General features: G+C 37.5%; 5 protein-coding genes across 16 annotated transcripts; 2 read left to right on the top strand and 3 right to left on the bottom strand.

The window, feature by feature from the left end:
* Positions 1 to 372: 372 nt before the first annotated feature.
* Positions 373 to 140347, top strand: LOC131438707 (arginine-glutamic acid dipeptide repeats protein). 9 transcript variants are annotated; one of them, XM_058608904.1, is made up of 18 exons: positions 373 to 811; positions 17168 to 18166; positions 62471 to 62489; positions 102862 to 103166; positions 113882 to 114103; positions 114195 to 114374; positions 121289 to 122005; positions 122073 to 123513; positions 123601 to 125764; positions 125837 to 126259; positions 126604 to 126657; positions 129723 to 129818; positions 129883 to 129959; positions 130488 to 130531; positions 130628 to 130739; positions 138163 to 138254; positions 138448 to 138512; positions 138900 to 140347. In XM_058608904.1, exons 4-18 carry the CDS (start codon positions 103101 to 103103, stop codon positions 138961 to 138963), a joined length of 5817 nt encoding a protein of 1938 aa, XP_058464887.1. In that variant the 5' UTR covers positions 373 to 811; positions 17168 to 18166; positions 62471 to 62489; positions 102862 to 103100; the 3' UTR covers positions 138964 to 140347. The 9 variants fall into 9 exon arrangements, with proteins under 9 accessions (XP_058464887.1, XP_058464880.1, XP_058464884.1 ...); XM_058608897.1 differs by having other exon boundaries at positions 122073 to 125764; positions 129738 to 129818; XM_058608901.1 differs by having other exon boundaries at positions 122073 to 125764; positions 130691 to 130739.
* A 7623-nt stretch (positions 140348 to 147970) lies between these two features.
* Positions 147971 to 163563, bottom strand: LOC131437780 (gamma-glutamyl hydrolase-like). Of its 4 annotated transcripts, none has more exons than XM_058607348.1 (5): positions 163084 to 163563; positions 149108 to 149593; positions 148794 to 149047; positions 148542 to 148590; positions 147971 to 148158 (listed from the first exon to the last, which is right to left on the bottom strand). In XM_058607348.1, the coding sequence occupies exons 1-4, from the start codon at positions 163362 to 163364 to the stop codon at positions 148568 to 148570; spliced, it is 1044 nt and encodes a 347-aa protein (XP_058463331.1). In that variant the 5' UTR covers positions 163365 to 163563; the 3' UTR covers positions 147971 to 148158; positions 148542 to 148567. The 4 variants fall into 4 exon arrangements, with proteins under 4 accessions (XP_058463331.1, XP_058463329.1, XP_058463328.1 ...); XM_058607346.1 differs by having other exon boundaries at positions 148692 to 149047; positions 163084 to 163561; XM_058607345.1 differs by lacking the exon at positions 148542 to 148590 and having other exon boundaries at positions 148692 to 149047; positions 163084 to 163562.
* Positions 163564 to 168605: 5042 nt separating this feature from the next.
* LOC131434222 (uncharacterized) lies at positions 168606 to 169457 on the bottom strand. Its single transcript, XM_058600875.1, has one exon. It carries the CDS (start codon positions 169455 to 169457, stop codon positions 168606 to 168608), a length of 852 nt encoding a protein of 283 aa, XP_058456858.1.
* Positions 169458 to 173640: 4183 nt separating this feature from the next.
* LOC131436426 (uncharacterized) lies at positions 173641 to 175051 on the bottom strand. Its single transcript, XM_058605144.1, has 4 exons — positions 174929 to 175051; positions 174814 to 174870; positions 173919 to 174286; positions 173641 to 173849 (listed from the first exon to the last, which is right to left on the bottom strand). Exons 1-4 carry the CDS (start codon positions 174936 to 174938, stop codon positions 173763 to 173765), a joined length of 522 nt encoding a protein of 173 aa, XP_058461127.1. The 5' UTR covers positions 174939 to 175051; the 3' UTR covers positions 173641 to 173762.
* Positions 175052 to 183997: 8946 nt separating this feature from the next.
* On the top strand, positions 183998 to 185827 carry LOC131435911 (RNA 3'-terminal phosphate cyclase). Its single transcript, XM_058604182.1, has 5 exons — positions 183998 to 184149; positions 184211 to 184780; positions 184844 to 184965; positions 185328 to 185586; positions 185647 to 185827. The coding sequence occupies exons 1-5, from the start codon at positions 184108 to 184110 to the stop codon at positions 185734 to 185736; spliced, it is 1083 nt and encodes a 360-aa protein (XP_058460165.1). The 5' UTR covers positions 183998 to 184107; the 3' UTR covers positions 185737 to 185827.
* The last annotated feature ends 57966 nt before the right edge of the window (positions 185828 to 243793 follow it).

Genomic DNA, 243793 nt, shown 5'->3' with positions numbered 1-243793 from the left:
AAATTCTAGATTGAAATAAACATATATCACGTTTAAAACCGTTTGTTATTTCAAGTATGCTCCATTGTTCTGCGTATGTATTAGAATGAATTTTTCGCACAGTGTAGATGCAAATGTCACTCTAGTCATTTGGGAGTTCGTGTCTCGGCTAAACTGACGCTCCAGCGCCAAACCAACCATGCGGTGACGAAGCTGAGAACCTCGCTCAGCACTCTGTCTCATTCTTGCCACTGTATCTCAATCGACCTGTTTTGCTTCCGTTCTCGCTTGCTCTACCGAAGGTGTGCATGTGTTGGTAGGTAAACATGCACACACAACTTCAGCAGTGGTCGAATGCTACAATCCAAAAGAAGCAGGGGTGCAAGCGCAAGAGGAAAATTTTTCAAAATGGCCAACTTTTGCGGAGCCGTGGTCGAAACGCGAGTGCTTGTCGCGCGTATTGTTGCGTAAAATAATAACCATTTTGCTCCGGAAAACGGCTCCGGACCGGGCTAAAAGTGTCGCGAATCGAATTGGCCACCGGATGAACAAGTGCGGATGCGAGAGTGTATGAAAATATCGCCGGAAATGTAAAGAAAATCGACGTTTTTGTGTGCCCCGTTGAATGTGTAGCAAAAAAAAAGTGAGACCAGCCGAGAGATCAAAGGAAGCGAAAAAAAGTGAGAAAGCATAATGTTGTCAGTTGTGTGAGAATATTAGTGGTGTATTTTTCGGATTATTTCGATTACTGGAAGCAGCTGAAACGCGGGAGCCTCCAGAATCCGGACTAATAGTAGCCGATCCGACGGATTGTTCAGTAATTGGAAATAAGGTGAGGAATATCTCATATCCGCTCGCGGGCTTCTTCAAGGTGGAAGTGGAAATTGCGTTTAGGATGAAAATGACCTCAGCGGAAGGTCTGCCTTCATCTTTTCGTACTCTTCGTCGTTCGATTCGATGGTTCCGATTCGTTACCTATACCCGTTGGATGGAGCGGACAGCATCACGGAATAAATTGGCTCGGTAGAGACCAGGTGACAGGTGCTGTCAAAACAAGGACCCCATTTGCAAATTCGCTGAATCCATTCCGTTCTGGGTTCATTCTTTTGTGTCATTTTTTCGTGCTGATCCGCTCTAGCTTTCGAAATCAAAGTTAGGATTGAATATTACATGAAAAATGACGAACTGAACATCATTACTTAATTTTAGATTGTGTTTAAATTGTTCCGAATAGTCGATAGTCAATTTGTCGTTTACGATCGCATGATTCTTGTATTTGAATAACAAATCTTATAATAATCAGATAAACATGCGATCACTCTTTCGTTCAGTCCAAACTTTCGTAGATGAACGTAGAGCTTCTGTCTATCTATGATTATGATAAAAATAATAACACCAATTTTGTTATCTTCGTTAATCCCAGATTATTAAAAGTAATTACGTGTTTCTCATCAACTTCAATGCATTTTCTGATCATAATCTTCTAGCAGGTAATGCACACAATCATAATGCTTTCGTTAAGCGGAATACCTCTTTTGAACGGGAATACCTTGAAGGTAGTATTTAGGCACATTTAGGTTTAGGCTTTGTGGTTATTTTTGGCTTTCTTTTTAATGAGTTTGAATTAGTTTGATGTACTAAACAGAGATCGAAGCGCGAAAAAAGAATGTATTTACAGTATGTATTATTTTTTTTACTTTTCACTTCGAAGACTCCGAACGTATCCTTTAACCAATAAGTAGAGAAATGCCCATTTTTTATTAGAATAAAAATTAGATACGTTCGGCACGTTAGTAAAAATATTGAAGTACGGTGCAAATACAAAAGTGTATGGTCTTATCAGTCTAACAATAACTGCTAGCGTACTGATTAGTCGAAGACGGAACTTTGAAAAAAGTGTTTAAACACAGTTAGTTGCAGTTGTGAAATGTATTTTTCAACTAAGTCAAATTTAAGGACGATGGATTTGATTCCAAAGCGACCGAAAAGTGAAAGTTATCGTACTACAATCTTCGGTTGAAAGTCTTCAATCTTTATTAGAAGTTGTTCTTTAAAAACAGTTACCAGTGTCAAACAGGGTGGATAAAAAAAAAGATGACGATTAACTTTTAAATGCAGAAGGCAAGTTGGACGAAAAGGGGTTATATCAAAGAGTGGTCGTTGGCTTTTTTTAAATACAGAGTTGCTTGTACTATACCCTTTTACTTACGTCTGTTTCCAATCACACTCACTGAATCACTTAAACACACACGTCAAACACTTGAAGCTCATATTTAATCAAATCGTCATTAGGATGTACTTGGCCAGACGTGATTGATTACACTTTCGATTTTTCTTGCACCAGAATGTATACTTCATCGTGCCTTTGTTGATTTTCTCCACAAGTAAAAAAACGTGTGAATAAACGGCTCCGAAGATACGATTGGTTATCAAAACAGTTTTGTCGGATCGATTACATTTCAGTATGTGTCATGTGTGAAAAGATGTTCCAATATTCTCATAAAGAAAATCAAATCAAAGGTCTTTCCGTCCCATTGATTGCAGTTGAATTTTTCTAGATTCGATTTTCGGCTTTGGTGTTTTTGGATTGCAGAAAAAAATATCCGATAGCGAATAATTTGAAGAATCCCCTAGAAACGTTACAAGTTTATTAGAAGGTTATTCATACATCAAATTTGGTGGTTTGAATAAAGATTTTTTCAATGCATCAGAAGAGTCTTTATTATAATATTGCAAACGGTTTTATGTTAGAAGCTGTTACGTTCTAACATTATAACAAGATGAACAAAATTAAAATTTGTGGCTAATTAATTTGTTCGGAACCTACTATTTTTTTTTTACATACTTTATGTTTCGTCTTCGACTCGTCAGTACATAACAGTTTATGTTGAACTGTTATGTGACCCAGCAGTTCAATATAAACCGCTAGGTAGACATGAAGACGTGCCGATTCAGGTTTCGAAGAATAGTTACAAGCATAATTGTTTTTCTATTTTTGTTTTATTTCTCGTCTTTCGGGACTATGATTTCAATGATAAAAATTATTTTCCATCAGAATTACAATGTTCATGGACCCGAAAGACAATACTTAAAAGGTCCTTAAGAAACTTAATAAAAAAAACAAAGTTCATACTATAACTAAAACTGCCTCCTAACAGTTTCTGTTGTATGTCGAATCCATAAAAGGAAAATACTGCTATCAATATGATTGATCATCTCACTTCTGATAACCGACAGTAGATATTTAGTTAGGTCACACTCCTAACTATAACACGAAAATGCAATGTTAACTTTTTCGGTGGCCGGCTGCCCTAAAAAACTCATTTGAATATTTCCAAATAGTATCACTGAAGAAGGATGTAATTAACATCCGAAATACGTATCTGTATTATTACACTGAGGTCTCTGTTCATGCGGGGGATACGTACCACGTAAAAAAAACCGCGTAACTTCGGAAATCCGCTTGAAAAAACCGCGTAACTTCCGAAATTCGCGTAAAAACCACCAAACTAAAGAAAAAAAATATCTTAGAAATGCATGAAACGTCCAGATCTGGTGTAATCTAAAAAAAAATTTTTTTTGCGAAAATCGACTTTGGAACATAGAGAATTTTTGAGACTTACAAAATCAATTTTTTGTTTATGCCGAAAAAAAACCGCGTAACTTCGGAAATCCGCGAAAAAAAAAACGCGTAACTTCGGAAATTCGCGTTAAAAGACACCGCATTCAAAAAAACGCGTAAAAAGAGACCCCAGTATACGTCTGTTATATTTAGTTTTTTTTACGTATGTAATATTAATGGAATTCAATGGTATTCCGAATTAGTACTTTCAATCTACATTGCATTAACAATTAGTGATATATTGATATATTGATAAAAGTTTTCGTTGCGCTATGCGAACAATTTTTGTTCCTTATTTATCGTAAAGCCAAAAGTATAAACATTACCCAACTAATGATGTGACCGATCTTTTGACAGCCGGCTGTTAAGAGTTATTTTGTGCACCGTACTTTCCGTTGAGATCGCATTGTTTACCAAAACATATCTCCCATCCCTAATAATACATCTTCTATCCTGTGATACTCGTGGAAATCCAGTGGTACCTGCGGTCACTAGAAACATCATGTATCGGACTCCTTCCCTCAGTAGCACAGCCCATGGTTTCGGCCGGCGTCGTTATTGGCAATTTCTGTATAAAATGTTCAGAACGACGAATGTAACAATGAGAGATTCTTTTGTCGTGAATACGACTTACTTTACTATGGGGCGCCTTTTCAAAATTTACCCTCTGGGAGAGTGATAAGTTTTTGATCGAGAATATCTCTTGTTATACTTAACGCAACAACATAATTTTTTCTCCATGCTATCAGAAATATAATCAGGAATTTGTGAATAAGTTTTCAACAGTGTAAAATAACCATAAATAATTCAAAAACTATGTTTTCTCAAACTTTTGGAAACAATGAGGAAAACTCACCACGTATGCTTCCCTTTTTCGCACCAGGACGACGGTTTTGAAGTAGTCAGACACATATCAGTTCCGATGTTCTACTGACCGAGTGTAATAGGATTTGACCGAGGATTGTTATTTTTTCTAGTAAGTCAGACGGAACTGAATATTGTGCTGAGTTCTTCCACCAACATTAGTAACAATGGGGTGGTAAACCTAGATTGTGGTCCACCTGAATTCTGAAGTTAATTTTAAGTTCCAAATTTAGTTTCATACTTCTATTTCAAAATTTAGTTCTAGATTACAGGTTCAGAATTTTAACTATGAATCCTATTTCTGGATTTTGAAATTGGTTTCAAATTTAGTTCCTTATTCAGGGATTCGAATCAATTCAGAGATATGATTTAGGATTTTATCATACAGAATTAATAAACGAAATTCAGGATATGAATTTTAGATTCTGATTCTAAATATTAGGTCTGAACACCGAACCTTTATTCAAAAAATGAATTCAAAACCAGAGTTTAATTCCTAAACTAAGTTTCAGAATTGAATTAATCAATTCAGTTTCAGCATTCATTTCCAGAATTCAGAAACTACATGTTGGAACAGTGAATTGTGAACAAGATTTCTGGAACTAGATGCTGGAACTGAATTCAGTTCCTATATTAAGACTTGGAATTCAAGTTTAGAATTTAGTTCTATAACGCAATTCAGAAAATTCTAAAAATAACTTCAGTTCCTTACTTCTAGAGCTAGATTTATGACCTGAGTTTTTGATCTAGATTCCGATGTATATATTAGTTCTTGAATTTTAACAGTTCTAAACATTGGACAAATTACGCAAAGCGGTTTTTTAGAACCACTAAAGTATTTCCAAAATAATTTGAAGAAGTTTATTTCTACTGAGTATCTAAATCTACAAAACTGTATTTGTTCCGTGTTATTTAATTGTATGGTTGAATATGTTTGCCGTCAATTAGTCGTACTGTAGTATAGATGCATCGTTAAAATTCTGGGAGCGAAGCAATGAAAGTTGCAAAATATACACAATCTAATGCGAATGATTATCTTTATCCGGAATTGAGAAAGAAACATGTCAGTTTTATTCGTATTCACGTCCTCCAGTTATGTCTGTGACATTACCCACCCGCCTTTTTTTGTTTATTTTCTCTTTCGATTATTACGGTACTCTTAGCAATCCTTCTCTCCAAGTATTTACCGATAGTAATAACTAAACCTATCATCTTTTATTCTGCACTGAAGAAATTACCGAAAAAAGCAGGAATATTTCGCAATAATCGAAAGAGAAAATAAACAAAGAGAATCGTTCATTGTTACATTCGTAGTTTTGAACATTTTTGGCAGATTTAATGAAAAGTTTCATGTGAGTTGAGTGTGGGTATGCACGGTGGAAATGAATTGCTTCTCCCTTCATTTTCATCATTTCCTTGGTTTTCATTGTGCATTTTCCCTCACTCGACCTAGTCACGAAATGCAACTACGGGCGGTCCACTTCAGCTCAGCTTAGTTCATTGAATCGCAAACTACAGGTTTTTGTTCTGTTCGTATCAATTTACTTTCAGTCATGTAAAGACGTAAAATAGGGGTAAAACCTTCATAAATAGTCTTGAAACTATTCCAATTTCTTCTGCCGGAGTTTTATTAAGTTTTGGAATAAGTATTCAACACACTTGAACAATTGTTGACTAAACCTCAAGGTAACATAGGGAAAACTTTTACTGAAATTATTAAACTTTCTTAGGAGTCTTTTCAAGTCTTAGGATGTTTTCAAGTTTGCTAATGATTGCCCTTGTTTCAATAGCCCTTGTAGCAATAGTCAGCTAATTAGTGGAGTCCCCCATGTTATTTAGCAAATTACTAAACGAATTGTGGTAAAATCGGACACAATCTCTTTGGTTCGGTTCTAAGAAGCGATACCGCAGGATAAATAGTTGGAAAATTTTGCTGACAGTAGCCACGCAAAAATTCGAAGCGAATGTACCTATTTTCATCTTACTCAATCAATCGAACAGAGACAGCAGCTCTCGCTCTAACTAATGATTTTAGTATATAAAACATGACTACTGGAGCTGTCGAAGATTCACAGATGAAACTAGTATTTATTTTCCAGAGGTAACTGAACCGATTGTTTCAAACTTATGTTGAAATGGATGGTCTTATAAGGAGTGTATCGATAAGTAGTTAGCAACATTCAAACAGTTATTACTCTGAAATGGCTTAATTTTTTGCAGCGTGTTTTGCGGGGACATGTTTGTTTACATGTCAATAACAGCTGCGCAATCGATTGGTTTCGGTACGGTTTATCGTTTCAATGATGAGTCGAATTGATCCGGAAACGCGAAAGAAAAGTGTCAAAAATATTATCGAGAAGTTCGGTAAGACCCTTTCCATGAAGGATTTGCCCCGATCCGGTAGGAAAACGGGTCCCAGCCAGCCCGGCCGGGACTTAAAAGTGGTTGAGTACATCAGGAAAAACCCACCGGCGTCGACGCGGGATTTGGCCAAACGATTCAACACCAGCATCGGGATGATTCAACGGATCAAAGTTCGGAACTCCCTGAAGACGTACAAGAAACAGAAGGTGCCAAAAAAGTCCCTGGTACAGCAAGTTCAGGCCAAAACAAGAGCGCGAATAACCTGTACAACCGGATTCTACAGAATAAAGACGGATGCATCCTGATCGACGACGAAACCTACGCCAAGGAAGACTCTCGAGCGCTGCCCGGACCACAATATTATACGAAATCGGTGTACCAGGACCTGGACGACGCTGACACCACGGTGGCGATGGAAAAGTTTGGGCAGAGGGTTTGCGGTCGTCGATTTTCTTTACGAAGGGCACAATTAACGCCAAGGTGTACGAGGAAGAATGTTTGAAGAAGAGAATGCTGCCACTGTACAGAAAGCATAAGGCTCCTCCTCTCTTCTGGCCGGATTTGGCTTAAGCCCACTACGCCAACTCCGTTTTACAGTGGTTGTCAAAAAATAATGTACAATTCGTGGAAAAGAACATCAAACCACCGAACTGCCCGGATCTTCGGCCAATTGAAAGGTATTGGGCAATTGTCAAGCGGCACTTTCGGAAGGAAGGTACAGTGTCCCAAAACATGCAGGAGTTAAAAAAACTGGACAGCTGCCACCAGGAAAGTCACAAAAGTAACTGTGCAGAATTTAATGAAGAATGTCAAGTCCAAAGTGCGAGTGTTTCACAGAAACTAGGATTTTCTTCAATATAATCAGCGAAATGCATAAAAATGTAATTTTTCTACAATATATCGAAAACTGATGTCAAAATACGTTTTTTTTTTCGCTTTTTTATTCAATAATCAATGATGTTAACTACTTTTCGATACACTCCTTAGTCCGATTGAACACTGTTGAACTGTATTCGGACCTTACTTCAGGCTTCGGAATTACAGGATGATCTTTTTGGAAGATGACCAAAGCTCCAAAATGCTCAAAAACTTCGAAAAAGAATTTATTATGATATAAATTTTGCCGTTCAAGAGAGAAATAATTTTTTTTTTATTAACCTTATGAAAAACTATCACCCACCGTACACCACCACCCCGTCAACCAGCCTGCCATTCGACTGCGTTATACGTGATCCTCAGCCCGTGGTGACATTGGGCAAAAAAAATACGCCACTTGCCCAAAATGTCAAGCAACCGTTTGCCTCGAATTAGCATAAACAATCATTATGTTTGTAGTTTATCTCCAATTCGGATCACATCGCTCAACATTCGTTTCGGATGTTCCGCTCCTCTGCTCTCCCTGCTGGCGATGCGCGACTAAATTAATTTCAATTGATTGCCCTACGCTGGTGAGCTATAAAATGTGGGTACAGATGGATAGATAGATAGGGCTAGATAGAAATACACTAGCGCTTTGCAAAGCGATAGGAGAATCGTTTTCACTCACTGCGCCAAATTGGTCGTGAAATAGAGTGACTGGCGCGCGCGATGGGAAGAAAATGGCCCGCTAGGTGGTAGTTGGTTGAGATTGCATGCTTCTTGTTTGCGGGAGAGAAAGTAGAAGTTGGTAGAAGAAGAATAAGAAAAGCACTGTTTGAAAAAAAAAAAAGAAAAACGGAAGGATGGCAGCACGAGTGAGCAGAGACTCCGTTTACGTGATGACTTTTTCCCCCTTCGAAAACTCTTAGTGCCAAGTGCAATTGATTGAAAAGTTTTCGAGATGATTTCGTGATTTGACTATTTGGTGTGCGGGGTTATTTTTCCTGCATGAAGCACACTTGCAGTTTGTTAGGTGTGTTGGAAATTCCCCGGTAAACATTCGAGGAGTACATTGGGGCTGGATTGTACGTTGAACGTCCAGTATTTCAATGCTATTGCAAATAGTGGAAATCACGATGTTTTTCATAAATTTCATTTTCGTAGTTTTTGATTTGGCTCAAATTTTACCTTCTGTTTTAACTCTAGCGTTATTTTTAATAAGGGCTTAAGGTGAAATGTAGCGTCCTAAAATGCGCACAAAATTTTATCCGCTTCAGTTGAACGAATCGTCGCACAAAGCATACCAAGAAAAACGGACACATAGAAACAAGAGCTTTTTTCAATGATTGAGCGCAGTGGGTTTACCTCTCGTTATATTGGCTTGTAAAAAAGACTGGACGTAATGGATTTTTGAATACTTCACACTTTGAATATATGCTAATTCAATCGTTATTGTTGGTGATTACTCTTACACTAGCGCTATAAATCATGAGTAATTATGAATGACTAAAATGAGATTATATGTATATGTATTGAATAACTTGCTAACCATGTATATGTCTGAACTTAGTAACAAGCATGGATTCTTCTTCAAAAGAACGATTGAAGACAAGAGAACATTCAAGTATTTTCGATATCTTTGCCAGTAGTTCACCAGGCCGATGAGATAGAATATACGTAAAAGTATTTACTTGACTCGCATGAGTTCATCTTACCATGCAGTTAAAATTATTTAGTGAATCTTTTCTCAAGCACATATTTGGGGCACAAAATTAAATATAGAGTTATTTCGTAGTTCATTATTATTCAATCGATTTTGAAAGGAAAATCAAACGTTGATTCATTGTATTCATAATAATTGAAAAACCAATGAATTCCAATAAGTTTTCCATGCTGCATGGCTTGAAGCTGACTCTCAATTTTTATCACATTGTTTGTATCACAGGTTAATGAACGATAATACTTGGCTTGTATTCATTTCATTCAGTAGCTTGCCAATGATGAAGTTATAGTTTTGCTATAAAAATTGCTTCAATCTAAAATAATACCTGTTATACGATATTACACAGCCAAGCTTTATTGTTTCAGCAACATCAATGCATTGAACTCAACAGAATTGGACATTATTAGCATTATAAATGACAGTTACTTAGAAATAAACGATTTCTTACAATACCCATTTTATTGTATTCAACTCGTTTTTATTTCAACACAAACCCCAATACTGCATAAATTCGCGTCATTATTTTATATGTAATTTTTGCTCACGATATAATGCTACCGTGCCCACCGTGCATTTCTTACACCACCTCAATACGAAACAGCAGCTCGCAAGCAATAAAAAAAATGCGGAAAAGTTTATGTAAACTTTTTCAAATTTCGGTTGTTTTAGCTAATATTTTATAATTTTGAGTTGCATTTTCAGATTCTTTGTGAAATTCGGCTACAAACACTACTTTTCAGTTCTAAAATCATCCCCGTAAAACGGAACGGTAACCATTTATACATTTCAAAAACCAATTACGGCTCGGCAAAGCAAAATTTCAAAATTCTAAGAATACTTAGTTATGATAAATTTGATTTCGAAAACTGAAGTGTTTTTGGTTTTTCGAAAATCGGTCTAGTTTTTGAATAATTGATCGAAAACGCGATTTTCGCATTCCGCTACATTTCACCTTAAGCAGTGGCGTCTCCTGACAAAATTTATTGGTTGGACTTAACACATGGGCCGGAAAGTCTCGGGTCTGAACCATAGATGGCGCTAGATTTAATACAGGCACCTTTTTCAATTAATCTTAACGTTTAAAAGACAACTGTTAAAATTTCATGATATTCTATTTATTAGTTTGTGAGTTATTGTGCTGAGAATGACGCTACTTTTGTTATTTTCGGTAACACCCAGGCTTGTTACGGTTGTGCAGATTTCGAGGTTCTCGCGGATTTAGCGCTGTTTATGCTAAGATTTTGATGTTAAACATCATTCCACATTTGTGAATAATTTGTTTGAATAAAAAAAGTTCGTTGCAAACTTTTGAAGCTTGTGAGTTTTATGAAACCCTAAAAAATTAAAGCAAAATTTGCACGACAGGCTTGCGAAACGAAGAAGTTCTGGAATTCCAACCGTGGTGATAAGAAATTGTTCTAATAGTTTGTTGGTTCCATTATCCAAAAAATTTACAACTGTTCTTTACGTTCAGGAATTTTTCCTGAATTATGGAAGGTTACGAATTGCTGCTTTGTGCGCTGTATCGAAGCTGTTTGAAATTATAGTTCTGGATTTTAAAACACATAGTTGCTCTGACTTAGACTCAGCATGGATCCATGCCAAAGCCTTAAACTTCCCCAAATTTAGTAACCTACACTTCCTTCGTCATACATTCTTTACAAGCACGACCGATGACTTCCATTTTATATACACCGATTTTGCTGCTGCGTTCGACAAAATCAATCATCTCATAACGATCTCCAAGTTGAGTAGACTGGGATTTAACGGATAATTTTTGAATTGGCTTCGATCATATCTAACTGGTAATGAAATGATAGTGAAATAGGAGCCTGTACAACCTTACCATTTGCTGTTACCTCTGGAGTCCCTCAAGGAAGTCACCTTGGACCGTTCATAATTTTATTGTATCTCAACGATCTAAATTTTTCGATCAAGTGTATGAAACTATCGTTTGCCGATGACTTCTATATTTCATATTTCAGAAAGGTTTTGAATGCCACTAAATGCTCCGTCATTTCTTTTAGTAGCAAAAAGTCTCAAGTCAAAAAGTAGTCAAGTTCGACTATAAGATTTTACAAACTGTTCTCGAACGCGAATCGTTTTTTAAGGACTGGGTGTTTTTTTTGGTTTCCAAGTTAAATTTTAAGGATTCTATAGAATTTACTATCTTCAAAGCCTCTGAGTTATTAGGATTTATTTTCTGCGTTACTAAAAAATCTTTGATGTACGTTTATGTGATGTTTAAGCTCTGTATTGCACTTTAGTTCGCTCAACTCGTGAATATGCTGTTATTATATGGTCCAACGCATTGAAGCAGTCCAACGCAAATTTGTCCGATTAGCTCTCCGACGTCTTCCATGGAGATATCTTGTAAACTTACCGAATTACCATGACCGCTGCAAACTGATTGGTCTCGATTTATTATTTGTTCGTCGCTATGTTTGTAAGGCTAGTTTTGTGGCAGACATACTTCAGATCGATTGTTCCGAGTAATTGCAATTGTTACAATTTGACATTCGACGTCGTAATCTTCGATCCTATTTAGTTCTTCGAATTCCCTATGTTAGAACTAGTTATGGATATAACGAGCCCATTGCTAGCATGTGCCGCATATTTAAAAAATGTTTGAATTCTTTCGACTCTAATGTACCACGTAATGTTATCCAGAAATCGTTTTTCATGTTAATATCTGATTAGATTTAGTTACAATGGAAGCACTAGATTTAAGGAAGGGTTTTTGATGCAAAAATGAGGAGGTTTTATGCCTGCTGGAGAACAAGTTTGACTGAATCCAATTCCAGTGGGCTTTTCCCTGATCCAAATCAAAGAATAAAAGATGAGGAGGAAAAGAAAGACATTCAGAGTAAAATCTGACAACAGGAGAAGGCGCTATCATAATTGAAACAGAATTTAAAAAGAGTAAATCAGACCATCCTGATGTGGTCTACCTTAGAATTCTTCTTACCAAGAAGGAAATACTTGCCGAGCAAGAAGATGTAAGATGAATCTTACAACAGGAGAAGGCGCTATTATAATTTAAACTGAATTTAAATAGAGTAAATCAGACCATCCTGATGTGGTCTACCTTAGAATTCTTCTTACCAAGAAGGAAATACTTGCCGAGCAAGAAGATGTTGAAGCAAAAAACATGTCTTCGCTGAAATCTGTTTAACTTCTTTCAAAATCACAATTGTAAGCATTTTTTATTTTTCCTGTAACATTTTCCGTACATCAGAGAGTATTAATTACCTAAGGAGTTTAATCGAAAAAGATGGAGAATAAAAATGAAATCGTTTTTATGGGGTTTCTCAAAGTGACGTGTTGTATGCGGACTTATTTATTGTGTTCATATGACGAATGCAGATTTTTAAATTACAAATTCAAAATTACCGTAACTGTTTTGGAAGGGGTGCTCTGTGAATGTCATATGAACTTCAAGCGGTTCAAATTGAACTGCTTTAAGCACCGATGAGCCAAAGGCGAAATGCGAAGAAATCGAAACTAAATACTTTACGTACAAACCAAAAACCCCTAAATGTTCAAATTATGTGGCGGCCAGTAGTCGGCCGTCACTCGTTTTCGTCCGAGACGTCAGACAGGACATGGCACCTAGTGTCACATGCTTAGCGGTTTAATTTGAACGGTTAGGCTGAGATGACGGTTAAATTTGAACTGGCTTAAGCACTGATGAGCCGAAGGCGAAACGCAAAGAAATCGAGATAAAAAAAATTGCTAAAATTGGATGCTGATACAGGGTTACTTGTACAGAGCAACTTTTAGATTTGGAATTTTAACTTTCTGAATCGAAACATATTTTTTCCAGCTTATCTTGTTTCTACCTCGGATCTAAAACTATTTACATTGCTTAATTCTACGTTAGCTATCATGTGCTTTGTTTTGGACGATTGTATACTCAATTCTATTCTTGCGGTTTCCTGGCGGGCCTCTCCCACAACTCTGCGACCAACGCCACTAGTATTACTATTCGATTTCGTTCGGTGAGCAAAGCAAAAATGATGTGTAACTTCGTATTGCAACTGCGAGCGCTAAATCCGTTCTTGGTATGATTGAATTGTTCTCGTTATGACGTTCATTAATCATGATGGTGTTTTTACCTTTCTCTATAGAAAGGTATTAGAATTGCTGGAAAACCCGACTTTCGAACGGAGCCTCGGAGACCCATAGTATTATACACTGAGGTCTCTTTTTACGCGGGGGATACGTACCGCATAAAAAAAAACCGCGTAACTTCGGAAATCCGCGTAAAAAACCGTGTAACTTTGGAAATCCGCGTAAAAAAACCGCAAAACCTAATGAAAAATTTTGTTGATGCAAATATCTTAGAATGCATAAACGTCCAGATCTGGTGTAATCTCGAAAAATTTTTTTTTTGAAAAAATCGACTTTGAGACCGCGTAACTTCGGAAATCCGCGTAGAAAAAACCGCAAAATGGATTTTTTCAATGCAAACTGTCTTAGAAATGCATGAAACCAGATCTGGTGTGAAAATCGACTTTGGGACTCATGTTTTTTTCTCATACAAATTTACAAGTTTAAAATTTTTGCGATTTGCTCAAAATCACAGAATAAATGGAAGTTGTATTGGTAATAAAACAATATATCCTGCTGTCTATTCGATTTTTCAAATTAATTTATTCGACTTTCAAAATTCATACAACAGTTGAGTTCAAATATAGCATACAACAATAACAAATTAAAAAAAAAAAAAACAAAAAATGAAAACAATAATCACTATCGTAAATTACAAATTTACGCTTATTTGTATGAATTGTAACATCACTGGATACTTCAGTACCAATGTTTTCTTGCATTTCTTTCAATAAATTTGATTCCAATTCTTTGTACCGTACCATACAATAATTAAGATCATTTTTAAAGGAAATAGCACGTTGTATATTAGGGTCACATTTTAAAAAATGCTCCGCTAGCTTACTCGCCAAATCTAACCTTTCCTTAACTGCTGAAAATGCTTAGGCTTAATTATCATGTGGAATGCATGATGATGTTGTTTGCATAGCTTGAAAATGCAAATACATCTTATCAGTCATACAAAACAAAATATATCAATTCTTAGTGGATTTCACAAAAGGCTGCAGTTTATTTTCTTTTCCGATTGTTGAGAAGCGATCACGAACGTTTTCATTAATTTCCCACTAATACCTTATATAAAGATACTCACTGTCCCAGCCTCACTTTTACGTATTAATGGGCCCGGGGGCAAGATTTATTTGGGTGCCCCAAACAGACGGAATGACGTGTATAATTTTACTAATCAAAGTAAAACATATTAACAAGTCGTATCCAAACAATTCGAAAGATCTTTGCTAGGGAAGCTCAGTTTTCAACCATTGGATTTAAACCCATTGAACCAATGCTTAGAGCTGAAACAGAACAATGGGGTTATCGTTACCCGTAACTGAGGTCTTCTTAACGTGGAGTAATGGATCGCACAAAAAACACGCAAAAAATAACTGCGCATCTTCGTTAATCCGCGAAAAAAAATCGCAAATTATCGGAAATCAATGTAAAAAATAAACCGCGTAACTTCGGAAATCCGCGTAAAAAAAACCGCGTAACTTCGGAAATCCGCGTAAATAAAAACCGCGTAACTTCGGAAATCCGCGTAAAAAAAGCCGCGTAAAAAGAAACCGCATAAAAAAACGCGTAAAAAGAGACCCCAGTGTATACCATTCGACTCAGTTCGACGAGATCGGAAAATGTCTGTGTATATGTATGTGTGTGTGTATGTGTGTGCACTTTTCGAAGATATTTATACGCGCTCAGTTTTCTCAGAGATGACTGAACCGATTTTACCAAATTTGGGCTCGTTTGAAAGCTACTGTCGGGCCATTGATCAAGTTCGAAGACCAAATGGCTGAGACTTTTGATTCCGGAGATATGATTGTATAAGTGACGTAACCGACAAAAAGTGTTGTATTTGAACGCGCTCAATTTTCTCGGAGATGGCTGAACCGATTTTAACAAACTTGGGCTAGTTTGAAAGCTACTGTCGGGCCATTGATCAAGTTCGAAGACCAAATGGCTGAGACTTTTGATTCTGGAGATATGATTGTATAAGTGACGTAACCGACAAAAAGTGTTGTATTTGAACGCGCTCAATTTTCTCGGAGATGGCTGAACCGATTTTAACAAACTTGGACTAGTTTGAAGCTACTGTAGGGCCATTGGTCAAGTTCGAAGATCAAATGGCTGAGACTTTTGGTTCCGGAGATATGATTGTATAAGTGACGTAACCGACAAAAAGCGTTGTATTTGAACGCGCTCAATTTTCTCAGAGATGGCTGATCCGATTTTAACAAACTTGGGTTCGTTTGAAAGCTACTGTCGAGATCAAGTTCGAAGATCAAATGGTTGTGACTTTTGGTTCCAGATATATGATTGTATAAGTGACGTAACCGACAAAACACGTTGATTTTTACCGCTCTTATATATATAAGGGTGCCAAAATTTTGGGATCACCTCTATTTTCGTTAAGTTCTAGTGCTCAAAAGTTTAAGCACCTCGAAAAAAGCCTTCATGCTAAATTTGACCTAAATCGGACATGCTTAAGGGGTGCTGCCCGGTGGTAGAGGTTTGACAATTTTCGATCTTGAAAAAGCACCATAGGGGGGAGTACATGAAATTTCTAAAATCGAACATTTTTTTTTGATGCCAAAACTCTTAAAACTGCATAAAACATCGAGATTTAGTGTCATCTCAAAAAAAATTTTTGTTGAAAAAATCAGCTTTCTGGGACTTAGAAAAATTTTCATATTTTTTCTAAGTCCCAAAAAGTCGATTTTATCAAAAAACATTTTTTTTGAGATGACACTAAATCTCGACGTTTCATGCAATTCTAAGCCTTTTGGCATCAAAATTTTTTTTTCGATTTCGAAAATTTCATGTACTCCCCCCTATGGTGTTTTTTCAAGATATATGAAAATTGCACTAAATGGACTAAGAAGGCTTTTTTTTAGATTAGCATCACTGTTCTCATACAAATAGGCAACGCAAATGTCAAGCACTAGTTTGGAAAAATGATGCTGACTGTGTGACATAAACACTGAAGAATGCTTTTGTGAACTACTCGAATCAATCTGAATCAATTGGTGTCCAAATTAGTATCTGAAATTATTTAATAAAAGTATGAAATATATTTTCATAAGACTGTTATGAACGAAGAGAATGGCATTATCACACAACTAGGTGGATTAAGAAGGGTTTTTTATAAAGTGGTATCGTGCCGGGCAACGTACTTCGTCTTCGTCTGACCAAAGCGAGAAATTCGTTCCTTGTTTTGTTGAACCTTGCTTGTATGTTTGGAGAAATTGAATCAAATTGTTGATTATAAATTAGGTATGAATTATTGAATAGTTTGTATTATATATCAAGTAAAAATGATTAGAAAGAGTTCACATTCGATGTGATAGTCGTGAATGAATAATTTTTCATTGTTCAATGGAGCTCATCACTTCCTCCAAATTCTGACTATCTTCGGTTTCGGCGACATTTCTTGAAATCATTCGAATTTTTTTCACGAAGTTTATTGAGGAAAAAAAATAAGAACAAATCGAAACATTGTTGTATATATTTTTGAAACAATGGCTACTTATACCGTTTTATAGTGCTTTTTATTTTCCCTAAATTTTTGCGAATGTCATAACACTTGATCATCGAATTAATTTTTTCTTCACGAATATCCTACTAAAATCAACTCTTTCTGTTTATTTCAGCTCTGCACGGCGGCTAAAAATCATGTCAATGTTTGTAATGTGATGATATTGTGAGCAAAACGATGAACTGAATTGTGTGTGTTGTCTCGTTTGAAGTTGAACCGACTGGTTAAGCAGCTCAAACGTAAGCTCACGGGCGGAAAAGACACCCGCAGAGTGAGTAAAGCCCGGCGCAACGGCACTGGCGAAACAAAGTGACCAGCAAAATGAAGCGAGAGGGGTTGTGGTAGTAAAGCAAAACCTTGGTGAAAAATTGATGTTTTTTTTCGGTTTCTTACTTTTGTGTCGAAACATGTTGTTCCTCTGAGTAAGTGTGTATGTAGGTGTGTGTGTGTGTACGTTGTGTCCTAGCAGCTGTTTCTATCAAGCTCTCGGATCGTCTTCGTCAGCCATGACAAAACAGTAATTAGAGAAAATAAAACATTCGGTAAACTGGAGGCTAAGAACGTAAAAGAATACTGTTTAACGAATATATAGATGGAAAAAAACCCGAAGAAAAAAGAGAATAATTGCAACCCTCAACTAATGATGAGAAGGTGAGATTGTTTGCCAGTGTTAGTGGAAGTGCTAGTGTCAGTAGAACGTCACCGTTTTTTTGTGTTGTTGTTGTTGCTGTTAGTTCTCAAACAGCGATACCGACGAATCGTATGTGTGTCAGTGAGAAAGAAGAAAATTCGACTACGTGAAAAAGAAGTAGAAAACAGATAATAAAGATTGCCTTCGAGCGTCAGCAAGCAAGCGTGCAGGAAGAAAACAGAATTGGAAAAAAAGTAGGAGGAAAACTCCTCCGCTTCTGCCCGTCGTCGTTCGTGTCGCCTCCGTCAATCATCAATCAATTTGTAATTTGCCTACCGACACTACGAAACAGGGCGGGTAGCGTTTCCGCTTGCGGTGTCGATACGGCAGGGCAGGAATCGGCCCATCAGCCCCATCTCTCGGGCACGAACTCGTGCTCGATCAGCCGCTACCCGAGCAGTGAAGGTGTAACGCGTTGGTCAAGTAAGTACACCTTTCTTTCGCCTCTCTGGGGAACACTCGCTGCTTGTGATTATCTTCGGAATCCATTATGGATGAATGAGTGAGGGTAAAATGAGTTGAGTATGCGGAAGCTGATTGCTTGTCATGGTTTAGTGCTTGTACTGATGATCTAGAGAACATTACTTACACTGTATGTTTGGTTGCGGGAAAGTCCCCGTTGCCCATGTTTGATCTATGGTGATGTAGCTAAATGTATCGTTTTCAGTTCAGTACAGCTTTTGATACTATAGAGTGTAATAATAAAGCATGTAATAAATAAGATTAGTAATTGCATTACTTCCTGAGTGGGGTAAGTTCTGTTCTTCTTTTTCTTTGTTTATGTGTAACAAAGAATTCTGAACAGCACTTTAAAGTATTGTAACTATTTGCTCAATTGGTTTTGAGATAAACAATTCAAAACATGAGTTATAAACCAAATTAAGGGTGAAATTCGAAACTTTATTGACAGAAATAGTTACAAATTCAATATTATCCATTTTTCCCATCTATTCTGTCAATTTACGAATACCTTTTTTGAAACATTCAAACGAATAAGCCAACTTTTTGACTTCATCATAATTGGAGAAGTGCTAGTCAGTCAGGCTATGCCGCATCAAGCAGGTCAAATAGTAATCGGAAGGAACAATGTCTAAGCTATACCGTGGGTGGGGCTTCCCATTTGAGCGTTTCTAATGTCGTTTTTCATTGATTCCACTCGCTCGGTGCCAGTGTTTAGCCCTGACAGCCGATCAATGAAACGGTTTTGTAAAGTTTGGTTTGCACGCATGCTGCTCGGAAAAGAAAACGGGTGCAAAATAATTGCCCGCGAATTGCCCCGAAAGTGCATTTTTTCGTGCGGTGCAAATCAATCAAACACAGTGCACCTGTTTTGATTGCCCGACTGCACGAAAAGTGCACGAATCGAGCAAAACACTCCACGAGTGTTCTCAATGAAAAACGACATAAGTATATTTTTTCGAATTTGTAGCTCAATGCTTTTTTTTAGTATTTCTAGTTCATATGAAATAAACTCCTCCTAAATAACAGCTTGAAAACAAATCAAAGCCAATTACATAATTTGTTGCTAATTAGTTACAGTGGTTTTGAATTTGTTGCTCAATAGATTTTAGTTGTTCGACTAGGGCTATTGTGCTAATAATCATCTCATTAGTAGAGTTGCAATATTATTTTGCCGATTAGCCGTTTTTCGATCAACGAATTGTGATAAAATCGAATACAATATATATGTTCCGGCTCTAAGGGGTAATACCGCAGAACAAATAGTTCGAAAATTGTTCAATACTGCTGTTCTAGCGACGCGCAAACTCGAAGCGAATGCACCTATTTTCATCTTACCCTTAAGGTCAATCTATCGACAGACAGATAGCAGATCTCATTCTAACTAATGGCTTTCGTATATGAGCTGACAGCTGGAACCGTTACTCTACTGCGCTAAGTTCATATGGAGTTAATGCAGTACCCCTCCTGAATAAGCTTGAACGCAAATCGTAACCCAGTAGACAGTTTGTTGCTAATTACTTCTTAATTAGTTACGGTGGTTTTGAATTTGTTACCCATTTTTTCGATTACTTCACTAAATTCATATAGTTTTTCGAAGTACTGCTCCTTTAGCTCGAAACGAATCAAAATCCAGAATTTGTTTTCAATTATCAGGAATCAGTATAAATTGGCTCGAATGAAAGTAAAGTTTAAGGATGCATTACAATAATATGATGTTTATATGTTTATGTAATGAAAAAATATAATGAACATTACGAATATTGATGAAATGATTTACGATTATGTTTGTAAATAATAGAACTATAAAATACCAAACAGTTATGGTAAAATTGGTTACCTCGCGAAAAATGAAGTCCACTTAAACGTTTATTCATTTTATATTATTAAATGTGTGTGTGCTTAACCTATTCCAAGCCCCACTGTCTGAAAAAAGATATTCATGCAAATAGTCCAGAACTCAGGAAGGTGTTGACTCAATAGATTTCCGATGACCCATTCCGTATACAGAGCAAATCGTGTTCCGAGGGTTACCGTTCCATCGATCAGCCCCGCCTAAATGAAATGCTTGCATCAAATGGATTCAAACATTACAGAAAGACTTTCGATCTCTTGCAATGGGCAAGCAATCGAAATTGGTATTTGGTTTATGCTCTTCAGTTTTGTATGAATAATTAACATTTTCCAATATTATCAATGCTTGAGTCTGCAATCACTGTTCAATTTCTTACCATGTCGAAACCTTTGCAAAACCTCAGTCTCCTGAACCAGCCAATAACACCCTCGGAACATAGTATGATATTGCACACTTCTGAATATTTTTCTATAGACGCTTCTGCATAAAACGCTATTAATAAGAATAGAATTATTATTCAAACACAATAAGTTAATATCACGCCTTAATTTTACGGTATGCGTCAAATTATATAAGGATGATAAGGATGATATGCAGACGGTTCTCATGAAAACAAGTTGACAGTTTATAGTCACATTAAGGGTTTAAGCACACTTTAGCAATAGGACGTCAATGCGAAATACTTAATCTATTTGAAGAATTTCCAATAATTTTCGCGTTTAAAATGAAATATTACATATAAACCAATTCGCGCACCCTCTCATTCTGCTACTAACGCCCCACTCTGTCCAAACCGTTCTATTTACCAACTGTCACAATAGACACACAGTGCGACATGAGATAGGAACTTGTGAGCACTTAGTTATCTCACCTTTTGACGACCTAAGCTTATTTTATATAATAAAATTACAAAAAATTAAACTGAAAAACAAAGTTAAAACAGTAATTACTAAGCAACTAACCGGCAAATTACGTGATATTTTGGGTAAAGATTGTTTAAGGGAAGCATTCGTTAGCTTCGAAAGAACTTAGCGAAGTACCCGTAAAAATACAAAAAATAAGCTACAAATTCTAAACAACTATCAATCAGAAACAAATTGTTCACTGTTGTCTCCCGATTCGTCTGAAGGAAGTAACAAATATGAAACCTCAGCAACTAACTAAAAACAAGACATTCACTGCATCTCGAATGGTTTGAAACTTGTTTAGAAAAAGTGATACGTGAACTTCAAGTGAATTTAATAAAGCAGTACTAAAAAAACCATGAGCATGAACTTAGCGAGGCACCCCTCACCGATGATAACGCAAATAGGTGAATAATTTGTTGCTAATTAGTTACAGTAGTTTTGAATTTGTTGTCCTTTTTTTTTTTTTCTTTTTTTGAGTACTTCGCTAAGTTCATATGAAGTTAGCGAAGCCCCCCTTCCAAATATGCTTCAAAACAAATTGAAGCCTAGTGAATAATTTGTTGCTAATTAGTTACGGTAATTTTGAATTTGTTGCTCAATTTTTTTAAAATTTTTTTGAGTACTTCGCCAAGTTCATATGAAGTTAGCGAAGCCCCCCTCCCAAATATGCTTCAAAACAAATCGAAGCCCAGTGAATAGTTTGTTGCTAATTAGTTACGGTAATTTTGAATTTGTTACTCATTTTTTTAGTACTTCGCTAAGTTCATATAAACTTAGCGAAGTATTCATAAGAATTTTAAAAAAATTGAGCAACAAATTCAAAATTACCGTAACTAATTAGTAACAAATTATTCTCAAGGCTTTCAATTTGTTTTGAAGCATATTTGGAAGAGGGATTCGCTAACTTCATATGAACTTAGCGAAGTACTAAAAAAAATCAAAGAAAGTGAGCAACAAATTCAAAATTACCGCAACTAATTAGCAACAAATTAGGAATAAATTATTCACTAGGCTTCGATTTGTTTTGAAGCATATTTGGAAGGGAGACTTCGCTAACTTCATATGAACTCAGCGAAGTACTCAAAAAATTAAAAAAAGAGCACCAAATTCAACATTACCGTAACTAATTAGCAACAAATTATTCACTGGGCTTCGATTTGTTTTGAAGCATATTTGGGAGGGGGGGCTTCGCTAACTTTATTTGAACTTAGCGAAGTGATGTGATGTGATGTGAAGTGAAGCCACCATCAGTTCAAGGACTTGCCAGTGGATGCGGGTAGACTTACAGTAGCTCCGATATGACTCATCCATTCACCTTCTTACTATAGCTGTTACCGAAAAGCGAACAAAAAGGGTTGGGCGGATATGTAAGTAGAGTCACTTACTCGTATTCCGCGGGAATAAAAGATGCTAATTAAGGCTCATTTTTGATACAAATCCGAAATGTTGGTATTGATTTTTTGATACAAATCCGAAATCTTTACATTGTATTTGACAGGTCGTTTGCTTGTTTGGAACAAAGCTGTCATTCCGAACGAAATGCGGTCGTCACTCTCTGAAATAATCATGTGGATAGAAATAGTTGATTTGTTGAATATGTCAATTGTTCGATTATATCTCCGAAACTTGTGAATTGTCAGCCATATGATTTTCGACCTCGATCCACAACCCATTTCTTTAGTCACGAACGAGCCGAAAATTATTGATATCGGTTAATCCATATCCGATACCATTATATTACCATTATATTACCGGAACCTTAAGTGAAGGCCATTTGAATTTCAAACCTTTTTAAAGAACCAATAATAGTTTCCAAGCGATCCTAACTTTGTTGAAATCGGTTCAGCCATCTCCGAAAAAATTGAATGGCGACAAAAAAACGCGTTTTGCTGAGTAAGTCACTTGAATCGTTATATCTCCGGAACCAGCTGTCACAGTCATTTAATTTTTGAGCTTGATCAGTGACTCAATAGTAGCTTTAAAACAACCTATGTCTGTTAAAATCGGTTCAGACATCTTCGATAAAATTCAGTAGTACAAAAATTGTTTGAAGGTACACACACGGACATTTTTCGATCTCGTCAAGCTGAATCGAGTGGTATAGGTATATAACCCTATGGATCTCCAAGGCTCCGTTCTAAAGTCGGCATTTCCTGCAATTTTATTACCTTTCTATAGAGAAAGACCACAATCAGCTATAAATTCAAAAACACCGTAAAAATTGGCAACAAATTTTTCACTGCGTTCCGATTCCTTTGAAGCTTGTCTCACCAAAGATGTTTCATCAACTTCATATGAACTTAGCTGTGGCGGTGGATCCTCTGTTACTTCGTCGATTGATTGACTAAAATAAATACTCAGAAGTGAAAAGACACCTTAAAAGTAAAAAGGCGGATGAGTAATGACAGAGACATAACCGGATTGACGTGAATATGAATAACAATGGCTCGCTGAAACTCAAACTGTGCCCTTTTAAAGCAGGATATGAACAGGTCAAAAGTGGGCTACTTAAAACATATGTAAAATAAAAAAGTTTAATTTCAAATACGATAACACACAACGAAAATATAGGAAATATTCGAAATAGTTCGTTACAATAAGACTTGCACTATCCAATATAATAAACATTGAAACTAGAGTTGTTTTACAAAGCAGTGTAAATATTCTGTGAAGAATATTATTCCTTGTATCTAGAATCTATAATCGTAACCCCTATCATTAATATAATTTCGTTAATGTTTCAATTACTGCATTTTTATTGTCATCGCAAGCGGTCATTTCTTGTACACAACCCTGTAATTATATTAGTAGTCTAATATGACTAAGATGATCGCTTGGTTAGCATCCATCAACACCTTATACATAAAAATTTGAAGAGCGGAGACATTACGTCAGGGTGCAATTATAGTATTGTTTAAATGAAATTAAATTTCACCAGGTTCCGTCTGTTTCAATTTTCGAAATATACAAATTTTCATCTCTGTCCCGGCTCCGTATAAAGACAGGCTCAAAGATTTTATCGTTGATTCGAAACGACACTTATACTAGTATCAAGTGTACAACTTTGCTTCCGCCGTTTTCCGATATGTGGCTGTACCGGCTGAGATTGGTCAAAATACATAGATGATAATGCCTTTAAAGTGAGTGTGTCGAATTGTCATCGCCGTTTCAGTGACAGTTGTTCTTGTTTTCGTATTATTCACGCTGGAAAATCTTGCTCCACCCGTCGTATTCCCCAGATGTCGCCCCTTCTGACTTACACCTATTCCGTTCGATGGCACACAGCCTGGCAGATCAACATTTTCAATCCTTCGAAGAGTTGGAAAAATGGATTGCTTTATGGAAAGTGTCAAAAGAGGACTCATTTTTTCGAGCCGGGATCCGAAAATTGCCGGAAAGATAAGAGAAAGTTGTCGCTAGCGACGGATAATACTTTGAACAATACATCTGTTAGCACTTTTTCGCAAAGTTGTACACCTGATATAAATACGTGTTTCACATCAATACTTTCATTTTCGCATTGTGTGTGAGCGTTGCCCGTGGCAATTGAATGTGTTAGTGACTGCGCAAACTTTTGTCAACTTCCTTTTTGAAGAATCCGATGCTTTTGGTGAAATGTAGAAAATTCAAATAATTCTCTAATATGATCTGTGGGACTGAAAAGTGCCTTTAATTGTCATGACTTATGGAATCTGCATTTAGGCAGAACTGAGATGGCCCTTGGCGTGTACTCTCGGTAAACTCGTTCAAAATTTTACTCGAAATTCATTGTGATTTCCAATGGATTCCAAACAAGTTCGAAACAATCGATTCTAGGCGGGATCAGTAGGTGCATTTGGAACTCACAATGAATTCCGACTCAAATCCCGGACAACTTAAGGGGGGGTAGGGGCTAAATGTTGAAAAAACATCATTTTTGCGATTTTTTTCAGAACTATCGTTCAACAAAATAAACTCAAACGTTCTCCATAATACAAAGCATCATTCGAACAACATTTTGTATTTTTTTCTTTGAAAAATATTGAGAAATAAGTCGGTGAAGAGGTATTTTTGAGAACGCTTCTTAAAAATCATGTTTTGCGGTGTCCACTGTATCTCAGCGCAGACTAATCAGAAATCAAATAATCAAAGTAGCATAGATAGAGTATATTTTGTAGTTGTAATGTAGCAAGTGTGTGCAAAATTTGAAAAGAATTGGTGCAGTAGTTTTTGAATGACGATGGACACGGAGTTTCAAAACCTGCTTTCGAGAAAAACACGTTTCAAGTTTTTTGTCTATAAAAGTGAAGGAAACAATTCATTTTTCTAGGGAGCTCGTAGGGTTTACCAAATTAAAAAAATTTTTTTTTTCTTTTATAATTTGTTATAATGAAACATTTCAAGAATGTTTTGTCAAGTTTTTAAGTCAATTGAAGCAGAAATCTTGGGCCTGCGCGCCGAGCTCTTACTTTTTCGCAGTGTGAGATAAGCAAAGATGAAGGCCCATAACCCATAACCATTGCTGAGTTTTGTTCAGGTAGGCTTGAAAATTTCACAGAATATTCTTGAAATGTTTTACTATAAGAAAATACAAAGAAAAAAATAAAAATTGTACCCTACCCGCCCCTTAAGTTGAAAAGATTATTGTTAGTTAGATTATAGAAATCCGTCTACAGCTATGAGTTTTCAAAATAATGACTGAAATCAAACGTAAACACGCGTCATGAGTTTTCCTCTTTGATACTCGTTGATACCAAACATTTCAGAAAATTTTAATTTGGATTTATTTGTGATTATGTCATACTACTGAAAATATATAAATTGATGATTATATTTCCGATGGCATGTAGTAAAAATTTTGCGGATACGTTACCTATGACAAAAATACTCGAGATCAAAAACTTATCAGTCTCTCAGAGAGTAAATTTTGAAAAGGCACCATATATAATATAATTCGTATTCACGACAAAAAGTTGCCTTAAATTATATTAGAAAAGTCTATACCGCTTATCCTGAAAATCTATATTGAGTTTTCTTAAATGTAAGTTAAATTGGCACAATACATTAATTACATTAAAATTGGCACAATATCTACAGTGCGAAGATCGCAGACACAGTTTTCAGCAAATAGATTGCTCCTGCCACGCGCAATTGTACTTAATGGTAATCAGAACTGAGATTAATTGTAGCACTGATTAGTACCCTTTTTCAATGTAGATTTATTTTATACCGGAACAGAATAATCTCTGGCAAGTGGTCGTTGATAATTCCATTCGGTTCATCAAATAATTGTAATCTACATGAAATCGTTAAAACCTAACCTAAACATGAAACACAATTACAGTTGAAGCATTTCAAATTGAAAGCGTGTTTGCTGTCAAAGTTGGTTCATAACAACGGCAACTAGTTAGCCACTAAATAACAAAAAAAATCATCAATATGCGTTATTATTGGACAGAAGTTCTTTGTTAATTTCATGTTCATCATTATTGAGAACATTAATATATACCTAATCACCATATTAGAACCCACAAAACTGATGTACTAGTCAACGCTTCCAATAGCGGCTATGCGATTGATAATCCGATCCTTGATTGTCCACTTGCTTTTGACGGATTCGAGATTGTCACGAGCTGTCAAAATTTGCTGCAAAGTGCCATTCAATTGTTCCACCACCAATCGAAAACGTCACTCCAATGGCAGCCGTTGATTATAAACCCTTCTTTCTGTTAGATTTTTTTCCCCAAACCATGCTCAAGGACTGGTAGGAAGTAGGAAGGGAAAAGCCGTTCGGAATAAATTGTCATCACCACACGGACGTCTGGGATTTGGCGTTCGATTTTGTCCGATACCGGCGGTTGTCGGGAAATTGTCCCACCGCTGCTGAGTAGGCTGTATTTCCTCACACAGACATAGAAGAGTGATGGCGAATTAAGACTTTTACTGTCGGATAGTAATAAAATGTTTTTTTTTTCGCAAGCTATTTTTGATTTTGTTTGCTGTTCCTCCTGCGCATTTTCGACTTTTCCAACAGTCGAAGATGGTCTGGGTTCAGTGTATTTGCAGAGACTTTAGCTAAGGTGGCTTTTCCGAGGGCGTTTGTTTTTCCTTATTTATTTTCTACCAGTCATGCATACCACTGTCCGCATACCCGAGGGTGTCCGCCATGATTTCATTATCCGTTTCATCCAATCCCAATCACATAGCAATCGTAGACGACCTGTTCGGCGATAGGCGCGCACGTTCGGGACTCGGAAAGACACACCGAACACGGATGAATTGTTGTGGAAGGAAATCTGTCCTATCTTCGCCGGGAATGGAAACCCTCTTCAGAATGACTTTGAATTTTGTACAACTCCGACGACGAAAACGACGACGACGACGATGAAAACAAAGGATGAACCGCTATAGTGGATAAAGGTTCGGAAAAATCGACTTGTTGAAGGGGAGCTTCAATTTATTCATAGACATATCGAATGAACGATCGATCGGCTCTGGCGAACAGAGGCGGCACATTCAGGTGGGACCTGGCTGTACCTCGTCGTCGCAGTAGCTGAGAGCATCAGAACGTGGAAGGGGGTAACATCAGGGATGAATATTTGTTCCTTCACTGATTGTTAGCGTTTTGATTTTTACCAAGCAAGGGATTTGAACATATTTTCATGCCTTACCCAGATTTCAGAGATTGTTTTGATTTAGGGACTTAGCATTGATGCGATGATAGATTAGCATCGTTAGGGCGAAGCAAACAAGTTTAATTATGTGTAGTGTAACAGTACGAGTAGTACCTAAAACTTTTATACATTACTGCAAACGAATTATCTACACACAAAAAAATGAAATTGGGCCAGATAGTACGGCTGTATGAATTTATATATATCACTTATCAGCCAAGCAGATGTGTGCTTCTGTGGTTCAGTCGATTAACAGAGGTACTTTGTGATTCAATGATTCTCAGTTCAAGTCGTGGCGGTGTCGCTATTCATCTATTTTTTTTTCATTTCAATCATTTCCTTTTCATGGAATTTTAAAATCACACAATATTACAGTTCTCGCACGCAAATTTGCGTAAACATAGACGCTCCATTTATGTGCTTATCTTATAAGATATAAAATCAATGGGTTTCTTCGAAGTGTTCAGTTGTTCTGACAGATTTTAAAAGTTAATAACTGAATCATTTTGGTTTCCGCTTTTTGTGACAACCATTTGAGAAAAAAAAACCTTTTCTTTATCCGCCTAGTGATGTGATAATGCCTTTCTCTTGTCATCGACACAGTCTCATTAAAATACAGCATGGCAAGTGACTGGGAAAACCGGGAAAAGTCGGGAATTTGTTTTCACCGGGAAGAACCAGGAAAAAGTCAGGAGTTTTTGTGAAAAACCAGGAAAAATATTACTAGCTCAAATAAGAGTAACAGTTGTAAGAATTATCATTTTTTTTGAACGAATTAAAAGTAGGAGACAATTCCCAATTTTGCGTTTGAGCGAGATGTTCAGTAAAAGTGTTGAAACAACTTATTGCCTCATACAGGTTCTATGTTGAACATTTCTTTGAAAATTGGGTCAACACCCCAAGTCGTTTCGTCCAATGATTCTTAAACCCCTCAAAAAAATCAGTTTTAAATCAATCAGAAAGCATAAGAACTTTCTTAGATGTTATCAAGAATAGCACAATGAAAGCTCATCTTAAAAAATAAGGATAATTTGGATGCTTGTGTTGGATTTTTAATAAGTTTTAGAATATGTATTCAACACACTTGCGAAATTGATGGCAAAGTCTCAAGGTAGCATAGGGAAAATTTTCAAGAAAATTGTTAAAAATTCTTGGGAGCTTTCTTGTTTTTTTTTTAGTTTCCTAATGATTGCCCTTATTTCATCACAATTTGTCTCAGTAATGTCATATTGAGACAATACTTGTGTTATACTCATATTTCTGTGAGATATCAATAGGACTAACAAAATTGGAAAAGTTTTCGACTTTGATCTTATCCACCGTTTTCAGAAGCATTTGAGTTCCTTCTTTGAGAGCTGAAACTGATTTCTGAATCTTTGTTTAATTTTCTTTTAAAGATCCTCAACTATTCCATAGTAGAATCACAAGAACGTTGATATTGATGTAGATGAGAGAGAATTGAATTTAGTTTGAGCTTTTGGAACTGATAGACTCCAAAGATGTAATGATTTAAATTATGTATGGCCGATATTTCCCAAAATAATTTCAGGGTTTGCATTGTTTCCGACATGAGATCTGTATCCTAGCCGATTAGTCTAAGGTGGTAGAGTTTAAAACTAATTGAACTAATCATTGCTTAATTTGAAACCCTGAATGTTATTGGTAGATAATTTGGATCAAAGTCAGTTCACTATCTTGCTTGATCTGCTAGAATCAGATCAATTGTAGACGGATAAATTAGTTGGGCTTTTGGAAATAAAAACCTAAGAACCTGGCTAAAAACCAACGGAGAGTTCGTCATGAGGAACTCGTACTTTCTGATTGATTTTCTGATTACTTCACGAGAGATGCCTAGCGTTTAGAATCTTGTTAGGAAAAAATAGATTGATATCTTGTGCGTTTTTACAGCTATCATTTTAGTTATTCGCTCATCAACGCATTGAAACCGTAAACATTCTGTATTTCAAAAATGGGATGACATGACGGATGTACCTATTGTTTATTGCCTAACAGATACATTAGAAAATGTTGGTTTTCTAGAAGAGCAAGCCGTGGCCTATTATAATATTCTTTTTTTAGAAATGAAATATCTGTTTAGAGCTTGTATTGAAGAAATATGCAAGGAAAACTCAAAAGAGGCGATTTGAGCCTTTTTAAAAAATCGGGAATTTTTATCTCGCAAACCGGGAAAAAACCGGAAAATCGAATTCGGCATTTCACTTGCCACTTGTTTTGTCGAGTTTATTAAGACAACCTCTGGTACTAATTTGGATACAAATTTGAAACCAATTCACTTGGATTGATTCGGGAAGCTTACAAAAGAATGCTACAGCGCTAACATTACACTTTTGACAACTTTTCTCAAAACAAGTGTATCAGCAATAATACATTTGAACGTGTTAAAAGATAATCATGCGGATAGACAAAATTTATTAGTCGAATGCGTCACTTGTACGATTATATCTCCGAAAGTTTCAAGCGTCAGCCATATGAGCTTCGTTCTCAATCCACAATCGATTTCTAGTTTCGAAAGAGCCTAAATTATTGAAATCGCTTCATTCATATCCGAAAAAAATTGAGCGGTAATGAGATTCGTCGTTTACGTCACTTATACTATTATGTCACCGGAACCGTACGTGACAGTCATTTTAAATTCAAACCAGCTTAAAGAACCAACAGTAGTTTCCAAACAAGCCTAAACATATAGAAATCGTTTCAACCATCTACGAAAAAATTGAGCGGAAAAGCACATTATACCATTTTATCGCCAGAAACGGAGGCGACAGTCGATTGATTTTCGAACATGATCCACGACGCAACAGTATCTTTCAAACCGAAACTTATTCAACCATCGGAGAAAAAGAAGGGTGAAAAAAGAGCGTTTTGTCGTTTACGACACTTATATCGTTACATTACTATTATCTCCTGAACCAGAAGTGACCGCAGTTTGGTCATTTAATCAAAAATCCAATAGATACTTTCAAGCGAGCTTAAGTTTATTAAAATTGGTTTAGCCATCTCTGAGAAAATTGAAAAGTAAAAACCAACACGTTTTGTCGGTTACGTTATTTATACCATTATACCTCTGGAACCAAAAATGATAGCCATTTAACATTTGAATTAGATCAATAGTTTAACAGTAGCTTTCAAACGAGCTTAAGTTTGTTGGAATCAGTCGAGCCGATCTCATCGAGCTGAGTGGAAACTATCATAACTTATAATTGAGCCAAATTTGGAAGAATTTTTTCGTTTTTTTGCATATTCGCTCTAAATGACGGGTTGCAATTTCATACACACTTCACTCTGTATTTCCGGAACCGGAAGCCGGGTCCGGACAAATTTCTACATCAATTTAAGGAAACATAATGCTTTTTATTTTAATCTAAGTCTGTGAAAAGTGGTTGAGGGGATTCTGAAAAAAGCGTGTGCATTTTTTTTGCGCATCGCATTTTACCCTGTTGCTCTCGAACCGAAAGTTCGATCCGGATAATATTCAGTAGCAGCCTATGGGATCAAGAGACCGTTCAATTGAATAAAAGTTTGTGAAAATCGGTTTAGCCATCTCCGAGGAAATCGAGTACATATTTTTGCTACATATACACTCAGACACACACACCACACACACACACACACACACACACACCCACACACACACACACACACACACACACACACACACACACACACACACACACACACACACACACACACACACACACACACACACACACACACACACACACACACACACACACACACACACACACACACACACACACACACACACACACACACAGACATTGTGCGTACTCGACAAACTGAGCCGAATAGTGTATGATACTCTTCCCACCGGGCTTCGGTTGATAGCCTTGTTTAGCCTGGTGGTTGCATAGCTTTCAATATAAGAAAGCAAAAATGGATTTTTACGCAACAGAAAGTTAGTCCAAATTTTGTACAAGACTTCATGAGTAGTGTTAAGAGGAATGTTTGTGCATTTGGATACAATATTAATATTGAATAAAATGTGAATATGAAAAAAAAAATCAAAAATATCCTTGATTTGACTTCCGGAAAGTTTGGAGATGATCGCTTGAATTGGTGAATTTTGCTGAATATTTTCTTGTGATACATTTTGAGTCCGTAGCCTCTTTAATCGAATAAAATAATTGGACTCTAGGTCAAGATGGAGGAATAATAGACCAAATCAATCTTTCAAAAGTGGGTAGATTTATGAGAATTGTTCAAATATTTTTTCGAATCATTATATGAAAGTACGAAAAAATTTCATTTTTCTGCCAAATGCTACCGTATACTTTCTCCGGTATAACCGAAATTGGGTCGTTTAGCCAGCAACTATCATAACCTATAAATTGAAACTATCATAACCTATAATTGAGCCAAATTTAGAAGAATTTTTCCGTTTTTTCCGCTCTAAATGAGGGGTTGCAATTTCATACACACTTCACCCTGTATTTCCGGAACCGGAAGCCGAATCTGGACAAAATTCTACACCAATTTATGAGAACAGGATGCTTTTCATTTGAACCTAAGTTGGTGAAAATTACATGAGCGGACTCTGAGAAAATCGATTGCACATTTTTTAATTTTTTTACGCATTTTACCCTGTAGCTCTCGAACCGAAAGTTCGATCCGGATGATATTCAGTAGCAGACTATGGGACAAAGAATCTTCGAATATAAGTCGGTGAAAATTAAGTGCATATTTTTGCTACATACACACTAGAGATGGTCGGGTTTCGGGTTTTTGTACCCGAAATCTGGCTCAAACCTGTACCCGACGGGTATTGGTCGGATTCAGGTACAGAAAATAGATATGTTTGTCGGGTTCGGGTTGGTTACGGGTGTCATTTTTTCCATTTTCAACGGGTACGGGTCGGGTTCGGTTTTCGTTTTTTTTTTGGGTTTCGGGACCTCGGGTTCGAGTCGGGTACGGGTGATAGTTTTTTATTTTCGATTGAGTACGGTTCGGGTTTTGGTTTGAAAAAATGCTTACCCGACCATCTCTAATACACACTCAGATATATAGACATTTTTCGTACTCGACGAACTGAGCCAAATGGGGTACCAAATGTGTACCTTGACCCACCGGGCTTCGGTTGAAATATCGGTTTTCACAGTGGTTGCATAGCCTTTCAATATAAGAAAGGCAAAAATGACTTTTCACGCAATAAAATGTTAGTCCAAACGTTGTACAAGACCTAATGAGTAGTGTAAAGAGGAAGACTCGTGCATGTAGATATGGTATTCAAATTGAATAAAACGAACATGAGAAATATTGAAAAATATCTTTGATTTGTTTCCCTGAAAGTTTGGAGATGATCGATTGAATGGGTGAATTTTGTCGTATATTTTCTTGTTATGCAGTTTGAGACACTACACCTTCTAATTGAAAAGTTTTTTGCACTCTAGGTCAAAATGGAGGAATAATATATCAAATCAATCTTTCAAAAGTGGGAAGATTTTAGAAAATTGTTGAAACATTTTTTCGAATAATTTTATGAAAGTACAAAACATTTTAAATGAAAATGGTGCGAATCATTTTCTTCGCCAAATGCTACCGTATACTATCTCCAGTTAGCTCCAAAAATTAGCAAGAGAATTGTTGAGGGCTTCAATCGGACTAACCGTTTCTGATAATTTCCAAAAAAAACGTTTGCATAGAGACTTCTGAAAAGATCCAAACGTTTTTTGGCTTTCTCTTATAGAAAGGCTAAGCAATCACTGTGAAAACCGTCTTTTGAACGGAAACCCGGAGGATCGAGTGTCATACAACTTTTCGACTCAGTTCGTAGAGATCACAAAATGTCTGTGTGTATATGTATGTGTGTATGTGACAAATAATGTCTTTCGATTTTCTCAGAGATGGCTGAACTGATTTTCACAAACTCAGATTCAAACGGAAGGTCTTATGGTCCCATAAATCGCTATTGAATTTTATCCCGATCCGACTACCGGTTCCCTAACTACAGGGTGATTTACCTATTTTACTAACTAAAACGCAAATAAAATGTCTTGAAATTCTTCAAAAAATCCTTGAAAGGTTGATTAAAACGCGATAAGTGAAAATTTTAATTTTCATTAGTATGTTTTTAAAAGTGATGGCAAAACGAGGTGCGAATTTTTTATAAAACTTACTGCTGAATTCTAGTCCCCGGTTTCTGTTTCCAAAAGCACCGCTAAAATTGAAGAAAAGCTACGGAAACGGAACTCACTTCGATTTCTCAGCAACGGTTAAACCGACTTTCACAAATCATGATTTAAATTGAAGCTTTCATTTCCTTAAAGAAGATACTGTGCAATTTCATCCAGATTCGACTTCCGGTTCCGAAATTAGATGGCAATGAGTGTCAAAACTTTCAAATTGTCATACAAAATAATGCAAAACCGGTACGCATCGGTACGTGCTGGTACGGAAGAAGGAAACACCACCGCCTAGCAGGGTAGGATGCGTGCAGGGTTGCCACATTTGAATCCATATTAACTTGACATAACTGTTAACAAATTGAAAAAGTTGTGGTAGTTTATACCCAAGAAAGTTTTCGATTTTATTCAAGCTTAAAAGAAAAAAATTTGAGAGACTCTTCTAAAAAAAAAGGTTTTTTTGGTTATGAAGAATGCGTATGAAGAATTTGAGCCAAATTAAAAAAAAAAACGGAACGTCAGCAAGTATGTTATGTTGAACTGCTAGATGGCACAACAGTTCAACAGAAACTGTTATATTAAGATGAGTCAAAAACGAAACGTATAGAAAATTGGAAACAATATTCTGTTAGAAAAAATTATGATTTCCGATGAAACCGCTTTACAATAAATTCACATTCGAATATATGTTAAAAATGCATTTGACGATACACGACTTGATGGCGATGTTTTGCTATTAAAGTAATGCCGTAACAACCCTGACGTAACATAGAACATATGTATAAAAGTTATCTATAGAAAAACTGACAATATTCAATAATCTGAGTTTCGTCTAATCAAGGAATCCATTACGTATCAGGTTATGTTATTTCATTTAAGGTAAGCAAATCTATGCATAGATTCCCGTTTCTTATTACATCGGGCTCGACTCCATCCCTGGCGGAAATAAGCCGATCCTACTGTACAGCGGAGGCAATCATTTCTTGGATGCACTCGACATCCGGAGGACCGTGCCGAGTCTGGTGGCAGAGCTCACCGGGCTACGGAAATCAGCCCCAGCCGATATTCGATACGTGGCGTGGCGTGGCGTTCCTCAGCACAAACATCCCACACTGAATCAATATGTCGAATGGATGATTGAGTACAGAATTGGACAAAATGTTTGTTTGTATATCTTAATGAACTGACGATAGAGAATGTTTCCATTTTTCATCAATTATTTATTCTCCTGTCTGCCTCTGGTCGACCTTTCGGCTTGGCCCTGCAACCGTTGTGTCTTGAGCTGTGAATGCCGGAGAATGGTGTATGAGTGTGTGTATGTGTGGTCCATCTACTACTATCTGAACTGGTTGTTTTGCGTGGAGAAGCCCACTCCACTCCACTCCACTCCATTCATCGTATCGTACCGAAGGAAGACGTGACAGGAATATTTTGTCGAGTGGCGTTGCAATGGCAAAATTTATCTGCTGCTGCATATGTTACACACGTGCCATCGACCATTGAACGATAGCGAAAACGTTATCTACACCAATGTCAATTAGCTCGTTTCATTGTTGCCCTCTTCGAACGGTAACGAGGCATCAGGCGGGAGGTTTAATTTGTTGGAACATGATTATGAATTAGATTGCGTTAGTGCTCCTTGGAATTCAATTGCCGAATTAAATCAATAACGTATTTTCGATCGGCTGATTTTGTTTGTGTGAGCGCGTGTTTTTTTTCCTTGCTCGGGATGTGAGATGCGTGATAATTGATTTGCCAGTAAATCTGTCACTCATAGATTGACGACAATATGAGAAAGCTAGGCTACACCACCCTCAATCAGAGCGAAAAACCACCGTTCAAATCCTGGCGTGTACGTTTGATAGGCTTTTTTTCCACGAAACCATCCCTTCACATTTCCTCAAGAACCGGATAATGGTTTTACGTGAATCGCCAGTTTAGTTGCGTAGCATCATCGCCATCATTATCTGCAAGTTGATCATCACTTGCATGGATTGAAGGAGGAAAAATGCGATAAGATAACAATCGGGCGTAACACTTCAACAACCCTCGTCGTCATAGGATCAAACGCAGGAAAACGATTCCCCTTCGATTCTCGCTTCTGCTTCCGGGGTTTGGTTTGGTGTGTCCCTCGGAAAATGGAAGTACGTACGTTGTTGTGCACGAGAAAAAAAAATGTATGAATATTAGAAAGCGTTTGATTTTCTTTTTGTCTGGCAACGGAACGGGGAGGGTTCCCAGTATGTATTCAATAAAATTTGATACTTTTTTAAAGTCGGATAACGCGCAGCAAACCAGTTGTTTTGTAAGTAATGATTTAGGAGTTTAATAAAACGCAGCTTAATATTTTCTTTTCTTTGAATATTATTGTGCCGTAATGTTCTACATGTGTATGTGTAATTTGTGGAGGAGTGGAGCTTCGTGTGGATCATGTCGGTATCTGAGACGAGTGAAAACATAAATTTGAAACCTGTTTTAATCCGTTTAGAGATGTAATGATGCCTTTCTTATATCACGCATAATATTACTGAAGAGGTTCTTCAAAATACTTGTCATTGACTCTTGAACAAAACCAAGAGAGGTTTTTTGGTCAGCAACTAACATAATCTACAAAATGAAACAGTTTGAAGGCCAATTTGGCGAAAAAAAAATCGTGTTTTGCATCGTCGCTCTAAAAGACCTTGTGACTCCGGAACCGAAAGTCGGATTCGGACAAAATTCAGGAATTCCGTATGAGTACATCAGTCCTTTGGGGGCTTGTATTTGTGATTGTTAACATCGGTCCTGCCGTCTCTGAGAAAAATGAGTCAGCTCTATTCTGGAATTTTCTGAATCCTGGGACCGGTATGACCCAATTTCGAATTTATGTTTTCGTTTTTGCATCGTCATCCTTAACGATAGGTTAAAATTGTGATTCCGGAGCCGACAGTCAGATCCAGACAAATTCAGGAATTCCGTATGCAATTGTAAGACTTTTGATTAGAATTTTGGAATTTTTGGCTCAAATTCCGATTTTTTCACCATCTTGGGACGATATTTTGTATGGAATTATATAAACTATTTTTGAGATATTGGCACATCTAACTTATCGTTTTTCCCTATGGAAAGATAATAAAATTGCTAGAGAAACCGACTTTCGGTCGGAGCTTCAGAGGTTCCTAGTGTCCTATACCATTCGACAAGATCGGAAAATGTTTGTGTGTGTGTGTGCGTGTGTGAGTGTTAACTTTTCAAAGATTTTCGACAGCCAATATTGGACCATTGATAAAATTCGAAGTTCTAACGGCTGTCACTTCTGGTTCCGGAAATATAATGGTATAAGTGGCGTACCCGACAAAACGCGTTGTTTTTTTGCCGCACATTTTTTTCAGAGAGCTGCTGAGGCAGAGCTGATTTCTACAAGTCTAGGCTGTTTTAAAAGCTACTACTGAATTTTGGATGAAGCTCTAAAATCAAATCGTAGTCACTTCCGCTTCTGAAAATATAATAGTATAGGTGACGTAGCCGACTAACTGTACATTTTTCATGGGCTAAATTTTCGCGAAGATGACTCAACGAATTTCGATAAACTTAGGTTTATTTGACAGCTAACAATGTCAGTCAAATTTGGATGGGTTATGGCGAACATTTCCGGTTCGAGAGATGTAATGCTATATGTGACGTAACCGATAAATCGCAATGTTTTTCAATGCAACAACATTTTTCGGAGATAAAAGAATGGATTTCGAAAGCCTTATACTCGTTACAAATTTTACAAATGTCTCAATAAGTCTATTTAAATGGTAAGATAAAGGTATTATCATACCACTATGTGGATTAAGAAGTATTTTTCGTTCATCACTCTGTAATTCTGGAACTGGAAGTCGGATTTAGATAATTTGCAATCTCGATGAACTTCGATTTCGGTTGAAAAGTCGGTTTTCACCGCGATTGCATATTTTTTCGTTATGAGAAAAGTAAATCTAGAGTGGGTGTAAAATGAAGTATGTACATATAGTGGTCAGAGTACTACACTGAGGTTTTTTTACGCGATTTTCTCGGGGTTCTTTTACGCGGATTTTTTTACTTACACGGATTTCCGAGGTTACGCAGGTTTGAATGCGACTTTTAAAAGTGCACAAAGTGACAAGATCTGTTGTTCTTTCGAAAAAACTGTCAAGTCAATTCTATGACACAGAAATATTTTTCGAAACTCCACCAGATCTCGACGTTTAATGCATTTCTAAGACATCTCAATTTAGTCCCAAAGTTGATTTTTTTTAAGTCAGAAACTTTTTTCCCACAACTAACACATCACTTGTTAAATCGTTTGACTGGCATTCCGATCAGTCATAGAAAAACTACAGCCATTTTAGTGATTCAAAACAATTTCGTGTATTAATTTATCATAGCTTCTTGATGAAAAAAAAATCACATTACAAGTTCAGCCATGGCTTCAAAAGTGTTATCTGGACTCTGCTCCATCGAAAAGAACCAGTTGTTATTGGTTTGCTGAATTCAAGCTTGACCGTACAGACACCGATGACGATGAACGTTCTTGTCGTTTAATTGAGGTGGTTATTCCAGAAAACATGAAAAAATTCCCCAAATTATGCATATACTTTTGACCATTAGAAAGCTTTTTTCAAAGTGGGTGCGCAATTATTTACAGTCGACTAAAAACAACAATGTATTGATGATTCAGAGCAGTGTTTGATCATGTTTACAAGTAATAAATCAGATTTTTCGCATCGATATGTGACAATGGATGAAACAGGGATCCATAGCTTAACTCCGGAATCAAAACGATCATCATCTGAGAGGAATGCAGCCGGTGAAACACGTTCGAAGCATCCAAAGGCACAACAGTCAGCTGGTAAAGTTATGGCTTCAGTATTTTTAGATGCATACCGTATAATTTGCACCCACTATCCTTAGAAAGGAAAAACAGTCAATCACGATTACTACTTACTATTGTTAGATCATTTGAATGTAAAAATCGATTAAAAACGGCCTTGTAGAAAAAACCACTGTTTCACCATGACAATGCTCAGATTGACAAATCGATGGCAGCGATAGTTAAAATAAATGAATACACTTCGAATTACTTCTTCATTTACCATACAGTGTCCAAATCCAGTGAATACTGCTTATTTGCTGATATAAAAAATATATTCTCGCCGGGAGGAAATTTAACTTAAAAGAAGAACCAATTGCTGAATGTGAAGGCCATTTTGAAGCTAAAGGCAAATCCTTATACAAGCATGGCATCACGAAATTAGAGGAGCGTTCAAACGATTGTATTGCTCTTGAAGGAAATAACATTGATAAATAAAATCAATTTTTGTGAAAAAAAAAGTTTTTTTCTTAGTTAATCACACGACTTATTGAATTATGTTCTAGATTTTATGTGTCACTCTCAATGAAAGCATCAAAATGAAAAGAAGTTCCAATAGGTTCGCCTTTTGCCCGAGCATTGATAACAACAGAATGTTTGCATTTTCACTCTCCCTACCTCAGTGGCGTGCCGAGGAAATTTGGCGCCCGGGGCAAAATAAAGTTTGCCGACCCCCATCGTTGGATTAGTGAGCAAAAAAAAGGCTAAACTGCATCTCGGAAAAGATTACCTTTTTTCAATAATTGGTTTTCCGCCCCCCTAAAACCGTTGCGCCCGGGGCGAGTGCCGCTTCACCCTCCACCCCTAAACCCTCTTAGATAGGCCACTGCCCTACCTATTACTTGGTATCGTGTGCTCTGACGATGTCCTTCAATCCTCATATTTGTGGTAAAAGAACAAGTTTTATTTGCTCTATGTTTACATATATGCATTAATTATTTGATCGTTGGAACAAAATTGTACTCACAATATCGCGATGTTATAAGTACAATCATCCTCATACTTTTGAGTTTCACAATTTTGCATCGATGAATGGCTTGACCCCATCTGCAACGTGGTAGCAAACAAAGTTGGTTAGTCCAGTTTGTGCTAAATCTGAAAATAAACTATCTGCATCGGGCTCATCGGGTTTGATAGACCATAAGGTGAACTTGTGAATATCCAAAAGACAAGATGTTGCTTGCATTTTGTTGACCAAATATCACTTGAGTCCTGTTGAAAATAGAACACCAAATTAACAATAGCATCCTTGCTTCTGCAAACATAAGTTCAGCAATGTATCAAATGATAAATCATCGATTATTATAATAATAACCGTAAGGGGTATAAATAAGTTCGTTCCGTTTTTTTTCTTCAAAATTTGAATTTTTTTCGAGAAATTCGACCGGTTTAGCAGCAATCCACGAATCGATCCATTTTTGCCTTTCTCATATAGAAAGACTATGAAACCACTGTGAAAACCGCATTTTAACTTTTTTTTAAATATCATATCAATATCATATACCATTCGAATTAGCTCAATGAGCTGAGTAAATGGCTGTGTGTATTTATGTAACAAAAATATGCACTCTCTTTTCGCGAAGATGTCTGAATTGATTTGATTGACCAACTAACATTCAAATAAAAGGTTTTATGGTCCCATAGCTTGCTATTGAATTTCATTTGGATCCGACCTCCGGTTCCGGAGTTACAAGGTAATATGTGAAAATTGGAGATAAAGTGTGCATTTAATTTTCTCTGCAACGGCTCAACCGAGTTTCAAAAACTAAAGTTCAAATGAAAGCTCTTATAGTTTCCTAAAAATTTCTTGAACATTTTATCCGGATCCGACTTTTGGTTCCGAAGCTAAAGCGTGATAAGTGGAAAATTACCAATTTAATTAGTTTTTTTTAACGAACGATGGTCAAAAACAGATACAAATCCCATAAAACTGTCTAATAAATTCCTTTATTTTGCAGAACTTGTTAGTTTGTAGGCAAAAAACTAAATTCGGCACTCCTGGTCCCCACTTTTCCTGTTCCGGAAGCACCGAAAGTGGTGAGGAAAAATTCCAAAAATTGAACTCACTTTGATTTCTCGACGATGCTTGAACCGATTTGTATAAATCTTGATTTGAAATAAAGCTCATATTATCTTTAAAGATGCTGTGCAATTTCATTGCGAATTCCACAGTAACATTCATGATGTTATGAGTAATATGAAAAAGGCATCATTACACCACTAGGTGGATTAAAACAGGTTTTTACTTCATCATAATTGATGAAGTGTTGGTTAGCCAGACCATGCTCCATCGACAGGAGCAAAAAGTAATCGAAAAGAGCAATATCTGGGCTATACAGTGGGTAGGGTAGGACTTCCTATACACTTAAAACCGATTCTCGAGCTCGACATTTTGAAATGTCGAAGTAGATCGGCAACACGACATTTTGCTGATTGTTCAGTAATCCACATGCTCCTTTCCGAAATTCCTCAAAATAGTAAGCTGATATCTCAGTAAAGCGCGTACTTTTGTCAAAGTTTGGCAAAATATTATGCTGAACTTGTCAGTAAACAACAAATATACCGAAATCAGCAAATCCGTTTGCCGAGATTTCGAACAGTGCGATAGTTTTTCTGAAACTCGGTGAGACACGTCATCTAATGTCTCTTTTCGATTTTTCGAAGCACCACGTCGCCATTGCTTGTGGAACTGGAAAACAATGAAAGATGGAAAACAGATTTTTTTTATATTTCGAGATAAGATAAATGAAATAAGAAAATTATCTGCTTCGCAAATATAATGATTAATATCTATTTATTTCCAGGTAGGTGCGTTGAGGAGCACTGGAAAAAATTGACTTTAGGCGTGATGTTTCCTTTTTACCTTTTTTTATAAATATAAAAAATAGGTATAGAATTCGCTCAAACTTTAGAAAAATTTCCCGAGGCCCGAAGGGCCCAATGTCATATACCAATCGATTCAGCTCGACGAACTGAGCAAATGTCCGTGTGTGTGAGTGAGTGTGTGTATGTGTGTGTGTGTGTGTGTCTGTCTGTCTGTCTGTCTGTCTGTCTGTCTGTCTATCTGTCTGTCTGTCTGTATGTGTGTTGTCAACAAAGAGGTCGAGATCTCAAAGATGGCTGGACCGATTTTGATCAAACTAGTCGCAAATGAAAGGTCTCTCCGTCACCCTGAACGCTATTGAATAGTTTTGAGATCGGTTGAGATCGGTCAAAATTTTCAGTTTTTTGACAGTATCTGTCACACTTGACCTTGAAAACAGAATATATTTTCAGACTTAGATTCCGCACGGTAATACCTATCCAACAAGCCATAGATTGTTAAAATCCGTCCATCTTTAACGGAGATATCGAAATTTTTGTGTAAGCGACTTTTTCCCCCATTCCAGCAGTAGAAGTTTTGAGCGCTGTCTGGCAAAGAAATGCTTGGGAGCAACATAAAACACGATTTTTTATACTGCAAATATATTTGTTTCTAAGTACCCAAAAGACTGTGTACAGCATGATATTTTGCTTCGCACCGATTTTAGCACGGTTCGTTTTTGGCAACATAATCGTTCGAATATGCCATATGTAAACCAGATGATGGCAGAATTTCCGAGTTGAAAGCAATTCCATAATTATATTGATTTAAACTACAGATTTAAATTTTACAGCAATAAATTCTGGAAGAACATAACAGCCATACACCATTCGCATCAGTTCGTCGAGATCAGCAAATGCGTATGTGACAAATAATTTCACTCAATTTTTTTCGGAGATGATTCAACCGTTTTCTACAAACTCAAATTCATATGAAAAGTCGTATACTCCCAAACAAGGTTCCTGCATTATGTTTGGTTCCGACCTCTGGTTCCGGAACTCATTTTTCTCGTAGATGGCTGAACCGATCTAAGATTCAAATGAAATCTAAGAATCATCTAAGATTCAAATGAAAAATTTTAAGATTGTATAAACATCTTGTTTTTCAGTCAGATCCAACTTCCGGTTTCGGAGATACAGGATGATTAGTATAAAAATATCTATTTCACATAAATTAATCAGGTTTATCGGGTTAGCAGATTTGAATAGTCGATAACCAAATAAACTTATTTCATTTTTGGTTGTATTCAGTTTTCGTTTCGGAAGGCACCCAAAAATTTAATTCGCACTATGATTTCTCAAAGATGTCTACATTGATTTTCAAACATTTTGAAACAAATGTAAACTATACAGCTACTCAGTTGAATTTGTCTGACTTCGGCTACACCGAATTTCGAATTCCGGTTCCAGTATCGAATCGTTTCTCAAAGCTAAATCGTTGTCTCAAAAAAGCCAAATCGAATTTCAGAAACAAAAGTTCAAATTTAAATAAATCCAATTTTATCCAATTCTGACTTCCGATTCTGGAATTGTAGAATGATGAATTTTTAAAATTCAAAGCGATATAGAAGATGACAATCCCGAAAAGCTTTAAAGTTGGACTCAAAACTATTGCAATTTATTCGCCATATGGCCATACAAATTTACTCCGACATATCATGAAATGTTTAATCGACTTTTAGATTCAAATTCGATCCGATTTGCAGTTTCGACATTACAGAGTAATGAGTGATTAAAATCTCAAATTGTCACTTAAAACGACGGGAATTAGAATAATGTCATGAAAACTGAAACATCGAGGAATATTCAAGCAAAAAACACATGCGGATTGATAAAAAAAAAGGTATCATTTCACTGCTAGGTGGATTAAGCACGTTTTGCCTTTCTCATATAGAAAGGTTATGCAATCACTGTGAAAACCGACTTTCGAACCGAGGCCCGGAGGGCCGAGTGTCATATACCATTCGACTCAGTACGTCGAGTACGCAAAATGTCTGTGTGTGTGTATGTGCGTATGTGTGTATGTAACGTTTTTTTGCACTAACTTTTCTCGGAGATGGCTGAACCGATTTTCACAAACTTAGGTTCAAATGAAAAGTCTTGTGGTCCCATACAAAATTCCTGAATATTATTTGGATCCGACTTCCGGTTCCGAAATTATGGGGTAAAATGTGCTAAAAAAATATATGTTTTAACTTTTCTCATAGATGGCGCGACCGATTTTCACCAACTTAGATTCAAATGAAAGGTCTTGAGGTCCCATAAAAAATTCCTGAATATTATTTAGATCCGACTTTCGGTTCGGGAGTTATGGGGTAAAATGTGCTTAAAAAAATATATGTTTTAACTTTTCTCATAGATGGCGCGACCGATTTTCTCAAACTTATGTTCAAATGAAAGGTCCTGTGGTCCCAAGCGTAATTCCTGAATTTCATGCGGATCCGACATCCGGATCCGGAAATATAGGGTTAAGTGTGTTGAAAATTGTATACCATCCAGTGCGGTAAAATTTCATTTTCAATCGAATAATATAAGATGAAAATGAAATTTATGGCCGCTGACAGTCAACATATCCCTACTAATTCATTTGACTTTTGCTGCCATTTTCAAGTGAAGCTCCCGGAATTCATCGTCAGTTGATTAATCGTACCTAGTCATTTGAAGTTTTACTTGCTCAGTTTCGAGTGACAAGTAGTCTACCTGCTTCAATGCCTTCGCTCTTGGTAGTAAGCAAATTCGAACGAATAGAATTATAGATGGAGTAAAGTATTAAAAATGAAAACTAAAGGAGGAAACAATTAATTTATGTGTATTCTGTGATTGATATTTCAGCTATCTGGTTTGTCTTTCATCTATTATCTTGAACCAATTCGAATGTGTACATGAACCTCATTTGAAGGCCGCTCTCACACTATTGAAAGAGATATTTTGTTACTTCAAAAGATCAACTGACGGTGGTTAAACTGAGCCTCGACTGAAGAGCAACGAGTGATGAATTGAATGCTGCCCGTTCGGGCCGTCAGCAAACATTGTGTGTGTGAGAGTGAAGTTTACTGCATTAGAGAGATCGTCAATGTGTTCCACATTCAGTTTCAATTGAATTGAATGAAGTTTTACAGCACTGATACCATCACTTAAAATAAGGAAAAACCTTAGAAAAATTTCTAAATCGACTTCAAATCTTTTCCAATTGATAGTTTTTATCAGTAAACGGTAAACAAACCGATTTCGGTTATTCTTTTAAGAATCGAAGAAAATTATTTTGAAGAATACCACAGTATTATATATGATAGTATGATTGATATGAGAAAGGCATCATTACACCACTAGGTGGATTAAAACAGGTTTTGTATGCTACATTCATATGAACATAATACAACAACATTTTTCTCCAACCTTTACTTTTGTGACTTATTTTACATACAATAATGAAGAAAAATCCATTCTACGTTCGGTGACTGATGACTCGGCAACAGTAAAATTTCTGCTGACAAGTTCGGCAATAATTGACAGTTAATAAATTTAGGATTGCAAAAATTCTCAGTAGTTATACAGTTTGACGAGACGATTACCGAGCATTCGGTTGTGCAAATCTCGGCATTTTTTCATCTAAATTCAGCAGTAAAATTTAAGTGTGTATTTGTGCGTTTCTAAGCATATTTTTACCGGTTATGGCCGAGCATTGGTGTGTTGCAAAATTACTTTGTCGTGTCTGTCGATGTATTGTGACCGTTTATCTTGCGTTGCTCGGTTCGAACGCATCTATTGTCGTCCATAGACTTCCCCAGCTCATAATATACCACATTCAGCTGATCTCGCCGTATACAGAGCATAACATTCAGGCCGTGAATGTTCTTAACGGTCGTCGATGATGACGTATGGCCCACGTTGACTGACGTTTTGGATTATCGTAACAAACAAGTAACAAGTAACAATACGACGGAAAAAAAAACCTTTTGTCCATGTGAAGTCACGGCGCCCGACGTCCTTTGACTTCAACTCATACGGGACCCAATTGCCTATCTTTTGGATAATTTCAATTGCTTTTAAACGGTGGTAAATGGCTGGCTGAATATCTCCAAGTGATTTTGTAAGTTCCTCTTGCGTTTGCGACGGGTCTTACTCGAACGATTCCTCCAATTCTTTATCTTCGCATTTTGGTGGCGCTCTGGTTCGTTCTTCGTCTTCCAAATTCAAATTACCACTTGCAAACTGTGCAAACTTGCTCAAGTAGAGTATGCTCGCCTTACATTTCCACCAAAATGCGATGACTTTCGGCGACTGTTTACTTCATTTGGAAATAATGAGGAGGAATTATCTGCCAGGAACTGGGGAGGAACTGATTATGACAGTAGCATGTTTGGAAAGGTAGAAAACTGGAATGAAAGTCAAGTTACGCCATCTGTTAAAAAAGGTTACGAGCTTATTTATACACCTATTATTTCCAATCTGTCGATATGAATTGTAAATTAACGTCGTTTTTTCCACTAATGTTTACAGTAAGCGTAATTTGAAACGAAATTGTTACTTTCCCAAATTTGGTTGAATTATCAATTCAAAAGTTATGTGACTTTTAAATCCGGATCGAATTCAAGTAAATCGGATTTTATTGAAACTTCAAATTGAGAGCTGGGGATTGTCAAAATATAATCCGTTTCGGTTTCAATTAGTTCTGAGCTTCCGTTTTTTTATCAGTCTCAAACATACGACTTCGTGTTTGGTTTTAAGTTTTCTGATAATTGAAATCAGATCATCTGATAAAGCAGTTTGGGATTTTTTTTTCTGCAAATCCAAACAGTTGATATGTAGTAATTTTATGTTGTACCTTACAACATTGTACCAGTTTCGTTCACGGTCTAACCGTATTTTATCGTGTTCACAACGGGTGAGATTATCCTGCCTCGTAATCGAGGGGTGCGTATATTTAGTGCAGTAACCGGAAAGATAGATAGGGGACGCCGACTACATCGTGTTTCAGCGTTCGCCCTTTTTCCCATTTCTGCGCCGAACGCACCGTTTATGCTGGAGCACGCTGGAGTTGTGTCGTAACTCGTGTCTGTCCGCTCGTGCGCGTGTCTAAATTTGTGTGTATACGTGCGTGCGTACAAGTTAGCTCGCTGCCGGAATATTAGGCGAACCATCGGACCGTATTCATTGGTTCGTTTCGTTTTGATTGCTGTTAATATTATTAAGTAGATGTAAGCAGTTTAATAAACATTGGGTTCTGTGTCTCTCATTCCCGACTGGGCCGGGATCTCAATTTGATGGTGTTTGATAGAAAGAAAGGAAGGAAGTAAGGAAGGAAGAGGAAATGTGGTTTGCTATCAACAACAGTTCGTTCTGCTGAATGGCAGCAGTTGGAATATGTGGTAGAGTTTATGAACAGACCTTAGCGGCTGCAAATGCTGGACTAAACAACATCCTGTTTTCCTGTAGCTGGTTGGTTGAATGAAACTACTCCTCCCAGGGTGCTGGAACCGTTTGTGGGACGAGTGAATATATCTATATCGAAGCTCCCGTTGCCCACCTTCAAACTAGAAATCATTTTCAAAAGATCGTTTCATTTTTACTGATTTCTACCAGTAGGAATTTGAGTATCTTTCTGCTACACGACATGACAGTATTTTATACCCCATATTCCCCCGAGCGTTTCGTATGAGAGGTACTCGGGGATCAACTAATTTGTGTCTATCTAGTTTACCACAAAGTTTTGTCGTCAACCCAGCTCATCACTGTTGACCGTTCCTGCTCGTTCAAAACGGTCACTCTTCCATTCACCCCAATCGAGCTCCAACACGACCCTGTGTGTGTGTGTCTGTGCGCCCACGTCCGTATTGTAGCATGAAAATGAAATTCAAGTAGCTCATTATGAATGGATAATTAATATTTTATTCTCGTAATCAAAATGGTTGTGTGCACGTTTACCCAAGGGACGGAAAGACCTATGTCAGTTCTCTCTCTTTTTTTACCTCCGGCCGGTTTCGTTCTCATCAATCGAAAACTTTTCGTTAAGGATGATGGCATTAAACGATTAGATCCCGATGATATGACGCTGCCGGAAGTCTGATTATAGAGGGAAAGTTGATGCCATAAAAGTTTGCACAGCGAAAGAGGAAGTTCCGGGAGAAGTGTTTTATCAAATGGCGTCTAGCTAAATGGCTTAACAACCGTAAATTAGATTCGTTTATAACTCACTGACAGTCAGTCAATCCCGTTATTGCCCGACCGACAATTGTTGCTGTAGTTATTGATAAAAGCGGTGTGTGTGTGGGGGGGGGGGGCTAAAATCCAATCAACATTTTCGAGCTCTCGGAAAAGCTTCACTCTCGTCTAGTGCAGACCAGCCAGTATTTGTTTGCGCTTCTTTCATATCCCCGTACCGCCCCGTCGCCCCGTCGCCCCGCCGCCCCACCATCATCAGCTACATCGTAGCGCTATAATAACTGCAAGCAATTGATCCCGGGAGCTTCGTATCTACAGTGGTTTATTTTTTTGATTGAGCAGAGATTATGGTATTTGAAGAGTTATTATATTTTTGTGTGTTTTCGATGCGCGGTTCGTTGAGTGGTATTTGATTCATGCTTTCATGTGAAATGTATAAACTAATTATTATCTCCTGCCGGTGGTTTACTGAGAGATGTTATAGGCTTAAATGCGATTGTTGAATCAATTACGAGCGCATTAGCATTTGCCGGGATATCATGCCCTGTGGCAGTGTTTAGATTTTATTTAGTCGGTAAACTCAAACTAATTACACTAGTTTTGTTTTGTTATGTTTTGACATGTTTAGGCTTTTGCCAATAAACGTCAGCTGGATGAATTTTTATTAATAATTTGAATATATTTCTATCTTGATAATATATCAAAAAATATTCGATCCACTCAGAAGTGGCATGATGCACCGTTCGCCACGGACCGGAAAATGACGATTTTTTTAATGGATTAACTTGAGTATGTTTTTTGTTTCGATTGATTTGGAGTTTTCAGTTATGTTTTAGATAACTCCTTATATCTTGAAGACATCAATTTGCTCCAAAAAGGATTATCTTAATCTTTTGATTTTTTTTACAACTGATAAGTTCATTAATTTTTTTATGGACAATAGAAAACATTCCATACAACATAAAAAAATTCATGTGGTTGGATCAACTGGCTGCTATCTATTATAAGCTGCTCAAATTTGGTGACACCATCACTGGTGCCATACGCAGATTACACTTGCTACGTTTGGACAGAGCATTGCAAGAAAAGCGGACGCATGACAATGCAAGATCCCATGTTTCGAAAGTTGTAAAAGCTTATTTGTAAACGCTGCAGACCTTGCTCCATATGGTTGTCATTTGCTCCAATCCATAGTGCATAACTTGTCAGGTCAGTTTCAAAAACTACGAAACAACCATGAATTGGATCGATTCATTCGTCGAATCTGAGGTAAAGGTATTTTTCAAACGTGGTATTCTATTCTTACCAAAAAGATGGCAGAAAGTAGTAGATACGGATGGACTATACTTTGAATAACGGTACTGTAATGACACTCTCACAAATAATCAAGTAACTAAGTAAAAAAACACTACAAATTTATTCCAACGCCTGATGCATTATAAATAGATTTATATAACGAGATTTATACAGATGTTTGACGTTATATAAATTATAAATGTTCCACATTTATTTAACATATAGCCGTTTATTCAAATTTAATTTACTCCGAATTAATTCACAAAACAACCGCGAACGATAGTAAATAACTTTTAAGGCGCAGAAATGTGCAGGATCCAATAGTGGTTTTTGAAAAGTAGAGAAAAATGCTATAAAATGAAATAGCCCTTTCCTACCAAAAACACCCCTCTTATTCAAAAGTTTTTATACTTTAAATTTCATTTATCTGAGAATTAAAAAAAAAAAGTTCATAAAAACTATTTTTTTCGGGTTTTTGTCACCTTTTCATCACTGAATGACGATAACTTTTATTTGCCTCCAGTCCGGCGATACACAGTTTTGCTTAAGAAACTTCTTGAACAATTTCAACAAGCGTCTTTTTACGAAGTCAGGAAGATTCTTCACCAAGTTGAATTTAATTCCGTCCAACGTAGGAGCATTGTTGTTACAAGAGAAAGGTGCTATAGAAACATTAATTATAGAAAAAGGGGCTATAAATGGAACGTTTATTTATTACATGGTATCAGATTGCACACTTCTGAATGTTTTTTATATAGACGCTCCTGCATAAAACACTAAGAATAGTATTATTATTTATTTATGCACAAAAAGTTATTCTTGCGTCTTAATTTGGCTTTATGCGTTAAGATATATAACACTTCAGCAATAGGACGCCACGGCGAAATACTTGACTTATTTGAAAGATTTTCAATAATTTTCGCGTTTCAAATGAATTATTACATACAAACCAATTCGCACCGTCAGTTCGGTTTTACATCTCATCCAAATCAGTCGATAAAACAAAATCGCTTACGTTCGGGACAGAAGAAACCAAGTACAGTATTGTGTAGTGAAAAATAGAGTGAATCAAAGAAATGAGTGAACCAAACGAACAAAAGCTACCGCCGACACGAAAGAGTACAATTGTTGTTGACTTCAGATAGTGTAAAATTCGACCTTAGATACGAGAACTTGAAGGTTTGCTTAAGGAGCAAATGCAGCTGGACATTAAACGTGTGCATTTACTTCAATGCAATAAGACGAATAATGTTGTTTACATCCAGTTTTATAAAGAGTTGGATGCAATTCAATTCGCAAAAGACAATAACAATGTGCACTATGTGGAGCACGAGAACATTTAGTACAACATTCCAGTATATATGGATGATAGTGCTAAAGAAGTGCGTGTGCATGATCTTCACTTAAGTTTCACCGATTCTTATATTCGCAAAACTATGTCCCAATACGGAGAGATTCTCTCTATCGAAAAAGAAAAGTGGAAGAATTTTTTCCCCGGTATTCTAAATGGCGTACGTTTATTACGCATACACTTGAAAAGGCCTATACCTTCTTACGTGATTTTCGGTCAAGATACAAGAATTCCGTGCAAATCACTTGTTACCTATGACAATCAGATGACCACATGTCAATATTGCCAAAAAGCTGTTCATTACGGTAAGCCATGTGATAAACTGGACAAGGATACAACTACACCAAAGGACAACGGTGCTTCCTTCACACAAACCCCAAGCAACCCCAGTACACCTGTGACAGCCGCCAACAACAATGAAGCATCCCCTTCAATGAAACCATCAGTATCCTCTATAGAACAAAGTACACCGGCTGCAGTTAACAACTTACCCTCCAACCAACCAGCAATTGCAACCAATGTACAACAAGGTGCATCTACAGCAAATAGCAACGAAAAGAAGACGGAAATCGACAACAATACCATCGATGCGGCAATGGATGACGAGACGAACCACGAACGAAGTGCCCCTCAATCTTCGCAGGAGGGAAATGGAATCTTCTCTCCCCCTAGAAAAAGGGTGACAACGAGATCCAACTAAAAAAAAATTTATTTAAAAAATCGGCTCAATCGGCCACGTAAAGCTTATACGCAAATAGGCCTGAATAAAAAATATCTTTTAAATAAAAATTCGCACCGTCTCATTCTGCTACTAACGCAGAAGGCGATAACACCCACTCGACGCCGTTCTATTGACCAAATGTCATCATAGGTACACGGGGAGTCATGAGATAGGAACTTGTGAGCACTTAGTCATCTAACCTTTTGACGGTCACCAACTTAGGTTCAAATGAAATGTCTTACAAAAATCCAGAATTCCGTCCGGATACAACTTCCAGCTCTGGAATTACACGGTGATAAAAGTTGAAAATATAAAAAAACTGAATATTTTTGAATCCTTCTGATACAATTTTTCTTGTGGGAAAACCATTATCATTACTATTCAGTGAAGATTGAGAAGCAGTTGGTTCACTAATTGCGTTTTATTCCGTTTGATTTCATCGTTATTGTTGTAAATCTTGTGTTGTTTTTTGCCTTTCTCATATAGAATGGCTATGCAATTGCTGTGAAAACCGACTTTACAACCGAGGCCCGGAGGGTTCGTCGAGATCACAAAATGTCTGTGCGTGTATGTATGCATGTATGTATGTATCTATGTGACAAATAATGTCACTCAATTTTCTCAGAGAGTACTGAACCGATTTTCACAAACTCAGATTCAAATGAAAGGTCTTATGGCGTCAAATAATATTCCAGAGTTTCATTTGGATCCGACTTCCAGTTCCGGAATTACAAGGAAATATGTGCAAATTTATGAAAAAATGCGCACCCATTTTCATCGGAAATTTCTTAATCGATTTTCACAAACTAAGAAGCAAGTAAAAGGTCTTGAAATTCTTTAAAAAGTCCTCGGAAAGTTAATCCAGATCCTACTTATGGGGACGGGTATAGCGTGATGGGTAAGTCGATGCCTTTCACGCAGCCCGCCTGGGTTCGATTCCCAACCCCGCACATAGGGCCAGAAAGTTTTTCTGGCCCGAAGAGGAGAATGACATTAATGTTAAAGCCTCTATAATAGAAAAAAAAGATCCGACGTCCGGTTCCGGTATTACAGGGCAATTAGTGAAAATTTTCAATTTCATGATTATTTTTTCACAAGCGGTGGCGAAACGAGGTGCACATTTTCATAAAACTTGCTGCTGAATTAATTTAGTTGGCAGATCTTGTTAGTTAGTGAATATATATAAAATTACTTTGGGACTACTAGTCCCCGGTTTTAGCTTCCGAAAGCACCGAAGTGAAGAAAAGCTCCAGAAACGGAACTCACTTCGATTTCTCAGCAACGGTTCCGGAATTATAGGGCGCTGAATATCAAAACATTTAAATCGTCATTCAAAATAACGATGCAAAGCTGGTACGCGTCGGTACGTGCGGTTTTGCTCCGTTTGCGGCGTGCTTTGTTCAATTTCGTATAGCGTGCAGGGTTGCCACATTAAAATTTATATTTTTCAGGTGAAAAAAATGTAAATTTCTAATTCTTTCTTTCAATTTGTACCTACTTGTTAGTGTTATTACAAGATCATGATAACGTTGCTTTTCTATAAAAGTACACTTATTGCCTTTCTCATATAGAAAGTTTATGCAATCTTTTGGAAATTTGACTAGTGAAAATTGGCCCTGAGGGCCTAGTGTTCTATAACATTCAACACAGTTCATCAAGATGAGCAATGTATGTGCCTGTGCGTGTATGTGTGTGAGTATGTGTGTCAAATAATGTCACTCATGAAATAAAAAATCTCATAGTCCCACAGGCTACTACTGAATTTCACAACGTGATTTGGAGCGACGATCCACAAAAGGGTTAAATTCTTCTAGATTTGGCTTAAAACTGATTCAATTTGTAGGCTATAGATAGTAGTTACAGGCTAAACGAATCGACTTCGGCTATACTCACTATTTCGGTTAAAAAAGTCTAAAATGAGACTCACTCAATTTTCTCAGAGATGATTTGATCGATTTCCACATATAGGCTCAAATAAAAGTTAGTATAGTCTCATAGGTTGCTGTTTAATTTCATCCGAATCCGACTTCCGGATCCAGATCTATAGGGTAAAGAGTGTTTAATCATTTAGTGCGACGATGCAAAATAAAGAAAAAATCTTATTAACTTGACATAACTGTTTACAAATTGAAAAGGTTATGTTAGTTTATATCCAAAGAGAGTTTATTTTATTCAAGATCTTCTAGTGATATTTAAAAAAATATAAAATAAAAGAGGTTTTTCTCTTCTTTATGCATTTACCATTGTTCGGTGTGTTGGTGTCATTTTTAAGTGTAGCCTTGTTCTAGAACGGTTTAATGGAGTTAGTTACAAAATCCTTATTTATTACCCAAAGTAAACATTCTATATTTATTGTATGAAAGAAGCGGTTTCGATCAATGGAGATATGACTAGGCTTGTTATTCCTAACAATTTTAGCTTTTCTTCAATGAAACAAAAAAATCTATTATTTGAATTTACACAATTTATCACAGTCATCCGACATCACTGATTTCGTCTGTCAGCGAAAAACATTTCCTTTAATTAGCACAACTTGTTTGCCAAACATCCCAGTTAATATTCGAATTAGTTGAAGTGTGCAAAGTCGACATGAAGTCACGGTGCATCCCGCTACATCCAGGATAATATCAAACTTGCAAAATCATCCACTTTACTCTTCGTATTGCAATGTGGTGTGGTGTACAACGGAGAGCGAGATCGCTGTAAACAAACGCACTAATATTGAGTGCTAAAGGAAAAGTTTTCCAGTATCTGGATAAGCATCGGTGCACCAGCCTCGGGTCGAGTTTCAAATGTTCACAATTTCATCTCTATGGGGCGAAAGGAAGGAAGACTATATCATATCCCACCATCCCACCGTACAACTCGGTTTACGTGAGTGAGTCTTCGTTTTGTATCGCTTTTGGAGTGCTTCTCGGCAGCCGCCCGCCCGCCACGGTTCGCACAAAAGAGAGGTGAAAGGGCGGTAAATTCCAAGAGAGCAGATTATGATGATTTTCTCGGTGTATTACAAATTCTTTCGGGGTTTTCAGCTTTCATATCGCATTTGCTGCGTTTTTGCTCGGTACGACTTCATCTCGGTTCGTTTCCGACATGCCGACGTCTGACGTTCCTTTCCTCGTGGTGATGGCAGTGGCATTTCCAGCCCGGCAGTATCACAACAGTTCGCTCGGTTTGGAGGAGAAGCCCAGCTCTCCCGGTTCGGCTCGTTGGGGTGGGATGGGGGTCGGGTTTGTGTTGCACGAGAAATAGGCACTACGGAAAGCTGACTGTGGAAGGTGGTTGGTTCTGAACCGTCGTCGACCACCGACTGAATTTTCAGTTTCTCTCTTGTTCTGCACACTTGAAGTCGTCGTCGTCGTCATCGTTGAAAAGAGGGCCCCAAAACGATGCTCATCCTGCCGTTGATGGTGTACAGCAGCAACCAACACATAGCCGCTGGAAACCATAGGACCGTCGGCTTCTCGTTCACCTAAGCCGAACCGAGAGCAGCTGTTGTTGGTACATACCTAGGGTGAACGTACAAAATCTCACATCGGAGGCTTCCGGAGGACCTGCTGGGAGTCGGAGATTTCTTTTTCTTTTCAATTTATTTACTGGTGTTTTGAAACGCAACGACAGATGTCCATGTGCAGGACTTTTACCCTTGTTCTGAAATCATATATGGAACCGATATGTGTTTTGACTTTGGGCTACCTTGATTGACATCGTACTTATAGCCGGGTCAGTGGCTTCCAACTATCAAAATGTTGACTACAATAAAGACGTGTCAAGTTTTATTGTGTTGTGATATCAGTTGCTTATTGAAGATGGTCAATGGCTTTATGTTAAATAAACAGTTAAAAAAACATATAAAATCGATGGAAAATCTATGCTGTTAAATTAACGTTTTTATGTAACATTACTATTTTCGTTTCCACATTTTAGAACGATAAACGGTACTTGTACCTTCCACAGTGGAACCCCCCTTCGAAGCACAGCACATCTTTTCTTTTTATTGCCGATTCTTCGAACCCCTGTGGATGGATGAAAGAACGTACACGACGGCATAAAGGCTGCTGCGCTCCGTTGGTGGAATTATGTTTGTTGCCCTATACCTTGCCTGCAAAGAACACGTCTTCTCTTATGCCCCGAACCCACCACAGTTGCTGCAAGCGCGCGCAAGCAAACGACAACGCAGAGTACTACTCACACACACACGCACACACATACAGGAACGCGAACGTGTTTCGGCTACGCTGTTGAAGTATTAGGATTAATTTATATGTTTTGATTTGGCTTTGGATTTATCCGCCACCGCCAGAAGCAGACGGGAAGAGATTAGTGTGATTTCTTCTAAATGCTTCTTGTCGGATTGAATTTCTCTTCTGTTGGTTGGTTTTATCGTGTTACGATCCGGTGGGAAAATTTATAGCTACACTTTTTGCTGATGGGTGGATCGATCGGTTTTTTTTTTGCTTTTCCGGGGTGTTCATGAGAAGATTAGTTATAACGAGCAAGCATCTCAACGCCAGTCGATTAATACGAAATCGTTGAATAACTGAATTTGATTGCATTAAAGGATCACAGAAAGAAGCTCGTCCGACTGCGGTTTCCCCCAAGTCGTCAAATTCAATAAAGTTCATTTCATCTCACGATGCATCTCACCATACTGAATGAACCCGCTCCAATTATTATGACAACCATCGTATCACTTAACCGTGAATTTATTCATAAACGCTTGCAAAACCGAATGGGTTCAGGACTGCATTATAAAACAAGTGATTCGCATAAATTTCGCTAAAACAAATACTGTCGTTGAAAACGCAGTTAACTAAACTGCATGCGGGATTATTCATGCCATCTCAATGAATGCAAATTAATTCAAACTAGATTTAAGTATCAAATTTCACAATCCGCCCCTAGTACCGCACCGAACGGTGAATCCTTTTCACACCCATTTCAGTCCATCCAGCAGCAGAAGAGAGAGGGGTCGCACATCCTATAATCCAAGCCATTTTGTCTTGTGCTGCTTGCCTTCCATCTCACTTCTGTCCCGGACGGACTCGCTTCTGCCTCGCTGCACGCTTCGTAGCTCTTCGAGAAGCTGGAAACACTTTATTTAAGCAATTATTCACTCACTTCACATACCGTTCTCCTTCCCTCCTTCGGGGTTGGTTCGGACCGACCAACCCAACCGACCGACCGACCAACCCAACACTCCTCCCGGTTGGCAAGCGCAGTTGGTGGCATGTGCTCATGCTCGTGTCCTCCGTGCGTACTTTTTATTGCCGTTTCTCATTCAGCAAGAGGAACATTAGAAGTAAAACAAAAACTCGTCCTGATTCAACTAACAGTGCATAACGACTTTGACGGCAACCGCTTTGGCAAAATGGTGGAAGACAATGCATCTTTCAGACCACGTTAAAAACTAGTTAATGGGAGTTATCTTTGAACGGGGAAAAACTGAGATAGTTTACCATGACGGAATTTCTGAGATGACGTAAATAATAATGAAAATCATTAAATTGATTTTACGTTCCGTCTTAGACTCTACTAGCGCGACCTTGCGGCTCAATATAAACCGCTAGGTAGACGTAGAGTTATGCTATTTGTAAAACACTTTTTGCTATTACACCGAAGTGTAATGTCTAAACTGACGTCTCGGACGAAACAGATTTCGGCTGACCCCTTGCCAAATTGTACTGATAATACTTCAGAGCCCCAAAGCCGACAAGACCACCCTAAAGGTCGTATGGAATCCGGCGGCGAAAAAAATTCTGCCAGAAGTAGAGTTCTCACTTCTATGTCGTAAAAAGGTACAATTGCAGGAGTTTCTCTTTTTCTACTTTCAGTTACCAGAACACTTTTTCACTAATCATTACTTCATTCTACAAAGTGTTTTCATTTCTATTCCTTTGAGCTTTTAAGAATAGTCTAATCTGGAAGAAGTATGTTTTTTCTATCATATTATTTTTCGTTCTTCGAAACCATATTTGTTGGCGGAGCATTCACTGAAATTGTTCCGCATAGTTGTTTGTAATTTTGTTAATTTCATACGCTTCTTTTACTAACTTAAATTTTGAATTTAGTTTTCTAGATGGTGGTGAGCCCAATTCGTCCGCGTCCTTTGTCTCTTTTTCGAATATGACAATTCATCAGCAATAAAATTGTTACACTAGAACATTAAGCATGATTTTATTGATCTAGCCCACACATCTTCTTACTAAATATGCTGGTTTAATGCTTTGTTTTGTGTTTTCATGACTAACGAGGAATCTGTTTGGAAGAAAAACGAATTATATAGTCTGAGTAGGTCTCAGATCCATCGAATGGCCGAGTCTGAAATTTTCTTGATTCACACGTCTTGGTTGTCTTAGCTATTCTTAGTTTTCTTTTTATAAACATTTTTATTCAGGCCAATTTGCGTATATATAAGCTTTATGTGGCCGACTGACCCATGTTTTTGTTAGACAATATCATTTTTTTGTTGTTGGATCTCGTTGTCACCCTTCTTCTAGTGGGAGAAGAGCTTCCATTTCCTTCTAGCGAAGATTGGAGGTCACTTTGTCCGTGGCTTATATCGTCCATTGCTACAACGTTGGAGTTGTGAGTGGTTTCGGTTCCTTGTTTTCATTGTTGATCACAGTCTTGGGTTCATTGCTGGTTGCTGTAGATGCACTTTGTAGATTGATTGCAGTTGATAGTTGATTTGATGGTGAAAGTGTTTTTGAAATGGGATTCACTAGTTTCCGTTGTTGAGTGGTTGTCCTTGTTTTTGTTTGAAGATGTCTTTTTCGCAGTTTCAGTGCAAGGTTTGCCGTAGTGTGCAGGTGGTTCACAAAACTGGCATGTAATCAGTTGATTTTCATACGTAATCAGCGTTTTACACGGATGTATCCCGTTTTGATCACAAATGATGTAAGATGGAATTGCTTTACGTAGTTGCATACGTACCACTCGGACGCCATTCCGAATACCAGGAGAAAAATTCCGCCATACTTTCCTTTCTATGGAAATAATTTCACCAAACTGCGACATACTTTCCAGAACGAACTGATCGTTGGTCTGCGGGGAAAGGTCATGCACGCGTACTTCTATGGCATTGTCCACCATGTACACAGGGATTTTATATTCAACATTGTCATGATCAACACTGTGCGTAATTAACGTAATTAACCGAAGCAAATGCAATTGCATCTTTTTCACGTTTGAACATAATGTACACACAGTTAGACGCCTTGTTGAATTGAATCTCACTTACATCGTTAACGTTTAGATGCATTCGTTACTTAAGCAAAATTTAAATTTCGGTTTCTACTGGTCTAACTTTGCAGCGCTTGAATTTAGCCTTGTAGGCCAAGTTTCAGGCTTTGTTAAATCGTATTTGCATATTTCGTAAACTCTATTGTTCACTGCACTGTATTGTCTTTGTTTCTGTCGTCTCGACCGTAAGAAATTTTCGACTGTGTCGGATGAGATGCGAGCACGAACTGAACTGAGCTATTTTTAGTTGAAATAGTTGAACTGTCTAGGTATCTAATGTGACAGCCAGAAATGAGATTGTAGATTGTTTTGGAACGGTTACGATGAGCATAATAAAATGCGCTACGAAGCATAATAAAATGCGAAAATGATCAAATATAATATAATCTTATTTTATCATTGTCATACCACCTCAGCTTAGGACTAATTGACTTTCAGTTAAAATAACTGCATATTTCGTTCTCGGTAACCGGCTGCCTGAGATTGAGCATCACAAAACTATAATTTTTCTATAGAAAGGTAACAGAATTGTTGGAAATTCCGAGTTTTGAGCGGATCTCCGGAAACCTCGATTCGACTCAACTCGATGAGATCGGTATCCACAAGTATGGATTCGCTACTGTTGGACCAATGGCTCAATCTCCAAAATCAAATGGCTGTCCCTTTTGGTTCCGGAGATATAGTGGCATGAATGACATAACCGACAAAATGCGTTGATTTTATTATCGCTCATCTTTTTCAAAGATGGGTAAATCGATTTCAAATTGAAGATCAAAATGCTGTCACATCTCCGGAACCGGAACCAGATGTGACAGCCCTTTTGATCTTCAAATTTGACCAATGACTCAATAGTAGCTTTCATACAAGCCTAATTTTGTTGAAATCGATTTTACCATCTTTGAGAAAACTGGAAAGAATGAATCAAAATCTAAAATATATGAAATTATGGTGATTCTCGACTTATCTGTAGCATTTAGATTGATGGAAGCAGAGTAATTTTCTCACTCTCTCTCTCATCGTTTGATTGATGCAACATTAATAATAAATCACTTGCTTCGGGCGTTGATCGCAGAGGAATGGTAGAGGTTTTTTTTCTTTTTAAGAAGAAAATTGTAATTCCACATTTAGCAGAGTTAGTTGATAGTATACTGATAAGTTCGAATTTGCTGGGACGTACTTATCACACATATGTTTCCAAAAATTTCGAAAAAGCGAACAAATTCTCGTCAAAAATAGTTCGCTTTTACACGAATATCATCATTGTATTCTGTGCAAAAAAAAATCAAATTTGTTCGACAATTACAAGAATAAAACAAAACGATAAACATGCTCATGATTCAAGCACATGTGCTCGAAAATTCCATCGTTTAAAAACGTATGCAGACAAATCTCCTATACGATGATAATAGCCTATCATATAGCCAGCCGGGCAGGCATGTGAGACCTGTCCCCAAACGGAATTCATGTTTTTATACCACATTTGATAGAGCTTGAACTGGAAACAATTTTCCCAAAATTTCAACCTTTTAACTGCCATATTGACGAAGCTAAGATGATTCTATTGATTTTTACAATTTGTCAAATTTTTCAAAAATTAAAAAAAAAAATCAGGAATATGTTAGACATTGTCGGGAAGTATAACAATTTTTTTCAAATTGTTTTGAAGATTTAATTCTTTCAATAAAAATCCTTAAAAATTTGGAAACATATTTTTGTACATTTTGGTACTACTCTGCGTATTTTAGCAATAAAGAAATAGTTTATAAGTGAGTCAACGTGCTACCAACGTCCCGGGTTGGCGGTTCAAAGCATAGGCATCAGAACATGTTGATCAATTTCCATACGAATATAAATAATAATATATAATTTCTAGAAAAATTTTAGGTTATAAAGTCGTATGTTTTCAGTTTCAAGTTTTCATAATATAATATTTTTTTAGTTTCCCGGGGGGTTTGAACCCCTAAAACACTTCCCTGTATACGCGCCTGGTTTTTTCCATTAATGTTTTATTAGAAGGAAACACATGGTGCTTGGTTCTTGTAGTTATGCATTATGCGTTTCCTTCTAATAGAACTTTAATGGAGACGCATGGTTAAATGTGTTTTAGAAAAACACAAAAACTGTGGTTTTCCTCATTTAAAAAAAATGAAACCGAAGCACTTGAACGCGTTCACAAGTTATTTGTTACTAAATATTCAGAGTAGTAAAAAATCAGTATTGTGAAAAAAATGCTTCAAAATTTTTAAGTATTGTTCAGATAATTTAAAAAATTTAAACCTTCCAGGCAATGTCTACTATCCCTGATTTTTTCAATTTTGCAGGGAGCGATTGCTCAAAAAATCAAATAAAATGACAATCCTTAGCTACGTGAATATGGCAGTTGAAGGGTTGAAATTTTGTTATTAGAATTGAAGTGGTGAGGATCGCTCACATCTTTCAGAACCAGAGTTTTATACGCCGGTACGTTTGAAAATGAAACTTTAGATGTTCATGAGTTTAGAACTAAATATCACTAAAAATATCTTGTTTGGCAAGCTATTTATTCCTGTGGGTTGACATTTCAGGTTATCTGCGAACTACAAAATCTACACACCAAAAATCCTAATTATATCTCTTGATTAGATGAATACGTTATTTTCAGTGTGGCACATCATGCTTCCAAGAACCAGGTTTCCACTGGAATGTATGTCGAATCTCCAGTACTTATAGGAAAAGTAACAACACAAGTGCTCATTGCAACCGACGGTGCATTGTGTTTCGAAACAAGCACCGTACCAAAAATTGTCGTCCCGCATGGTATTTTTCTTTCGTCAGTTCTGTGTTTTAAAATTCATCACCAATCTACCGTACGTACGATGGGACAACCACCGGCAGCAGTGTCCGAAAACGACGACTACACTCCGGTCCTGCCGTTTTTGGCGGATGAAATCTGTTGACTTTGCGTTGCCGCAAGGATGCGCCATAAATTTCGTCCTTCGCTACCAACGGTCGCAATCTGTTTCCCCGATCATGTGCGAGGATCAGTCTCTCGTGTAAGCTCAGTAAGGGAAAACGGACAGTATTTGTTTGCTAAGAGTACTATTTATGGGAGGTCCCTTACACTCATGGTTGTGAACACATCAATCCACCGTGCGCACCAACTTTTCTCGTTTGTCACGAAATATAGTCCATAACAATGAATGCTTGGTAGTAGGCGGACTTACACCTGAGTAACGCTTACTGTCGAAAAGGGGTTTTTAGTTTTTGTGACGTGATAACATTCACCCAACATAGCAGATGCGGTTTCTTTTTTTTTTTTTGTTGTTGTTTAGCATCGATTCTAGTTTCGTCGCGATCTTGCTTCCATGCTGTTGATTCGAATATGTGATTTTTCCGTAGTTTCTTTTATCCTTTTCGAATAGATTATGTGAAAACGGAATACTTGTCTCATCAAGTTCGTTACTTCCAGTGTTGTGGTGGTGCTGCATGTTTTTATTCGGTCGAATCTCTATCCCGTAGGTACTGTAGAGACATTCATAATAACACATTTAGGCATAAGACATTTCCTAGTTTGATCTATTCTTCTATTTGCCTGTTTGTGTTAAAATACGAGTAAACCATTCGATCCGAAACTCCAATCATTAGTTAATTCTACAAACTTTATAACCAATATTCCAATACCAGCAATGAGCAAACTCAAATTTCTACACGATTTTACACGTTGCATGCCGTCACCGACATTGAAAATTTAAAGCCTCTCTTAATCATTCATCCACATGTGAGGTGAATGGAGCGATATATATCGAATGTCTTTATTCCATTTCAACTACTTTTATTCGCTTTTACACTTTGCTGGTCACGTGACAGTGATATAGCGTAGTGACGTGACAGTGGCATTGGTAGTGGAATTAAATGACTAAAGCAAACTGTAAATGTGAACCGAATCTACTAAAATATCATTCTAAAAAATAATATTTATTCTTTTACTAAATCATAGATATTCATCGTCTTTACATTTTTGCCCCAGTCTCCCCTACCCTCTAGATTTGTAACTTTTGGGCATGGAAGGTTTGCGACTAAGCTTGAACTAACAAACCAACTTACAAATAATCGCAAGCAATCAACTTGAAACACAAATCATATAATAGTAACATTTGGTCACATACTAATAAATCTTTCTCATTTTTTTCTCGTTACAGATACTATCTCATGTGGAAGGTAAGAGCTCATATTTAAAATCCCCTCCATATTGCTTATACCAATTAAACAATCGAACAAGCAAGCCCTGTTACGGTAAACAGCATTTTATGTATTATTTATTTAATCAAACTTTCTACGATTGCTCGAATTTTTCCCCAAATTCTGGTATACATAAGCCTTTTTGCTCTCATTCGGCCATCAATCTGTTGTTCGTTAATACTGATATGTACTAAACCAATCTCTGTTACCCTTGGCATCTTAGAGCTTAAGCAGTGTGCCTTAATATTATATTATATTATTGAATAAAAAAAAAAAAACCAATCTCTTTTTTCGGGCTCTGAATCCTTTACTGTCGTTTTCCTAGTTATATCCTCAATTCAATCTACATAGTACAAGTCAATTGATATTCTCGTTATCGATCGGAACTTATCCTTTAAAACTACTGCGTCGCGTTTCTCGTATAGTCGAAATTTAGTAGTGATTGTAGAATCAACGAAAATAATCATTCTTTTACTATTTCAGAACAATCGGCTATCTCTTTCGAATACGATCAAAATGGGTAGAGACCATTTTTGATTCATGGTTCTGGATGGTATTATAACGTCACTTTTCAGTCCACAACTTTAGATTGCTTGCCAGAACGAGATGGATTTTTTGCGAGCATCGATTTCGTTAGAAAGTTTTCCAACCACTTTGGCTATAAAATCCACTGCCAATCCCCTCCCATGGTTGGTGGGCTTGATGGTATTGTAAACATCATTAGATACAATCAATTAACGTTACAATTTAATATAAATATGTGTTACAACGTTCAGCTTCATTATTAAATTTAATGAACAAGATATGGAACGATTTGAATAAGATGTTGATTGCATTCATTTTCATACTACCGGTACTTATTACCAGTATCAAGTGGAAATTAAGTGAAGTGAATGTATCTCAATTGAGTTTCACACGATGACAATAGATGAAAGGTAGATCAAGTTCATCTTTGACGTTTATTGGTGGTTTGTATACCACAGTTTGTATTTTTCTGTGGAATGAGATGAAATATTCTAAGACAGAAAAAAAAGACAACATGTGGGCAAATCATTGATAGCTTCCAAACAATGTTCATCCAGTTTATTTGGTGAGTTCGTGTGGGACCTGATGGGTGAGATCATCTGTGAATGAACTGCAAGAGGAAGTGCTTGCAAGAATGGTAATAAAGGCCACCGTTTCAGCTCAGGACTACCGATCAATCAATAGTAGAGATAGCAGTAGTTAAGATCTATTAAAATAGAAACAGTAACAGTAACTTAATGATACGATGTTTGCTTGTGGAATACATTTGTGTGTGCTTGTATATATAAAACAAAATTGGGCCAATTTTTTTCGCTTTCTCTATAAAAAAAATAAAACTACTGGAGGACTTTTGATCGGAGCTTCGGAGGCTCCTAGTATTATATACCATTCGACTCCGCTCAACGCTCCACACTATTTTCTTGGAGACGACTGAACCGATTTTAACAAACTTAGGCTTCTTTGCAGGCTGAGGGTTGGGTTGTGAATCAATTTCGAAGATCAAAAGGCTGTATCTTCTAGTTCCGAAGATATATTGGGATAAATGACGTAACCGACAAAACGCTTTTTTTCCGCTCAATTTTCTCGGAGAACAGATTTTAACATGCTTAGGCTTGTTGGAAAGCTACTTTTGGGTTGTGAATCAAGTTCCATGATCGATTGGCTGTCACTTCCGGAACTTATTGTTCTCTCCACTTAATTTTGTTCGAAATGGCTTTACCGAATGTAACAAGCTTAGGTTCGTTTGAAAGTTATTCTTAGGTTGTGAATTAAGATGAAAAATCAATGGGAGGTCATTGCCAGTTGCGGTTATATATCTTATATAAGTGACGTAACCAACAAAACGCTTTTTCCTGCGCTCAATTTTCTCTAAATTCCAGCAAGCTCATTTAAAATCTGCTCCTGTACTGTGAAGCTAGTTCAAAGATCAAATAGCTGTAATATCTTTTTTTTTCATGAATACGTTTATTTCTTAAGGCAATTTACATAAGTTTTTCTTCGCCGTATCATCACTTTTACATAGAATTCTTAACCTAATATAATACTAATATAGTCACAGCGATTTTAGTTTAATAAAACATATTCCTCTTATTTTTTAAATATCATATTAGCTATTTCGTTATTTATTAAATCTACTTAGGAACATTATTTGAACCAAGCGATTAACTGCTATAAATTATAAAATAAGCTGAAATTTTTATATATTTTGTTGTTGATTTTGTAACCTATTTTGAGTTTGTTTGTATCAGCACATCGTTTTTATTAAAATTTTGCTATTGGATGAACTAATGGACGCAGTAGAAGTCAGAACTAACCCTCAAAAGGGTCAATTATTAAATTGAAACTTCAATTGTCTTTATGAAATGATAAAGAAGTTTCATGTAAGAAAGGTCACGACAAGCAAGAATGTCTCGAACTGGGACATTGGATAGTCTACCTTGGGTACGCAAGGAATTTATAAGTTGAGATCTGACATCACGATACTCCACGCATGTCCAAACGACATGATCAATATCGCGATAGCCTTTGCCACAAGCACAATGATTAGTTTCGGAAAGTCCAATTCGAAGGAGATGTGCATCTAACGTGTAGTGATTGGACATGAGTCTGGACATCAAACGAATGAAGTCCCTACTCACATCCAGCCCCTTGAACCATGCCTTTGTCGATATTTTAGGAATAATTGAGTGCATCCACCGACCCAGATCATCTCTATCCCAAGAAGCTTGCCAGCTGGCTAGTGTTCTTTGGCGAGTCGCGCAGCTGTAATATCTTATTCCGGAGATATAATGGTATATGTCACTTATCACCGACAAAACGAAATTTTTTCTCCGCTCAATTTTCTCGAGATGGCTAAACCGATTATCACAAGCTTAAGGTCGTTTGAGAACTACTTTTGGATTATTGATCGAGTTCGAAGAACAAATTGCAGATACTTCCGGTCTCGGAGATATACACCCTCATTCTTGTTTACGGCCGTATGCGATACGTTCGAAAGTATATCAAATTCGTACTCCCGTTTACGTTCGAATCAATCACTATTTTAAACATCGCACATGCATAAAAACAACGCCCATCCAACTTTAAACTATCAGTTCTGGTACAGATTTTAGTTGTAATTAAAAATTTTTGCTATCATTTGTTATTAGACTTGTTTTTTTCGCTGACTTTGTATCATCATGCTTGCTTACGTCCGTATCGACCATACGACGAACACATGCTTTCGAACGAATGCGAACAAGCCATTCTTGTTTTCACTCGAACGTGTACGTACGCGATTCCTGTGCAAAAGAAGGATCGGTAGCGCAGGTATTTTTTTAGGTAGATTCCAAGCATCAAGGAAGTGACGAATGCTACATAATAAATAAATATCGTACTCAGGGTTACTAAAAAAAATCTCTGATGTACATTGCATGTAAGCTCGGTATTGCGCTTTAGTTCGCTCAACTCTTGAATATCCAACGCATTGAAGCGATTCAACGAAAATTTGTTCGATTAGGTCTCCAACGTCTTCCATCGAGATATTCTTTAAACTTACGAGTGACCATGACCGCTCCAAACCGATTGGTCTCGATTTATTATTTGTCAGTCGCGATGTTTGTAAGGCTAGTTTTGTGACAGACCTACTTCAGTCGCGGATTGATTTCACCGAGCAATTGCATTTGTTACAATTACATTTCATTTTAATTACATTCGACGTCGTAATCTTCGATCCTATTTCTTTCTTCGGATTCTCTATGTCAGAAATAATTATGGATATAACGAGCCCATTGCTAGCATGTGCCGCATATTTAACAAATGTCTCAATTCTTTCGACTTTCATTTATTACTTATGCTACATTAGATTTAGTTACTATAGAAGCAATAGATTAAAGGAAATGTATCTTTTGGATGGTTTTAATATATTGATTTAAAAGACGAGGAGGTTTTATGCCTGCTGGAGAACAAGTTTGACAGAAAAGAAAGACATTTAGAGTAATATCTGATAACAGGAGAAGGCGTTATCATAATTGAAACTAAAATTCAAAAAAAATAAATCAGATCATCCTCATCCTGGTCTGCCTTAAAATTCTTCTTACCAAGAAGGAAATGCTAACCGAGCAAGAAGATGTTAAAACAAAAAAATGTCTTCGCTGAAATCTGTTTAACTTTTTTCAGAATTATTTTATTTTTACTGTAATATTTTCCGTACATCAGAGAGGTGTCTTCGCTGAAATCTGTTTAACTTTTTTCAGAATCATAATAAAAAATGCATAAAAATAGTGCCGTAACGCTTCGCTCGAATATCGCGCGTTTTAGTTTTCAACTTCGCGCGGATTTCGCGCGTTTTAGTTTTCGACTTCGCGGGGATTTCGCGCGTTTTGATTTAGAAATTTTTCGTAACAAACCTGAATATCACCATAAGACCATTTCATTTAAATCTATGTTTGTGAAAATCGATTCATCCATCTCCGAGAAAAGTGAGTGCATATTTTTGTTACATACATACACACATACACATACAGAGAGAGGGAGAGAGAGAGATTTGCTAAGTTTGTCGAGTTGAATTGAATGGTATATGACACGGTTAAAAAGTCGGTTTTCACAGTGATTGTATAGCCTTTCTATATGGGAAAGGCAAAAATGTTTTAATGACACTTTGAATGACAAAAGAAAGGTATTATCATATTACTAGGTTAATTAAAAAATGTTTTTTTTTCATTAGGTTCAATAAATGTTGGTTCGAGATAAGTCCGTTTCTTTGCGTCCAGATTTTAAATAAATCAAGCTTAAATACTAAATATTTTATTATGGAAATTAGGGAGTTTCATTACCCTAGGCTTTGGATGATGAGCTACAGGGCGCGTACCCCCCTTTGGAGGATGGGGGTGGGAGTCAATTTATACTTCGTATTGACAAAGTCGGACCATACCGAGATCGATCAATCGTTCGCTTATAAAAGTAAAAAGATGAAAATTATTAGGTTATCTGGATCGATCTCGGAGTGGACAGGACTAATACTGCTTGAAATTGACAATAGGTTATTAGGTGGTTTCGAGCATTCTTATGCCTGGAATTGGTCACCAATTTGAATTATCTTGATCTAGTTGGGATGAATATTAATTTATTATAAGAGTCCTGAACTGGTGAATTTAATTAAAAAAGAGGACTATTGTTATCAGGAATAGGAGTAAATTGATATCTTATGAACCGTTTAGGAACTTTCAAACCTTTCCGATCCGGCTCGGTATCGGTACGGCGAAACTGATTAATCAGGTGTGAATACACTCTCAAATCGGGAAAGGTTTGTATGTCTATAGATTTCTCCAACTTTGACAAAGATGTCACCTTCTAACTGAGAGTGTGAGATGTGTGTTTCTGGAAGAGAATGATTCACGTGGACCATTTCATATAACCACATCTAGTATTTGTAAACTAAATACATGTAGTTCTTGTTACCTGGATGCGTGCTCAACACTAGAAGGCCCAAAACTTAGTATAGACTTTTTCCAAAATTTCATCGACAAGGACATGTAAGACACAAAAGCAGCTGGTAGGATGACAAAGTACAATACGATACAGACGCATGACTCAATGATTAACTGGTTACAGGGTGAAGCACCACTTCCTGCCCAAGAGACAAATTCACTGGTGAACTTGCAATAGAAGATATTCGTATCTTTCGTTGCAAATTGATAACCGTTAAGGAATCTGTCGCTTGGGTTACACGCTGGAGGGAACCTAACAGTTCGGCTGAAAAGTTCGTATCGTTTAATAGAAACACACATTTTTTTGCCAAAATTCGTTTTTATTATTCAACATAATTGCCATCAGAGGCGATACAGCGATTATAGCGATCTTCCAACTTTTCGATACCATTTTTGTAGTACGATTTGTCCTTTGCCTCAAAATAGGCCTCAGTTTCAGCGATTACCTCTTCATTGCTTCTAATTTTTTTTACCAGCGAGCATTCTCTTGAGGTCTGAGAACAGAAAAAAGTCACTGGGGCCAAATCTGGAGAATACGGTGGATGAGGGAGCAATTCGAAGCACAATTCGTTCAATTTCAGCATGGTTTTTCGTTGTTGTTTTTGATCGATTGTGAGCTCACGCGGCACCCATTTTGCACAAAGCTTTCTCATATCCAAATATTCGTGAATAATATGTCCAACACGTTCCTTTGATATCTTTAGGGTGTCAGCTATCTCGATCAACTTCACTTTACGGTCATTGAAAATCATTTTGTGGATTTTTTTCACGTTTTCATCGGTAACAGCCTCTTTTGGACGTCCACTGCGTCCATCGTCTTCGGTGCTCATATGACCAGTACGAAATTTTGCAAACCACTTACGAATTGTTGCTTCGCCCGGTGCAGAGTCTGGATAACACTCATCAAGCCATTTTTTGGTATCGGCGGCACTTTTTTCATCAAAAAGTAGTTTATTTGTTTATTTGTTTATTTGTTAAAATAATTCATCTGACAAATAATAGTCTAAATGAAAGGAAAAAGGTACAAACGGTCAATTTATAAAAAAGAAACACTTGATAACTTTTGTGCAAACTTATGCGATGGTTCCCCAAATTTGAACAGATGCTCAACTTTGGAAAATGCACGTATACATTCTGTCATTGGTTCATGTAGTCCGAAAGTAGTACGATGAAATCTTGGTTGAAGTAGACTCGTCGAGCGTAGAGATCGCTGAGAAGCACGGAAGTCAAGGAGAGATAATAATTTTGGTGAATCAATATCGCCATTGATCACTTTAGCCACAAGTAACGCTTGCTGTATTTTTCTACGTCGCTCTAGTGTTTCCAGTCCAATCAGGCGACAACGGTCAGGATACGGTGGGAGATCCAGTGGGTTCCGCCAGGGAAGGTCCCGCAAAGCAAATCGAATAAATCTCTTTTGTACACGTTCTATCCGTAAATTCCAAACCAGTTGGTAAGGACTCCAAATTAAACACGCATTTTCAACTAGTGGACGCACCAATGAGCAATACAACGCTTTCAAACAATACGGATCCTTGAAGTCCCGACTAATTTTTGCAATAAATCCGAGTTGCCGTGTTGCTTTGGAAATTAAAGTTGATCGGTGTAGATTAAAGGTGAGTTTAGCATCCAACAAAACTCCGAGATCATTGACAAATTCGACTCTATCAAGCGTTTGTCCATCAATTTGATAGTCAAATACTATTGGATTTATTTTGCGATGAAAAGTTATAACTTGACATTTCACGGTACTGATTATTAAAAAGTTTCGTCGACACCAGTCTACGAAAATATCTAGGAGCTCCTGAAGATGGACACAATCTTCAACAGCACGGACTGCCAGGTACAGCTTTAAGTCATCAGCGTAAACCAATCTGCATCCGACGCCAAGTAGTAAAGCAGCATCGTTGAAGAACAGCACAAACAGTAGTGGACCAAGTGTTTCATCAACACACGAAATTCCTTTTTTTCCATTTTTTTCACAATAACAAAAGTAGCTTCACTCAAAATGCAATATCTCACAAACTAATAATCAGACAGCTGTCAAATTTATACACGTATTTTTTGAAGGTTGGTACTAACTGAAAATGGTATGGATTTTATTCTAGTGGCGCCCTCTCATAGAAACGATACGAACTTTTCAGCCGATCTGTTGTCAATGATAGGGTTTCTTCCTTCGTTACTAGTGTTCATTTGGTCACCATAGCCTAGTTCGTCCGGTATGGAAAGTGCGGATCGTTGTAACCACCCCCTCGACCAGAGTAGCCCATAAAGGGGAAAAAAATTAGGGAGTTTCATAACCATATAAACATCGACACCCTGTCAATACTATGGTTCTGAATCTGTAATAAGTAATTATACAACTCATTTTTAAATATGTTATCCTTGATAGAACACGTTACGATTTTTCTGAACTGAAAACACGATCAATCAAGTGTGAAATCATGCCTAAAATGCGCGACAAACAACCGATAACCAGAAGTAAATCAGACAGCTGTCAAATTTATACACGTATTTTTTGAAGGTTGGTACTAACTGAAAATGGTATGGATTTAATTCTAGTGGCGCCCTCTCATAGAAACGATACGAACTTTTCAGCCGATCTGTTGTCAATGATAGGGTTTCTTCCTTCGTTACTAGTGTTCATTTGGTCACCATAGCCTAGTTCGTCCGGTATGGAAAGTGCGGATCGTTGTAACCACCCCCTCGACCAGAGTAGCCCATAAAGGGGAAAAAAATTAGGGAGTTTCATAACCATATAAACATCGACACCCTGTCAATACTATGGTTCTGAATCTGTAATAAGTAATTATACAACTCATTTTTAAATATGTTATCCTTGATAGAACACGTTACGATTTTTCTGAACTGAAAACACGATCAATCAAGTGTGAAATCATGCCTAAAATGCGCGACAAACAACCGATAACCAGAAGTAAATCAGACAGCTGTCAAATTTATACACGTATTTTTTGAAGGTTGGTACTAACTGAAAATGGTATGGATTTAATTCTAGTGGCGCCCTCTCATAGAAACGATACGAACTTTTCAGCCGATCTGTTGTCAATGATAGGGTTTCTTCCTTCGTTACTAGTGTTTATTTGGTCACCATAGCCTAGTTCGTCCGGTATGGAAAGTGCGGATCGTTGTAACCACCCCCTCGACCAGAGTAGCCCATAAAGGGGAAAAAAATTAGGGAGTTTCATAACCATATAAACATCGACACCCTGTCAATACTATGGTTCTGAATCTGTAATAAGTAATTATACAACTCATTTTTAAATATTTTTTATCCTTGATAGAACACGTTACGATTTTTCTGAACTGAAAACACGATCAATCAAGTGTGAAATCATGCCTAAAATGCGCGACAAACAACCGATAACCAGAAGTAAATCGTAAAACTGTGTTATTTCAAGTAGAAACTAATGGCGTTTTTCATTGAAAAACACCGGTGGCGTGGATTGCTCTGGTTTTGCATTTTCGAGCAGAAATGGCAATGAAACACCGTCAGAATGTTGCATTTATGCTCGAAAGTGCAAAACCAGAGCAATCCACGCCACCAGTGTTTATCAATGAAAAACGGCATAACATACTTCAGAGTATTGATTTTTTGATAATCATTGGTTAGCCGAAAAATTTTTGGATTGAACCGCAGCAGGAATACCACGAAAATTTTCATAGGCACTTAGTACAATTGACTATAGAAACCACAAGCCTCTGAACGATAAATTTCATAATATAGCGCTAATAAAACATTTGTTTACCGAAATGTTCGATCTCAACATGAAAATCACATTCGTTCGGAATCGAACCAGCACAAGTGGAACGGAAACCACGTGTTCGTCGCATCAATGCAATACACACCGAGAATTAATTGCTTGGTCGATATCATAAAAGAAAGGAAACAATATTCCGCATTGTCCTGATAAAATCTCTCGTTCGTTATTAATTCACTTCCGGCGATCAAAGCCAAACAACCCCATTAGTACCGTTTATGATGTATACATAGAGACGCCCATGGCACCACAACAAGGATATGACAACATGACAACCCGGTATCATAACCGCCATGCTATTAGCCCAGCCTGTATGTGTTTGTGTGGAAGTATGTAAAAGAACACGGACAAAAAAAGGGAAGGTCAAAATGTGCTACACAATTAAAACAATGTGACAAATTTGAGACACAATCAACGATGGCGGAACTTGTTGGTCAGTCGATCGGTTCAACATATAACGTATAATGTTCCGGCACAACAGCCCTCGGGCAATCAACATCGCTTTTTGTCACCTTGGAGCAGAAAATTCGTCGGAACCCGTCTGCCATTTCCGTTCCACAACCACAACCGGCCCTGAAGCAGTGAACAAATCGCAACAGTGATAGAAAGGAGGGGAGGGGGGGCGGTGGGTGTACCTTAATTGAAAGCGATGTTTATTGAGCCATATGCTCACTTTACCAGCTTTTGATAACCTTCCCGTGTTTGTGCTTGTGCGCTTGATTGCGATATGGAGGTAAACGCTTGGCGGTCGATATGCTGAGGATTTCGGGGTAAGAGGTTTGTGATGTAAAATAAGCTATATTTCCCTGCAATACTAACTACTAATTAATGTCAGCAGTCCAGTATATGAAAAGTGGAATGGACGTTCGTGATTGCAATATCACTTAAACTTTTCATTAAGCTGATGAATGCTTATATTTTGTGCTATCTCATGAATTTTCTTTTCTATTTCGACAAAAAATGCTGACCGGTGTATGTCTACGCCATCACCTCAACGTTGCGTATTACGATATCAACGTCGGTGAATTCAAAAAAGCTTAACGGATTCCTGGAACAGTGTGTCTTATAAAAAATAGACTGTAGATAATGAGAGTGGAAACATATTAATCACAACAAAAGTATTAACTCTGCATCGATTTACCCCGTTCTACTCCGTGCAATCGTGTTGCGCCAGGGGTGTTGTTCCGAGTGGAATCGCATGAAAATAAAATCAATTTTCCGACTAGCTAGCTTCTTGCCAGTAAAGACCACTTCTACCCACGCTCGTCGTCGCCTGTCGCCCGGCAGTCCCTGTGCACCGACTGACTCATTTTGGGAATCGTCCTTAGACAAATTGGTTCTTTCTCAACTGTGCACTGATGCAACTGGCTGAAATTAGCTCACTCGGCGTTGTGCTTTGGTAAGCAACTTTTCCTGGGATTGATACTTTCAGGAGCCGGACCGCACAGTTCCAGGGAAAGAAATTGTAGAGAAAGTACTGAAACATTTTCAGATCGTTTGCTGGTTCAAATCCTGTTACTTATACAGAAGTAGGAGAAACATAGAAGACCTCAAAAAAAAAACAACGCGAAAGAAGATAATATAGATCGACACAGTTTTTGTTGCCGCAAATCCGCTTAGCAATTTTGTGCTTTGTTCCGATTTCGAGTGAAAATATTTCGGAATGCTACGGTTCAGCAGCACAATAAAATGTAAGACTAAATCAAATAAAAGAAATGGCTCAAAATACACTCTGAGAACAGTCGTTAGATTTGATTAAGTGTTTCTGTCGTTGGAGAACGGTGGTGAAACGTGTTGGTACGGTTTAAGGGTCACGAAATTTAGTAAAGAAAGAAGCGAACATCCATTCGTGACCATTGTGAGGAATTTCCTGAAGGTTGGATTGAGTGGGTTCCATTCAAAATACTTCTATTCCGGAAAAGTTACCAGCTAAATAATAAGTTTTCATCTCCGGACCGAATCGAAAAATTCGTCAACATTCTTGCTGTTTTGTGTCCACTAGGAAACAGGCTTCAAAACGATAACTATTTGATTTGGAAAATTGAAAACTTTCAAAACCCTTCTATCAAAGATGTAAAGGATTTCAAATTATTCCCCACAAATCTGCAATGAATGTGCAGAACGTATAATTTAATACATGATCTAAAACGCGTCTAGAAGTGATAGTAAACAAAAAAATAAGTTTTGTGGCAGCCGTTACCAACTAAAAGTTTCAGTCATTACCAACTAAAAATTAATAAATCGGTAAAAACAATTGCGGTTTGATTTTTCGTAACAATCTACTTCTGGTAGTGAAAGGGCAGACTTCATGGGGTCTGACAGTAGACAGTAGAGGCTGCAAACGATTATAAAATCAATACAGGCATTCCAGCGGTCAATCCAATTTTTCAGACTCTTACCAAAGGCATCGTTCGGGATGGCCTTCAGTTCCTTCAGTCGATTACTTTTTATGTTCTCGATCGAGCCATGGTGCGTTCCTCGGAGTGGATATTTTAGTTTTAAAAATAGGAAAAAGTCACCGGGGTCCAAATCTTGCGAATATGGTGGCTAAGCGATGACTTTCGCTTCGTGTTTTTTTTTCCAAAATTGCAATCATTCAAAAAATTCAGTTCATTCGGTTTCATACCCAAAACATTAACCAAAATGTGCTAAATCGATCCATAAGAGATGCCAAGATCCTCTGCTATCTCTCTTACAGTAACACGACGATTTTCAAGCACAATTCCCTTAACTCTTTCGATGTTCTCGTGGTTAACAGACGGGCGACTTTACGTCAAACCAACTAAAACTTATTAATAAAGCGAATTAAAGTTAGTTTTTACATCATATCTTTAATTTATTTCACCTTTATATCCGAACCTTGGATTTAACTCTTGTCTTTCATCAAATAAATCAAATCAAATCGCCCGACCGTAGTGAGCCTTCAGCAGAAGAAGAAATTGTTATTGAAGATACTCTTCTAAATACACTTCTCCAATCGTGATGAAAAAAGCAAAGTCTTAGTATTACATTCCTTTTTATGGAATTTGATCTTCTGTTTCAACAGACTTCGCAGCCGATTCATAGTGTACAGAACTATTACATGGCTGGTGTTACAATTCTACTGACACTAAGAATCATTTCAGGTCGTGTCTCGAATATTCATGGTGCTTGCAATAACGTGGTGCGAATATTCATGGTGCTTGCAATAAGTACAAATCGCTTGCCAAATTAAGAATTTCTTGGGCATCGTCTGTGTCCGGAGGTTCTCGGAAACATCACACTTATCCTTAGCAGTCACATGCAGGTTACGTGGAATCTGATTGATGTTCGCCGTCATCAATTTCACAGCAGTATGATTTCATTACCGTCCCGCCGTAAAACTACCGAGCACGGCTTTCTGTTTTTCGTCACGGTTTGGGGACTTCTAAACTTTAAACGTTCGTAATCCAGTTCTAGTTTTGGTGATCAGCAACTTTTTAACCACATCTCGAACTGAGGTGTTGGGTTTCTGTTTAAACTATGCATTTGTACTCGTTCTCGTTGACTTGACAGCTTTTTCCCGATCTTCGCTTTCGATCAACAGTTAGACGTTCTTCGAACCGTGTTATGATGGCAGACAACGTGGAATTCTTGATTCCTAAGTTTTTTTTTCCGATGACGTGATGCGAAAGTTTCTTTTTCTCGAAGTGCTCGTTCAAAATTTATTTGCGTATGTACTGTTCTTTCGTCGACACCTTTTGCGCACCTGATGAAACCAACTCACAGAGTGAACGATGAAACTTATGTGCTGGAAGACTTTAAGCTGCTCCCCTGATTGTCTTTTATACTGCCATGCAACGGAGTAGCGTAGAGACGAATGTCTGCGATTGTTAGCATTCCTGACGCTTCCACGCTATTTTGAACTAATTTGGCATCTTGCCACTACGTCAAAGATGTTTTGGAATGGTATAAAGCGAATGGAGTCTATGTTGTACCGAAAGAGGAGAATCCACCTAACTGCAATCGTTCGTAGTTCGCCAAGCAGAGTAGTCATTGTCAGTAGACGGCCAAACAAACAAATTTCTGCTTTCCTAGTTCTCGGTTTTCGATTAACGACAGGAGATTGTAGTCATATGCTCAAAACCGGATCTTACTCACTTTTCTCAAACCGAAATCGATTATACCGGTTCTCGGATTCCGGTTTCGGAAGTACCTGCAATAGTGAACCTCACTTCGTTTTTTCCGAGATTGCCTAACCGATCTGAGAACTGTTTTGTAGTTTATACTAGTTTAGGCACAAACTTTTTTGTATATGAGGGATATGAGAAAGGCATTATTCCACCACTTGGAGGGTTAAAATAGTTTTTTTTTTTCAGATCAGAAATAATCTATCCAGTATTATGTACGCACTTCATTTTTATATCAAATAGTTAAACTTTAATATAATCTAGTACAAAAATAAACATGAGAGCGTTTCGTGCGGTTCTTCTAATTTTTCAGACAATTTTACGCAACAAAATGTTTTGATGTCAACTGTATCAGCCCTGTGCATTGCTGATCAGTAAATAATCAATGATTACCAGTAGTCGACCAGCTAGGCACCGATTATTTGCTTTCGGGACATATGAACACTTGCATATTGCACTTCGGCGCAATTAACTAAAGTGTTGTTCAAAGTAGGGTAAAATTGTATGTTTGCGATGCGGTTTATATTGAAATGATAGGGTGCACTAACAGTTCTATTCGAACTGATTTGCGCTACCAGAGGCTAAAATTGACAACGATATGCACTGTTGTTCAAAGTCTAACTGTCCCATATACATAGGCAATCCCATAGGATGTGGGACAATAATGCGTAGAATAAAAAAAAAACAATAACATTAATTCTATTTACATTAAATGGATAAATCCTATTTACTCTGTTGAATTTTCTGGAAAGTTTAGAATGAAAATTTACACATTCAAATTCATTTTTGCTTCACAGAAAACAAAATATCGTACTTTTAACACTAGTTTTACTGTGGTATTGTATCTGATGGCCTAAAGCTTAGTTGTTGATTCCGAAACCGTCTAAGAATCAAAAAAACGATTCAGAAGCTTTTATACTAAACCAAAAAATAAATATCTAATAGCTATCATGCTTCAACACAGACTACAAAAGTTACTCGTTACTCTTCCGCCGTACATCGTTGTGTGCGTGTAGCCAGATTCACCACAGCAACATCGTTCTATAGTAAGTAGCGCGTGAGTGTCGTCAAATGCTGGCGTTTCCTGCAATGTTGACGGTCATAAACATGAATTGTAATACCTAATAACAATAATAATGAGTTTATCGCAATTCAGTAAAGTGAAATGAGGGTGATTTGATTGTCTCCTCGCAAGACGACTGTCGGAGGTAGATGTATTGTAAGAGTGTGTTGTAGCATATAAAACAAGGGCAGCAGGACAACTTTACGTGTTTATTTCGTGCACTATCATGTACGAGGGTGAATCTGTTTAATAGATATAGAAATGGCATTCTGGAACACTGAATCGCTTGTTTTATGAGTAAAGCAGGGCAGTTGAGGCTCCATCGAGGCTAGGCAAGGTTATTTTTTTCTGTTTTGATCAACTTTATGAATGAATAGCTTTCAGTGCTTCATTAGAAGTGTCAAATAAACAAATGAGAAAAAAAACACGGATAGCCCTACATCTCCGTCCGTCTTCGTTATCGTATCAGACAGACCAATTAATAAACATAATGCTTATATGTGGGCACATGGATAATACCTTTCAGAGAGCGCATTCTACTCCGGTTCCTCCTACAAGTAATGATGCTTGCCAATCAGTTGGTATTGCCCTGCTTCTCTACCCATGGCACCGGGACCAACCCAACGATCGGAAAGAGAGATGAGTACATCCGCATTAGGACGGCCCTTTGCCGTGGATCGTCATGCTGTTGTGTGTTCATTTCCACGCTTCTTGGCAGTTGTTTTTCTCTTTCTCTTCCTTTCCTGCCTTTCTCTGAACTAGAAGAACACAATGGGTTTGGATTTACTCCGATACCGATGCTGTGCAGTGCATCTTTTCACGAGGGTTACTCATGACTCCTCGCAAACGTTCATGGCAGCCAATGATTTCCGTACCTATACCCTTTAGGAGCTTCGAATCACTCTGCAATAGGGCCGCTATCGTCTTTCCCTTTTGATTTGTTGTTCAGCTCGGAAAGTTTCCCCTTGACACGGCGACTGCCTTTCGATATTTTCATGTTTCGTGCTAATATGTTATTTAATCCATAATTTGATTTGGATGGTTGGTATGTGATACAGCTGAAACGTAAGTGCTTTAGCATTGGTTTCGTCGCACAGGGTCAGGTCATATTTACCGTCGTCATCGTAGTCGTCATTTTCTAGTTTCGATGTTGTTACCTTTTGTCGAAGTTCGAGCTTTTCTTTGCTGGTCAAAATTTTTTATATAGCAGGAAGTTTTATGGCAGGGATTTCTCGATTCTTGTCAGCTATTTCATTGGATTTGTCAATATTTTAATAACTTGTTTTAATGTGAACATGTAGGGGATTGTTGGTTTGTGCAAAAAGCGAATATTTTGTTTCGATTTCTTCACGTTTCGCCTTCGACTCATCAATGCTTGAAGCAGTTCAAATTTATCTGCCATCTCCGCCTAATAGTTCAATTTAAACCGCTAAGAAGACGTAAAGTTTTGCACTGTTTTATGCAACACTAATTATATTGCACAAGTGCGTAAAGGGCAGTTCAATATGGACTGCTTTAAACACTGATGAGCCGAACATTAAACGCAATGAAACTCCAATAACAAAATTGGTGCGACGGTCAGTAATAATCCGTCACTCGTTACCATACCCTGGGTTGGCGGTTCAATGAGTAGGGCACTGGTCTTACAAACCAGTTATCGTATGTTCGAGCCCCGACCTGGAAGGATTCGTAGTGTTAGTAGGATCGTAGCACCAGCCATGCAATGGTTCTGTACACTCTGAATCGGCTGCGAAGTCTGTTGAAACAAAAGGTCAAATTCCACTACAGGAATGTAATACCCAAGGCTTTGCTTTTACCATAAATAGTGTAAACTTTGCGTTTGCTTAGCCGTTTAAATTAAACTGCAAGGCATAGATAGCAGTTAAATTTAAACTGCGGAATCAGAAATCACAGCCATTGGATCTTCAAACTTGATCAATGGCTCAACGGTAGCTAAATAGCGAGCTACTGTTGAGCCATTGAAATTGAGCCGTAGGAAAACAGCGCGTTTTGTCGGTTACGTTTTTTATACCATCATATTTCCGGAACCAGAAGATACATCCATTTGAGCTTCGAACTTGATCAAAGACACAGGCACGTACCCAGAGGGGGAGCCGGAGGGGCTCTGGCCCATTCCGAAATCAAATATACATATATTTGATACAAAGCGTCAAAACTAAATAAAATGGAGATTAAATCCATGGCAAAGTTAACGACAATTACAAAAAGACACTAAATTGTACTGGATGATCGGAAAGAGCTGTGAGCTTATCTACAGATGAGAAAGTTATCCTGCTGCTGAATCGCGCACATACTTATTTAAAAATTTAAAAAAAATATTAAAATTAAAAAGACGAACGCAAGTGCACTTCAAGTACATGTTTGGCTGGATCCATTATTATACGCCAGAGAACATTATGATTACCCGACAATGGGCTGAAGTTGTGCTTCGAATCGGCACGAGTGCCTAGAAGAGAGGCTCAATGGGTCGGAAAGATCATGATGCCGGTTTTCTGAGATTGTCATCGTGTACTTTAAGAGGACTACCTCAATGCAAGTATTAACGTGCACTAATGGAGCGATTGAAGGCCGAAATCGTGTGAAAGAGCCTTACATGGAGCACATTAGCATCGCTACCATAAAATGAACGGTTTAGGGATTACTTTCCCATCCACCTTGTTCACCTATTTTGGAATTTTAGACCGCTACTTCGGGACCTGATACCGAAACCTGTATAACCACAGTAAGTTTGTATGTCCATCAACTAATATGACCTACAAATGTAGAAGTTTTCCGTTCTCCACGAATCGGACATGTGCGACAGAATTGTCATGCCAATTAAGTTAACGTTAAGAAATGTAATACAACAACCTTCTGTTGGTCACAGTCATAAATTTTATTTAAATATCAGGTGTACAACTTTGCTTCCGCCATTTTTTTTTTCAAAATTAAAAGCTTTATTGCGAAAAAGTGCTTACAGATGTATTATTCAAAGTATTGTCCGTTGTTAGCGACAACTTTCTCCCATCTTTCCGGCAATTTTCGGGTCCCGGCTCGAAACAAGGAGTCCTCTTTTGACACTATCCATGAAGCAATCCATTTTTCCTACTCTTCGAAGGGTTGAAAATGTTGATCTGCCAGGCCGTGTGCCACCGAACGGATTAGGTGGAAGTCAGGAGGGGCGACATCTGAGGAATACGGCGGGTGGGGTAAGACTTCCCATTTCAGCGTTTCCACGTACTTTTTGACCACTTTTGCGACGTAAGGCCGAGCATTGTCGTGTTGGAGGACGACTTTGTCATGTCGCTCTTGATATTGTGACCGCTTTTCTTTTAGCGCGCGACTAAGGCGCATCAGTTGCGTTCGGTAGCGATCTCCTGTAATGGTTTCACCCGGTTTTAAGAGCTCGTAGTAAATCACACCGAGCTGATCCCACCAAATACAAATCATAACCTTGGGGCCGTGAATATCCGGTTTTGCCTCCGACGAAGTAGTATGCCCGGGCTTTCCCATGATTTTCTGCGTTTAGGATTATCGTATCGAACCCACTTTTCATCACCGGTTACGATTCGATGTAAAAACCCCTTACGATTTTGTCTTTGAAGCAGTTGCTCACATGCACTCGATGTCCCTCGGTTTCAACTCGTACGGTACCCAGTTTCCTTCTCTCTGAATTATGCCCAGGGCCTTGAGACGTTTTGAAATAGCTTACTGACTCTCTACCAACGATTCGGCAAGCTCTTTTGGGTTTGGCACGAATCTTCATCAAGCAATGCTTCTAGTTGTTCATCTTTGAAGGTTTTTTCTCTTCCACCACCATGTTTGTCTTCGACATCGAAATCACCATTTTTAAAACGTTGAAACCACTCCCGACACGTTCTTTTACTCAGAGCAGCATCACCGTAAGTTTCTGAGAGCATTCGATGCGCTTCAGCTGCATTTTTTTTCGAATTATAACAGAAAAGTAAAACTTCCCGCAAATGGCGAAAATTGGGCACATAAACAGACATTTTCGAGCATGAATAATACGAAAACAAGAACAACTGTCACTGAAACGGCGATGACAATTCGTTAGGCACTGTACACACTCACTTCAAAGGTATTATCATCTATGTATTTTGACCAGCCTCAGCCGGTACAGCCATCTATCGGAAAACGGCGGAAGCAAAGTTGTACACCTGATACCTAATAATGATAGTTCACGTGGAAAAGATTTAAGTGTCTGTTGAAAACGCCGGTTAGAGGCACATCGAAAATTAAGTACATTAGCCATCTTCAGTATCATTATTTTTTTATATGTGGGCCCCTCCCGAAACGAAATCCTGGGAACGGCCCAGCAAAAGCCTAACAGTAGCTTTCAAACGAGCCTTAGCTTGTTGAAATCGGTTCAACCATCACTGAGAAAATTGAGCGGTAAAAATATCTTTGAAAAATGTACCTACACAGACATTTTCCTGTTTCGTCTAGCTGCGTCGAATTGTATATAAAGTTTTTACTGACACGAGTAAATTGTAATATTAGTTCACATTTGAACAGTCTAAATAAAATATAATTTATTAATTGCAATAATTTCTTTCGAGACTTTGGTTCTCGACACACTTGCATTCAGATTGATTTGGTTAACTCACAAAAGCGAATTACAGCGCTTATGTGGCATATCCGACAACATTCTCAAAATCTCAGTAATAATATATTTGAACGATAGTTAAAACCGAGGTAAAATAAACGACATCTAATCTAACATTTGAACTTGATCATTGATTACTATCTTAAAAATGTGTAAATAGAAAAAACGCGATTTATCGGTTACGTCACTTATACGATTATATCTTCGGGGCCACAAGCAGGAATGCCAGGTCATTTTTTTCAAAAATCTGTGATCGAACCAAAAACCTGTGCGCATTTCCCGTACCATAATAGCAGATCGAAATCATTTTGGTGAGAAAAAAAAGGTCTCGCTCTGTACCTTTTTACTCAACCGCTCTGTACTTTTTGGTGCTAAATTGTGTTCGATTTAAAAAAATCTGTGATTTATTTCAGAATTTGTGAAAATCTGTGATCATTTTCAGAAATCTGTGAAAATCTGTGCCATTTTTCAAATCTGTGCAGAAAGTTGAAAATCTGTGAAACACAGGTTAATCTGTAAACCTGGCATCCCTGGTCACAAGTATCTACAATTTGAACTTCGAAGTCCAAATCAATGATGCAATAGAAGCTTTCAAACGAACCTATGGTTGTTGAAGTTGGTTCAGCCATCTCTGAGAAAGACAAATTGCGTGTTGTCGGTTACATCACTTATATCATTATATCTCTTGAAACCAGAAGTAACAGTTATTTCAATTTCGAACTTGACTCACATATAAAGATTAGCTGTCAAACGGGCTTATGCTTGTGCAAATCAGTTTGGCTATTTTGAGATTGAGCGGGAGGAAAAAATGCGTTATGTCGGTTATGTTATGTTACTTATATCATTATGTCTCCGGAGCCAAAAAATGACAGCCAATTGATCTGCGAATTTTATCCTGAACCCAAGATAGCTTCCAAATAAGCCTAAGCTTGTTGTAATCGACTCAGCCATCTCCGATAAAATTGAACGGAGAAATAATAATCAAATTGGCGAACATAAAAGATGTATTTTTCCATCAGGACAACGCCAGGTCTATAGTGAGTCATGAAAAATTATGGGAGCTTGGTTGGGAGGTTTTGGTGCATGCACCACATAGTCTGGATCGGGAGCCAAGCGATTATCATTATTTTCGTACATTGTCATAGATGATTCTTTGGTCACAACGCAACGCAATCTATCAAATCAAGTTTCTTCGGAATCTGACTTTCTTTGGTTTAGTTTTAGATAAAAAGACACTGAAAAAATCAGTTTGGATAATAAAAAGCTTTTGCTAGGAAAACTTGTTTTCCTTAACAGTATCAATCTTTCAATGTATGAAGGGTTGGTAGGGATCGTAATTGTTTATCCTTAGACAATATTTCATCATAATTAAAAAATAGTGTTTCTCGTTAACCGACTTCAAAATTTTGAAACGATGTTTCGTCAACGAATTGAAATTATTTTTTATTATTTTGTAAGTCATTTACATATTTTAGTAAAATTTATTATGTTTCGATCCAATTCATTTGAATAAAATCAGTAGAAAGTGGGTTCCTTGTCGAAATACAACCTAGATCTATTTTGGAAAAGTTAGGAATCGATGCCTGTCGCAAATCGCCTGGGTTCGATTCACAACCTCCCACAAAGGATCAGCAAGTTTTCCCAAAGGCCCAAAGAAGCGAATAACCTCTATAAACGAAACAAATAGAAATTTTAGAAAAACGAAGTATGCAAAATGTTTGTTTTTGTGTCTGACATCTTCAGAAAATATAATTGAAAGTTGAGAGGGTGCTGCAAACATTTGTTCGAGTTGGCGCCAAATTCATCAATTGGAAGCACATACTTCTGTATGAAAGGTGTTAGGAAGCTTAAAATGATAACACACTATTTGATAAAATGAACCAAATTTGAGTCCGAATAAGACAATCCGAAATACATAAGTAATATCCTGAAATTCACGTAAAAGTAATGAATTTCTTTTTACCATACCTAATATTACAGCCTGTGAATGGATAGTCCTTCAATCTAATACCGGGTATTGCACGAAAATGGTCATTAAATGAAATCAGGTACAAATCCGTAATTTTTCGTCATGAAAACGCACGCTCGCCCTTTGAGCAATTTATCAATTTTGTAGCGTTAACGGATACGAGTTTTCAAAATTTCCGAATTTATAACTAGTGTGAGATTAGTTCACCATATTCCAACAAGATCTAAAAATGGCTAGAGAAATTTATGAACAATTTTCAAGTAAATTACAGCCGTTTTCATCGTCATTTAAACGAAAAAAAAACTTTTCTAATCCAACTAGTGGTGTAATGATGCCTTTCTCTTATTACTTATATAACCAATCGTGAATAAAATAAAAAACTTTCTTTGGGTATTAACTTACATAACCTTTTCAATTTGTAAACAGTTATGTCAAGTTAATATGCACTAAATGATTAAACACACTTTACCCTATAGATCTGGAACCGGAAGTCGAGCCAGGAAGGAATTGAACAACAACATATGAGACTATAGAAGCTTGGTACCAGTATTGCCGAAGTCGGTTCGTTTAGTAAGTAACAAATATAGCCTACAAATTGAATCAGTTCTGTGCCAAATCTAGAGTTTTACCCTTTTTTGGATCAGCGCTCTAAATGACGGTACACAATTTTAAACAAAGTTTAACCTATGGAGGCTTGATGAAATTCAATAGTAACCTATGAGACTAAGAGATTTTTATATTATGAGTGACATTATTTGACACATACATTGCTCAGTTCGATGAACTTTTCACTAGTCAATTTTTCAAGTGATTGCATAAACTAAACATAAAGGCAATAAGTGTACTTTTATAAAAAAGCATCGTTATCATGATCATGTAATAACACTGACAACTACGTAGAAATTATATAGAAGATTTGGGGACGGGTATAGCGTGATGGGTAAGTCGATGCCTCTTGCGCAGCCCGCCTGGGTTCGATTCCCAACCCCGCACATAGGGTCAAAAAGTTTTTCTGGCCCGAAGAGGCGAATGACCTTAAGGTTGAAACCTCTATAATCTAAACAAAAAAAAACCTGTCTTAATCCACCTAGTGGTGTAATGATGCCTTTCTCATATCAATCATACTATCATACCAATATAATACTGTGGTATTCTTCAAAATTATTTTTCTTCGATTCTTAAAAGAATAATCGAAATAGATTTGTTTGACCGTCTACTGATAAAAACTATCAATTGGAAAAGATTTTAGGTCGATTTAGAAAACTTTTTACGGTTTTTCGCTCTTTTCAGTGATGGTATAAAATTTTTAACACACTTTACCCTATATTTCCGGATCCGGAAGTCGGATCCGAATAAAATCCAGGAATTACGTATGGGAACACAGGAACTTTCATTTGTTCCTAAGTTTGTGAAAATCGGTCGCGCCATCTATGAGAAAAGTTAGAACACATATTTTCATTTTTTTGCACATTTTACCCCATAAAGTTAGTGCAAAAAACGTTACATACACACATACGCACATACACACACACAAACACACACATACACACACAGACATTTTGCGTACTCAACGAACTGAGTCGAATGGTATATGACACTCGGCCCTCCGGGCCCCGGTTCAAAAGTCGGTTTTCACAGTGATTGCATAACCTTTCTATATGAGAAAGGCAAAAAGGCGAAAAAAAATTTTCTTCGGTTCTTAAAAGAATAACCGAAATCGGTTTGTTTGACCGTCTACTGATAAAAACCATCAAATTGGAAAAGATTTGAGGTCGATTTAGAAAATTTTTTAAGGTTTTTCCCCATTTTCAGTTATGGTGTACAATTTTTAACACACTTTACCCTATATTTCCGGATCCGGAAGTCGGATCCGCATGAAATTCAGGAATAACGCATCGGACCACAGGACCTTTCATTTGAACCTAAGTTTGTGAAAATCGGTCGCGCCATCTATGAGAAAAGTTAAAACACATATATTCTTTTTTTTGCACATTTTACCCCATAACTCTCGAACCGGAAGTCGGATCCAAATAATATTCAGGAATTTTGTATAGGACCTCAAGACCTTTCATTTGAATCTGAGTTTGTGAAAATCGATTCGCCATCTCTGAGAAAAGTTAGTGCACTTATTTTCACAATTTTTTGCACATTTTACCCCATAATTCCGGAACGGGAAGTCGGATCCAAATAATATTCAGGAATTTTGTATGGGACCACAAGACCTTTCATTTGAATCTAAGTTTGTGAAAATCGGTTCAGCCATCTCCGAGAAAAGTTAGTGCAAAAAAACGTTACATACACACATACGCACATACACACACACACATACACACACACACACACACACATGCACACACACACACATACACACACAGACATTTTGCGTACTCGACGAACTGAGTCGAATGGTATATGACACTCGGCCCTCCGGGCCTCGGTTCAAAAGTCGGTTTTCACAGTGATTGCATAACCTTTCTAAAGGGTGATTTTTTAAGAGCTTGAGAACTTTTTTAAACAATAAAACGCATAAAATTTGCAAAATCTCATCGGTTCTTTATTTTAAACGTTAGATTGGTACATGACATTTACTTTTTGAAGATAATTTCATTTAAATGTTGACCGCGGCTGCGTCTTAGGTGGTCCATTCGGAAAGTCCAATTTTGGGCAACTTTTTCGAGCATTTCGGCCGGAATAGCCCGAATTTCTTCGGAAATGTTGTCTTCCAAAGCTGGAATAGTTACTGGCTTATTTCTGTAGACTTTAGACTTGACGTAGCCCCACAAAAAATAGTCTAAAGGCGTCAAATCGCATGATCTTGGTGGCCAACTTACCGGTCCATTTCTTGAGATGAATTGTTCTCCGAAATTTTCCCTCAAAATGGCCATAGAATCGCGAGCTGTGTGGCATGTAGCGCCATCTTGTTGATACCATATGTCTACCAAGTTCAGTTTTTCCATTTTTGGCAACAAAAAGTTTGTTAGCATCGAACGATAGCGATCGCCATTCACTGTAACGTTGCGTCCAACAGCATCTTTGAAAAAATACGGTCCAATGATTCCACCAGCGTACAAACCACACCAAACAGTGCATTTTTCGGGATGCATGGGCAGTTCTTGAACGGCTTCTGGTTGCTCTTCACTCCAAATGCGGCAATTTTGCTTATTTACGTAGCCATTCAACCAGAAATGAGCCTCATCGCTGAACAAAATTTGTCGATAAAAAAGCGGATTTTCCGAATGGACCACCTAAGACGCAGCCGCGGTCAACATTTAAATGAAATTATCTTCAAAAAGTAAATGTCATGTACCAATCTAACGTTTAAAATAAAGAACCGATGAGATTTTGCAAATTTTATGCGTTTTATTGTTTAAAAAAGTTCTCAAGCTCTTAAAAAATCACCCTTTATATGAGAAAGGCAAAAAGAAGATAAATTTACATTTTTTCACCTGAAAATATAGATTTAAATGTGGTAACCCTGCACGCTATAAAAAATTGAATAAAGCACGCTGCGAACGGAACAAAGCCTCACGTACGAACGCGTACCACCTGCATCGTCATTTTCAATGACGATTTAAATGCTTTGACACTCATCTTCCTATAATTTCGGAACTGGAAGCCGGATCTGGATTAAATTGCACAGTATATTTAAAATCAATGAGAGCTTTAATTTGAATCATGATTCGTGAAAATCGGTTTAACCGGTTGCTGAGAGATCGAAGTGAGTTCCGTTTCTGTAGCTTTTCTTCACTATTATCGGTGCGTTTGGAAACGGAAACAGGGGACTAGTAGTTCCAAAGTAGTTTTATATATTCACTAACTAACAAGATCTGCCAACTAGATGAATTTAGCAGTAAGTTTTATAAAAATATGCACCTCGTTTCGCCATCGCTTGTGAAAAAATACTCATGAAATTGAAAATTTCCACTAATCGCACTGTAATACCGGAAGTCGGATCTGGATTAACTTTTTGTGGACTTTTTTTAAGAATTTTAAGACCTTTTATTTGCACCTTAATTTGTGGAAATCGGTTAAGAAATTTCCGAGAAAATTGAGTGCGCATTTTCTCATAGATTTGCACATATTGCCTTGTAATTCCGGAACCGGAAGTCAGATCCAAATAAAATTCAAGAAAATTGTATGATGCCATAAGGCCTTTCATTTGAATCTAAGTTTGTGAAATTCGGTCACGTCATCTCTGAGAAACGTGGGTGACTATTTATCCCCTATTTTGGTGCATATCACCCTGTAATTCCGAAACCGGAAATCGGATCGCGATAAAGTTTAATAGCAATTTATGGGACCATAAGACCTTCCATTTGAATCGGAGTTTGTGAGAATCGGTTCAGTAATCTTTGAGAAACTTGAGTGACATTATTTGTCACATACACTCACAGGGCCACAAAATCTTTCATTTGAATCAAAGTTTGTGAAAATCGGTTCCGCCATCTTTGAGAAAATTGTTACATACATACACACATACACATGCAGAAATTTGCTGATCTCGACGAACGGATTCGGATGGCATATGACACTCAGCCATCAGGGCCTTGGTTCAAAAACTGGTTTTCACAGTGATTGAATAATCTTTCTATATGAGAATGGCAAAACTTAGTATGAGCGAGTAAATTGTTTTACTTTAAAAATTTCGTAAAATGCCGTAAAAACCGTAGTCAAATACTGATGCACACAACTATGAAAAGAAAATCTGCTTTACCGCAGAGACGGGACTTGCATCCATACTAAATTTCTTCATAGTAACAGATCGGCTGAAAAGTTCGTATCGTTTCTATGAGAGGGCGCCACTAGAATTAAATCCATACCGTTTTCAGTTAGTACCAACCTTCAAATGATACGTGTCTAAGTTTGACAGCTGTCTGATTATTAATTTGAGAGATATTGCATTTTGAGTGAAGCTACTTTTGTTATTGTGAAAAAAAAAAGAAAAAAAGGACTTTTTGATGAAAAAAGTGCCGCCGATATCAAAAAATGGCTTGATGAGTGTTATTCAGACTCTGCACCGGGCGAAGCAACAATTCGTAAGTGGTTTGCAATATTTCGTACTGGTCATATGAGCACCGAAGACGATGAACACAGTGGATGTCCAAAAGAGGCTGTTACCGATGAAAACGTGAAAAAAATCCACAAATTGATTTTCAATGACCGTAAAGTGAAGTTGATCGAGATAGCTGACACCCTAAAGATATCAAAGGAACGTGTTGGACATATTATTCACGAATATTTGGATATGAGAAAGCTTTGTGCAAAATGGGTGCCGCGTGAGCTCACAATCGATCAAAAACAACAACGAATTTATGATTCTGAGCAGTGATTGGAGCTGTTATATCGAAATAAAACCGATTTTTTTCGTCGATATATAACAATGGACGAAACATGGCTCCATCACCTCACTCCGGAGTCCAATCGACAGTCAGCTGAGTGGACTGCACGCGATGAACCGAACCCAAAGTGTGGAAAGACTCAACAATCGGCCGGTAAGGTTATGGCGTCTGTATTTTGGGATTCGCATGGTTTCATCAAGACAATGCACCGTGTCACAAGTCGATTATGCTGAAATTGAACGAATTGGGCATCGAATTGCTCCCTCATCCACCGTATTCTCCAGATTTGGCCCCCAGTGACTTTTTCCTGTTCTCAGACCTCAAGAGAATGCTCGCTGGTAAAAAATTTAGAAGCAATGAAGAGGTAATCGCTGAAACTGAGGCCTATTTTGAGGCAAAGGACAAATCGTACTACAAAAATGGTATCGAAAAGTTGGAAGATCGCTATAATCGCTGTATCGCCTCTGATGGCAGTTATGTTGGATAATAAAACGAATTTTGGCAAAAAATGTGTGTTTCTATTAAACGATACGAACTTTTCAGCCGAACTGTTAGTTTAGTGAATTGCGATTTTCATTATAATTTTCATACAATGAAATTCTATAAAATTTGGCTATAATGAATATAGCGAAATGTCTTAAGTGATCTTAGGTTTGTATTTATCCAAAGACAATGGCTAAATTCTTCGTATTTGAAACTTCCAAAAGTTTGAAATATTTGTGTCCTTCGAATAGAGTAGTTTGTCCTAATTCAACCATGCTATCATATGTTATTCAACCTAGAACAAGCTTCCATCAACTGTGATGGTATCCTGCATACCAAAATCACCGAATCCTTGGCTACTATCCAACCGATGTGGTGCAATTCGTAACCACCGAATAGCCGTTCCGAAACGCGACCCGAAAACTATTGCAGCACCGAAAACCCACAGCTTGTTACAAATGCTACTGCCATAAAGCTATACAGGTTTATTTTGTTTTATTAGCTACACCCGTGTTTGTCGGTGGCTCGGTTCCATCAAATAGATTGGAGGTCGCCATTTGTGTTGTCGCCTCAAAATACTCAATTTCGGTGTCGGTTCTGAGTTGTACAGATTTATTAACTATGTCACGGTGTTCATTCATTTTGTTTTCCCTGAGTTGAAGTCGCAACGGTTGACCGACGAACCAATCGCCACGGAGATTTGTTTTCGTAGGGTGAGTGCATGTATTTCTGGTTTTTCGATTTCATTTCGATCTTTTATCTCCAGCATGCATGTAACATATAATGGAAGTATGATTGCATACAAGAATAAACAGATTCTAATCTAATTTTCATCTTAAAACATTAACGGAACTGATATCGACAGCAAATCTAATCTTCAGATTTAATGAAGTGATACTAAAAATTGTTCCATTCGTTTTAGTTTAGAACGTGAATAAAAAAAATAATAGTTTCTGAATCAAATAGTAATTTTGAGAAAAAGAAATCAACATCGTTACAGAATACTTACTTGAATCATTAAACATATTTGATTTAACACAACAAAAGCAATTAACGCCGCCTGAGAGACATCGTATGCCAGATTTAAGTACCCTTACTCGTTACTCTTTCTGCAGTTGTGGTCGCAGTCGTCATTCTCTGACGGATATTGCTGTTAGCGCTCAATGTTTCGCTGTGGCTGCTGATATTTACACAACGAAAGTCAGCTCGAACAAGTCGTTAATATGCCTTTTGGAATGTATATTCTGGTAGTTTTTTTTCTCTTGTCGCTGTTGTGTTACTGTCTCCGTTTGCTCGGTTCAGTGAAATGCTCTTGGTTTGGCATTGGGTTTGGATTGTTTCGGTTTTCGCCGCGAAGAGCCGTCTACCAACTACCAATGTATACACTGCAATGCACGTTGCGAAGCAGTCGAAAAGAAAAGGCGTCCGAAAAAAAGTGAAGTAAAATGTTTCTCCCTTTCATTGCTTTCCCTAGCCAGCTAGCTAGCTAGCTCTCGGGTATGAACGGTATGTAACCAGTGTTTTATTTTGTCATTATAGCGATTTTTCGTCTTTTGAAGGTTCATTTTCGACTGCTTTTGTTCGTTATCTTGAGATTTGTTTTGGCTCTTGTCGCTGCGGTAATAAAGACGTGATGAATATTTCGTTGGTTGTATAAATAACTGCTTAAAGTTGTCACATTTAGCGTGACAAATATGTCTGTTTCTTCTCACACCTCTGGCTATTTGCGGTAGTTGATCCCGCTTTGTACTACCATTTCTGATTGGGTGGTAAATCTCCGCTCATGCTATTGACGTCATTTTCTCATGTTCGTTTAACACCTATCAGATGATTTCAAACATGTATCCTAACTTACGATAGAAACTAACGTTTGATTTAATATATTTTGTAATATTACTGTATATTCAAATTGACATGAAGATGTACTATAAACTTCGTCATTTATGGTCATTTAACAGATCGGCTGAAAAGTTCGTATCGTTTCTATGAGAGTGCGCCACTAGAATTAAATCCATACCATTTTCAGTTAGTACCAACCTTCAAAAGATACGTGTATAAATTTGACAGCTGTCTGATTATTAGTTTGTGAGATATTGCATTTTGAGTGAAGCTACTTTTGTTATTGTAAAAAAAATGGAATAAACCTATTTTAATCCACCTAGTGGTGTAATGATGCCTTTCTCATATTACTCATTACATCATAAATATAACCGTGAAATTTGCAAAAACAACTGTTTATTGAATAGGAATAGGATAATTTGTTCGGATCTAATCTCACAAACTCTATAAATCCTGTTTAACCTGTAGTTCCGGAACCGAAAGTAGTATCCACAACAAATTAAGGAATTCCGTATGAAACTGTAAGACTTGAACCTATAAGTTTGTGAAAATCTATTCGGCCATCTCCAAGAAAAGTGAGTGAGATCCTTTTTGCAGATTCTAATCACTATTTCCAATTCTCCCGAAACCGGATTCAGATGAACGGAATAGCCGAAGTTGGTTCGTTTGCTACCAACAAATATGACCTACAAATTGGAACAGTTTTGAACGTAGTTAAACTTATATTTACTATCTCATGCTCTATTTCGTTTAAACCAATTAAACTAAATCTAACGAAACGAACCTGCGTTTCTGTTACTACTGCGTGCTAAACAGCATGAAACATGTAGTAGGATTGTTATTATTATTATTGACATCACTACACAACGTGTACGAAATAGAACAAAGCACGCCTTGTTCGTTTTGTGTTTTCTTCTTCTTTCGGTGTTGTACATATTGTCACTCTATATGGCGATTTGAAAACTTTGACACTCATCGCCCTGCAACTGCGGAACCGGAAGTCGGATCCGGATGAAATTTCACAGTAGGTTTAAAGACAGTATGAACTTTAATTCAAATCAAGATTTGTGAAAATCGGTTCAAGCATCGCAGAGAAATCGAAGTGAATTTAGTTTAAGGAGATTTTCTTCTCCACTTTCGGTGCTTTCGGAACAGGAAAAGAGGGGACCAGTAGTGTCGAATTAAGTTTTTATGCCCACAAACTAACAAGCTCTGCAAACTAGAAGAATTTATCAGACAGTTTTATGGGATTTGTACCTGTTTTTAACCATCGTTCGTGGAAAAATACTAATAAAATTGGTGATTTTCCACTTATCACTCTTTAGTTCTGGAACCGGAAGTCGGATCCAGATAAAATGTTCCACAAATTTTTAGGATATTATAAGACCTTTCATTTGAATCTAAGTTTACGAAAATCGGTTGAGTTGTTCCAGAGATAATTGAGTGTAAACTTTATCTCAAATTTTCACATATTACCATATAACTCCGGAACCGGAAGTCGCATTCAAACGAAATTCAATAGCAAGCTATGGGACCATAATACCTTTTATTTGAATCTTAGTTTGTGAAAATCGGTTCAGCCATCTCTGAAAAAAGTGAGTGCATATTTTTTTCACTTTTTTGGTACATATCATCCTATATCTCCGGAACCGGAAGTCGGATCGGAATGAAATTCAATAGCAGGCTATGGGACTATGAGACCTTTCATTTGAATCTTTGTTTGTGAAAATCGGTTTGGCCATCTCTGAGAAAAGTGTGTGCATATTTTTGTTACATACACACACACACATACACACACACACATACACACACACACACACACGCACACAGACATTTGCTCAGTTCGTCGAGCTGAGTCGAATGGTATATGACATTCGGCCCTCCGGGCCTCGGTTAAAAAGTCGATTTTCACAGTGATTGCATAGCCTTTCTATATGAGAAAGGCAAAAAGGAATTTCGTGTGTTGATGAAACACTACTTTTTGATGAAAAAAGTGCCGCCGATACCAAAAATGGCTTGATGAGTGTTTTCCAGACTCTGCACTGGGCGAAGCAACAATTCGTAAGTGGTTTGCAAAATTTCGTAGTGGTCATATGAGCACCGAAGACGATGGACGCAGTGGACGTCCAAAAGAGGCTGTTACCGATGAAAACGTGAAAAAAATCCACAAAATGATTTTCAATGACCGTAAAGTGAAGTTGATCGAGATAGCTGGCACCCTAAAGATATCAAAGGAACGTGTTGGACATATTATTCACGAATATTTGTATATGAGAAAGCTTTGTGCAAAATGGGTGCCGCGTGAGCTCACAATCGATCAAAAACAACAACGAACTGATGATTCTGAGCAGTGTTTGGAGCTGTTATATCGAAATAAAACCGATTTTTTTCGTCGATATATAACAATGGACGAAACATGGCTCCATCACTTCACTCCGGAGTCCAATCGACAGTCAGCTGAGTGTACTGCACGCGATGAACCGAACCCAAAGCGTGGAAAGACTCAACAATCGGCCGGTAAGGTTATGGCGTCTGTATTTTGGGATTCGCATGGTATAATTTTTATCGACTACCTTGAAAAGGGAAAAACCATCAGCAGTGACTATTATATAGCGTTATTAGAGCGTTTGAAGGACGAAATTTAAAAAAAACGGCCTCATTTGAAGAAGAAAAAAGTTTTGTTTCATCAAGACAATGCACCGTTTCACAAGTCGATGAAAACCATGCTGAAATTGAACGAATTGGGCTTCGAATTGCTCCCTCATCCAGATTTGGCCCCCAGTGACTTTTTCCTGTTCTCAGACCTCAAGAGAATGCTCGCTGGTAAAAAATTTAGAAGCAAGGAAGAGGTAATCGCTGAAACTGAGGCCTATTTTGATCGCTATAATCGCTGTATCGCCTCTGATGGCAATTATGTTGAATAATAAAAACGAATTTTGGCAAAAAAAATGTGTGTTTCTATTAAACGATACGAACTTTTCAGCCGAACTGTTATGTGTACCACAAAGGGCAAACGATACCTTCAAATGGACCAGTGTGTTAGTAAATATATAATATGTTTCCGGATAAAACTATTAAATTCAGTAAGGAATTATATCCCCGCATATTTAAGTTACAGTTTGTTGTTTAATGCGATTAGAAACTAATGATTTGGCTAGCTTTTTACAGCTGCGAACTCATAATCAAACTTTTATATCATCAATGAAACAGCTTCATGTCCAAATTGTGGTACTCAAAAGGATAGATTTACCAAGCTGTAAATTCAGTCTATTTTCACTATTGAAGCTCTGTTTTTTCTAGTCGGTTACTAGAAATGAATTAGAACAAGATATCTAAAAGTTCGAGTAAACAATACTTAAAAATTTAAAATAGAAGCTCATAGAAAAAAGTCTCTAGAGTCCAGTATAGAGCAGAAGCAAGGGACTGCTACCACCATGACTACTTACAAAAAAAGGAGACAGTACTCAAAAATAATTCGTAAACAATACAATATATGAAAAATCACAATAATATACACTACGATGTATTCTAATTATTTGTCAAATTGTCGTTTAGGTATTGTCGCTCTCCCTTTATTTTTTCGATTTGATCTTCCCTAACGTATCAATCGTGTGTATTCCGGGAATGAAATTAATTTTGCATGCACATTCACATTTAGAACATAAATAAACTGTTCTTGAAACGTGCGCGTGCATACGAGGTCCAGTTAAAACAACACACGCGCCTTAGTGATTATTGAAATACACAAACACGTGACAGAAAAAACTCTCTTTTGCTCTAGCACAAACACGCACGCATTTATGAATTTTTGAATAATTTTGAGTTTGAAACGTTACGTCGTCAAGATTCTCTCCATCTGCCAAAATTTGTAAATTTGAATGAATTTGTGTCAAAAATCAATCTGAATTCGTATCAGAAATTATCCCAGTGAAAAAATTGTGTTTTGATGAGTTGATGTTACAGTTACGTGAAAAGTTATGTGAATATTTTCCACCCTACTTTTCACGTAGACTTTAATGGACTGGCATTTAAAAGCTTTTTAATGCATAATCCAGTAAGAGTTACGTGTTTCATAAATAGAATGGAATGTACTGTGCATATCAAATTTTAGATACCAGAGAATTACTATTTTAAATATTGGTTAATATCCGAAGGGAGATTTTTCTGATTTTCATATAAATATATGAAATGAAAAATACCATGGAAAATAAAACATTTTTTTCAGAAAATTAGCAACTGATAACGTCGTGGGAGTTCTAATCGATAAGTCGCCAGTAGTCGTTTTTGTTGTCACTGCCACCCAACCGAAACCGAAGTCGTGATCCGAGAACTCCCACAACACTACCGATTCAGGTTGAACTTGCATTACGTGGGTCCAGTGCCTCTAACATCATACCGATTTTGAACTCGTTTTTTCGATGGTGCAATGGCTTGTTTGAAGCAATCATTCAATCCAGACGAATACATGGAAACTTTCATACTGAAATGGTCCGGTCGATGTAGTAAAAATTCTTCTCTATTCAGTTTAGGGGATGTTCGTATAACATTCATTTTCGTCACGTAAAATACTCAATTTGACATTTGAAACCATTTTACGTGATTTTTCAAGTGAATCGAATGAATTTTTATTCAAGTGTGCGTAACTAGTAATGACTAATACTTTGAAAATGTAAAACATTCTTGTTCCTTCTTTAAATAAGCGTTTGTTTCCGAATTTGATTATCAGATGCTTTCATATAACTGCTGTTAAGAAAGCCAAAATGGGTTTTGAGGACTCGGCGCCTTCCAGCAAGAACATCCGGTCATATAATAAAGAATTTTGCTATACCAGAGCGCCTGATGATTTTGTTAGAAGGGTGCGTCTTACTCATTTCAAACCTTCAGGGAATTGGCAATCCACTCCATCATCCAGTTATTCACTTGTGAGATACCCTGATGCCCCTCCCCGTTGTCGATATAATTGTACATAATACAATATAATATAATATAATATAACATATTATAATACAATGCATCACACTAGAACATAACATAATTTGATATAATATAATATAATATAATATAATATTATATTATATTATATTATATTATATTATATAATACTACCTAAATTACCCGGCGTTGTTCGAATATGTTTCGTGAAGGAGAGCCCGAACAAAATTCTAGAAATTGTCCTGCCCATTGAAATAATCTGATTGAAATGAAACACAACTTAGACGGCAACCCGATTAAACAATACTCCGTTCATGTTCAGATGGCGAATGATCAGTGTCCGATCTCAGATCTCCAAATAGTCATTTGTTTTATGTTTGAACCTTTTGTTAGGAACATTTAAAACACCTTTCTTTCTATAGATACAACATTCCTCGTCACATCCAATCTACAATACATAAGGCTTCCATGGTTATAAACACTTGCTACTTCCTCCTCGTTATAAAAATTCTTATGACATCATTCTTTCCACGTAATCGCTCAAAACTTTCCTTCTGATAATGATTATTTTATAACGAAAGGCAGTTTATCATCATAACAAACATTTGTACTATAGACTTTTTTTATATAATTTATTTTATCCCGTCTTTAACCATTTTGTACAAATGTTGTCGTAAACTTATTTCCATCACCTTGGGTCTTAATTTACATAAAAAATGCACATTAATTGTTTGATTTCTTCGTCAATTCAGATCAATGCTGAGAATACTTATCCACCCTCCCTCCTGTGAATATTTTTGTGAACTTAATTCAGTTGCTAGGAATATGCTGTACTCGTAAAGAAGTACCAATTTTTCGAAAGAACCCGATCAATTTTCTTTTACTTCCCATGTTCGGGGCACTTGCTACACTATATTTTGATGTGAAAGTAGTATCTGTATTAGTCAAAAAGTATCGTTTCACTTCGAATAAATTTTACATTGAACTCCCCTTTTGGTAGTTAACTTACTACAGGTCTCCTTCATGATTACCCTGAATAGTGTAGAAAGTATTTGTGTTCTTAAAAAATATCGAACTTTGGTATATGTACCAAATTTGGTTGCGATTCGTTTAATTGTTTCATAGTTATGCTGAGACCTTACATACACAGACCTTGAAATTCTTGCCCCACTCTTGTTTTTCGAAAAATGTGAGATGAAATTTATTTTCAAAATTCTCTCCTTCTAGTCTAAATACCCCGTTGTTTGTCGATGAATAATACAGATTTTACAATATACACCCCTTTGTGACCACCTCTGAATTGCAGTTTGGTGATAATCTACTGAGTAGTTATATAACTTTGCCGATGTATACAAACAATTTGATTTCCAGTTTTTTCATTGGCGACACTTGCTATCCTTTCATTCGTATAAATATACTTACGACCATCTTTTAGTTGTTATAAATATCTGTGCCTGTCGAAAAATGTCGATTTTCGGTAAATTCGAAACAATTTACTTCAAATTTCTTCTGTTTACAAACACTTACAAGTCGTCTGTCTTTGACTGAGTATACTTTTACTTGGTCATAGAAGTATCTCATTTGACAGACACTTTGACCGTACCGATTACAGCTGACGATGATTTTAGTCAGTCTGTCAAGGACAATTTGCAGCTCTGGCCACAGTTAAGGACAATTTCTACGCTTCCTCTTCCATTAAAATACCCTTATGACCATCTCAGAAGAGCAAGATGTATCTGTGCCAAGTTTGGTGGCAATTCGTAGTTTCGTAGTTTCGGAATTATGCCGTTTTAAACATCACACCCAGGCACGTACCCAGAGGGGGGGCCCGAGGGGCCCTGGCCCCTCCCGAAATCAGAATAATAATGAATGACACGAAGAGAACAGTGTCAAAACTAATGGCGTTTTCGTTTTTAATTTGCACTACACCGGTGCAGTGCTACACTGAGGAATGAATAAACGAACAAAAATGACGAAAACATAAACAGTAACCATTGACTACAATTAACAATTCCATTGCACAGAGCTAGACCAAACTTCTGATGAATGCTACACCAGAGGTATCGGTGCAGAAAAAGTGTAGCACTGGTGTAGTGCAATTGATAAAAACGAACGGTTTAGGTGCAGCTTTCGCTACACTGGTGTAGTGCAATTTAAAAACGAAAACGACATAAATGAACTGGAGGTTAAATCCAGGCACAATAAACGACAATTATAAAAAAGACACTAAATTGTACTGGGTGACCGGAAAGAGAAAGTTCGCTAACTTACCATAGTTTTGCAAGATTCTGCAGATAAGGAAGTTATCCTGCAACTGGATGCCGTATATGCTTATTTAAGACTTAAAAGACGAGCAAGTGCACTTCTAGTACATGTTTGGATGGATTCATTATTATACGCTAGAGTACAAAATGATTACTCAACAATGGACGAAGTTGTGCTTCGAAACGGCACTAGTGAATGGGTCGGAAAGATTACGACCTGGGTTTCTGGGATTGTCATAGTATACTTTTGAAGGATTACCTCAATACAAATGAAAGGGCCTTACATGAAGTACATGAGCATCGCTGCTACGGTTAAAATCAACGGTTTAGGGCTCCAGTTGCTTGCCCATCCACCTTGTTCACCTGATTTGGCTTCTTCGAACTATTATCTGTTCCAAAACCTCAAGTCAGCTCTGAGAAATCGATGTGAGTTTCGTTTTGGAATTTTAGACCGCTGCTTTCGCGACCTGATACCGAAACCTGTATAACCAGAGTAAGTTTGTGTGGCCATCAACTAATATGACCTACAAATTTAGAAGATGTTTTCCGTTCTCCACGAATCTGAGTAAGGGAGCAATCTCGGACTACTTTCGAAATCTTTCACAAGTCTTGTGGATTTTTGTGCTCTAGAAATGGATATTTAGAAGACATGTGCGACTGAAATGGCATAATAGTAAACGTTAAGAAATGTAACACAACAGCCTTCTCTCGGTCACAGTTACAAATTTAATTTAAATGCTTAATAATGATAGTTCCAGTGTCTGTTGGAAACACCGGTAAAAGGCGCACCGAAAATTATGTACATAAGCAATCCTCAGTAACATATTTTTTTATCTTTGGGCCCCTCCCGAAATGAATTTTTCCCTTCTATGAAAATCGTTATAGAATCTTCAATTATTATTAAATCGATGTTTTTTTACTGAATGTTAAACTTATTTCAAAGGCTTTCTGAACGAATAAAAAAATAGAACTGTCAATCTTTATTGCACTAAAAAAGTTTGTGCAAAACGGCGTACAGAAAATAGAACACATAATAAATGTGCTATGTGCAACGTCCACTTGTGCTAAACAAGTACACGAAATCGGTTCGTAGAATACCTTAACTAACTAATTATTTTACTATTCTGATAATTAAAGCAATTAATGTAATAAATTAAATTACGATATAATAAACCCAACTCGACGTTTATTTATTTCTGATTTGTTTATTTATTTCACTCTGTTTTGTTTTTCTGGTGACATTTTCTTATTTTACACCCACAATAGCTAAAATATTGTGTTGTACTGACATATTTCGTCCTGAATACCTTATGGTCGTGAAAGAGTTAATGACACTTGCTACGCTCCCTTCCCTATAGAGATACACCTTCAACCGTCTCTGAAATGCAAGAAGTACCTGTGCCAAGTTTGGTGGCAATCCGTTCAGTAGTTCCGAAGTTATGGCGTTACGTACATACAAGCTTACATCTATATATATATATATATATATATATATAAATATATATATATATATATATATATATATATATATATATATATATATATATATATATATATATATATATATATATATATATATATATATATATATATATATATATATAAATATATATATATATATATATATATATATATATATATATATAAGTATATATAAATATATATATATATATATATATATATATATATATATATATATATATATATATATATGTATATATATATATATATATATATATATATATATATATATATATATATATATATATATGTATATATATATATATATATATATATATATATATATATATATATATATATATATATATATATATATATATATATATATATATATATATATATATGTATATATATATATATATATATATATATATATATATATATATATATATATATATATATATATATATATATATATATATATATATATATATATATATATATATATATATATATATATATATATATATATATATATATATATATATATATATACAATACACAATATGATATAATGCAGTATATAACAGTTAAGGTCGCAGTGTAAGTTATGCTCTTCTTTCGTCGCAGTACTGCAGAAAATATACTATTTCTCTTTTAAAAATAATAATAATAATAATAATAATAATATATAGTATGAGGTAATATAATTCAATTCAATATATAATAAATAATGTAATAAACAACAGAATTATATGTTGCAATACTATATATATTATGATAAATATTGCACTTTAGGGTGGGCATTAACTTATGAGCCATTTCGCATCACTAACGCAGAAGGCGATAACACCCAGCCGTTCTATTGACCAAATGTCATATAGACACACGGGGGGAGGCATGAGATAGGAACTTGTGATCTCACAATTTGACGACCAGCTACACTTTTCCACAATGAATCTTTTTCCAAACCACAAGTTGGGAAGCTGTAGTTGAAGGTTGAAGCTACACAACGGTATAGACATAGTTGTAATGGATGCTTTTTTTGATTTTTCTAAAAGTTTCCGGCATAGTCCCGGTCTCCCTTAACCGACAAATCGTAATGTTTTTCAATGGTATTTGAAAATGTTTACGAATGCCCGTCCTGACTACCATTTGTTTTCTTCGATGGGTCACACATTGATTGAGCAGTACTTCAATTTCTAGAAAGAAGTCAAGTTTTGGGTGTCTGATTGGTTTGCTTCAAAGAACGATTCATTTCTATTGGCGCGGTATTCAAAAAATTGTCAGAAAAGTAGTCAATATGTGTAGAAAAGCAATGGACAATACATTTTTTTAATTTTCCCGTTCAAAATTTAAAAAAAATGTTAAAATCATTTTAACACAATTAAAAACGCTCACTTCATCCCGGTATAACTAGTATGATTTAATAATACTATAAACCGTTGAGATTAATAATCAAATAATTTCTCATCACAGTGAAATTCCGATCCTCAAATTATTAATTCAAAGTAAAATTCAATCCATGAAATCAAAGAGAACCCCCGATGAAGCAATCCATTAAGTGGAATGTTCATATAAATCTGTCGCCCGTCTCAGTTGATTGGCATCGGAGAGATTACCACTTCGAGCCAGTAACGCTGGCTCAATGCTAGCTCAACACAGCTCGTAACAAATATATAAACAAGCGCTAATCACTTGGGTTGGGGACCAATCTCGCAGCGACAAATGGCCACTGCACTGTCACCATTTATACTAACCGTTTTCTCATCGTAACCTCCACCTCGTTCTCTCTCTCTCTCTCTCTCGGCGATGGTTCGTGGTCATATTCGCTAGCAGCGAATACCATTCAGTACCATTCTGGACAGAGAGTCGGTAATAGCTATAGATATTCTCCGTCCTCCTCCTCCTCCCTCTCCTCCGACCGACTGTGGTTAGTAAAACAAAAAAGAAATACAAAACACGCGCTTCACTGCGTACTTTTCAACAAATTAGCTGTATAATCAATAAAAAGCTGCCACTTTAGCGTAGCCGTCTCTTTTCACACTTAGTCATAACGATTAAGCGAGCGAACAGAGTAGCTTCTCGGTACCCCCTCGGATGGGGGTTCAGTGAGAAGTGGGTGTTGGTTGGGTGCTCATACTATGCCATGCCATGCCATGCCATACCAAGCCAAGCAAGTCATGAGACCCGCATCGTCGGAAGGCGCGCACACACGATAAACCGACGGTATAAGCTTGGCGGCAGGCGAGCAACACAAATTGTTGTACAAGCATAAGCAGATTGACTTCTCGCTTCTAGTGTAAGTAGCGACGGACTGGCAATGTCCAAATCTACTTCGGTTTAGGCTGCTGGCCCGACCATGCTCTGACGAAACTTGAATATTGCTGATGTAAACGAAAGCAACTAATTGAGCATGCCAGCTTCTACACGGTGGACAGTGTCTCTCGTTCAAGTCCCAGCGGGCCAACCGAAAATGGAGCACGAACAGAACCGCGGGCCCGGAGCTTGGCATGGATGGGAAACAGAATGGGCATTTAATTTCACTTCACTCCATCGTCGTTTCGTGTTTGTGTCAGAGCCCTGGTGAAGAGGCCTGCCTCCCCCAACCGTCTTCTCCGTAGGGGAATGGTTCCATTCTTCGCTGTAATGCTGTCGTGTGGTCTCATTTTACTGATTCGATTTGGTATTTAGCTTGTTTCTGTTTCACTTTTGTTTTATCAGTTAAACGACGGAAGCGAAGCGAGTGTTGCTTGTAATATAGAGTAGCGCAGTTTGCAAGATCAAATGAAATGAGTATATTTTAAACCCCCCTTTTTTACAGGGTTATGGTTGCCTAATCACTGCAACGTTTGTCCCGAAAGATTCTCCTATTACGTATTGGTTTCATGCTACCGTAAAAAAAACAACATGTATGATAATCGCCCTTTTTTTATCATTTCTCCTTCGTTTCAGACGTTCTAGTGGCCGACCCAGAATACAACCCTACACGGTCGCGTAGATGAAGCCCACCAAGCCACGGCTGCTAGACTTCCGTGTCTAGTGCAGAGGCACTCCAGCGAACTGGCGTTTCCGGTTGCGATCACCAGCACCATCACCCCAGTAGTTGACCTAGTGCAGCAAAACGGCCACCAGCAACGGCCAACGGTCAGGGGTCTCACCTGGGGTGCTAGGTTCGATCTTGAGGGGCTAATATGGCCACACCGCCAACCGAGGGAGAAATCAGAGTGGGTCCCGGCCATCAGGTAAACGATATCTATGTACGTAAGCCCAAGTTCAAAAACTCACTGAAATCACAACACGGTAAAAAGCAAAGTGTCTTTCCCGACAGCGGATTTGATTGTCATGTTTTTTCTGTTTCGTTTGTTAAGTTTAAGTAATTACTTAGATCTTGTAGATGATCTACACACGCGTGAATGCCTGATTCGTAACCTCTGAGTATTTCTTTCTCTCTCTCATTTCGTTCCTCTTTCTTTACGATGGAAAACGCAATTTCCTCTGCGTGCGTACCAACATTCCGAGCCGTGTCAGTTGTTTACGGCCACAACGTTTCCCAATCTAACTGTGAAAAACGTTTCCGCGGCAAGCACATAAATTAATACAACTAAACTAAAACACTGCAATAGAAACCACAATGAAAAAAAAAACAAAAACAAAATAACACGCGCAGCACCAATCGTCCATCCGTCGCTAATCTTTCATCTAAAGCAATTTTAAAACACTCCTATTCAATATGTGATGAGAAAAACATGACTGCTATCTACATAAACACACACCTTTGCTTCTTTTTGTACTCTTTTTTGTACGTGCCGTAAAGTGTAACATTAAATAATGTTTCTGTAAACTTTGTTATCCAAGTATTAGGGTGGTTCATATCAGTTCGCTGTCAGTATTTCAAAATTTTACGGTTTTTATGACTCTTAGTGTAAACCTGTTCCAAACTATTTTTGTCTAGTCCCCCCGCTTCCGATGGGAAGCGCGAAAAGACTAGAGTTTTTTATTTTATGTTCTTATTGAACTAATTTTTGGGATCTATTTTTATAATCACTCTTCATTTTGCAGACCCATAGAAGAACCATTATAAAAATATACCGCTAGATGCTAGACCATGATCAACAGATTAGATAGATCACTTCCGATCACGTCGAATAAGGGTAACGGATCTGCTGTCTCTGTTCTTAAGAGTGAGATGAAAATAGGTGTACTCGAATTTTCAAGTCGCCATAACTCTACTAATGTGATGACTATTGATTCAATAGCCCTACTGGGTGGAAAGAAAAATAACTGTATGTCAACCGAACTGCGCGGCACAGCCATTAGTAACACATGGACTGAAAAGTCCTGGGCTTAACAAAGAGAAATTTTTCCAGCACAGCACATTTCAATACCAGTTTTATAGAACGATTTATCGTTTGCCTTAAAATAGGTCTCAGTTTCAGCGATAACCTCTTCATTCGTGCGAAATTTCTTATCGGGGAGGATTTTTTTCATGTCTGCGAACAGCCAGTAGTCCTTGGGGCCAAATCTGGCGAATACGGTGAATGTGGGAGCAATTCGAAGATCAATTCATGTAGTTTTGCCATTGTTTTGATTGACTTGTGACACGGTGCGTTGTCTTGATGAAACAATTTCTTTGCCATATGCGGTAGTTTCCTTGCCTTCAAACGCTTCAATGACGCTTTATAATATTCACTGTTAATGGCATTTCCTTTTTCCAGATAGTCGCTAAATATTACACCACGCACATCCCAAAATACCGAAGCCATAACCTTTCCAGCCGATTGTTGTGCTTTGGACGAGGTTCACCAGTTGCTATCCACTCAGATGACAATCGTTTTGATTCCGGAGTGAAGTGACGAATTCATGTTCCATCCATTGTCACATATCGACGCAAAAATTTCGGTTTGTTACGTTTAAACATGGCCAAACACTGCTCAGAATCATCAACACGTTCTCGTTTTTGGTCAACAGTGAGCTAACGTGTCAACCACTTTGAACAGAGTTGTTGTTTTGAAGATATTGCTCCATCCCATTTGAATGATAGAACAGTAAAGTAAAATTTTGTTCAGTTTCATTTTCGTATTTTTTTGTTTGACTCAAATTTTGCGTAAGTATGAGAGAGTGTTCGGTTACCGGCACCCTTTTCTTTTAAGCTTATAACTTCTTACTAAGTGCACATTATGCAGACATCTATACATCAATGAAAAGCTAAAGTCCCTAGCTAACAACTGAATAAGAAACTAAGTTGATTCAATCGTTTGAAAAAACTTTATTATCAATTTAATAAAGTGATAAATTTTGGCCATTTCAAAAAAAGTGTTCATTTACCGGCACCCCAAGAAATTTCGCTAAAAATGAAAAAATATAAGTAAAATCTGCAATTATTCAAAGAAAAAACGGTACGGCGTTTTGGACAAAAGTCTTCATTGTCTGATGGTGCATTAAAGTTCATTTTTCGTGACTTGGACGATTTTTTTGAAGTCACCATGGCTAACAAAACCTGAGAACCAAAGCTTTTACGTATAGGACGGATGTATAGAAGCCGCCATGTTGTCCACGTGTTGCATATCACAATAAGTTTAGCTGGTAAAAATGAAAAGATCGCGCCAATTTTCAAAAGTCTGTAATTTCTGACGAATGTCTGCAAACAATCGAAGTTTCAAAAGTCTTTAGACAAAAAAAGGTTTACATGTGAGCTAAGAAATTTGATAATTTACAGACAAATTTGTAGACTTGGCATCTCTGCATATCACTGACAATTTTTCGCGATTTGTCGAAAGAAATGGGGTACCGGTAACCGAACACCTTTCGGTGCCGTAGCCGAAATCGGTAGACATTTTAAAAATGACCAAAACAAAATTTTGGTTGCTATAATCTTGATAGCATCCGGTATAAAATCACGTAATAGATCGATTTCACCTCATAAATATTCAATCCACTCCACCTTTTCGATAGATGCTTTTCAATTTATGATACTAAAAAAAGGCATACAAAACTTTAGTGTTGATTTTCACGGAATTAAAATTTGTTTTAAGCGCAACAAAAAGTGCAAGCGTCTGTTTGCTTTGGTATCCGGCACAAAAAGAACGTGCTACTATTACACACACATGACATTTTTCGGAATGACGCTATCTGCTTTCTGTTAAAAGTTATGGTGGGGTGCCGGCAACCGAACATCTTCCCCTATTTAACATGACCAAAAATTACAATTTGCATCATCAGTTTGCCATTTTGACTATTGCGTTACTACAGGGTGGGTCATTCAAAGTGGAAGCATCAGGCAACCCAATAACTTTTTATAGAACAACTTGTCAGATCGACTAATGACATGACCGTGTTGGAATGTTTATTCAAAATTTCCTGCACTTTCGGAATCGGAGACTAAGAACCGGTTGGTTCATTCGGCAATCGCTTAACAAGACCTAAAAATTGGAATTCTTTTCAGCACCGTTCCGGAGTTCTTACGCTCTTCGTTGACGGTTTGGAATTTTTAATATTCAACTCCTTATAATTCCGGAAGTGGACGACGGACCCGGATTAAATTTAGAATGTGGTAATAGTACTATGGAAGCATTCATTTGAATTTAATGTTGTAAGAATTTTCTCAAATCAAAATCTTCAAACAAGTAAAATGTATAAACCAATTTTAGGGAAATGGCTTCTCTTTACACGATCACTTATGAAACAACTCTTTTAAAATTCAATGTTTGTACCGATCAATTTTTTTTGTATTTGTTGTAACATCAAAAGACAAATTGTGGTCCTAATTATAGTTTCTAGAAGTAAGTAAAAAGTTGGCTGGTATTGTTCTACGTGGAAGGTTGAAGTCGAACACAGATCATCCGGTAATTCCAGATCCGGGAATCGGATTCAGACAAAATTCAGGAATTTACTATGAGATCTTAAGGCCTTCCTTTTAAATCTACGTTTATGGAGAACGGTTCAGCATTCTCCGTTCACACACACACTTTTTGCGTTCTCTAACAATTTTAGTTGAACAGTATATGACGCTTGGTCGTACGGGTCACGTTTCAAAAGTCGGTTATCACAGTGATTGTATAACCTTTCTGTATGAGAAAGGTAAAAACTATATGACATAAAATAAATTACATGAAATAGTTTTGGTCGTACGGAAAGTAGAGGTTCACGTAGATGCCACAAGGATTAGTACCGAGCGCACACGTCGTATTTTGGGTGAGATTTTGTGGTTAGAAAGATTATCCGGCCACTGAGTGTCGCACATGCTGATTCTGGACCAGATATGCGAGCGCGAGTGCACTTCGGAAGCCTGTTTGGCCCTGTTGATGCGGAATATGCCGGCAAACAAAAGCATCAAAACTTTCGGCTAAAATTGAACAATTAGGGTTTCAATTTTGTTAACATACTCCTTTTAACCCGTTCTGGCTTTCTCGAACCTCAAAAGACTAAGAGTCGATTGAAATAGCACAGAAAAATATGAATTTAACAGGTGTCATAATTTTACAAACGATACAATTCATAACTACTTAATTTGTCAAATGTTGTAAGGTTCCATTTGTACAGAATTTTACAGGCTCCGAGTGTGATTTGCACTGTTGCTATCAATCTTTTGTATTTTATGTTATTCGATTTCATGCCATTTAAAAAAAAATTTAAAAAATCACACAATTTTGCAAGTTCTTGAATATATGAATTTATATACCTTATGATCAAAAAAGAACCGGAATTTTATTAAAAACCTGTCTTAATCCACCTAGTGGTGTAATGATGCCTTTCTCATGTACATATAATATTGTGGTATTCTATTCAAAAATTTTCTCTTCGATTTTTGAAAGAAACCAAGTGATTGTTTATGCATAACATACAGAATAAAACAGTGCTTTGATTGCGTAAGCCATCCTTAAGAGAACGAAATGGGTTCACTATTATATGCACTTCCGGCACCGGAACCCGAGAACCGGTATAGACAAAGTCGGTTCGTACGGCAACCAACTAACATGACACACAAACTCTTCTAGTACGCACTCTATAACTCCGGATTCGGAAGTCGGATCCGGATGAAATTCAGGAATTCCGTATGGGACCAGAAGACCTTTCATTTGAATCTAAGTTTGTGAAAATCGGTCAAACCATCGCTGAGAAAAGTGAGTGAGAACCATTTTGGTATATATGACCACTATTTCCGGTACTTCCGGAACCGGATACCGGGAGCCAGGATAGCCGGAATCGGTTTGATTAGTTGCCTACTGATAATGACTATCGATTTGTGTAGTTTTGAGACCAGTTTAGAAAAATTTTCACGTTTTTTGTTTCGCCGGTTAAAGTGACGGTGTACAATATTGAACACACTTTACCCTATAATTTCGGAACCGGAAGTCGGATCCGGATGAAATTCAGAAATTCCGTATGGGACCGGGAGACCTTTCATTTGAATCTAAGTTTGTGAAAATCGGTCAAACCATCGCTGAGAAAAGTGAGTGAGATCCATTTTGGTATATATGACCACTATTTCCGGTACTTCCGGAACCGGATACCAGGAACCAGGATAGCCGGAATCGGTTTGATTAGTTGCCTACTGATAATGACTATCGATTTGTGTAGTTTTGAGACCAGTTTAGAAAAATTTTCACGTTTTTTGCTTCGCCGGTTAAAGTGACGGTGTACAATATTGAACACACTTTACCCTATAATTTCGGAACCGGAAGTCGAATCCGGATGAAATTCAGGAATTCCGTATGGGACCGGGAGACCTTTCATTTGAATCTAAGTTTGTGAAAATCGGTCAAACCATCGCTGAGAAAAGTGCGTGAGAACCATTTTGGTATATATGACCACTATTTCCGGTACTTCCGGAACCGGATACCGGGAACCAGGATAGCCGGAATCGGTTTGTTTAGTTGCCTACTGATAATGACTATCGATTTGTGTAGTTTTGAGACCAGTTTAGAAAAATTTTCACGTTTTTTGTTTCGCCGGTTAAAGTGACGGTGTACAATATTGAACACACTTTACCCTATAATTTCGGAACCGGAAGTCGGATCCGGATGAAATTCAGAAATTCCGTATGGGACCGGGAGACCTTTCATTTGAATCTAAGTTTGTGAAAATCGGTCAAACCATCGCTGAGAAAAGTGAGTGAGATCCATTTTGGTATATATGACCACTATTTCTGGTACTTCCGGAACCGGATACCAGGAACCAGGATAGCCGGAATCGGTTTGATTAGTTGCCTACTGATAATGACTATCGATTTGTGTAGTTTTGAGACCAGTTTAGAACATTTTTTACGTTTTTTGTTTCGCCGGTTTAAGTGACGGTGTACAATATTGAACACACTTTACCCTATAATTTCGGAACCGGAAGTCGGATCCGGATGAAATTCAGGAATTCCGTATGGGACCGGGAGACCTTTCATTTGAATCTAAGTTTGTGAAAATCGGTCAAACCATCGCTGAGAAAAGTGAGTGAGATCCATTTTGATATATATGACCACTATTTCTGGTACTTCCGGAACCGGATACCAGGAACCAGGATAGCCGGAATCGGTTTGATTAGTTGCCTACTGATAACGACTATCGATTTGTGTAGTTTTGAGACCAGTTTAGAAAATTTTTTACGTTTTTTGCTTCGCCGGTTTAAGTGACGGTGTACAATATTGAACACACTTTACCCTATAATTCCGGAACCGGAAGTCGGATCCGGATGAAATTCAGGAATTCCGTATGGGACCACGAGACCTTTCATTTGAATCTGAGTTTGTGGAAATCGGTCAAACCATCCCTGAGAAAAGTGAGTGAGAACCATTTTGGTATATATGACCACTATTTCCGGTACTTCCGGAACCGGATACCGGGAACCAGGATAGCCGGAATCGGTTTGTTTAGTTGCCTACTGATAATGACTATCGATTTGTGTAGTTTTGAGACCAGTTTAGAAAAATTTTCACGTTTTTTGCTTCGCCGGTTTAAGTGACGGTGTACAATATTGAACACACTTTACCCTATAATTTCGGAACCGGAAGTCGGATCCGGATGAAATTCAGAAATTCCGTATGGGACCGGGAGACCTTTCATTTGAATCTAAGTTTGTGAAAATCGGTCAAACCATCGCTGAGAAAAGTGAGTGAGAACCATTTTGGTATATATGACCACTATTTCCGGTACTTCCGGAACCGGATACCGGGAACCAGGATAGCCGGAATCGGTTTGTTTAGTTGCCTACTGATAATGACTATCGATTTGTGTAGTTTTGAGACCAGTTTAGAAAAATTTTCACGTTTTTTGTTTCGCCGGTTTATGTGACGGTGTACAATATTGAACACACTTTACCCTATAATTCCGGAACCGGAAGTCGGATCCGGATGAAATTCAGGAATTCCGTATGGGACCACGAGACCTTTCATTTGAATCCTAGTTTGTCAAAATCGGTTCAGCCATCTCCGAGAAAACCTAGTGAGATTATTTGACACATACACACACACACACATACATACACACACACACACACACACACACACACACACACACACACACACACACATACACACACACACACACACACACACACACACACACACACACACACACACACACACACACACACACACACACACACACACACACACACACACACACACACACACACACACATTTACACACACAGACATTGCTCAGCTCGATGAACTGAGTCGAATGGTATATGACACTTGGCCCTCCGGGCCAATTTTCACTAGTCGGTTTTTCAAGTGATTGCATAACCTTTCTATATGAGAAAGGCAAAACGCAAAATTTCAATTTTTCATAAATTTCCTTATTATCGCCTTCAAAGTACTCTCCTCCTGCGGTAATACATACATACCAACGCTTGATCCAATTTTCCATACAAGTTTTATAGGCCGCTGAAGGTATGGCCTTTAGTTCACGCAGCGAATTCTCTTTTATGGTCTCTATGGTCTCAAAACGCTCAAACGCCATTCCCCGCAATGGCAATTTGAGTCTGGGGAAGAGGAAAAAGTCACACGGGGCCATATCTGGAGAGTACGGTGCTTGGTTGATGATATTGGTTGAGTTTTTGGCCAAAAACTGCGACACAACCAACGCACACACGACGCTGTTTTTGAATGAAATTCAGCTTTTTTGGCACCAGCCGAGAAGCGACGCGTTTCAAACCCAAAACATCAGTTAAATGTGTTCGGCTGATCCATAAGAGATGCCCAACAACACAGCAATCTCTCTAATCGGCACAGAACGATTTTACAACACGATTTGCTTCGCCGATTCAATGTTTTCTTCAGTAACGGATGTTGTTGGGCGGCCAGGGATCTCATCATGATCCAAGCTTGTACGATCGCCTTTGAAGCGTTTATACCACTCGTATGCCTGTGTTTTTCCTAGACTCGATTCATCAAAGGCCTTTTCCAACATTTTCAACGTTTCGGAACACTTAAATCCATTTGCAACACCAAATTTGATGCACGCACGTTGTTCTAAATTTTCATCCATTATAAAAATCGCCACACGAAAATTTTTCAATTTCTTTGTATAGACGCCAAACAAAAACTAATCGTACGATATGCATCAAAATTTGACAGAATGTGTATAAAAGTGTTGCCAACGTTGAGAGAATAAAAGTTTACCGATTGGACAAGCGCGGGAATTTTAAAATGAAAATTCCGGTTCTTTTTTGATCATAAGGAAATATAAAATCACAATATTTTTTAGAACTATGAGAGTAAATTTTGCGTCTGCTTAGCGGTTCAAGTTAAAATGCTAAGATGCGAATGTCAGTTTAATTTAAACTGCCAACGCACTGATGAGTTGAGAGCGAAACGTAAAGAAAATATTCTTTTATTCATACTATAGTGTTTAGTGTTTTGGTCATTCGTCTCACGGAACAAAACAATTAAAATAAGATCTTACCCATTATGTTATGCAAAAAGCAAAGTATTGGCATTTACATTCCTTTTATGAAATTTGGCCTTTCTGATTCAACAGACTTCGCAGGCGATTCTTAGCGCACAGAATGTATCATTGCATGGCTAGTACAATGATCCTACTGACACTATGAATCCTTTCAGGTCGGGGCTCGAACATATGACAACGGGTTTTGTAAGACCAGCGCCGTATGCGTTGAACCGCCAACCCAGATATGTTATGTAGCGATTATCTTTAATATGACTTTCTTTCAAAAACCTAAATAAAATTCAGTTGATCAAAAGTAATTTCCATAACATTTGTATTCATTCTTAAAATGTCTAAGTGTGTGAAATTCGGATTATCAGTCAACCCTACTTGATACGTACAGAATTGATTTGATCGCTCAAGCAATGGGTGTCCCAAAACGGGAAGCATTTCTGTTTACATTATTGAGCAATTACCGGCCCCTGATAATGACAATGAAATGAAGTAATTCGTTTTTTTCTGACAAACATACACAAATGAATCGAAGAAAGTATACCATCTCATTGTCCCTTAAATTGATCTAAGGAGAAAAACAGCCAGTGTGCAATTAAACAGTTGAAATTTCAAGATGCGTTTCAGTTGTTTTCCTATTTGGATCTTTTTCTTTTAACCAGAGCTCTTGCAGATTGGCAGCAGCCGCCGCTCACTGGCTCTGCTTTGTAATTAATTTAAAATTGTTCAAATTTTTCACAGTGTATAATTAGCCCATAAGTAATGGAATGGACGTGGTGCTGCCGCGCTCGCTCAGGTCTCAGGAGGTGATTTGTTCGTTTTGGCGTTTTTTTTTTTAATTTTCTTCGAACATAGTCTTGTTTGAAACGTGCGGTTTTTCTAACAAGATTCCGTGGAAAGAACAAACCATAGAGTGAGTGAAAGGAAAGAATGTTAAGAATGAGTTTCAAGCATTTTAACGGTTCTTTTAATTAGTTCTATTCGATTTAATGGAGCGCTTGCCATGGTTGGTGGTTGCTTATGGGAAAAGAACAAAGAGGAGAAAGAAAGAAAGAAATTCTCGCGTGTGTAAGTTGTCGATCTGTGAGTGTAATAAGTAAATTAGAGTTTTTTTTTTCTTGTAGCATCCTTGATATTCAGTAGGTTTAGCAATATCTTCTTCACAAAAGTGTTTTGCGTAATAACACAGTACGAAATAAGTCAACTGGGAAATTTGTTTCCTGAACGAGATTGCGGTGATGAGAACCCCGCATAGAAAGGCAATGAACCGAAACTGATTTCAGATTGTTTTTAACCCTCATAGATCACCCCAAGAAATGTTCTATCGTTATCCCTATTGTGATAGCATCATAGTCATCATCAGCACATACATATTAGATTGTCTAATTTTACTATGATTTCATGGCAGCATGACTCATGTATAACCATTCTGGATATTCATTATTCTGTGATATAAACATACTGCAAATTCTTTACTAATATTTTAAGTACCTCAACACAAGCTAATTAAACACACAACACATTACTAAACATCGGAAACATACTCAGAGTCTATTTCATAATCCTGAACAATCTGACAGTTTTCTTTGTTGTTCATTAACCCGAACAAGCTCTTCATACCCATACTAACGAAATATGCATTTTTTTCTTTCGATTTATTTTAAAATTTTTGTTAATTTGAGGAATGCAGAGATGTGACTAAAAATATATATTTTGTTTTGCTGCATTTTGAGTATTGTTGACATCTTAAAACAACATTTTCACTTTCACACAAATCGTGTAACATTGTAGAGTACACTTCTGATGGTTCTTAACCTTGTTCGTTCTTGAATTTGCCATGTTTATTTTTCGTTCCTATTTTAATTTACCTTTTAATTAAAAAAAACCACTGCTATTTGGATTTAGTTGCAAATTGATTGATTGCTATATCACTATCTCATTATCCTTGTAGCAAATTTATTTCGTAGTAACCATCATATGCTTCATTTTACTATGTATAATCAACGAACACACGTTCATGTAACATAACATGTTACTATATGCTAGTGGCTAATGGTATTGTTTTTACATACTGTGACTATCAGGCAACATTACCAGACTATCAACCAATTGAAAACTACCGCTCCGAGGACGATGAAGATCGAGACCTAGAGGATCCGAGGTGGACCCCCGGCATCTACATTGACAACGATCTGTTGATGTACCTGACCGCTGCTCGGTCTATTTCCGCATTTCAGGGCATGTGTGAAGAGGATGGTTGCATGGCAGCTAGTCGCGACGATACTACGATAAATGCATTTGATGTTGTGAGTGCCCAATCAATTAATCAATTACAGGAGGCTAAGGTAGATTCCAATTTTAACGGTATGTTTTTTTTTTGTTTTTTTTTCCTTTCAGCTACACGATTCTGGTTATGACGCCGGTAAAGCACTAGAAGCTCTACTCAAGTGTCCGGTGACGAAAGGGATCGATAAGAAGTGGACCGAGGAGGAAACCAAACGTTTCATCAAGGGTCTTCGCCAATTTGGAAAGAATTTTTTTCGTATACACAAGGATCTACTGCCCCACAGAACTACGGTAAGTGGCTCAATCACAGTTGAAGTCCTATGTTAAATACACTGAGGTGTTTTACGCGTTTTTATGCGGTTTCCTTTTACGTGGGTTTTCAAAGTTACACGGTTGTTTTTAATGCCAACTTTTGTAGTAACTCGTCTTCTTTTTCACGCGGATTTCCGAAGTTAAGCGATTTTTTTGGCGGGTTTCTGAAGTAACGGGGTTTTTACGTGATTTTTTTGTGCGCTACGTATCCCTGCGCAGAGCTCAAAATTGTCACGCGTTTTCAATGAAAGAAACCATTCCAACAACCTCATTTACAGTACTTTATTGTCTCATTTCTAAATGACCGACACTAGAACAAACGAAGAGAGAAAAAGCATTTCCGTTTCGCATTGAAAAAATTAGAGAGTATAATTGCCAACGTCACTCTTTTCTCTATGACAAGACGAAACCAAACTAACGCCTGCAGGGAGCATCAGCCCTCTGATTCTTTCATCGATGTGTTGAAAATCTGTGACGCTTGGCTATAGAGTGACTAAAATGTGACCAATTACAGTAATTACATCCCAGAACCTCTTTGGATACCAAAACTACTACAAATTCGAGCACCAACAGGTAAAAGTCATTGTGAAACCTTTATCTGCCATTTTCGATTTTCAAAGCTTCGGTTGAATACCGACACTGCATTCTATGGGATTAACTCTGAAAACAGCATATGGCTGAAAAGGCAAATGAAAGAAAGAACACAATTTTGAAACTAATTCTCGCTTCGTTCTCATAGTTTGCGAGCGAAGCTAAGAGTGACACTAATTTCTCGTCATTTTCGTATATTTTAAGTCAATGAAAATGACTAAATAAGCTTTAATTTTTGACTAATAAAGCTCTGTCCCTTACAAGCCAGTTGTCGTATGTTCGAGCCCCGGCCTAGAAGGATTCTTAGTGTCAGTAGGATCCATAGTACTAGCCATGCAATGATTCTGTACACTAAGAATCGGCTGCGAAGTCTGTTGAAACAGAAAGGCCAAATTCCACGAAAGGAATGTAGTGCCAGGACTTTGCTTTGCTTTGCCCTGCGTATAAAAAGACTCGAACCTTGCGTTTGAGCATTAGATACCTTCCACGTACCCTACTTGGTTTCGATTGTCAACCTAAGATTGAAACCTATATAATCTAAACAAAAAAAACTGTTTTAATCCACCTAGTGGTGTAATGATGCCTTTCTCATATTAATCATACTATTATATAGGATACTGTGGTATTCTTCAAAATAATGTTCTTCGATTCTTAAAGGAATAACCGAAATCGGTTTGTTTGACCGTCTACTGATAAAAACTATCAATTGGAGAAGATTTGAGGTCGATTTAGACATTTTTGTACGGTTTTCGTCCTTTTCAGTAATGGTATAACATTTTTAACACACTTTACCCTATATTTCCGGATCCGGAAATCGGATTCGGATGAGATTTGAGAACTCCATATGGGACCACAGGACCTTTCATTTGAACCTAAGTGAAAATCGGTCGCGCCATCTATGAGAAAAGTTAGAACACATATTTTCATTTTTGTTGCACATTTTACCCCATAACTCCGGAACTGGGAGTCGGATCCAAATTATATTCAGAAATTTTGTATGGGAACACAAGACCTTTCATTTGAATCTAAGTTTGTTAAAATCGGTTCAACCATCTCCTAGAAAAGTTAGAGAAACATTTTGCGTATTCAACGAACTGAGTCGAATGGTATATGGCATTCGGCCCTCGGTTCAAAAGTCGGTTTTCACAGTAATTGCATAACCTTTTTATATGAGAAAGGCAAAAACGTGCTTAATCCATGTAGCAGTGAGATGATACCTTTTTCATCGATCCACATGTTTTTTGTACTAATAATCGATATGAAAATTTCGTTTTTTCAGTGGTTGTAAGTCAAGACAATTACAATCATTTTAGTTGTAGAATGTAAGGGTTATCACTTTGAATTCGAAGATAATGCAGAATTTCCAATATAACAATTATGTTGCCAAAAAGGGACCGTGCTAAAAACAGATCGAGCCAAAATACTATGTAGAAGAGTACTATATTCAATCTTTCAATTACTCAAAAATAATTGTATTGAAAATTGTGTTTGATTTTGATTCCAAGTGTCATTTCATTGTGCTTCGTTCAAAACCCCAACTATTGACATATGGCAAAAAATCGATACTTCTGTGATTAGTTGACGGATTCTTACAATCTGACAAGATATCTAAATTTGGAACAATTCCAATCAAAACTTCTTCTGAAGGCATTTAACTTCCAAAATCAACTTCTGAAACGCAAACAAAAAACGCATTTTGTTGTAATTGGGACCACTGTCGAAAATTGAAAAGTCGCTTACACAAAAATATCGATATCTCCGTGTAAACTGGACGGATTTTTACAATCTATGGCTTGTTGAATAGCTATTACTGTGTAGAATTAAAATTTCAAAACGTATTTAGTTTACAAGGTTAATTGTGACAGATATTGCCAAAACTGCAATTTTTTACATAATTTTTTGATAATTCGGAAAGTGATAATAAAATCTAAAGATAAAAACAACTTGGATACTTGGAAGACCTTTCGTTTGCAACCAGTTTGGTCAAATCTTTAAGAACAAGCCTCTTAATTTTACACACCCAGACATTTGCTCAGTTCGTCGAGAAGAATCGATTGGTATATGACACTTGGAAAACTTTTCCACAGTTAGAGCGAATGCTATATCTTTTTTCATATTTATAAAAAAAGATAAAGAGTTATCCACATACGATTCAATTCCATCTGTATAAAAATGACCCGGATTTTGTAAAAAAAAACTAATTTAAATTTTATTCCAAATTTATTTGATCTTCAAAATATGCTCCATTTGAAGCACACTTAGTAGACCCGTGGAGCTGAATTCCCTTTTTCCGATTCAGTCGATTTAAAACGCTTACCACGAAGGGACACTTTGAGTTGTGGGAACAGAAAAAAATTGCTCAGCGCCAGATCTGATGAATATGGTGCCTGAACGATGACAGTGATGCCATGCTTGGTCAAAAAACCGCATACCGCAAGAACCGTGTGCGATTGAGCATTGTCGTGTTGAAGAATTCAATTGTTGGTTTTCCACAAATCTGGTCTTTTCTAACGGATGGACTCCCGCAAGTGATATTTAAGTCACGAGTAATCCCTCTTTCAGTCATATGACGTTCTTCTAGCACATTTTTCTTGATTTTTGACACATTTTCTTCGTTATTTGACGTTGATGGACGTTCAGAACGAGGACGCCAACATTTCCGAAGAATCAATCCACTTGTATTCATGTTTATAATTTCCGATTCCAGTGGTAAAAACACACAATATCAAGCCATTTTACTCTAATTCTGCACCCAGCTTTGAACGATTTGCTAGTTTGATTGTCGTGTTGTTCATAGGCGATGTTTTATTCCATCAGAAAAAAAAACAACACCTAAAATATAGGGAAGTTTCCCCCTCCAAGTGGGCATCATGTTCAATTGGTTTTGACATTTCATTCACTATTAAACAATATTGAATTAATAAACTTTTTCGTCACGAAATGGTGCAACCGTGATGTCTTTTTCGATTGGTAATGATCAAAATTCATATACGGCAAAATATTCCTGCTTCATTTGAAGCTGAAATCTGGAACTGTATTCTGTTTTTTAAGCTGAATACTGAATCTATAACTATAGTCAAGAACAGACCATATAACATACAAAATGTAACGTGCATGTAACACTTCGTAACATCTACAATTTACAAAAAAGTAACGCATGCAACGCTTCGTAACACCTTTAACGTACAAAAATATAACGCATGTAACACTTCGTAACACCTATAACATACAAAAAATAACGATTGTATCGCTATATTACACCTATAATGTACAAAAAAGTAACGCATGTAACGCTTTGTAACACCTATAACTTAAAGAAAGTAGTTCAAGTAACGCTACGTAACATCTATTAATTACAAAATAGTAACGCTTCGTAACACCTATAACTTACAAAAAGGGTAGTGCAAACAACGCTACGTAACACCTATAATTTACAAAAAAGTAACGTTTCGTAACATCTACAACTTACAAAAAAGTGACGCTTGTAACACTACGCAACACCTATAACATTTAAAAAAAAGCGATTATAACGTTACATAACACCTATGATGTAGAAAAAAGTAACGCAATCTCTAATGTACAAAACAGTAACGCTTCGTAACAACTCGAACGTACAGAAATGTAATGCATGTAACGCTTCGTAACATATATTACTTATAAAAAAGTAACGCATATAACACTTCGTAACACCTATAACATACAAAAAATAACGATTCTATAATTTGCTCTATAACCTATAATGTAGAAAAAAGTAACCCATGTAACGCTTCGTGACACCTCTAAAGTACAAAAATGGAACGCTTCGTAACACATATTATTTATAAAAAAGTAACGTATGTAACACTTCGTAACACCTACAACTTACAAAAATGTAGCGCTTGTAACGCTTCATAACGCTTATATCTAACGCCTGTGACACTTTGTAACACCTATAACATACAAAAAATTAACGCATGTGATGCTACACACTTAGGAAATTTCGCAGAATTCGGTAATTTTTTACCGAATTTTCAACAGCTGAACGTTCGGCAATCAAATTGATTACCGATCGTTCGGTAATTGCTGAACTGCCAAACAACTACCGTAAACTGTAAACCAAATGGATCTAACTGATTGTTCGGTAATTTGTTGTTTGTTTGTTTTCCTTAGGTTAAAATTCTTTTATTTTCGGATTTCAAAAAACAACACATGTTCACAAAAACGAATGAAGAAAATTCCAACCTGTTGTGGCTATGGTTTTATTCCAAAACACTGCACAATCCGTCGAGTCCACCAGAAATTACCATCGAACGATTTGTGTAGGCAGCAAGTGGACAAGTGATACAAAATTATTTTCTGCCTATAAGTAAACAAAAAGCTTTTAGTGGTTCTAATGTTCAGAAACTATAGCACCTGTACCTCAATCCATTCCAAGATTTTTTTTCGATTTGGTTAATAGAAAGACACTTACTGGACATTTTATCAACTGTTTGACAGTTAGTTTTCACGACAATCAGTATTTACAGAAGTTTGGTTATTTTAAGATTATTTTACCATACGGACGGTAGGGTTTTACCATACTCGGCGACTACCTTATGAATTGTATATCTATTTACAGAATTCTTTAATGAAAACTTGCGTAACACTGATCGTCCGGAAAAAAATTGCATAATTTTTGTAAAATGACGTCCATGTACCGAAATATCGGTAATTTCTATTGATTACCGAAAGTTTTCGTCAAAAAAATACCGAACAACGGAATTGAATCTTAGTGTGTACGTAACGGTTATAACACCTATTCTGGAACCGAGCCTTGACCTGAACCAACCAAAATGAAGTGCGTAAGATTCACTTGTTTTACTCACTTGTTTTACTAGTCTCAGTTTTAGCTCAGTCGAATGCGTAGGCTAGAACGAAAGAAATATTTCAAGTGTTTTCAAGTGTTTCAAAGCTACCCAGTAATGAAATGCCTCTTACTACCTCGAAACCGTCCCCGTGGGTACGAGAAGGGAAATACGCGTCATGAGTTTTCCTCCTTCCTTCACTTGTTGATACCATACATTTCACGCAACTTTTAGATTGTTTGTGGTTATGTCATACAACTGAAAATTTCATCATAAATTGCTGATCATATTCCCGATGGCATGTAGCAAAAATTACGTTGATGCGTTAAATGAAACTAGAGATATTCATAATCAAAAACTTATAACTCTCCCAGAGGGTAAATTTTGAAAAGACGCCGCCCCATAGTAAAGTACAACCTATTCACGTCAAAGAACATCCTGCGCGGTAGGGAAAGTGAGACCAGTTAAGCTACGCGACTCGACTTTTATGATTATTAACGTCCGGTAGCTTTCCTGGAAATTTCGGTCTTAGATTCATAGATTAATGTGGAAAGTTTAAACAATGAAGAGTTTTTGAAAAAACATCCGGAATGATATACGATTTTTGACCAACAAAACGATTTTGAACATCAATAGAGCTCATTGATCATTTATCATCAAGTCTATTTCATTTCAATTGTACAATTCGGCAAAATGGCGGTTGATAAAATGATGAAATGATAAAAGATATACAGGCTCACATATGAACTGTGTGTAAAATTTTCTCAATCAGCGTGGCGAACACTTGCAGACGTCACCACGATCGACACGAGGTTCCACCACGATTTGGGTGCCGCTTTCACTGAGCCACAATTTTGGGTGCAACATTCACTTCACGCTAGATTTTTGTTTTACTGTTGGTTAAAATGAAAAGTTTATTTTTGTTTTATTTCGATCGAATTCCCGTGTGATCTATGCGACATGGAACTAAAGTTGTCTTGACCACCACTTGAAAATCGTGTGATAAGTGTTAAAATTGTTGTAGTTGGAATATTTATATAACAGGCGGGAGGATTTTGTTATCATTCCGGAACGTAGTAGAACGTTTTGAAAGATCACGGCGAACAGTCGAGTAGGTGGCGGTAGTGTTTCCAACGTATAGCAAATTTGAAATTTACACAGGATTTTGAAAAAGTTTGTTCGAGCCTGTATATATGTTATCTGTGGCAATATCAGCTCATATAAAAGTTTATTGTCATTGTAAACTGTCTTCGGTCATGCAAATAGAAGGACATCGTTACTTCACAAGTGTTTAGTAGTATGTCTTGGTATAAGTGGTGTAAAAGCGCACCTGGTTAATTATTATGTGCGGTTGAATAATTGTCACACGCTTTATATTTTGATCACAATTTTCCATGTACCTAATTCTGAGGTACGATTCAGTTACTCGTCAACGGAAAGTCGCACTCAACTAACTAAACTATTTATATTTTTCCGCAGCCGGAACTAGTGGAATTCTATTATTTGTGGAAGAAAACACCGGGTGCAAACAACAACCGGCCGCACCGCCGTCGACGGACCGGCTCGTTGCGTAGACGCAATACGCGTACCAACAGTAATGCTAGTAGTAACAATACACCGCCAAATAGTAATAAACAGGAATCAACGCCCGAACCGGCCGTGACCGAGTCATCGCGGCCTTCACCGGTGTCCAAGGAGGAGAATAGTTCCGTCACCGAGGACGATATAAGTGAGTGCGATAGTGACTCAAGTGCCACCAAGGCAATCAGAGAAAGTGCAGCGGCAACAGCAGCTGTAACGACAACGGTAGCAGCAGCAGTAGCAGCAGCAGCAGCAGTTGGAGCAACAACGGCTTCAGCAGCGGCAGCAGCAGTGGGAGGAGGAGGTGAAACCGGTGAGGATTCACCTTCGAGGATGAGAACTCGCCAGAAACCGACTGCGAAAGAGCAGCAGCAACAAGCCAACGCTAATAATAACACTTCCAGCGGGAAACGTCCCAAGCGGGGCGGCAACGAAACACCGGAAACGACACCGGTGGATAGTCCCAAGACACCTAGCAAAAAGGAGGAGTCCTCAGGAAAGGGGCAAAAAGGTAAAAGCAAAACGGATACACCGAACAAAAGTAAAAAGCGGATCAATGAATTGGATCCGGATGGAAGCGACGAAAAGGACAGTCAAAAGCGGAAACGATCTGATGTGAGTTTATTGATTTTGTGTTAATTTGAATTGAAAACACTAATGAAAAATTTTTTTTACCATGCAGAGTCCCACAGAAAGTTTCACCACTGACAGTCGACCGGGATCGGTGCTGGATGAAGCCGAATCAAACAGTGAAGCGGCCACAGAGGTTAGCATCAATGTTAGTGCAGCGGCAGCTACACCAACGGCTCCGTCCTCTAAGGAGGAGGAGAAAGATCCACTTTCCCTTGGACCAACAGCCGAACCGATGGCTACCGAATCTCCTGAAAGTAGTAACCCGGCTTCATCGATCACGAAAACAGGGGATGAAAAAGAAGAAGATGGTACGGTTACGGCAGTGGCAGCTGCAGTTACTGCAGCTTTGCCTACCGCAGCCGATGCTGCGAAGCTGCCCGAAACGGAAGATATCACTCCACCTTCTACTGGAACGCCAACCCCGGTAGCTACGCCAGCTCCGGCGACGATTCCAACACCAGAGGAAACGATGGCCGCTATTCCTACTACGGTAACTGAAGAGCCACCAGAGAAGATCCCAGAAATGCTTCCTAATGCACCTGTACTAGCACCCGAGGCTGTCACCGGACTGATTCATCCTACGCCAGGACAAGCTCCCAATGAACAGGAGATGCTCTCTAAACTTGCTAACATGAAACAGGAAATTAATGCCCAAAGTGGTGCTGTAGCCCCAGAATTTAACACAAAAGACGTATTTATCAAAAAAGAGCCTGGAGAAGAACTTTCAGAGAATCAACAGCAGTCGATTGAACAACCGCAAGATCTTAAACTGAAGATTGAAGTGAAATCGGAGGCAAAACTAATGAGAGAAACTGGAACACCAGGACATGGAGATATTCCTTCTGATGGTACGAAATACGACCCAGAGAATTTAGCAATGAAACCCGCTTATGAGAGTCATATTAAATATGGATCTGCTGATGATGGTATGAAGTACGGAGATATGAAATACCCACCGCAATCAAGTGATAATGTAATGAAATTTGGACAAGACGAACCGCTGGAATATGACATGAAACGATTTATGGAACCTGGAAAGTATCCTCCACAAGACAGTGCACTATCTATGAAAATCGCACCACAATCTGGACATCTTAGCTCGGGCCCTGGAGGTCCTCCGGATGGTCAACTTCCGAAAGGTTATCCGCAAGACTTGGTAGGGCTGAACATGAAATATCCTGGAGTGGACGAGCGTTCCAAGTTCGCACAGTCACCAGCATCGGATAGTGGAGCCCCACCTGGTTTGCCACTAATGCCAAAGAGCCACTATCCAGACCAATTGAGCATGTTGCGGCAACAATATGACCCATCGGGAATGATGAAGTTTGAACCAATGGGAAAATATCAAGGTCATCCGCCTCCATTTGGTATGTCAAGTAATCAACAGCATTCCCACCAAGGTCTTATGGCGCATAGCCAACAGTCGGCCTCGCAACAAACACAACAGCAACCGCAAGATTTGAAATATCTTCCACCAGAGTCGATGTCAGGTATGAAGAGCAGCTTTTCGGCAGACAATCTCATGAAAAGTTCCACCTATTCGCCATTAGCTGATCAAAATCCGTTGGATGTTTCAGCGTCCTCGCGGCTTGCAATCACACCGAATCAGGACAGTCAAGGAAGCAACAGCAATTCGCAACCTCCGTTGCATGGAAGCATAGCATCACCTCAATCTGGTCCTCCTCCTAATATGCCACCTAGTGGCTATTCAGGTCATCCGGGTATCGTAAATCCTGGATTAATGCCCAGTAACCACCCGTCCCTCCTAGGTTCGAATTCCTCGCCTGTACCTACATCTCAATCAAATCATCCTGCGTCCTCTGGACAAGGCGTTGCCGGCTCACATCAGCAGCCAGGAGGACCCCTTTCAGCCCATTCTATGCACCCATCGCAAACAGGACAGTTGCCGCCTTCAATTCAGCCTCAACAACAGCAACCACCTCACATGTTACCAAATAGCAGTTTAGCATCACACATGCCAAGTAGTCCATATCTGTCTTCTTCCCACCGGCAGCCTCCACCATCATCGGAAAGTTCTCGACATCAACCGAATACGCCAACATCGAATTCGGCTTCAACTTCGACATCAACAACTGCCAACACGAACTCTCAATCTCCAGCACCGATGCGCCCTTCCGATCCGCCACATCCACGAGATCTGCCACCGACTCGAGCATCTCCAATCAATTCTCTACTGCAAGGAGTTCATCCTTCACACGGAATGCTCTCGCATCCTCTTCCACTTCATCTTGGACATCCAGGAATGCAACTACCGCCTCATCATCCGGCGCATCTATCGGGACCGCTGGGACATGCAGGACTATTACCACCAAGTTTAGGTGGACCAGCTGGTGCCCTTCCACTTCTAGGAGGTCCAACACCTTCGGCTCTGGGTAGTTTGATGGAAGTAGCAGGAGCAGGACGCCGATCGCCTTCAGTGTCCAATAACCCTCCCAGTCACCATCCTCCGACATCGCTCCATCAGCCTAGTCCGTTGGCACAATCTCCCTCCACCCCAACAGCTCCATCTAGCCTCAGTCGATCCAGTCCTAGTGTTCAACAGCCCGGTGGTCCAGGATTTCCTTCCTCACATCATCATCGATCTAGTTCACCGGCGAACTCGGCTAATTCCAGTCTAAGTCGGGCTAGTCCGATGCATTTAAGCCATCATCAACCGGGATCTTCCGCGGCAGCAGCCGTCGCAGCCGCATCCGAACGCGAACGACAATTAATGCGACAGCAGTCACCACACATGACTCCACCGCCATCTTCGTCGGCATCAACTTCCTCGCTCATCTCTAGCCCGTTGAGTAAAATGTATAGTCAATCTGGTCAACGGTCTCCTCCGCCAAGTCATCCATTCAGACCAGGAGCGTCACCACCGGTTATGCGTCATCCGCAGATGCCTCTACCCCTCCAGATGACAGGACCGATTCCAGGAATGCCCGGTTCTGTGATGCACCCTTCGCAAGCGTATCCACTAGTTCATCCATCCTTGTACAATCCCCATCATCACAATCCATTCTTTGCACCGTACCCATACGGGCCAGCCTATGGTCCAGGTTTCTCGTACATGAAACCTGCAGGATCACCATTGGACAATCCGATGCTGCATGGTCATCCCACAAGCATTCCACCACCACGCCCGGAAGACTCTCAAATTCATGGAAACGCACATGATAAAAACAAGAATAATTCAAAACCACCCCAAAACTCATCATCGTCATCCTCCTCGTTATCGGGATCGGGTTCGAAAACGCCCGGATCTGTTGGTGGATCAAACAATAGTAATAATAGCCAAAGCAGTAGCGGTCCCGGTGGACCATCTCCAAGCAATGTGGGGCAGCCCGGTGGACCACTTAGTGGGAGTCCCTTCCAAGGTAATCCACATCATCCATCACCGTATCCTCAGGGGCCGCATAATCCCTTTATCGAGAACCAACTGCAAGTCAGTGGCAAAACTAGCCATATGGATGCGCTGCGAGCACATGCTCACGCGGCTGCTGGCGGCGTGGGGTTAGGACCTCCTCCCGGACATCCTGGTCACCATTCAGGTCATGGACCACCACCAGGGCATCATGGGCCGCCGCATCATTCCCACCCGAACGAACCGGTGCATATCGAAACATTAGATATCGATCCCGATCCGGAGCCGCCGTCGCCAGTGCACGATGTCAATCGGGGACCAAGCCCCGAAGCAAAACCAGACGACACCGAGTGTCACCGTTCACAGTCCGCTATGTAAGTGCCATCTTATTTCTACTGTAAAAAGCCACACAACAAAAAAGTGTTGTTAATCAACTATTATTTTAGCTTTGTACGACGATGTGATCGAGGGGATTACAACTCGTGCTGTCGGACGGATTTGGAATTTAAGCCTACCCCAGATTCAAAATTAGCTCGTAAACGAGAAGATCGTGATCGCAAATTGGCAGAGAAAGAGCGAGAACGCAAAGCCCAACAAGCACAGCAACAGCAGCAACAAGCGGCACAAGCCCAACAGCAGCAACACCAACAGCAACATCAACATCAACAGCAGCAGGCAGCGGCTGCCGCACAAGCGGCACAGCAGCATGGAAAGCAACAGGTTGGACCAGGCGGTATGGGTGGCCCAATAGGTCATCCAGGCCATCCTTCATCGCAGCAACCTCAAATGAAACCGGACATTAAGCCATACCCGGATACACCCGCTCTGCGTCAACTCTCGGAGTACGCGAGACCGCACGTTGGTTTCAGGTACGTTTTGAATATTTCCAATAAATAATCTGTCAAGCATTACCGTACATGACGGATCGCCGCATCTGTACGCTCGAAGTATCAAATAGCTGTTTTTTTACATTTTCAAGAACCATCGATCAGAGAAAGAGAAAGATAGATAGAGTGAGAGCAAATAAGAGCGCATTGAAATAGAATTTTTGCTCTAACGTTAAACTCGCAGAGCATATTTCTCTCCGATCCCCGTTTACAACAATCACCTTCGAATTCTACTGACTATGTTGAATGCTTATTGAATCGATTGTGATTATTCTGTTTTCTTCTTTCTTTCTTTTTTTGTTTTCCGTCTCACGGTTTATTTATAGTCCTGTGGAAACGATGGTACCATCACCATATCATCCACTTTATAATAGAGAAAGGTACAGCAAAGTTCCTTGTTTTCCCTAGCTATTTATCTACCATCTCTCCAACTCACATTCACATTCGTGCTTGTTGCTTTATGTTATCCGACATTCTAGAAATCTTGATTCTATATCTCACTTTTGTTTTGAAATTTTTGGTCCACGTTGGTTAACATTATTCCGTTGCAAGTTTTTGTATCCAATGTATTCATCATACACATACCCCATTTGGTGTATTCTATTTTTGTCGATGTGACACCTGAAACATGACCATATTTGATAGCAGGATATTTGGCGTAACGATCGTCTAGGGTAGCCCAAAGTTGATTAAATCATCCAACGAATATTAGAGAGGAAATAGACAATATCCACAAAATATAAAATTTTAGGGGGAGCGGATCATTTCACCAAAGGCCGTTTTATCGAAAGAACAAGGTTTAATAAGCAAAACAATTTTCCCGGATAGGAGCTAGCTACGGGTTCTAGTCCCGTCTCTGTGGTAATATTTTCGCGGTTTTAATTAAATAGTTGCATTCGCGTGTCATTTTTACAATCTATTTTCCCCGCTAGATACTGATCAAATTTAAAACTAGCTCAAGACGGCTCTACGTCTTAACAAGAATAAAAAAATCGTTAATTTGGCCGAAGGACATTTCAATGAATGGGTCATTTCACCGAACGGGTCTACCCTGAAGTGGCTGAGGAATGGCCCAATAGTTGGTGCATTCAGTGAATAAAGAATGTTCAGTACATTCGTTTTCCAAGCACTGCGTATCAGACGTGTTTTCGTTTGCGCTCAGTTAACGGGAAAGTACCGTAAAAATTTGACTGGTAGATACACCAAAGCAAAGGTTTTGATGCTTAGTAGTTAATGAAGTCCACTAGTTTTCCTGGAAATACCGTTTTAAGGATCGTAAATCAATCTAAAGAAATTATTCAGGAGAATATTCTTTCTGAAATGATCACGGGGCAAGTAGTTGAATTTATTTGTTATTTTAAATAGAAAATATTTCAGGTGAACACTATCATCTTTCATTTTTCTTTATTTCAAATCAATTCCAATACGCGCTATTCCTTTGACATAATTACCCACGCTATGACAATTGCTAAATTGGAATGACTTGGATTCGGTTCTAACATCCCTCGATGGCTGCAATCATATCTTATGGATCGTCGCTTAGCAGTAAAAATCGGCGAACACGTTTCCAATAAGTTTATCACTTCGTCCGGAATTCCGCACGGTAGCCATCTTGGGGCTTTAATTTTTTCACTGTACTTCAACGACGTCAACTTTACTCTAAAGGGTCTTCGTCTATCGTTTGCTGATGACTTTAAGATGACATCCGAAGCCCAGAAGATACAGGTTTTCTACAACAACAGTTGTTGAGCTTCGCCGACTGGTGTAAAGTTAGCCGTGTGAAATTGAATGATGACAAATGTTCGACCATTACGCTCTGGAAGAAAAAAGAGCCATTTCATTACGAATACTTCCTGGAGGATCCCCGATCATTAGGACGACGAGTGCTTGGTGTTCTTCTCGACGAGCAACTGACATTCAAGCAACACATCAGCTACATTGTTTATAAAGTTTCTTGGAGCTTAGGGTTTGCAATGATGATGGCTAAACATTTTACAGACGTATACTGCTTAAAATCTCTGTACTGTTCACTCGTTCGTTCAACCCTGGAGTACTGTTCTGTCATTTGGAATCCTCACTATCTAACCGGTGCTTATAGAATCGGATCGATACAACGCAGATTCATTCACTTCGCTAGTCGGCTCTTACCGTGGAAAAATCCACACCAATTACCAAGCGACGAAAGTCACGGGTTACTAATCGGTCTCGATACACTATAAGTTCGACGAGATGTTTCATAATAGTAGATGTCCTGAATGAAAAGATTGACAGCTCTGCTTTGCTCCGCGAAATTTATATCAACGTCCGACTCCGTGCTCTTTACGGTGCTAACAATGCTCTGATTAGCTTGCAGAGATCATTCGAACGCGTATCATTAGGGTTTGACTTCAATCTATCACGCAGTAGGATATTTGAAAAGTTTTTGTGTGTTACTTGGAATTATTATTAAGATCAATTTGTTGAAGTTCCACTTTCGATGAAACGGCTTTCGGTGAAATGACTGTCGGCGAAATGACTGTCGGCGAAATGACCTTTACTCAAGTACACAACGAACAAAACTTTGTTTTTTCTTAATAGATAAGGTGATTAGATGTATTGGATCTCGTTATATGACATAATTGATTTAGTAACGTATAACGTTTGAAAGTTTAGTATTTTTTTCAGAATGCTTGTTTATAATAAGAACATTAGGTTTGCTATTTGTTAACAACGAATTAAACGTAAGTAAATTGTCTCTACTTTCGACAACATCAATCACGATTAAACATTTTCTTATTGTGGAGGAAGCTAACTTTGGCTTACAAATAATTTAAAAATAAATAATGATATCTCAGTGATATTCGTAATCTAATGTTAATGACAATATGTTTGCCAAGCCTTTTTATTATTTTTATGTGTTTGAATGCATATATAAATATATTTTATCTCATGATTTTTACGCCAAATAACATTAGTCAAATATGATTGCAAGTTTCATTAGTACTTTGAACGATCTATTAAAAACACAAGACATTAGCAACTATAATATATTCGGCTTTAGCGATCTATTAAATAAGATCGGCTGTTTTATACTGCCCGAAGTTTCGGTCACTGGCTATGGTCTTTTTCAAGGGAAATATCGTTCCTCATCTGAACGATAAGATACTTCCCTTGAAAAAGACCATAACCAGTGGTCGAAACGTCGGGCAGTAAAAACAACCATTTCTTATTTAATAGACCGCTAAAACCGAATGCATAATTTTGCTAATTACCTTTAATTACCTTCATCCAGAATCATTCCATCAACATCACGTAACAGTATATGCTCATAATTTATGTTAACCTGTCATCAACCTTTTAATTGGAGCTTGTTTAAGTTACCATCCCCGCTATAAATGCAATATAAAATAAAGACTATTTCCAAAGTGATATTGATCGAATTTTGCCGATCTTCTACGATTAACAGGGACATCTTTTTTAGGGAGTTTGACGATCTAAAGAATCAGCAGGGCGTTGGCCCATCACGGTTAGAACCGCACTGGATGGAGTACTACAGGATGAGGTAAGTTTCGCCTATGGTCATTCATATGAACAATATATCTAATGTTATCTGTAAATAATTTTAGGGGAATGCACCCATCACAATTCCCAGCACTGTACGGCAATCCGGCCGCCCTGGCACAGCTCGAACGGGAGCGAATAGGTATGCGATCACAAATGTTCCACTTTATGCCATAACTTGTTATTTTCTTTCACCTTCTTTCTCTCCGATGTTTTGTTGACATCTCAAATTTTTACTTCTATGTGGTACCTGCCGAATTACGGAAAAATAAAACACTTGTAAAAACACACGCTCCATCATGAAAAAAATGCCTCGTACTTGGATAAAAATACACGTTTTGCGATCATTTATAAATCAAAAACTAATAATTTTGCTTTTTTCAAATGAACTCAATAAAAAATATGGTACCGATTGATAACGTGACAAACATTTTTCAAACATGGCATACGAATGCAAAATGGTGGGATTTACTCCGTAATACAAATATCAAAATAATTCAATGTCAACAAATGCACATTTCTCTTTGAAAAAAAAAATAACAATCCTCACACCACGCCCGGTTGTTGTCGTCTGACGTGGCTTGCTCTCTTCGTGGTGCGCGCTTCCTCGGATCGTGGCACTCTAAAAACTGACTTGCTATGAATCCAAACAAAACAAACATACAATCAGGCTTGCTGCCACATCCCATTGGGCTAGATCCGGCCGATCCGATGGTACGTATCAGCAAACAATACCCCTCAGAACAAATTTCCACTTGTACCCGTTCCTATTTTTGTTGTGTGTGGTTATCGTCTGTTCACTTGTTACAGTTGCGCTTGGCTGGTGAATACCACGCTCACTCCCATACGCATCTGCATTTGCACTCGCAACAGCAGCAAGACACGGCGGCGGCAGCGGCGTTGGCCGGGTTTCAACTACCACGTGAGTTTGTATTCAAGGAATTTAGCTTTCTCGAAAGTTTCTACCTTCTGCTCTTTGACATACGGACATCCTCACTCACACATCCTGTGTCTATTTTGTATTTGCCATTTTAAAACGCGGTGGGACTGACCAAAACTTCATCGATTCATCTCCACACTCCACGGGACGCAGATGACGCTCATCTGAACAACGATCATCGTCATTCTTACGTTTCATCACCGTTCACCCATAATCAGGCATGCTACATCCACTTTCATGACGTGCACTGTGAGGATCTGTTATACATTAGGCTAAGGTCAAAATTTTTATCGTATATCTGTTTAACTGCTGTCAAACCGTTTGTTTGAAGCTGGTTTCGAACCTAGTTTCAATGTTGTTGATCTGAAAATCGAGTCTCGAGTCGAGTCCCAAACTTGGTTGCAAAGTGTTTGTTTGATGAAACTACCCTGAGTCAGTTTCAGTTTCCTCAAGCGAAAACGACATGAATCCTTCGGCACGAGTAAACCTTATTAGCCTTGTACCACTCCGAAATATCTTTCGTGTAATACCACAAGTCTAAATCCGGCCAGAAAAGCGTAGGATGATTGTGTGAACTTAGAATCGAAATTAGATACTTTAGGAGGCATTCCTCCATGTATACGCGCCTGTTGTCACTCTTTAAATTTTTTGTAATAACGAATATCGTCAAAATCCACTGAACAAATTTCGGAACTGAAAACTATTGTCATTGAAATCAGTATGTTTATTCTAGCCCAAATCCCAATCCTGGAAGCGGTTCACAGAATAAAGATGTTTCCATGTGTTTGGTTTATACATATTAGTAATGACTTTAGTTCAGATTTCAGGGAGATGACCCATTTCGCATACAGCCTCACCTCAATGCAATATTTGCGTCAAATGGATTCAAACATCACATGAAGACTTTCGATCCCTTGCAAATGCCAACTAATGGACGCGTTTTTAGTTTACGCTATTCAGTTTTATAAGGAGTGTTTCGAAAATAGGCTATCCACAAATTTTTCTTTCAAATTGTGATAAAAAACGATATTTTATTCAGACAAAGAATTGATCCTTTATTGTACGAGGTTAAACTTGAGCATAATGAAAACCGGATGAAATTTAAGTTATTCCTTCACGAATTTTCGAACTTTTGATCGAACGCTCATCATCAAGTTCCGGACAAGTGTTACATCGCATTATTTGGACGCTTGAGCCCAAATTTGCTTGAAGTCCTGAATGTTCCCAGCTGCCTTACCAGTTTTCTTGAAGACTCTCTTCACAATTGCCCAGTAACGTTCGATGTGTTGAAGCTGAGGGCAATTTGGTGGATTGATATTTTTCTCCAAAGAAATTTATACCCTTTTCCGCAAACCAATTGAGAGTAGTTTTTGCATGATGAACCGACGCTAAATCCGCCCAGAACAGTGGACGGAGGTGTACTATGCTTCTTATATAAAAGCAGCCATGTCTTCTGGAGACACTCAGATCGATAGATTACTGCATTTATAGTTCCGGTAGTGTACAAAATGGTTGGCTTCAAACCACAGGAACATATTGCTTGCCATACCAGGACCTTTCGACTGAATTTCTCCACTTGAATCGACCTGTCCGCATCGCTCACATTCTCCCCAACGACGACAGTAAAGTATTGTGGACCTGGAAGGGTTTTTGAGTCCTCCTTTACATAAGTATCATCGTTCATCAAAACGCATGAATCCGGACACTGCAAAAGACGCGAATACAATTTCCTTGTTGCTGCTCGCTTCTTCTGTTCTACACTTTGTTTCGAGATTTTCTGCTTCTTGTAGGTCTTCAGGTGATTTCGCCTCTTGATTCGCTGGATCATTCCGACACTCGTTCCTGCTTTTTTGGCCAAATCACGTATTGACATTGATTTGTTCTTCATGATTAGAGATACCACTTTCTGGTCCAGTTTCGGGTTGGAAGAACCGGGTTTTCTGCCTCTTCCTGGTAGCTCATCCAAAGAATAGTGTCCCCCAAACTTATTAATGATGGGATTAACACTGCACAGTGGTCCGAAACGGGAAATTAACGTGACAAAAATATTTTCACTATTAAATATTAGTTTTTTGTAGTTCGTGTCTTCACAAAAGTTGTTTGTAACCAAATGACGCTTCTTTTGATGAAAAAAGTTACTAGGGTGGTCCTCATTTAGATAGAAATCTGAAATCTAACTTTCTTAATTGAATTCAAAAATGATTTTGTTGTACAGTAAAGTTGCAAGAAATTTTATTTTGAGCAGCTTTGCTGAAAAAAGCATCTCTCTAGCTTTTCATTTGATCGAGTTACATCAATTTTCCCGAGTAAAAGTAGGGTGGCTCCTGAAAAATTACTTTTTTTATCTAACTTTTTTGTGAAACGTTCTACGGAAAAGTTTTCTTCAAAAGAGTTGTTGAACAAATCATTTCGCACATTTTTGCTTAACGAAGCTTTTTCATATGAGCTATCAGTAAAAAGTTATGATTATTTTTTCATCAAAAACTAGTCAAGCTTCAAATATCATGATGAATTCCAAACCGCTTCGCTAATTTTCGCATAGTAATACCCTTCTCACTTAGGCATGTGTCCAGAACCTCAATTTTCACTTCCTTTTCAATACGTGACATTTGGAAAACGCCGAATTTCAACCGCACAAACAATTAACTAAACGAAAGCTGACAGCCAAACGCACAGCATGCTGTGATCTGAGCATAAAAACTATCACAAATACATGCGTACAACACAAATGTATGTGGATAGCATATTTTCGATACACTCCTTATACCCAATAACATTTTCCGATCTTACTAATAATCCAGTTTGCATCCAATGTGTGATTTCTTACCAATTGTCAGCCAGTCAGTCACTAGTTCAATAATTTTAATCTAACTCTTTTTCTCTCAAAATATAATGTTTCATGAGAAAACGAAAAACATTCTTGTCGTTTTAAGAGGCATTTTGTTTTACACGTCGAACCCTTTAGGGATGTGATAAAAAATGCTAATCTGAATATTGCAAAGAATTTTACAGACGGTTTTTATTAAAACAAGTTGACTAAAAGTCGGGATGAATTATTGCCATTTTAAAACCACATTCAGCAATAGGCATCATCAGTTGAGAATGATATTTTAGATCATTTATCAGGCAGTTTAGTGTTGAAAATATGTTTATGCCTTCTTGTGAAATATACAAATTTTAACATCATTGTTCATCAGTAATTTCCTCTGTTGTCATATCTCAAGGAACTGGAGTCAGATCCAGTGACATTTATAGAGATAAAGATACAGTATCCTGATTTCAGTAACATTCTCGTTTTAAGAGTGTTTGTACTTTTGCATCAATTTCAAAACTCAATTTTTCAGTGGCGTCTCGTGACAATTTTTTTGGATTGTGCACTACATTTGTGGTATGATATCAGATGTAACAATTAATTGTAAGTAAAAACTAAAGATTGAGGAATGGTTATTCGTTTGTGGTTTTCAGAACAACGAAATATCGATACACTTTCCATATGGGATTTTTGTTATTGAACTTTTTTCGTATCATAAATTTAATATAAAAATTCGGTTCTCTCCGTCGAACAAATCTGTCAATAACTACATCAATAAAACCGCTTCGACGTTGCAACTGAGACAGCATTTTGTTTTATCTGCCATAAGCATAAGCCACTGCTGCCTCTCCTGAAGGTGTGCATATAAGTTCTCACAGAGCCAAATAAGCCAGAAAGAAAAATAAATCTCAAAGCTGAACTCAGTGATTCTTTTTCTTCTGGAATCTGTGCAGTAACTCATGTGCACAGAAAGACACTAACACAGCGACAAGAGATACTTGAAATTTTAAATTGGATGTAGGGTAAGGGCTCCCTATTTCAACTCATTTGTAAGAACGTTACATTAGAAACCTGATAAAACCACTAAAATCACTATGATTTTTTTCATATTGCTGTTTAATTCGTCTTGCTCCACATGGAGAATTGATTCACGTTCCTTGGAAATTAAAATAATGTTCAAAAAATCAGCTAAAACCATTTCTGACATGTTCACTACTCTGCTCCTAATTCCATCTCAAAGGATTTTTATTCATCCTATCGTTGGTCCTTTATTCATCCTATTAACACAATCAAAACAAAACATTGCACTATTACACTCTCAGGTTCAAAATGTCCGAATTTTTCTTAAAAATGGCCTGATGCCAACTATAAGATAATACACGATATTTTTAGAACCAGTTTTGAATCATTTCGAAGTTAAAAAATTTTTGGGTCGTTTTCGTTACCTTTCGTTTCAACTTTAAAATTTTACTGTAGAGTTAATTTGGTAAACTTAACAACAAACCTAAAAAGTAATTATTTTTATTCATTAGCCCTTCTAAAAACAAAATGCAGGCCAGAGATGCCATTTATACAGATTTATCTGTATTGTATAGGTTTTTTGCGTTGATTTAAATCAGAGTACAGATTTTATACAGATTTCCTAAATGTAATACAGATTTGTACAGGTTCATAAAAAGTGAGAAGTAAAAAATTAGACTTTTCTCTGTGAGTATCTATTACTATTCGATTGCAGTAATTCTTTGAAAGTTCAGTAATCAACGGACAAATCGCATGTTAAAACGGAAATCTTCGCAGATATGAAGAATTATCTTTTAACATCATTTTATTAGTGAAAACAGATATCGCAGATATAGACTTTTTATGCAATGTTATACATATTTTCTATGAAAATATCTGGCATCTCTGTGCACAGCCGATGAAACACACACACTTAACAGCGTTATGTTGACATATAGCGGAAAGAAACCAGTGCTGCTGGATTTGCCACAATGGTTATTTCATTAGTATTTAACACGCTCTTTCTGGTAATATTCGAAGCCGAAATAGTTTTTTTTAAATATAAATATCAATAATATAATTAAACTAATATCACGGATACCAAAAAAAAACTTTGTTGATGATAATTTGAAGAAGAAATTCAATTTCGTTTTGCAACATTATGAGATAGCCTGGCAACTTTGCGAAACCAAATGAGATGAAAACAAAGCACAATCAAGTGAACTAAGTGAAAAACTTTCATCTCATATTTTTGAAGACTGTTATTGCTTGTCGGGTAGTTTTTGAAGTTTTTACTCGTTAATTGAACAAGTGGCAAGTGAACATTACTAATCTTGAAGTCATGAAGTGCGAAACAGTGATCATGTTTTGAGACGAATTGTTTAGTAGATATTCAGAAACATGACGAACTGTAAATCTTGAGACGAAAATGTGTCCTAAATAGAAAAGTGAGTTTGTTTTAAATGAAAAAAACGATCACCGAAGAATTTAAAACCATTTCTGCCAATGGAAAAGTGTGACAATAGCTTAAATATTCATTTTTAAACATTTCACAGTTTGGTTCAGGTACGTTGTAAGATATTCTTCATATTCAAAGTAATGAGGTGAAGGGATGAGATGGAAATAGGAGCTCAGATGAAATAGGGAGCCCTTACCCTACATGAGATCTGTGTAAATACTCGCAATTTCGGCGAACACAGAATCTAAAAAATTATTTAATGCGGAAAGGGATGAAATGATTTCCTTCAATTTGACCAGTTGTGCAGTGCACGAGATGCACATGAGGACGAGACGCCATTGCAATTTCTATATAAAAAATTGAAGAAAAAAGGTGGGTGGGTAATGTCAGAGATATGTCCGGATTGACGTGAATGCGAATAATTTCCTCTAATTTAAAGCAGATGCAATGAACAATAAAACATCTGACACCACTGGCTTATCCTGAAGTTATCAAAACGCATTCAAACCAATTCACGTTATGCATTTTTGTCGAACGCAAAGTAATTGAATGTTGGTTTTATTTGCAGTCGTTTGGTGCAAAATTCACACATTGCAAACGATTTACTAAACTGATTATGTTCACATTACTTTTTGGGAAATATGATCTTCTGTTTCAATAGACTTCGCCGCCGATTCATATCGTGTAGAACTATTGCATGGCTGGAGCTACGATCCAACTAGGAATCCTTCCAGGTCGAGACTCGAACCTTAAACAACTGGCTTGTAAGACCAGCGCCCTATATAACCCAAAAATGTTGGGAAAATATCTAAATTTCGAAAATTGCGATTGAAATTTTTCGCAAGTGATTTTCAAACAACAAAACCAAAAAAATTGGATCAGAAAAATCACTGAAGAAAACTTCACTACTAATTTTTTGCAAACGCTAGGGTAACAGAGGTATTTTGGCCCACTTTGTAAAAATATCCACCAAATATTATAATATCTTTGAAACCCCCTTCCGCAATAGGTATTAGCAATAGCTTAAAATTGATGCAACATGGGTTACTTAACATTGATAAAATCCGAGATAATCGAAAAAGTTTGTTACGTGGCCTAAAATAAATGAAGTGGCCAAAATACCTCTGTTACATTCTCCTCGAGAGTTCGCACATTATCTGAAATGATTCTCGAACAGAAGATTTTTGGGAAATGAATTTTCGTATCCGTTATATCTCAACAGAATACAAGATGAATAAAATCGCCGATGAACAAAACCTGAACCTTTCTGAAAAGGTTCAGTCTGCGTAGGGTTGTTGAAATGAAATAAAATACCAAATTTTGCTGACTTTTCCGTTCTATATTTTCACATCCTTGCTCTCCCTTGAGTACTATCATTCTATAATTTTCATTGTCTGTTTCTACAAAAAAAAAGATCTCTGGTTAGCTATCATATTTGGAATGTGGAAAAAATATGGTTGTTCATATTGACCACCCTATGTGCATCGAAAATATGGGTAAGAGACAGGCAAGCACCAGTCATAAGTTTTTCTCTTTGATACTCGTTGGTACCATACATTTCAGAAAACTTTAATTTTGAATCAATTGTGGCTGTGTGGTACAACTGAAATTTTTTTATTTTATTTTTTTTATATATTTATTATGAAATATAAATGTAATCACGATAAAAAACTGTGCCTCATAGTAAAGTAAGACGTATTCACGTTAAGAAGATATTTTTTATGTAAAAATTGGTGATAACATTGGTATTCGACAGATCGTCAGACTACACATAACATCATCAGAATCAATCTTCCTCTATCATGACGGTGACCGATTCAAACGTCTTAGTATACATAAATGTCCCACCATCATGTTGTTAAATGAGACAATATATTTATGGCGTGTATTTTTGAAAGTAAATTCCCGGCCCAAATAAATGTACTACTGACTTGTTATAAATCACCTTTTCCAGAATCATCTCTCCAATTCGGACAGAGTCATAAACTTTTTTGATTTGTTTCCTAAAAATTTAGAGTGAATCAATTAATTTCTATTTTTCTTTTTTTTTTTCTTTCGACTTCTTTCCATCCACGAATCAAATGAACCGAAATTTAAATAAAAAAAACGAAAACAAAACTACTGCTTACTTTTAGCCAATGTGCCCCCGTATCCGAGACCGAATATTTTGATGCCGAGAGACCCGCACTCGGAGGTGCTGCTGCGTATGTCCTATGATCCGCTACAGGTAAGGTTCCAGGGATGGCCGCAGTAGTGATGCCGCGCCGAAATCAACCCAACACATCATCATCTACACACAAATATCCATCATGGTGATAACTGAGCAAACCCCAATTTTCTATCTATCTCTCTTCAACAACTACGACAACCACAACAACAACAACTTCCACTACCACTACTACAACCGAAACCACGAGCAGGCCGCTGAGTTCCAGCGTCAAAATGCATTAGATCGCGCCCACTCACTGCACGAGCAGTACCTTAGGTATTCAACCCATTAATCATAACGTACTTACCAATGTATACCGTAGATAGACATGTGCTTCCGGTATCAAATAGAACGTCATTCTCGAAAGCTTCCTAATAGTGTCCAAGTGATCTTCCGTGTTGTGTGTACATTGACGTTTTGGTTGCTACAGGAATCATATGTCTATCTAGGGTATTACCTCTCATACTATTGTGTTTGTTTGTGAGCTTTTCGATTTCAAGTACTAGTAATATAGTCTCCACCGTAGAGTTAACATTCGTTTGTTGACGGAATTATAATTTGATTTTCTCTCGATTCGTTAATGTAGAGCAGAAAAGCTCCTTCCTATTTGAACGAAATCTTGAAATTTAACTTTCGCTAACATCCCTTGAACGCAATTTTTAGACAACACGAGCGAGAAATGAAAGTAAGAGCACTGGAAGAAGCGGCACGTGGCGGTAAACATTGAGAAAACCAATAGTGAGAGACACAGTAGGAAAGAAATGGCGAGAATTAAAACAAAACAAAAACAAAGAGATTAAACGATTAGGTACAACTTTTGTAAGTGCGTGTGAGTTTGTTGGACATAAGTGTGTGTGTAAATATACTAATTGTAGAGAAGGGAAGGGGGGACCTTAGACCGGTTCGATTCGCGCAAAACTAACATGGAACCTACTTTTACTGGTAGGTTGCGTAGGAAAGTCACGAGGCACAAGTTAAATTCACAGGCAATACAACATCGTTAGTAGTATTTATTTATTCATATTCAGCGAATCGGACTAAATAAAGACAAAGTTGAAATAATTGATAGTACCTACGAAAGTCAGTACTATTCGATGGGTTTGTTTCTGTTACGGAGTTTCTCCTCTGGATCCGAAGGTAGAAGACAATTTGGTTTTGCTGTCGTATTCAGTGTTTATAAAATAAATGACATAATCCACGAGGACATATATTTGGATATATTTTTACTCAAAACATATTTTGTTCAGTATTCGTATTGTCATCAAAGATGTATTGTTCGATATAAAATACTCCTACTTCCGATTGAGATTTCCGTTATCGAGGTCTGAACTTTCATAAAAGGATTGGATTGAGCAACTATCGAAAAATCTTAAACGCCTCACGGAAAACGGCACAATGGAGAAATTAGGTAACATTGTTCTGTTAGTTGTAATAAAATGTGATAGTACATTTCAATTAGATAACAGCTTCGTTCAATATGATTTTGAAGCAGTTCCTTTTGAACATATTATTGCCAATTTATCGAGTAGATATTTGAGTACGACCGACAAAACGATACGGAATGTGTTTCGAAAGTTTTTATTCAACCAAAAAAAAAAGCACTTCATTATTTGAACTACTTTTGTTGTGGCGACTGAGAGCACAACATAGGCAAGTGAATCTAAATCAAAGAATATTAATGACAAACTTACATTATCGATAATACAAATTGAAAACAGAAAACATTTATGCAACTAACTGAGGAGACAACAGTAAGCAAAACAAAAATCATTTATATGACTGTATAAAAATGGTAGTTAGTAAGTAGATTCGTATATATATTTTATATATTTATGACAATTAGACAAGAAAAGTCTTTCTCTAATGAACAGCTGAACGTGAGACTGAATGGGGCTCGTTGTTCTGCGGCTTGGGACTTTTGCCGTCGTTTAGTGAAATGCCATTTATAGCAAAAGCCGCGTGTGGGGGAAAACCATCTTTCACACCGTTAAATCCCATTCATTCGAAAGTGACGATGGCGCTGTCCACTTATCAGAACTATAAACTAACATATTGCTTCTAAATTTAAGGCAGTTTTCGAAACCCTCTGAATGTCTATATTCGTATGTCGAGCAGCAACTAAATAAATATTTGTGTATAGTAGACAGATTTGTTTTCGTTTTGTTTTTGTTTAAGGCAAGCAACAAAATAAGATTTACACGTAATCGTACCGAATGCCACTGGTATTCAGTATATCGAAGTATTCCAAGGAATAAAGCTGAAAAATAAATACTGTTTTATTCGTAAGTGCCGGTTTAACGGGATTACTTTTTTTGTTTCCCTCCCAAAGCAGTACTTACTACTACACTTTCCCCGTTTTCCCTAACAACATTTATCAATAATAAAATGCATTTTACATAAGTTACGAGGAACAAACGTATTTCATGAGTACCTTTAGCGTTTTTTTTTATTTGTTCACCTGTATTTCTCCTAGAGATCGCTTAGTAGAGTCACATAACTAGAACATTTTTTTAATCATGTTAGTGTGTATCATTCAAACTGACTAAACGATGCCTGAACTCTGTTGCTTTGAGTTCAACCTAGTGATTTTTTACGATACTTTAAAATGAAATTACGCGTAGTTGATACGATGAGAATGTGGAAGGATGAAAGCTTTCGAAGACAAAGCCAACCCCGTAAGGCGAAACCGAAGAAGAGCATGGGTACAATTTCAACAAGTTGGAACGTGTACTAATTGGAATGCGTTAACTAACATGTTATAGCGACAGCACGATATCGCGTAAATAAGGAAGAACAGTTTAAATAATAAAGGTATATTATTGATGAATAAGTAATGAATGAAAACAATTATATAGTGAATAACAAGGGCGAAAACAGAATCATTGATCTTATATTAAAGTAAACATATTTAATTATATAATAGTAACTATATTGATAAATACTATGATAATGGAAACACACAATTAAAATGAAAATATAAAATAGTGATGATAAATATACGAGTAAACAAAACAGTGAATCTATTTGCTTTTGTTGAACTGAAACCAAGGTTTTGAAGAATCTCGTTAACCGAATGCATTTAGAAAATTTATCAAAGCAATGGACGCTTGAAAATTAGTCAAAAGAAAATTTGTTCATGATTCGAATTACTGTTAGAATTCAGTCGTAACAACCGATAATCAGTCTACAAATGTTCTACAAATTATCATTAACTTCAACAAATCTATCTATCTTTATCAAACGGGAACCTAATTGAAGAATGCATTACGATTCTGCTGTCGAACCTTCCTCTCGATCATTCGGCTCCAATCACAATGTATCTGAGTTGATTGGCCAACATTAGATACTTTTTGTTAGACACGATGGCACATTAAAGTATGGACAAATTTCGCGCCAAATCGTATTCGGTGTTTGTAGCACCTTCTCAGATTTCAATGAAACTTACTGGACATGCGGACTTTGTCACAAAAAGCCACTTTGCATATTTTGTTTTTTTTTTTCAAAATTGATTTAGACTGTCCTTTGAAAAGGGTTAAACTTATTTACAATTTTTTTCCAAATATTCCTAGACGAACAATGACAAATCCTACAAAAAAAGTGTTTCAAGGCATGTTTGCGACAAAATCTGGACAGATTATAGATGGGGGAGAAGGGAATCCTACAGAGTCCGGAGATTTTCAGGGGACCCGGAAATTCATTCTTCATAATAAAAAATCCAAATTTGTTGCGACCGATCTACAAATTTTGCCGGATCCGTCATACCAATACATCCACAAACAACATGCTCAGTAAAAGCCGAAGAGAAAAAGTGCACGACGGGCCTCACCGACCAAGTGCGGATAGGACTTAAGGTGAAATGTAGCGTCATAAAATGCGCGCAAAATTTTATCGGCTTCAGTTGAACGAACCGACGCACAAAGCATACCAAGAAAAACGGACACATAGAAACAAGAACTTGTTTCAATGAATGAGCGCAGTGGGTTTACCTCTCGTTATATTGGCTTGTAAAAAAGACTGGACGTAATGGATTTTTGAATCCTTCACACTTTGAATATATGCTAAATCAATCGTTATTGTTAGTGATTACTCTTACACTAGAGCTATAAATCATGAGTAATTATGAATGACTAACATGAGGCTATATGTATATGTATTGACCAGAGCTAATAAAAGTAATTTTCATTGACTGAAAAATAGACGAAAATGACAAGAAATTACTGTCACTCTCAGCTTCGCTTGCAAACTATGAGAACGAAATCCATGTCCAGTCAATGACATAAGCGGGACAGTAGTTTCAAAATTGTGTTTTTTCTTTCATTTACCCTTTCAGTCAATTGCAGTTTACAGTGAAAATCCCTAAGTATGCAGTGTCGATATTCAACCAAAGCTGTGAGAATTGAAAACGACAGAAAAAGGTTTCACAATAAGTTTTAACTGTTGGTGCTTGAATTTGTAGTAGTTTTGGTTTCCGAAGAGGTTTTAGAATGTAATTATTTCGATTTGTCATATTTTAGTCACTTTTTATAGCCAAGCGTCACATATTTCCAATACATCGATGAAAGAATGAGAATTGAAATTCTGCTGTTGCTACCTGAAGACGTTAGTTTGGTTTCGTCTTGTCACAGAGGAAAGAGTGACGTTGGCAATTATGCTCTCTTATTTTTTTCGATGAGAAACGAAAATTCTTCATCTCTCTTCGTTTGTTCTGGTGTAGGTCATTTACGAATGAGACAATAAAACATTGAAAATGAGACTGCTGGAATGGTTTATTTCATTGAGAATGCGTGACAATTTTAAGCTCTGGTATTGACCAACTTGCTAACCATGTATATGCCTGAGTTTAGTAGCAAGCATGGATTCTCTTTCAAAAGAACGATTGAAGACGAGATAACATTCAAGTATTTTCGATATCTTTGCCAGTCGTTCACCAGGCCCTTCCCGCCGATGAGATAGAATTTACGTAAAAGTATTTACTTGACTCGCATGATAGAGCGCGGTCGAATTTACTTATCGAATACATTCAATGCCAATATATTCCATTCTAATTGACTTTCATTATCATCTTAGAATAAGTAAAAAGTATTATTTCTGTTGTGTCAATAGAATCGTAGCACTAGCCATGTAATCGAAGCTATGCTATGAGTCGGCTGGGAAGTCTGTTAAAACAGAAAGGTCATATTTCTCAAAAGGAATGTAATTCCAAGACTTCCACACCCAGACATTTTCCTGGTGTGGATTCAGTATTCCGCCACTCCTTTTCTGCGAAGTTTGTTGAAACAAATGGTCATATTCAACAATAAATGTAATACCAAGACCTTGCAATGCATCGAACTCAACAGAATTGGACATTATTTATATTATAAATGACAGTTACTTAGAAAATAAACGATTTCTTACAATACCCATTTTATTGTATTCAACTAGTTTTTATTTCAACACAAAACCCAATGCTGCATAAATTCGCGTCATTATTTTATATGTAATTTTTGCTCACGATATAATGCCACCGTGCCCACCGTGCATTTCTCACACCACCTCAATACGAAACAGCAGCGCGCAAGCAATAAAAAAATGCGGAAAAGTTCATGTAAACTTTTTCAAATTTCGGTTGTTTTAGCTAATATTTTATAATTTTGAGTTGAATTTTCAGATTCTTTGTGAAATTCTGCTACAAACACTACTTTTCAGTTCTAAAATCATCCTCGTGGAACGGAACAGTAACCGTTTATACATTTCAAAAACCAATTACGGCTCGGCAAAGCAAAATTTCAAAAGCCTAAGAATACTTAGTTATGATAAATTTGATTTCGAAAACTTAAGTGTTTTTGGTTTTTCGAAAATCGGTCTAGTTTTTGAATAATTGATCAAAAACGCGATTTTCGCATTCCGCTACATTTCACCTTAAGTGCAATTCATGCGAGAGTCGCGTTTTAGTGTGGGAAATACATGGAGGGTTTATTCTCGCGTAAAAAAAAATATTTGCATGATTAAGGAAATTTCAATTTATGTACATCTACAAATTAATCCAACTTCGGGGAATTGAATATTCTGAAATGTACATCACTAAATTGTATAGTTGCAAAGAATATAAATAAAATCGTGGGTACCAAATAATTCTCTGAAAGACATATTATATACAATCACTTACCAGGTGACTTTTGTATGACTATTGAGTGCGGTATGTACTCGTAGTACTATTGACATACTGTGATAAGATCTGTAGAAGAACTTGCTCGCTCAAAACCTCTTTGGGACAGGCCTTAAGGTCTACCAACGTAACCGTTGACTTCAGCGTGTTTCTTACTCGTTGTGTCTCGATCAAGTTATGGAATCATTATGAGGAAGTGCTGGTTCATTCAAAAACTACTTGGAGTCCAGGCCTTAAGATCTACCAGTGTAACCGTTGACGAAAAGTGGAATTTTGTTTACTGCCCTTCAATAGTGACATCACATGTAAATCGTAGACTTTTTGCGAATGTTCTAAGTATTCCAAAAACTTCCGGGAGTTCAGGCCTTGAGATCAACCAGCGTAACAAAGTTCATTAACGAACTTATCGTTCTCGGTCCATATTCATGATACCACATACAATTAATAAGATTATTACGATCAGTGCGGTAAAATTTCATTTTCAATCGAATGATATCAGATAAATATAAAATGTATGGCCCCTGATCGTCAGCACATCGATACAAATTCATATGACTTTTGCTGCCATTGCTCCCAGAATTCATCGTCAGTTGAATAATCGTACCTAGTCATTTGAAGTTCTGCTTGCTCAGTTTCAAGTGCCAAGTAGTCTAGCTCTTTCATTGTCTTTGCTGTTGGTAGTCAGCAAGTTCGAAAGAATAGAATTATAAATAGAGTAAAGTATTAAAAATGAACACTGAAGGAGGAAACTATTAATTTATGTGTATTCTGTAGTTGATATTTCAGATACCTGGTTTCATTCAAATGGCCAATTACCTGGTTTGTCTTTCATCTATTATCTTGAACCAATTCGAATGTTTACATAAACCTCATTTGAAGGCCGCTCTCACACTGTTGGAAGAGATATTTTGTTACTTCAAGAGATCAACTGACGGTGGTTAAATTGAGCTTTGATTTTAAGATTATCGATTGAAGAACTGAATGCTCCCGGGTACGTCAGCGAACGTTGTGTGTGTCAGAATGTGAAGTTTACTGCAGTTGAGAGAGCGTCAGTGTGTTTCACATTCGGTTTCAATTGAATTGAATTAAGAAAACCGATCGTAGGAGTAGTTTGATCGACTTCTCCATGTAATGTATAACAAATGTTAGTTTTGGAATGCTGATTTCATTCAGTGTAGGACGAGATCTGTCAAATGAGATTCAATAAATAAAGTATCGTTAGGAAGCTGTGATTCCTACTTAGAACGTTAAACCATGCAGTTTGATCTTTTCGACTTCTCCGAAAACCTCTATCATAGAAGAAAAAAGGTAGGAACATAATAATGGCGACGAGGAAAAACAATAATGCGTGAAAAATAACGGTGTTTTATATTGTATTTGGCTAGATGTTAAAAAAGCAGGTTGTTTACGATCTATTTCACCAGCAATATTCTGAGTAAACAGTGAGTAGAGTGTTTCAGATTTGATGTGCGTGTAAAAAAAATAAGTGAAAGAGTATTTAACGCCATTTTGTATGGTAGCGTCGGGGTTACTTTTTTCGTTATATTGTCCAGCATAACAAAAGAGCTATTGCAAATGTAACCATTGTAAAATTATTTTATTAGTAGGCCGTGAATTCCGATGATTTCCAAGAATATACGTGAAAGGGTGGATAGAGTGACAATTGTTGGTTATTATCAAAGAAAACAAATGAAATATACTTTTTGTACTTGCTTACGGCAGCTAGTTGGCTGGTGACTAGTACTAAAAGGAAATTCGGAGTTGCTGCTGGAAACGCAACATCAGTGTCAAATCATATTCTACGAAACTTGAACAAGGATGAATACAAACGGCTCAATGTGAGTATATTGGCTGGATTCCCAACTGGGAATAATGATGTCGAAATTATTGTCGAGCTTTTAAATATATTTCCGGACACAACAATAATGTCATCCGAGAAAAACAAACCAGCCGATGTCGGCGATTGTCGAACCGAATACTAATTTTATACGACGGAGGCGGCTGATAATGAGTTTAAGCTGAATATTGAATGTTGTTCTGCTGTTGGCAAAGGCCGATCTGATATTAACTCGTTCTGAATTAGAGTTTATTAATTTTTCCTTTTGTTTCTAAAAAGGGAAGAGTTGTAATGTATAACAAATGTTAGTTTTGGAATGCTGATTTCATTCAGTGTAGGACGAAATCTGTCAAATGAGTTTCAATAAATAAAGTATCGTTAGGAAGCTGTGATTCCTACTTAGAACGTTAAACCATACAGTTTGATCTTTTCGACATCTCCGAAAACCTCTATCATAAATGAAAAAAGTTAGTAACATAATACTCCAAGCTTTCGTTCATACAGGATAGTCGCTTTACCAGCCCCATTCAATTCAACTGCCAACATAATGAATACATGCAATTCGATAGAAAACATTTACTTGCAAACTAATGACAAGTTTAAAACAAATCGAAATTTATAGAATTCATGTGACGTCACATATAAACCAACAAGCCAATTTAATAATACTGATATTACTGTATCCTTTTTGAATTTAGAATAGTTTTGTTGTATCACACATCTATTAAAATTACCAGCTGTTTATACGAAAAGCCTGGTTAATATGCTAATATATGGATTGCAAGGAATGCTGCAAATGGTTTTCATGAAAACAAGTTGGCAATTTAAAGTCGCAGTAAGGGTTTTAATACACTTTGTGATCTGTTATTCTTTGGTCACTGAGTCCACTTTGTGAATAATTTTTGAATATTGCATATTTTTGTTTCTTTTCATTGTCCGTAAATGTCTAAGTAGAATTTGAACGTCAATCGCGTTTTTACTCTGTCCCTTGTTATCGGTATCACTTCACGGTGAAAATCAAGTGAATGATCAGATTTGGTCAATAGAACGGCGTCGACTGGATGCTATCGCCTTTTCGTTAGTAGCAAATTGAGAGTGTGCGAATTGGTTTGTATCTAATAATTTGTATTTCGCCTTGACGTCCTATTGCTGAAGTTGTTACGTATGGTTTTGTATATCACTACTGGTGGCAACTTTTTACCGCGAACCACCAGCTCAGGGTCGATTATATTCTTGGTCATGGCTGTACCAATTCAAACTGATGCGTACATAAATTTTCAATTATTGAGTGAAATAATATGTTATAGATTGCAAAAAAAAATCACTGAGCTGTAAGTGTTCAAAATCTGAGCACTTTTCCATACGTTTAATATTTTAATTTTTTTGGTTAACAAAACAAAGATTTATTCCACATTAAAAATTTCAATGATAGCAATGATACGTCAATAAATGACGACATCAGACAGGGACAAATTAAGATTCATGATAACTATGAAATAATCTAATTTGATATGAAAATTTAACAATGGTTATTACCCATATCTGACCCTAACAACCCGGAAAGAGCTCTCATCCACAGAAGAGTAATATTACCTACCAAATGATCGACAGTTATTATCTTTCTTGGCCAATCGGTGTTGATATCATGCACCAATCATACACCATTGTTCGAGATAACGAATACTTCGGCAGTAGTTTCGGTTCCTGCCGTACATGGAATTTTCGTTTTTATGAAATAAAAACGCTGTGTTCAGATCTGCTATTGAAAAATAATTCTCTTGTATCTTTTATTAGTACAGTCATGACACTTTTCAAGGAAGCGACGATAGTTGCATTTAATCCACTGCATAGAAACTTCATTGTTTGGTGAACTTACACAGACTTGCAGATTTTTTGTTTAGTCATTTTTTTCTTATTTCTTTCGACGTAGCGCTGAGCTGAAACGAAAATTTAGCCAATTAGAGTTAGGTGATATTTAGAAAGCGTGCAAATCTTAAGCAAACGATCACAGAACTTGCTTGAAACTTAATAAACATGGTGGCTTATTGCTATTGTTAATAATTCGATTAATTAGTTATTTTTCTTCTCAGTCAAATTTAATTCATGCAACGGTATGTAAAGAATTTACGTTTAATTTACAGGGAAAGTAGAGAAAAAAGAAGTTGATTCTTTTTTCCAATCATAATTTTAAGCACGTTCACTGAAAATTTAAATTGAATTCGAATAACTTAATGGTGTTTGAAAGATGAATTCGCATCATACTTATTATTAACAAGCGTTCATCAGCAATGACATTGACGATATTTCGGTGAATTCTTACCTCAAATCTAAAACTCTCTGGAAGCGTCATGCACGAACCGCATTAGTTTCTATTGAATTAATTAAAATGATTATCAATCAATCAATCAATGGTGATACAAATACATAATGCACCATGCAAATCCCAACATGCTATTAGTTAAGTACACACCTGATGTAGCGAATTTTCTACCGAGCCCAGCCGATTCGGACTTGTCGTTATCCGTGCGATTTGGATATACTGGTGGAATTCCATCCAAATAGTTAACATTACCTTCAAATAAGTAACACTGCTCGAAAGCAGACCGCTTTAACCCGGTGAAATAAACCGGAAAGTTGTAGATCACGTGCCGGTCGATATCATCCTGGCTACTAAAGTGATGATTGCTTTTGCGAGCCTCACTCACAAAGAAATCCGCAAAGTACTGGGAAACTTTGATAGCATTTACGCTGTGAGAAATGTTCTTGTTGCGAACCCATTCATACACGTTTTTCTCTGGATGAAATTGAATACCGTAGAAAGGTAACCTAGAAAAATTAAAGACACAAACTGTACCACTGAGAAGTTCAGTGTTGTAGAAATATTACGTTTTATGTTCTATTGAGGATATAAATTTCAATCCATTCCAATCCTCATTGGTAGACATCACCCTCCAGTCATGATCTAGTCCATACTCAGTGAAGTTTTTCTCGGTAACACAGAACTGATGAAAATTAGATGTCACTGGTTCATTTGCCAATATTGCTATCACTTCGTCGGGAGTTTCTCCGAATAGACGACTTTTCCGGAAGTCTATCTTGAAGTTCAATGGTAGTCCTTGATTGTTAGAGCTACAGTGAGCACGGTGTTCGTCTCCGTTAGCAGCCAGATAAGTTAGCAACTCAAAACCTAAACACGTACCCCAAATGGGAAAATAACTACCCTGGGCATTGATCAGATTTGCTATATCGTATATATGCCGCCCAGCTTCGGCGTATCCATTCGATACGTTGAACCAAGTGGCACCTCCCGGAAGCAGAACACCATTCAGGTTAGCCAGAATATTTTCGTAGTAGGAACGAGGTTTGTTGATCCTGTAACATGCATGGAAAAACTATATTATCAGCATCCTTCAATGTTTGAGATTAGAAATTTATCACTATGAAACCTTAGAATTGCAAAGTTACGCATGGTCGAATTTACCCAAGTAATCACAAAGTTCTTTATTAGTTTTACAAACCTGCATTATGCAGATAAATTTTTCCATTGCTTCACATTCACTCTGTATGTAGATACAAAGCTTACACGGAAACCCCCTAGATAACAAACGTGCAATATTGCAATTGATTCAACTAGTATATCTAATAATTGTATAATGTATGATCTAATATATATAATAATCTTATAATGTATATATCCAACATTTTTCAATAACTTTAAAACTTGACTTATAAAAATAGGCCCGGAATACAGTGTGGCAAGTAATCGAGAAAACAGGGAAAAAGACGGAAATTTCATATTACTGGAAAAAAACGGGAATTTTAGTGCAGCGAGCGAGAAGTTCAACAAAAGTGTTGAAACAACTTATTGTCCCATGTAGGTTCTATGTTCAACCACAGATAACAGATACACAGACTCGAACAAAATTTTTCAAAATCCTGTGTAAGTTTTTTATTTACTATACGTTAGAAACACTACTGCCACCTACTCGACTGTTCGCTGCGAGCTTTCAAAACGTTCCACTACATTCCAGAACGATAACGAAATTCTTCTATCTGTTTTAGAAAAATTCCAGCTGCAAGCATTTGAACACTTCTCACGCGATTTCCCTAAGAGTAAAAGACAACTTTGTTTCGATGTCGTTTCAATAACTCGTGAATCAATCGGAATAAAACAAAATAAACTAGACATTCTAAACAACAGCAAAACAAAATATTTCCGTGAAGTGAATGTAGCACCCAAAAAAGTTTAGTCGTGATGCGAATATTGCACCTGAAATAGTCGTGTCGATCGTGGTGACATCTGCAATTATTCGCCACGTGTTTGAGCAAATTTTACACACAGTTCACATGCGAGCTGGAAATTGGGCCAACACCCCATGTCTCGTCCAACGATTTTTTAAAGCGTTTAATCGACGACACGACCAGGCACTCCGAAGAAAAATCTGAACAAAAAGTGTTCGTGAGTGGTTTACCGCCAGTTACCATAAATATAGCGACCCCTCGATAATCATCAAAATAATCTTCTTGAGCAACACTGTTTATGTTGCTATGAACTAGTTACCAAGGATCGCTATTATAAATAAAAAAATCATTTGAGAAAGTTGTGGAACTTTTATATGAATTTAAATTTTGTTTCAACGTTCTTTTTAGATTTGCGCCGAAAACAATAGTACAATAATCAAATCTGGTACTAGAAGTAGTGTTGCGACAGAAAGGCGCCATCTTATATCATCCACAGCTACCCATTAGCTCTATCTGCAGTGTAGTCATCTAACTCATCCATGATGATGGTCTTTCTTTTTAGAAATATCCAATCGAGTTTCCAAAACACATCACTTTTGCTTAACATACTGTCAACCAACCCGAAAGTTAGTACCAGTCTTTACGAAATGAAAATGAGACTTCATTGTTAAATTGTATCAGACACTCTTTAATTTCGACTACTTCAACAACGATTTCGTTTTGACATTACCAGTTACTGAGGGGTAGTTACATTTGCGATACAGTTTCGATAGACGAGTGGCAGGTCGTGTCGTCGGTTTAATAGAAGTTTCAAATCAACCACCAGACAGAGCTTTCTTATATCGTTTTCGCTTCATTCCAAACCTAATCGAGTTTCCACCCTAACTGCCTTTTGTTTGTTTGAAGCTAGTTTCGAACCTAGTTTTAACGTTGTTGAACTGAAAATCGAGTCAGTTTCGAACCTGGTTTTGTCGTGAATACGACTTACTTTACTATGGGGCGCCTTTTCAAAATTTACCCTCTGAGAGAGTGATAAGTTTTTGATCGTGAATATCTCCTGTTATATCTAACGAATCAACATAATTCTTGCTACATGCCATCGAAAATATGATCACAATTTTATGATAAAACTTTCAGTTGTGTGACATATTCTTAAATAGTTCACAATGAAACTTTTCTGAAATGTTTGGTATAAACGAGTATCAAAGAGGATAATTCATATGGCGCGTTTGCCTTTCTCGTATTTTGAAAGCTCATAGCTCAGTGATCTGTAGAAGGATTTATATAATCTAACTACCAATAGTATCGAAAATCTTCAACTTGAACGTGTATCACAACAATATTGAAGTTTTTCAATAGTACACTATTGAAAAACCTGTTTGATTTAACCCATGACAGCACCAGCCAATCAGAACGCGAGATGTCTGTATCTATACAAGAGCATCCATATAAAAGTTGAATGGTTCACTTTTCCTATCATTTGCTGAGCAACTCTTCCCGAAACAAGACACACGACAGCAACATCGAGGACCTGTCGTCTCATTGTTTCCTGATATGAATGCACGAGACACCGTCAGCACAATGACACCGAAAAAGGCAGCCAAAAAGTCCAGCAAGGCCCAATGCCGAAACAAGACACATACGAGAACCATCTCAGATCTCAATATTTCCTACCAAAAGATTCATCAAGATGGAAGCTACATTAATTTGCACCGTCACTAACACATTCAATTACGAACGGCAATGCGAAAGCGAAAGTGATGATTTTGAACACATCTTTATACTAGTTTACAAATATGCCGTGCGAAACAGATTTGCTACAGATCAATATGTATTTTTGTCGCGATTACTTTAGTATGCGGCCGAAAACAAAAATTGTTAGAACAAATGTTTCCACTTGATTTGCGCATTCTACTTTCCAGGCGTATCAGAACTGGCTAAACTTAAAGCAATTCTAAATATTTCTTTATCACAGTGATGTGGTCATCCTGAAAAGGACGGGGTTTTCAACGGATGGCCAGCTGCAGATGGCGAGGGATGATTTTCGTTTTCGTTGTCATGGGCAGCGTTACCGGTCAACTCCAACACTTCGGCAACCAAGTACTCCATCACTGCCGCCAGATAGACCGATGCACCAGCACTGACACGCTCGGCGTAGTTCCCCTTCCGAGGCAAACGATGGATTCTGCCGCCAACTGGGCACTTCAGACCAGCACGGTTTGAGCGGGACTTTACCTTGCCCTTAATTGTTCCTCCACAACATTCTGTTAGCAGCTCGACGACCCATTCAGTATTACTGGCTGCCGCTCTGCTAACTCTCTCTTTTATATCGTTTCACTGTTTCCCGTTCTGCGTATAGGAAAGGAATTCTAACAAAGGGGACGTCCTACCGTGCTACCACTAGCACGTATAAAAGGAAATGTGATGTGAGAAATAGCGTCATTTAAGTTAAAGCAGCTACTCTGTACGTACGAGACACCGTCAGAACAATGGCTCCGAAAACAGGTAGAAAAACAGATTTGTACCGTCACTAACACATTCAATTACGAACGGCAATGCGAAAGCGAAAGTGATGATGTTGAACACATCTTTATACTAGTATGGGGTCGTGTGAAAATATGCCATGCGAAACAGGGTTGCCATATATACAGGTTAATCTGTATTATTATTATTACTATCATTATTATTATTAGAATCACTCTTGCATACCGAAGATCGTAGATACATTTCAGACCAGGCCATTGCAATTGTCTCGTACTGAAATTTCGAGAAGAATCAGATATCTTCGAACTTCATAGCTTCAATAAAAATAAACTACAAATTTGTCGTACCTAGCTTCCTATATTAGCAAATTAAAAAGGAATTGTTTCAAGTTTTGAATATATAGTTGTAGAATAGTAGCTGTTTAATGTAACTAATCTGTACTTTAATGTAGGTGTATCGCTTCAAATTCTATTAGTGAAAAAGAGGAAAGCTTGCACAATTCATACAATCAATTAACTAACTGATATTCGGAAAAGTGATGGGAGCGTGTCAGTTTTTTCGTATTCACGACATCCAGTTATGTCTCTGACATTACTCACCCGCCTTTTTATATCAGGTTTGTTCAAACCCCCGTTGCTAAGTGCGAAACCAACACAGTTTCGTAAATATTGTTTGTTTGTTGAAACTGCCCTGGATCAGTTTCAGTTTTCTCAAGCGAAAACGGCATTAGTTGTTATCAATAGCATCAGAATGAAAGCTTATAATGCCTAATAGCGCTTAAGTGATGTTTTCGATTTTTCGTAAGTATTTTTAATACTAATATAATTGAGTTACTATAATCACACCATCTTAGTTTGCTCCTTCAGCGTTTTTGTATTATAACCTTTCGGAAATCGTATGGGTTTTGTTTTTATTTTAAGGCTTTAATGAAAAAAACAATTAGCTGGTATCAGTTGGTAAACGACTGGACAATGCGCAATTCAGGCCCCAATGTGGTTTTTAGCTTCTTGTCCAGTAATTCCTATCCCTACCTCCCCGCGGTGCCGGCTGGGGTACGAGCAACCATAGGAAAGATCGGGTAATCAACCCCGGTGGGATCTTGGTCGTATGCTGACAGGAAAGGGGGGGGGGGGGGCTTGCCTTCTCTTTACAGAGAGCGAGCCTACCCGAGCGTCTGTTCCCCATGTTGGGGCGGCTCGAAACAGCGTCTGTTCTCCATGTTAGGAGCGGCTGATTACCGTCCTTGGTTCAGTGTGGGACTCTAAACAGTGCTGACACGATGGCCCTCCGGGGAGACAGGAGGTTGGTGCAGGCCTAACAAGCCGCCCGGAAAACATATGTTACGAACGATCAAGAAGGAAATACGACTCGGAATAATCGGCAAAGACCTACGCAACGAACAAAGGACTACGATTGGAAGCTTGGCACATGGAACTGCAAATCGCTTGGCTTCCCAGGATACGACCGAATGCTGCATGATGAGCTTCAAATGCGCGGCTTTGATGTAGCAATGCAGAAACTTTGTTGGACGGGACAGAAAGTGTGGAAAAGTGGGCGTCGAGCGACTACCTTCTACCAGAGCTGTGGCATAACCAACGTTCTAGGAACGGGACTCGTAGTGTTGGGCAAGATGCGCCAGCGCGTGATTGGGTGACAGCCAATCAGTGATAGAATGTGCGTATTGAAGATCAAAGGCCGTTTCTTCAATTACAGCATCATCAACGTGCACTGCCCACATGAGACGAGACCCGATGACGAGAAGGAAGGATTCTACGCGCAGCTGGAACGAACCTACGACAGCTGTCCACGGCGGGATGTAAAACTCGTCATCGGCGACATGAATGCTCAGGTAGGCCGGGAGGCAATGTACAGGCCCGTGATCGGGCTGGAGAGCCTGCACGCGGTAACAAACGACAACGGTCAACGATGCGTAAACTTTGCAGCCTCCCGAGGAATGGTAGTTCGAAGCACTTTCTTCCCCCGCAAAGATATTCACAAAGCCACCTTAGCTTTCACCTGATCAACATACGGAAAATCAAATCGACCACGTTCTCATCGACGGGCGATTCTTCTCCGACGTCATCAATGTCCGCACCTACCGCAGTGCCAATATTGATTCTGACCACTACCTTGTAGCGGTTTGTATGCGCTCAAAACTATCGACGGCGCACAATACTCGTCGCACAAGAACGCCGGGACTAAATCTCGAGCAGCTACGTAGCATTCGTACTGCAGAGGAATACGCGCAAGAACTGGAGCTAGTGCTACCAACGGAAGAGCAGTTTGGCGCGGCGACTCTTGAAGACGGCTGGAGGAACATAAGGTCCGCCGTGAGTAGCACTGCTACAACCGTTTTAGGTACTAGGTTATCGAATCGAGGAAATGACTGGTTTGACGGCGAATGTCAGCAGTTGGTCGAAGAGAAGAATGCAGCAAGGACGAGGATGCTGCAACACCGCACGAGGGCGAACGAGGAACGATACAGACAGGCACGGAACAGACAGAACACTGTTTTCCGGAGGAAAAAGCGCCACCAAGAAGACCAAGATCGCGAAGCGATGGAACAGCTGTACCGCACAAATGATACACGGAAGTTCTATGAAAAGGTGAACTCACGTAGAGGCTACATGTCACAGGCCGAAATGTGCAGAGATACCAGTGGTAACCTTCTCACGAACGAACGTGAGGTGGAAGCAGTACTATGACGAGCATCTGAATGGCGAAGCACAAGATACAGAGTACGGTACAGGAATCAATCTGGGTGCACGCTCAGCCGACGACAGATTCCCAGCCCCTGATCTGTCGAAGATAATTGAGGAGATCGGCAAGCTGAGGAACAACAAAGCCGCGGGCAATGACCAGTTGCCAGGCGAGCTGCTCAAACATGGAGGAGAGGCACTGGCTAGAGCGCTGCACTGGATGATTTCTAGGATTTGGGAGGAGGAGATTCTTCCGCAGGAATGGATGGATGGAGTGGTATGTCCCGTCTACAAAAAGGGCGATAAGCTAGACTGTCGCAATTACCGCGCAATCACATTGCTGAAAGCCGCCTACAAGGTACTCTCCCAAGTCCTTTGCCGTCGTCTATCACCAATAGCTAAGGAATTCGTAGGGCCGTACCAAGCGGGATTTACTGGAGCCCGCGCCACTACGGATCACATATTCGCGATAAGACAAGTACTCCAGAAGTGTCGTGAATACAACGTACCCACGCATCACCTATTCATTGACTTCAAAGCGGCATACGACACAATCGATCGAGAACAGCTATGGCAGATAATGCACGAATACGGTTTCCCGGATAAACTGACGCGATTGGTCAAAGCAACGATGGATAGAGTGATGTGCTACGTCCGAGTATCTGGGACGCCCTCGAGTCCCTTCGAATCTCGGAGAGGGCTACGTCAAGGTGATGGACTTTCTTGTACCTTGTTCAATATTGCCCTGGAAGGTGTGATTCGAAGAGCGAGTGGCACGATCTTCCGAAAGTCCGTACAACTTTTTGGCTCCGCTGACGATATTGATATTGTGACACCTTGAGAAGATGACGGAAATCTACATCGGACTGAAAGCTGAAGCTAGGCGTATCGGACTGGCCATAAATGCATCGAAAACAAAATACATGAGAGGAAGAGGCTCCAGAGAAGAAACACTGCGCCTCCTACCACGAATATTAATAGATGGTGACGATATCGAGGTGGTTGACGAGTTCGTGTATTTGGGCTCACTGGTGACCGCCGATAATGACACCAGCAGAGAAATTCATAGACGTATTTTGGCAGGGAATCATGCGTACTTTGGACTCAGAAAAACCCTCCGATCGAGAAAAGTACGCCACCGCACGAAATTGACCATCTACAAAACGCTAATTAGACCGGTTGTTCTCTATGGCCACGAGACCTGGACTATGATGGCAGAGGACCAACGCGCCCTCAGTGTTTTCGAAAGAAAGGTACTGAGGACCATCTATGACGGAGTGCAGATGGAAGACGGAACGTGGAGACGGCGTATGAATCACGAATTGCAACAGCTGCTTAGAACCACCTATCGTACGGACAGCTATAATCGGACGTCTACGATGGGCTGGGCATGTCATAAGAATGTCGGACGACAGCCCAGTGAAAATGGTTCTTGAATCTAATCCGACTGGTACAAGAAGAAGAGGAGCGCAGCGAGCAAGGTGGATCGATCAAGTGGAGGGTGATCTCAGAAGCATCCGTACCTTGAGTGGCTGGCGACGAGCAGCCATGGACCGAGTTATGTGGAGACGTATGCTTGATACAGCAAAGGACACCCCAGGCCTGTAGCTGTTAGGTAAGGTAGGGTAAGTTTAATAGAACAGTTAGTTCAGGCAAACTGTGCTCAATAATTAGCATGACAACTCTCTCGAAGGCGACTTTTTACTGCTAGTTAGAACAAACATTTTTCAGCAATCACTCCGAAACATTGAAGTAACTCGATCAAATGAATAGCTAGAAAAGTGGCCTCATTGATAAAGTTGATCAAAATAAAAAATTTCTGCGCTTTAAAGTGCAATCATTTTTAAATTCGATCAAAAAGGTTAGGTTCTCGATTTCACTTCAAACATGGACAGCTATTCGTTTATGAATGACCAAACCACCACAAAAAAAATTTAATAGAGAAAATATCTTTGTCTCTCACTAATTTCCCGGTTCGAATTGCACGGTCCATTGGTTACAATATCACACCCACAGAAAAGGTGATAATTTGCTTGCGAAACTAGTGTCATAACATCAAACCTAGGTGCTTTGATACGAAAAGTAATTGCATTGATCTGAAATGAGTGATAATTCAACCGGTATGGTGACAATCACAACAAACAGTACAATTCATGACTGTTTTAATAAAGGGAACTTTTTCCAACTTCATCTGTTAAAAAAAAACCAATGAATGTTTTGAATAGTTTGAATTTTTTTCTTATATAGAAATTATCGTTTAATGACGATTAACTTCTGTTACATTTTGGTGAAATCTCAGATTATTGCGATTAAACAGAAATTTGCTAGTAATTTTATCATCGAATTTACTACAATCAAGGGTTTTGCAGAACTAAACTAAACTGTGGGTAAGTAAACTTGAAATGTGTACTTTTACGAGCTTCGCTCTTCTTTGTCACAATCATGAATTATGATGTATGAGCTGCTGTTTCTAATGAGGATGTTATCAAAGATCAAACAAGAGAGTCTTACTAGTGAGTCCCATTTTATAATGTCTAGGCCGCAAACCAGCAGCAATTTCTGTGTTTCAAATCACATAATTGATATTGGTTGCATGTGATGAATGTAGTATAACGGCAATGTGATATAAACAGGTGGTGCAGACCACATGGCTTACTTGCATTGGTAACCAAAAATTTGTAAATAGTTCAGTATGACGACATACATGAAATATAAGCATGCTTTGATTCAATGCCAACTAGTCCGAATGGTGTGACAAAGCAAGCACGTGGTTTTTAGTTTTAGTGGCTTGCTGAAGCAAATTTAATTTCACTAACACAAAAAAGTTGTCTTTGTCCCACCTGTTTCTACCACATTGGTATAACGGTACTCCTATTCTTCTCAGTTTCGCCATTCATGCATTAAAATGATACTTTGGAGCAGGGCCGCTTTTACATAGGGGCAGTGGGGGCAAGTGCCCCTGAGTGAAGTTCAAAAGCGCAATTTCACGCTCTTAATTGATAACTCACAGAAACGTGGTTTTTGATCTTTGAAGTATCTTCAGCAAAGTTGCTCAAAATGATAGACGCTATCTTTTGGCAACTTTCATTTATGTGATATAAATATGAGATAAAATATCATTTTAGCTCAAGGCCAACATAGGGGCTAAGTTACTTCGACAAAGTTGTGCAGAAAGATATTTCAAACAAATTTGCTGAAGGTACTATTCCCGTAACTTGAGTGTAATTATTTTCAGAAAAGGGTGTCCTAAAACCAGTTTTTGTACGGAAACACATATGTTTTCAATGTTTAAATGACAGTTACTTAGAAAATAAACGATTTCTCACAATACCCACTTTACTGTATTCAACTCGTTTTTATTCCAATACAAAGCCCAATGCTGCATAAATTCGAGTCATTATTTGATATGTAATTTTTGCCACCGTGCATTTTTCACACAATCTCAATACGAAACAGCAGTGCACAAGCAATAAAAAATGCGGAAAAGTTTATGTAAACTTTTTCAAATTTCGGTTGTTTTGACTAAAGTTTTATAATTTTGCGTTGCATTTTCATATTTTTTGTGAAATTCTGCTACAAACACTACTTTTCAGTTCTCACTGAAATGAAAATTTTATTTATATTCATTAGGTTTGTCATATGAATCATATGCAGAATATAATTTATAGAGGTTATATGGAAAATTATAATTTTTATTTAAAGTGTACGTTAAATATAAATAGACGTTACCATAATGAAAGTTATAAATTATATTTCATATATTCATTCGATGTGTCTTATGAACCGTACGCAGATGGTACTCAACAAAAGACATATGACTACTAATGACCTTTAATGGGACTCTACATAAAATCTAAATGATGTTCAATAAATTTTATATCTTCATAATCTTTATGATATTGATAAGAAAGAATATATTTTATTTTTTTTAGACATGAAAATCGTTTTTACGAAAGAAAAGTCGTGAATCGTACTGCTTGAAACCGAAGAATGAGTTGTGTCCTCGATATTCATTAACTGACAGTTTTTAGGAAGTTCCCTTATTTTAAATCGCTAACAAGACAACTTCGTTCAAGGATATGCCCTAACGGACCATGAAATAAATAACCTGCACGTTTCATTACTCTGTATGTCTAGTAAGAGGATTTAACTTTTTTATTTATAGTTTCGGGATTCCACTTCTCCTCCGCAATTATCAGGAGGTGCTCCCTTATGGAACTGACGACTAGTATATAATTAAGTATAAAAATAAGATTATCTCATATATTTGACATGATGTTGAATACATTTTGTAGCTATCATTGGAAATGCTAATAGTGCAAAATCATTAGAATATCATATAATGTGAAAAAGAATATTTAGCCCAGTGTAAAACCATTTCCGTGGAACGGAACAGTAACCGTTTATACATTTCAGAAACCAATTACGACTCGTCAAAGCAAAATTTTAAAATTCTTAGAATACTTAGTTGTGATAAATTGCGGAAACTTAGTGTTTTTAGTTTTTCGAGAATCGGTCTAATTATTGAAAAATTAACCAAAAACGCGACGCGCGCATTCCGCTACATTTCACCTTAAGGGCTGAGGACAGTACCGTAAAGTGGTAGAATTTTTTGCTATTTTCCCGTTTCAAATTAAATTTTCTTGGCAACGGTGCAGAATGTTTTTTTTCTAACTGAAGAACTGCTGAAAATTGGAACGCTCGGAAATGCATACCTCTACTTGTTCATCGAATATCTCGGCTTTGAAGGCTTGTATCATAAATCTACCGTGACAAAGTCTAGATAATTTAGTTTAGATGCGATTAGTACATAAAAACATATCGCGATAAAAATAAAGTCTTGTATTTTTATGTGAAACAAAGTCAGTTTCAATGCATCCGCCATTTTTTAGCTTTGGTTTCCTGATAGAATTCTGAAAAAGGAGAGAGAAATAACATTGGCTCGACAAGGCTGCCAAACACACAGACATTCTATCTTTGTGAAAGTTGAATATTTTTTCATTTTTCATTGGAATCCATGTAATGTCCAACCCATACGATAGATTAATGTGATAAAACTTCTCATCAAAATAATAAAATGTATGCTGGCAACCCGAAACATTTTGCTCATATACGAGACAGTACAAGAAAAATACGATGCGCAGAGGGAATTGAGCGAGCTACGTGGTCGATTTAAAACTCAACACGCGACCCTCTGTCCTCAGACCATAAGGATCAAATGTAAACCAAGTCTACTTGTGTTGTTAATTTTTGTATTACGTACATTTTATTTGGTACGCATGTCATTTATTTGGTTTTATATGCAATGCAACCAGTTTATCAAAGTGGCTTGAACGATTGAGTTTAAAACAATCTTTTTTTTAGCAATAATTTATTCTCAAACGAATGTTGAACTTGACTATTTGGATTAAATATCAATTTTGATCAATTTTAACCCATGTTTTAAGGAAATTGCTTACATTTTATGAATGTAAATTTAATTCCCGAATAAAAAAGTTAGCTACACTGCTTCTATGCATTTGTAGGGGAAGATGTTCGGTTGCCGGCACCTACCGTAACTTTTGATAGAAAGCAGATAGCGTCATTTCGACAAATGTCATGTGTGTGTAATAGGAGCTTTTGTGCCGAATGCCGAAGCAAACAGAAGCTTGTACTTTGTGCTGCGTTCAAAACAAATTTCAATGGCGCAAAAATCAACACAAAAGTTTTTTCTGATTTTTTATAGTATCATAAATTGAAGAACATCACTCGGAAAGGTGAGTGGATTAAATATTTATGAGGTGAAATCGATCTTTTTCGTGATATAATACCGTTTGGTAATTTTTCAAAATGTCAACCGATTTCGGTTACCGACACCCAGAGGTGTTCGGTTACCGGCACCCCATTTTTTTAGACAAATCGTGAAAAATTGTCAGTGATATGCAGGCTGCTGTCGAGACGAAAAAAGTCAAAGTTTTAGCCAAACACCTAGCTGCTCATACAGAAGATGGACCGACTAAGAAAAAACGTGGAAGACCGGAAAAATCAACACCAAAGGCTCTACCACATAAACCATTGACCAAGAGTGCCAAGGCGAAGTCACCATCGGACAATGAAGACTTTTGTCCAAAACGCTTCCAAAAAGAAAAAATTCTGTTTTTTCTTTGAATAACTGCAGTCTTTACTTATATTTTTTCCATTTTTAGTGAAATTTCTTGGGGTACCGGTACCGAACACCTTTTTTGAAATGAGCAAAATTTATCGCTATACTGAATTGATAATAATTTTTTTCAAATAAATGAATCAACTTAGTTTCTTAATCAGTTGTTAGCTAGGGACTTTAGCTGTCCATTGCTGTAAAGATGTCCGCATAATGTGCACTAAGTCAGAAGTTATGAGCTTAAAAAAAAGGGTGCAGGTAACCGAACACTCTCCCTTATTAGATCGCGCTACACAAAATAAACAGAACTGAATATTTTATGTTAAAAAAGCATTTTTTTGGAAAAATAAATGGTTTTGCGACACATTTCCATATCCATTGCTTTTCGCGTGTTAAGTTAAAGTTTAACGTTCACCCCCCTTTGATGATCGACATTAAGTTCCATGAAGAATAGAGTACTTATTATATAAAAATGTAAATAACTTGACAATTCCTAATTCTTGAATGACTCCTGCGCACGGGCCTGGATTCTACTGATTCGAACATTGAATAAATAAACATTATTCATTATGAATATAGTTAGAACCTTTTCTAGCCATATTCAGAATAAATATTGTATTCGTGTCATTCAGCATGAACCATCATAAAATCATTCACAAAATCTCTATAAATCATCGGCTCTTTTTAAAGAGATGTAGCAAAATGTAAATACTGATTCAGCTATTCACAGGCCCGACACTGTCGAGCGAGGTGAATAGTTGCAAATTAACCTAAATGACTAATGTCGATTTCGCTTGATGTCAAACCTAATCCAATTTCCACCCCAACTGCTGTCAAATCATTTAATGAAACTACCCTGGGTCAGTTTCAGTTTGCTCAACCAAAAACGACATACATATGATACGTTATTCAATACTTGTCATGTGTATTGAATTGTTCGTAAATAGAGAAAGGTTTTCATGTGCAACACTTTCCACTCTGGAACGGAATAGCTGTTTTTCGCACTTTGTAGTTTTTAGCTTGCTTTTTCTGAGCTAGCATTAATTTTTACTCCGTTTACTAGCTCCGTCCTAGTTTTCAACGGCTTATCAATTATATTCGTTTTCTTGACATGCAGTTAGCTTTACATTCAGCTTCAGTTAAACACTTCAAAATTGTTGTTCACTTGAACTGTTACGGGTAACAAACGATCAACTGTTACGCTGGAAAGTGTCAACTAGTTACAAACACGCTTGGATTATTACAATGCGCTAGCTCATTAGACAGCTTCATCGAGATTTTCTTCTCGCAGCACCTACCAAATTGGCACAACGCGCGCTCCGGCTCCTTCAATGAATTTCACGTAGGATGCAGCGATGTAGCTTTCGAAGTCTTCTTCGTACTTGGCGGCCAGTGAATAGGACATCTCCTGAGCCAGAACCCCGATGACAGGTTCTTCGTTTAGCTGAAACACTTGCGATCGTTCTCCAGAGCTGATTATCGTTGCACTTTCTACTTTGACCATCGCACCAAAGAATATAACCGCCGTTAAACTTAGGCATAACATTGTTAGAGCTAATTTGTTGTAGTTTAATTTCATTCACTAATCTCTCCAAAAGCTGTTATTTTCTAACAAGAGTTATTCTCACTGTTCGCAATGTTATTCACTTGTGGTTGATGCGAATAAACTGCACGTTATTTTGATTCCAGTGAAAAACGGCACCCCGCTGCGGTACGAATTGATCACGACGAGCACCCGGACAGTACTGCTGAATACGAACTGGAGAGGCTACTCGTGAAGAAGTGTCTACGTCGTTAAATGCTATCGCCTGTAAATTATCAATTTGAATGTGATGATTAATACAACGAGAAGGGAGGCAAAATTCTTATCTCTGCACACTGTGGCGTCTTCTGTTTACCCCATGCTGAGGGAATGACTATCAGAATTCTGCTTCAAGTACAGTGAGCCGGCGAATGTGTTTCGGTATAGGTTATGTACATTGGAAAATTTTATAATTATAATGCACAATGCGTTTTCAAAGACTCAAAAAACTTAAGCCTGTAAATTGAATCAGTACATCACAACATCCAAGATTAGTAAGAATTTTGTTCCGAAACCAAAAATTGTATGGGATGGTTTTTAACTTCTGTTTCCGTTTTTTTTTCTTGGGGACCAAGGACCGACTCAGCAGAACAAAGTTTGTTTGATCATCATCCAACAAGATCTACAAATTTGAGATGATAATATAGCATAGAACCTCAATAACAACCGAAGAGAACGAAAAAACTTTTCAAACTGGAACTTGGAAACTGCGCTTATAAAGATCGGTTCAACCATATCTTAGTATAGGGTGTTTCAGACACCCCTATTCTTTATTTCGATCGAATCGTATTTTTTCGAACGAATGTAAAAATTTGCATTCTGTAATTCGATCGAATGATGCTTTCGTATGGAAAACTCGAACTCGATCGAGCTACAGAATGCAAAATTTCGTATTCGAACGAAACAATCCGATTCGAACGAAATGCAGAAACGGGATGAGAAAGTCTAACCACAATTTTGATGATTTTTGGTTGTTTTCAGATGACTTTTAAACAGCTGGTATATCACACTTCAATCTGTAAATTTTTGAGTCTCAAGCACCTGCACATCCCGTTTTCAATGATATTCGAAGCATTTCTCCCAAAAAGCGCAACAAATTGTGCACTATTCCAAAAGTTTAACTAAGTCAGTTGGTTCGTTCGAAAGTACCTTTCAGGACATGGATGAATCAAAATCAGGACCAGAACATCGTGCAAGCTTTCATCCGTATAAATAGTTCTTCCGAATAAGATGTGCCTAAAAAGCTGAGATCCTCCAAGAGTATCGTCGTTCGAGTAAAAACACGAAACCGACTAAGAACATTCACGAAAAAAAAACTAAAACAAGAGGAAATCAAGCCACATCTGTTAAACCAAGAGCCCGTATACTCTAAACTATTGTGCGGAAAAACAGCACGCTTAATCATGGATGATGAATTCTACATAAATTTTGATTATAATACGCTTTCAGGTAACCAGTTGTACACGGTCCATGCTGGAGAAAGTATCAATATACCAATAAGTCGATTTTTACAGTAAATTTTTTTTTAAAGTAATGGTTTGGCAAGCAATTTGTAAGTGTGGAATGCTTTCGAATCCATTTGCACAACAGATACGATGACAGCGGATGTTCACGTTTGAAACTGCTTGTAGCAATGCCTACTCCTCATGATTAGAAAACATCATAATCCATTTCTGTTTTGGCCACAAATTACACAGTAGCCTTGTGCTAAGCTAAGGGAGTGGAATTCTTACCCAAGGAGATGAATCCTCTAAACTGTCCGCAGGCCAAACCAATTGAAACTTATTGGACCCTAACGAAGACAAATCTGGGGAAAATATCAAGAGGGCGAACCCCATCACAACTTTAGAAAAAGATTTTAAAGAGGTATGGTGTTGAGGATTGAGAAAATTTATGGACTAAGCCTAATACCATGTTCACATTAGCGCTGATATCACTTGATATACCGGGATGATATGCAATCATGTCGAAGTGTTCACATATGATCGAAATGATATCGTTTGACAATCAAGTTGTCATATAGAATGTTCCCATTAGAAGTAAGATAAATAATATTGCTTTTCTCTCCTAAAATTCAATCAATAATTGAAGTCTCCCATTTATCGGTCTCCGAACGCCAATAGTCGTTGATAAAATCAAAATTATAATGATTGTTTATTGTCACTCTCAAAGTGACGTTCATAAATGAGTGCGTTCAATGCCATTATCCATGTTGCTAGTTGCGATTTTTGACAACTCGACATGATATCGTACATGATATCCCAGATATCATGCTAAAATGGTGATACGCGTTGACATCAAATTGAATGGGATATCAAGTGATATCGCACATGATATCATCGGATATCAAGTATGTCCGTATATCACTTTATATCAGCGCTAATTTGAACATACTATAAGACTAACAAGTGCACGAAAGGAATGGAAAGGGTTTCAGGAGTGTTTCGCAGTGTTACTCAATCAGATATATTCACGAATACTCCCGCAATTCCAGCTGTAGAATTCCACAGACAGACATTTACCAGGTGTGAAGTTCGGAGTTCCGCCGCCCCTGTTAATATCCATAACACATGGGCCAGGCCTAACCTCAAAATTAACTCTATTCATCGACATAATCTCAACCAGGAGCAACGCGATTATTCCAGCGCTGGTCTAATATTTCAATACCACTTTTGTTGTACGATGTCTGTTCTGCCTCAAAATAGGGCTCAGTTTCAGCGATAACCTCTTCATCCGTGCGAAATTTCTTACCGACGAGCATTATTTTCAGATCTGCGAACAGCCAGTAGTCGCTGGGAGCCAAATCTGGTGAATACGTTACATGTGCGAGCAATCCGATTACGTTTAAACATGGTCAAATACTGCTCAGGATCATCAACATGACACTGAACAGGCACCCACTTTGAACAGAGCTTTCTCATAGTCAATTGCTCATGCAATATAAAACCAACACGTTCTTTTGATATCTTTACAATGTCAGTTAACTCACTTCACTTCACTTTTTGATAATTCAAAACGATTTTGTGGATTTTATCATGTTCTCTAGTGCTACCGCCTCATTTTAACGTCCACTGCGGTCTACATCATCGGTGTCTCTAAGACCACGTTTGAAGTCAGCAAACCAACATTCTTCTGTTGTTTCTGATGAAGCGGAGTCTCCAGAACACTTTTCAAACCATTGCTTTGCTTGATCGGAAATTGTTCTGAAAATAGCAAAAGTACCGTCACTCTTAGCACAATAACCCACAAACTAATGAATAGAATATCATAAAATTTAAACAACTGTCTTTTACAGGTTAGTATTAACTGAAAAAAGGTGACTGCAATAAAACTAGCGCCATCTATGTGTTAGGCCCGGGACTTTTCAGCCCATGTGTTGAGAAATAAAAATGACTTTTGTAACTAAATAATAATAAATAATATCGTTCAAAAACTGTATGGTGTCGAGTTTTTCATTATAAATGGAAATATTTCAAAATAGTGCATCATCTCTCCGGACCGCATCTCTTCTAGCTGGGCTGAGTCGAATGGTGTATGGCGTCCGGTCGATCAGAAGTCGAGCAGCAATTTATTTCCTTTACCGTACCTTTTCCAGCAATTTTATTACCTTTATATAGAGAAAGGCAAAAACAAAAGATTTCTACCAAATTGAGCTCGTTTAAGAGCTGCAAATCAAACGAATGTATTATTACTGATTTTTTTGATTCTGGGAATGTTACCGAATAAACGACGCGTAAGCTTCAAGGTATACCTTTGTGAAGTAATGGAATCAATCTGGAAATATCTGAATCTGCTTTGATTTTAGTCAAAAATTAACTCTATAAAGATAATGGTTTGATGAGACTATTTGAATTAAATGAATACTACCTTGATCAGAAAGTTCCCGGAATCACCACCGTGTGGGGTTAAAAACTGTTTCAATGGCGCGACGATATTTCAAATGTTTGGCAACGATACGATGTCATAGATCTATCTATTTATATATGCAGTGTAACTAGTTTATCAAAGTGGTTTGAACGATTGAGCTGAAAACAATCTTTTCTAGCAATAATTACCAATATAAGCTACGTGAATCTTTATTTATAATAATCTCTGCAAGAGAAAATCCACTCGTGACCTTCCATACATGAAACTTATTTATCATTTCATAAAGAAAATTGGAGTTTCAATTTAATAAAGGTTCCTTTTAAGACTTAGTTCTGATTCCAGCTGCGTCCATGAGTTCAACCAATAGCTAAATTAGAATAGAAATTATGTAATGATACAAACAAACTCGAAACAGTTTATGAAATTATCAACAAAATGCCTGAAAATAACAGCTTATTTTATAATTTATAGAAGTTAATCGTTTGGTTCAAATAATATTTCCGAGTAGATTTCATAAATTATGACGAGTTACCTAAGATGATATTTAAGTCTTAAGAGGAATATGTTTTAATAAATTCAAATCGTTGTCACTATGTTAGAATTAAATTAGGATAAGAATTTTATGTAAAAGTGATGCTACGGCGAAGAAAAACTTATGTAAACTGCCTTAAGAAATAAACGTATTTATGAAAAAAAAAAGAGAAAATCCATATAGGAATGCGTTTGTTGCTAATCAAATGTGTTAGTGGAAGTAAGCTAAAACTGAAATAATATTTCTTGAACAGTTTTAAGGAAAACGGAACAGTTTTAGACTAAAATTTTCGCTTTTCTTGAATTGCAATTTTAGGTAGAATGAACTGATTGGTTTATTTTTTAACCTTATGGAAGATTCATTGATTAAAATCCGGAAAAGAAGCGCCGGAATTTGTTTTCACGCACACATTGTTGACATTATTCATACGCTTGAAAAGAGTCTTGCTCCTTAATTGCAAGTGTTGTCAACAAGGAGTATTGTTTGGGCGATATGAGACATTTGCGTGAAACAATTAGCCGAAAAAGACCATATTTGTGGGCAAACAACGCGATAACGCACCGTCACACAATGCCATCGTTATCCGTGACTAGTTGGTTGAAAACGAAAGAAATACCATTCAGCAACTACCGAATGTACCTGATTTGGCTCCCTGCTACTTTTTCCTATTCAGTCTGTTGGGATTAAATAAAACCACGTGTGTAAGTTGGGAGCTCACTTTATTAACTGACCGCATATCCGTGTTGCTAGTATTACCAATCACAACATATCTTCCTTATTTTATTAAAAGTCGTAGAATCCATATAATAAAAGCATAGAAATGAAATTATTATTTAATTTTACGGTGTGTAATCATTAAACCATTTGGGAGCTCTTACTTCTCGTCTTGGTCGTAACTCAATTTTACCTTGGACTTTTTCTTCTTGTACAGATTGACGTACGGGTGTTAGAATGTTGTTTTTCGTTGATGCCGCTACGGACTGATTATCTGGTTGTGTAATTTCCGTGACCCCGTAGCGTGTTTCTCTCTGTTTTACAGTGTTTACAAATGGTTTCACATGAGATGTGTTTCTTTTGTAACTTTGTCCATCTGGTGTTTCAAGGGTTAGACTGTTTGAACAACGACTAACGATTTTTGCTGGAGTCGGTAAAAACTTCGATGCGAGTTTGTCCTGTAGTGTCGTGTTTTTCATTAATACTGTGTCACCAACAGTAACTGTGGATTCCTTGGCACCGACTCGCTTATCCCTGATCTCCTTTGCGTGACATTTTGCTAATAGATCGCGATCTCTCAACTCACCGTCGTCCCAGGCATCATGAACATGAGGAATTACATCACGAAAACGTCTTCCGAACATCAGCTGTGCGGGAGATACACCTGTTACCGAGTGCGGCGTTACCGCATACATGTACAAGTATTCCTGGAGTGCTTCCTTCCAATCAGTTCCTTGTTGCCTGCTAATTTTCAGTACTTTAAGAAACGATCGGTTCTGCCTCTCAACTTCCCCGTTTGCACTCGGCCAATACGGTGTAGTGTGCAGCAGTTTTATACCACGGTCTACACAGTAATCTTTTAACTCCTGACTCGAGAAGTTTTTTGCATTATCGAACGTGAGTGCGTATGGCAATCCCAGCTTAGTGAAGTTCTGCTTCAGGACACGAATGACGTCGCTGGAGGTAGTCCGTTTCATAGGCTCAGCGAGCACATAACGACTGTATAGATCGATCAATACAAACAAATAATTACCATTTGGAAGTGGTCCGAGGAAATCGCCAGCTAAATGTACCCAGGGAGCAGACGGTAATTCTCTTATGCGCATGGGTTCTGGTTTATCAAACGGTGCTACTAGTTGGCAATCAAAACACTCTGCACTTTTGCTCGGCCTGCGCGTCTATGCCCGGCCACCAAACTGCTACACGAAGTCTTCTTTTCATCTTCTCACGGCCAGGGTGACCGCAATGGGCCAGCGACAAGACCGTTTCTCGCAGATTACTTGGAACAACGCGGTTTTTTCTCAGCAGCACCTCTCCCGCGAAGCACAGCTCGGACATGAACGGCATGTACTTTTTTACATTATTCCATATATCGTTATGGAGAGCACGTTTTACTTCTTGAATCTCCTTGTCATCCTGAGAATACATGATCATCTCGTTCATTGTTACCGCGGGCGGTTTATTAATTTGAACAATGGAGTATAACTCTTTTTCAGTTCGCCTATCAAATGTGTTTTCTCGCAGAACTTCGGAGAGCCGAGACAACGGGTCGGCGATATTAATTTTACCGGGCACGTGAGTAATTTTATATCGAAATGATTGCATTCTTAGAATCCACCTTTCTTGACGTTGATTCGGTGTCGACTTTTCGTTGAAAATATTCAACAGCGGCTTATGGTCAGTCATGATGATAAATTCGAGGCCTTTTAGATACATCTGAAAACGCTCGGCCGCCCACACGATAGCCAGAGCCTTCTTATCTAATGTTGAGTATTTTTTTTCTGTGGCGGAAAGGCTCTTGCTCGCATAGCTAATGACTCGTGGCATTTTGTTTATAGTCTGGAGTAACACAGCACCCAATCCGCAGTCGCTCGCATCCGTTATCAATGTGGTAGGATAAGTAGGGCTGTAATATCCCAAGTGTTTGGGATTTGATAACGCTGTTTTTATCCTGTCAAAAGATTGTTCACTTTCGTCTGTCCAACGGAATTTAGAACCTTTTAGAGTCATTTCCCGAAGAGGGGAAGAGATCGTGGATAAGTTTGGGATAAATCTTCCCACATAGTTTGCCAGCCCTAAAAAGCTTCGCATTTCTACCGCATTACGTGGTCGACGAAAAGACTTTATCGCGCTTATTTTGTCGTTCATGGGAAGAATCCCGCTCTCGGATAACGTGTGTCCCATAAAATTCACAGAATGTTGACCAATTTCGCATTTTTCCATATTAACTGTGAGGCCATGCTTTTTCAGCCTGGTCATTACTGCAAGGACTCTCCTGTCGTGTTCGTCCTTCGTAGCTCCGAAAACCAGTATGTCATCGATGAACACTTTGGTGCCTGGTAAGCCTTTCAGAATGCGTTCTATTTCGCGTTGGAAGATCTCCGCCGCGCAGCTCATGCCGAACATCAATCTTTTGTACCTGTAGTAGGCGTTTGGTGTAACAAACGTTGTAATCTCCCTGGACGCGGGGGCCAATTCAATCTGGTGGAATGCCTTTATGAGATCGATCTTGCTGAATATTTTTGCCCCTTCGAGATGTGGCATTATCTCCTCGAACGTCGGCAAAGGATGGCGCTCTGGAATAATAGCTTTGTTTGCTTGCCGCATATCTATACAAAGACGAACGTTTCGCCCTCCGTCTTTAGGTGTGACTACCAACGGTGACGCCCAGGTTATTTTCAACGGAGCTGGCTCGATAATGTCTTGTTTCAGTAAATCGTCCAACTTGTCCTGAACCAGGCTCTGTAAAGGAATCGGTAGACGGCGGCATGGTTGTTGCACGGGAGTGACTTTATCGTTTATTTTGATTTCCACCTGAAGATTCTTCACTTTTCCGACTGGTAATTCTCCGTTCGACACAGAAAACACTTCGCCATGAATCTCCAATATGCCGAGGGCAATTGAAGTATTTTTGCACAGCAAGTTAGCACCATCTTCAAGGTCAACAACGTATACCTTGTGATTAACGGACTTCGAACGAGTGGCGATATCAGTTTTGATTACTTTATGCACTCTAAGCTTGCCATTTCCATACACACGCAAAAACTTCCTTGGATTTGGTCGATTGTTTGCCGTACATCCAAGATTTTTCAATAATGACCACGTCTTGCGACTGATTACGTTGACGTGGGCACCCGAGTCCACAATCCAATCCAGCTTAACGCCGCCTATATAGCAAGTTACCTTATCGTGGCTCACACCAGTTGTATTTATTTGTTGCACATCGGTTTCGCTTCCTTCTACGTCAGTCTCGCATTCACTGTCTTCCACAGGAGATGATTCATCCGAATTGTCACGTATTTGCCAGATCTTCTTCTTGTGCTTCTTCATCATAGATCGTCGAGTTTCGGGTTTTGTTTTACACATTTTATGAAAATGGCCAACTATATTACAACGGTCGCACGTTTTATCCTTTGCTGGGCATCGCTTGTCGCTCGCGAAGTGTCCCGTGTTTCCGCAGCGATAGCATACATCCTTTTTCGAAATTCTCGCCAGATTGACTTCAGTGTCATTGACCACGTTGGGACTTTTCATCTGTTCTCTGTTTCTCTGCACAGTTTCTATTATTCGTGCTTGTTCCAAAATATCGGCAACCGTCATAAGTTTTTTTCTTAGGATGACTTCTCGCAATTCTTCGGATCGACAATTATCAAAAATTTGCTCTGTAATACGCATATCAAGTGCTGCACCATATTCACACAGTCGACCTTGTTCCCGAAGTCGGGCAGTAAATTTCTCGACAGTCTCGGCGTCTTGCTGTTTGATGCTCCGAAACAAAAACCGATCATAGGGAACGCTCGCAAATGGAGCGAAATGCTCATCTAGAATCCGGATAGCTTCTTTGTAAACATCCGATCCCGGAGGTGGGGGATTATCGTTGCCTTCCGTGTCATAAAATATATCCTGAACTTCTTGTCCTGCATAGTGGAGTAAATACGCTTTCTTTCTCGATGGCAAGGCGATACAACTTACATCTAAGAATAGATCCAATGATCTTTTCCACTTTCTCCACCGTGTTCCAATCGATGAAGTATCCGATATGTCAAAAGGTTGCAGCGAAGGTTTTTCCATATTCAATTTTACGCAACTAAGGCGAGTTCACTGTTTTCGCTTCTTCTTTTTTTTTTCGTATAGCACCGAACCCTGGGTGCTACGCTTCTACTTCGGATTTAATTCCACAGAAAACACGATTTTTTCCGCCGCTATCAGCTGAAGATCGAATCTAATCGTACCGTTGAACCGAATTTAGTATTTCCTCACCGAATTTAATCGACTCTCCCCGAATTTAATCACAAATCCCAGCCAAAGTCGCCAAAATGTTGGGATTAAATAAAACCACGTGTGTAAGTTGGGAGCTCACTTTATTAACTGACCGCATATCCGTGTTGCTAGTATTACCAATCACAACACAGTCGACTGAAGAAACCTCCCCGAGAAAAATCGTAGGTGGCTCTGATGGCAATATCGAAAACTGAATATAAAAAATGTTTCGAGGATTGGATCAATTGCTGCCATGCTGAATAAATTCTGGGACCTTTTTTATCAAGGTAGTACATTACATTTTTTTTTCAAGTCTAAACCCTATATTATTCTTTCGCCAGAGAACATACCACCGACAATCACCAATATAATTTGCCTTCTACAGATGCTTGAGATTTTTATTCTCTATTTATGTTGATATAGGCTTTTATCCCCAATATCCCTAGGAACTAAAGAGCTATAAGATCTTTCGTTTGCTTCTTAGTTGGTGACAAACGGATAAGCAATCACAAAGAATTAATGATTACTTTGTAATTCCGGAAATCGTAAGTCGGAAATGAAATTCAATAGCAGCCTATGATCTTTGATTTGAATCTAAGTTTGTAAAAATCGGAATAGCCATCTCGAAGAAATGTGAGTACATATTTTTCTTACATACATATACACAGACATTTGCTCAGTTCGCCGAGCTGAAGCTAATTGTATATGAAAAGTTGGATTTCACAGTGATTGTTGTGCAGGTCGGCATTTTCACCTAATTGTTTTATATCAAATAAATTGAATTCTTTCGTTAGGTTGTGACATATTCCGTACCGCACAGGAACCAGCTCTGTTGGAAAAAGTTATCACAAACATTAGTGTGAATCCCCCGACAAGTAGCTTGAAATGAACAAAAACATGTTTTATATAACAAATGATGTTTTATTTAGTTTGCCGCAAAGCGACACTCTAATGACACACATGGGGAATCACATTGCAGAAAGGTTTGTTAGCTTATTATAAATTGAAGTGAAAGGGCCGCTCTAAACGTTTTCTTCCGCATCAAGAGCATTGACTTTGTTGATCAGTTCGTCCAGGTTGACGCTATCAGCCTTTTCCATGAGGGTTTTCTGTGAAATTATAATATAAATTTTAACTTATATCGCAACAGTATTGTATGACTGTATTCATAATACTACCTGCTTGTTGCGCAGCATTTCGATTCGCTTCTCGCGAGTGATTTTCATCTTTTCCATCTCATCCGTCGGGATCAGTAGAGCGCGGGTTTCTGTCACGAATTGTTCCAACTTAGCCAGATCGATTTCCTCCCGCTTGATATCGTTTCTCAGCTGCCGTATGCGGGTTTTCAGTGGGATCGATTGAAGCTGGGCCTCCAAACGTTTCGCCTTCAGCTGATAGCAGTAATCTTCAACAAACGAAACTTCAAGTTCCGCCAGACCGGTAAGCTGTTTGATCCTGGCATAATCATCTAGTGCTTCCTGAGCAGCGTCACTGAGATTCGTAATATCGATACCAAAATCCTTTAGTAGTTTTTCGTTTTTGTTATCTGTGGAAAGTGAGTTTTTTTAGGTTTGTTATACTACTTTAATAATACATATTGATTACTCAAAAAAGCAGTACTAAGCTGAAACAATTGCTTATATGAAGAAACCGATTATATTACCTAACTACTAGTTCTGAATGCCGACCTTACTGATCTTTGCTACATAAAAAAATAAAAGAAAACGCATCCGTAACAGTCATAGTAATTAGTAAATAAAATAAAACAAATCTTCAGCGTTGATTACTTCATGCAAAACGGTAGAAGTAAACTATAATGTGCATTAAGTGTTTTTGCGCATGATTTCTGTTTGCTTTTGTAATTACAAATCAAAATGACAACAGATACATGTTTTAGTGAAACAACTCATAGATACTTCGTTCTGTTTTAGTTCGAATTTCAACTCAAACTAATTCTGACCTAAATTTTGTTAATTTCCATTGAACTGATATTTACTCCATTCAATTGATAGCTCGAAAACGAGTGATTTCGCTGATGGAAATATCAATAAAATAAATTTATGTCGCACTTACTCAATAGCCGAATTTCTTCTAAAGTTCTATTGAACGTGGAGGAGGTCTTCGATGTATCTACAAATAAAAAAACATACTTAAAGAACATTTTCGGGACTGATATAACAGATGTTACCTTTATCCATTATCCATTCATTCACTAATATAGTAACTGCTTTAAATATTTGATTAACGGAACACCGAACTCAATCAAAATATAATTAAAATCAACAGTTTAAATTGTTATCAGTGATGCCAGGTGAAAATTTCAAATATCTTCAGGCAGGGTTGAAAAAAATGTATACTCGCTGAAAAAAAAGTCTGCGAACTTCAATCTACCAAGAATGTAGCACGGAATCGGTTTAACGAGCAAAAAAAAAGTCCACGACGGTTTTAGAAGTATGAAAAATTTGACGAATGTCTGAAAATTATGATCTGCCACAGAGACATGTCTGTAAGTTTATTTTTTAAATCTGCAATCTACAGACTAGTCTGCAAACTTGGCATCTCTGATTGTGAAAATAAATACTTCTTGGTTGATTTTTCAAATGGTCGTATGAGCAAGTGACAGTTTCTTATGGTTCATTTTCTCTGTCGATTATTGTGACGTGATTATAAAGTTTTCATTGATTTTAAAATTCTGTTTGAAAGTCGAAGGTTTACAAAGAGTTAAAAACCGCTTTTTAATTGATAGAAGAAAAGGTAAACTAAGAGAATCTGTCACTTGCTCTTACGGTCTTTTGAAAAATCAACCGAAAATTTGGTGGAACTAACGTTTGGATTGGCACATTGGCATTGAAATGAGATACAGAGGCGCTGCTTGTTTAGAAATGATACCATTAGGGTAACAGAGGTATTTTGACCCACTTTAGGATTGATTTTATTTTGTCCCACTTTGAATAAATATCCACCAAATGTTGTAATATCTTTGAAAAACCCTTCCGCAATGGGTAATTTAATGTGATTAGCTTCAAATTTATGAAACATCGGTTACTTAACATCGATAAAATCCGATAAAATCGATAAAGTTTGTTACACACTTCAATTTTTTAGCTGAGTCTCGGCAAATAAATGCCGAGATTCGCACAGCCGAGTAATCCGCAATCATCTCGGCAAAAATAAAATTACTGAACGTCTCGGCATCCTCAAATTGGACAAACGTCAAATATTGCCGAAATCGTCAGCATAAGATTTACTGTTTGCTCAGTGAAACGTTCACTGAATATTCGACAATCCAATAAAACGAAAAAATGAAAAAAATAAATTACCGAAACATCAGTAATTAAAAATCTAGTCAATTAATTTTGTTTGTATTTACTCAACATTATAAACACGTCATTCAGGATAAAAAATTCATTTTATTAATACTTAAAGGAGGCTTACAAATTTCCCTCCCGTGGTTGATGGGCTTGACGGTATTGCAAACATCATCAGATACGATTAATTATTGTTACAATTTAATATAAATATGTGTTATAACTTTTAGTTTAATTATTGAGTTTATTGAGTGAGGCATGAAACAATTTGAATAAGATGTTGATTGCATTACGCTCCAACATCTGGGGTTGGAGAGGCCGGTAGGGCTTAACTGAGCTCTTTTTATGTTTTATTTTCATACTACCGGTCCCTATTACCAGTGTGAAGTGGAAGTTAAGTGAAGTGAACGTATCCCAATTGGGTTTCACACGATGACAACAGGTGAACGGTGAATCGAGTCCATATTTGACGTTTATTGGTGGTTTGTGTACAATAGATTACTGTGGAATGAGATAGAATATTGTAAAATGGAACGGAATAATAATGACTTAACCAATGAGCAAACCGATGATAGCTGTCAAACGATGTTCATCCAGTTTGTATTGTGAGGATGTATCGTTTGGGACCTGATGGGTGAGATGATGTGTGAGTGAAATGTAAGAGTAAGTGCATACAAGAATGGTAATAAAGGCCACCGTTTCAGCTCAGGATCGATCATTAGAAGAGATAGAAATTGGGTAACGGTACCTCCATTCATCTCAAATCCATTAGTCATTTCATATACAAGAACCATTAGTTATAGTGAGCTCTGTTATCTCTGTTTGATAGATTAATTTCAGAAGTAACATGAAATTTGGAGCATTTTGCTTCGCTAAAACAGCAGTATTGAACCACTTCCGAACTACTGCTATGCGTTATTGCTTCTTAGAGACGAGGCAAAGACTTTGTATTTATCACAATTCATTTATTAAAAGTCGAGTGATCGCTAAAACAACATGGTGACTCTACTAATGAGATGACTATTGGCACACTAGTTTTAGTTAGGATCTATCAGAGTAGAAATAGTAACTCAATGTTGTAATGCTTGCGTGTGGAATACATGTGGGTATGTATGCATGTGTGTATGTGTGTGCCTGTGTGTATATGTATGTGTTTTTGTGTGTATGTATAATATACATTTTACCGTGCCTTTGGATGCGTTGTATCAAATTGGTAGTGATGCATTTCGATTGTGAGTCAGTGTACACCAGATGCTCAAAAGTGCCTGAGCGGATGGTAACACTGTCAAGGATCAACCGAAGACAACTAAATGTGAACATGCTGTAGCAATACTTATGGGACCCAAGGGTCAATATAATTTAAATAAAAATGCATGTTCTCAGTTTTTTTCCCGTCAAACCATCATGACCGGCCGTACAAAGATGTCATTAAAAAAATCACTAATCCTTTTTTGTCTCTCTTTTTTTTCGGAAATGGATGACTGAGCATGAACAAAAAATCCGGAATAAAGAATAAGATACTCAAGAAAAGCAGGAACAAATGTGATAAATGTGGAGCTGAAAAATCGGAAAATAATTTAATTAACACTCTTAGGAAATCTTAGATACAAAATGGAACATCGGTAAGAATAAAAACACCATTGCATACAACTAACTTTTACATTTCAGGGAATAAAATAACATCAGTAAAAGTATGGAATGGAAATAAAATAGAAGGACAACAAAAGAGACTTACGAAACACAATTGAATAGAACACTGGAATTAAGGTAAAACAGAATATAAACTATGACCAAAGGTAAGAAAATCAACATGAATAAATAGTAAAAACTGTTGGGTAATAATATAATTGTAAAAAGCTGATTGGAACCCTTTCCCCACCAAAATGTAATATAAGGAAACTATAAGGAAACTTAAAGGAGGCTTACAAATTTGTTGCCAGTAGTGCTTAAAGCCTACCTGAAAACATGTAGCATAAATAAAAAGCGGCGTTTCCAGATGCGGCCACCTTGAGTCGAGCTGGAAATATGAAAATAAAAATATATATTGATTTTTGGCTTACAAAAATGTTCAATATTTAATGATGCATATACGGTATTGTTCAAAAAATAAACTTACTTTGATCTATTGAATTATTCCATGCATTGAGTTATTTTTTTGCATATCCCCCAAAGTTTTGTTTCGAGGACGCTTTGAGCCCCGTGTTGGGTGTTTTTCCTTATAATCGCGAGTGCTCTGATAAAGTCGCTTTTTATAAAGCGAAACATGTCACTATATTTATTCAATATTTTTACTTGCAAGTGGTTTCACGCTTCTTCGAAGATTATCCATTTTTTCACTCGAGAATTTCATTAGAAAATAATCGCACAATGCGAAGCGAAAATGTAACACGGCAATAAATGACAGCTGTCGTGCTGAATCTCGGCAACAGCTAGCGCATATTCCGAAATCTCGGCAAACGTCTCTGTTGATGTCGGCATATCTGTTGTTTATTGATAAATTCAGCAAGCAATTATGCCAAATTTCGGCAAAGTGAAGCATTTTACCGAAATATCAGTGAATGCATTTAACGAAGCTCAGAAACATGCGTATTGATTACTGAGCAATCAGCAAATTCACGTGTTGCTGATCAGTTTCGGCATTTTATTATGCCGAGCTCAAGAAATGGGTTTAAGTGTGTAGGTGGGCCAAAATATATGAAGTGGCAAAAATACCTCTGTTACCCTAAATTCGAACATCGACTTACATTGTGTATCGCTAGAACAAAATAGTAAAGATATACGAAAGCAAGGAGCACGACGGGATATATTGGCACATTGTCGCAAAACTGATTTACCGGTAGCGACACCTGCCAATGAAAAATGGAACCAAGAAAAGGAGGATTCTTTCGAAAATTTTCATATCGGCAGTAGTGATTTGCAACATTTTTATCGTTTATTCAATAGTACAAATATATAGGGTAACAGAGGTATTTATGCCCACTTTAGGATTGATTTTATGTTGGCCCACTTTGAATAAATATCCACCAAATGTTGTAATATCTTTGAAAAACCCTTCCGCAATGGGTAATTTAATGTGATTAGCTTCAAATTTATGCAACATCGGTTACTTAACATCGATAAAATCCGATAAAATCGATAAAGTTTGTTAGGTGGGCCAAAATATATGAAGTGGTCAAAATACCTCTATTACCCTATCAGCAATAAAAATACACTCGGAGTAGAAGAAAATTGATTTCAAAGTGATTACTACTACTTTTTTTAGTGTAAACTACGATTAAACGTGGAAAATCTTCAGAAATGTGTGAAATTGGGTAAGGTTAGATTTTTTCGGATCAACATTTTTTAAACAGAAACCAGTGTAATGTTGATTTCTCGAGTACTAGAATGTATAGCGATCGAGTACTATTTATTTTGGATACTTTATTTGTTATTTCTAGGCATTTGAAAAATTGTATCAAACCAAGTTTAATGCTCTATTCTGAATAAACGGTAGATTTCGCACAATGAACTAAGATCAACATCACCACCTCAGAGTAAAAACTTTTTCTTCAACTTCTACTACGATTTTTCAAATGAATTTTCCCGTTTTCAAAAGAAATCGTTGAAAATGTGGAGTAATTAGAAATTTTCCTACCATTTTGACAGCTCTTGCTGAAAGTATCATATCTAAACATGCAGCGCCTCTACATTTCAGTTTTGCGACACTAAAAAAAGTAGTAGTTATCACTTTGAAATCGATTTTCTTCTTCTCCGAGTGTACTTTTATTGCTGATATCTATTTTTACTATTGAATAAACTATAAAAATGTTGCAAATCACTACTGCCGATATGAAAATTTCCGAAAGAATCCTCCTTTTCTTAGTTCCATTTTTCATTGGCAGGTGTCGCTACCGGTAAATCAACTTTGCGACAATGTGCCAATAGGGTACTCGATCGCTAAACATTCTAGTCCTTGCGATATCAAGATTACACTGCTTCTGCTTAAAAAAAAGGCGGGTGGGTAATGTCAGAGACAAAACTGGATGTCGTGAATACGAAAACAACTAACATGTCCCTAACACTTCCGAATATCAATTAGTTGATCAATTGTATGAATTATGCAAGCATTCCCCTTTTTCACTACTAGAATTTGAAACGATGCACCTAAACTAAAGTACAGATTTGTTACATTAAATATTCCGAAACACAAATATTATGAAATAACCAGTATAGTTGTTTATAATAAAAATAGTCGCATACAGAATTTTATTGTCGATTATTTCATTTCGGATTTGCAAAATTTATTGAAAGAAACTATCAATATTTTCGTAAAAACAAAGAAGGCTTCACTTGATCTCGATTACTGTGAATTTCACACAGCGAAAAAAGCACAAATCTAACCAAACTGTTCTAGATTTGCACTAAACTGAGGATATTTACCTTCGATTTGCGAACAACAAATGCTAATAATTCTTTAGAAAACTTTTAGAGCCATTAGAACGGCTGATTTTGTGTGATGCTGTCCACCGTTGTTTTTTCACCAGTGTAAATAACTGGCAGCTGTGACGTAATCGCTCTTGTCGAAAGCGAAACTAGCTTTGCAAACGACACACAATACATCTGCTAGCAGTGGCGATAGAATCCAAACTGATCCAATTTTTGTTAAGAGGTTTCTTTTTACGTGATTTCGTCTGTAGCTTTTTCACTTATGGGCGGTCCTAACGGTTATAAAAATAGTAGCATACAGAATTTTAATTTTGATTATTTCATTTCGGATTTGCAATTCATTGAAAGAAACTATCGGGATTAGTGATGGGCAATACGGCTCATTTCAATGAGCGGCTCTGAACCGAACGCTCTTTCGTAAGAGCCGGTTCAATTGAACGGCTCATTGGCTCTTTTTCAAAAAACGTCAATGTGGAGAAGCAGTTCGAGAGAGTGGGTGTGAGAGCCACGAAAATGCATGAGCGGTATGGGCGGTCTAAAATTGTGTTTCACAACTAGAGGTGTCCGTGTGCGAGGAAGCGGGATATTGAAATAAATTAGTTGAAATTCCATTTGGAAAAAAATCTATTTTCTTCTCCTATTACGACAGAATTCTTTGAAAATTCACTGCTGAATAAATGTTCCTATGTATTTTTGACACCTTCATTAGAAAACATCATCGTTTAATCAACAACGCAATCAAATCTGGGCGTACACAGGCACACAGATTTTCCAAGTTGAAACGCCGATTTTAAAATGGCAACTCTGCTTGAGAACCGCGGTTCAATTTTGAAGAGCCGTGGTTCGTATGCTCATTGCTACGAGTCGGTTCAAATGAACGGCTCGTGAGCGCTCGCCCATCACTAATCGGGATTCATTCTTGCCTTTCAGAAGGGTCAAATAGTGGAACTCACTAGATTTTAAACATTCTCCGGAACATTTTTCTCGAACGATTTGTTGTACAGCAGCAGATATTTTATTTTCTTCCTCAGAACGCGTTCTGATTGGCTGGTGTTGACATGGGTCAAATGAGACAGTTTTTTTTCAATAGTGTACTATTGAAATACTTCAACGCTTTTGCTATACACGTTTAAGCTAAAAAATTTCGATTCTTTTGGTAGTTATATTATATAAATCCTTTCACAGATCACTGAGCTATGAGCTTTAAAAATACGAGAAAGGTATACGCGCCTTATGAATTATCCTCTTTGATACTCGTTCATACCAAACATTTCAGAAAAGTTTAATTTTCAATTATTTGAGATTTTGTCACACAACTGAAAATTTTATCATAAAATTGTGATCATATTTCCGATGGCATGTAGCAAAATTTATGTTGATTCTTTAGATACAACAAGAGATATTCACGATCAAAAACTTATCACTCTCTCAGAGGGTAAATTTTGAAAAGGCACCCCATAGTAAAGTAAGTCGTATTCACGACAAAACATTCGTCCGTAAAAAACTAACCTAACCCAATGCCTCATCTGTACCGGTTTGTACTAAAGTGCACATGACTAGTTTGAATTGTTTTACGTTACGTTTAGGGATTCGGGTTCAAAAATTTGGTCAGTTTTCGGGTATGGGTAAACATTTTTATTTTTCATCAGGTACGGGTCAGGTTCGGGTTGGAAAGTAAAATTATTCAAGGGTTTTTACTTTAGATCGGGTACGAGTTCGGGATTAAGAAATTGTTTTCCCGATTATCTCTAATGTAATGTACTCGACTGGAGGCGCCATGCTAGCAAAAAATATTTCACTTATAATTTGGTCGTAAAATGTTAGAGCTGAGTATCTTGATAATATAATGTCTTTAGAGCTCTTACATGAGAATTATTAATGTCATTTTTAATGATTACTAAGTAATGACATTTCAAATTTTGTATGGAGAATTACTGCCCCTACACATTCATTAAAAATGACATGAATTTTTTAGTAATAACACTTTTAATGATCGTGTAACGCTCGTTTTTAACTTCAGTGGCTGCATTGATACAAACTGACACATTGGCATCATGTGCAAAATATAAACTATGGCTATATGTAAAACACGAAAAATCGTATGAATTCCATTTAGATTATGAAATAAGTGTAAAAACTATGAATTTTGAATAGAATTCATGGTACATTCATTTGAAATTACTACTTAAGAAAGTTATGTTGAACCAAAGACATAATATTAACAAGACATTAAGCTCTCACATTTCATGAAAAAATCATAAGCAACATCCTTTTTTGCGAGCATGGCACTCTCAGGCGAGTCCGCATCGAATCTTGTACACTCAAGTAGGTGGAAGAAATGTCAAATTCGTGTGTGCGAAAACCGGCCCCGACATGATATGTTCAATGTGAAGCCGTGCGATGGCGTTGCTGAACTGTTGATTGATTTCGCTCCAAGCTGACATGGTCTGGTTAAACACATGCAGAACGTGTGGTAACCATAATCAATTGAAAAACCTGTTATTGTAATTTTCACGGTCGGTTAGAAAAGATTGCGATGCGATAAGATAGCGACAAAATGCCGCAAAGATAGCGAAACTGTCATTCGCATTGATTCAACCCCTTCGAGACCACGAGCCAGAAAAAAATATTTTTTAAACTTACCATTACAATGACAAATTTCTATTAACAGTATAATTATTAAATTTAAATTAAAAAAGTCGCATAAAAAGACCGCATAAAAAAGACCTTAGTGTATATATAAACTAATACAAATAATTGTAAATCGTCCACTCAAAAATTTGGTCGTCTTTGACAGATGCTTTCAATGAACAATGAAATAACACTTGTCGCTAAGAAATTTCACCAGTTGAAACTGCATTTAACCTCAATCAACCAGCCGATTATTTTATTCTTGTGGCTCTAATGCTAGTTAATTTCAATACAACAGACAGCGAAGGGGTTAAAACAACTGTCCAATATTCTGGCAGAGATGTCAGGTAAAATTTTAGGCGTCTGCGTACTAGAAATGCTCCTATGCGAGCTCAAAATTTAAAATTATGACGGGAGAAACCAAACAAAAACCCTACAGTAATAGCAAAAGTCATGAAATTGGACGATTGTTTATAAAAACTTCGAAAATTTGCAAAAAAGTCTGCTTAATTGCGAAGTCTGCTAACAGACGAAATTGCAAATTCACATACCAATCTGCGATTCCGTCGCATTCTATGTCCAGCTGAAAACCACTATACATTCAATGGAAAAACGTTTCTTAGCTAGCTGACTGCAGAAACAATGAAATTTGCAATTAAAATAATTTACGCATGAACTACATGTTGAAAAAGCTTGGAATACATACACAATAAATTGAAAATTTACTTCAAATGAATCTGTTGTGCATACTTTTATCAGTGTAGTTCATTGGTTTATAATTTTTAACTTGTAGGTGACGCTTTTATTAGTTGTGCTATCGACTGGTAGATAGCGCTTCCTAGCATAGTAAAAAATTCGGTGTGTGGATTTCGGCGGTTAGTTTCACACAAGAATATATCAGCAGTTTTTTGAAAAAAAAAACAAACTGTTTACTGACAATTCGTGACAAGAGAGGCTTGTATTGTTTTGCCGAGTTTGAACTAAAAAAGTATAAAAGATCGCCATGTCCCAAGTGATGGACATCGATGGAAGCATTCATGAAGGAGTATTTTTGATTTATAACGGGTTTCCTAACTGTATGATTTATCAAACTGTAACATTTCTAGGGTGGCCAAATTCTAAGGATGGCTCTATGCTTTAGTGTTTTGTGTAAGAAGCCGGTTCGAATATATAACATTCGCGGTGGAAGGAAAAAACCCGGACTGATGGCACAGCATACGAAAAGCATTGAACTGTTAAGAGACATTAGTAATGCCCGTGTAACCGGATTGGAACTAGGATCAATGGAAATTTTATTCCACCCGGGAGATATTGGCCGGGGAAAATTCATAGCTCATGTGCAAACAGCTGGAAGCGTCAGTTTACTATTGCAAGCTGTGCTTCCGGTAGCTATTTTCGGATCCGGAACAGTAACGTTAGACCTTAAGGGTGGCACGAATGTCGATATGGCTCCACAGGTTGATTTTATGACGGAAATATTTCGGCCGAATATGGAAAAGTTTGGGGCCACCTTCGACTTCGATCTGCATCGAAGGGGATACTTTCCGAAAGGAGGTGGCCATTGCATTGTTAATATTAAACCGGTGAGGTCACTAAGACCGGTCACGTTGGTTGATTTCGGTACCGTTAACCGTTGCTTTGGCTGGAGCTTTGTGTCGGGTGCTGTTCCGATTAGGGTAATATTAGTTGGGTATGCCTGCAGGATTTTTTTTTTATAATGTTTGTATTCAACTTTTAAGGTGGCCAAGGATATGGCAGATGGAGCAAAAAATGTACTTAGACGAATCTATCCGGACGGAATGGAAATTGACGAGTACAAAGAAAGCGTGGATATGGCGACGGATAACTGCTCGGGAATTATGTAAGTTTGCACTGCCGATATGTTGTCTGATTGAATTATCTTATCTTTGAATTAAAGCATCAATGCTTGCTTTGCAAATGCCGTTTTGATATCTACTGTGGAAGACAATGCGATTTGGTATTCAACTTATTTTGGTACTTAACTTGGCCTGGTATTGCTTTTCATTCTCTAAAAAAAACAAGATTTTTCTAATCCGAAGGCGAAGTTTGAAGTTTTTAGACATATTACTAAAAGAAGAAAAATTTAATTTGATGTATTATGCGTTAGATGGTAGCGGTTGTATATTTAAAATTGCCATATAATTTGGAGTAATAATTAGAATCAACTCTGCTTCACGTGAATTCTCATACCAACTATTACAGATTGGGTATCGAAACAACTACTGGTGCGGTACTAGGCGGTGCCACCTTGGGTAATCGACAAAAGCAATCCTTCCGTACTGGCGAAGAAGCTGCTACAGAGATCAAGTCTGCGTTCGAGGTACGGGCGTGTGTGGATCGTCACGTGCAGGATATGTTGGTAGTGTTAATGGCTTTGGGTGATGGTAGAAGTGAGCTTAGGACAGAACCACTGACGCTGCATACTCGAACGGCAATATACATTGCGGAATTAATGTCCAAGGTAAGCGCTGTTGGTAAATTGGGTAACGTGTTTAGCAAAACAATCTTTCAATGTTTTCAGGCTAAGTTTACTGTGAACGAACAAAGCGATGGGAGCTTCATTATAGAATGTGAAGGTATTGGAATCACGAATCAATACGATCCGAAATAATGTGTCGCCGACTTGTCAGAGGTAAGTCTATTCAAATTTTTCGGATAAACCATCACTTGTAAGGTAATTGATAGAGGATTGCCAAAAAGAATGAATTGAATGTTATTTAACTTCCGTGGAAATATCACTGTCAAACAATCGATAACGGGACACAGCAGATATCTTTTTCAGTACGTGACCATAGCGTTTGATTTAAACATTGAAGCAAACCTAATTCATTAGGACAGTGGGAAGGTAGTAATTTAAACAAAGCACGCACAATTAGATAGCGAGCGCTCTATACTGTTTTTTTTACCTTAATAAGGTGCTTGATGAGTTTTGCTACTGTGAGAATTTGAAACTGTTGACCGAGAGAGCTAAGGAAGATAAAGCTTTTTTAGCTGGGAAACGTAATCGTAAAATGGGTGGGGCGAAAATTCCCAGACACAGGAAACAAACAGACATGACCAAACAGTGTGCGTAAATGAAATTGTTTGGCATTATTGATATATTGCAACTGTTTCGTACATGAAAATTATCATTTCATTTTCGAATTACAGATTTTGTCAAAGAAATATGAAAATTGATAAGAACAAATTATGAGAAATAAAATGCTATTGTTTTTGTGTTAAGACCAAAATTTAAATGAATAAAACTTGTAGGTAATGTCAGAGACATTGCCACTAGATTGACGTAGGGCTGCATTCGTAATGTCTATAGGTATTAATTGATTTGATACCGTTTGGCCGTTTAATATTTTGTAGTCCTGAAAAGAACCATTTGGTTTCGGAAGATTGCGTTTGTACTCTGGGAAAAAGGGTGGCAACTCAAGATAGTTTTTTAAATAAGTTCTTTACTTCACTTTTGGGGTCTTGAAGAGGACTGATAGTGGCTTTGGAGTCTTTGAAAGGACTATTTGGTTACGGATGATTACGTTTGTATTCCAGAGAGTATGGCGCCAGTCAAAGTCGTTTGTAAGTTTGAGCCTTGACATAGAAGAAGTCATTTCATAAATATAATCGTAATACAGGTCATACAATCGCACATATGTTTCAATATTTCTTTTATCTTAATATTTCAGAGAAAGAAACTATCGAAATGCTGTATGGGATTGATTTCTGGCTTTCAGAAGGGCCAAATTGTGCAGTTCTTTACGATACTGAACACTGTCCGGAGCATTTTTCTCCAACGCGAATAAGCCAAATGCTGGTTTTATTTGCACTCGTTTGGTGCAAATTTTTTACTGCGAAAAGTGCACAAACTCAAGCAAATTATTCTAGATTTGCACTAACAAAAAACAAAATTTAAGAAAATTGATAAAATCTTTATTAGAATCGAATATAATTTAATGGTTGAAGGTCCCATGCGCAATTTTGGCACACTCTCTCCAACATATCGACCGGTATTTCACGAATAATGCCATCGGCCCATAACACACACCAAACAGTGACTATTTTTTGGTAGCTCTTGCAATGCTTCTAACTGGTCTTCACTCTAGATGCCGCAATTTTGCTTGTTAACGTACCCATTTAACCAGAAATGGGCTTCATCGCTGAACACAATTTTTCGACAAAAAAAAGTCTTCCTCCAACTTTGCCAGCGCCCATTCATGATTCAATTATAGACCAGACGACGATTCATGATTAAATTTTTAGACCAAACTGCACAAATTTGACAAAAAGATACCAGCAAAATCTCACCCTTTAGTTTCCCATCGTTGTCCACTTTTCGTTGTATTTCCTCCAATGCAAACGACCAGCAGCAGGATGACGCAATTGCTCTTGTTTGAAGCGAAACTCATACTGCAAACGTACCACAGCAGATGTGATCACAGAAGAACTAGTTATTGTTTTTCTTCGTTCAGGCTTGAGGAACGGAGTCTCATATTCGCCATTGACTGAAGCATTAGTTAAATAATGCCAGGTGTAGTTCCACTGTCTTGACGTAGATGGCAGCCTGCGCACTCGATGTGTCTCCGTTCATGGATTATTATAGACTGAAGCTAGCAAACGTACAACTGGGCTTATTTATAGATTCGGTTTATTTTTATGTTTTTTTTTGTTAATTTTTCACTATTTAAACAAAGTTCACGTCATAAACGTTATATTAACCACAGTTACACCTTCTTCCATTCGTTTCGTAAAACAATAGAGAAAATACTCAAACAAGGAAAAAGTTATTAAGAAATCATCCAGGTGAGTATAGTAAAGATAGACGTAGTTCTAGGTCAGAAAACATTTCACTCATAATCTGATTCACTCTCTGGCTCAGAAAAGCAATTCACGCATGTGGAAACAGTGATGCCACTTTTTCTTGAGATAAAATCCGTAGATTTGTTTTCAAGTGTACAATTTATTTTGATTGATCCGTAGATCCGTACAAAAGACAGAAATCCGTATATCTACGGATTAATCCGCGGCATCGCTGCGTGGAAATGCTATCGCTAGAGCGCACAATCCGGATGAACTCTGTTGGAGCATTCTGCATTTGCAAACTTTGTAGCGCTGATTATTGAGTATTTGTCAGCAAAATTCGATGGTTCGGAATCGTCGTTGTTGCCGATGCCGAATGTGCTCTAGAGACGATAAAAAACGTTTACACGCCTGAAATGTTTTATTTTAATTGAAAATTTTCTAAGTGTCAGAGTCGCTGTTAAAATTTTTTCGGGATAACACCAAATCACGACGTTTCATTTCTAAGAGAAAACAAGAAAACCGGTAACTTTGAAAATTCGCGTAAAAAACGTGTAACTAGGGAAATCCGCGTGAAAAAACCACATGAAAAAACCATGTCTTGCAATTTTAATAAATTACATTTGCTACTTTGGTCACTTCCGATTCTAAAGTTATAGTAAAGGGTATTTTTTGAGAGCCTGCTGATTTGAAATTCAAATGAAACACATTCCAAATTATGAAATGGATTTTTTTTTATTTGGTAGACAATTTCTTGGCATTTAACATTTAAATATGATTTCGGACATATGGGCGCCACGACAATTTTTCACAAAAGATCATTCTGGAGGTCAAATTTTGGACCACTTTTTCAAACATTTGAACACACGTTGAATATTGGTTTCCAAAGCATCAATCGTTGCTGGTTTATCCACATAAACCAAGGATTTCACATATTCCCACCAAAAATAACCGAGTGGCATCAAATCGCAAAAACGCGGAAGCCAATTCATCTTTCCATTTCTCGAAATAATGTTGTGGAAATATTGTTTTAATAAGTCGATTGTTTCGGCCGTCCCTCCCTTTGGTTGGTGGGCTTGACGGTATTGCAAACATCATCACATACAATCAATTAGCGTTACAATTTGATAAAGATATGCGTTACAGTTTTTAGTTTCATAATTGAATTAAATGAATAATATATGGAACGACTTGAATAAGATGTTGATTGCATTACGCTCCAACATCCGGGGTTGGAGAGGCCGGTAGGGCTTAATTGAGCTCTTTTTTATGTTTTATTTTCATACTACCGGCCCTTATTACCAGTGTGAAGTGAAAATTAAGTAGAGTAAACGTATCCCAATTGGGTTTCACACGATGACAATAAATGAACGGTAAATCGAATCCATCTTTGACGTTTATTGGTGGTTTGTGTACCATGGAATACTGTGGAATGAAATAGAATATTGTAGAATATAATAAAATAATAATGACCGAACCAATGAGCAAACCACTGATAGCTGTCAAACGATGTTCATCCAGTTTATATTGTGAGGATGTATCGTTTGGGACCTGATGGGTGAGATGATGTGTGAATGAAATGTAAGAGTGAGTGCATGCAAGAACGGTAATAAAGGCCACCGTTTCAGCTCAGGACTAACGATCGACCAATAGAAGAGATAGAAATTGGGTAACGGTACCCCCATTCATCTCAAATCCATTAGTCATTTCATGTACGAAAACCATTAGTTAGAGTGAGATCTGTTATCTCTGTTTGATAGATTAATTTCAAGAATAACATGAAATCTGGAGCATTTTTTTTTTTTTGTTCGTTGAAACAGCAGTATTGAATCATTTCTGAACTACTTTTATGTTCCATTGCTTCTTACAGACGAGGCAAAGATTTTGTATTCGATTTTATCTCAATAAATTTATTGAAAGTCGAGTAATCGGTAAAATAACATGGTGACTCTACTAATGAGATGACTATTGGCACACAAATTTTAGTTAGAATCTATTAGAATAGAAATAGTAACTCAATGTTGTGATGCTTGCTTGTGGAATATATGTAGGTATGTATGCATGTGTGTATGCGTATGTGCCTGTGTGTATGTATGTGTTTTTGTGTGTACAACATACATTATACCGTTCCCTCGGGTGTGTTGTATCAAATTGGTTGTGACACATTTCGATTGCGAGTCAGTGTACCAGATGTTCAAAAGTGCCTGAGCGGATGGTAATATACTGTCAAGAATCAACCGAAGATAACGAAATGTGAACATGCTGTAGCAATACTATTAAACCCAAGTGTTATTATCATTTAAATAAAAACGCATGTCCTCAATTCTTATCCGTCAAACCATGATGAGCTGCTCTACAAAGATCAATGAAACACTAATTTATTTATTTATTTTTTTTTTTTTTTGGGAAACGGATGACTGGATGAGGAACAAGAAATACGAAAATGCTGAAAGAATTAGAAAGGAATATTGGTAAGAATATAAACACCATTGCATACAACTAACTTTTACATTTAAGGAAGCAACATAACATGCCAGCAAAAGTACGGAGTGAAAAATGACAACAAAAGACATGAATCACAGCTGAATAGAACACTGGAATTAAGGTAAAAACGGAATACAAACTATGAACAAAGGTAAGAAAACCAACATGAAGATATAATAGAAACTGCTGGGTAACAATGTAATTTCCTCATATTGAAAGAGGCGTTTATATGGCGCGCATGCGCTAATTCGGCCTGATACAAATTAACGGGGAGGGCAATACATTTTGGACAGGGCTGTAAAAAGCTGATTGGAACCCTTTCCCACCAAAATGTAATATAAGGAAACTATAAGGAATAAGTCGATTGTTTCGGCCGCAGTATGACAAGTGGCACCACCCTGTTGAAACCACGTTTCGTCCAAATCCATATCTTGAAGATTTTCTAAAACATTTTATTGATCATGGTTCTGTATCGATTTCCATTCATGGTAACGCGATCATTTTTAAAGAAATAAGGACCGATGACTCAACCAGCCCATAGGCCGCACCAAACAGTACATTTATCGGGATGGATCGGTAATTCTCGAACGGCGTGTGGATTATCTTTGCTCCAAATATGGCAATTTTGCTTGTTGGCGTATCCATTCAACCAAAAATGCGCCTTATTACCGAAGAGAATTTTGCGCTATAAACAGTTCTAATTAAACACTGATTTTGAAAATAAATTTTTACGATTTGCAAGCTTTGTTCTGGATTTAACCTATTCATGATGATTTGCAAAACAATACTGAGTAGAGACGTCACTTTACACTGTTAAAATAACTTTCATACAATAGAGTAAACTCTATTGAAAAAAACAAACATCCTAAAAACACCCGTTATAAGTGACGTAACCAGCGAATCGCACATGTTTCGTCGGCTGAATTTTCTCGAAAATGACTCAACGAATTTGAAAACTAACAATGTCATTCATTCAGGGGTTAGTCTAATTTTGTGCTTAAGGCACATAACCGTTTTTCAATTTTGTTTACGTTTCGTCTTCAACTCATCAGTGCATAGTAGTTCGTACTGGACAGGTTAATGCAAAACTCGGCCTAAGCACAACATTAGGCTAATCCCTGAATGACCGAACCTGAACCGGCTAGTTAAAGTCGAAAATTTGTTTTCGTTCGGTACGTCAATTTTGGCATGGTACTTCGGTACTAAACAAAAAGTGTTCTGAAAATACGTAAAAACTTTACGTCTACTTAGCGGTTCAAATAGAACTGCCTGCACTGATGAGTGGAAGACGAAACTTAAACAGAATTAATGTCATTCAATTATTGAAGGGTTATGGCAAACATTTTCGTTTCGAGATATGTTAGCTTATATGTGACGTAATCGACAAATCCCAGTGTAAAAATGCATCAAAATTTAAAGAGATGAAAGAATCGATTTCGAAAGACTTGAACTTTTTTGAAAGCTACTATTAGGTTATTTGAGAAGCTCACAAAACTAATGGTCGAGGATAGAATCTTACAATGATTAATTAGACTATTTAAATGTTAAGAGAAAGGCATTATCACACCACTAGAGGGGTTGAGAATCGGTTTTTTGTCGTGAATACGACTTACTTTACTATGGGGCGCCTTTTCAAAATTTACCTACTGAGAGAGTGATAAGTCGTGAATATCTCTTGTTGTAATTGTTGCTACATGCCTTCGAAAATATGATCAGCAATTTATGATAGCATTTTCAGCATCACAAACAATAAAAAAAAAAGTTTTCTGAAATGTTTGGTATCAACGAAAGTATGACGCCTTTCTCGTACCTGTAGGTAGGTATAAAAGGTTAAGACTTGATTCGTTCATTCTAGCCTACACAGTTGACTGAGCAGGAAAGAAAAACAAATGCATCATTCCGGTTGGTTCAGGTCCAGAACTCAGTTCCAGTTCTAGTATCAAGAATTCAGTTCAGTATCGTATCACCTGCGGAACGTTCGCAGAGCCACTTTCGTTTCAAACAAGTGCGATTGCGTCATCCTGCTGCTGGTCGTTTGCATTGGAGTTTAATACAACGAAAAGTGAAAAACGATGGGGAGCATTATACAAAATCAGCCCTTCTAATTGATGCTTCATTGCCTACGTAGTTGTCTCGTTTAGTTCAGTTCATAATCCAATTCTAGATTTTAGTTCTGAAATTCAGTTTCAGAATGAAAGGCCTGATTTTTTTTTTCATTTCTGGAAGCCAGATCTAAAATTCGGTTCCTTGCCCAGAATCAAGTACCATAATTCTGGAACTGGAACCAAATTTCTGAACTTAATTCTAAGATTCTAAGCCAGGATTTTGGAACCGAATTCTGGATCTGAAATCAGGATTGAATCGAGACCTGAACTTTGGATCAGTTTAGAAACTGAATTCTGGAACTGAAATAGAGGTTCGGATCAGAATTCAGTTCATAAATTTCTGGTCGGAATTTAGATTTAGAATATAGTTTCAGAACTCAGGTTCGGAATTCTGAACCTGAAAATCTGGATCTTCAGACCGAAATCCAGGAACAGAACTCATATCCAAAATTAAGTTGTATTTCATTAATTGAGTTCTACACTGCATTCCACAGTGCAGGTTCGGAGTTCTAGACCAGAATGCAAGTCTAGAATTTTGTCAGTAATTTGTCACTACTATGTATAGTAGAATTGAATGGTGTTAAAATATTATTCCACTAGAATTTGGTTCCAAAGTTCAGTTCTACAACTCTAGAGGTTCTAGACTCTAAATTTAGGAACTAGATTAGGAAGATCTTTGAACTAACTTCTGGATCTTCTGAGCTGAATTCTAGATCCGAATTTGAAAACGAATTCCTGAACCGGAATTCTGTAACTAAAATTCAGCTGCGGATCAGATCCAGGTCCAGAGTTCACGTGATAGGATTCAGGTTCAGAACTCGGAACCGAAAAAGAATCCTGGTCTTAAATTCAGTTCCACAACACAGGTTCAGTGATGAGTTTAACTATTCAGAATTCAGTTACCGAGTTCAGGTTCAGAGTTCAATTTCTGAATGTTGCATCGAAATCGAGTTTGAGAATTCAATTCTAGCGTTCGGATAAAAAATTCGGTTCCTGAATTCCAGTTAAAGAATTCAGAATCTCTAACATCAAAGAAACTGAAAGATCCATTTTATTCGTATTCACGTCATCCGATTATATCTCCGATATTACCCACCCGCCTTTTTTCATTCCAACTACTTTACGCGCAGTTTTTAGATTATTTTCAGAACAGTTCAGTCTCTGCAAAGGTTTCAGATATAACGGCTATGCAAAATTCATTTCCCAAAAATCATCTGCCAAATAATTATTTTAGATACATTCAATGTGCGATCTTTTTTCTTAAATATCATCGAAGAGAATGCACGAAATTGAACTTTTCACTACTGATTTTTTGTCACGTAAGATCAGTAGTTTTAGTGGGAATCGCGAATGGAAAAAATCATTGGTGATTTTTTCTTCAGTGAGTTTTCTGAACTAAAGACTGTCCCAGAAAGTATGGACGCACTTTGATTTCGCTGTAAATAATTCACATGTGTTAGATATTCAAATTTTATTCGATATATTGATAATATTAGACTACAACAACAGAATATTATTCTCAAGATTTGCTACATAGCCATTGTAGACTAGCTGGCGCACCTTCTTGCGAACGTTCCTCATTAAATTCCGTATAAACTTCTTGGCGACAAGTTTTGACACTTTTTTCCAATCTTTTTCGAACTGTTGAATGGTTTCGGCTGCCGAGACATGTTTCCTAAGATGTGCCTTCGTTAATGCCCAAAGTTGTGGGTAATTTGGTGGATTCATGTCTTTTGGGACGAAAGTGACATATTTGGTAGTATAACATTCTACCGTTGATTTCGAGTAGTGGCAAGAAGTAAGATCTGGCCAGAAGACAACAGGATCCTTGTGGCTTCGAATCATGGGTAGAAGTCGTTTTTGTAAACATTCCTTAATGTATTTTTCGCTGTTCATTGAGGCAGTGGTGATGAAGGGATTCGAAATCTTACCGCAGCTACAAATTGCTTGCCAGACCATAGCTTTCTTATCAAATTTTTCGACTTCAATCGATGTCTCGGACTGGTTTAACACTTGCCCTTCTCGCACCGTATAATATTGTGGTCCCGGCAAGGATTTGTAATCGAGTTACACGTAGGTTTCGTCGTCCATGATTATGCAGTTCAAATTTCCAGCAAGAATCGTATTGTACAGCTTTCGAACCCTCGACCTGATCAATGCTTCTTGTTTCGGACTACGTTTTGGATGTGTCTGCTTCTTATAGGTTCAAAGATTCAAACGTTCTTAAGGACGAAGAACATTTGACTTCGAAGTGCCCACTTTTTTGGCCACATCCCGAACTGAAACCTCCTTCTTTTGCTCGAACGCCTTCAGTATACGTTTATCCAACTGAGGGTTAGCAGAACCTTTTTTTTGGCCCGTTTTCGGTTTATCCTCAAAGGTGTTATCCTCACCGAACTTCCTGATTGCATTTCGCACGGCTTTTTCACTTACTCCTCTCATTTTTGCTATCTTTTTCAGTGACAGTCCGCGTTTTGTGCACCATTTGTACACAATTTTTCGACGTTGTTTTGCTGAAAGTCCACGCATTTCGAAACAAACTAATGAAAACGAATAAACAACTGCACAAGTGGTTAGAGAAGAGTGTAAACAACAGGACGCAACCCCAAAAATTGTGACAGATTCTGAACCATTGCGAAATGGCAGCGGTCTTTTATCTTATCTATTCTGAAGTTATTTTATTATTCAGAGTAAATTGCTTTGAATGTTCACATGAAACAGTCCCAGATCACTTGTCGGTAGGTACAAAAAGGCATTCGATTTCGTGAATTTGCTTACTATTCTAGTTTGAAGTTATAATTGTTTAATAAAGCTTTTGGAGTGATGCAGTAACAACTATCCAATGTTATTTGACGATAGATTGAGTTCGATGGTATTGTTGAATTTTCGAACAAACACTTCCAAATTCTTACTATTGAATTGCTATTTACTATTGAAGAATATTCCTTCTAATTGATTCGATGTTGTTGAGGGAACACTTTGCACTGCGTTACCGAAATAAACGAAAATGGTTCCCCTGTCGACCGCCGTGTCTATATACTGTGTACAAACAAACCAGTACGCCCACGCCGTTATGATTGACGGGCAGTTTTTGTATCAATGAACTGATGTTATTTTTAGAATTTGAATGGAAATGCTTTTACTAAACACCTACATCCGTGCGGACAGAACAGGAGAAGATATACAGTCAAGAACAATTCATGACATAAAAATTTACCATAACATTAATTCCAGCTTTCGCGAATCATTTCTGAATGTTGGCTTGCCGGGGAAAAGGGGGTTTGAAAAAACACATTTCATCCTACGACAGATATTCGAAACAAGCTGTAAATTCCCGTGGCCACATGTCGAAGAAGTGGCCAACACGCTAACGACAACAATCAGGGCCATGTACGAGCCGAGTGTCGTCGTATGCTATTCATCAGGAATATAACAGTTGTTTCGGATTAAATCCTGCTGTGAGATTTCGAGATATGAAACCATCAAACTACACCAAGCACCAAACGATTCACGCAAAGAAGAACGACACACTCAAGGAGTAGATTAAAGAGTCACCTGACCACGCAAACTCGACCCAGCGCACGCGCCGATTTGGTTCCGCCGTGAGATGAATTTGTGACACGATACAGAGAGGTGGTAAATAATGAATGATCCCGGTCTGGTTCAAGCATATGAAGCGGTTGCACACCCACGCGGACTCTATAATAAACTTGTTTACATATTGACCAGAAAGCAGGGAAAAAGGCACAGAAGTACAGATGGCTATGCCTTATCTTTTGCCGGACAATCGGTAAACAACTTGCTAATTTGTTTGGCTGAAAATATAATCAGAAATTAAGTTCATCTAATTTAAGCGAATAAAAATTGTGTGAGAATGCATCCATAAGTACGACCTAAGGCATATTTTTTTCGAGTTGATATCCCGATAAGGTACATACACATATGACAGCTATTCCTGAACAGTGCTCCGTGTATTCCTTGGGGTCCGCAAGTCATTTTCATGAACAACGTTGTTGTGTGGACATTATACCACAGACTGACAGACACAACACTCAAATTGGATATTTGAATCCGTTGAAATGCTATTTCGAATATTCCTTCAGTTGGGACAGTACTCTTCTTCTTCTTCTTCACTTCTGGTGGCGTCACCTCACTTGAGATGACGCCGATTGATGGCACAGCGATTTAGCTATATTTCCAGTTAGTTTTCGTTTATAGTCCAATGGACTTTCTTTTCACTGGACTACAAGTGAAACCCTCGCTATGTGACAACGTGGAGTCACCGAAGTACGGATGAACATCCTTTCTTTCTCGCGAAATACTCGAATTCTCACCGCACTAAAGCGATACGACGTGTTCACTCGTTGAGGGAACCGGAAGTCGGGACAAGTGATGTATTTTTTTACTCGATTAATCAAAATAATCGATTAAAAGGCTAAAGTAATCGAGTACTTGTAATCGATTAACGACAGTGCCACTCTTCGAGCTAATCGAATAATAGCAATCAATTAATCGAGATTTATATCAGTTAGGCTGTAAACCATTTCGCGAGTAATTTTAACTTTTGGTTGAAATCTGACACTTGAGTGGTTATTTTGATGTTGTCAAAAATAACTGTTCGAGAGCATGGTTATTTTTAACAGATCGATGGTTATTTTCCGACACTAAAAAATATCAACCAAAAGTTAAAGTTAAAAGAGAAATGGTTCACAGCCTTAGTAGATAGCGTTTAGTCTTAGGCTGCAGACATAGGCAAATGAGTCGGTGTTGAACAGTTGTTCGCACCGCACGTGTATAGCTCTTGGCTCCTGGACTACCACAAAATCAGTCTTTATCAAGACTTTTCGAAACTAGGAGTCTAATCGAAGACTAATTTAGCCTAGTTAATTTAATTTAAAATTTCATTCATTTCAAAAATGCCTGCGTCCAACCGGAAAGGCAATAAGCCTAAGGCTAAAAATAATTCAATACGGAATAAATCACAATCCGTTATTCAACATTTTTCTAATAACATTCACAATCTTATAGAATCTGAATGTAAAAATAAAAGACAACGGACGGAAATCTCTTCCGTTGAATCTATGCCGTCTAACAATATTTACGAGATTTTTCCTGAATTCGATTGTAGCGACATAGAAGAAATTTTTCAAAAATTCCCAAAATGGACGCTTGTCGTTCTGGGAAGAAACAACAATCTATGCCACCAGTGACGATGATGATTTCCGACTTCAAAGCATTCCGTACTGAGCTTTCTACTTTTCTCCCGGAAGTAAAAGTCTCATTTCAAATCGGACGAAGAGGAGAATGTCGAGTCTTGGTGGATGGATTGGAAGATTACGAACGTCTTATTCGATATTTGTCCGAGAAACTTCATAAATTTTATTCGTATGATATAAAATCAGACAGACCCTTCAAGGCTGTCTTGAAAGACTTATCAAATGATCAAAGTACTGATGAAATTAAAAATGATCTAAAAGAATTGCTTGGTTTTGCCCCTTCTCAAGTAATACTTATGAAAAATATAGCGAATGGTACTTCTATACCACGCTCTGGAATTTCCCATGAACTTTACCTAATACACTTCAATCGAAGTGATGTAAACAATTTGAAAACTTTAGAAAAAGTATGTTTCATTTCCCACATTAAAATTCATTGGGAACATTATAAACGGCATAATCGTATTGCAAACTTAACGCAATGTCGTCGTTGCCAAGGCTTCGGCCATGGAACCAAAAATTGTCATATGGATATACGGTGTTTGAATTGTTGTAGCGATTTACCACAATTCAAACACCGTATATCCATATGACAATTTTTGGTTCCATGGCCGAAGCCTTGGCAACGACGAATGCGATTATTCGAAAGACGTTTGTCCAATGAATGAAACCACTGATAAATTTTCATGTTCAAATTGCGATGGAAATCATAAATCCAATTATTTGAAATGTCCTGTCAGAGAAAAAATTTTGAACGCTCGTTCGCTTAGACAACAAGTCAAATCAACGACCTTAAATTTACAGAACATACCTGAAAATCAGCCTAATTCTTCTAAGGCACTTATTTCTTCGAATTTAAAACAAAAAACAGGTACGCCTTCCAATTCGTCTTCTAACGAAAATAATTTATTGACAGGTAGATCGACCTCGTCATCATCTTCTTCTAATGTCAGTTATGCTAGTATAACAGGTAGAAATCCACCACTTAATTCTTCTAATGTAAATAATCAGAACACAGGACCGCCTTGCAGTTCATCTTCTAACGAAAACAATTTATTAATAGGTAGATCGGCCATATCATCTTCTTCTAATGGCAGTCTACCTACAAATATTCCTTCAATGCCATTCGCTTCTTTAAATAAAGTTGATTTAGGCGATATAACTGAAAGTAAAATGATCTACCTACAAGATCAACTTTTTCAAATGATCATCCGAATAAATTCGACTTCATCACTTTTTGAAGCATTTCAAATCGGATGGCAATTTGCAAATTATATTATAATGAATTTAAAATTTAACAGTGATGTTAAATAATTATTTGAATATTTTAAATTGGAATGCTCGATCTTTGAAATCGAGTGAAGATGAATTCTATAATTTTCTAAAAGCTCACAAAATTCATATTGCCATTTTGACAGAAACTTTTCTTAAACCAAATGTCAATTTGAAAAGTAATCCACATTATGTGGTTCATCGATTTGACAGGTTTACTGGAATGGGTGGAGGAGTTGCCATTTTTGTCCAACGGCAAATTAAACATCGAATTTTACCTTCTTTCAATACTAAAGTTATTGAAAGTTTGGGAATCGAAGTTGAAACCATTCATGGAGTTTATTTCATCGCTGGAGCATATTTACCATTCCAATGCACCGGCGAACAATTAAATTTCTTTAAAGGCGATTTGCCAAAACTTACAAGATATCGATCGAAATTTTTCGTAATAGGGGACTTAAATGCAAAGCATGTCCAGTGGAATTGTAGGCAAAATAACAGTAATGGTAAAATACTTCATAATCAACTCTCAGCTGGTTACTTCACAGTTCTTCATCCCAGTAATCCTACTTGTTTCTCTTCCTGTCCCGGGTTGGCCGGGTTCTCTTCTTGTCCCGGGTTGGCGGTTCAATGCATAGGACGCTGGTCTTACAAGCCAGTTGTCGTATGTTCGAGCCCCGACCTGGAAGGATTCTTAGTGTCAGTAGGATTCATAGTACTAGCCATGCAATGATTCTGTACACTAACAATCGGCTGCGAAGTCTGTTGAAACAGAAAGGCCAAACTCCACAAAAGGAATGTAATGCCAAGACTTTGACTTCTTTTCTCTTCCGTGAAAAACCCGTCTACAATTGATCTGGTTCTAACAGATCAAAGTCACATTTGTAGTGAACCGATTACACATGCTGACTTTGACTCAGATCATCTTCCAGTAACATTCAGACTTTCCAACGAAGCTATAATTAAGCCATTTAGTTCTATATTCAATTATCATAGAGCTAATTGGTTGGATTACAGATCTCACATTGAAAATCATGTGGATCATGAAACTATTTTAGAAAATTCTGCGGACATCGACACAGCAATTGATAATTTGAATCACTACATTATCGAAGCTAGGAATCTTTCAGTTCCCAAAGCTCAAACTTAAATTAAAGCTTAAATTCTCCTATCATCGATGACAATCTTCAACTGCTCATTCGGTTGAAGAATGTTCGTCGACGACAATATCAACGTTCTCGTGATCCTGCTATGAAAAACATAGTTAAGGATTTACAAAAAGAAATTAAACATAGATTTACTCGTTTGCGAAATGAAAATTTCGGTAAAGAAGTTGAACAAATTGAACCATATTCTAAACCCTTCTGGAAACTTTCTAAAGTTCTTAAGAAACCTCAGAAACCAATTCCTGCTCTCAAGGAAGGAAATCAAATACTTCTTACAAATGGCGAAATAGCTCAGAAACTTGCTCAGCAGTTCGAAAGTGTCCACAACGTTGTGAGTGCTATTGAAAATGAAGTCTCACTGAAATATGATCATATTTCAACCCAAGTGTTATCACACGATGGCATTATTGAGACAAATTTTGATGAAATTAAATCAATTATTAGGAAACTTTAAAACATGAAGGCTCCTGGTAATGATGGAATTTTTAATATTCTTATTAAAAATCTTCCAGATGTTGAAAATTTTAACCAAGAGTCTCACTTGGTTAAAATTTTCAACAAGTGTTTTTCTTTAGCTTACTTCCCAAAAAGATGCAAAAAATGCTAAAGTAATTCCTATCCTCAAACCCGATAAAAACCCAGCAGATACATCAAGTTATCGACCAATTAGCTTACTTTCTCTATCTTTTTGAAAAAATTATCTTGTTGAGAATGATGTCCCATATAAATGTAAATTCAAGTTTTTTGCCTGAGCAGTTTGGATTTCGTCATGAACATTCAACTACTCATCAACTTGTCAGAGTACCGAAGCAAATAAATCTTCTGGGTTATCCTTTTGGAATTGCTCTTCTAGACATAGAAAAAGCATTCGACAGTGTTTGACCTAAAGGTTTGATAGCAAAAATGTCTGATTTCAAGTTTCCTATTTATTTGATCAAAATGATTCAAAATTATTTAACTGATCGTACTCTTCAGGTTAGCTATCAGAATTGTAAATCTGAATTGCTACCCGTACGAGCCGGTGTTCCGCAGGGTTCGAGCGTAGCTCCAATCTTGTATAATATTTTCATTTCTGATCTTCCAAATCTACCCGTTGGTTGTCAGAAATCGCTATTCTGTGACGACACAAGTCTGTTAGCCACAGGCAGAAATCTAAGAGTGATCTGCAGTCGCCTACAAAGAAGTTTAAATATTTTCAGTGATTATCTGTCAAAATGGAAAATTAAACCAAATGCAGCAAAAACGCAATTAATTATCTTTCCTCATAAGCCAAGAGCTTCTTTTCTTAAACCAAACAATAATCACATTCTCAAATTAAATGGCTTGGAATTGACATGATCTGATCAAGCTAAATACTTAGGTTTAACGTATGACAAAAAACTCACTTTCAAGGATCACATTGAAGGAATCCAGGTAAAGTGTAATAAATATATTAAATGTTTATATCCTCTTATAAACAGAAATTCTAAGCTGTGTCTAAAAAAAAAAACAAATTGTTAATTCATAAACAAATTTTCAGACCAGCCATGCTTTATGCAGTACCAATTTGGTCAAGTTGTTGTTCCACCAGGAAGAAAACGCTTCAAAGGATTCAGAATAAAATTCTGAAAATGATTTTGAAGCGTCCTCCCTGGTTTAGTACAAATGAGTTACACAGACTCACAAATATAGAACCATTAGATGTAATGTCACATAATATTATAAACAAATTCCGACAAAAATCGATGCAATCTTCATATGAATCGATTCGCTCTCTGTATTAGTTCGTCCCGGGTTGGCGGTTCAATGCATAGGCCGCTGGTCTTACAAGCCAGTTGTCGTATGTTCGAGCCCCGACCTGAAAGGATTCTTAGTGTCAGTAGAATCCATAGTACTAGCCATGCAATGATTCTATACATCAAGAATCGGCTGCGAAGTCTGTTGAAACAGAAATGCTAAATTCCACAAAAGGAATGTAATGCCAAGACTTTGCTTTGATCATCAATCGATTGAATATAGCTTCAGTTGAGAGTTTTATTAGGATATTCTATCATATTTACTAAAAACCTCAAGAAATTTTGCATTTTTACAGAATTTTTGAATCTTAGAGTTTTTTGTGACTCAGCTAAGCACGCATTCAAGAATGTTTGTGTACCAACCGACTAAATTTACTTTCAGCTAAAATTTCAAGAATTTATGTTTTATATTTACCACAAATCTAAAAAAATCGATACTTTTCCAGAAGTTTTTAAAATTTAAGAAGTTGTAGGCACTTACGTGGATTTGACGTAAGTGAACGTCTAAGAAATTCTGCTTACCAACTCAATGAACTTAGCAACGTGTAAAATTTTAGGAGTAAAAGCTTATGTTTACATCAAAATCTCAAAAAATCTACATTTTCGTGCAAGTTTTCGAATTTAATATATTAAAAAATGTAAGACAAACATCTATGATCTTTTATGTAGATTGAATTTGGTATTAGCTAAAATTTGTTGAAGAAAATAATTCTATGTATACTAAAAATCTAATAATAACTCGATATTTTTACTTATATTTTCAAATCTTAACAGTGTAATTGAAAAATTGGCCAACCAAAGCATTCCCACTTTTTTTCAACAGACTTTAGATGGAACTTTTTATAATAACTTGAAATCGGTCCAAAAATGGCTAAGATATAGTCCGTTAAAATTAGCGTTCCCACTTCGAGAATTTGAACGATTTTGTGAAAATCACTAGTACATAACTTGTTTGTAGGATTTGTCCCTTTTCAAAAGACCGTCCAGCAAAGTGGGTCCAGAAAGTTTCATTCAAATCTGAGAGAGCGATTTGGCATACGAAATTCGTCAATTGGATGCTATTTCCATATTACAGGGTCCGGCACTCGAAGTGTAACCAATTAAAAAGGCCATAAATTCAGTTTGGAAAATTACTTTTACTTAATTCAAAGTACAAAATGTGTAAAAATAATACAAAATTCAGAATCAATTCACTTTTGCTCGATATAACCACCTTTTGCCTTGACTATGGCCTTGAGACGGTCAAAAAACGAATCGCAAGTTGCCGAATGTGACTTGCAGGTATTTAGGCCCACTCGCGGACAATAACTTTTTTCGGCGCCTCGAGACTGGTGTATCTTTTAGTTCGGACTTTGCTCTACAAAATGGCCCAAAGAGAATAATCCATTGAATTCGCATCTGGTGAATTCGAGAGCCATTGTGTGGACGTGATGAAGTTCGGAACGTTGTTTTTCAGCCATTCTTGGTTCACTCGAGCTTTGTGAGATGGTGCCGAGTCCTGCTGAAACGTCCATGGTCTGCCACCGAAATGTTTGTCTGCCCACGGCTTCAAAGCAACCTCCAGAATACTTTCCCGATTATATGTCGCATTTACCTTGACGCCAGGCTCGATGAAAACGATTGGAGAGCGTCCATCTGCGGTTACAGCGGCCCAAACCATTATCTGTTGCGGGTGCTGCCTCCTGGTGGCCAATCGATGACTCAAATTCTCGTATGAACGGTCGGTCAAGTAAACCCTATCGTTTTGAGAGTTTACGAATTGCTCAATTGGAAAAATTTTCTCGTCAGAAAATACAATGTTCGGAAATTGACCGCTTTCGGCCAAACGAAGCAACTCCTTCGCTCTCTCAAGTCAAGATTTTTTTTTCGCGTTCACTTTTGGCAAAATGCTTTCTTGCGCTTGTAAACAATACAACTCCGAACTGTCATTTAGCAAATTTCTATTGAGCTGATGCCCGTGCGTCAGCTGCGCGAGCGGTCTGAAGTTGGTTACACTTCGAGTGCCGGACCCTGTAGATCTAGTGATTACACAGTGTGAGTCGTTGTTGACAGTTGACTATTTGAAGTCACCTAATGTTATGTATTTCCAAGTCTTGTATGTCCTCCGATCATTCAGCAAAATCTCATTGCTTTTTAAACCATGTGATAGAATCATAAACATGAGTTAGTGTAGAAATTGACTTCAATCAAATCTAGCAATTCAAAGCAAACTGAGTCTGACTGTAGCAGTTTTTATTATAGAGAATTTAACCTCAATCGCCTATCTCGTTAGAGCCGCATGAATTTTTTTTTATTACAGTGAATTCTAATTGATCATTGACATCAAAAGAATCCAAAATATCCAAACAAATCGCAAAAGCGAGACAAAAAAATTAGGGCTTTTAATCGAAATAATCATTTGTGCAGCCCATTCGCGGGTTGACCGCAGCAGATCGCCGCCGAATGCCGTGAGTACAAAAAGCAGATGCGCTTGCTCGCACTTAATTTTGATCAATTAATTAATTAACCAAACTGATATTTTTAATTAGTCTGACACCGCCGTTAATTGCTTTATTGTTCTGTTGATGGTAAGTATTCAAACCTCATTTCTCATTTGCTGCTGTTCCGAATTCTGTAGCAATATTTCATTTTTTTTGCTTTTATGGCAATCCTAGATTATCAAAATTCCAAACTTCGCAACATCCAACGAACGGCGGATTTCCCTGCCCAAGATGATCGGGGTTAAGTCTCGCGGGGAATCGAAACTGAAATATCCTCCTAAACTGTATCATCATCACCCGGAGGCGAGCGGAAGTGGTCAAATAATGAATTAGCATCCAGTTTGGTCTCCCGCCGGGTATAAAACCAGCTCGGGCAGTCTAGCAGTGCGCAGAGTGGGCCGAGGCCATTTAGGCCATTGACCGCGTTGTGTGTATACTATTATGACAGTGGCACGGACGGCTCTCGAATGTCGCTTAACCGCCCGGAGCTCTCGAATTTCGCCAATTAAACTCGTAACCGTATTTCACGCGCATCCGGTGTATTGTTTTGTTTATAAAGCCATTCAGCGGATTGGTTGCGCCAAATAAACTCCGCACATCCGGTGTTGTGCTGGTGGTGCAGATTAATGCGTAAGCATAATTGCAACGTTTGTCACCGTTGGCACATAGTGTTAGACAGGCAAAGTACGTGCAGGAATTTTTGTTCGGAATTTCTTCTTTCAAACTTACTCGAGCACCATTTTAAGGGACAGCATTTGTGGTTGGCCAAACGCGTGCATATGCGATGTGTGGTGCCCGATTCCGATAGTAATAACAGAGTTGACTAAGAGGATCATATCATAATGAGTATGATTATTTTCTGCGAATCATAGCAAGGCACTTCCATATGAGGAAATCAGGGAATAAAGTTTACATCTGTATACAGAGCGACTCCAACTGAATTCGAAAGCCAATATTTTTGTTTACTTTGATTTGACTTAACTTTTTCATATACATTCTTCATTACCTAGAAAGACAATTTGTCTCATCAATTAATAACTTTGACTCTGGTTTATTGTTATTTCGAATCTTAACAAAAATTTTATTCAGGAACAGCCATCCTGGATTCGGCCGCCATTTATATGAAATCGACTTTGGTATACGGCAGATCGTCCCCATCGGCTTCTATTCAAAATGCAGTTTGGTATCTACCTAGTGAATGAAATTCGTCTATCCGCATTCTACGACAGTTAACACCAGCACCAGCTCAACTGTTTAACTAATACAGTCAGTGACACAAATTAAGTACAAATTATTGGTCCAAACAGCCCGAATGCCATCCATCTCGCAAATGGCTGTATCACATTAAATGTTCTAAATAAAAATTCCAGAAAATATGGAAGCAGTCGAAACGCGATACCATTCCGCAATAATTGAGAATCCCCTAATTTTCATGGGACTATTTTCTCAACTTTTATGTAACCCTTTTTTCTATCAGTTCGTTTCAAAATATGAGGACTTTAAGCAGAGCAACGACGAAATATCGTGAACAAATAGTGCACAGAATCTACGTAAGTGCCTACAATTTCTTCAATTTTAAAAACTTCTGTAAAAGTATCGATTTTTTTAGATTTGTGGTAAATATAAAACATAAATTCTTGAAATTTTAGCTGAAAGTAAATTTAGTCGGTTCTTACACGAACATGCTTGAATGCGTGCTTAGCTGAGTCACAAAAAAACTCTAAGATTCAAAAATTTCTGTAAAAATACATAATTTCTTGAGGTTTTTAGTAAATATGATAGAATTTCCTGTTAAAACTTTCAATTGAAGCAATATTTAATCGATTGGTGATCAACAATACCTAAATATTCGAAATGAATTTCATGCTAAGTGTCAAACAGGTTTAATTTTATTTTAATTCGAGAAATTTCTGTGAAATATCTAATTTTTGGATTTTCTTTAGTAAACTAGTCTTTTTTAAACTATTTTTTCCCGTACATTATAGCTGGTATTCAATCGATTGGTGTACAAAATTGCTTAGCTGTATTTAGTATTCTTCGAATACTTCTAATATTCTAAAATTTCTGTGACAATATCGCATTTTTAGATATTTTTTAAATTGATTTCTTCTAAAACTTATAGCTGATGTCAAAAGCAATCTATTGGTATATAAAAAATACATATGTCGTCACTTTGAATTTAAAGATATGTCGAAAATAAAGACTGTTCCAGAAAGTATGGACGCAACCAAAAACCGCTGCCATTTCGCAATGATTCAGAATCTGTTAATTTTTATGGCTGCGTTCTGTTGTTTGCACTCTTCTCTAACCACTTGTGCAGTTGTTTATTCGTTTTCATCAGTTTGTTTCGAAATTCGTGGACTTTCAGCAGAACAAAATTGTGTACAAATGGTGCACAGAACGCGGACTGTCACTGAGAAAGATAGCAAAAATGGAAGGAGTAAGTGCGGCGAGGATAACTCCTTTGAGGATAAACCGAAAACGGGCCGAAAAAAGGCTAACCCTCAGTTGGATAAACGTATACTGAAGGCGTTCGAGCAAAAGAAGGAGGTTTCAGTTCGGGATGTGGCCAAAAAGTGGGCACTTCGAAGTCAAATGTTCTTCGTGCAAAGGAACGTTTGAATCTTCGAACCTATGAGAAGCAGAAACAACCAAAACGTAGTCCGAAACAAGAAGCATTGATCAGGCCGAGGGTTCAGAAGCTGTACAATACGTTTCTTGCTGGAAATTTGAACTGCATAATCATGGATGACGAAACCTACGTGAAACTCGATTACAAATCCTTGCCGGGACCACAATATTATACGGTGCGAGAAGGGCAAGTGTTAAACCAGTCCGAGACATCGATTGAAGTCGAAAAATTCGGTAAGAATGCTATGGTCTGACAAGCAATTTGTAGCTACGGTAAGATTTCGAAACCCTTCATCACCACTGCTTCAATTAACAGCGAAATATACATCAAGGAATGTTTACAAAAACGACTTCCACCCATGATTTGAAGCCGCCAGGATCCTGTTTTCTTCTGGCCAGATCTTGCTTCTTGCCAATACCACGGAAGAATGATATACTATCAAAAATGTCACTTTCGTCCCAAAAGACTTGAATCCACCACAACTTGTCCACAACTTCGATCAATTGAGGAATTTTGGGCACATCTTAGAAAACATGTCTCGGCAGCCGAAACCATTCAACAGTTTGAAAAAGATTGGAAACTAGTGTCAAAACTTGTCACCAAGAAGTCTGTACGGAATTTAATGAGGAACGTTCGCAATAAAATATATCGAATAAAATTTGAATATCTAACACTTGTGAATTATTTACAGCGAAACCAAAGTGCGTCCATACTTTCTGGGACAGTCTTTACGAAGTTTTCAATAATTTATGCTTGGACTTTTTATTACGTTTTTTGATCAAAACTTTCATTAACAAAGTGTAATAGATAAAAATCTGTTCCATTTACGTTGCGATAGACGTATCTGTCTAATGATAAACAAATTTTCAAAATCGGACTTCTAACAACTGAGATATGGCCAGCCAAAGTTAGCGTTCCCACTTTTTTCAACAGACATTAGTTAGAACTTTTATAATAACTTTGAATAGAATTTTCGGTTTTCCATCGTTTCAAATGGATTTTATTCCGAATGAATTTATCTTTCTAATGGTAAAAAAGTTTTGAAATTACTTTTCATGATATCCTCGGTAGTCCGCGTAACTTTTTACCCCCTTGGTATTCGAAGTGTTAGGCAATAGAAGGTTTTCTAACAAAAACTATTTCTTGTCCAAACGGATTTTTTTATTCAGAGTCTTTTTATTGACAACTTAAATAAACTGAAAGTCTTTAGTATCCAAAATTTCAATGAAACTCAATTTGTAAGAAATTTACACCAAATACCCTATTACCCGATATTAGCAGAAAGCGTTGAAATGCGAAAAAGTTTATGCTAGAAAAACTTGTTTCCCTTAAAAATGCCCATCTTGCAACATAAGAAAGGTTGATAGGGAACAAAATTACCCAGGATTTCGTTTCGGGAGGGTCCAAGTGACTTCACCAGTTCTTGAAGCATCGGAAAAAGCGATCGGAATGGAACTCGCACCAATTTCTCAGAAAAGCGTCGGAATGGAACTCGCACCAATTTCTCATAAATTGCTTGACCTGTTTCACGAACTAATATTCAAATTAAAGGTGTTATTATTCCGTACGACATATTTTTCATAGAGATCCAATTTCTAGGTCCAAAATACAGGGTGATGAGTGTTGAAAATTTCATACTAGAAGTAACGATGCAATAAAACAGATAAATCTTCTCCACATTGTTCAAAACTGTTTCAATTTCAAAGTCTTGTTAGTTGGTTTTTAAACTAACATGGTTTTATCAGTTTCGGGTTTTCGGTTCTGGAAGTAGCGGCCAAAAATTCAATTTCTTTACGTTTACTGTACTGCAATTTCTGTCACACATGTCTAAGACCTCCTAAATTAACATTTATAGAGCACAACAATCCATAAGACTTGTGATGATAGTTTTTGAGGGGTGGTCCGAGATAGCTCCCTTACTCTGATTTGTGGAGAACGGAAAACAAAAAAAAAAACAAATTTTTAGGTCATATTAGTTGATGACTATACCTCATCATTGCAAGCTAATACTTGCATACTTGACTCGAACCCGCAGCTAGTTCCTAACCGGAGAAATTATTTTACCAATTGAACTACCCTGCATATGATGAAAACACATGAAGAGACAGCCTAAATGACTTGCATTTTTGAAAACCGAAATTATGATCTTTCCGAACTGCACTTTCCTTAAGGCACTCGTGCTAACTTCAGTCCATTGTCGGGTAATCATTCTGCTCCGGCGAATAATAATGGATCCAATCGAACATGTATTCGATGTGCGCTTGCGTTCGTTTTTTTAGTCCTAAATAAATATGTGCGGGATCTAGCGCCAAGATATTTTTCTCATCTGTAGAATCTTGCCCAATTATTACATGCTAGCGCACCTCCTCTTCCCGGTCATCCAGTACAATTTTATGTATTTTTTTATATTATTTTATTTATATTATTATTATTTATATTATTAAAATAATTACCTCGATTTTTATCTCCATTTTATGTAGTTTTGACACTGTCAGTGGAAGTGAAGTTTCGACTATCACGAAACTCTGAAAACCACTATCCAATTTTTTTCAATATTTCTGTTTCTGATTTCGGGAGGGGCCAAGGCCCCCCACCCGCCCCTTTGGGTACGTGCCTGTGTTCTTTATCACAAAAAGCCACTTTGCTTACTTTGTTTTTCCAAAATTGGAAGACTTTTGAAAAAGGCTAGACTTTTGTTTTATCAATTTTCTACAGGGTGCTCCCTTTTTTATGTCGGTATGTAAACGCTGAATAATTTTCACATTTCCCAACCGAGCGATTGCATCAGATATGTTTTGGAAATGTCAATTCAGAACCATTTTTACCATGGATCGCTTTACACCGAAACAACGCGCTGAAATAGTGACCCTTTACATCGGAAAAAATATTCCGGCGACATTGGCTGGCCACTCAGATCACCTGATTTAACCTCGCCCGGACTTCTTTTTGTGGCGTTATCTGAAAAGTAAGGTTTACGCTAACCAACCTCAAACTATTGACGAGTTCAAGGCAAACATTCGTGCTGAAATCGACACTATTACACCCGAGATGCTCGAAAAGGTAATGGCAAACGCAGGAAAAAGAAGTCATTTTGTAATAGCTAAGAAAGATGGTCACTTGAATGATATTGTTTTCAAACACTAGTCCAAAATATTGTAACGAACCAAATTGAATAAAAATACATCACTTATAGCGATCGGTTGTTTTTCCTTAATGTTATTTAATATTTACATACCGAAATAAAAGATGAAGCACCCTGTACCAAAAAATAAAGTCACAAGTCCTACCAAAAAATAAATCTCAAATCTTACAATAAATTACTGGGCTATTGTTGTTCACAGATTGAGTTCAATTTTCAAATAAAAATACGTAAAAAAAATTACTTATCGAACCCTACACTGAAAAAAATCGATCTTTAAAATTTCCCAAGTCAAATTACAAAAATATTATTTTGAATGAAATTTTGACCCAACATAGATAGTTATGTTTTCTGTCGACCTTCCAAATGTTGCAAGATGGGCATTTGCGAAGGAAAAAGTTATTCTAATAAATACTTTTTCTAATCCAGCGCCTATTCACAAATTGGGTTTCGTTGAAATCTGGGATGATAATGACTTTCAGTTTAGTTTAATTTTTGATAAAAACACTGAATAAAAATTTTTGTTTTGGACAAGATATAGTTTTTGTTAGAAAAACTGTTTTTCTTAGAATTACCCATCTTGCAATGTGAAAAAGGTTTGTAAGGAACATAATTACCTATCTTGAAACAAAATTTTATCAACATAATAAAGAGGTTTTTATTTTTGTAAATCGATTTAAATTTTTAAACTCAATTTTTATTAGTGTAGGATTCGATAAGGATTTTTTTCAGTATTTTTATTCGTGGATTTGACTGGTTTTGTAAAAATTACTAGTACAACACTTTTTTGTAGGATTTATCGTTTTTCCACCATAACTAGGGCAACGGCTCTCTATTTCATCTCATTTTGTAAGGACGTTACCTCAAAAATCTGATTTAGCTATTAGCCGTAGCCACTATAATTATTTCATATTGCTGCCTAATTCGCCTTGCTCCACATTGAGAATTGATTCACATTTCTTGAAAATGAAACTAATATTCATAAAACAGCTAAAAACACTCATGATTTGTTCACTAATTTCATCTCAATGGATTTTTATTCATCCTAACGTTTGACCTATATTCAAAACAAAGTATTACACTAATACACTCTCAGGTTCAAATTATCACAATTCCTCTTAAAAGGTATAATGACAACTGTGAGAAAACACACGATATTTTTAGAACCAGTTTGAAATCATTTACTGTTATTTTACTGTAAGGTCAATATGGAATGGCCCTTATGAAAATATGAAAACATCAGATACACAACCGATGAAACACACACAGTTAACAGCGTTATGTTGACATACATCGGAATTGAATCAGTGCTACTATATTTGCCATAATGGTTATTTCATTAATATTTAACACGCACTTTCTAGTAATACTCAAAGCCGAAACAGTTGTATAGAAAAATAAATATCAATAAAATAATTAAACTAATGCCACGGATACCAAGAAAATGCTTGTTGATGATAATTTAAAGAAAAACAACAAAAATTATTGGAAACAATTGATTTAAGTGCAAGTTTTTATCTAATATTTTTGAAGACTTTCATTACTTACCGGCTATTTTTAGAAGTCTTGAATCGTTAATTAAACAAGTGGAAAGTGAACATTACTATTTATGAAGTCATCCAACATTCAATAGTATTGACATACACATGTGAAATAGTGATCATGTTTTGAGACGAATCAATTAGTAAATATTCAGAAACATGACGAACTGTAAAACTGGAGACGAAAATGGACGACAAACACCTCAATAAACTTTTTAAAACATTTCACCGTTTGGTTCAGGTACGTTGAAACGTTGCACATTGATTCATGTTCAAAGCTATGAGATGAAGGGATGAGATGGAATTAGGAGCTCAGATGAAATAGGGAGCCGTTACACTATTTCGAAAAAATAGGTTAAGATAATTTGACTTTTTTCAAAAGACAGCCTTTTGGGAAAAAGTGACTTTTTGTGATAAGGACTACATGCCCAGAAATTTTCATTCAAATCTGAGAAGGTGCTGCCAACATTTGTTCTTCGGATTAAGTTAAAATTAAATGAACAAATCCCATGCATGGAAAGCAACATTACCAGTACTTTTGCTATCAGAGACTGATACTACCTTCAAGAAAAGACATTGAATTGCTACTGATCAGTTGATGAACCTCGATTCATAAAAAAATGTTACAGAAATCCTGTTGAAGAATTGTGGAAACTCAGTGTTCATACAATTCAATCCGTAACACTAGTTTTAACAGATCAAAGTCACACTCGTTTCGGACTGATGACTCATACTGACTTTGACTCAACTCAGTTCCATTAAGAATTTCCAATTAGTTCTATATTTAACTATCATGGAGCTAATTGGTTTGAATACAGATCTCAAATTGAAAATTATATGAATCATGAAATTGTTTTAGAAAATTCTGCTAACATCGGCACAGTATCTTAGAGATTGGAATTTGAATTGAAGATCATTTGAATTATTAAATGATTGAAACTACACAGCAAAAAAAAATATGAAATTTACAGGTGACGCAAATCTACATATGACACAATTCATAGAACGTAATCCGTGAAACGACTGAATTTTACAATAATGATATAAATATGCGCCCGTATTTCAAGCAAACGCGTAAATTTACATGTTTTTGCACATAAAAGTATGTCAGGGTGAATTAAATATAAATTATATTTACTGTAAAATTGAGTTATTTTTGACGCTCATATATGTCGGTCTCAAAAGACGTAAAGGGTGTAGCCGGGGTATAAAAACTGCCCCCAAACAGAACAAAAATTGATATACGCCGTTTGAAAGGGTTTATATTGGAGATGATTTTCCCAAAATCTGAATCCTTGAGGGCCATCGTACAAATACCATGCGCGCGGGTGGTTTTAGGAAATTTAAGGTGGAAATATTGAGCAATTTGCCTAAACTAAAAACATACAGACCTTTGAAAAGCTTTTATCTATCTGAAGGGCAAAAATGGCTGAAAAATTCGGAGGATTTTCCGAGTTTTATCAAAAAATAGCACTCAAACAATGACCTCATCTTTCACAATTATTTGAAAAATAATTCGATTGTATGTGATTTTTTTTTACAAAAAAAAAAACTTATGCTGGCAACAAGGATCACATTCGGATACATTTTTGGAAAACATTTTTACGCTTTGCACGGAAAATCAACGAATTTCATATAACCGATTTCGTTGAAATTTTTGAAATTCGTGGATTTTCTATGAAAAGCGTGAAAAGGTTTTCCAAAAATGTGTCCGAATGTAATCTTTGTATCCATCATAAGGTTTATATGAAAAAAAATATGTCATCGCATAATTTTGCCAGATAATTGTGAAAGATCACAAAAACACTCATTTTTCAGAGCTATTTTTGATAAGACTCGGAAAATCCTCCGATTTTTGCAGCCATTTTTGCCCTGCAGATAGATAAAAGCTTTTCAAAGGTCTGTATGTTTTTGGATTCGGCAAATTTTTCGAAATTTCCATCGACGATGGCCTTAACTGCCATATTGGTGGAGTTAGGGTGGTTCTTCTGATTTTCATTTTATTTAAATTTTTCAAAAACCTCTTAAGCTCATGAATAAAAACTTTAAACCGTATATTAAAACCTAAATATTTGTCAATTCATTAGTTATGATTCATGTTTCTCTCACCGATCCTTCCTTATCAAAATTCTTTCTTAAGCCCTGAACTCAAGTTGTAGATGGAAACGCATGGTATTTAAATCTAAGGGCATGTGATATATGATTTTAGAATCAAATACCATGCGTCTCCACCGAATGATGACAATTTGACGCATGCTTTTCCGAATGATTTATTTTTTTAAAGTCTGATATTATAGCGTTCCGCATTTTTTAAAAATCTGAAAAAAATGCAGCGTAATGTACTAATAAATGATTTATTTTGTATGTAAAATCTAGAGTGGTACCAAAATTGTAAGTGCGATTAAAAAAAATTAGAAAATTTTGAACATTTTTTTTTCACATGAAATACTATTTGAAAAATTCTGAAAAAAAATCAGAACGGTTTCCCATGAATCCTAAAATATTCCTGATTTTTTACAAATTTTTCGCTAAAGATGTTTTTGAAAAATTTAAATAAAATGAAAATCAGAAGAGCCACCCTAACTCCACCAATATGGCAGTTAAAGGGTTAGGATTTTGGGATAAAGCATCTCCAATATAAACCCTTTACACGATTTTTTCTTGGTGTATAGGAATCTATAAGTTCCCTAAACTTAAATTAATTTGAATTCTCCTCTCATCAATGAAAATCTTCATCGACAATATCAACGTCCACGTGATCCTGCCATGAAATCCTTCGTTAAGGATGTACACTATGATCTCTTTTTACACGGGGGTTACGTACCGTGTTAAAAAAATCCGTGTAAATAAAAACCGTGTTAATTCCGGAATCCGTGTAAAAAAAAGCCGCGTATAAAAAAACCGTGTAAAATATGTACCTTAGTGTACAGTAGGAAATTAAACATATGTAGGTTTACTCTTTTACGAAATGATAATTTGGCTAAACTGCCCATACTCGCATATCAGTCCCATATCGATTTTCACCAATATTGAGTTAGCTTGAGGAATGCAATCTACCCTCAGCATACTCTCAGGAATTGCAATAAAAGTTGAGGGTTTGTTCAGTAAAATGTGAAAAAAATATCAACTCATGTCTGTCCCATATGCAAAGTACCCGCATATCAGTCCCATTTAGTGAAAATATTAAAAATTTCTTTTAAATTTATTTCCGATATTTCATGTAATGATACCATGATTTAGCATTAGGTAGCATAATAAATAAAAAAAATCGAAAATAAAATTTTAATCGTCTTTTTCTCGACATGCCGATTTTCCATATCGGACTGATTTGCCAGTATGAGCAGTAAAGAAGTCGAGCAAATTAAACCATATTATAAACCTTTCTGGAAACTAGATATGTGTGCGAAAGTATTTAGCTAAGTTTGAATTAGTTTTATTGTAACAAGATTTGAAATCAAACTCAAACACATTCGAAATATTTGTTTGTATCAGTTCCATGAATTGGAATTGATTTATGATCCCGTACAGGTGTATTTTTGCAATTATTTCTAAGATACAAAATACATAATCACAATGCCATGTTGATTCCATATGTCATGTGCTGGTAGATTCATACTACCCATTTCAAATTGATTCATTCCTCTGCCGGTTCTAAATTTCCGCACCATGTTGAGTGGTTAACAAGGTTCTGGAATAACCATTAATTTTACGATCTGTGTTCAACGGAAATTCAGCACATCCGGCACAAACGACAGCCGAGAAGATTGCATTTCGTTGTAGAATGTCAGCACTGGCGAACAGGAAAGCGAGCTTGAAAATTCGATCAAACCGCAACTCAGCATAAACCGCAGCCGCTTGTCTGTCGTTTTTGTTGCTGCTGTCGCCGGGCTTATATGACATTCTATCCAGTTGTAGCTTCTCGCCTACAACCGGCACCGTAGTGTTGCAACAGGCGCGGCTGTGAATTCAATTTCGGAGAGAAAGAACATCGGCGTGAGCGTTAAGCAGGAAAAAGGATATTAGGACCTTTTTTGTTTCCTGTTTTTATTTTGCTGGGTCGGTGCTGTTGCCGGATGCGGCAGTAGATGCTACTGTCGATCGGCGAAAAAATAATACGATTATTTGAGCGGTACCGTGGGAATTGATTTTATTTTAAAATGAATTAAGCTGAAGGGGGAGATGTTTGCTTTTTTTTATGTCAGTGTTTTTTTCTGCAAAATTTCGTGACGGTTTTGGGCATATTTTCTCTCAACATCGGTTTTTGCAGAGTACTTTGCAATTATTTGCGTTTGAGTGACTATGAACAGTTTTGTCCAATATACTTGAACCATCCCTTTTAGAACATTATATCGATAGAACCGAGATTTGGGAACTATTCGACATGTTTTAACTCTTCGAAACGATTCACTCCCTTGCTCCCAACTGTTTCAACTTTTGGATACAGTATTCGGCGAAATTATCCTTCCGAGGAATGGTTTTCGGCGAGACGGTATTGATAAATTGTTCTATGGATGTAATCCCGTGTCTGTGCCGAATTTTTGCGATAGTTTTTGGTGGGTCTTTATTCAAAAATTCCTGCAATTTCTTGTCTGCAAACTGTTTTAATTAATTGAGCTGTTTAAATTAATTCGTAGCGTATTTTGCAGCTAGAATGAACAAATTTACCACCATTTAATTCTACTATAAGTATATCACGTCACGATACACATTCACTATGTATCTCATAGCACTTTAAATCATATATAATGAACGAAATATTCGAAATACGTATCTGTGATGTGACCTTCATTATGCACGATTTAAAGTGCTATGAGATGCATGTTTATAGTGACGTGATATATCTATTGTAGAATTAAATGGTGTTGAAAAAATTTATTCTAGTGAAATTATTCTACACGGAACGCCCGAAATTATCTCTGTGCCTAATTCATATTACTATTTTTGATTTGGATCAGTGTCATTTCGCCGAAAGGGTCATTTCGCCGAATGACATTTCGTCGAATGGGCCATTTTCGGAGAAGTGGATTTCGGCTAAATGACCCGCTGACAGTGAATTAGTTGATTTTAACAAGAAATTTTCCAAAACAACTAATCAATTAGTTGTAATTCAGGATTTACTTTGCCGGAAAAACTCTTGTTTTAAGAAAATGTGTTTAATTGGCGAATATTCTGTATGTATGCATGCATGTATGTGTGAAGCCACCATCAGTTCAAGGCATTAGCAGTGTATGCGGGTACTTACAGTAGATCTGAATTTGATTATCAGATAGTTTTCATATAACTGCTGTTAAGAAGGCCAAAATGGGTTTTGAGGATCCGGCGCCTTCCAGCAAGAACAGCCGGCCATATAATAAAGAATTTCGCTGTACCAGCTTGAACCCGCCTGATGGTTTGTTTGTTAGAAGGGTGCGCCTTACTCATTTCAGACCTTCAGGGAGAAACACAAAGCTTCTCCCACGTGGCTCAGGTTGGCAATCCATTCCATCATCAAGTCATTCACTTGTAACATACCCTTATGCACTCCCTGCCCCTTCCCGTTGTTGATATAATTGAACACAATACAATATAATATAATATAATATGATATAATATAATATAATATAATATAATATAATATAATATAATATAATATAATATAATATAATATAATATAATATAATATAATATAATATAATATAATATAATATAATATAATATAATATAATATAATATAATATAATATAATATAATATAATATAATATAATATAATATAATATAATATAATATAATATAATATAATATAATATAATATAATATAATATAATATAGTATAATATAATACAATATAATATAATATATTATAATACAATACAATATAATAGAATATAATGTATGTTAGACATCTGTTCTCTGTGATATACATAATATAAATAATATAATATAATATAGCACAATATAATACAACATTACACAATGTAAGATAATATAACATGGTATAGTATAATACAATATGTTCTAACAATATACTATAATATAATATAATATAATATAATATAATATAATATAATATAATATAATATAATATAATATAATATAATATAATATAATATAATAGAATATAATATAATATAATTAGCTATGACACAATATATAACAGTTGAAGTCGCAGTACTGCAGGAAATATTGGTTTTTGCAGAGTACTTCGCAATTATTTATCTTTTTGCCTTTCTCATATAGAAAGGTTATGCAATCACTGTGAAAACCGACTTTTGAACCGAGGCCCGGAGGGCCGAGTGTCATATACCATTCGACTCAATTCGACGAGTACGCAAAATGTCTGTGTGTGTGTGTGTATGTGCGTATGTGTGTATCTAACGTTTTTTTGCACTAACTTTTATCGGAGATGGCTGAACCGATTTTCACAAACTTGAGTTCAAATGAAAGGTCTTGTAGTCCCATACAAAATTCCTGAATATTATTTGGATCCGACTTCCAGTTTTGGAGTTATGGGGTAAAATGTGCAAAAAAATGAAAATATGTTTTCTAGCTTTTCTCATAGATGGCGCGACCGATTTTCATAAACTTAGGTTCAAATGAAAGGTCCTGTGGTCCCATACGTAATTCCTGAATTTCATCTGGATCCGACTTCCGGATCCGGAAATATAAGGTAAAGTGTGTTAAAAATTGTATACCATCGCCATAAAACCAAAACCAAAATATCAAAACCGTAAAAAGTTTTCTAAATCGACCTCAAATCTTCTCCAATTAATGGTTTTTATCAGTAGACGGTCAAACAAACCGATTTCGGTTATTCTTTTTAGGAATCGAAGAAAATTATTTTGAAGAATACCACAGTATTATATATGATGGTATGATTGATATGAGAAAGGCATCATTACACCACTAGGTGGATTCAAACAGGTTTTTAATAATAATAATAATAATAATAATAATAATAATAATAATAATAATAATAATAATAATAATAATAATAATAATTATAATAATAATTATAATAATAATAATAATAACAATAATATATAATACAATGTAATATTATTCAATGCAATATATAACAAATAATGCAACAAACAACAAAGCCACATGTTGCGATATACTATGATAAATATTGCACTTTAGGATGGGCTTCAAACTACAAGCCATTTCGCACCCTCTCATTCTGCTACTAACGCAGAAGGCGATAGCACCCAGTCGACGCCATTCTATTGACCAAATGTCATCATAGACGCTCGGGGAGGCATGAGATAGGAACTTGTGAGGACTTAGTTATCTCACAATTTGACGACCTGTTTAATAGGCGAATATCCTGGACACAAACCAGCAAAGTTTCAATTCAACACGAAATTCTCATTGGCATCTAATTTTGGGTTTGAAATCAGAAAATTTGACTCTATCTATCTGTCACCATCATTACTGAGAGACAGTACAAAGAAAACAAAAATGAAATTAGTTTTATTAATAAGTTTATTATGAGAAGTGTCGAAGCAAACCAATCCATTAGAAAGCTAAAATGGGTAATCTTGTTGAAACTGCTTGCAAATTGTTTTAAGGTATTTTCGGTGACAGTGTGCCATATTGCTTCAGATTGCAGAAGCCAATTCAACCATTCATTTTGGTTGAAAACAATATTTTATTTTACTAATTCAACTAAAAAAATTAGTTGAATGGAAATGGAGTGTAGACCTGTGCACCGATCAAAATTGTCAACATCGGTGGCTAAAGCGTCTTTTTAACCAGCAACAGCGGCGAATTGACGTGACGCCATTTCCTGAAAATATCGGCGGCGGAGGCGGCGCGATTCGGTGTAATCAATTATAAACATATTATTAATTTTAATTCATACAGGACACCTAACCTAACCTAACCATACCCAATTTCACACATTTCTAAAGGTTTACCATGTTTAGTCGTAGTTCAAACTAGAACTAGTAGTAATCACTTCGAAATCGATTTTTTCTACTCCGAGTTTACTTTTATTACTAATATGTATTTGTACTATTTAATAAACGAAAAAAATGTTGCATATCACTACTGCCGATATGAAAATTTTCGGAAGAACCCTCCTTTTATTGGTTCTATTTTTCATTTGCAGGTGTCACTAATTCAGTTTTGCGTTAATGTGCCAATAGCTCAAAACCTTTTAAATAAAGACAAACAAAATAGACTTTGAATCAAATGGCATTGGCTTCGGTTGACGTTGGTAGTACTGATTTTCAGTATAAGTAGGTGGAAAATGCTTTAGTGATTAATTTTCAATGAATTATCATGAAAACTGTAAAAAACTTTACACATTGATAAAATCATTTTTTCGGCTGATGTAATATAGTCAGCGGGATAATTAAAATGTGTTAACCGGCGTGCTGATAATCTTTTTCTTAAATTGGCGGCGTGTCGAAATTATCGACGACGGCGGCGTGGCGCGGCGGCGCACAGGTCTAATGGAGTGTGCCTGATCTAAGAAATGACAGCACGTTTAATTGGTGAATTCAACTAAACAAACAGCCATTTCAACTAGTATTTAATCATTATTAAGGGAAAGAGATCTAAACAATCTAAATTAACAAAAGTAAGTTTTTTTAGTTGTCTCAAAAAATAACTAACGAAAATCAGAAAATCAACAAATTTTTTTCAAAGACGAAACGTAAAACTAATAAAAACGGTTATGTGCCCTAGCACAAAATTTGGCTAACCCCTAAATGACCATACCTGCATCGGCCAGAAATAGTCGAAAACACGTTTTCGTTCGGAACGTCAGAAAAGACATTGCACTCCGTTGCAAAACAAAAAGTGTTCTGTTAGTAGCAGAAACTTTACGTCTGCTTAGCGGTTCAAATTGAACTGCCGAGTGTAGCACTAAGCAATTCAATTTGAACTGCTCTGCACTGATGAGTCAAAGACGAAACGTAAAACTAATAAAAACGGTTATGTGCCCTAGCACAAAATTTGGCTAACCCCTAAATGAAATTTTTTTCGCCAAAATGCTGATTTCGGTCTTTCCGTATACTAAACGCTCAAACTCTGATGAATTAATAAGTATTTTGCAAGATCTCGTGACTTCTTTTGAGAATATCATTACAGTTTGACATTCAAAGTATTGTCCATCGGTATTCAAAACCTTTTGCCACCTTTCTAGTGATATCACGTTGAAATTTTTTTTCTTTAAATTCGATGAATGAATCGATCCAATTTTTGGACATTTTGTAGTTTTTGACATGAATTCGATCATCGTCATGGATCAGAACAAATGGTAATCGGATGGTGCGATGCCCAATAAATATGACAGGTGGGACAGAACTTCCCATTTCAGTGTCTCCAAATAGGTTTCTTACGACTCTCGTAACATGACGATCTATATACTGCGGGTGCATTCCCTGCAATTTTCGGTTCAAACGCATTACCAAAGAAGGTTTTGATTTTACGAAAAATCAGAAGATTTTTTTTAGTGTATATTTCTGGCATTACAAATGCCTTACTCTTCACTATACGAGGCTGGGTGTCAATTTAAAAAATGCAAAACTCACCGCGTAACCTTTTTCTGTCATAGTTTTGAGCGCTTATAACTCAGTCATTTGTTGATGGATTTAAATAATTGAACTACCAATCGATTCGGAAATATTTAAATTAAACTTATGAGATAACGTCGTTTAAGTATTTCAATGGCATACCATCGACAAATTGGTTTGAGTTGACCTATGTTTTCACGAGCCAATCACAGTCACAGTCGCATTGCATCAATGATGTCATCCTCGCGTCCGATTTGTGCATTATGAATTATCGCACAAAAGGGAATCCTTAAATATATGCCCGAATACACTCCTGCTTTCGTTTACCCATGGCTGCCAATGAAGGCCATTTATTGCACTTTGAAGAAAAAATTACAAAAAAAATCCGGTGGTTCCGATGAAACCTCGAACTTTTCCTTGATTATCACTCATTCGGATATTTTGGACACTATCTTGGTTAACCTGAACGGCTATTTCTTTCCATCATCTCTACCGCATCCTGAGTCACCTTTCCAATTTTATTCAACTTCTGATTGACAACTGCCCTATAAATCTCAATTAGGTGGAGTTGAGGGCAGTTGGATGAATTGATGTCTTTTTCGATAATTTTATCAACCCGATGTCTCCATACCCTTTGTAGCACTTTTTCGCGGTAGTGACAGCTTGCTAAATCTTGCCAAAACGGTCCATTCTATTGAGAGCTTCAATTCACGTAAGAATATGCTTTTTCAGGCTCCCCTGCTTTTTTGCAAGAAAACCAGGATTTTTTGTCCACAGCTACAAATATCTTGCCAGTTTATACGAGTTTATCAGTTGAAACAAATTTGAACCAGTTATTAATATCACCTCGACCGATGGCTTTATAGAACTTTTATCAGGGAGACTACCCGTAATCCATCTTCACGTACGTTTTGCAGTCTATGAGGATATATATTTCATATTTTGCAAGAACCTCATTGTACAATGATACAGTTTAAGTGTCCTTTTTGGTTTAGTTACTGTTTCAAAAAGAGTGAAATCCTTCTTGCAGACGAATCTTCGGTTGGCATTGAATTTCTTGGTTCTATCATAATTCGACAACCCTGGGTTTACCCTAATCGTTCTCAACACCTTCAAATACTGCTTTCGATACTTAGTTTCAATGCGATCAATGCGATGCTTGCTGTGATCCATACGAACGATTGTATGCTGCTCTGGGAAAGGTTAGAGAAAGCTGAACCTGGTCGATTCATTCAATTTATATGAGTTTGCGATTTTGAACTCTGACCACGTCGGATTTTCGAAGTGGGTGCTCAAATCTAATTTTCATCATAAATTCCCGGAGTGGCAGGAATAGGAACTTGTAAGTACTTGGTTATTCAATCTTTGACAACCTTCAAACCTAATATGCGACGACGTAGGAGAGACTGGGGCTAAACCGGACACTTTTTAGAAATTGATAAAAATACTCATTTCAACTAGGTACCATTTCAATCCATGTTACCTATACCGTCGTGTAGCTTCAACCTTCCAATTTGTGATTTGGAAAAATATGCATCAATTTTTGTACCCAGTCGCGACTGCAGTGATCAACCCAAAATCCAAAATTTCGGAAACCGCGGGGCTAAACCTAACTATAAAGTTACACACAAAAAGTTAGAATGAATACAATATGGCAATGCCGAGATACCATGTTCGAATTCAACCTTGCGTGAGACATAACAGTTCGGCTGAAAAGTTCGTATCGTTTAATAGACACACACATTTTTTTGCCAAAATTCGTTTTTATTATTCAACATAATTGCCATCAGAGGCGATACAGCGATTATAGCGATCTTCCAACTTTTCGATACCATTTTTGTAGTACGATTTGTCCTTTGCCTCAAAATAGGCCTCAGTTTCAGCGATTACCTCTTCATTGCTTCTAAATTTTTTACCAGCGAGCATTCTCTTGAGATCTGAGAACAGGAAAAAGTCACTGGGGGCCAAATCTGGAGAATACGGTGGATGAGGGAGCAATTCGAAGCCCAATTCGTTCAATTTCAGCATGGTTTTCATCAACTTGTGACATTGTGATTGTGAGCTCACGCGGCACCCATTTTGCACAAAGCTTTCTCATATCCAAATATTCGTGAATAATATGTCCAACACGTTCCTTTGATATCTCTAGGGTGTCAGCTATCTCGATCAACTTTACTTTACGGTCATTGAAAATCATTTTGTGGATTTTTTTCACGTTTTCATCGGTAACAGCCTCTTTTGGAAGTCCACTGCGTTCATCGTCTTCGGTGCTCATATGACCAGTACGAAATTTTGCAAACCACTTACGAATTGTTGCTTCGCCGGGTGCAGAGTCTGGATAACACTCATCAAGCCATTTTTTGGTATCGGCGGCACTTTTTTCATCAAAAAGTAGTGTTTCATCAACACACGAAATTCCTTTTTTTTCCATTTTTTTCACAATAACAAAAGTAGCTTCACTCGAAATGCAATATCTCACAAACTAATAATCAGACAGCTGTCAAATTTATACACGTATCTTTTGAAGGTTGTTACTAACTGAAAATGGTATGGATTTAATTCTAGTGGCGCCCTCTCATAGAAACGATACGAACTTTTCAGCCGATCTGTTAATTCTGCTCGCCGAAAATATAGGTACTGTCTCGAAACTCGCTATACCAAATAATTTATGCTGAAACTGACTTGAGAGTCTTTTTTTAAGGCTTTTTCATTATTTCGCTACATACAATGAATGCTTTGCGTATATTCATAGTGAACAAAGCTTTCATAAAAAAGCAAAGTCTAGCGTGATGGGTAAGTCGATGCCTTTCACGCAGCTCACCTGGGTTCGATGGCTATGCCCCGCACGTAGGGTCAGACAGTTTTTCTGGCCGGACGAGACAAATTACCTTAAGGTTAAAATTTCTATAGCCATGCTAATAAAAAAAATTACCCCCAATTTTATGCTAGGTGCATTTTTCTTTTCGTCTTCGACTCATCAGTGCGTAGCAGTTTATGTTGAACTGCTAGCGCAACATGACGGCTCAACATAAACCACTAGGCAGACGTAAAGTTAATGCGGATTCTTTGGTGAAAACACTTTTTGCTATTACACCGAAGTGTAATGTCGAAACTGACGTCTCAGACGAAACATATTTCGTCTAACTAGCCGTACAGATTTTGGTAATTCAAAATTTGAATCCGTTAAGAATTTCAAGCCGAAAATTGTGTGGCCCGTTCAGCTCTACTTTTTGTCCGGTTGTGCTCCGGACAGACTATTCATTTTCGAGAAGCAATAATAATTTTCTTTTCCACTTAATCGATAACACTCAATAAACACTGAGTTCACTAGGATATGAATTTTTAAAAGCACTAACTAAATTAAATGGACATTAAATCCAGGGCACAATAAACGACAATAATAAAAAAGACACTAAATTAATACGATCATTATCTAACGGGGAAACAGATTGGAAAACTGACATATGAACATAATGATGTAATGAAAACCGCGAAAATGTTACCGCAGAGACGGGACTCGAACCCGTAGCTAACTTCTAACCGGGGAAATTGTTTTACCAATTAAACTACTTTGCATATGAAAATACATGAAGAGAAAGTCCAATTGATTCGACGAAACTAAGCATGCTTTGCTGTACTTAGCCACCACGGTATTAACTTATAGGTTTCTAGTCCCGTCTCTGTGGTAACATTTTCGCGGTTTTCATTGCATCATTATGTTCATATGTCAGTTTCCCCGTTAGATAATGATCGTATTAAAACTAGCTCAAGACGGCTCTACGTCTTAACAAAGAGCACCACTGCTGCTAATGATGGTAATATGATTTTGCTTTCTTTTATTATGTTATAACAGTTGATCATATTACCAGCACTAGCAGCAGTGATGCTAGATATATTATGAAATGAGCTATTGTTTGGACTTTGTGTCGGTTTTCCTTTGATAACTTTTTCTACAAATGTCGGATTATTTTGAAATTTTTGAAGTTTTTCTTCCTCGGTAAATTTCCTACAAAAATGACATACGCACTGATTTTTAGAGTTCATAGGTTGATCACCAGTCGATTTTTTTTTGTAAAAAGTGAATTTCTCCATACTAAATCCCATACAAACTGTAAACCTCGGGCGCGGAAATAAAGTTTCTAAGATCAAGCTAAAATTTTACATGGTGCTTATGGAACCCAAAAGGAACACGAAAAGTTTGGTGGAGCTGAAATTAATATTTTGTTTCACCCTAGGGACCATCAACTAATATGACCTACAAATTTAGAAGATGTTTTCCATTCTCCACGAATCGGAGTAAGGGAGCAATCTCGAACCACTTCTCGAAATTTTGTGTCTTGTGGACAATTAGAAGATGTTAGACATGTGCGACTGAAATGGTATAACAGTAAACATTAAGAAATGTTACACAATAACCTTCTCTCGGTCACAGTTACAAATTTAATTTAAATACTTAATAATGATAGTTCCAGTGTCCGTCGAAAACACTGGTAAAAGGCGCACCTAAAATTATGTACATAAGCAATCCTCAGTAACATATTTTTTTATCTTTGGGCCCCTCCCGAAACGAAATCCTGGGTACGGGCCTGGCCGGACCGTTGCGCAGAAATCAAATATATCAAAAAATCTGAAAATTAAAAAAAAAAACAATGAAAAATGTGTACGTTTTGACATAAACACGATTGACACCAAACTGAATTGACTCAGCACCATCCAGCTTATTGACGTCTGTCACATGATAGCGCGGATAGAAAGTCAACTCATGGATCGAAATAATTGTTGATTTATAAGCTATTTAAGCTGTCCGGCTTAGGCCCCGGTCTTCTCTATGTTACAATTTAGTATCTGTTGATGATCTGCGTTCCGTTGATTGTTTTTATGAGCGATTTTCTTTGAATGACAGAGTCCAAAAATTACGAACTGTTTCATGCTTTACCTATGCTTACTTTTTCTCTATTGATCTCCGTTACAATTATACCAATCAATTAGTGAGTGTAAATTTTTGCATTGCGAAATCTAAAATTTAAATGCTACTTGAAGCAAAATTCTTTTAATCAAACAATTTCCTTATAAATCTAGACTCAATCTATAAATTTAACGTTTTTTTTCAATCAGTCCAATTTTAATTACCATTCAAGTTGACATTGTGATGAATGATGTTTTCGTGCCCGAAATCGTTCGTGCTGCCTTCATGGCATGTAGTCAAGAAACACACAAACAGAGGAAGGTCGGTACATACCCTCCGGTCCTCGGGAAGCGTTTGGGATTCTTTTTTAAGAAAGGTAAAAAGTGGTTGGTTGTTGTTGTTGTTGTTGCAGTCAGATTTGAATTCCAAGAAGATATTTACAAGGCTAATATGTTTGAAATATTTTCAGCTGAACTGAACTTTGGAATTCTTCTATTTTTTTTCAACTCGTAAAAATGCCTAGTAGGCAACATTTTCTCTTCCCTGCCTCCAAGATTTATGCAGCTGCCGGCCGCTATCTGATCACTGATTAGTCAAGTTCGTAAATTATGGATGAGAACTGACATCAGCCTGTTATTTATTCCGTAATGGTTAGTCTGAGAATTTCGACCAGTGTCTTCTTCTCTCTTTCATTGTACTTTTCAAATTTCTCACATTCCAGAATAATGAATCACGTGGCCCCGTAGGTTAACCGTGTTTCGGAGTTCAGGAAATTTCAACGGGCAGCCAACAGCCTAAGGCTCTCTCGTTATCCAAGAGCCTGGGTTTTGCTGGAACATCTGACTCTGTCTCAAGTTTATGACGAGATGGGCTCCTTTCATTCTACTCTTCGCAGTAGTTTCCGTAGTTTCAAATCGTTTAAAGTTACCTGACTGCAAAGAGTCATTTGCTTTTGCCAAGGGTTTCTGTCGGTCAGGCTCAGTGTTTCTCATTCCTGGATTGTAGGATCATTTGCGTTCCTGTAACCAGCATCTAGCAACTCAGTCAAGCCGGTACTCCCTGCCACACCATTCTGGCCGTACCAACGTTCCAACTTTGTCTTAAGCTTAAGAGAGCTTGTTCTAACGGTGAAACGCGAATCGGGCGCGGAGCGAGAAAGCTATACGCGTCAGTCCGGGTCCCGGTTCCTGAGCGATTTGTTTGTGAGGCAAAAGTTCGAAAGACATAGAGCAAAGAAATACCTATTTGCCACGCATAAATCCATTTCAAAATGTTAGTTTGCTTGAAAAGAAGGGAGCAACGGCAGCAGCAGCAGCATCAGTAACCACGGCGCAGCACAGATAAAAAAAACACTTCTTCCGTTCATTTGTCCGTAGGTTGTACGCCTTGCTATTCAGAGCTGTCGGATCGATGGAATTAACCTCGCGCGCAGTCGAATCCACAACAACCGGTCCGATCCACGCGTGGATCCGCGCCAAACAACGGCAGACCAGTTCTACTCTCGCGTCTGTGCTCTCCGGAACACACCTCGTCTGCCCACGAAGCAGCTTTCCAGGCTTAATACAAACGCCTCGCATGCTCGACATCAAGATGAGAGGTAGACAACTCTTTTTGCCTCTCCGTTTCGTAGCCTCTTTCTTATTTCTTTGCCCCCTTCGTGTTGTCCTTTTTTTCCTCTAGACGTTTATTTTTTTTTCTTCTCTACTGGTCGTAACACAGCCTTATTTCTCTGGACGACGATTTTACGGTTCTTGTGGGCAGCAGATAAACATGGTTGTGAAATAGGTTTTGCATAGAAACATTGTGAAATAAAACGTTCGATTAATTGCTTAGTCTACTTCGAAAAACTAGTATCCTATAACAAGAATTAGGTGATCTTCCATATTCGCGTTGTCCGCTCGGACATAAACAGCTCGATGCGGATTACAGATTTAAGAAAATATGATAATTCAGAACTTCCTCAGAATTTTACAAGTCCAGCACCAAGTCTAGAAAATTGGTCTTGGAGATATTGATGTCCCAGGAAGTGTTTATGTGTTTAGCTGTTTATGGCGGAGATTTAGCAACACTTTCTAGTACTATTATTTTTTTAGGTATATCTGGAGACAGTTCCAAATTCTTGAGCTTGAGCGACCAGCCCTGGTTGCTACTCCGTTACTGATCGGAATTACCTGAAATTGTACAGGGAGTTTCTAGATGATCCGACCTGGGACTGATAAATCATCCTTCAATGTACATCTTCTGGTAATCCCTGAATTCATTGATCAGTACCGGCGCCGGCCAGGCCCGAAACGTAGATCGTCTAAGGAATGGGAAGGGATGTTAGGCCAACACTTGTTGTTACTAGAGGCCGTATATACTACTGCGCACTCCACAAGTGTCACGGGAGAAGGATATTTGTTAGTAAAAATTTTAGTATTGGTATTATTCGCGCGCGACTCAGTATGTTCCTGTTTCAAGATGCTCGGATGCACCACTAAACTCACTGACTTCCCGAGTGAACGCTTTAACAATATCCTATATTGAAGTCCCGGGAAGTCTTGATTCACAGCTCTTATTCAAGGAAACTGAAGAAAAATCTGCAATACTATCGCGTAAAGATTAAAAACTTCCCTATTTTTTAAAAATGAAATTACGTGATACAAAATAAACGAGTAAATAGGATTTAGACAAAATAGTTGATTCATTGCATTGCATATTATAAACAGTTGTTATAAAATCATTTTAAATCATCACATAAAGGTCAACAGATTTCACGCGCGTCTTGATTCTTCATTATTTCCGCTTTCTTATTTTAATTATTTATTAAAATTATTAATTGGTTATATTGGTTGATCTGGGCAGCCGGCTACCGAGCAAAATATTAACTTATTGTTTGAAATATTAATATCAAGTGTTTTTTACTATGTATTCAATATACCGATATATGTTATCTCTGTTATTAACTTTGTAATATCAACGGATTTGCGCAATAGTTGATTTTTATCGTTCAATTTATAATCCTCAAAGACAATCAATAATACGGAAGAAGAAAACGTTTCAAATAAAACTTTTCTCCGAAGCTAAACGCAAATTGATAGGTTGAATGATGAGATAATTTAGTAAAATAGAGCAATCAGAAGTGAAACATTGATACTATCTGATAACTGAAAGGAAAAAATAAACTCCTGCAATTGTCGCCTTTTAGGACATGGAAGCAGGAACCCAGTGGATCTATTCTTGGTTCATTTTTTCCACCGGATTCCACACGGCATCTAGGTTGGTACTGTCCGGAGAGAGCTAATAGGTACTATCAATCTCCTAGTGGACCCCAGCCCCTCTCTAGAGGCAGTTCCAAATTCTTAGTACAAAGTCTATGAGAATATCAAATTTTCGTTTTAGTACAAATTCGAATATCTGTACTTAAACGAATTGTACCTGAGTGAAAATCGTCTGACTCGCACTTATCAAATGAAGATCTTTCAAAAATCATGCGTGTGAAACGTTCTTTAAAAGAATGCTTTAAGTTATCCTTGCAAAGTGTGCAAATTCGGTTGAGCGCTTGCGAATTAAACGTGAGTTAGTTCCCTTTTGATAAGTCTGACCACTATTCCCGGTACTTCCGGGACTCTCCAGACGCGCGCAATTAAAAAATTCCGGGAACTTTTTGAACAGACCTCGTATTGTTGTTTATTTCTCGAACTAGTTTTTTTAGCACACTTAGAACAAATTCAGCAGCTAGAAGTTCTATATGGAAGATCTATAATAAAGCCGAAACTGGAACAAACTTATCCCCAGCAAGCCGTTCTAGTTTTATTTATTCGACCAGTTCTTCTAGCAAATTTAAAACGGGTCTACGATGCCGTTCTATTTTTTGTATATTTGAAACACTGCTGGGACTGCCAGTTTTTCTTGTTATAAAATTCAGATATAAATTTTGTAACTGACATAAATTATGCATCTAGAACTAGAACACTACTGAATATGCCCTTAGTCATTGCATTGTAGCACACTTTGAGAATAGAGTACGTATTCGATAAAACTGAAACACCAAAAATTTGCTGTAACTTGTGAGCCATGCGAGTAAAAATCCTGAAAATTTTGGTAAAACTTATTCGTAGTGTATTGTTGGTATCTGTCAAGTTTCATAGTTATTCTTACGATAATTCCAGTCATGTTGTCGAGTTAAGAAATTGTCCGTGAAAATTTTTTGTGTACTTACCATTAAAGTTAAGAAGCATCCCATCATTGGATCGCTAAAAAGTTTGGAATTGCAAATACAACTGTTCATCGTGTGATAGGAATTTAGAATTTAGAAGAAGCAGCTGAGTGTAGAAGTGGTCCAACGGATAGCAAAGTGGTACAACAGATCATAAACCATCCAAACAAGTCACTTTGAGATGTCGCTAAAAAGTTCAAGGTGTTAGACGGTTTTGTGCAGAAAACCACGAAGTGTGCTGCTGGGGGACATGGTTTAGGGGCAAAAGTCCCAAACCGGAATGAATCATTGCATGAAGCAGCTCACAAAATCCTTTTTCCTGGGTAAAAATATTTCGCTGTCAAGTCTAAGTTCGATGGAGGATTTTCGAAATAATAAATTATCGAAATTTGCCAGAAGTTCCTGATATGGCAGACGACTTGCGTTTAGTACAAATCTGTAATAAAATGATCAGCTTAGTGCACCGTATGCAGTGCGAACTTTGCACAAAACCAGTACAAATAAAACCAATATGAATTCGAGAAAAATACTCCGGATAATGTTCAATTTCGTAGAAATATTGCAAAATTCGACCCGTCTGAAAGCCTGAAATGAATCCCGTATAGCATTTGGATAGCTTCTTTGACTGTGATCTTTTGTGAAGTAATTTTTATTCCGACGTTCAGTTTCTGATCTTATTAATTAGAGGGGAAATTCACTGAACAGTTGTAAACATCGCAGAAATACCCGCGGATCCATTGAAACGTATAATCGTCATCTGGAAGACACTAGTGCCATATTTAATCCACCGAATATTGCCGATCGCCAGCTGCAGACTGAATCTGCCAGAATCGACCATTGCGACCGGAATTCGCCACTACCCTAATGATAATACCCTAGTTCTAGGTTAGTTATTAATTAAAATAAGAAAATACCCTTGGCATCTTAGAGCTTAAGCAGTGTGCCTTCAAATATGTTACTATTGAACAAAAAAAATTCGCAGAAATACTATTGACAATATTAAAATATTGTTAATTGACGTTATAAATATCCTTTTTTACATCTCCGAAGCCTAAAATGATCCTTCTCATGATCCCAAAAATACCATATAGAACGTATTTGCAAAACTAGAAATATTAGATGCTGGAACTTGAATGATACTGAATACTGTATGCAATCAAATTGCATCACAAGGAAATATTCGGCAAATTTCACCCAAGCAACCGATCATCTCCAAACTTTCAGGAAATCTAATCGAAGATATTGTTTAACTTCTTCTATGTTCGAATTATTCAATTTCAATATCATACCAAAAAAACGAATTTTGAAAAATCATCATTTTTTCTTTGTATTTTCTTTAGTAAAACAGTTCAAGAATATTTTGTCAAATTTTCAAACCTATCGGAACAAAACTAAAAGTTATGGGCGTTTATCTCTTCTTATCTCATACAACGAAGAGGCCAGAGCTCAGGCTCAAGAGTTCTGCTTCGATTGACTGGAAACTTTTACAAAACTTTCTTGAAATGTTTTGTTATAACTTTGCAACTTCTGACAAAAAAATCCATATTTTCATGGCAAACAAGATTACGGATACTCAAGTGTACACGCGAGAATGCCAGAAAAAAGCTTACGATAAACCGGCAGAGTTTGGGTCTGATTTGGCATCGGAGAAGTTCTCCTGTGGTATCGAGATAACGTGGTGGATTTCTTCGAAAAAGACATCAATCAACCCAACTGCTCTCAATTCCGCCCTATTGAGTAATATTGAACAATTTTAAATATGATGAGTTTCGTTCGAAGAAAAATTTTTCATTAAAACCAAATTTAGTTCGCTTTTTGCTTTTTTCTGTAGAAATGTAATAAAATTGCTGGAGAAGCCGACTTTTGATCGGAGCCCCGGAGAACCCTAGTGTTATATACCATTAGACTAAGCTCGACTATTTTTCTCCCCGCACTGACTGAACAGATTTAAACATACTTTGGCTTGTTTGAAAGCTACTTTTGGGTTGTGAATCATGTTCCAAGATCGATTGGCTGTCACTTCCACTTTTTGTTCTCTCCGCTCAATTTTGTCCGGGAGCTTAGACTCGTTCGACAGTTGTTCTTAAGTTAAAAAACAATGGGCTGTCATTGAAAGCTGCGGAGATATATTTATAGTGACGTTCTTTTTTCTCTGCGCTCAATTTTCTCTAAATTTCCTACTTGAAGGCTAAATTCTTCTCCCTGTTGTTCGTTCCGGTTGTCACAAATGGAATGCTTCGCTTTCCACATGAGCAAATTGCTTGCCAAGTTATGTATTTTTTGGCAAACATTGACATCTGGCATCTGCTTTCTAGCGTCTTCTGGGACATCTAACTTATGATGATCAGTGAAAAAGAAGTATATGAAGCTACCGGAAGTCTGTTTTTACGTACTAACTCCAGAATGAAACAATGCGGTTTTGTCAATATATATATATATATATATATATATGTAGAGCTTCCATGTACGTGATTTTCCCACCTTATTCATTGGGATTCGGTGTCTTTTGAACTTTGCCCTTCATGTTTTTTCGCATCTTGTACGAAAGTTTTACAAAACTGCAGTTTTTTTCGCCTCAACTATAACTATTAGAACTGTTTGGATACCTCTTGAAAGTTTGAAATACTTGACGGAGATCCATTTTGGCTACTTCTTTCCTTCCGAGCTACGGTTAAGCGTTCGTTGTATCGACTTAAATCACGAACATTCGTAGATTGCGCAATTCCCAGCTTCCTACCGGCGGTACTATGAGAGAGTTCCGGATTTTCAAGATACGTGATCAAAATTAATTAACGCTGCTGCTGTTATTCCGACTAAAGGTGAGCAAAACAGTTGATTTTAAAGAACTGTTCAGAACTTGATAGTTCTACCGAAAGAACTAGTTCTCTTGAACTGTTCATTCCAAATTCTGAATGGTCAGTTTTACTTGGCTTGCTGAAGAAAACTTAATTTCACTAACACAAACGAGTTGTGTTTGCCCCACCTGTTTCTATCACATTGACGCCAATCCACCAGCCACTACCGACGACTAGTTGGAGACTAGATCTTCCAAAGCTGATATCCTCATTGAAAATCAGATAATGAAATTGAAGAAATTACTCTAATTATTAGTAATTAAAAATGCCCTCGGCATCTTATAGTTTAACGCAGTGTGCCTTAAAATATGTTATTAAATTACAAAAAAAATGTTTTTTGCATGTATTTAGAGTAGCCATCGTTCACTTTTGTGCACTTTTTCAGAGGCCGCCAATGCATATAATTTCCACTGCATTCTTAAAAACTACGACTAGAGTTCAGTCACTTTTATTTCTTTTGAAAAGATTAGAGCACTATCGTTTTTCAACAAAGAGCTGTTGTTCACTCATTCTTCCAGAAGAACTAGTTCTTTTGGACCGTCCGCGAATTGATTGCTCATTTCTAATTTTCGTAACGATTGCATAACTACTGCTCTCACTTACACAATGTAAGCATTACACATTGAACTAGTTTCATCCAAAATTTTTATTGAAAATACCAATGTTGCTCGAATATCAAAAATTCTACGAACGCCAACGATCATCGTTCGCTTTACTTCTCCTTTGTTCGATACTCGGTCTGACATGTTCGTCGGACTTGTTCGTAACTTCTGGTGCGAACGAAGCCGACGCTGCTTCGTTGCTCGCATGAAGATCTATTCCTTGCAGTTGTTATTCGCATTGAACAAACCCCCGGATGACTTAACACGAATGTGGAACGAATATTCATGCAGCGATCATCGTCAGTCTTTGAAACAAACAAATTAAGATGTTTTTTTCTATGTTAGTACTATAGTCTTATGTGTGTGTGATGAACCATATCTCAGCACTCCCCCATTGCTGCTCCTCACGAGATATGATGAATTTATTAGATGAAGAATGCTTCGCTATTCGAACCAATTCGAAAAGTGAAGTAAATGAACGAATGACAAACGAATGTATAAAACGAACATGCACGATGTATACCAGCAGCGAAGATTGCATTAGTAGATTCGGGTTCTCTACGATTATTGCTTATTCAATTTCACCCTTCTCTCTTTCGTACAGTGAATAGTTCAACGTTGTTCGAGACGGACATGAGTATAGACAGGATAATCGCAGCGAGGATGTGTGAATGAATTAGTTACACGACGAATATGTGCAATATTGGAAAATACCTAATAAATAGAAAGTTACAGCCATTTGAATGTGATGTAATTTGATTCCATACAACCTGTCTAACGACCAGCTGAAGCCGTATCTAAATAGAGTCTAAATTTTTTGTAGATCAACTGCAGTCCTACGTCAATCTCGCGGTTATGTCTCTGATATTACCTACTCCATGTTGTTTTTCATGTTTGTTTCTTCTCTCTTAACTCTTGAAAGAATGACAACTTAAAGAAAAACGCCCTGTAAGAACTTGAACTTGAAAACATGTTTCTGCTTGTGGTACTGCTCAACCAATTGAGTTATTTAGTAAATGTGGATAAGCTACATCTTAGAAGCAATCCGTTTGAACAATGTGCCGTACATGTACACTGTGCACAGTCGGCAAGGTGCTATTTTCCCCATTGCCCACAATGTACAATACCATGGAGAAGTAAATAAAATCTGCATTCATTCTCAATCAGTGCATTTATTCTTACTCAGAGGATGCAATTGAGGAGGATGATAAACTCTGAATTCCTTTATATTTAAGTAATTTCTAAATCAATGAAGCGCAAAAAAGTAGATCAATTATTTCGCAATGAGAACTATTTCGCAATTCACAGGATCGTTTTGAGATATACATAGAACACGGTAAAAAACTACAAGGATCAGCCCCATGGGGTTGTTCGAGCCATTGATGTGGAGCAAGGCAACCAAAATTTCTAATGATCTACAATCAAAAAGTTCAATCAATCCGAACCAACACCGAACATTATTTGTCTTGATTTGCATTTGTTTTATAACCGACAAAATTACACCATTATCCCAAATGTATGCAATTATATCTTTGTACATACTTGCGATTTCGATAATTAAGCTTCTCTTCGCCAAGATTGTGTTCAAGTTTTTTATGCAAGCAGTTTTTTTAGCGTTAAGTTTCTATACCATTCTGCGATTTCGGTTGAAGCGATAAACTATTATCAATAGAGTTCATCTAATATAAATTAGAAATTAATCATAAGCACTCAAAATTTATCGAGGGGTAGTTGTCAATTTCTCATGTGGAAACGACATAACGTGGAATTCCGAGCTTGCATGACACAAGATCTGAGCATACCAATTAAGGGCTGAGGCCAGTGTGTTTTAGGGCGTTTTAAAGGGCTGTTTTCACGCTTCAAATCTGATTTTCTCAGAAACGGTGACGAATATCAAAAAACCCAACTGACAATCTCTTAGAAAATTAGTTTAGATTATTCTGTGAAAATTTCAAAATGATTGTTTGACTTTAGCGGTCGGGAAAGCTTTTTTTTCTGAAGGAAGAATCGCATAGCTGAAAACGGCACCTTTCAACTTGTTCATTGAATATCTCGCCTTCAAAAGCATGGATCAAAAATCTATTATGACAATGTCTAGATAATTTAGTTTAGATTTGATTAGTGCATAGAAACATATATGTTGTCGCGATAAAATTTAAGTGAATGTTATTTTTGTAATGGTTAGTCCATTTCTATGGCGGCACCATTTTTTTCTGCTCTTGTATCCTGGTAACGTAACGAAACATGAGAGAGAAATAAAATCAGCTCAGCAAGGCTGCCAAACAAGCGGTAGCTTTATTGGATTTTATGTGATGTAGTCAAACTTTTTTTTTTTTTTTTCAAATAAAATTTTTATTAGGCTCATTTGCTTTAGCTTAACGTGGCCGATTGTCTTGTTGTTAGGGAGAGAGAAAGGGATGCCGTATTACGGGGCGGCATACTCCCCAGTTAGTAAGGGGACATAGGGAGGGTGGGACCTACACAGTGTTGAATTGAAATTTGAATACATCATTGGTTTGTGGCATACATCTTTTAGACACATTTTGCGTTCGATGAATCTTCATGTTTTTCAGCTTGTAGCAATGAAGAGATTATTCTGGATTGGGATGCTTCGTTGGTGTGTTCTGACGTTGATGTGACGTTTTTGGGTAGCTTCCAGCAACTCAGTCAGTTCAAGGCAGGTGCATGCTCCGAAGCATCGTTTACACAGGCCATACTTCCAGCAACGTAAAGAAGAGTGCGGTAGAGCTGTAGACGAGAAAGAGATAGGGAGAGCACTAAATTTGAGCATTGATAGTTTTCAAGAAGTTATAGATGAGAGTCATATAAGGAAGATTTCGAGTTGCCAAGACGTCGCGGACTGGTACGAAGGGTGGTATACCTCGGGCCCGAAGGGAATCTATGAGTTGGGACCTGGCATCACAATACTCGACACATGTCCAAACAACATGTTCGATGTCATGATAACCCTCACCGCAAACGCAGACACCACTCTCGGCGAGCCCCACACGACGGAGATGCGCGCTGAACATATAATGATTAGACATGAGCCTTGACATTACACGAATAAAGTCTCGGCTCACGTCTAACCCCCGGAACCAAGCTTTCGTCGATACCTGTGGGATTATTGAGTGTAACCATCGTCCCAGAGTTCCACTATTCCATTACGGTGAGTGCTTTCCAGGCTTCACTGAACGGAGAGCCTCAATGGAACTGAGACTGTCCGATACAATGAAGTAGTGATCTGTGGGCAGAGTGTCAATGATCTCAAGGGTATACTGAATTGCAGCTAGTTCTGCGACGTAAACTGAAGCTGGATCACTGAGTTTATAGGAAGCGGTGAAATTTACATTGAATATACCGAAGCCAGTGGACCCGTCTAGATATGATCCGTCAGTGTAAAACATTTTATTACAGTCGACTTCTTTAAATTTATTATTAAAATTTTTTGGGGTCTCTTGAGGGCGTACAGGATCCGGGATTCCACGAATTTCTTCTTTCATGGATGTGTCGAAAAACACAGTAGAATTAGAAGTATCCACAAAATGAACACGATTTAGAACAAACGAAGAAGGTTTTATATTCTGAGCCATGTAGTCAAAATACAAGGACATAAAACGGGTTTGTGAATTAAGCTCGACGAGCTTTTCAAAGTTTTCTATCACAATCGGATTCAAAATGTCGCATCGGATTAGCAGTCGATATGAGAGATCCCAGAACCTGTTTTTCAACGGTAAGACGCCCGCCAGCACTTCAAGACTCATCGTATGGGTTGATTGCATGCAACCCAAGGCAATACGTAAACAACGATACTGAATTCTTTCCAGTTCAATGAAATGAATATTCGTAGCGGAGCGGAAACAGAAACATCCATATTCCATTACTGACAATATCGTCGTTTTGTACAACCTGATCAGGTCTCCTGGGTGAGAGCCCCACCAAGTTCCGGTTATTGTACGAAGGAAATTGATTCTCTGTAGGCATTTTCGTTTCAAATACCTAATGTGACATCCCCAGGTACCTTTGGAATCGAACCAGACCCCGAGATATTTAAATGTGAAAACCTGAGCTATGGTTTCACCCCCTAGTTGAAGCTGTAATTGCGCAGGTTCTCGCTTCCTTGAAAATACAACCAGCTCAGTTTTCTCCGTAGAGAACTCGATACCCATTTGAAAAGCCCATGTCGACAAGTTATCGAGGGTATCTTGCAATGGTCCTTGGAGATCGGCAGCTTTGGGTCCTATAATAGACACAACGCTGTCGTCGGCAAGTTGTCTTAGCGTGCAAGATGTGTTGATACATTCATCAATGTTATTTACGTAAAAGTTGTATAAAAGGGGGCTTAAACATGAGCCCTGAGGAAGACCCATGTAACTGAATCGCTTTGTCGTCAAATCACCATGCTCAAAATGCATGTGTTTCTCGGACAATAGATTATATAAAAAGTTGTTCAAAACTGGTGAAAGACCATGCTGATGCAACTTCTCAGATAGAACGTTAATGGAAACTGAATCGAATGCCCCCTTGATGTCGAGGAAAACTGATGCCATTTGTTCTTTACGAGCAAATGCCATTTGAATTTCTGTTGAGAGCAACGCTAGACAATCGTTCGTTCCTTTGCCCCTGCGAAACCCAAATTGTGTACCTGAAAGCAATCCATTTGTTTCGACCCAATTGTCTAGACGGAAGAGAATCATTTTCTCCAACAATTTCCGAATACAGGAAAGCATAGCAATCGGCCGATACGAATTGTGATCGGAGGCTGGTTTTCCAGGTTTTTGAATAGTAATAACTCTCACTTCTCTCCATTCGTGTGGGACAATATTACCCTCGAGGAACTTGTTGAATAAATTCAACAAGCACCTTTTGGCAGAGTCGGGCAGATTTTTCAACAAGTTGAATTTAATTCTGTCTAACCCCGGGGCTCTATTGTTACACGACAAGAGCGCAAGTGAGAACTCTACCATCGAAAACGGTGTTTCGTTTGTATTCAATGTCGCGACGCGGGATATCTTCTGTTCCGGAACAGAATCAGGACATACTTTCTTAGCGAAATCAAATATCCAGCGGTTAGAATATTCCTCGCTTTCGTTCGCGTGATTTCGATTGCGCATGCGACGGGCCGTATTCCAAAGAGTGCTCATTGCTGTTTCTCTCGTTAATCCGTCAACAAACCTTCGCCAGTACCCGCTTTTCTTAGCTTTAATCAGACTTTTCATTTGAAATTCTAACGCCGCGTATTTCCGATAATTATCTGGAGTTCCGTTCCTTCTAAACGAGATGAACGCTGAAGCTTTTTTCGTTTTCAGCTCTGAGCACTCTTTGTCCCACCATGGGTTGGGAGAACGTATACTAGTTTGCGCGCTAGGTAGTCGTTTCGTCTGAGCTTGAATTGCGGTGTCAAGAATCAAGCCAGCCAAAAATGTATACTCTTCCTCCGGAGGAAGCTCCTGTGATGTTTCCAGTTTCTCAGACATCGAGCTCGCGTAACGTTTCCAATCAATGTTTCGTGTGAAATCGTACGAAACATTGATTGTTTCCGATGGTCTTCCACGGTTGGTGATAGAAACTATGATCGGCAAGTGATCGCTACCGTGAGGATCACAGATTACCTTCCACTTGCAATCTAACTGTAGCGAAGTCGAGCAAAGGGATAAATCCAGCGCACTTGGTTGTGCTGGCGGTCTAGGGTTCCGTGTCATTTCTCCCGTGTCACACAGATCTTGGATTAACGAAGAACGATTATCATCATATAAACAGCCCCATCCTGTACCATGCGAGTTAAAGTCCCCTAAAACCAGCCGCGGTGAAGGAAGAAGTTCTATGATGTCTGCAAGCCGACGATGCCCTATCGAGACTCTGGGAGGAATGTAGATAGAAGCTATACATAGATCTTTGCCTTTAATATTAATTTGGCAAGCAACAACTTCAATTCCCGGTGTCGAGGGGAGGTTAATACGATAAAATGAATAGCACTTTTTAATCCCTAAAAGTACCCCTCCATAAGAGTCTTCTCGGTCCAGGCGGATTATGTTAAAATTATGGAAGTCGAGGTTAATGTTAGAAGTAAGCCAAGTTTCACTCAAGGAGAATACATCGCAATTATGAGTATGTATTAAGTGTTTGAAAGAATCAAGTTTTGGGATGATACTTCTGCAATTCCACTGAAGCACAATGATCATATCTTCGATTCTCAGTGGTAAATTATCCATCAAAAGATACGATCGCTGCAAGGAGGGGCCATTGTTCAGTCAACTGTTTTAAAAATGTCCTTACTGTTGGCAGTAGAGCAGTTAGGAAGCTTTTCAGAGGATCAGTAATATTGAAGGCTGTTAATATCCAGTCCACGATATCAGAAAATTTCAATAATCCAGCGTTTGTTGGATTTTCTGGTTGTGCTTTTGGGTCATTCGGGTTTTTTGATGCCCCAGGAAGTGCTGGGTACTCCTTATCATCCCTAAGTTTTTTGAACCCAGGAGGTGTTTGCTTCGGTTTTGAGTCAGCACTTTTTGTTTCCGTTTGGTTCTTTTGTGACGAAGAGGACAGTCTGAGGCCTTTACGAGGAAGCTTGGGAGAAGCCAGATTTTGTCTTTTCCTGCTTCCTTCAACCTGTGTGTAGGAAGGTCCTTCGCCTGGGTCGTCAGAGTTATCCTCTTCAACTGGCAAGATTGCAAACGGGTTCTCAGGGGTCGATGGAGTGGTTCTTTTTAAGATTTCCGCATAAGAACGTTTGGAACGTTCTTTCACGGATCGCTTCAATTTCTCCGCACGCTGTATGTACGTAGGGCACACCGAAAGATCATGAGGATTCTCCCCGCAGTAGCAACACTTTTCCACTGCTCTTCTGCAGAGATCGTCCTCATGGGCCTCTCCGCATTTGCCGCATCGCAGTTTGTTGCAACAATAGGTTGCCGTATGACCTAGCTGTTTGCAGCTTGTACAATGCATTACCCGCGGTACATACAGCCGAACAGGTAGACGAACTCCACTCACTACCAAATAATTTGGAAGTGCAGATTCGGCAAAAGTCACGCGAAATGAGTCCGATTGGTAAAATTTACCATCTATCGATTTGGAGTGCAATTGCTTGCACTCCAAAATTTTCACTGGTTGAAGGTCGGGGTTTTTGAAACGGCCTACCCCGTCCTTCATCAGATCTTCGATTGTCAGACTTTCGTCACGGACCACACCGTCGATCTCCACCACATGAGACGGGACGTACACGCGGTACTCCTTCGTGAACAACTCGCTGGTAGCAATCTCGTTTGCTTGCTTCAGGTCGGACACAACAACGCGTAACTTGTTTGGCGAAACCTTATCTATTGTTTTTATTGCCGAGTAATGTTTTTCCAGGTCCCGAGCAATATTTAAAACTCTGAGAGACTTTAATTTGGGCCGGAAGTATACCACCCACGGACCCCCCGAGCCATCGTCTTGGTAAACTTTTTGGCGAGCAGGCAATATCTTAGAGGGAAATGGAGGCATCGGAGAGGGAGATGGCATCGGAGAGGGAGATGGTATCGGAGGGGGAGATGGTATCGGAGGGGGAGATGGTATCGGAGGGGTAGATGACATCTCGGAAGCAAACTCAGCCTCTAAATGTTCTTCGTTCATTCGTTCAGCTTCGCCCTCCTCCGAGACACCCCCACTGTCATCAATATTCATATTTAAAGTGCGGGAGTAAAGAAGTCTCCCGCATTTGAAATGAGAAAGAAAGAAATAAAATGAAAAGAAAATATATGGATAGTAAAAGTTGAAAGAAAAAGTTTGAGAAAATACTTAACAGTATGTCACGGTAAGCTGTTAGGTGAGTTGCTCCTTCACTCCTTCGTTGTGCTTCAGCGTGACCTTGACTCAGGATTTAGCTGCTGCGATGCGGGTAGCAAACAATAGAAATAACTGCTGCCCGAGGATAGCACAATAGCGTCTACTGTCGATACCGATACAAAACCGGTGCACAGACAGAACTCACTTGCGGGGATGCTACTTTTTATCACTTTTATTTAATGCCTATACTACAGCCTCTGCTGTGATAAGCACCTTCGTCTTACCGATGTCGATTGTTAAAAAAACGCGTGTGCTCACTTCGAACATTCGGTTACGAATGTAGTCAAACTTGTAACCGAAAATATCAAAACTTTCTTGGCCACCCGGCCACATCGAGAGTCATTTTACACATTTACGAGAGAGGATGGAGAGAAATGTAATAGGCACAGCGAGCCACACGATTTTGCGCTAACAACTGGCCTCAGCCCTTAAAGCTTCAAATCGTTTTATGGCACGTTTTTGTCTTGCTGTCTAGCAACAACCTACCTCTAGCATGCTACGAGTAGGACTGAAACGTTAGCTTTAATTTCGCTTCTATTTATAGATTCGCGTGCTTCCAACAGCTTCGCTTTTGCATCGATTAACCAATCAGAGCGATGCTCTCTCTTTGATACATCGCTTACTCCTTCAAAACCGTCGTCTATGGCAGGGAAATCCGGTATGCCAAAGACTTTTAGCAGCCAAATAGGACACTGCCCGCTACTAATCAAAATTTCAATCATATATAATTGAAAATACGTGGCTTGATACATTCAAATCGAAACATAGAAATATTTCCTATCAAATGATGAAATAATATTAATAATTGATACAAAATAGACTGAGCTGTAAGTGTTTAAAACCTGACCACATTTATACGTGTAGTTTTTCTTGAGTTCCTGATTTGCACCCCTATATAGAAAATAAACATGTGTTCCACATCAAAATAAACTGCTAGCTGAATCGATCAAATCGTTTCCTTTTCCCTCCACGCGTTCTCCGTCGCTTGCGCCCTAACCAATCATCCGAAGCAGTCCAAGCCCGCGATTGTTTTTTTTCGTTCATACTTACTGCTTTAAGAAAACATCAAATATAAGCTACCGCGTTACGCGTTTTGTTTCGCCCGAAGAAGAACACAGCCAAGTGGCCAGCACGAGGCAAAAGGAAAAGGAAGAACACGAAGAGAATGTGGTGGTGGTGGTGGTGGTGGTCATTGTTAAGCCTAAGAAGCACCGTCGCCGAACAAGTCACGAAGAAGAAGTGATGTAGAGGTCTTAAGAAAAATATCGTCATCATAACCAGTGTCCAGTCATTGGCTGTCATCATCGTCATCGGGCATCATCCAGTCGGGTATCCACGGACAGCGTAACACTCGGCCATCGGTAGCGGTGGTGAGCCTTTCCGGGGACCAGACACTGGCAGCATCTTTTGAATCGACAATCATCGGAGATATTGGTAGGCCGATCGTTTCGCGGGGACTCATGCCGAGAAACCAGTAGCCAGTAGTCTACTAATACCATCATCGCCATAATCAGTTCGCACAAACGAAATATAAAATGAAAGCAAAAAGCGATCGTTTCTTGGCCTTTACCACTTGGATCTTTAAAAGGTGTTGCACTTCTCAGACAGAAGGGACTTAATCGTTTCTTTGCATTATCATCTTTTATTATCTTAATCGTTTGCTTCTTCTTTCAAAACCACGGTCGCGACTTGATTTTCCTCGTCTTTCCTCGCCACACAATCACCGCCGTATCGTGTGCTGGTGATTCGTTCGAACATATCCGGATGGTAACAGTAAATCCAAATTTGATAGACCCACGAGTGAAATATCATGTGTGGTGCCAACTGAACTTGGGGGGTTTGGGAACACATGGACGGGGTGTTGAGGTTGTCGAAAAAAAAAATTTCTCGAATAAGGTGTGTTGATATGCAAATCGATACTGTTTTGGATTCTCGATTTCTACATAGCACGGCCACTTTTGGAGGCAAATTTAGCCGTACTTTCGAATTCCAAACAAAGAAATAGCGGGAAAATGCCAGCTTCTTAATATTGTCTTTGAAAATCGAAATCGATTTATAATTTTCAATGTTTCCTAGCCACTTCGCAGAAATAACTTTGATTCTCGTCCAATTCTTCAGAGATAAATTTTATGAAGCGCACAACGCCGACCGGTTGAACACCTGTCACTATAAAGAACTAAGAAT

The sequence above is a fragment of the Malaya genurostris genome, chromosome 3, assembly GCF_030247185.1.
Source record: "Malaya genurostris strain Urasoe2022 chromosome 3, Malgen_1.1, whole genome shotgun sequence".
NCBI lineage: Eukaryota > Metazoa > Arthropoda > Insecta > Diptera > Culicidae > Malaya > Malaya genurostris.
This window is presented reverse-complemented; position numbering and strand designations above follow the sequence as displayed.

Coding starts and splice junctions, on each gene's coding strand:
- LOC131438707 (XM_058608896.1), top strand. CDS start 103,101: ATGGCCACACCGCCAACCGAGGGAGAAATCAGAGTGGGTCCCGGCCAT. Junction 126,658..129,722: donor CCACTTTATAATAGAGAAAG/GTACAGCAAAGT, acceptor TACGATTAACAG/GGACATCTTTTTTAGGGAGT. Junction 129,960..130,487: donor GCTCGAACGGGAGCGAATAG/GTATGCGATCAC, acceptor ACATACAATCAG/GCTTGCTGCCACATCCCATT.
- LOC131437780 (XM_058607345.1), bottom strand. CDS start 163,364: ATGAAATTAAACTACAACAAATTAGCTCTAACAATGTTATGCCTAAGT. Junction 149,048..149,107: donor TCCTCAATAGAACATAAAAC/GTAATATTTCTA, acceptor TAATTTTTCTAG/GTTACCTTTCTACGGTATTC. Junction 148,159..148,691: donor TAGAAAATTCGCTACATCAG/GTGTGTACTTAA, acceptor TTTTCGTTTCAG/CTCAGCGCTACGTCGAAAGA.
- LOC131434222 (XM_058600875.1), bottom strand. CDS start 169,457: ATGAAACGGACTACCTCCAGCGACGTCATTCGTGTCCTGAAGCAGAAC.
- LOC131436426 (XM_058605144.1), bottom strand. Junction 174,287..174,813: donor AGAAGAAATTCGGCTATTGA/GTAAGTGCGACA, acceptor CACTTTCCACAG/ATAACAAAAACGAAAAACTA. Junction 173,850..173,918: donor AAATGCTGCGCAACAAGCAG/GTAGTATTATGA, acceptor ATAATTTCACAG/AAAACCCTCATGGAAAAGGC.
- LOC131435911 (XM_058604182.1), top strand. CDS start 184,108: ATGTCCCAAGTGATGGACATCGATGGAAGCATTCATGAAGGA. Junction 184,150..184,210: donor ATGGAAGCATTCATGAAGGA/GTATTTTTGATT, acceptor TAACATTTCTAG/GGTGGCCAAATTCTAAGGAT. Junction 184,966..185,327: donor GATAACTGCTCGGGAATTAT/GTAAGTTTGCAC, acceptor CAACTATTACAG/ATTGGGTATCGAAACAACTA.